The sequence below is a fragment of the Cupressus sempervirens genome, chromosome 11 (assembly GCF_028749045.1).
Source record: "Cupressus sempervirens isolate cs-2001-9-10 chromosome 11, ASM2874904v1, whole genome shotgun sequence".
NCBI classification, from domain to species: Eukaryota; Viridiplantae; Streptophyta; class Pinopsida; order Cupressales; family Cupressaceae; genus Cupressus; species Cupressus sempervirens.
In genome coordinates this window covers 290,727,133-291,015,490 of record NC_143128.1, presented here as the reverse complement: position 1 = coordinate 291,015,490, position 288,358 = coordinate 290,727,133, and the positions used below count along the sequence as shown (strand labels likewise).

The 288,358-nt window shown below is 34.5% G+C and overlaps 1 protein-coding gene across 2 annotated transcripts; it reads left to right on the top strand.

The window, feature by feature from the left end:
- The first annotated feature begins 45,553 nt into the window (after positions 1 to 45,553).
- Positions 45,554 to 256,746, top strand: LOC149529262 (L-idonate 5-dehydrogenase-like). Of its 2 annotated transcripts, XR_016359197.1 has the most exons (7): positions 45,554 to 45,787; positions 79,048 to 79,115; positions 96,936 to 97,172; positions 177,415 to 177,705; positions 201,141 to 201,328; positions 201,755 to 201,901; positions 256,349 to 256,746. XR_016359197.1 is itself a non-coding variant. In XM_089811711.1 (6 exons), exons 1-6 carry the CDS (start codon positions 45,640 to 45,642, stop codon positions 256,539 to 256,541), a joined length of 1,125 nt encoding a protein of 374 aa, XP_089667837.1. In that variant the 5' UTR covers positions 45,554 to 45,639; the 3' UTR covers positions 256,542 to 256,746. The 2 variants fall into 2 exon arrangements, 1 of the variants encoding a protein (XP_089667837.1); XM_089811711.1 differs by lacking the exon at positions 201,755 to 201,901.
- Positions 256,747 to 288,358: the final 31,612 nt, after the last annotated feature.

The following is a 288,358-nucleotide window of genomic DNA, read 5'->3' as shown; positions in this document are numbered from 1 at the left end:
TGAAGATACAAAGGTTGGCTACACCTAGAAACTCTAGAAGAATAAGTTGTAACAAAGCAAATGCAAAATCTAGTGTGTGTCGAGTGAAACAAAAGGTGTTGAGCAAGTTCAGGTGTCGAGCTAGATAGAATGTAATAGGTGTCGAGCATCTATAAAACTTAGTTGATGCCAAGTGAATCCACAGTAGGTGTCGAGTAACACAGTATGTGTCGAGCATAAAAAAGTCAATAGTACCAAGCTATTGCATTATTTGAAAAGTCAAAGATTCGCCAGATCTGAGCCGACAAGTTTGTTACCTCAAATTTTGTGAACCAGATGGAAGATAAGGATGTTGAGCTAGTGGTACAAAATTCTATGTAAATCGTTTCTGGATGAATACAAGTGGATTCCACATGATGTTTCTAGAAGAAACAAGATTAGGGGAAGATTCATTGCATCTGACCTAATCCATTCGAACCCAAAATAAGAGCAGGAAGATTAGAGTGGGAAAAGTATTCTAGACTCATATTTAAGGAGTTACAGATCAAGAAGCAAAGAAGTTGGAGAGAGTGTGGTGTCAAGGAAAAGGCATCGAGAAGGAGGAACAGAGCACAGAGACTTTGCTTCAATAGGTGACCACAGAGGTGATTGCATTGGCACAACGAGTATGGAGACTCAAGGAGACAAAGCTTGAAAGGAGGACAAGCTATCAGAGCTACAGAGATTGAAAGCGAGGCAAATTTGTGAACTGAATTGAGATCTAAAATCTGCAAGTTATGTTGTGAATTATATTAGATCAAAAGCCCTTATTGTTACTCTCTAGCAATTGTATCAGTTAGGGAAAAATCCTATGGACTTAGGTTGGTTTAATAGTCATTTTGTAAATCTTTTAATAGGGTGACATTCCAAGTGAATTTTCTAAAGTCCTTTAACCAGGCCCACTTCTAACAGGGTGGTTGAAATCTTTTAATCGAGTCACATTTAACAATGTATTTTGTAGCCTTTAACAGGGCAGGCCTTTCACAAGACATCACTTTGGAAGAGTGAGAAAGGAGTAGCATGTTATTAGTGGTTTTTCCCAAATTGGGTTTCCACGCAAATCACTATGTTATGTGTTATTTTTTCATGTTTTATTCCTACATGTTGATAAGTGATTCCACAATAATGGGTTCCACTTTTTGAGCAATTTTGACACTGAAATCAACATTTTTGAAACAAACCTCACGACCGAGTGACTATATCTCTAAAACTATAAATAATTTCAAGATGACATAAACTAGTGATTTTTAGTACTTTGTTCCTACTTTGTAATCATATTTTTTAATCTAAAAAAAAATTATTTATGTCAATTTTTTCTTCTCCTCCGAAAAGTGGTACATAATAAAATTCAATATTTTTAAAGAGTGACAGTCTGCTTGACACACAACTTTTTTTCTAAAAAAGATAATGAGGTAATTCTTTCAGCATTGGATTTGTAACATCAATATCCAGAGGATGCATTTGGTTTGATTCGATTTGGCTGAATATTGTATAGTTTATGAAGTGACACCAATTGTAATTCAAACATACGTTCATTTTGACATAGATAACTTGAAGTCAATTTATCATAAATCTTTTTTTTAATAGAAAGTTATCTCAATAAGCTATTTCTTAGATATTTTTCAAAAACAAATTGACCTAATTTACTAATTTTTTCGAAGTGTCGAAGTCAGTTGATGTTCAATCGGTAATGAACCTATGATGAGTTAAACTCATATTTGAAAGTCTTAATGATTAAAATATGTATTACAATTATAGTTATTGGAAAGCTTGCTTCGAGCAGCACATTTTGACATTTTTTATTTAACAGTAGGAGATCATTTATCTGTAATTATGGGTGTCGAAAGAGCAAAAAAAAAAGAAAATTAAAAGGGCCCAAACAAATTTAATTTTCCATGTTCACGTGAACATGTTCACTGTGAACATATAACGCATGTTCGCTACGAACATGCAATCCAAAAAAATTTGATCGTCGAAAATTGAACTAGATATGTTCACGCGAACATGTTTACTTCTTGGCATTCACATGAACATGTAAAAAAGCAAAAATGCTGACGTTGGCTTCAAACAAGTCAACTTAAAAATAGTGAAGTCATACTACAAATTCATACAACAACATTTTTATATAGTTATTGCGCGAAATGTATCTTGAAGCAAGGAGTAAATTTTTTTATTTTATTTTATAATGGGAAACAAGAAAGGAAGGCAAAACAAATATGCAAGGAAAAGATCTAATGAAGCAGAACAAAGAAATCTTTAGAAGACTGTGGCACGTTATTATCGAATTAAACAAGGTATGTAATTATATATATTAGTTTTTTTAGTGATTTTGAACTTAATTATGTTTCAATCTTTTTTTAATCTAATTTGATTTATTTATAAATGTGTTGTAGCTAATCAACAAGGTGAAGGAAATATTGAAGAAGGCTCGACAGAAGTAGAAGAAGTGGATATGAGAGAGAGGTCAAGAACACTCCCTACAGAATCTCAAACAATGAATGTTAAAGAAGGTTCAAGATCGCTCCCTACAAAGGTTCGAATAACAGAATTTGGAGAAGGCTTGGAATCTTTCCCTGCAGAATCTCAAACAATGAATGTTGGAGAAGGCTTAAGATCGCTCCCTGTAGAAATTTCAGTAATAGAAGTCAGAGAAGGGTCAAGATCAGGTGCAAGAACTGGTATGGATGAACTCCTAAATATTGCCCAATCTGTAAAGAATACTATTTCTTCAAAAAAATTAGATCATTTACTTAAAATTGATGTGGATAAATTGAGAAGACTTGCAGGTATTGTTCAACCATTAACTTTGTCTAAAAAAAGGTCAATGAATAAGAAGATAAGAGATTTTATGACTCAATTTGATAACACTAAAACACTTGAACAAGCTCAGTTACTTTCACTTTTGCTTACACAAAAGAAGTTGGAAGAGGCATTGAAATTGTTAGGTGTAGACACAACATCAAAGAAGATAAGATTTTCTAACATGCAAACTGATTTGATTGAAAATGTTAAACAAGGTTTGAGAAATATAGGAAAATACTCTCGAACTAAAGATAAGTCTGTGGCAAGAAAAGTGATGTTGATGTCTGTTGTAAATAAGAATATGACCCAAAATAGACAAATATCTTCAATTTCGTCTAAAATGGGTTTTAGTAGGAAAACAATGAGAAAATATGTTAAGAGAAGATTAATTGTGGATGACAGTACTATGGAGGGCAATTGGGTAATCATGTGTAGAGCACCTCGTTCTGATAGGATTGAAGAGCCATTAAAAAATTTAGTCATATCATTTTGGATTGATAACACTCATCTTTCATCAAATAGTAGAGATGTTATCAGGCATAGGATTGCATTTGGTCAATAAACATCATACAAAACATTGGTTGGACACAACACGAGTTATATGTGTCGTTTTGTAGTGAACATCCTAATGTAAAAGTTGGGCAAACATTGTTTGAAATATTTAAAACCATACTTTGTGAGGTCAAACAAAGTGTTTGAAACATGTTGTCGTCATCATATTGAGTTTGATCTCTACTATCAGGTATTTCAAAAGTTTGTAAAAGACACATATGGTTTTCATGTTGCTCCTCCTAGTAGGAGAAGTGGGTTAATATCATCCATTATATGTGACAAAATAGATGATCATGCTGGTCAAATAAATTGCATCAAAGAATTATGTGAAACATATGTGGTGAATTGGCTCTATTTCCTTTGAAAATTGAAAATATTGATGCAACAAAAAAATTGAATTGCAAAAGTTACAAGTATGTCAAGAATGAAACAAAGTTGGGGAAAGAGACAAAAAGGTTGGAATATGTTAAAGAGGAGTTATCTGTTCTAACATTTATGGACATATTTAAGAATTTGATTTAACCTCATATTTGTCACGCTTTTTTGCAAAGTGGCAAACACACAAGTTTCAAACTTTGAGAGATAATTTCTCACTTGGAATGATTGTATCAGTTGTTGATTTTGCAGAGAACTATTCCTTTGTTCATCAAAAAGAAATTCAATTAGATTATTACTTTTCTAAGCAGGTCACTATTATGGTACATGTTTGTTATAGACATGCACAATTATATTTGGGTGGTGTTCAAAGTACAATTTAAGCATGAGTAATTAAAAAGGAATATCATTTTTATATAAGTGATGATAAAGAATATGACATTCACTATGTCGAACATTGCTTCAATATCTTCTTTTCTTATTTGAAGGAAAGAAACATAAATGTTGATAAACATTATGTTTGGTCTGATAGATGTGCCGCACAATTCAAATCATCTAGACCATTTTATGCATTATGCAAATATCATCGCAATGAGAATATAAAACACATGGAATTTCTTCAAGAGTGACCATGAAAAAGGTCAACATGATGGTGTTGGAGCTTGCATCAAACGTGCTCGGTGAAAGTATCAAATGAATTATCAAGGAGTTCGTGTAAATGATGCACATGATGTTTTTGAATGGTGTAAGACACATTTTGCATTAGATGAGGTCAGGACATCATCAACAACGAGTCGACAGGTACCATATAAAGTCTTTTGGGAGATAACAGGTATGGATGTGTACATTTGTTTAATTTTTATGCAATTAAGTTATAAAAATTTATTGTTAAGTTTTATTTTTCAATTCGTTGAAGTTTAAATTTAATTTGTCTATATTTTCAATTTAATGAACTTTTAGGTGTTAATAGAAAAGACATGCATGGTTGCAAGACGATAGAAAAGACACATTCCTTACATTCAGTCATGAGTATAGATAATTGCAATTGGACATTGAAGACAAGAAAATATTCATGTTTTTGTGACTGTTGCATTGATGAAGATTATGAAGAATGCATCAATCAAGCACGTGGATATATATAGGTGCATGGATTTCGGTACCACTTGATCTTACTGATACATTTGATAAAGATGATGAAAATTTTAATGATATTCCATTGATTTCTGATGATTATAATCATATCTCTAGATTGGTAAAAGTGGGTAAGTATCATAAAAATTAATCTCAACAAGTGTTATTTAATTATCAATTTGAAGTGTCTTATATATATATATATATATATATCTATATATATATATACTGTACACATACACATGTATACTTGTTATGTAGGAGATGTCTTTGCAATGATTGTTGAGCCTGGAAATCATGAAGTTGTCAGTTATTATTTATTGCGATGTACTACAGAGAGGACAAAGTTATATGACCCTGAAGAAAGTGATGGAATGTTGTTCCCAATAGGTAACTTTTTGTGTGTGTGTGTGTGTGTGTGTGTGTGTGTGTGGAGAGAGAGAGAGAGGTAATTTTATATTTATCAAATTTTAAAATACTTAACTTTGTGGTGCAGGTTCTTTTGTGATAGAGGGAACATATTTGAAGCAAGACAAAATAGTTTAACATGGAATATACTTTGTTGATTATCAACCTAACAACAAGGTTTTACAATACAACCACCTGGTTGTTGCTACTGGGCTTTGTCTACATCCAGTCAAAGATAAGTGTGCAAGTCGCAAGTGGAGACTAGACAGTGAAGATCATGAGAAGATATTACATGTTATAAGTGTACATCATGGTTGAACTGACAGTTGAGATTTATTTTATAATAATTTGAATATCAACTTCTTTTCAAACTATTGAATTTTATCTTGAATTAAATGTGTTTTTAATTGTACGATCATACTAGATTAGTTATCATTAGTTTATTAAAAAATTATATAAATTAATAATATTAATTGTACCATGGATGAATTTAATAATTTAACAACTTGATATATAAATAGGCTAAGTCGGTTCAAACTTACACAATTATTATCTATAGATACATGTATCAAAGATAATTTAATGTGTTAGAATTCTTAAATATCAACTTATTTTCAAACTATTGAATTTCATCTTGAATTAAATGTGTTTTTAATTGTACAATCATAAGTTCTTAATTATCATTAGTTTATTAAAAAACTATATAATTTAATAATAAATTAATTGTACAATGGATGGATTTAATAATTTAACAACTTGATATAAATAGGCAATACAAGTTAGTACGAACTTACACAATAATTAAAGATAGATATGTATATATCAAAGATAATTTAATTAAAAAAATTAAATTCATTTATCAACTTTTTTTTTCAAACTATTGAATTTCATAAGTGAATTAAATGTGCTTTTAAAATTGTAAGATTAATAAGTTCATAGTTAGATCATTAGTATATTAAAAAACTATATAAATTTTAATGTTAGTTCATTACATCCACGGTCATACTCTTAGATTAAATTAGTTTAAATTAATATGTATTTAAATATTATATTTTGTAAAAGTTTTCTAAAATAATATATTGGCTTACCTAATTAACATATTTTTATCCACATAAACTAATATTTATCTTTAGCGGGTTAGTAATTGATAATTTAAGAAATATGTATCTTTCTAACTTCCTACTAATTGATTTAACAAATTTGTATCTTTATTCCTATTAATTGATTTACCAAATTTATGTATCTGTAGTCCTACTAATTGTTTATTTCATATAGTGATTACAAATAAATATAATGTTTTAAATTTATTTAATCTAAATCATTTGGGTCAATTTAATAGTTGTAAGCACCTATATTAATTCAATTCAATTACCCTATAAATTTTTATTATTATTCAAAATTTTAAATTAGGTTCATAGAGATCAATTTGGAACTTTTTTGACTATTTAACTATTGAAGTAGGTATTTAGAGAAGCTAATTTGATTATTTTATAATGATGACAATAAAATCTAAAGTTTAAAAGCTATAATCTAATTCATGAAGAATGTTCTACTATAATACAAAAAAAATAACACATGTACACGTCTCAAGAACATGAACATTCTATAGCTATAATACAAAAAAAATACAAATACACATATACACATCTCAAGAATAAACATCTACATCTAATATATCTCTACAACTAAAACGCATACTTATGCAAACTATAAATCTTGAATAAATACATGTACGTAGCAAAATATAAAAAGTCATATATACATGTGACCATCTAACTACTGAAGTACTAAATAATCAAATAAATAGTGAAACATATGTATACATGTGTCATGTCAAGGTACTAAAATACACATATATGTGTATGTAAATTGTCTCCAATATATAAATGCATCAAAAAAAATATAAAGATCTACTACTACTAGAGGGACCCCTCAAGACGCATACGAACAGAACGACCCTTTGATCGAGTCTCCTATACATCTTCTCGTTGAGGCGCATCAACTGAGCCCTGCAAATACACACACACACACACACACACAGATTAGAGTTCTAGATCTAAACATATATATACATGTATGTACATTCAAATTAAATATGAGTACATAAATATATCTAGTTTGAAACATAAATAACTCTACACAAACTATTTAAAACTTGTACCTGAGCACTACCGAGTGCCTCAATAGAATCATCTCTCTCACATACATGATGCCTTGAACCAACACTAGATGTAACCATGTGCTCAATGACTTATGCCTGCATGATTTATTATAGTTAAAGATTAAATTAAATATCTATCTGAATTGAATTTTTAAATAAATTCATATTTTTTAATTTCATTTATATTTAAATTTAAAAATAAATTATATATATATATATATATATACACCTGGGTCTCTGGAGGTGGAGGATGATCAACAGACTCCGTCGTATCATCTATCGATGCACCTCATGAAACTCTGACACCTACTAAACCATCCTCAGCACCATGTCCAACTGCTAGTAATGATGAGTGAAGTGGACTGTGTAACCGGCTGGGTAATGGTTTAGAATCATGGCTGTCAGGTCAGAATAACATCTTCATGTATGATGAAATATCCATGCTCGAACTAGTATCAATCTTAGATAGGCCTCGCAACTACTCATCAAAATCATCAAGACCCTCAGTTATGATCCTGACATCTCCAACTCGTATGTCGGAGTCATCTATAGAGTGTCGTGAGCCTGGTGCTGAATGTTGTGAGCTACGCACAGGTGTATCGTCTGTCATTGGTGTGGCGGCCTGTGTCTGTGGAACTATAGGGCTCTGATGTTGTCTAATGGCATCCATCACTAAGTGAACTGGCATCCCCTATGTATTAGAAATATAACTGATACTCTGCAACAGATCCTCCAAAAACTACAGTGCTAAATCCATATGTGCGTGATGTTCTGAAAGAGCACAAACATCTCCTGGTAGTGGTAGCCCAGCAGCTCTATATGTCTCATCAGGGGAGGTGCCTAAAGTACTACTAGATGCCTTTGAAGATGGTCAACTAGGTGGACGAGGACGTTGACTATGAATATAATGACTAAAAGAATCATATGTGATACTAGTGACCGCAGATGCAATGTGTCCAATAGTGTCAATTGCTCCCCTTTAGGAAGCAATGACAACTCTATCTACAATAGGCGCCAGTGTTGGAGTCACTGGAGGCAGTCTCTATCCAACAAATTGTCTGACATCTGGAGGTGGCAGACGTTGTGCATTGTGATACTGGTCATGATCTACGATCTGACCATGCCCCTATCCAAAATAATTTGGAATGTCCAAGTAGTTGACGTTGAGCCCCATGTGGAACTCAACATACAACTGCTATGCAAAATAAAGAGGTATTTGGTTGTTATTAGGATAACGACCATGTGCAGCTAAAAAACAAGGATAGATCATGCTAGCAATAACAGGATCTGTGCATCATGTGACTCGGTAGCTCTCACCCTACCCCATGCTCCCTCATATGATGGAAAGTGATCTCTTTTGATGACATCTTTGGGGGCCAACCTCTTGACATCATCAAAAGATGCATCTCCTAAAATCTAAGCCCTAAGCTCCCTAGATATGGAAATTAATATGTTAGAAGTAAATGAATGGTGAGCTCTAAATCTAGCAGTCAAATCTTGTAAAATCCTACATATAGTAGCACATATTTCTATATAAAGACCATCATCAAAGGACAATATAAACTGTTGTAGTCTAGCAACCTCCTACTCTGAAAATGCAAATAATGCATTGATATCGATGCGTGGAGGTGGTGCAGCAGGACCTCTAGCAAGAGCTGCAGGTGCAGCTTGACCTCCAATAGGAGCTGCACCAGGAGCCATGCCAGGACCTACACCACCTAGAGCTACACCAGGAGCCGCAACATGAGTCACACGATGAGCCCTAGGATGAGGTACACCACGAGCCCCACCACGAGCAACATGACAAGCTGCATGAGGAGCCAAAATAGGAACTGCATCAAGTGTCGCATCAAGTGCCGCAGTAGGAGTTGTAGCAAGAGGCGCAACAAGAGCCGTAGCAAGCTGATCATGTGAAGTCATATCTGTACAAATACATATCAAGAGCTAAGTCTGTTGTGTAATTTTTTATTTAAAATTAAAAATTGTACATGTAATTGAATGTACATTACATGTCTGGATAATCTGTAACATGTACATATCTAATAAAATTTAAATTTGATCACATATACATACATGAGAGTTAGAGTTATTTAGGTCCAGTTCTTGGGTTTTAAGAACTTTAGGAATTAAAGATTAGTACAGGTAGGTAAATGACTGAAATAGTTCAACATGAGTTAGATTAGGGTTCAAAGTAATTGCACGCAAACAAATTGTTTTTAAGACTTGTCATTTTTAATGAAGATTCAAAGTAGCTAGTGAGTGGTTCATCAAAACTTGCTAATATGCAATTAAAAGTTTGAACAATTCAAAATATTGCTCAATTTCATGATAATCTACTTTCATTTTGTTGAGACATCATGTGTGGTGTCACAAAGGTTGGTTATCCTACTTATGAATTTTGTGACAATCAATGGTGTTGCACTTGTGCAATAGTATCATCATCCATCTAAGTCATGTACCAAGGGGTATATTTGACGCTTAAAAACCCTTTGTTGATTTTGTGAAAATATTAATTATTTGAGGATGAAAATGATAAAAACTAATAATGTTTGAGAAGTATGAAATGGTGATGATCACTCACCAAATTTTAGGTAAATGATAAAAACATAAAAACCTCAATCTGAGGCTCACCCTCAAACCAAAAGTAAATTATCACAACCCAAAATGAATAGAGGCTCGTTCTAGTGCAAGATATAGATTCAAGGATCATGGAGGAGTCAAGGATGTATTCCTTTCAAGATAAATATGTGCTTATGATATATAAAATTATTAAAGTATTTTGTGATACTACAAAGGAAATTGGAAAATAGCAAGGTACATGATATTACATCTAATGTATAAAAGTAGGCACAAGATGTGAGATAGAGAGAGTAAACTTACCTTGAGATGGATCACGTCTAGTCAACCTAGTCCTAGAAAAAATTTCATGATTTCAACCTAGAAATTTGGTATAGACAATTTCTTAGTAATTTCATGATTTGAACCTAGAAATGGTATCTTCTTAGTAATAAGAAATAAATACTAGAATCATAAGTATGGTTGAATACATGTGCTTGAAATGGTTTTTTGAATTAAGGATTCCTTTTTAAATGCATGTTTATATATACACTTTCCAATCTTAGATCTAGAATAAATTGGTGTTCTTTATGGTCATCAATGGAAAAGAAGAGATAAGAAGAATGGATAAATTTGGGTCTTCTTTATTTCTTGAGAATTATTCTAATTTGTAATCATGTATGAAGAAAAATGTACATGAAATACATAGAATATTTCTATATTTTGAATGGATCTTAAAAAAAATGAAGACTTTGAGTTCTTTAATTGGGTGTTTTCCTACAAATGTTGAGTACAAGTCTTCAATTACACAAAAACTTGAAAAATTCATAGAAGATTTAAATTTATTGATCTATTGATTTCATGTTATCGAAAGTGAAAGGAGGAAAATCCCTTTTATATAAATTTTGGATTCAACATTGTCAGCATGATAGAACATAAAGACTAGGAAGACTTGATCCCTCACATTGGGCTCAAATATTACCTAAATGTAGACCTAGTTAGCCAAGTCTTGGCATTGTTATAAAAAGAAGGGAGTGAAATCGAAAGATATATTCAAGAAACACACATTAAAGACATCCACACCTCGAAATCACCAAAATGGGGTCTAATGGTTATTAGAGCCTCTAATAATGGGTGCTAACATTTTAGGAGCTCGCATAGCCACATTTCCAATCTTGGACTTCTTCTATCTCTAGGTATGCCCTTTTTATTGGTAAAGTGGAAAATTTTATTTGTTCTAGACTCTAGAGCCTTATCTAAGCCTAGAAATGGTATCTTCCTAGTAATGCAAGTAACTCAAAATACTCACGAGGTTAATTAAAATTACCTAGCTATCTATATCATGTATCTATTACATATACTTGACATGTGGTTCAACAAGCTTGAGGGAATAAAAAGGATATTCCTTTGGCTAGGAGTTAAAGATTCAAGAAGAGGTTATTTATTACTAACTAGGAGAAATTATACACTCCCAAAATCTTGGGGGATTATTTATTTTTGTAATTTTCATAACTTGAATTTGGTCATCCTTCTAAATTTAGTCTAAACATGTAATTAATTATTAATTTGAACACATTGGTCCATAATCCATCATTTAAAATATATATAAAATAAGAATGATCTAAGGATATTAGATCTTATTTTATCAGGCCTAGATCAAATATTTGGATTAGTTAAATTCTAAAATATATATAGCTTTCCTATTTTGTCTAGTTTGATTGGTAATTGTATAAGAAATATAACTTGGGTTCATCTTATTCTATTTAAGTAATATGTTTTTATAATTTTCTAAGAACTGCAATTCAAAACATTTCTATAGCTCTCTCATTTGGTATCATTTAGCATGTTTATTGAATCTAGTCGAGGATTGAAGAAACTTACAATAAGGAATTGTGTTCATTATGGTCTTTGGTGAATGATCAGGTCTATCAAATACAACTCATGTGCATACTCCATTTTGACTATTATTTTTCTAGGGGAAACGTAACACTAGTAACTTTACAATTAGAGATCATTTAGAGCCATAGGTATGATGGTGATGACTAAGTTAGGTAGATAAAAAATAATTAAAATGGATAAACAATGTTGTGAACCTTGCATGAAATTCTTCTATAAATTCATATATCTTCCTTCTCTTTGTTAACATATTTAATAGAAGTAGATCTACGTACCTCTCTTTGTTTTTGAGCTACTAGTGTGGATGTATATATAATTGGTCTTAAGAAAGTGTAAATATATGTAGGAGTTTGAAATTAGGGTTAGCGTTAGAAATTAGGGTTAGAGTTTTCAAGTTAGGGTTAGAATTTGAGTTAGGGTTAGGGTTATGGCTAGTGTTATCTTTTAGCCTGTTATAGTTAGTTTTAGGGTTATGTGTAGACATTGTTTATGTTTTCTTATGAAATTGTTAATGTTGTTATATATTTATGTATATAATCTTTATGTTCTTATATGATGTACATTCTTTATGTTTGTATATAGTCAAGTTATGTTCTTATAATTAACTTTTATTAATTAAATGTTGTAACATGTATTCTAAATAGGTCATACTCTTTATATGTTCTTATGTACATGTATGTTATATTCTTACCTATGCATTAATCTACATTCTTATATATGTATAATTTAGGATCTCCCCTTAAGACATGTCATTGAATATTGTTAATTATATACTTAGATTAAGGCATTAAAAATAATAACATATACATAAACATGAATATTGAAAACATACATGTGTCTACATTTAACATGAACATATTTACATGTACATTTATGAAATAAAATATACATTAATCTACATTGTTATGTATAATTTATGATCTCCCCTTAAGACATGTCATTAAATATAGTTAATTACACTTAGATAAAGACATTAAGATCAATAAAATATACATATAAAAATGTGAATATTGAAAACATACATGTCTACTTTTAACATGAACAAATATACATACATCTATGTTCAAAATAAAAAAATACATTTTGATCTACATTCTTATGTATAATTTAGGATCTGGACCCTTAAGACATGTGCCATTTAATTACACTTAGATTAAGGCATTAAATGAATTTAACATATACACAAACATGAATTTAACATATACATAAATATTTAACATGAACATATATACATATATCTATGAAATAAAATATGTACATTTTAATCTGCATTCTGATGTATAATTTAGGATCTCCCCTTAAGATGTATGTCATTAAATATAGTTAATTACACAGTTTAGATTAAGATGAATTTAAGACATTAAGATGAATAACATGTATACAGAAACATGATTAAAACTATGCGTAAACATTAAAGATTAAGACATTGAAAGATCAATAACATGTACATAAACATTAATAAATTTATATGAATATTGAAAATATGTTTCTAATATTTTCTGATGTTTTTTCTAATATTTTCTCACTATTTTCTAATATTTTTCAAACTAATATTTTTAAATATATTTTCTAATATTTAAAAATGTAATTTATTTTCTAATGTTTTTCTAATAAAATTGATATTTTTCTAAATTTGTTTTCTCTAATGTTTTTATAAATAAAACTAATATTTTTCTAAAAATTTGTTTCTAATTAAACTAATGTTTTTCTAATAAAACTAATATTTTTCTAAATTTTATTTTCTACACTATTGTTTTTAAATATTTTTTTATATTTTAAAATATTTTTCTAATATTTTCTAATTTTCAAGACTAACATTTTTAAAAATATTTTCTAATGTTTTTTCTAATATTTTCTAATGTTTAAATCCTAATATTTTCTCATAGTTTTCTAATATTTTCTAAACTATTTTTTTTAAAAATATATTTTCTAATATTTAAATGTAAGATTTTTTCTAATATTTTTCTAGTGTTTTTTCTAATGCTTTTCTAATGTTATATTATTATAAATTTTCTAATGGTTTTCTAATATTTTTCTAATGTTTTTTCTAATGTTTTTCTAAATTTGTTTTCTAGATTTTATATTATTTTAAATTTTCTAATGTTTTTGTAATTTTTTTCTAATGTTTTTCTTTAAAAAAGTTCTAAATTTTATATTATTATAAAATTTCTAATGTTTTTCTTTAAAAAAATTCTAAATTTTGTATTATTATAAAATTTCTAATGTTTTTTCTAAATTTGTTTTCTAAATTTTATATTATTATAAATTTTCTAATGTTTTTTCTAATGTTTTTTTCTAATGTTTTCTAAATTTGTTTTCTAATGTTTTTTCTATTGTTTTCTAAATTAATATAATTAAGTTTAACATAAATAAATAATAAAAATATTAAATTAACATTAAACTATGCTTTAAAAATATTAAAATATGCTTTGAAAACACTAAAAATGTAAAAAATTTAAAATAATAATATATAAACATACCTGAATAGTGTGAGGACGAGAATCTGAAGGAGCTCACCAATATCGCATGTTCGCTCCAACCACTGTTCAACGCCGTAAAAATGATCAGTGAGGGGGGTAAAAATGACATTTTTAATGCCAAAATTAGGCTTTAATATGTTCGCGCAAACATTCCTTAAATTTGTTAAATGTGTTCGCAGCGAACACTTTTTAAAATATGTTCGCAGCGAACATATTTTAAGTGTTCGCACGAACGTACGTAAGATCTAACTTTTGTTTTTTGCAAAAAAAAATTCATTCATTCGTCCCACTAAAGCGAAACCCATTATTGTGGGTTCACCCATTTATCAGTAATTTGCTAAGAGATATGTTTAACTTGGGTGCATGGTTAGTTTAATGGGCTCATTTTACTTAGTGAAAAAGTTTTATTAGGACATTTGGACCTTGAATAACTGATTCACCCCCCTCTTAGTTATTCTAAAGCATTTCTAACACTGGTCACCACATATCCAAACACACTGATAATCTGCAACTTCTACCCTGTGACTCACTTAATTAACCTCATCTGATTTCATGTCCATATAATGAGTAGAGTATTTATGCCCTTATACTCAATCCACAGGCTGCTTTATAGAAATTATACGTTCAATTCCATTTCGATTGATCACATTCAGGTTCAGGGCTCTGCTCCTTCAAACAAACCACATGCTCTTTGCTCATGCACTCACTTCTTCCATTTCCAGAGATGGTTATCAAAAGTGCTATCAAACAAAGAATAGTTGCTACCAAACAGAGAATAGGAATACATATTCCTATTTTCTATTCCCAGGATAACAAACCCAGAAAAGTATTCCTATTCTTGTATTCCTATTCCTACAATCAAACAAACCCTTATCGTCTTCCTTTTTGTACGCAATAGAAAATATATTCATTCCTTATATAAATCAATTTTTTTGTTGTTTTTGGCTATTCGAATTTCTCTCTCCTTATTACCATATTTATCTATAATCGCTGGTTCAAATACAAATGCACATTTGTCAATTTTCCGTGTTGAGTAATAGATTACCATGAAACTTATAATCTTGGTCATTTTTAATCTTGGGAGGTGGAATATTATAGTTTCTCTGAGTTGATTTGTTGCTGCTCCTTTCGATACTTTTGTTATCCTCTTACCTTAGACCCATGACCTTTTATCCTTATGTTTCGGTTTTAATATATTTGAATTTTCCTTTTAGAGCTTATATTTCATTATTTATTCGCTATCCTTGCGAAGGTGACACTGCTTATATCATGTCCTTTAGGTCATTGATTTCTATGAGCATTATTCTCTTGTCTTATATTTCCCTTTTGTCTAGGGTCTTTCCTTGGAGTTCATAAGATGGAAATTACAATAATTCAACTATATGTATTACATATTTTTGCCCATGGTCTGGATGAGTTATCGCATTCAGTAGTACATGTACAATGAGGTGTTTATTGAATTATTGCTCTCCCAACTAGCACAATATTTCATCTTCTACGCCTTGTCCATTTTTCCATACATGCACAAATTCTTTTTTTTCTTTTCTCTGAGCATATGGATCAAACCATCTGAATCGTGGAATGATAACATAGATTATATTTTGTTTCTTTTAATTATCCATTTGATAAACACCCAAGGGAAAATGCTCCAAGTTGTGGTGCCAAAAAGATGAGGCACGACTCAGATTTTTAAAATTCTAAAAGCATAGACATACTTGGGCTTAGGCTTGTGAAGCCCGAGCCCAAGCACGTGTGTGCTATAGCATGTGTGTGTTATAGCATGTGTATGCTTTTAAAACCTAAAACTTTTTATATGTGGGTTGCAAACCTACGACCCATTCTATTTGATCTTATTTCTTTTCATTGTTGTCTTCTTTCCCCTCAACAATGCACACGCGGTTTGTAGAAGTTGAAGAATTTGCTCACTCTCCTCCTCAAAATGCCTCCTCGTCACTGGAGATCAAGATCGAGATCATGTAGTATGTTTCTACTCTCTTTTTTGCATTATTTTGTATTTTTTTAGTTTTGCTTCAAATTTATTTATTTATTTAAAATGCGATTGGTTTCTTATCAGGAAATGTGAATAATCAACCACCACATCCCCAACATGATCAAAAAAATCAAAATGAAAACCCTCCACAAGATCAAAATGAACTTCTGCAACCTCTACTAATTCAAAGACCTCCTCCTGGAACCCAAGACAATATAATGAATGAAATTGAGAAAGAGGGAAAAATGAATTAGAAGCAATCATTGGTAGGTTGAAAGCTTGCGAGAATACTAATCCTATGAGAGCACAACTGGCATTCTCTCTTGAGTCCATTATGAGCCATGTAGCTTCTATTAGTGGTTAGTTGGATATTTGGCATCTTAAGAGAGAAGAACAAATAAGATATTATGCAAACAAATTACCCTATAAAGATGTAAGAAATAATGAAATAACAAAAGGTAGCATATATGTGCATTGTTTAAAAAACTCAAAGAACAAAACATTGTTAAACATACAACTAAAAGGTTCCCCATCCATTAGTGCATACATGATGATATTAGAAATAAATTTTAGGATAGATGATAGATGGTCTTTGATGACCCTCCCTGCAATAATCATGAGGTTCCAATGTATTTCTTATTGGAATTGTATTGTAAATTTGTCCTTGGGGAGATCTCCAATTATTTTGATATGCTAGATTCTCAGGGTAGAGATGGGGGGTCATTATTTGAGAGGTCGGGGTCACATCATGACCCTAATGTAAATAAGGCGTTTGTTGTCAAGCCACATGGTGAGCATGTGATTATTCCTTCAGTTTTGAAGGAACATGTAGAGAATAGTACTATAGGGACTATCAATGCTTTGAACCTCATTTATTGCCTTAGTCCATTAGTTAAGGAGGAGTCTTCTTTGCATTGTGGTCACATGTGCACATCATGTGAATCCTTATGCACATTTGGCAGTCATGTTGGAGACAACTTGGATGTTGAGCTAGTCACTAATGAGTTCCTGAGTGACACATTTGGCATTGGCACACAGGTAAATTACAATTATAATAAACTAATTTGATCACATTTCATATGTATAGTGAATGACTAATTAATTAGCATGTCTTGAAATTTTTTTAAATTCAGGGTAAGAGTGTTGATGACCCTAGTACTGATTCTCTAGCCCCATTTTACGTCCCATTAATGAGTTGAGAGGTATGTATCAATTTAATAATTTAAATCAATACATATATTTATTAAGTAATCATATGAAGGATTGACAAAAACAATTTATCCATGTGCATTAGTCCTCTACTAGACCATTGACATTCACAAGGGACTCTGAGCCTAGGCATGATACGAGCTTCGTAGAGGTACATTTATTTCATGTTAATCTAATTCATTTGATTATATTTTTTTCATATTACATGTTACATGTAAATTTTATATAATATGATTTGAAATTGTTGATGTCTAAGACTCCCCTCATTTTCGTTAATCTATCAATCGTAGAGTTGTTGCCGCAATGGCTAGTTCAGAGCCATTGACCGAGGTATAAAAGAGTTTTCATAGTTTTAATTTTAATTTATAATTGTTAGTGTTGAAATTTCAAATGGTATTTATAAGTATGATTGAGTGATATATTGATTGAATTGTTGTAGGGCCTTGTTACTCCCAATCGTACGTGAGCCTTTAAGGTGGATGTACAGAGTGACTATTTGATGGCGGTAAGAAAAATATTTATTTTGTGTGTACATATATTTTATTTCAATGTATAATAATTATTAATTCATATCTACTTTGTTTGTATCAACTCCAGTTAGAAATGAGCCTAAACAAGAGGACAAGCGAGTGTGTGAGGAAGACCCCATCATCTCCCTCCACGCAATGACCAAAGACCTCTAGGGATTTGTTTCTTTCCCCTTGTGGTAAGGAAAAGATATAGATTTAGACACACATGTATAGGCATTAGTGGACATATATCTTGAATTTTATATTAGTGGATATATTCGACATACATTTGATGTATATATGACATTTTATATTTGATGTATGACATATATTTGATGCATGACATTATTAAACTTATGACATTATTGGTTATCATAACATATGATATGTTTGTTCATGTATGACATTATTGGTTATCATAATATATTATATGTTTATTCATGTATGACATTATTGATTATCATAATATATATCTTGTTTTTCTTGTTCACATTTTAAGTATGTTTCATGTATTTTATTTTAAAGACAAATTTACAAGAACACTTTTAAGGAAAACTACCTTTTCTACCTTCCTAAGTTTCTTTAAAGACTCTTTCCAACTTGCTTACAACACTGAACAAATGTCTACCCAACTTCACAAAACTACTTGATCACTTTCCCTATTCAAGACTTAGGAAGCAATAAGGGGAAAATGAGCAAATTTGAGAAATGGATCCTACTCAAATTCTTGCTTCCAACTAACACCTTAGACACTTCAAGAAACACCTAATGATAAGGTTTCCATAGTTGGTTTACTTTCCTAACATTTATTTTGCAAAATTTCTCTTAATAGGCCTAATTGCCCTTGTAGCCCTTTTTGTGGTTTTTGGATAGCAACTTTTTTTTTTCTTCACTGAACTTGGCAAACAAAATAGGTATTTGGATATTGATGCAATAAGAAGGTGGTGATACTAGATTCTTATTACCAAACTCTCGTCACTAGGCTTCTTTCAAGCCTACCAAACATATTACCATCAATCCCTCAAGACTCTTCCAAGGCTAGAGATCAAGTGGTTGGCCTATTCCTTATGTCTCTACCTAACCCATTCCAAATGTCTCTACCTAACCCTTCACAAACTCAACCAATTACCTCTCACAATACCCAATACCTCCACTACCTTACACCCTCTAGGATCTTTCACAACACCATACCCCAATAAGCTTCCAAAAGGCTTAACTCATTGCCATTTAAGTGGTTTCAACATTCATAAGGTGTTATACACCTTAGTGGGCTTCAAAACATCAATTCTCACAAACAAACTTAAAGAGGCTCTTTCTTGTAGCCCAAACTTTTGGGTTTTAAGGTAGGAAATCAAAATCTCTCCAAACAACTACCAAAACCAATGAGGGATTAAGATACCCAATACTAAGCTTGACTAAATTCCAAAACATAAACTTCCAACTATTCAATAAAACATATAACTTACAGTCCTGAGTCTAGACAAATAGGCCTAAAACACACCTTCTAACTTCCAACTCATTAAACTTTTAAATAACAATAACAAATGAACTTGTTTATAGTTTTACCTTACCAAGATCTTACAAACTTCTAACTTTCGAAATCCTAACTATTGAGAAGATACACAAACCTCCAAACCCTTGTTATAATGAGGGTTTCCTTGTTGAATAAAATAACTATCTCACAAACTTCAGTTTGTCATATATTCCATCCTTCCAAGAGATTCTTCAACATCCTATGAGTGAAAACAATCTTCCAACATGCATGCAAATTATACACCAACCTATACTATGTTCTTATTTGTTGATTCACTGTATTTTCTTTGCAACATCACATAATTGTTGATTTTTGGCCAACTCTTCACAAAGGGAAGTGATTATGTTTCAAACCCATGAGATGGCTATTAAGATAGGCAAGAAGATCCTTAACATCTTCCACTAACTTAATTTAGTGATAACATGCAGCTAAAGTGGTGTTTCATTCTGACAAAGTACAGGTTTGTTATTCTAAAACATGGAGTAATGATATTTGACAATAACTTGATGATTCTATATACAAGTTTAACATCAATAGTGATTCCTTGCCATATAAAAAGAACTTAATAATCACCAATACCTTGAGACAGTGGAGAAGATACTAAGACTCTAACACAAATACCAATATATGTTGATTTGCACAAAAACAAAACAAACTTGTATTATACAAAGTTATGCATCATAATCTACACTTTTCTATATGACCCTCTCACATCCCCTTCTCTCTCACACACACACTCCCACCCCCTACACTCTCTCTCTCCTATCCCACCCTCTTCCATCCCCAACTCTCTCTCTCCCCCCCACTCTCCCTCTCTCCCATACCCTACTCTCTCTTTCCCTCTCTCCCATCATATACTCTCTCTCCCCCACCTTCTCCCATCCCCTTCTCTCTCTCCCTCTCCCTCTCCCTCTCCCCATCCCACCCTCTCCCATGCCCTACTCTCTCTCTCTCTCTCTCTCTCTCTCTCTCTCTCTCTCTCTCTCTCTCTCTCTCTCTCTCTCTCTGTGTGTGTGTGTGTGTGTGTGTGTGTGTGTGTGTGTGTGTGTGCATATATCCCACCCTCTCATGTCCCCTACCCTCTCTCTCTCTCTCCACCTATCCCACCCTCTCTCTCTCTCTCTCTCTCTCTCTCTCTCTCTCTCTCTCTCTCTCTCTCTCCATATCTCTCTATCCTACCCCTCCCATCCCTATTTTCTCTCTCTTTCTTTGTCTCTTTCTATCCTACCCTCTTCCATCCCCACCCTTTCCCATCCTCTCTCTCTCTCTCTCTCTCTCTCTCTCTCTCTCTCTCTCTCTCTCTCTCTCTCTCTCTATCAACTTCTTGCTTCAAACTAACACCTTAGACACTTCAAGCAACACCTAATTGATGAGGTTTCCACAACTGGTTTCCTCTCCTAACATGTATTTTGAAAAATTGCTCTCAATAGGCCTAATTGTCCTTGTAGCCCTTTTTGTGGTTTTTGGACAACAACTTTGTTTTTCTCCACTGAACCTGGCAAACAAAATAGGTATTTGGATATTGATGCAAGATAGAGGTGGTGATACTAGATCCTAATTACCAAACTCTCATCATTAGACTTCTTTCAAGCCTACCAAACATATTATCACCAGTCCCTCAGGACTCTTCCAAGGCTAAAGGCCAGGTGGTTGGCCTATTGCTTATGATACCCTCACCTCACTAGTAAGTTTTGACCCATTTTTCAACAAAACTTGGTCAAAATTTCAACCCATGTTAGTCAAATTTGCAACCAAGTTGTGCATTGCAAATTTACTCATCAAAAATTTGATAAAACCTCGAATTGGTTAAAATGGACCACATTTGGTATGCCCATTATTGGTCAAAATTTTGACCAAGTTTGGTCAAAAATGACACATTAATTTTTTTTTAAAAAATAAAAATTATATATAATTTTTGTTCAAAATTTCAACCAAATTTGGTAAAAAAAATTGACCAATTGGCATCCTTGATCAACTAGGATGCCAAACCCATGGTGGCATCCTTGTCAATGACCTGGTCAAAAATTCGACCAAGTCTTTCCAGCATTGGTCGAATTTTTGACCAACCTGCTTTGTTTGAAAAAAAAAATGAAAATTGGATTGAAGATGATTCCAGAAAAAGTGAGATTGGCCTTGATATAGAGCCCCCTATGGATGTCATTAGACTTAACTCTTTCTTGGACACATTGGGTACTTCCAGAAGTTCATTGAGAACTTTGCATAAAAATCCTATCGGTTGGATACATTGACTCGAATCCTTGTCCCAATTCAGATATGCCAAAATAGGCGTACACACTAGCCTTGTTTAAGCTCCTCGAAGGCCTCTCCTTATGTAATCTCCTATGCGTATGGCTTGCCATTTCGAGTCAACGTATCCAACCAATAGGATTTTTATGCAAAGTTCTTAATGAACTTCTTGAAGTGCCCAATGTGTCCAAGAAAGACTTGTCCAATGACATCCCTGGGGGGCTCCATATCAAGGACAAATCTCACTTTTTCTACAATAATCTTCAACCCAATAATCTTACACAAAATGATTTTCTCACTTGGGAAATAATTATGCCAACTCTAGTTTCAGATGGTTAAGTTAAATTCACAATATTGCAGGAGTTATTTAGTTTTCAATGGTTATATGTTTATTTTCTTTTCATAGATTTTGTATTTTTTCTGCACATAATTGCATGATATTTGGTCAAGTATATCTGCTTTCGATTTGCAGTAGAAAGATTGATTTTTGGGTGAGTATGGAAGACTTATAAGCTTATACCTAACCATACAAATCCATCACCTGCTATAAGGCCTTTCTAGTAGGACATAGAGTTTAAGAAACAAGTATTTCATACTTCAACTATTTGAATGAAGTTGTAGCATATTAACAGATGGAATTGAATAAAGTGTTGTATGTTTGGTACGGTTCAATTCCATGTTGATCATCTTGATAGGAATTTATGAAGTTTGGTAATTGCATCAGATACATCATTCTAAACCAAAAGTTGACCTTTTTCCCTTTATTTCAATGCATAAGCAATTTTATTGCATTCTAACATTATTGTAGTCACAAGGAGTTTAAATGTCACAAAAGTTATCTCTCTCATATTTAGTTTGCATGACAACTGTCTGTATTAATGTCTACCTGCATATTTACATAGTGTGGATCATCTATATGCATTCAAAAGTAAAAAACAATTGCCTCTGCATTATGGTTCTTTACATCTAGACATCTTAGTAACAATTTGAGAGCATTTAAAACATATTTGACATCATTTCAAGTACTTATTAACAAACTGAAACATTGAAACAACATGTGATTGTTTGCAATTCATTTAACAAAGTTCCTTGAGTCTCTAATTTTTAGGCTGAATTTGGAAAGGGATCTTTCATTGGTATAAGTGTGTGATATTGCCAGCTTGTAGGCTAAAGAGAACTTACAATACTTCCCCATCACATGGGGATTCGTTGTCCTCTAAATCAATATGCAGATCACTTCCACACTTTCCCTATTAAAAGGAAGTAAAATGATATTTCAATTAGGATAGAATAATCTTGATCAATATTTCGATTCAAACATCAAAAGCAAAAAGTCTACGAACTCTAAAGTAGGAGTAGAAATACCATGGAAATTAAAAAACCAAGTTTAAACTTACCATGAAGGAAAGAAGTCATGTTAGAATGCTGCACCCATGTGTTCATAGTAAACAATAATAAGTTAATCACAATATTGGCACAGAAATGAACTCTACTTGATTCCCCAAATCAGACACGTACAATATTCATGTGAACATAATCAATTAATAATATTGAATAAAAATTAATATTTACCTTGAGACAGACCACATGGGATTCCACATTTATGGATAAACTGGACAATACGTAGGTAAAGACAGTAATAAAATTTCCAAATAAATTAGTACCATTCCAAAAAGCATAAGAATAAGAAAAGTTTGTAACAAATCAGATCATGCAGAAAACAATTCTAAAAACTTACAATCACTCATAGGCATGCATATCCTCTTTTGAGTTGCAAAGTGCCCACTTGGTGTAATCATGTTGCAAGGGAGGTGAATAGAAACATTGTAATTAATGCATCAATTTATTGTGAATTCAAAAAACTTAAAAAAATAAATCAACTATTATTAAATTACATTTGTCAACAACTAAATTTCATGTACAAGGATATCACATTTCATAGGAGAAGATAAGAAAAATACATGATGCCTACAAGCTTATAGGGGTACTCAGGTGGAAATTTAAGTTTTCCATTATATACTCCTCGTGATCAAATTTAAAGTGAACTATGTATGGTGTAAGGAATATGATAAATACTATATATCTTTGCTAAATAATGTTCAATATTTGGGGTAATAAATGTCTACAATTAGGTCAAGCAATAGGAGAGTATAAGCCATCTAAAATAAGCCCACAAAAAAAGTGCATGAACAATCCACAGGTGCATGTGCTCAGGAAAACACTAATTACGATACACAAATAGAGAAATTTGAGCAGAACAAAACCCATGTGTCAATCCCACATTGTATTCCCAAAACCACATTAGATGTATATAATAGTAAACCAACATAGCAAATTACACCACCATATCTATGTTTTAGTTCAATGGGATATTAATGGTATCATTCATCCATACATACAACATGATACACTCGTTTAATCACATGCATGGAACATATTTTCACATGAAAGAGAAAATATGAAAATGAAGGAATCATAAAAAATAATGAAAGAATGAAACATCTTTTACTCACCATTATAGACAAGGGAGCAACAAACATGGTTACTGAAACAACCACCCTAATGATCCCAACAAACAATTCTCGTCTTATGCCATGAAAAGCCAAGACATAAACTACAACAATTGTAACAAACAAAATCACAACTCCAATGAACAACCTCAAAATTTTCATTTGCCACATCCAAACAAAACACAAACATATCATTAAGATTATCAGATTTGTACAATATATTAGTAAATATCAAACCCTAGCCGCATTAATAGACAAGAACAATGAAGAAAGAGAGGAACATATAAACAAGAATGTTGCCCAAAAATGATCTATCAAATACCAAATCAAGCTATAAAAAATAAAAATAAAGAGGTTATCTATGGAGTGCATACCTATTTAGGGGGCAAATGCAATGGAAGAACATGTCAAAAATGTAAGTAGAAAAACCTACAAGAAAACAAGACTTTAGAACACTCAACAAGAATGACATATAGCTATTAAAAATCCTAGATTGTTCAAATACTTGCATATAAAAATGTCATGAATATTGAAACACATTGTCAAGAACATGTTACTCAGTTTGGGCTTTTGCTCCTTATTTATACTATAACAAACAATCACCTTATCATTTTTGTACTAATGACACAGATGTAGTTCATTTTGTACATATGACTCTTGATTATAATGTGTAAATGAAACTTGTTCTTGTGCTCTGCAACATGATTGATGCCACTCATCTATGTTTTTAAAATCTATTGCCAATATATGGAAATAACAGGTAAGGAGATCAAAAATTTATATTGCTCAGTATACTAGTTAGCATTCTTACATATTTTGTTCCATTATTTAGGTAATATTTTTTAGTAGAACAAATCTTTACTGCATCCTTTCACATAAAATTTTCAAGAATTAAAGTATCTATGTTGCTATTTTTTTAGATTTTTAGATTTTTGAGATTGTGTCATTAAGAAGAGTGAACATCAAAAGGAGAAATGTATTATTAAGAAGAGTGAACAATATCTTTCCACAATCTTGTTTGCTCGTCGCAAAATTTGGCAAGAGCCATTGCCAAATCTTGTATGTATACAAGGTTCTTCAACAAAAAAAGAATATTTATTTTCTCTAGATATTTGTCCTGCTAAATCAAGGAGTAGATCATGAATATTGTAGTATTTGATTAGAAAATCAGCATCATTTAATCCTTTTCATACTTGAATCAAATTAAGATCAAAAAGTTGGTGTAAAGAATGCCAAGTCATATCACACTACTCCTCTACTACTAGAATAAAGTCTTCTTATATGCATAGATATATATAAAAAATTACATCAATCTCCTCATCCCTAAGAAAGAAAGAAAGGTGAGAAAAACATACTTTAAGAAGTGAAGGAAAAGATTCACAGTTGAAATTCAAAATTGGATGAATGTGATCAGAACTAACATTGGTAGTAAGAGTAAGAGCTCCCTTTAAGCTAATAGAGCTTGGAGTCCAAGGGGATTCTGGTGTAAGCCAGAAATGCTGCTATTGATTTTATGTCCACTAACAAATTCCTTCACTCCTTTACAACCTCACACCCCACCTCTTCCAACTTCTTCATTTTCTTTATTCTTCCTCTAAATACATAGAAAGACATGAAACTCCAACACTCTTCCTCTGAAAAATATTTCATCTCAAACATTTGAATAACCAAATTTCTATAAAAACCCTTACATTTTGTGTTAACCGCAATTTTGTGTGGACTATCTTTCCCAGTTAACAAGCCAAGTTTGGCCAATACATCAACTTCCTACTAGCCCTCCACAAATCATCTCGCACTACAAGACACCTTTTCTATATTGACTTCTCATGATTATGTTTTCTATACATTCCTTACTTATTTCAATTTCCCAAATTTGGCCTCTTAAATCTAAGTGAATTATTATATTTTTTAATTTAACTACTAAAATAGAATAGGGGTTGTGTCAAAATTATGACTACATGAACACACTTTTAGAAGATTGTGTAGAATATGTGAACAAATTTATTACAACTTTTCCATTCTTTAGGTGTGTGTAAGCAGTTGTTGATATCTTTGACAGAGGATGATGCATCATTTAGTTCAATAATTTCCACTGGTAGAAGGAGAAGATCAAAAAGACCAAATATTTTGAGGATTTGATGTAAGGATAAGTGTCAAATGATGCATTCAGGATAAGGGGCAACTTGAATCATGGTAAGCCAGTACTAGGTTTTTTGAATAGATAATTAAGGTGTTGAACTTATGGAGAATACATATCTTCTCTTCATATTCCACACTTCCTTGATATGAGGTACTGTAGACATTGAGGCTCAATCCCCATTGTTATCCTCAATCTCACATGACTAGATTGGGTACCTAAAATTTCCTTTCAAGCTCCTATTTCTGGTTATCTCTGCAATCTATGTGATGTAGAGCATCATATAACTTGCCTTCAATCCTCAAATCAAACACAAGGATTAAGGTCTTTACCCAATCATATCCTTACTTTCTTAAACATCTTTAACATTAGAGGCATCTTTACCAAAGCAATATAATTTTCATCAACTTCTTCAATAGGATTTTAGTCCTTCACATCACTACCCACTTTAAGGCCTTATAATCATTCAATAAATTAGTTAATTCATCCAACCATTCAGAATACTAATTTTTAAAAATAGTTTAATCCAATAAGTCATACTACTTAAATTTATGCTTGATGAGCCTTGATAGCTAATCACCATATTTCCATAAATATTGATAAGGATTATGACAGTCTATGTCATGATTAACAATGACATTACCTTCTTCATTTTGGAGGAGTACACCATACCTTCCAATTCTCTTTTCAGTTGTCCTTAAACAGTCATATTAGCATAATGTAGGAATCTTGTCAACATTTTGTTGAACAATGACCATGTTCCTTTAACAATTGCTAATAATTATATTCTATATACAAAATGACATCTTATTCATAGATATCAGCTTCATGCTTTTGGGTCACAAACATAACTATCTAACTTTCAACTACCACTATCTCATTCAGACCCACAATAATTTAATCTGATCACAACATATCCAAATCCCTCAACCAAGTACTATATTTAGTTCACAAGACTAATAAATCAATAGTGGACCAACTCCAATTCCCTTACAATATATTTGGTATAAATAACTAGTCACAAGAGATATACATTGTTGTCATAATAACATTTAACTATTACTATGAAGATAGTGCTATGAACCATCATAAATGACCTTGTCTTTCACAACTCATCCATACTTTATTTGGAAAATATTCAAGAAACATTACCTGACATCTTCCCAAGTTCCTTGGCTGCTAATCATATGTTAGTATATCCTGCCCCCTATTGCTCACACAAAATATCCATTAACAACCTTGATCATTGTAACAAGTATAGGATTATGTTCATCGATCAACCATACATACCTTGATCTCAACAAGGCTAATCAAATCTCATAGTCCATATCTTAACACATTGGATCCATGGTTATAATGGCAACATCAATTTACTATTCTGATCACAAGTACCCAAGAACCAATCAAACAAATAAGATTATCCTTCCTTATTATCACAATGCAAACATGTAATCCATTAACCAATTTCGTGAAAATTTTAATCTGCACAATGTGATGATATTGGGTCTTATTCCATCCTTCCATTCCATTTGTAAAACTTTCAACAGGAATAGCAATCAACACGATGCAAGTATACTGTTTAAAATAATGAATTTACTATTTTCTAGTCATGAATAACTGCCCTGAACAGTCATTAATAACTTTTGTTAGACTAATTAATTGGTCAATCACTTTGGTGAGTTTGTATATGGCTATGTTATGCACATTATGTCCAATTTATAGAACAATCCAACAATAAATTCAATCTTTATGACTATTTTTGTAAAACTAGTAACGACTATCATAAAAATAAGAAGAAAAATGTATTTACAGTCATATAGGGAATTGAATATCTCCTTACACACACAATCATTTACTAAGCACTGTTATCTAGCTTTTGAATCTATGAGAATCTTTATCTAATTAAAGTGTTAGACAAAGCAAAAAATACTAAAATACACCAAATATACAAAGGCTCCATGAATTTGTAAATGAGGCAAATATACTGAAATATGCGGTCACTGCTTGTGCCAATATGTTTTTTATTTAGTTTTAAATCCATCAGTGTCATCAACAATGAATCAATACTAGATAAGTCATTGACATATATATTAAAACTATTAAAAATTCAATTAGGGTAAATTTTGTTTCAATTTTTGTTGGTTTTGAATAAGAGAAGAAATACGACAACTAAATCTCATATAAGGCAAAACCACAAAACTTGTAGAGTTCAATTGTCATTATCACATTAAAATCATTTTCTTTCAAAACATATGCAACATGAGTAGAACGAAATTGTACAACACCCATAATAGCTGCAATACTCAATCCTCATATGCTGGAGAACATTCACGTAAATGGGGCCATAAATTATCTTCCATACATCCCAAATAAGGCCCATGACACTAACCTAAAATGGCTCCCACATTGCCAGCCTGTACTTAGATAGTATATTTGGTTCTCAAGTAGAGAGACTGTTGTGGAAACATGTACTTAACGTAGAAGATTTTATGGAACCTCCTTGTCAAGATTTTTAGAAACAGATTCAAATCTAAAACTGCCAACATTAATATCTCCAAGTGAAGTAATCTACCCTTCAAAAAGATGTATATTATGGGCAATGTTCAGCCTTGTATTAATATTGTCTATATGAACTCAGAGTTAGAACTCATGCTCATGCTTCTTTTGACTCTAACTAGCTTTAAAACATATCAACTTTGACTAGCTTAAAAACATACTCAGTGTGTGTTATGAAAATGTAGAAAAATATCAACTAACTTCCTAGTAGTAGATTTCTAAATGTAACACTTACCCTTCTCTTTCTCACTTTTATCTTCTCTCTATCCCTCATTTTTTATATTCACTCATATTCTTACCTACCAAACATATGCATTTGTTATGTGTATCGCTACTACACCATAATATGGATGTTGGCCATCACGTCATTCAATTTATTACAAACACTATTGTTACTTGTGTTTCTACTAGGGAACTCCTAATGCACAAGTATATCTCTAGTTTATAGTCCATGCATGCCACACTATCTTAATCTTACCCAAGAAGATATTGAAAAACTCAAATGTTTAAAAATATTTTGTAAAAGCTCATGTTGTTAGGATGTTCATCTAAACTCACCAAAAGGTGTTGCCTATAGTGAACCATAAAGAGCAAGTTAGTTCAATGAAGGGTGAATACTGTGGATGTAGTAATGAACTAGATATTGTAGTCAATATAGATACTGTGGAAGTGGAGATGCCTACTATAGGGATGGCTCTAAAGAAGGCTCATGTTCTTCTTCTTCTCCTTCCACTCCCACTAGTGGAGGAGTGTCTTCCATTGTTTCATCTGATGTCTTCAACTCCATAGTTAGAGGAGCTACAAGTGGGTGTGTAGGAAATTGGTTTTATACCTATGATTCCTTCATCAATGTTGCTAATGCTTTCAATGCCTTTGGCACATCTGGGTCTTCTGATGTTGACAAGAGGGAAATTGTTGCCTTCTTAGCCAATGTTGCCCATGAGATAGGAGGTAACATATCCCTTACAAGATCAAATTTATTATTATGTTATTCTCTATCTATTGTAAGTTTATGTTTCTCATAGGATTACTAATGAAAAGGAGGTTGTGTGAATTAGACAGTAGGGTTTTTCTATATCAAAGAGTTGAATCCAAGCAGCAAATATTGTGATACCTCAAATACTAAATATCACTGCAATCTTGACAAGAGTTATCATGACAGAGGCCCTCTCTAGCTCTCATGGTCAGTAAACATCATTTTCAATTCCTACTTTTTCTAACTTAAATCAACTAGATATTACAATCTATAGCCATACTGATGCAAGGTGATGATAGGAATTATAACTACAAAGTGGTAAGAAAGTACCTCCAATTTGACGGGATGAAAAATCTAGAGATTGTAGGAACTAATTTGAACATCTCGTTTAAGATGGAGGTGCGGTTTTGTATGGTGAACAATCAATGTCACACCACAATCACAAATGTAATAGTTTAGCGAGTCTTCCTTCAAGGTTTAGGGAGCTTACATGCTTGGAGACCTTGCTCTTAAAGGGCTTGTTTATCTTGAGTCTTCTAGATGGACTCAAGAACCTCAAAAAATTAGACAATTTATTTATGTTACAAACTATGATGCAAGGAGGAGGTGATAACTATTGTTTCAACTTACTAACTTTGCAACTAAGGCTTCTTCCAAGCCTATCAAGCATATCCTATGCTATCCCTTTGGATTCTCCAAGGTTAGAGACAAAGGAATGTCATATTCCTTGTGCCACTCTCACCTATTCCAATTGTCTCTACCTAACCCTTCTTAATAGCCAACCAACTATCTCTCACAATACTTGACACCTCCACCACATTACACCCTCCAAGATCTTTATCAACACCATAGTTCAAATTACTTTCACAAGGCTTAATTCATTACCAATAAAGAGATTCTAACATGCAAAGGTTCTACACCTCTTAGTGGACTTCAAAACACCAATAAAAACTACCCTACTTTATAGCCTACCTTGGAATGTAGGTTAAGAACTCAAATTCTTCAAACCATCTCTCAAATTAAAAGCAGAGTGAGATATCTCTTACTGATATTGGCATAATTCCAAGATTATAGATTCTCACTATTTAATCAAATATATAATCTGTAGGCCTGAGTCTAAACAAATAAGCCTACAACACATATATTCACACCAAACTCGCCTACTCTCCAAAGAAAAATAACCAATAAACATCCACACAACATTACCTTGTCAAAGACAATATCAAACTTCTAATTTTTGGGCTTCTAATCATTGGTAAATGGTAGAATTTCCAAACCCTTGTGATAATGCATTTTTCCTTGTTGAATATGGTGGTTTCCTTCCAACCTTAAATATCTCGGCTGCTCCACTCTTTGGAAATGTTTCTCAACACCCCAAGAATGTATGCCAACCTTCAAACATCTACGCAACACTAATCACATCTACCACGATTTTCCAGATTGTTGATCCACTTTCTTTTTGCTTATAATAGCAGTCAATATGTTGATTCTCGGTCCATGTCAATATGGAAGGATAGAGTTCTAATATAGACTTGAGAGGGGACAATCTTAATAACACAAAACCTTTTAAACCACCTTCCCTATCTCCATGAATGAAAACATGCATTTGATGTCACTCCATATTCTGAAAATATATATAATTTACTGTCCAAACAGAAAGTAATATATTCTCAATAATAATATAATGCTAACATACAAATGTTCAATCAACCACAAAAGTATTATGCTCTTCACCATAAATAGGAAACTTTAAAGATCATCATAACCACAAATTCAAAGAGAAGATAGAAGGATTGTAATCTAAAAGTTGGTATAGCAACAATATTACACCAAAATATTGATTTCCATTTCATAACTAAATAGAAAATACTCTATTTCTCTTCTCCACACATTCTCTCTACTCCACCCTCTCCATATGAGATTACATTGCTTTATATCATAACATGACTTTTCACCTCCCTAATGACTTGAACAAGATGAATGATTGTTCACCTTCTACCCTTTGTCAATTTTTTGCAAAGAAATTGTTGACAACATCCTTTTTTTTGACAATCTCTACATTTTTTCTCCACATTTTGCATTTTAAGTTATAATATTCTTTCCTAGGTACCCTAAATAGGTTCAACATCACATTATGAAATCTTAACACTATAATATATTCCATTTATGCCCTTGCATGGCATTTTCCCACTTTTGACTCACTTTGACTCACAATACTTAAAACAAAAAATTTGTCAACATGACCTTCATTTGAACACCTAATAACATGATATGAAATAACTTAAATCCCTAATCTAACATGACATAAAAACCTCCTAATCATGACCCAAAATTCCATGGGAGATGGGTAGGGTGCCTTGCACCAAACTAGAAACATTGTCAGATGATTTTGAAACTTTACCATCTTTGACTATCCTAAAATTGTTGAGATGTTACAAGTTGGATGGAGCAATAATGAAGGAAATAATAAAATTACAACATTGTGAGTATGCAAATATTGCAAGAAGTGCTAAATTGATAGAGAGGTGGGGAGAAATTTGGGAATGCAGGGATTTGGTAAAGGCTATTGGATAATGTGCAAATTGCATAGGGTTGTACCAACTCTAATACTGAGGAACATTGGAGACAATCCATTTTTTTTTATGAAACATCACCTTCCAAGTCTATGGCTAACCTACAATCCTATCCACCATAGAGATTACTTGATGAAAACCCATTGCAAATACTATATAAATTATTTTCCTAGCCTACATGGAGCATACTCATAATCCACTTGTATTTATGGTTCTAGCACTGAGCAAACAAAAATAAGGAATTCAATTAATGAAGGCTCTTAAGCTTATACAGTCACAATGATGGAGGTATCTGATCAATCTATATAAATACACATTTCCAAAAGTCTCAAAATATGTACTACACTCAATGCTCGATCACCCTTTATTATAAGTCCTCCACCATAGGTAACATAGTTCCATCCACATCAATCAAGGTCATTCATACATCTGCACTCAAGTGTAATTTAGATTCCTTATACAGAGTACACAAAAGATAATAAAACGTTGCATGATCTCCCATTTACATTGGTAATCATCTCTTAGAATAATCACACTTTGTCTGTTGCAGAATATATGGTCCTTAATCTAGTCATTCCACTTCAAATGTATTGATCTTGTAGCCAGCTAAAGGTGTATTGATTGGAATGTCCATTTATTATCTTATATTTGTGATAAGACTTTGGAAAATAAACCAATATTGATGCATATTCAGGTCTGTGATGTTTTAAGCAATCATGGTCCATTTAGTCAATTTTTTACAACTTGTAATGGAAAATAGACTTCATCATGTTAACTACTAACAACTAGAAGACTTCATATTATAATTTCATAACAAAGATCATTCACAAAATAGATATCTCCAATCATGAGTGTTGACACTCGATAATACTTTCAATATCTCTTTCTTGGAAAAACTCATTAGGGTAATATCCCACTTTCACAATAAAATTAACCATGCTAAAATTCAATGCTTTTTTCTAGTCACTTATCCTCCTATGCATACTTATTGCCTGTAAATCACTTTTTGAACTGTATAGAGCATTTTCATTTGTACCTTATATAAGCATATTGGAAACCAAGCAACGTGGCATTGCCCTTTACAAGCATTGCCAAAATATGTATATTATAGAGAAATTTTAGGATGTAAAAGGGAGCCCTTGAAACATGTTTTGACTTCAAAAATGGCATGCAGTTGAAGATAAATCAAATTTTTGAAATGAAATAGAGTATTAATTAAATATTAGATTTTATATTTAATATTTAAATAGTAAACTTTTGGAAAAAAGTGACAAATCAATTTTTTGGAGTTAAAAATTAAATTTATAGATAACTTAACTCTGCACGCATAAATATGAAATAATTTGATAAATGTCTATGCATGTAACAAAAAAAATCAAGAGGTATCAACTAGAAACTCATTTAGCATGCAACACAACCACGAAAAACATGTATTTATTTCCCTTCTTCCTCTTGTGGGATGAAAGAAACACCTTTTGACACCAAAATTTAGAAAAATTTCAGCTACAAACATCTAACTTCCAGTACCAAATCATGAATATGCTTATGCTTACTTAAGATTTCAATTTCTATATTACATAACAAAGTCAATACAAGAATTATGTGATTTAGATATCATACTTTTATCCTGCAGCTATCATTTACTAGGACTGTAACAACATTGCCTTGTATGTGCATTGTGAGTGGTTTCTTTCCAAGCATTGAACAAAGTGGCAGTATGTTCCCATTTTATCCATTGGACATACTCCATCATGTCCACACTATAGCAAAAGGTGATTCAATTCCAATCATGGTAATCAATAAAACTAATTTATTAATCTTTGGACGGATTAAGTTTTAAATAACTTTATTATTTTTAATATAATTATAAGATTATCATGAATAAGTAAAAAAAATAATTTAATTATAATAATAATCATTTCATATAAATAATAATAAAAAGTAATTTTTTTTCTAAATAAATATGAAAATATTTTAAAATATTTTCCATTGTTATATTTATTAAAAAGAAAACATGAAACTAAAATAAAAAATAAAAGTAATATGAAATCGTTTCAAAAAATATATTTGAAAATAATAATAATCAATTTATATATATCAAATTAAAAGCAACAAGTATTAATGTATAATCTAGAAAATAACAAATATATGTATATTGATAAAAAAAAATTAAATCGGTGAACAGCTGAGGCCTTGATTAATTTTATAAAAAATAAAAGTTTACAAAAGCTGAACTCCATTCAAGCAGGCACTAGTAGGAAAGAATGGAGAAGCAAACCTTCAGTCTAGCCTAGGACACATGTCCTATATTATTCCAAATCTAAAAAGGGCATACCCTATGAAAATATACAACGCGTTTGAATGATAAGCTTGCAGAGTTAAGCAAATAAATGCTTAAAACCTTGTCGAAAAAGGACCTTCCCCCTCGAGCCATCCTTAATTGAAATGAGCTAGGAAAAAAACATGTTAGCGAGCAAACAAATCCACAAGAATGAAATTTGTAGCCAGATAATATATCTACTGAATCCATACCTTGTGAATAAATATTAGATTAATATTTTCAATCTATGCAATGCTATCAATGAAAGCATTTCAAATGAAATAATAAAACAAGGGTCCGCAAACGAGAAATAAAACAACAAAGCCCTTTATGAACAACTGAACCTAAAAAATGATGATAAGGATGACCACTAAAGGGTGTTAATCCAAATAATCACAATATAAAAGATAAAATGAATATTAAAACCAACTAGAACCAAGAATGATCGCAGCATGTGTTAATCTAAGAAACCGCGACCTACTAATTCCAAGAAATGCTCTATTTACAAAAAGGGATGCCCCTTCATAACAAAGCCAATGACAGAAAGGAATTTATTTGAAAATTATACACTTACAGTCTAATTGTTGATACAAACATAAACAATACCCACATAGTTGTGAGCGTATATACAGATCTAATCCATAACTAATAGAATTTTCATACAACATCACCTTCTTACCAAGCAACATATTTCAGTCTTGCTCTGTCCAAAATAAAACTAACACTCACTCACTAACAAACATCTGAGTCTGAAAGAAACCATGGGGGAACTTAAAGACGTGTATATTGATAATACACATGTTTAACAATAAAAAAAAAGTAAAACTAATATCATTCTAGGAAACCATTCCAACTTCCTCAGAGCAGATGCAATTTGGAGGGAGCTCCTTAGGATCCTTACTTTATTAATACCATTTGGAATAAGATATTACGGGAATGCATATAAAATAGTACGTGAACTAATAAAACTATGAGAATATTTAAAATTCTAAAAATGAAAATGAAGCTTCTCTCAATCGTCTTGCATTGTCCTCTTGTAATAGTCTTGCATTGTCTTTTGCTCATTTGGAAACGAGAATACAAGCAGAATAGGCATATGTAAATACTTAAAATTTTGAATTCTACGTTTGAATGCACCAAATCGGAATTCGAATACAAAACCATGACTTTTGGAAGGTTATGTGTTTACTCCTTCGAATTACGAGTAGCTTACAGGAAACCTTGCGGTTTACGTATGCGGTTTCAATGACATTCGCATTCTCCCTTGCCAAATGCAACCTCTCGGTATACTTATTTTCTTGGATGGATTTTTTGAGAGTTTGCTTAATAGCATTTGTGAACTGCTGTTAAATAATAGCTCCAGTTGAATAGCACGACACGTCTGGTCCACTCTTTGGGCCTGATACGTCTTTTCCTTTATGTTTAAGACAGGCTCACTGAAATGATTTGATTTTAATTGAAATTAGTACATTGTTTCTTTCTTGTGAAGGTTGGCTCTTCTTCTATTTGTTTAGAGGTAATAATTTTCTTAGATTCTTTATTCTCGCCTCCTCACAGGAATCAATTCATTGCCGAAACTATTTATGTTAAGTGAACAATGGATTTATTTCGCTGTTAGAAGGGTTTAGTGGTTTGTAGAAGGTGGGGTGTTTAGCAGACCATTTGCTTGACAATGTTGGGTTTCAATGTGCGGTGGTGCACTGTGGATATTGTATGCATAGTTTGCCTTCGAGTGTTATTGCAACTAGGAAAAAAATGTAAAACAAGTAAACTTATATACACCTTTAAATACCTTCCTTGCTGAACGCAAAATAGGCATAGATGTCCATGGCTAGGGTATTCTACAAGAACATTATGGTAATATTCACTGGACCCTTACAAGGATGTCTAGTTTGTTTTATGCTCCTTGGAAGATGACAGGGGATACATGTTGCTCCCAGTGCAGGTTAGACTTGAGAAACAAGATGCGTATATCCTGCTATATTGAGTAGAAAGTCAAATTTCTTAGAGAACCTCTGTTTTTCTGATAAATTTCTGAAAGGGGCATGGATAACAGTTGTATTAGACAGTTTACATGCACTCCAAGCTCTTTGGAATGAATCTACACCATATATTGTCTGGTTTTTTAAGCCGCTATAGCGAATATCCATTCTATGGAGGGGGCTAATGCTGCTATTATTTTGTAGCAAGTGGTTGCATACAACCTGCTTAATCAAAACATTGCAAGAAAGGATTTCTTTAAATTTACCCGATCAGTGAAAAAAGTGACCAATTAAGTATTCAATTGTAAATTATAGGCTGTGGTGCATGTCGAAACTCTGCAGCCTTTTACAGAATTTTTTTGTAGTGAAATAGATTCCCCCAATGCACAAAACACATGCTCTCATATAAGTGTTACTCTACCCAACATTCATATATAGTATAATAAAGGGAATAAATGAGTACATGTAAGGAGTAAGTTGGCTTCTATTTCTTAATGAAATGGAAATTCACAGATGTTCTTATATTTTAATAAAATGAAATACATATTCTTCAATTACAAAATAAAGTCACTTAGACTTTATAACTTTGCAAGATGGAGCTACAAGCTATTCTTTTTGTAAAGTGCCCTTCTCCTCAATGATCATTCAGGGGTTGATTAGCCCATTCTTATGTTAACTGGGTAGGCTACTTTAGAGATATAAGGGAGGAAAGGCTGATATTGTCAATTATTAATTGATAGAGAAATAAATAATATTATTTTGAGCCCATAAAATAATATTATTTTGAGCCCATAAAATAATATTATAAGGGAAAAGTCAATTTGGGTAATAAAATTAAATTATAAAAATAAAGTGATTTAAGTTATGAAATGAAGTCTAGAGATCTACTTAAGGGGTTTCTTTCCTTCTCCAAGTATTATGATATATTGATTTGACACTAGATAATCTCCCCATTGTTGCTGGTTTGAGAGTAGCAACCATATTTGAAGACGAAAACTCTTGGATATTCATTGGTTGGGTGGAAATCCAATGCTATTTGAGAGATGGATTGCCTCAAGGTTTATCATTGAATAGACATTCATTGTTTTAAATAGGTTTTGGAGGAAAATGTATGCATGGTCTAGCATTTTAAAATAACATATTTGATAATATAACAACAATGCATGTTTTATTTCAAAATCATTATCAATAGATTTGTGTTTGTAATTGCTTATTCCCTTGGAAATCTATATCATTTCCTTTGCATGTTTGCTTTTTGTTATTTTGTAATGAAATGTAGCAAAACATGGAAAAAAGTGAAAACCCAAATTAGATTTGAAACAATATCCTTGTTCAAGATATTTTAGTTGTATCAGAGCTACAAATCCTTCTAGCTTGTGAGGTTGCATGCCAACTTTTTAATTGCATGTCAGTTTTTTCAGTTGCATGTAAATTTATGTTCTTGAATGTGTTGGCTGTTATTGCTTGGCAATTTGGTGAATACCTATATTGCATGCCAATTTAGGAGTACTTTATGAAGAGGTTTACCATTGCATGTTATTTCAGAGTAGTCCCAATTAGTGGTTTTTTGTTGGATGACAATTTGGTGGATATCCATATGCTTAATATTGGTGACCACTCGAATGAGACGATTGGGCACGAGTTCAATTCAAAGGGTTCTAATCCCTTTATGGAGGTTTTGGATGATGCATTTATAGATTACTATGACTTTGATGATATTGTCATCCCTACGAAACATTGCACTATCTCTCAAACAACTAGTGCTATCTCTAAACCCAACATTTTTGCCAAGAAAAAGAAGGTTGTGATGTGGTGGATGATGGGTCTCAATGGGCCATGACTTCGCTCCTCACTAGAAGCAAGAGGAATGGGCTTGGAAGTATACTTGAGTGAAGGTGGTGTATGGTGATTTGGTTTTGTTTCTATACTACAATACTTTGAGGTATTATGGTCATAGGTTCCAACTTTTTTTATCTCTTTCTTTGTCTCTTCCATTGTTCAATTTCTTAGTGCTCTCCATATGTGGGTTGAAGTCGTCTCTAGTTTCTTTTGTAATTCATGAGGTGTGGATTCCTCTTTTTCCAACTATAATCTATCAATTTATTTTTTAATCTAGTTATCTTATCATCCACACATTTTCTAAAGAAAGAGAACAAAAAATATAATTTTATGTATTTGTAAAATTACTATTATATAAAATAAGTGATTTTATTATCCACATATATTCAAAAGAAATAGAACAAAAAAAGAGTCATATTATAGTTGTCATTTGAATAAGACTATAACCACTATTGAACCAATATTAGTCAATAAATAATACATAAAAATAATTTGTGTTTAAACTTGATATGAACCTTTAAAAATTTGGTAGCCATACTTTAATTATAGGTATTGATTGATTGATGCTAATTGATCAAATACATTAATATTCCTCCTACATAAATTAATAAATATCATGCCTTTATTTCATATAATAAATTATTACTATTATAAAATAATGCATTATGTTTTTAGTTTTTTTTTCTAAAAACTATCAAAATTACTTATTATAAAAATTTTAACTTAGCAACAATATTCATACACTAATTTTTATAAATCTTTAGTTTTTTGCAAAGAATAAAAAATAATTTATACATAATGTCACCATACCTTTTCGTGTATTAATTGGTATGCTTGGGCAAATCTAAAAGTGAAGAACAACAAAATTATCATTGACTAAGATCAAATCAAAAGAAGTATAGGTTAATTAAACTTTGACGGAGCTTCAAATGACAATGTAGGCCCTTTATGAGTAGGATATGTAGCACATGATAGAATTTGTAGTGTCGTGGCAATGAGAGTCAAGAAGTTGATGAAAGGGTTGGACAATGAGTTAGAGATGGTTTCATATCAAACACTACTCATCAAACATATGTAATTGAGTTTAACTAAAAGAACTACAAAATTGAATCCTAATAGCAATATCACAATTTGAATTTGTGGAAAATATCTCCCACTTACCAATTGATGAGCTTAAGGTGCTTTTTAATGGATGGTTTGCAAGGCACAACCCTTGCTAGAGGCTTTGCAAATGGGGTTGCAAGTAGACTGGGTTTAGCTAGGGAGGATATTCTATGGATAAGCACACTTGAGTTGGAGTAGTATTGGGATGGGTGAGCTCTTGGGAAGTTAAGATACTTCATCTTTGTGAGCATCACCTATATACAATGAGTGCTAAGTGTTCCATTCATTCAAATGAGAGATGGGTTTGTGTGAATCACTACTCATGAAACTTGGGTCAATGAGTTTGACTAAACACATTACACAATTGGATCCTAATAGCAATTTCACAATTTTACTTAATGTGGAAAATATCTCTTGCACATCAATTGATGAGCTTAAGGGGCTTTTTAAAGAATGGTTCATAAGGCACACCACTTGTTGAAGGCTTTGCAAATGGGTTTTCTAGTAGAGTGGATGCAATCATAGAAGAAACTTTATAATTAAGTGTGCTTGAGTCGAAGTAGTATTGGGATGGGTGACCTGTTGGGAAGTCCTGATGCTTCACCTAGATGAAATTTCATTCTCATGAGAGATGGGTTGATGTGAACTACTAGTAATGAAATGTGGGTTAATGAGTTTGACCCAAAACACTCCACACTTGCTGAAGGTTTTGCAAATGGGGTTCCCAGTAGAGTGTGTTGAACAATTGAGGAAACTTTGTAGTGAAGTACACTCAAGCTATTGGTACGAGTGGCCTACTAGGAAGTCCTAACACATCATCTCTTTGAGCCTTACCTACATGCATGCGTTTTAAGTGTTCAATTAATTCTCATGAGAGATGGGTTTATTTGAACCACCTCTCATGAAACATGGGTCAATGAGTTTGACTCAAAGAACTAGGCAATAAAACAGAATGAGGTAGAACTGCATGCTACATTATTGGTCATCAAAATGGTATAAAAAATATCCATTTTAAATTTACACTTGAAGGACAATTCTTTTGTATTATTAGTACAATTATTATTAATTCATGTTCAAGAGCATTACTTATTTTCAATGTTAGGAAAACTTTTTAATATGATTGATGATGTTGACATGCTACATTCTTTGTACCACATGAGCCATTTTTGACACAAAGTTATGAATCGACGAGTTTACAAATGAGGGGTCTCATTTCTAATTGGCAACATTAAGGCTTGAGTGCAAAAGGACATTGGATCAACAAGATGCAAGCTTGCAATTACAAATGTCCACGAGAAGTTCAAACCTTGGAAGTCTTAGTCAACATCCACCACCACTTACATAATACATTACAAAATGAAACCTATCTCGACACAAATTATACCATAAAGTTGTTCACTTCAACTTTATTTATTATTATTTTTTATAGAAATTCAATCTTGAAATTATATAACAAAGACACGATCCTACAATTACTAAGACCAATAAGAAATTTAGACTTTAGTAATCGTAATCACATCCACCATCACTTAAACAATACTTATTAAATGAATCATATCTAGATAGGAATTATACCATAAATTTGTTTAACTCAACTTTATTTATTATTACTTTTGTAATAGAAAAGAAAACATTCATTAGTTATGAAGTCAATTCTATCCCCCAACAAGACTATAATTAAAGATATACTAATGTTTGCAAAAGCTATATTAATTTACATTTTTTTTGAAATTGAAAATTGTATTTACCCATGATAAAAAAGACAATGAAAAATTCATTTTTTTTCAACGAAAAATAAATATTTTCTAAACAAAAAATAAATATTTTCTAACAACTCTATTAATGAATGCATTAATTGCAAATTTATCTTTTCCACATTTGTGACAAGTGGATTAACTTTTTTAAAAAACAATTATTTTTAACTTCCACCTCACAAATGTATGTCTAATCAATATTAATTATCCCTATCTATTTTCCTTACCAAGTTCAAATATAGAATTAAATGTTTTATATTTCTGATATTAAATACATTTATTATTTAAGATAGTTTATGAAGAAGAAGTTATATCAATTTATAGAGTTAAATGTTTTTAAAGTTGTATAATTTAGACAATCAATATTAATTATCACAATTTCAAATATAAAGTTAAATATTTTATATTTCTATTTTAGATATATTTATTAGTCCCTGCCTTATATAAGGCAGGGAACTAATTTTTTTTTTACCCCCCTCTATTTCTTTTATTTGAAAACAATTATCATATTGCTAAAGTTTTTATGCTATATATTTTTTAAATTTATTTATGAGAACAAAAATTTATTTTTCTGATTGGCTAAATGCTATTTTCCTGGGGATATTTTTTATTTTTTGAATTGAAAAATGTAAGAAAAATCAATAAAGATAAGAATGCAATTAATATACTAGTCAGAGTTCATTTATGAATTGTCATTTCTAATCTATTTCACCATTAGGGTTTGGTATTCTGGCTTAGTCACCATGAACATTGCATAGGTAAGCCAGATGCAGTTAAACCCCTGCGAAGCCACCGTGCTTGCAATGTAGCTCAGTGGATGTTTCAGCCCCACCGTGACCATGTGGTCAAGATGCGAGATCAAACTCATGCATGCTAGCTTTACTCTCACGCCACTTTGATCATCCACAATCCATCGTGACTTTGTTGCGAGTCGAACCAACGATGCGCGACCATTGAAAACGCAAAGCAAAATAGCAAGAATTTCGCAAATCCTGAACCCTGCCATGCCAATATTTGAGCTCAAACTCGAACTCGCGACCTTTGGGCCAAAGAACACTTAGGAAGAACTTTTATAAGGTAAAGTTTTTGTGTAGGCACTCATGAACTCCATTGACACATATCAGTATATGTCGTACGGGCTCTTTCCCTGTGGATTGCAAATATGATTGTTTGTTTTGAGACCTTGTAATCTGTGGCCATTAAATGAATCCAAGTTTCTCAAATTCGAATAAAGAAAAACCTAATGGAAGTGAAAGGCCCCTACCCGTGATGTGGCGATTGCTTGTCTCGTCATGCTCAACGAGGTAAGTTCAACCAATTTTTTTTTATAATATGTGTCATAAATGCATCATGATCATGGTAAAAAACCATAAATTTTGAGTAGTTCCTTTGTAATTTGTGCTGTTAATGCATCTTAATCATAGTAAACGACTCTAAATTTCAAGTCATTTAGTCTAATATGTGCTGTAAATGCTTAAAAATCAAGCCAAAGAGGCTAAGCTTTTAGCACAGTAGGTTCACAGGGTTCTGTTAATGGGAAAAACGCTTGAGGACATTGATAAGAAAACCAATATTCCATTGAAATAGATTATGGAGGCATATTTTGACATTTTTAATAGTAATTTATCTATTTTGCTATTAAGATTTTAAAATTTGAGAGTATGGTATGTAAAAGTTTAGAAATGAAAGAAATATTAGTAGTGAACAATCGTCTTGAATAGGTATTAGTCTTGTGTTTTAGTATTCAATATTTAGGTTGAATACATATAATAAATTTAAATAATTATTGTTAAATTAATTTAGGGTTTTCTTTTTCTATTTTTATTTGTATGGATTTGAGGGTGTATATTTCAATATTATATATATGTTAAAGAGTTTTTGTTTTTTGATTGGAAATGACTTTCGATTGGAGCTTTGAATCAATGTTGTCTATGTTATAACTGCAAAACATTATAATTTTACAAATAAGTTGTGTGCTATTTTTAAAAATAAAATTGTCATTAGTATTAAATTTTTACAAACAAACCATCCAACTTAAAATACTTGTTCATACTATATTTTTGTTAAACAATGTACTTGCAAATTGACAATTGCAATTTTCCTAAATGCATTTTCCTGAATAATCCTTCTAATAGTTCATTTTTATATCCTGTCTGAAGGTAGGGACTCCAGCTCGCAAAGAGCTCTTGTTAGTTTTACATTGATGTTTATTTTTGCCAATTGTAAAATGTTATTTCTTTAAGTTTACACTATGTTTTACTAGCTACTATTTTACAATCTTACTCTAATACTAACCCTCAAACTTACTAGAGATTTTGGTAGTTTGAATAAATTAATCAACAATTTATTTTTTAAAATTAAATATTTCAACTTATAATTGAATTGGTAGAAATTGGTAGTTCATTCATATACTATAATTTTCATTGTTATTTATATCTTTATCTATTTTCCTTACCAAGTTCAAATATAGAGTTAAATGTTTTATATTCTTATTTTAAATATATTTATCATTAGTTTTACACTGATGTTTATTTTTGTAATTTGTAAAATGTTATTCAAATATAGATATTTTTATCAAATATAGAGTTAAATGTTTTATATTTCTTATTTTAAATACATTTATTATTCAAGATAGTTTATGGAAAAGAAGTCATATGAATTTATAAAGTTAAATATTTTTTAAGTTGTATAATTTAGATATTTTTATCAATTATAGAGTTAAATGTTTTATATTTTATATTTTAAATATATTTATCATTGGTTATATATATATATATATCTTATTAGTTTTACATTGATGTTTATTTTTGACAATTGTAAAATGTTATTTTTAAGAAGTTTACACTATGTTTTACTAGTTACTATTTTACAATTTTACTCAATTTTTTTTTATAATACCATTAATACTACCCCTCAAACTTACTACATATTTTGATACTTTGATTTAAGTAATCAACAATTTTTTTAAAATTAAATATTTCAACTTATAATTGAATTGGTAGAAATGAGTAATTTATTCGTATAATATACTTTTTATTGTTATTTATATATTTCTTAAAATAATAAAATTATTAATATTTTTCAAATTCTCTTCAACTCTTTCTATTATTCTACCTTTACTTGTCCTTATAATAACATATCATTCTCTTTTTACCTCTCTCTTCATATAAAATTATATCCCATGGACCATAAGTGTCCTCGATATCAACACTAGCTTAGTTGTATATATACAAAAAATGTTATGAAAATTTCCATTTTAAAAGACACTTTTCCATTTTCCATTTTCCATTTTCCATTAGTTCCTCTATGAACACTAAAAACACTAGTTTCCAATAGAGATCATTACAAAAGCTACTTACAGTCAACTATAAAAACATGAATGTAGGAATTTGGCCATGCCTCCCTTGTTTGTAGGAATTTGGCCATGCCTCCCTTGTTTCTATACTAGTACAAAGAAAAAGATAAAATATAAAACCAACAAATCACAAAGTCAACCTCCTCTATCACTATAAAATCTATTTTGGTAATCAATACAGCTTTCCTTTTAAGAATGTGATGTATTAATCAATCGATACCAGAAACTACGCCAAAAAATAATGCCCTCAAGTTGCAGGCCGACTGCAGCCAATTTCATGACAGTTTTATTTCCCACAATCTAAAACAATAATAATGTGTGGCAGATTTTTTCAGTTGTTGAGGTGGCCGCTAATTTTTTCCCGGCAAGCTGGAATTTTCTCGGGGGTCAGAATGATGACTGGTATTGGGGGCGACAGACATTCTGATATGCACTGTCGGCGCAACGAATATTCGGAGAAAAACACCTACAATTTCAAACTTACCTGTCTGAGCATGCTTGATAGCAAAAATATCGCTGCAAAAGACAAACACGGAAAATTATTGAGTCTAGTAGCCACCTCGGCTTGGAAAGCCATTCACGACACGACTAACTCAAATCAGAGACGCGAGGGGCAAATTTCGCAGTAGCACGGTTGATCGCAGGTTTTTTCTTTCTAGGCTTTTATGGATAAGTCATTGGATTCAAAACCACGACTTCCAGAAGGTTATGTGTTTACTCCTTCGAATTACGAGCAGCTTACAGGAAATCTTGCGGTTTACGTATGCGGTTTCAATGACATTCGCATTCTCCCTCGCCAAATGCAGCCTCTCGGTAAACTTATTTCCTTGGATGGATTTTTTGAGAGTTTGCTTAATAGCATTTGTGAAATGCTGTTAAAGAATAGCTCCAGTTGAATAGGACGACATGTCTGGTCGACTCTTTGGGCGTGCTACTTCTTTTCCTTTATGTTTAAGACAGGCTCACTGAAATGATTTGATTTTAATTGAAATTAGTCATTGTTTCTTTCTTGTGAAGGTTGGCTCTTCTTCTATTTGTTTAGAGGTAATAATTTTCTTAGATTCTTTATTCTTGCCTCTTCACAGGAATCAATCCATTGCCGAAACTATTTATGTTAAGTGAACAATGGATTTATTTCGCTGTTAGAAGGGTTTAGTGGTTTGTAGAAGGTGGGGTGTTTAGCAGACCATTTGCTTGACAATGTTGGGTTTCAATGTGCGGTGTTGCACTCTGGATATTGTATGCATAGTTTGCCTTCGACGTGTAACTGCAACTAGGAAAAAATGTAAAACAAGTAAACTTATATATACACCTTTAAGTACCTTCCTTGCTGAACGCAAAATAGGCACAAATGTCCATGGCTAGGGTATTCTACAAGAGCATTATGGTAATATTCACTGGACCCTTATAGTTACAAGGATGTCTAGTTTGTTTTATGCTCCTTGGAAGACCATAGGGGATACATGTTGCTCCCAGTGCAGGTTAGACTTAAGAAACAAGACGCGTATATCCTGCTATATTGAGTAGAAAGTCAAATTTCTTAGAGAACCTCTGTATTTCTGATTAATTTCTGAGAGGGGCACAGATAACAGCTGTATTAGACAGTTTACATGCACTCCAAGCTCTTTGGAATGAATCTACACCATATATTGTCTGGTTTTTTAAGCCCCTGTAGCGAATACCCATTCTATGGAGGGAGCTAATGCTGCTATTATTTTGTCGCAAGTGATTGCACACAATCTGCTTAATCAAAACATTGCAAGAAAGGATTTCTTTAAAATTACCCGATCAGCGAAATAAGTGACCAATTAAGTATTCAATTGTAAATTATAGGCAGTGGTGCGTCTCAAAACCATGCAGCCTTGTACAGAATTTTTTGTAGTGACATAGACTCCCCCAATGCACAAAACACATGCTCTCTAATGTCATATGAGGGTTGCTCTACCCAACATTCATATATAGTATAACAAAGGGAATAAATTAGTAAATGTAAGGAGTAAGTTGCCTTCTATTTGTCAATGAAATGGAAATTCAAAAATGAAATACATATTCTTCAATTACAAAATAAAGTCACTTAGGCTTTATAACTTTGCAAGATGGAGCTACAAGCTATTCTTCTTGTAATGTCCCCTTCTCCTCAGTGATCACAGGTGTTGATTAGCCTATTCTTATGTTATCCGGGTTGGCTACTTTGGAGATATAAGGGAGGAGAGGCTGATATTGTCAATTATTAATTGATAGAGAAATAAATAATATTATTTTGAGCCCATAAAATAATATTATAAGGGAAAAGTCAATTTGAGTAATAAAATTAAATTATAAAAATAAAGTGACTTAAGTTATGAAATGAAGTATAGGGATCTGCTTAAGGGGTTTCTTTCCTTCTCCAAGTATTATGATATGTTGATTTGATACTAGATAATTTCCCCATTGTTGCTGGTTTGAGTAGCAGCCATATTTGAGGACGAAAGCTCTTGGATATTCATTGGTTGGGTGGAAATCCAACTCTATTTGAGAGATGGATTGCCTCAGAGTTTATCATTGAGCAGACATGCATTGTTTTAAACAGGCTTTGGAGGAAAATTTATGCATGGTCTAGCATTGTGAAATAGCATATTTGATAAATATAACAAGAATGCATGCTTTATTTTAGAATCATTATCAATAGATTTGTTTTGTAATTGCTTATTCCCTTGGAAATCTATGTCATTTCCTTTGCATGTTTGCATTTTGTTATTTTGTAATGAAATGTAGCAAAACATGATAAAAAGTGAAAACCCAAATTAGATTTGAAACAATATCCTTGTTCAGGATATTTCAGTTGTATCAGAGCTACAAATCCTGCTAGCTTGTGAGGTTGCATGCCAACTTTTCAATTGCATGTCAGTTTTTTCAGTTGCATGTAAAATTCTGTTCTTGAATGTGTTGGCTGTTATTGCTTGGCAATTTGGTGAATACCTATATTGCATGTCAATTTAGGAGCAGTTTATGAAGAGGTTTACCATTGCATGTTATTTCAGAGCAGTCCCGGTTAGTGGATTTTTGTTGCATGACAATTTGGTGTATATCCATATGGTTGCATGTTACTTTAAGACCAGTTTAACGAATTGGGTTTCTTTTGTGTGCCATTTTCAAGCTGTACAGATTTTTGGATTTGATTGCATGTCAGTTCTGATTAGTTCCAGAAAATGGATTTACTTTGCATGTTAGTGTTTTGACTTATGCGTGATAGTGAGTGATCTCAGAGGTGTATTGCTAGGAACACAGGAAACAAATTCAGTATTTATTTTAGACATCTATAACAGGGGTTTGAAAAGTTACATTAATGGCTAAAACTAAAAATGAGATTTTCGTTACCTACTTTCCTTCTTGCCTTACCAACTAAAGAAAGGGATAGAAAAAACTAGTGAAAGTCCATAAAGAAATAATTGACATATGGGAAAACTATTACGATAATAGGTAGTTTCTATTATCTCAGTTTAGTATCTAATGGTTATTTATTGTAATTTCCTATAAATATTAGAATGTTTCTAATATTTAATTTTTAGTTTCTAGAGTATAAAGTTTCTATTCTTTATGATTGTTTCTTAAGGAAACATCATTCAGTCTCTTGTATAAATTGATCTCTTGATCACTGTTAATATTAAGCAAATATTTTCCAATTACTTCTTAATATGGTATCAGAGCCAATACTCTGAAAATAATTATAATTTCTTGGTTGAAATTATCTGTTTTTTATTTTCAAAATGATTATTATGCATATTTGCTTCCATAACCTTTGGTTTGACTAGGGTTTTTTGCCAAAAAATCTGCGCCATTTTGTCTATAACTCCTGTGATTTTTCCTGGCCTGCAAAATCGCGCCCTTCTATCTGCAACTAGCGTGACTGAATCCTCTGAAATTGAGGGTTATTCTTTTCTGTTTACATGGAGGTCTGTTGGGTGCCATTTCTCTGCAACTCACGCCCAGATTTTTATGCCACTCGTGTTCAAATTTCTCTGAAAATTGTGGATCTATTTTATGACTTGTCTTTTCCATTAAAAAAAAAAAGTGGCCGTTTTTTGCCTATTTGGAGGCGTCTAGTATTTTTACAAACCCTTGCTGTTTATTTGTGTTAGTGTATTTAGATTGTTATAGAAATAAATAGTGTATTCAGATTGTTATAGAAATACTATCCAGATTGCTTTCTTCAAATAAGAATCTGATTTATGTCCTTTCAAATAACGATGTCATTGTATTAAGATCAGAACTTATAACAAATACAATGACCATGAACTACAGAGATATATGTATACGGCAGAGATATATGTATATGTGATACCGTCACTGATACACACTTGAAGACTGGGTTAAGTTATGTGTTCTCTGTGTTTTTCAATCAGCGGAGGAAACCATATATATAAGTGTTGATATGGTGACTATGAGTCACGACCAATAGGTGTGACTCATACTTGAGTCACGTCTATTGTGCATGACTCAATAGTCACCATCGTAGGTTATAATATAATCGGTCTGCAGTTATATACCTTAACTAACTCATAATATGGGCAGTCGATAATAGAGTTTTCACTTTTATTCATTCATATATATTATGTTATATCTGTGGATGTATATATCTATAATATTTAATCAAGAAGTTGTTCGTGATATTTATACTTAAAGTTTTATCCAATGAAGCTATAAAAACACTTACAATTTGCATCCAGATTCTGCAATCTTCTCTTCAAATCTGCCATTTTTCTAAGCTTTTTTGAAGTTTTTTTTGCAGCCAAGGCCATTTTTGTTTGAAACACTAATTTTCCAGTACCAGATCTGAAATATTTTTACATATTCTTGGTGGGTTTTTCGAGAGCTCATCTGGGTTGTGATCTGATTTTTCTGTGTGCCTTGATTTTTGTGTCTCATTTTTTGAGCTAGCAGATCCAGAATTCAACAACCTATTCCTTCTGGGGTTTTCAAGCTGTCTTCTAGATACCTCTTCATTTCTTTTTCTGCCTCAAAGTATGTGTCTTCACAAATTTTCATTGAAAAATAGGCTATGGCATCTTTGACTAATATTTTACTCAAGGGAAATCAAAAGTTCAATGGTCGCAATTATAGCACGTGGAAACAACGAATGCTAACCATCTTCGAATATTGCAACAATGATAAGGTGGTTTTGGGTATAAGCAATTTGGTTTGTAGCCCACAACGAACAGTGCGGAACACGCTAAGTAGACAGAATCTGCCTCTTACGCCTTTTGACAACTTCGTGCTCTGGATAGATTAACTATTAAGGGAGGGTATTACAATAACATATAGTTTCTATTATCTTAGTTTAGTATCTAATGGTTATCTATTGTAATCTCTTGGAAATATTTAGTTTTCTGTTTCTAAAATATAATGTTTTTATTCTTTACCATTGTTTCTTAAGGAAACATCGTTCAGTCTCTTGTATAAATTGATCTCTTGATCCCTGTTAATATTAAGCAAATATTTTCCAATTACTTCATAATAAAAACTTATGAATGGCATGAATGACTTCTTTCAAGCATTTCAAAAATATCAATTGAATATGCTATTATTTTTAGAGAAATTGCTTTTGGAAAAAGCTAAAAAGATGGATAAGAGGCATAATAACAATGAACACATTGAAGTCACTGATGATGAGCATATAGATCATCCCAATGTTGGGAACTCATTTGAAGAAGCCAGAAGTTCACTTCAGCCATATGAGGGTTTAAGCAAAGACGATTCTTGCAGAGAGATAGACACAACTTGTCTTGATGTTAAGTATGAGATTGATACGGATAATGATGGTATGGATTCTTTCGGTGACCACAATGCTTTTTCTGGTGTTTTAGTTGATTCCAATGATGATACGATTCATACACATGAAGAAAAATCAGAACATGACATTCAAAGTGTAAGTGTTGATACTGAAGTTTCAATAAAGAGGTGTTTGTAAAAGTTGAAGGCATGACACAAATGCATGACAACTGTGCTGATTGTTTTAACAATCTCTTCACCCTCAATGTAATGCGGCCCATGATCATGGAGAAGATATTGTGATTGAGTCTCACCTGCTACTGGCATTTGAGTTTTGAAAGATGAACTGGGTCATTGGTTGATGATGCGTCCTCCAAGAGGGCCGAATATGTTCACCTTGGAACAAAAGCACTAAATCAGGCCCAAGTAATGGTTGGGCTAAAGGAAGCTCATTTGACAGCCGAACAAGCCAAGTTTCCCTTGTCACAAATTACTATTATTGGTGGATATAATGATTATATGGAAGTTACCATTACTGGATCAGTCGAGTGAGTTGACTTGGGTGTTGGTGATGGCATCTACATTCCAATTTTGATATTGGCACCTACCATCTTGTGATGGTACAACTGCATATTAGTTTGCATTTGAGCCAAATGACATGGGCTACTTTGTGGTAAGTGACTGTCTTACATGGCTGTTCACTACATTTTCAGAATTGTTTAGGTCTACATTAGCTATGTGTATGCATTGAAATGTGTGGGAACATGATACTTGATTGGAAATCCTCATGATAGAAGTCTTCTACTTTTGCTCTAGTATGATGACATCATTGTCATCCTATTTGTTGCTAGGCTGAGATATAACAATGATATGTGGTGGCCTAGTCTGTTAATTTTTCAATATGTGGGAGTTGCTCATCACTTCCTTTGCTTGGCTTACATGTACAGTTAGATGACTGATGATGATTCCTTGGTTTTAGATTACTACTACATCTTATGCAGCAAGATCCATATTTGGGATCTAGGTATTGATCAGTTAGGTGTATTGTTTCACATGGATTCCATTATGTTGCTGCACAATTTGTGGTTTATGGCATTGATATCAAAGTAGTGCAGCGTGTTGGTGGAGCAGTGTTCTTGAGGTTGATATGGGATCCCATTATTTGGTTTTGGCATGCAGGTGCAGATTGCTTGAGGGCAAGCAATCCTGGGAAGGGAGGACTTTATTGTCCCCTTCTCCTCAGTGATCATTTAGGTTTTGATTAGCTTATTCCTTTTTCACCCTGGTAGGATACCTAGGAGATATAATGGATGAGAGTTTGACATGTTAATTTATTAATTGATGGAGAAATAAATGATATTATTTTGAGCCCATAAAATAATATTATAAGGGAAAGTCACTTTGGGTTATAAAAATAAATTATAAAAATAAAGTGACTTCAGTTATGAAATAGTCATAAAGTGATTTTTTAAGTAGGTAATAAATGAAGTGATTTTATCAGGAAGGCGAAGTTATAAAATGAATTTATTTGATTTATTTAAACCTTCTAGAAGTGAGACAAACCTCTTGGAGGAGGGAAAAAATAAAGTAAGAATCACACATTGTGATTTAAGGTCCAAAGGTAGTTTAGAGAAGCTATTTGAGAGGTTTCCTTCCTTATCCAAGTATTGTGATATGCTGATTTGATACTAGATAATTTCTCTATCGTTGCTTGTCTAGCAGTCATATTCGAGGAACAAAAACCTTGGATATTTGTAGTTGGACACAAATCCAACACTGCTTGAGAGGCAGGCTGACTGAGGGTTCATGATTGAGCAGATGTGCACTGGTTTAAATAGGCTTTTGACGAAAAAATGTGTGTTCTAGCATTGTAACACCAATATATTTGATATCAAAGCCACACATGTTTTATATCAGAATCATTATCAATAGATTTGTGTTTGTAATTGCTTATTTCCTTGGAAATCTATATTGTTTCCTTTGCATGTTTAGTTTGCATGTTGTTATTTTGTAACGAAGTGTAGCAAAACATGGCAAAAATTGAAAACCCAAATTAGATTTGAAGCAATATTCTAGTTCTAGATATTTCACTTCTACATCCATCACTACTCTTTACATAAGAAAGAAGAATTTATTTCCGAATGCCTAGTCTCTAGCCCAAGCTTCCCTTTTATAAAATCACCGTGCCTCTTGGAAATCCTTCTCCCCATCTTGATGAACAACACATGACCATCAATAAAAACACCACATAGCTTATAGATGACCTTTCAACTTCCTTAGGAGGGCTCCTCAAAGATATCTATTCAATTTTCTAAAGTGGGTGCCTAAAGAGGTGTCTTTTCCTATTTTTTGTGTAACTGCTCAATAAATATGAGTGCACGAGACATCCTCTTCCTTGTTCCCACATCAAGAAGTACATTTTTATGATTTTAGCATTATAAATGATAGAAAAAGGTCTCTTTTTGAAAATTAAAATTTCTATTGAACATAGGCTAGAAATAGTAAATAATTTGAACCTCTATGTCCACTTGGGCACTTTCCTAGGTACAGGGAGACCTATATATGCTTTTATTTTTAACCACCTATTCGTGATAGAAAATAAAAGCAACAATACTTTTGGGAGATGTAGGATTGCCCTACACCCTTGGATGCTCTTCTATCCCACACCGGGGGTAGGAATTTTTTGTGAGCTTGCTCTCACAAAATGGAGTTGGATGGTAGAGCTCCCCTTTCAAATTGCTAACAATCCTCAACAAACTCCATTGTTGTAACAAGTGGACATGAAGTCATTTCTTTTTCCTCTTCTTCGAGCATCTTGTCAGAGCATTTGCCATCTTCCTCCAACATTTGTGTTCTTTACATCTCTTTCTCCACGTGGAATTAATTCCGACATAGCTCGATCTCCCCCACCAAATGCATTCCTCTATCTCTTATTACGATAATAGATAAGCTTTTATCATTATTAGTTAATGGTTATCTATTTGTAATTTATTGTCAATATTAGAATGTTTCTAATATTAAGTTAGTCTATAGACGACTGTTAGTTGTCTTTTAGCTAGAATAGAAAGTTTATATTCTTTACGATCATTTTTTAAGGAAACATCATTTCATTCCCTAAGGAAACATCGTTTCATTCTTTTGTATATATAGACCTCTAGGTCTCTGTTAATAACAAGAAAGTATTTTACCAATTACTTTGTAATATGGTGTGAAAGCCAATACTTCAAATTTTTTCGAAAAATTTATAATTTCTTTTGAAATTATTTGTTCAAATTTTTTGAATTTATTTTAGAGATTTTCTCTACAATCCATCTAGGGTTTCTGTTTTATTAGAGAAATTCATCCATAATAACTCGAGTTTCGGCTTAGGTTTTTTCTGCAAAATCGCTATTGATTTTGATGGCTAGCGTCTAGCAAATCTTGTGCAATGCGCAATCTCTTTAAATACGTGATTTCTCTGGTTGATTTTGTCTGCAAATCACGACATCCATCAAAATCGTGTGTTCCCGTAGTCGGTTTTTTCTTCTGCTCACATCTACAATTGTTGCTAAGGGCTTGATTTTTATGAAAATCACGGTGTCATTCAATGTCCTCACATTCTCAAGAAGTGATTTTTTTTGGTGCTAAAACCCTACAAATCCAATGATGTCTCAGCAAGCAACAAACTTCTCTATGAAAAATTGGGCATTTACTACCTAAAATCACCATTTTTTTTGCTACTTTTTGCCTCCATAGCCACAGTCTAGGGTTTAGTTTGGAAACCCTAATTTTTGGGTACAATTTTTTTTTGATTTTAGATTCTTGGTGCGTTTTTCGAGAGCTCAACTGGGTTGTTTGATTTTTCTAGGTGCCTCGATTTCTGTGCCTCAATTTTCGAGTCAGCAAATCCAAAAATTGACAATAGATTCTTTCTGGGTTTTTCGAGCTCTCCTTTGGGTCACCCTTCAATTTTTTTGGGTCTTCCATTTTTTGCCTTGCAGAATGTGCCTTCATAGATTTTCACATTGAAAAATGTGCTATGGCATCTTTGACTAATATTCTGCTCGAGAGCAATTCAAAATTCAATGGTCGGAATTATGGTACTTGGAAGTAGCAGGTAATAGCAATTTTTGAATATCGAAATACTGATCAAATTGTTTTGGGTATTACACAATGTCCAATTGCCCCTGGTATTGATCAGGATACATGGGATTTGAATAATCGGGAGGCGGTGATGCTTCTCAAATTATCCGTAGCTGATGATCAGCTCTCTCAGATTCTATCTGGCAAGACAATTGTAGAGATATGGGTACATCTCAAAAATCTTCACGAGACTTTTGACAAAAGTAGAGCTTTCATCTTGAAGAACATTCTATTTCCTATTATCACGGATGAGCGAACATCACTCCAAGCTCACGTGAATAGGATTCCGAAAATCTGTGATCAGTTGCTTGCCATTGGTCGCAAGATGGAGGAAGAGGACATTGTGGTTATCATCACTCTTCGGAGTTTACCCAAGTCCTATGAGCATTTTATTAAGACTCTCAACATCACGTCTTTTGGTGTTGATATGAAGTTCACCGATCTCTACACACTTTTGCTTCAACAAGATCAGTGGAAACAACAGTTTAGTAGTAGTTTCAGCTCCACCTCCACAGAGCAAGCCTTTATTGCTAAATCCTTTCAGAAGGATAAAGGCAAGTCTTAGAAGAAGTCCTCTACTCTAGCTTCAGAAGTCTCCTGGAAGAAGAGCATTCAATGCAACTATTGCCACAAGTTTGGTCACATGAAGGTTGAATGTTGGAAAAGCTTAGCTGCCCAATCTAAGCAATCAGGGTCGTAACCCAAAGTGAACAATGCAGAGCACATTGAGCAGACGAAATCTGCCTTTTACGCTTTCATGGCTAAAAGACCTACAGATCATGTGAAGTCATTTTCTTGGAATATTGATTCAAGTGCCTCTCGTCATTTCACCCAACGTAGAGACTAGTTCACTAACTACCAACCTTATTCAGAGCTTGTTATTGTTGGTGGCTAAGAAGAGTACGTAGTTGTTGGCAAAGGCAACATTAAGATTCAGTGTGTTGGGAGAAATCTCATTTTCCTTGATGTGCACTACGTTCTAGGGATGGAACTAAATCTACTCTCAGTTAGTCAGCTATTGCGACATTCTCCAAAGTTGGATGTCACCTTTAATTCACATCAGTGTACCATCACTAATCGGGTGACTCATTCCATTGTTGTCGTGGGTCTTGAGGATCATGGTCTTTTCCGACTTACCGATTCTGGTGATTCTCGGGACTTAGCTATAGCTGCTCAACGGTCTTCTATCAACACACTTTGGCATCAACGATATGGTCACTTAAATGTGCATTATCTCTCTCAGCTTGCTCGGGAAGAGCTTGTCCTTGGTTTGCCAGAGATTCAGACTTAGCAACTTGAAGTTTGTGATGCATGCCAGGTTGGGAAGCAACATCGCACACCATTCACTAGTGGCAATTCATGGCACGCTTCCCAAGTACTTCAACTTGTTCATATCAATATCTGCAACCCTGTAGCCACTCCTTCTGTTCGTGGGTCCAAGTATTTTCTGTTATTTGTTGGTGATTTCAGTAGAAAAATGTGGGTGTATTTTCTTAAAAAGGAATCAAATGCATTTCTTGTTCTAATGAATTCTCTAGCTTCTTGGATACTCATGGCATCAAACGCCAATTAACCACACCCTACACACCACAACAAAACAATGTAGTTGAATGTTAGAATAGAACAACCATCGAGATGGCTCGCTCCATGCTTGAACACAAACATGTTTCGAAGAAATTTTGGATAGAAGCAATTAACACTACAGTTTATCTTTTGAATTGGTCATCCACAGTGGTGGTCAAAGGTAAAATTCCGAAAGAGGCCTGGTCAGGTCGCAAGCCCAGAATTAGTCACTTGAAGGTTTTTGGCTCCCTTGCTTTTGTTTGGATCCTTGATGTGTCACGCACTAAGTTGGATGCCAAGAGTCAGAAACTCATGCTTGTTGGATATAGTAGTTTTCACAAAGCCTACCACTTGATTGACATTGAGACATCTCGTCTCCTCTACAGTCGTGATGTAGTCTTTGATGAGCAATGAGGACCATTCATGCCTGTTTCTCTTGTTTCTGATTCAACAAATCAACCTATGAAGGGCTCATGATTTGGGAGTTAAGCTTCTATTAGGTCCACTTGATGGGAGGGCTCCAATAGCTCTTGCAGCCCCAGTTATACCGGTGATTCTTGTGTAGCCACCTCTAGCTTCTCCTGCAGGATTACCCACATTTGTAGATGCTTCACCTGAGTTTGATCCAGATTCTTCAAATGAGGAACTTGATCATAGAGCATCTCCTGATACTAATGTTGGTCATTCTCCTCCTCGGCCTAAGTGGTGGGCTAAGACACTTGCTGATCTTCGTGATGATGAGCTCATTGATGGGAGAATTGCTCGGAAAAAGAGAAAACCTATAGAGTCTATTAGCTTTGCTCTCATGGCCAACATTCATAGTGTGTTTGAAACTCAAACGTATTCCGAGGCTAAAGGAATTCTAGAGTGGGAACAGACTATGACATCTGAACACTAGAGCTTGGTAAAGAATATCACCTAGTTCTATTATGATCTTCCACCAGGGAAGAAACCCATTCGCTGTAAACGGGTTTACAAAATCAAATACAAATTTGATGACACTTTGGATAAGTACAAAGCTTGTTTAGTTGCAAATGGTTTTTCTCAGCGTCAGGGTATTGATTATGAGGAGACCTTTGTCCTATTGCAAAGATGAGTGCAATCAGATTAGTCCTAGCCATGGAAGCACAGTTTGGCTGGAAGGTCCATTAGATAGATGTCAAGAGTGCTTTCTTGATTGGTGATCTCCACGAAGAGGTCTACATGACGCAACCTCCTGGTTTCAAGGTTGCTGGTAAAGAACATTAGGTTCTCAAATTAGTGAAAGCTCTCTATGATTTGAAGCAAGCTCCTCGGGCATGGTATATGAAAATTGAAAAGTACCTCAGTAATCAAGGATTCTAGAAGAGTTCTTCTGACTCAAATTTGTACATCAAGACTATTGACAGTGACATCATCCTTCTGGTTATTTATGTGGATGATTTGATCATCATTGGCAGTTCGATATCTTTGATTTAGGGAATCAAACATAATTTATGCCAATCTTTTGATATGAATGACCTTGGGCTCATGCATTACTGTCTAGGTGTTGAAGTTTGGCAATAGTCTTTTGGTATATTCATCTCTCAGTCCAAACATGCCAGGGCTTTGTTAGAAAAATTTCGTATGCTGGATTACACGCCTACATCTAGACCTTGTAATATCCCCAACCAGATATTTACTAAATTTCTCTTTTAACAATATAATTAGAATTAACACATAGCGGATGTATTTCGACACAATGGAATTCAGTAGAAAACCACAATAGATATTTGACTAACTTTTTGAATATAACATTCAAACTCAGATATAAGCAAATGGAATTCAACACTATAATAGAACAAGAAGATTCTCCACAAGAATATAACCCGTTATTTCACAATAACATTCAAGCTGTCGAGCATATAACCATGAGTCACAAACCAGTAAGATAAAACCAACGAACTCTTATAACTCCTTAAAATATGTTATTGCATTATACAACATAAATACAATAACTAGCACGACGAATCCAATCCTTAATACATATTAACAGTCAGATTGGAATACTATAATAAGAACCTATAATCGCATCTGAAACACCTGAACTGATGTCTTCCAGGACAATGGGTTTGTGTCCATTGTCTGTCAGCATGAGGGGCTATGTCCTCAAACTAGCAAATAGCTGAAGCTTTTTGAAAACTCTCACAAGAGAGAAAACTGAATTGAATCATAAATCAAGCATCCCCAACAATGAGTCTCTTTCCCCTTTTAATACACAAACTAAGACTATTCAACTCCCCTCTAGCCTTTGTTCTATTCCCTTGTGACTCTTCAACTTCCCTCTGATAATTCGTCTTATTCCTCCTCAACTTTTTGTCCTTTTTATAACATTAATTGACCTTTTAATATTTTGAGTCTATGTCTCAGAGTCAATTTTAACATTATATAAAATAATACTTCAATATTTCTAATGTTCCAAAAAGGGGACATTACAAATCTCCCCTCCTTAAAATTGCTTGTCCTCAAGCAATTAGTACCAGGATCCCATACGAGTCTGCAGGTAGCTCTGTAGTCCAAATTGAAAACAATTCTAGCTACACTGCGAAGCCAGATGTCTCTCTGCAATCTATCTCTTAACCGAATCCTTGGATCCCATATAACTCTTTGAAAAAAATCTGCACTTGTAAATTGAATAACTCTGATCATCACTGATGCCACTGAATCCAACCTCAAGCTGAATAGAATCACAACAAGGTCCTCAACAAGCCAAAAATACATATGGCCAACACTTGGATCCCAAACCTTGTTGTCATAGCTAACTGATATGATAAGATAGAAATGTATCAGTGAACTATGCATAACCCTGTAGATGAAGATAGCTCGACCTAAGTAGATGATGTAATAAACAAGCCTCTCAAAAACCAAATGTAACACCTTGGGTGCAACCAATACCAAATTGTCATCTTCAATCTGGAGAATCTCCGAGTACATAGGTACTATGAATTAGAATGAAGTTGAAAGAGCATTCCTTATGATCAACACATAATTCCCCTCAATACTACACCAAAAACTATCCAAAGGTTGATGTAAATAATCTAACCCACTCCTGTATGGTGTGAAACCAGGAACCCAATGTGGACTGGTCCTATGATGCACAATCGTAGTCAAATCACCACTTCCATCTTGTGACCCATTTTCCTTGCTAGGAATTGTACTTGGATTCCATATGTTGAAATCAATATCATCTCCTTCATGATAATCAAAAGGAAAGTCCTTTTTGACCTCAAATAGGGGATTATCGGAAATCCAATCAGCCTCTACTTCAAACACGGGGTTATCGATAAGCTGAAAGTGATCTGAAACTTGGGTACTTGATCGCTTGGGACAATTATCCAAGGCATACGTTTGCTGAATGCTGTCAACTTCATCAATCACCTCTAGGAAAAATTCCTGCCTCTCTTTATCCTCCTGCTCTTGAGAGTGATTCATGATCCTAATCTGATTTTCTACCCCCTGAAGAGAAAATCGAGCATCATCTAATGCCTCACGAGAATCCTTAATCTCCCTTTTGAGCTCCATAATCTCATTCGTTTCTTTATCCAGCTGATCAACATGAATTGCAACAACCTTAAGAATATCCCTGTCGGAAAGCAAATACAAATAATCTGATTTCATAGTCTCAAAAGCTGTTATGATCACCTGCAAATCAGCATCAGGCCAATCTCCTTCCACTCCCTTTTGAACCTTTTTGTAGAGATCTTCCACCAACTTGTGAGTGCTGTCATAACGTACCAACGATGCCACAACCATATCATTACTAATTCTTAAAGGTATGCACTTCATTATTGTTCTGATGTAAGTGATTCATCGTTTTGTAGGGTCACTTTAGATTGTTCCTTTCAATCTCTGTCATGGATGTAGGAAATATATGGTTCATCAAACAAAATTTCCAATCTGCTATTACCTCGTGTGCAACTGTCCTCATCAGCCTGTTTGTTAACACTAACCTCCAATTCAGCAACATAAAAATTTGCATCCTGTGTAACATCTTCTACATGATTGTTGGAAGTCTATAAATCAAAGATAGTTAACTGTTCTTCCTTTTCAAGACTCTCTATTTGATGATCTTGGTTTGCCGTAAATTCTTCATACATATCTTTCCACTGGTCTTTTGCAAGGAGATCCTGAACCAATTCCAAATACTTTCTTTTTGCCATATCAGTCATATTTTGCTGCTCTAGATGAAAATCCATGTAATCACTAAATGATAAATCATTCTGAATTCAGGTAGGAAGTTCTTTATACTCTCCATAAATGCCGAGTATTTCTGTTCTCATATCGGATTTAGAATTTTGGGCTAACTGCTCTTGTAGTTTCATAGTACTTCTCCTGATTTTATCCAAATCCTTTATTTTTTCCATAGTTAGGTGCTTGCCTTGATATTGGTTCTTATGAACTTACTGGGAAAAATTGTAGCACCAACACTAATCCAATCTAACTGAACCTTCCTCACCAAAGGGAGCTTGACATATTTGACTCGCCGTCTTGATATCTACGTGCAATTATTGAGTGTTACTGCAAGTTGTAGATGGTTTGTAGCAATTGGGGTAAAGTATACATAATTAGAATTACCATTGTGCTGTTACATACAACTTCTTAAAGCAGTAACCCAACAACTTCAAGCTTGTCAATTAGTGCTCCGTGAATCGTGCTTGCTTCTCCTGTTGAACTTATTCCTCTTAAGTTCACTTGCTCACCAGTTAGCAAATTTCTAGATTTTTCTATAGAATTGACATCTGCTCCGGCTTGTATGAGAAATAATATGATCTCTTTGTATCCTTTAGATGCAACCAAATGCAAAACTGTCATTCCATCATAGTCAGATCAAATCGGATCTTCACCAGCCCTAATTAAATTCTTCAGATGATATAAATCACCATGGTAAGCAGCACTGTTTACTTGTAAAGCTAACTCAACTTCTTGTTTTGCAATTAGAAGAGTGATCTCTGATTCCAGCTGCTTGATTCTTAGATTTGCATCTTGATAATGGCGCTCTTCTTGTTCTTGGGGTAACTTTCCACTTCTCAACTAACACCTTCTTTATGTTTGGACAACTGGTAACTATCTTACCACATAACCCACACCAATACCAATGATTTTTTGACAATTTGTTCACATGGGGCTCTCCATACAAGGACAGTATACCACTCAAGTCCACAATAGAGCCAGGGTCGAGAGAAGTATTAATACAACATTCTGCTTACACAAATCAAAGAACCGTATGCAGGTGTTGCAATAGAACTCGCATTAATGATTGCATTGCCTTCTAATATTCTATGCACCTGAGCTGAGACATCCTAGGTCTCAAATGAGAATCTTTTCTAATGCACTGAAAAGCACCATGAAGCATGTAATAGACTTCGTCCTATGAATGCTTGTTCTCCAAACGTGGATCTACCAATGCATAGATAGCATGGTCCTCTAGCAAAACGGCATGCCTATTCTGTGAGGCATTGTTGTCCCTTTGGTCGATTAATAGCTACAGCTTTGCAGCTTGTTACTAGCTCCACTAGCAAAACCCCAAAGGAATAGACCTCTGCTTTCTCAGTAGTTTGTTTGCTTTGGGCATATTCCGGTACCAAATACCCAAATGTGCCAATAACTCTTCTTTTCATCGCAAGATTGCCATCTCGTTGCCACGGTGCAAGACCAAAGTTGCCAAACTTAATCACATGTCACTTGTCTTGCAATTGGGACACCAAGCTTGCGGTTGCACCTGCCCTATCAAAATTTCCTCACTAACATGTTTGTAGAGTTCGTTGCATTCATGGCAGATAAGTGAATTGTGGCTCCTTTTATAAAACTTGTTGATTATTCACCACTCAGTCTAAAAGACAACTAGGCACCATAATTCTTTATAATTTGTAACGGCTCCAACTACTCTTATAGATTCACTGCCAATCCGTTCAGTATGACTCCCAATAGACCCCAACGTCCATTCAGTAGCTCTACGATTTTTTATAGTAATGGATTGTATGTGCGCCCATAATCAACTACTAGTCAGCTACAGTAGTTGGGAATATAGAACGGACAGTACGAATTCTTTTCTACATGTAGTTCACATAATTTCTCGATTAAAGATGTCTTCGAGCCTGCTCAAAATAAGGCTTCTGACATCCATAGTAATAATTAAGAATAGTTGAAGCTTAGGAATAGAATTCTGAGAAGTATAACCGTTGCCTTTCACACACAAATATAAGTTGGCGATAACCACTAAGCACTCTTCCGTGTAGAATGCGAAAATGGTGGAAGAATTTCCTTCAACTATCTTGTAAATGGTGATGACGGTTGCTGTAACCTATCATAAGAGCGTCTGTGGCACCTGATGCTTCAATAAACTCTGCAATTTGCCTCCTGTAAAATACTGACTATAATCCTTCGCATTCTATTCAAATCCTGCAATGAATATATTAGTCAAGCCATCTAAGGTTGCCCAGATGAAGATGCTGGAGTTGCAATTGTTCTTTAGCACAAAGGCAATTAATACACAATATCATCAACCTTAATGTGTGCGGCAAATAAACACGACCCACTACCAGATGATTCTTCCAAGTGCCATTTTGTTTGTCAAATGAAACTGGAAGTTGAGTTTTCCAACGTCCAATTGTGACCTTTGACAGCCCAACTTTAGAACCCTCAAGTTAAGCAAAATTTAAGTTTATATACAAGGGCTCCTGAAAAGCTAGTATGTTATATAGGCCTGATAAAAGATCAAATTTGACTGTAATGATCCCATCTTTTGGCCTTCACATTCTCCAAAGTCTAAGTGGAGGATAAGAAGAAATTAAATTAATTTCTTATAAAGTCATTCAATTTAAAGGTGACTTTGTATTTAATTAATTTAGTTATTACAAGGGAGTAGCTTCTAGGGTATGTATTAATTATTGGAAGCACGGAAGCCTCTCGTGATTTAATTAATTATTGCCAGGGAGGAATTTCTAGGGTATGCATTAATTATTGGAAGGAGAAGCTTCTAGCTCTTGCAATTAATTAATGTTTTAGTTCCTTCTAGAAGGATGAAGAAAAGGATAAATAGGGTTGAAAGTCATATTATTGATCATCGGATGATGATGACTTGCATTTGGTAAGAGCTTGGATGTGTGAATCACACTCCCTTCTTTTGGCAATAGAGGACGTTCATTCTCTGTTGTAACATTCTAGACGTCATTCCCTTAGGGTTTGGCCCTTGGAATACATCTCTTTGTAATTGATTGCAGCATTCTCAACATTAATATAAATTCAACCTTGGTTCATTTTTTTGGCATTCCTGGGTGGCCATTACAGTGGTATCAGAGCCATAAGTCCTGCCATCCTGTGGAGATCTTCAACATTTATATTTGAGCATGCGACAAGGGCTTTATAATTTTTGCAATACCAGAGCAAGACAAAGTAGGAGTTTGGACTCGCTTAACGAACGGGATAGTTAGTTTGTGCAGAGGGACATACAATGCAGTCATACAGACACAGAGGAGACATTCTTTGAACAAGACAACAACATGGGTGACCAAGATGATAGAAATACCAATTCTGACCAAGAAAATGTAATATTCAGGTTACTGGGTACATTAGAGGAGGGGCAACGAATGCAACAGGAGCAGAATATGATGCAACAGGAGCAAAATAGGCGAATGGATATGATGCAACAGGAGCATAATGGGCAAATGGATATGATGTTGCAACTTATGGCTAGACAGATGGGCATCAATATTGAAGATTTGTATGTTGCTCCAGTGCAGAAAGAAGTTGTTTCCTTAGGTGGGATCGAGACATGTATAGAGCCAGGCAGCTATGATGTTGGTGATGTGGGCATTTCAGCAGAGTCAGTAGAGACATGCGTGCAAAGTCAGGAGACCACATATGAAGCTTTGTCGGGAGATGGTGCTGCAGTAATAGTGGGATTAGGAGAACATGAGGATACTATCATATTAGCAGCCACTTCTGTGTCTGTTGAACCATCCAATGAGGAGTTTAATGGTATAAATGCAGTGGTTGATGTATTTTCTAATGAAGCCACACATGTTGATGATTATGAGTTTTCATCAACTACAAATACGGTTCAGTTTTCTGTTGCAGTAGGTAATGTTGTTCCTATGTCCATATATTTCGATGCGGCAACACCTATTGTTGATACAGTTAGCATGAGTACATATGGTTCACCTGCAGCTACATCTTTTTCAATCCATGATGGTGATAATATGCATTCCAGTCCAATATATATTATGTGGATGGATACAGGGAAGAAGATGTTTCATAGATCTTCTATGGAGTTGCCTTATGGTGACATTCTGACTTCATCAGCACAAGTTTTGAATGCTAGGCTACAGGGGTTGGTCCTGATGATGCGGGTTTGCAATTGGTTTAACTTCCATATGGATATCACATATTACTTCAATTGGGATCCAGGTGGAGGTTGGAGTTCATTATGTTACTTAATTGCTTGAGGACAAGCAATTTCAAGGAGGGCGGATTTGTAATGATCCCATCTTTTGGCCTTCACATTCTCCAAAGTCTAAGTGGAGGATAAGAAGAAATTAAATTAATTTCTTATAAAGTCATTCAATTTAAAGGTGACTTTGTATTTAATTAATTTAGTTATTACAAGGGAGTAGCTTCTAGGGTATGTATTAATTATTGGAAGCACGGAAGCCTCTCGTGATTTAATTAATTATTGCCAGGGAGGAATTTCTAGGGTATGCATTAATTATTGGAAGGAGAAGCTTCTAGCTCTTGCAATAAATTAATGTTTTAGTTCCTTCCAAAAGGATGAAGAAAAGGATAAATAGGGCTGAAAGTCATATTATTGATCATCGGATAATGATGACTTGCATTTGATAAGAGCTTGGATGTGTGAATCGCACTCCCTTCTTTTGGCAATAGAGGATGTTCATTCTCTGTCGTAACATTCTAGACATCATTCCCTTAGGGTTTGGCCTTTGGAATACATCTCTTTGTAATTGATTGCAACATTCTCAGCATTAATATAATTTCAGTCTTGGTTCAGCTTTTGGGCATTCCTGGGTGTCCATTACAACACTAATATAATGTAATGGCCACCCAGAAATGCCAAAAAGCTGAACCAAGGCTGAATTTATATTAATGCTGAGAATGCTGCAATCAATTACAAAGAGATGTATTCCAAAGGCCAAACCCTAAGGGAATGATGTCTAGAATGTTACGACAGAGAATGAACGTCCTTTATTGCCAAAAAAAAGGAGTGTGATTCACACATCCAAGCTCTTATCAAATGCAAGTCATAATCATCCGATACAATAATCCGATGATCAGCAATGAGACTTTCAGCCCTATTTATCCTTTTCTTCATCCTTCTGGAAGGCACTAAAACATTAATTAATTGCAAGAGCTAAAAGCTTCCTCCTTCCAATAATTAATTCATACCCCAAAAATTCCTCCCTGGCAATAATTAATTAAATCACGAAAGGCTTCTGTCCTTCCAATAATTAATTCATACCCTAGAAGCTACTCCCTTGTAAATAATTAAATTAATTTAATACAAAGTCACCTTTTAATCTTTAATTGAATGACTTTATAAGAAATTAATTTAATTTCTTCTTATCCTCCAGTTAGACTTTAGAGAACGTAAAGGCCAAAAAATGGGATCATTACATTGACCGCTAGCACACCCCAAACTGCTCACACAAAGCAAAAGTCTTGCAGTCGCTTATCCACAATCTGAAGGAAGCTCGGTCCTAGTTTCTTGTTCATGCACTAGATAACTTCTAGACCACTGCAAGGTTTAGGATTTACAGAATCGATCTTTTGCAAGTTAGCTTATAAAGACAAAACGTTGATGCACGGAGGCTTACATAGGAGTGTTCTCTTGTCTACCTTTCACTGTAGTCGTTTCTGATGCTTTTGACCCTCTTACTTCCTTGTAAGATTTTTGCATTCTAGGATGCTCCACTGCCCTTTCTAATGTTGATTCTACTTTGCCTGTAGCCTACTAGGTGAAGTTGAGACGACACAATAGAGACTTGTCTTTCGTTTCAAAATAAAAATCCCTTCTATTGTTTGTCCAACAAGTGGCATAAACGTAATTACATTCTTGAAGTCTTCAAGGTTCTCACAATTTCATAATATTAGTGAATCCACGGTATTATCCTTCTGTTGATGAAATGGGTTTCTCAAGATTAATATCTTTGACCCCCACAAACATTTTGGCATCGATAATCTTTATTCAAACTACCGAAGGTGCTAGAGAAGACTTGAAATTTTACTGACAGAATATGTATTCCTGCAAGCAAATTGAATAACCCAATAGCTGTTCGGATACCAATAATGACTTAGTAAAGGTAAAGATTACTTGAAGAGTTGAAGACTATTCAATCCTTTAATAACATAGCGCCAGCTGAAACATTTGATTCACAATCTTAGTGATAAATGGCCCTAGTATTTGAAACAATGTCATGTCCCCTATTTTCCTCTAATAGAATTTAATAATAAATGTAATAAAATAATAATAAAATAGATAAAGAATACTTTACTTTTGGAAATTAAATATTATAATATATTATTATTATATAATAAAATAATATAATAATAATAACAATAAATATGATTTTTACAAAAATAATCATAATATAAAATAATTAAAATAATATTATATAGTATAATTACAGTGATTATAATAATGATTAAATTGTAAAATACTATTTAACGAATAACAATATTAATAGATAAATCAATACATAATCTATTTTTATTATCATACCATTTCATATATAATGATTAATACAATTTATTATTAATAATATAAACAAGATTGTAGAAATATACAATGATATCTAAGATTGGTATATATATTAAAGACAGCTAGACTTAATACCAATTGCTAGTCTTTTGTCTATTGATGGAATACTGATCTTATAATTAGCGATAGACATCAATTATCATTCACTAAACTATACAATAAGAGACACTTTAGTGAATAAACGCGTCTTTAAAGAAACCACCCTAACATCATATATATGGAGGAGGATTGTAACAAATCAAGGAAGAATAAGACAAGTGTAAGGCAGAACTGTATCAAGCAAGTGTGAGTTAATCTGAGCGATAAGAAGATTCATGTGCGGTAGGAAGAGAGTGAGCGAGACAGAGAACACCCGACGTTGAAGGAGATCAGACAACCCTTGCCGTATAATGGATTACCAGCTTGTGATACTGTGATAATTGACATATCATATCAGATGTTCCTGGAATGAAGACATTACATCTATGGGAGTTTTAACTGACATCTGGATAGTCTACGTATACACCCAGGCACAATAGGCAAAAGAGGATTCAACACATTGGCTACCAGTTCCTCTAAACATATGACATCTTCAAGCCTAACAAGAAATCATGTAGACAGAACTAAGGAAGAATTACATCTGAAATATTCTATTCCATAGACAGATTTTGTTGTCCCATAGCTAGTCACAGTTAGAAACTCTAACTGGAGTAGATTCAAATAATCTTGAGCATATAGAAATATACAAATCCCAATTACAACACTCAAACTCCGCAAGGACTATCATTCAAGAGTCATTTGATAAGCACAAAAATATTTCATAAGAGTGATCAACTCTAGGCATAACAAGGATAAGCTAGACATCTCTCACAAATTGGAGAAGCCTCATAAGAGAACAATAAGAAAGAACAGGGAACTCAGATTCCTTATCCAACATATACAGTTCATAGAATTTGACAACATCCCAAGGATGTTAAGCACAAAGTTTACAAACAGTCACGAGTGTCTTGTTAGAAGACAAACACTCAATATTAGTTTGGGTTGATCATAATAAAGCAAGGAATAAGTATTTCCAAATAGAGGTTACAACATTCAAATTTAATCCAATTGCACAGACATTACAAGTATATTATTATTCACATCCAATATGGAAATATAATGTTAAGTAGAAACAGTAAATCATAAAGGGTCATTAAGGATAATTTTAGCTTACAAGAGCTAATCACCTAAGTTATATTCAATCATCTATATTAGATATTGAGGTCATTGATATATCATTGACCATGCATTAGGAAATTCATAAGATTATAATGGATTCAAGAATGTAATTCATGAAAAGATTAAAAAATTCAAGCTAATTGGCCCTTAATGCAAGTCATCCTGAATGGGGACATTACAAATAATTTCGGTTTATGAATATTTCGATTGTGCAGATTTAGCCCTTTTAGCCCTTCAGGATGGCATGATACATGGCTCTGATACCACTATAATTTCCCCAACTGGATATTTACTAAATTTCTTTTTTAACAATATAATCAGAACTAACACAACAGATGTATTTCGGCACAATGGAATCTAGTAGAAAACCACAATAGATATTTGACTAACTTCTTGAATATAATAGTCAAACTCAGATATAGGCAAATGGAATACAATACTAGAATAAAACCAAAAGATTCTCCACAAGAATATAACCCATTATTTCACAATAACATTCAAGATGTCGAGCATATAACCATGCAAACTCTTATAACTCCTTAAAATATGTTATTGCATTATATAACAGCAATACAATAACCAACACTACGAATCCAATCCTTAATACAGATTAACAGTCATATTGGAATACTAGAATAAGAACCTATAAGTGCATGTGAAACACCTGAGCTGATGTCTTCTGGGACAATGGGTTTGTGTCCACTGTCTGCCAGCACGAGGGGCTACGTCCTCAAACTAGCTGAAAGCTGAAGCTTTCTGAAAACTCTCACAAGAGAGAAAACTGAACTGAATCATAAATCAAGCATCCCCAACAATGAGCCTCTTTCCCCTTTTAGTACACAAACTAAAACTCTTTGACTCCCTCTGGCCTTCGTCCTATTCCCTTGTGACTCTTAAACTTCTCTCTGATAATTTATCTTATTCCTCCTTGTCCTTTTGTCCTTTTTATAACATTAATTGACCTTTTAATATTTTGAGTCTATGTCTTAGAGTCAATTTCAACAACATATAAATAAGACTTCCAAATGTCTCAAGTTATCAGCCAAGTCTGATTCTCCTCCCGTTGATGGTACTACATACAGGCAACTAGTAGGCAACCTCATCTGTTAGTTTTTAGAGGTCTACTACAAATTTATTTGCATTGCCATGTTTTTGGTATATGTTTTCCAAATAGTAGCGACCTCTTATATATATAAGAAAGTGAGTAAAGGATAGACATGTCTCTTCATGGGACATGTCTATTTGTTAACATAATTACAATATATATATATATATATATATATATATATATATATATATATGCTACAATTTATCTGAGTGAAGCTACAAAACATCAACAATCCCTCTTAGCTAGGGAGGATAAACATAGTAAATGTATTACACCATTGGTAATATTAGGTATGGCAAAATAAAATATCTTTGATCAGATGATATCTATCATTTTGATATCACAGTTGATATTACGAGTATTGGCCTCCCAGAATATCAATGATATTCACCAAGTACTCAAAAGGTTTTGATATCACATCTGATATCAAGAGTATTGGCCTCCCAGAATATCGACATCCGATATTCACCAAGTACTCAAATAAGGTGTGATATCACATTTGACATCACGAGTATTGGCCTCCTAGAATATCATAAGATATTGACCAATTACTCAAAATAAGGTTTGATATCACATATGATATCAAGAGTATTGGCCTCCCAAAATATCAAAGATGTTCACCAAATACTCCGAGTAATGGTCTCTCAGAATGTTGAGATGCAAGACATCACCATTTACTCAATTTGTTTGATCTCATAATACAAGCTATTGTAAGATCGTCACGTTACAATAACTTCTGCAAATACAAGTGACATCATTTGGAAGTTGTCACCTCCTCATGATGTACATAGAGTGTAGGCCCATTAAAATCACACATGTCATGATGTATATTCATGAATCACAAACCTCTTGATTGCTTACAATTTATTGATCTCTAGAGAATCCATCACAACATGGTTTACTACCTCTGAATCAATATAATCAAGATCACTGATGGTTGACTAAATTATATCATCTATCCGCTCCTTCAAACATATGTGACAGTGTCCCTCTGAATCTTGATCTCCCTCTTCCTGTAATAACACTCTTGGAGGAAAACATCAAGGCACATATCTCTTATAGTATGTAATGAAATACAAATAAGTAGATATATTTAATACTTAATAAATATTTATCTCATAAGCATTAAATCATAAACTATCTCCATATGTATCAAATAAAAAATGTCTCATACTTAAGTAAACCTATGCAAGTTATCAAAGATTTCTGACAACGCATTCTACTATTAATATTGTATATTTGATTCATAATGTAAAATTATATGAATATATTCTTTAAATTAATACAAATTTTTCTTTTAAATAACAATATTATAAATTTAATATATATGCAATTACATACATATACTCTACATATAAACATATAATATGAATGTAAAAGTAATAATATTCATATCTTATTTCGGGCCCCATTATCCATTACCTTGGTCTTCACCTTTTAAATATGGTTTTACCTTATATATAATTGAATGTATTTGTGATGGGCAGCTGGTTTGGTACAAATCTTGATATTAGAAAATTGATCGAATACTCTTTGTAGTGAAAAGAAAATTTGCCACGTGCCTGTTTAAGCTTTGTATTAGTACTTCCTTTATTCCCTGGTCAAAAATTTCTATCTGCATGTATATAACAGTCCTGGCTTCTCACTTATAACGACAAAAACAATTTATTTTTCATGTTATTTGGTGTTGAATAATCATCGGGCATTGAGAACATCATCTTCATTCAACGCATCTTTTACTGTGTGGACTTCCTTGATTATTGGATTTGTGTCACTAATAAATAATCAGGACTCATGTAATTGCGATCCCATACATATCTGTCTCAATCTTCACTATAATACGTGTTATTTCTTATATGAATTGTGAACTTCTGTATGGACTGCAATATATATGTGATCGACATAAATCGCTTTTCTCTGATTTCAGTTCAATCTTTCTTTCTAAAATGAATCATTGTTGTGAATAGTCCCTATCTCCTCTTATTGTTGATTGTATGCTTTAATATTCATCTTGCATGTCTGATATCACAGAGGATTTCTACTGAAGAAATATGCAATAGAACTGTTTGATGCCTTTGGAATATGGTCAATATTGCTTACTGTCTATTCTACGATTCTAATTGATGTATCTATCTAGACAGTATAATTTCTGCCGTCAGATATCCATGTACAATGGTTGTTGCTGTTGTTGATATATCCTCTCTCGCCTTTTTTTTCTATTGGAGTAAACTCCATTGGCATATGAAGGAAACTGTATATAAGCGGTACCTTGTGTCAATGTTGCATTTTATGAATTGCCAATTGTACTTCGATGCTCCTTTATCATATTTTTATCCCCTTACAAAATCCATGTGGGTATGCAGTTGGAAGTATTCTAATTAGACTTCCTAGTAAATGTCCTGCTGTGATACCATGTTAGTTTTTAGAAGTTTGCTACAAATGTATTTGCATTGCCATGTTTCTGGTTTATGTTTTCCAAATAGCAGCGACCTCTTATATATATAAGAAAGTGAGTAAAGAATAGACATGTCCCTTCATGGGACATGTCTGTTCGTTAACATAATTACAATATTATAATTATATGTGTGTGTGTGCGCGTGCTACAATTTATCTGAGTGAAGCTACAAAACATCAACATCATCTACCTCTTTGCTACTAGGCCCGATATCAGCTTTGTAGTAAGCTATATCTCACATTTTATGACAGATCCTAAGGCTGATCATTGGATGGCAGCAAAGCACGTGCTTCCTTATGTGAAGGGCACTTCGGATTATGGACTTCCTTATGCTCAAGGTTCTAATCCTAGACTTAGTGGGTTCACAAATTTAGATTGGGTAGGCTCTCTTGACGATAAAAAATCAACTTTTGGATATGTGTTTAGTTTGGGATCCGGTGCCATCACATGGACCAGTAAGAAGCAATAGGCAGTTTGTCTCTCCTCTACAGAGGCCAAATACAGAGGGACAGTCAAGGCAAGTTGTGAAGCTGTTTGACTTTGTTGGATGCTTGGGGATATGCAGATGTCACTAGCAGGACTGACCACTTTGTTTGTTGATAACAAAGGCGTTATCAAGTTAGCACCCAATCCAGTCTTCCATGAACGAACCAAGCATGTTGATGTTCACTGTCACTACATACGACTGCTGGTTGAAGATGAGACAATAGACTTGCAGTATGTTCTTACCAAGGATTAGATTGCAAACATTCTCACTAAGTCTCTTGGTCTTGATAAGTTTGTCAAATTCAGAGGACAGCTTGGTGTTGTGGATAGATTAACCATTAAGGGAGGGTATTACGATAATAGATAAGCTTCTATTATTAGTTAATGGTTATCTATTTGTAATCTATTGTAAATATTAGAATGTTTCTAATATTTAGTTACTTTGTAGATAATTGTTGGTTTTCTTTTAGCGAGAATAGAAAGTTTCTATTCTTTACGATCGTTTCCTAAGGAAACATTGTTTCATTCTTTTGTATATATAGACCTCTTGGTCTTTGTTAATAACAAGAAAGTATTTACCAATTACTTCGTAATATCTCTCCCTTTTATGGATTCACATCCTCTATGTGCAAACCTCCTCTTTCCCATTCTCTTCTCTTTTGTCTGTTTTGACCCATCACAAACCAACCACCTCCACTAAGTTTCACTTGCAACATCCTCTACTGCTTTGACATAGAGACATGCAATATTTCCATACCTTTTTGCAACTAAACTTTTTGTATTCACTATCTTACGACCTCTCTCAACATCATACAAATCATCTTCTTCATTACACAATGTTGAGAAAATTAAAGTTTACCTCTACAACCTCTATTTCATTATTGTCCGCAACAATTTATTTCACCATGTCAGCTGCTGCACTTTCCATCTCTTCAGAGTAGTCACTTATTCTAAATATCTTCTCTATGTTTGTGATCTCTTTCACAAGCATTGAATATTCACCATTAGGTTCTTTTCAAATATATATAGATGACTTCCACAAATTTCTCTTCCTCATTCTTCTCACTCATCTTTTCTCTTTTTCTCTTTCATGTTTTCTAAAAGACATGCTTCTATTGCAACTCTTGTCTTCTACCCATTATTGACTACCTTTCATTGTGGTGGTCTTCCAGCATATCCAATCTCACATTTATATCAGCCAATTTGTCCAACATCCCCAAAATCCTCCCTTTTTCATATTGCCTCCAACCTTCCCAAATTATGGGCTTCCACACACATATCTTCATTTATTTTGTAGTAATCTTTGAAGATAAATTTTCATGCTATACAATCTACAAAACACTTTCTTTTGCAGCTTCCTCACACTTGCTTAGCCTTCACCCAACAAAATCATTAGAATATGCACCTTTGAAAAACCTCTTCCACCCACTTCTTCTCAATGGAAGGAGTCTATACTCCTTCTACCTAGCTTTATTTGTGTTGAAGGATAACAACACACTCACACTATATACATAGAATCCTAGTGCTAGACTCATTCACATTCGGCGCTGTATCTACATGTTGAGGAACTCCTTCTCTGATAGCATTTGATGATGGGGACTTCCTAACAAGCTTATTGCACATGCTCTCTTGTTCCATATGAGGGTTACTCCACCTAACAACCATACATGGCATTACAAAGAGAATAAATAAAAAATTGCAAGAAATAATTTGCCTTCTATTTTTCAATGAATTGAATATTCACACATGCTCTTCTATTTTATTTAAATGCAATACACATTCTTCAATTACAAAATATTAGCCACTAAGCTTTACAACTTTGCAAGATGGTGCTACAAGCTATTCTTCTATGCTCTTTACTACTCTTTACCTATGAAGAGAAGAACTCATTTCTGAAGGCCTGACCTCAAGCCCAAGTCGCCCTTTTATAGCATCCTTGTGCCTCTTGGGAATCCCACCTCCTCTCGTGATGCACAACACCTGGCTATTAATAAAAGAAACACATAACCAGTTGATGACTTCTCAATTTCATTGGGATGGCTCCTAAAAGGTGTACATTCAATTTTCCAAAATGGGTGCCTAAAAAGGTGTCTTTTTCGATTCTTTGTGTAACCATTCAATGAGTGCATGACTCTTCCCCTTCCTTGTTCCCATGCCAAGGAGGGTGCTATTATGATTTTAGCATAATAGTTGATAGTAAAAGCTATATCTTCTTGAAATTACAACTTCCATTAAACATAGGCCATAAATATTGAAAAATATCAATCTCCCGTGTCTTGTTGGGCACTTTCCTATGTGCATGAAGACCCCAAATGTTGAAAGATATCAATCTAATATGTCCTCTTGAGCATTTTCCTATGTATATGAAGACCTATATATGCTTGCATTTATTTTTAACCACATGACCATGATAGGAAATAAAACTAAAAATATTTTTGGTATATGTAAGATTGTTCTGCACCCTTGAATTCTGTTGCGTTGAACACCCATGGTAGGAAATGTTTGTGAGCTTGGTCTCATCAACTGGAGTTGGATAGTAGGGCCACCTTATTAGATTGCAAACAATCTTCAGTGAACTCCATTATGACAATTGCACACAAAGTCATTTCTGTTTCCTCTTCTTTCAGCATCTCGTTGGAGCATTCAACATCTTCCTCCAACAATTTTCTTCTTTACTCCTCTTTCTACACGTTGAATCAATTCCATCATAGTTCGACATCCCCCACCAAATGCATTCTTGTCTCATTCCCTCTCTTATTGATTCACATCCTCCCTGTACCCACCTCCTCTACATACTGTTTCCCTTCTCCTCCCTTTGGAGGGTTTCGACCCATCACATACCGGCCTTCTCTACCAAGTTTCACCTCCAACATCCTATATTGCTTCAACATACAAACATACAATATCTCCTGCAATTAAATAACTTTTTGTATCCACTATCTTATGACTTCTGTGAACAACATGCAAATTGATTTCTTCATTACACAATGTAAGAAAGATCAAACTTTACCTCTGCAACCTCTTCCTTATTACCATCAGCTATAATTCTTTAACCATGTCTGCTGTTGCACTTTCAATCTCTTCAGAATCCCTATTCATATTAAATATCTTCTCTATCTTTACAATCTCTTCTGCAAGCATTGAATCTTCCTCATTAGGTTCTCTGTTGAAGATAGGACCCCACCCCCCCTCCCACCCACAAGTTTCTAAATTTTCATTCTTCTCCCCATCTTTTCTATTTTACTCTTTCATGTCTTCCAAAAGACATCCTTCTGTTGGAACTCCTTTCTTTGCCTCATTCTTGACAACCATTCCATGTTGTATGTCGTAGGGCTTTCAACCTATTCAATCTCACATTTATATCGGCCAACTTATCCAACATCCCCAAAATCCTCCTTTTTCCATACTTCCTCCAGCCCTTTCAAATTATGGGCTTCCACACATGGATCTTCATCTCATCTGTTGTAATCTTTCCCTATCACTTTCTTTATTCTTTTTTTTCCACCGTCACTTTTCATGCTCTACAATAATCCTTTTAATAACCTATGTACTTGAATTCAGATAATACTTTCAGTTTGCTGTGCCGTTGCTGTGAAAATCGAATGCTACCATCATAAGAAATGTGCTTATATTTTGACTGTTGTAAGTTTTGTTGATCCCAATTTTCTGTAATCATAAGCATTTTTACTGTGTTATTTGATAGACACAGCAGAATTATATTGATATATGGAACAGCTGTAAGGGCAGACTTTAAAAGTAGGTGCACTACTGGAACAAATGTAAGATGTAGAGAAAAGCAGGTAAACGACTGGAATAACTTTGAAAGTAAGAATGCATAAAAAATAGACGAACAATTACTGACATTGTAAGATCTTTAGCTTGTGTATACAAATTTATCTTATGTACTCCATGTACCAAAATAGAGTCATATCATCTACATTTCTATTTGAGAAATTATCTTGTGCTTTGATGAACAATATACTGTTGGAACTGATCCATGCAAAGCATAACATCAAAGGTTCAATTTGATCTATTTTCTCTCTCTCAGCTGTAGCTATTACTATTGATTTTTATTTGCAGCAATATTTATAATTATAATAAAAAAATATTGATAGTCCACAAGAAATCATAACTTTCGGCTTTGTAATAAGTGCATTATATACAGGAATTTTAGTGCTGTATCAAATCTATACCAGATTCCTGATGGAACAAGCCACTAAGACAAGTTTATCATGATCTAGTGGTTTGAGAGTGACAATGGATACTTATATTACTTTACCTCTGGAATGACCACACTGCTTGGTTAGGGATTGACAATCAAGTCAGATGATCATATGTGATGCAAATATTTCAGTGGAATGTTTCTAGTATTGTCCAAGAGTTTTAACTTTTTACTTTATATTTGAGTTGGGTATTTCTGGGTTATGAGAATGCTACATGTCAGAGGGCATAACAAACTATGTTTTGTGGAAGTTTACATTGCAGACACTCATGGAAGAGTTCAATTTATGGGGAACCATCCTGGATAAGAAGAAAGGGTCACTAAGGCTGCTAAACTTGCAGAATATAAGTAAAGACTAAAGAGTATTTAGAAAGAAACACATCGTTTCAGACTGGCTTACCCTCACATCTTTTCTTATAACATTGCTCATGAGATTTGATTTAAGATGTATCCTCACATCTTTTCTTATAACATTGCTCATGAGATTTGAGTTAAGATGTATCCTTACATCTTTTCTTATAACATTGCTCATGAGATTTGAGTTAAGATGGAATATCTCTTCCAAACTAAGAATCTTTCAGAAAACTGACGCTTAAGAGGAGTTTAGCACAAGTTCAAATGTTGGAAACTGATGATATAACCAGCTATTTGGTGAAGAGCAGGAAACTAAAGGATCAATTGGCAGCTATGGGAAAGGTGATTAAGAACAAGTAACCTTTTTCCTTGGTTCTCAATGAATTTGCTTGGGATCATGAGATTTTATGTCCCATGTATTGTTGCCCAAGAGAGAATTCCTTGTGTTTCTCAATTTGTTGTTTGATATATTCATCCAATAAAAGTCTAGGTGCAAGTTGTGCATAATTGATTAGCGGAGCTTCAAAATATAGCTTTCTTGAAAAAGGATAAGAAAACATAAATTCTACGATGTTTTTCAAGGAGAACAGGGGTGGTGGTTTAACCAGCTCTTCTCACGAAAGGAAGTTCATGTTACTTTCTGTACTTGCAAGAATCAAGGATGTTATGCCAATAATAAAAAATAATAGCAACCAAAAGGGTAAAGTTTTTTTTGTCTAGGTGATTCTTTGGGAATGCAGTAGGAAGTGATGTTGGTAGTGCATACCATAAAGTAGAAACTGCTTTCTACATGCTGTGAGCCTTGTATATAAGTGTTTCTTCTGTTTAAATTAAATAATAAATATGCTTGGTTGTCTATAAATATGTCTTCTAATTATGCTGAGGTGCACAACTACAGTTGTAGCAAGGGGGTGCAATGGTATGACCATGTTAACAAAAATTCCTACCTTCAAAATTAGATTTGACAATCATTTACATGTCAAAGTATAATTGAGATCAAGAGGTTTTATACTCAACAGAAACCAAAACTACATTTTTTTAGAACATACTATATAACTAAAGATATACTTTTAAAAAGTAACACACACATATATAATATTTACTATACTACTCAAAGTAGAAAATAAAACAAAATAATTAAAATAATGAATGGTATTTTTTTGAAGTAAAATTAAAACCTACATCAGAAAATAAAATAGCTCTTCTTAAACAAGGTAATCAAATGAAATGGCTGAATTGAAATTAATTCTTAAGTCAACCGCTAGTCCAGGATGGCTTTTTGTAAATATATATTCTAAATTCTGGACTAAAGAAGTTCCAAGCAAGACCAGAGGTTTTCTTTACTCCATTCTTTCCTTCTGGTCCCCATACAGAACGGAGCCTAAACTTTAATATAATTTTGATAAAAAATAATAAAATTAATATGGCCTCATCCTTTTACCGATAAAAAAAAAAAAATAAATTCTTAAGTAAATAATAATCAAGTAAACAATCTCAAAATAAATAAAAATTGAGTAAGATCAAATTACTGTTAAACAAGAGCCTACAACACAATAGTAACTTGTGAGCCTCTCATCTGGAAGTTGTGGGTTTTAATGTATTCGAACTTAACACACAACAATAATTAATTTCGACATATAATAATAATGAATCTAGACTAAGGTCATTACCTATCCAAAATAATAAATCAAATTACTGTTATGTAAACAAAATAACTCTTCAAATAAAACAAAGTGAGCAATATAAATAACTCTAAAGTAAACTAAAATATCTCTGAAATAAATAAATAATTCAATTCTCGACATAATTATAGATAGATGTATATTAGATATCTATACTAGTTGTTTAGTGAGGTGAGATGGGTTTTCTAATATTTAATTCATGCCTCTTATCATAATTCTTTATGTATGTACCACTCATCTCTGTCCAATTCTGGATTAATCTACCTCTTATAGTTATTTTATGGTCTACCTGAAAGTTCGATTGATTAGGCATCTGATAACTAATGATAGTTTGGTGGGATTGACAGGATCTGAAGATGTAAGAGTACAAATCAAGGCTGTGGGTATTTGTGGGAGTGATGTGCACTACCTGAAGGTTTGCCTTTTCCTTGCTTTGACAGATATCTATGAAAAACCATTATGTTCTGTTGAGCAATGAAATTTACTAATCTTATATCTTTGAAATTATTGCATTTACATTAAAGTTCTTTAGATTTACTTAATCACAAAAATGACCCTTCATATATCAGGAACATTCGTTTCAAAATTGTTGCTGGTGTACATATCAATGAAAGTACATAGACCAGTAATATGCAAGATAAAACACAAAATGAAAGTCACCATTATGCCATTGCTGCTTGATATGCTAAGTCTTGCTATGGTTCATAAGCTGATCTTCAGCTCATTTTCTAAATTGCTCTTTAAGGTTGTATTGCAGCTTCATCTGAATACAGCAAAACACTTTATCCTCTCTCTAAGATCAATGCATGCAATTGTTATCACTTATTGTCATTTGAATGATTAACCTGGTTCTTTTCTTGTATGGTGTTGTTTTTAATTCTTGAGCCTTGTCTGTTTTACACCCACCAAAGTTGCATATTCTTGATGATCATTTCCAGTTGCATCTTTTAAGTGTAGAAGCAGAGTAGCTAATTCATGAAATACCTGCTATTAATTGTTGTTCTGAATGCTATACATTTTTATAATGAAGCCTTGGCAAGTTGAAATCCAAATACTATAAAAGAAGGAAATTAAGCAAGGTTGCATGGGTACGTGGGTACGGGAACGGGTATGGGTACGCATATTTTTCAAAATAGGGGACGGGGGTACATGTGTATGCCTAATTTTTTCTATATAATTAATATTTTATAGAAAATAAAAAAATCAAAATATCTGTCACGAGTCATGACATTGAGCATTAAAAACAAGAAATTTGAAAATATGAGCCATAAGTGTGTATATATATATATATATATATGCGCTATTGCTGAATGTTTAAAGTATTTTTCACAATACGGGAGGGAGGTACTTGGGTATGTCAAACTTATTTAAAAGTTATACTTATATATTCATAAAAAATCTGAAATTATGAGTCATGACAATGGTTTTTCAAAACAAGAACAGTGATAAAGTTTGCAAATGTAATGTACTGTTTTCAGTTTCAGATTTGCTATATGTTTGAAATAATCATACATGATAAATGCTTAGATGCATAACAAAGAAGGCAGAGTTTAAACATGAACAAGAAGATCCTAAACCATATGACAATGACATATTGCAAATGATAAACTTATGACTTGAACGGTGATAAAGTTTATTGTTAATGAGTATCAAAGTTTCAAACTGATATTGTATTGAATTAAGTTTGATAAACAACAAGCTAATACAAAAACAAAAAGCCAAAAAAAAAATCAGAATCTTAATCCAGGTCCTCAGCTATGATGCTCTCCACCGAGTACCTAGTACGTGGGATATGTGTACCCAATACTTGGGTACGTGGGTACAAGTACCAGGGGTGTGGGTACGAGTACCCATGCAACCTTGAAATTAAGTCTTGGTACAATACAAGGAATGTAGGACCCATCTTATTGCCCTATAGGAGGTATCAGTGACTGAAAGATTGAGGAAGATATAAGCATCTGCATTAAGAACCTGGATGCAATAATAAAGTAAAAAAAACATAAACACAATGAATCTGAAGATGAGAGTGCTTACTCTGGAATATTTAAATTTATAAACTTGCCACCTCAATACAAAAAACCAAATAGAAGTAATGATAGCTGGGAATATACAACTAGGAAAGAGATAAAACCGGAATATACAACTAGGAAAGAGATGAAACCAAAGCAAACCAGGATAGGTCTGTTTAACCAAGAAAGAACTCTGTGGCCTTTAGCTTTTTGAAGCTAGGTCACATCAGGCGACAACAGGTGTTTTACTTGTGAGAATGCAATTTTATAACAAATTGACCTCTTTTCTTTGTATAATGTATTTTTTTCTATTTTCCCGTAGTTACATTTACAGGGCAAAGAATTTGGAGCACAAGTAAAGTACATTTGTTTTTTGTTACAAAGTTTTTACTATTTTTAATTTGAGAAATTGAAATATTCTTATATTTCTACCTATGTTGTTTGAATGCCATGCAAATGGAATGCTACAATGAGTAGAAGCATCCTACCATTGATCTTGAAGTAAATAAGTATTTAGGGTCCCGCTGTCACAAAAGTTTGCACCCTCGCTTGAAGTTTGACCTACAGGCAACCTTGTGAAACATGGAAACAATCTCTAAGCTGTGGGACTTGAACTGTGAGATTCAATCTCCGGAGAAGGCCAGCTTCCTTACTATCACGTAGGACCTAACTACTCTTTGAAGGAAAAAGGAGAAGGAAGTGCATGAAACCAAACTACCTAATCTAATCTAGAGGGGTGATACACCAAATAGAAACGGTTACAACTCTGCCCTTATATGCACAAGACATCAATGAAAAGCCCAAATATACAGGTCCTAAATGTATTCTACTTCCAAAGAATCGCATGAAGGTGAGAAACTAATAAAACATTGAAAGGGAAGAAATCTTCACAATACAACCTTTATCAATAAATTAAACACAACATGCAGAATCTGATAAAAGAAACATTCAAGGAGAGGCAAGATACATGCACAGACTAATGAATGGCAAGAAGAGGTACGAAACTAGCGATTTCATTAATGGAAGGCAAGGAATACAGTTGTAGAGCACAAGGTTGTTGCATGTAAACATAACAAAACAGAGAACCCTTAAAACATATTTACAACTGCCTTTTATAGAGTTCAGGCATAACTCAGATGTTTACATTGAGTTCAAACTCCAGCTAGGTGGAGTTGGATTGCAGAGGAGAGGAATAACTGAGGATCAGAAGAAATCTGATCGGATGCACATCCCAATGCTGAAAGATCTGACCTTTGCGTGCAACTTGAGCCCTGAAGAGACAGAAATAGTGGCCATAACTGCTCTGACCGATAGATGGATAACCACGACAACAGTAGGATGAAATTTGCACCTATAGGCATGGAGAACACAAAAAAGGGTGGTTGCAGGCAATCAAAGGACTTGTTCACCATCAAAGAGCTGCTTGATTTCGTGTTCATAACCATGCCAGGTCAGCCGTGTCATCATTCAACAGTCAATATTGCCACGCGACCTCTTATCTTTAAAACGTTCCGCCACCTCACTCAACTTTTCTAACTATCATGTTGACTTGCGACATTGTGCCTTCCTCTAATTGCCATTTTGCTACTCTTTTTTTTGTTTATTGTGTGGCCTTGCGAAACAACGACCTATTCAATCTAAGTGTTATCGTTGCTTCGCAGTTGTTTATCACTTTAGCTTGCTAACCATTGCGACCTTGCAAACATCAAACTAATTGCTTCACACCCTTGCAACTGCTAGGACTTACCAAATATGTTTCTTTAACCGTGCGATGGCCATCAACTTTACTGCGTGCTTCGTCGCAACCGCTTATTGCTTTTCGTCTCTAACTGCTGCAAAATGACAAAACCACCTGGAGTTAACATTTGCATTGAATCGCAACCTCACGGCTTGAAATTCTTGACTCATCTTCAACCCTGCGAAGCTGCGACGATAGGCTTTCACCACTTTGCCACCTTAACCCTGGGTTAGCCTTGACCATGTGTGACGATGTGATAATCATTTGACTTGACTGCTGTTGTCTTTCGCACCTTCGCAACTTAACTTCCAGGGTCTATCTGACTGCAAGCGATGTTGTGATTACGTTGACTATACCTTTTGGGTGAATAGGACATGTGTCATTCTGTCGCTTTCCCGCTTTAGCTATTCTTCGTGCATCTTCAGAAAGTGAGAAAACGACGATCATTGATATAAGAAGATTTGACGGTAGAGATTCCATTTTGGGGTCTCACTGTACTTTTCTCCTTCGATGCTCCATAAACTTTGGAAATGTCGACACCTGTCCATTGCGTTGACGTCACCACCACCCGGACTTAACTGTAGTTGCATGCGAGAATGCGAAGACTATTAGTCACAGCTTCGTAACTCAAATTCCCTTAAGGCATAATTGATCCGCGATCATGCGATTGACTGCTTTGGCTCCCTCGCAACATTAACCTGAATGTTAGCACTAATTGTGAACTTGACTGTTATGCATCTTCGCAACCCTTCTAACAATTTGATCTCAAGTTGGAGTGACAAGGCGATGAAAGGAAATTTGCACCATCGCAACTTGAAGCATTTAGAGGTAGGACCTATAATATGAAAAATAGCCAATGAACCTAGGGATATAAAGGAAGAAGGTATAACCAAATTTTATGTGTCCCTTTCTATGCATGCGTGGCATTTATAAATAATTCAAAGAATGTAGGGCATGGTTATCACCCTGGTTTTTTTCACGAGGATGGCAACATTGGAACGAAAAAGGAGGGGGAGGGGGCTAAAATGGCTAACAGGTCCTTTTATCTCGTTCAGTCCTATTGTTAGTTCCCACATGCATTGTTTCAATTTTATTTGATTATTGACATAGTTTGATAGGGGTTTTAACCATAGTTTTAATAACATGTGAGTTTGAGCTAGACTCACAATGTTGTGAGTTGAGCAAGTAGTGACGAGAGTTTCACTGCCTTCACTTAGGCGACATATCTTTATGAAGAAAAAAGCTACTCACCGACTTGAGTGGGGATATCAATGAACATTGTTTTCTATTCCAATACACTATATAGATCAAATCTGGTATACTCCAGATTGGCTTTTTGAAGTCTATAATACCATTTCCATCGATTAAAATCTTTCAAGGGGTCACACATTTTGACGAGCTTGACTTCTATGGTAGAATTGTTTATCACAACATCTTCAATATCAGTAAATCCATTGTTGTCATCCAAAGATAAATGTTCTCCACCATTCCTTTCTTTTCACCTCCGTGAAGGGATTTGGGCTTGTTTGTCTATGATTAGGGAAATGACGGATTTGTACTCCATCTTAGAGCCATCATCTATACCCGTGTCATTGTATGATGACAAGGCTTCCAACCAATATCATTATCTAGGTAAATGAGATCTGTTTACAACCATAATGGTTAACTAACACTAAAATGGCTTGCATCTATAATCCATTTATAAATACCATCTTACAAAATATGGAAGTCTATGGGAGAAGGTGACTTGTGGATCAGAAGGCAACAATTGGCTCATTCAGTGTCTCTCCAATGTCTGATATAAACCCTATGTTGGTGCACAAAGTTGTAGGTTCTAAACCCTTAAGTCATGGCTGTTCTATGAGTGCCAGGGGTGTCAAACTCAAAGCAACAAGCCTTAAATTTGAATTTGTAAACATGCAGGACACATTTTGACCAATTTGTTAAGGTAGGTAATACCTTTAACTATGGGCTCAACTAGACCCAAGGGGGCTTCCCTAAATGTTTCTTGAGTAGAATTAAACATGATTGTAAACAGACAAATGGATAAAATGGCATAGTAGTACCTGGTGTACGCCTAATCCCAAAACTTGTAACTAGGCCAAGGTCTAACCTATTGCAGTAACTCCTATTAAGTTGATAAGCACATCACTGCATGATAACAAGATTTTGTAATGCACACTACATCTTTCTAGGATAATAATTGTTATGGACCGTTGAAGACACTTTCCTATTTATAATGTTGAACCATGAAGTGGGTATAAACTGCCACCTTCTCTTAATCTACCAGTGAATGATGTTTTCAGTTTCAGTGCATGGTAAATCATTATTAGGACTGGTGCCTATTAATTGGGTTAGAGTCCAAGTATGCCAATAGGAACAGCAAATCAAAATCAAAGGAGTATGGATTGTGTAGATACATACACCACAAATAATAATACCAAACATCTGAACACTCTCAGTTATCCATCCTAGACTGTAAAAATTCATCTACAATGAAGAAATGACCATTTAAGAGGTTGCAATGCATTAGAATGCTATCCATTCATGAAATATTCATTACATTCATGCCATCAAATTGGCAAGAGAAAACCCTAAGCTAGAATAACCCGAAAACTGACAAACAAAATTGTGGAGACATTTAGATGCAAGAATCACTTACAATATAGACCTCCTTGAGATTTACAAAGATGGTGAAACCCTAGAATCTCCTTGGGCTTGCAATCACATGGAAAGGAAACATGATTAATTGTAATCTTTTTTTTTTTTTGAAAAAGGAGGGGTAATTTTTTTATTTTGAGCAAATCAAAGAGTACACAGCCAGGACCCAAGGCCACCACATAACCATTAAACCATTGAAAAGAAGCCCAACACCTGCAAAGGGTACCACTTAAACAACTTTATCTTCCATAATTAACCTGCCCAACATCTCTACGTGGCTTTGGTCTCAAAGGGCCTAAATCATCCATTTCCCATCCATCTGGGTTCTCTAAAGCCCACTTTGCCAAACAATTTGCCACCCTATTCCATTCTTATAGAATATTACAAAAAGAAATATAGTCAGGCATGGAGCACAAATTAAGGATATGTTTAAGCACCATTGCTAACTGATAATTGCCCTCCTTAAGATGTTGAGTATTTAGCATATTAATTTTAATTTGAGAGTTGACTCACAAACAATCTTCTTCACCCAAGAGAACACCCTTTTTCTATAGCACAAAGAATAGCTATAGCCTCCATAAGGTTATTAGTGTGACATCGCTTATAGGTAGAAAAGAGGAAAACAACATTTCCCCTACCATCTGAGCCAACACCACCAATTCCCATATGGCCAAGATTCCCTCTAGAGGATCCATTAGTATTGACTTTTAGAGTTCCCCCAAGAGGAGGGAGCAATTTTCGTTCTCTATGAATTTTCTGTTTGACCTACCTCAATCTCCTTCTAGAAGAGAGGCTATCGCCATTGCCAACACGATTTAGAGTCCTAACCACAATTATATCACTAAGATCCACATGACTGGTAACATCACATTTTGCAAGAAAAAGGTTTCCTTTGGTTTGCAAACAAATTTTCTCTAGAGAATGGCACTAATCAATTTAGAATCTAGAAAAATCCTCCTATTCCTTTCCAACCATAAATTCTAGATGATGAAAGTCAGACCAAGAAGCCAAGTAACTTGCATAAAAGAAGATCTGGTAGGAGGAAAGCTTAGGCTGTCTCAAAACCCCACTAAAGAAGAGGCATCAACACGAGCATGATTCCACGCTTCCAACCACATATGCCAAATCTCTCTAGCATAAGAACTTTGAAAGAAAGGTGGAAAACATTTTCTTCACTTTTCTTACAAAGGGCACATCTAGACAACCTGTGAAAACCCCTCTTTCTTAAAGCTTCCAAGTGAGACATTTACTTTTGGCAACCAACCAAAGAAAGAAATTGTACTTGGGCCAGGAGAAGCAGTTCCAAACTTGTTTCCACCAAGTCACCCCATCATTGCCATGCACTTCCTTGTCCAATCCTTGGCAGCTAGAAGCAATAAAATATTTACCCTTCATGTTAGGACCTCAAGCCAAAATATCTCTAACTTGGAGAGAGTTACAAAATCTTCTAGTTAAAATCTCTACTAGTGCTTAGCAATTATCTGTTGTTCCACCATGTGGTCATTTATAAGGAGTCTTCCCACAAGTCACTTGAACTTGCCCCTTAGTAAGAATAGTTTAAGATCAATAACCGTGCACCACCCAACAACAACAAAAATATCACAAAGGGGTTGTAGGTGAGGAAATTGAGAGATAATTGGGGGATGGCCATCCCAAGAATCATACCAAAACCTAGCATCCGATCCACTGTTACAAATCTAGAAGACACCATCCTTAATGAGTTTGAACCTTTTTCAAGTGTCATAAATCATAGATCCCCTCCCCATCAAGTTGCACGAAGGTGCATTTGTACTATCCACACCACTAAGATACTTATAAGTGATGATTCCAACAATCTTGATCCTGGCAAGTGCACCATCTCTAATATAATTTGGCTGCTAGAGCTTGACTCATTAGGCAGATAGACCTGAGCCCAAAACCTCCCTCATGATTCGATCTACAAACTTAATTCCATCTAACTAGGCTCTATTTGGAAGAAAGGAAATTCCCAGACCAAAGAAACAAATGCAGAAGAGTATCAAATTCTTTCACAAAAATAGATGGAGCCACTTCCACAAAACATTTGTATATAGGGAAAGCATGAACAATTGCCTTCAACAAAGTAACTTTATGCGTTGGTGATAGCCATCTACAAGTCTAGCGACGAATCCTCTTGAGAAACTTGTGCAAAATTTCGGGCTAGAACTCCATGCTGAGAACCCACACCAACTAAAAGACCAAGGTAGACCAGAGAAAGGGATTCAATAGGGAACTTGAGAATTTGAGCAATCCTATTTTGAATAAGACAAGGAGTATTATAGAAATAAATAATAGACTTATTATTTTTTTGTCCAAAGAAGCCAAATATGTGTCCCAAGTTTTCTTGAAGGCAACAATTTTTCTGATTCTGATCCCATCAAAGTAATATCATCCACAATTGAGAATAGGGAGGCAAATTCTCACTCCAATTCCACCCATGAATCAAGTCCTAACCAACCTTGGATTTGAAGAATCTACCAAGCCCCCTTGGCCTAGATGATAAACAAACAAGGAAATAGTAGGTCTCCCTACCAAAGACCCCTAGGGACATTGAACAACTCAATAGGTTCCCTATTAATCAAGACTAATAAGTAGGCAGAGGAAACATAACTCATAACCCAACTAACCCATTCACCACTAAAACCAAAAGCCCCCAAAACTTTATAGAAAAAAGCCCATTTGGCTCTATCATATGTCTTTGCCATGCCCAATCTGATAAACATGGATTTCTTTTTAGAAGTGGCCATGGAGCGAAGGGCTTCAATAGCAATCACAATTCCATCCAAATTTTATCTGCCAACAATAGAGCCTCCTACTCTTTTGAGATAATAGTTTTGAGACATAACATGAGTCTCTCAACAATATGTTTTGTGATAATCTTACAAACCACATTGCAAAGAGCAGTTGGTTGGAATTGATCAAGTCTAATCACATTCTCCTTCTTTGGAATAATTGTCGAATAAGTAGAATTCATGGCCTTCAACATCTGCTTACTGTTATGCGGTTCTTAAACCATCACCACCTCTAGAAGATCCCATTTTATAACCTCCCAAAACTTTGGGTAAAATTTGAGTAGGAATACATTTGGAGTAGAGTCTTTTCCTTTTAACATGTGAAAGACGATATTCTCTAATTCTTGCAATGAAACATGGCATATAAGAGTCTCATTCTTTTCCCTAGAGACAAGAGGGAGAATACACTCCAGAGCAGAAACTTTTTCTTCCCTTGTATGAAGAGAATTTTTCCTTAAACATAGAAGAGAAGCATTGATGAGCTTCCTGAGAGATGTTTGACAAAGAGGAGAGTTACCACCCCCCTCTCAAGACACTAAGGATGAAATGAGATACCTGCCTTGACAAAGTTACGAGAGAAGGCGGTGTTCATATCTCCTTCCTGTAAGTCAATTCTAAATTTTCCTCTCCAAAATTTCTCCTTCTAAAGCTCCTATTCCATTATTTCCTTGATAGCCATAGCCTCCATTTGACTTAACTCTAGAGTAAGTGTATATCTCTGATCAAGCAAGTGATAGAGGCCAATCGAGTTTGGGCGTCTTGTTTACTATAGTGTAGATTCCCAAAACTTTGCATATTCCATCTCTTGTGTTAGTTTTTTAGTTAAAAGAATACATGGTTGTACTATGAGAGAGATGCTCCTTAAACCGCCAACCCATGACCAAGTCTTGAAGAGAGGGTTTTTGCAACCATACAAGCTGAAACTTGAAAGATGACCTTATTAAAGCTTTACAAGCATCCACGGATAATTTGATTGGCCAATGATCTAAGCCTTGCCAATCCAAGATTTCAGAATTAGTATTCCATTTGTCTCCCACCTGGAAGCAAGAAACCAAGATTCCATCCGGCCTCTCAAAGATTGGCTCCTCACCACTTCTATTGTTCCAAGTGAATATGTCATTCTTTGGCTTCACATCAACAACATTTAAAAGCTCAATATTATCAATGAGGAGTATGGAGGAAGTGTCTAACCTAGCCACACACCATCTTTTCTCTTCCAAGTTGCAAATTGCATTGAAGTCCCCAATCCAAGGGAGAAAGGGATGCAAAGAACAGACATATCTAATATGATCCCATACCTATTAATTTTCCAAGAGAGTTGTAGGAGCATAAACATTAGAGAAGAGACCAATTTTACCTGAACCCAAACAAGAGGCAACCATAGAAATGGAAGAGCGACTTGCAATCCACCACTGAGGGACAATATTTCTTGGGTCCCATTAGCAAGCCATTGCCCCAAAACTACCATGAGCCCCAACATAGTGACAAGCTCCACTCTGCGAAATTCTAGAAAGTCTACTTTCCATACCCTTTGTTGACAACTTAGTTTTTTTAATGAAGATAATGTTAGGAGAATGCGAAGCAGTTAACTCCCCAACAACCTTTTGTTCGGGGATGTTATTCAAACCCCTCACATTCCATGAAAGGACATTCATTTTTGAGAATGGGAGAAATGGAATCGGTTTTACAGCCCAAACTCAACAAAAGTATTCCCAATAATCTTAACCTTCTTTGGGTTTGTCTTTTGTCCACTTTTCGAAGATTTCTTCATTGGTCACTTTTAAAGGGCCTTTTGTTATAGGCCTAAGGAAGGAGTCGTTCTATTACACTTTCTAGACTCTAAAGATCCCTTGTATGAAGGAGAAGCTGAAGCTACCCCATTAATCACATCTTTGGATACTAGGGTTTCACTATGCCCAGTCACAGTTGAAGATTTCAGAGGATGATTTGTATCTAGTTGCCCATCCCTCTGATCTACTATAGGTGCATGGTGCTGATTGGTTCAATTATCCTCCTCCAATGTCATACCCAAGAGTTTAACACCCAAAGATAATTCAATTGGAATTCCCTCTTGAACAAGAATATCTAAAGCATCAAACTGATTAGATATTCCATTATTTGGTCTATCCGTCCAAGTTCTCATCTCCCCTCTTCCCTTTTACGAGTTTTGATAGGAGTGAAGCTTTCTTTATCAGCAGTATCATCCGACACGAGAACCTTCCCTTTATCCATCGAAGGATTAAATTGGCAGGGGCATTAGTAGAAGCAAATGGCTTCGATCTAGAACATTTCCTTTGCACCAAACAACATGCAATTTGTAGATAAGGACATCAGCCAGTTACAAAACAACAATGGAAAATGTGACTTTTTTTAGCAAAAAATGAGCCACAAAAAGTTCCAAATTCAAGCAAGCAAATGCTTGATGAGCTGCAAGGGTTTGAAAAAACCAGAAAAGCACAACCACACGTAGGAGGATTTGCTAAAAAAAATGCTTGATAACCCTAGTCAGGTTGGAAGAAAAATTCCTACAAACTGATTTTTGAACAGAAACCTTTGATAGGGCTACAAATAGATGGATTTATTTCCAAAATATTAAAGAACATAAGATTTAAGAATGAAATTCTTAATTTTTTTTCCTAAGCTGTAATACCATGTTACATAGGCCAGATGATAGAATAATGGGATGATCTTGTTAACAAAGAACAAAAACCTTCTTATAGATGTACAAACAAGATGTTTCTAAAAAGAAACATACATTGACAAAAGACAGAATGGGAAATTTCTCTATACAGACTAAAGACAACTAGATGACCATTAAAGAAACATTCGATCTTTTGGAAGATATATATTTTTTTGATAGGTAATATTTGTTTGTATTGATAAAGATTAAGAGAGTACATAGTGGTAAAATGGCTAAGAGGCTTACAGTGTAAACTACCCTTGCCCTTACATGAACCATTAGATAAACAAAAACAACATAGTATTAACACTCTGATAGTTCAAGCACCCACCCATACATTAAACCGATCTTAAAGCAAAAAGGAGTACCACCACCTCCGAAGTTAGCTACTTCTTGAACCAGTTTGCCGCTTCCTCTCGAGTGAAGGTTGGGGTTGAGCGGTCATCCTTTGCCGAGAATCCCTGACTCATCCTGCAGCTCTTTCCATTGCCTTTCCCCTCCTTAGAAAGCAGAGATTCATCGACCCACATTCCCTCTGTTGTGGTCACACCCTCATGCAGATGAGGTTTCTTCGCAATTTGATGGCGAAGCTGTTGTCCTAGGGCCAATGTGCTCTTCCTTGGTGTGGCCTTCATAAAGCCTCGCTCCCCCTCCTTCGTCACCCAAATATTCTCAGCCAGGTATTCCATGATCATTTTCCAACCCTCTACTGCTTTGGGTATATGGAGGCCTTGTGGATTTGAAGAAGGCCATATCACCACTGGTTGAATGGAGGAGTCACCACCACCAATCAGTCGCCAGGGTTTGGTACCCATCTCAATCATAACATCCACATTTCCAGGGTCTAATTTAATAATCAACATATTCAAGAATTATAGATATTACTTCATTTTCATAGGAAGACAATTAAATTAGTCTTATTCATATGAAAGAGATTGACGGTTAATATTAGTTAAACAAAATTTCTTAACTAAGAACTTAAAACACCATCAATGAATTTACTATAGAAAATAAAATCCACATACTATGGAATTTGAACCAAGAAATCATTGTAGGGATGCTTCTGCAATCACCCAGATTAGTCCACAAATACTACTATAACAATACATATAATGACTTCCATCCAATGCCGCTTTATCAAAAATCAAATGACGATTACCTTTAAATACCACTATATAAAATTAGGGCATCACATACCACTGTATCAATTAGGGTATTGATTACCATTAGATCATTTAGGGCATCAGATACCACTGTATCACTTAGGGCTTCAATTACCGTTGGATCATTTAGGGCATCAGATACTGCCGTATCAATTAGGGCTTCAAAGACCACTGAATCAATTAGGGCTTTAGATACCACTGTATCATTTAGGGCTCTAGATACCACTGTATCATTCCTTTCCTTCCAATTGGTTTCTGTGGCAATAACATAAGATTAGAAGATATGCTCCTATTTATTATTCATATAAATGAAAGGTTGATATAACAATTCATTAGATAAATCTCTCTCTCGCAACTAAATGTAAAATAACTGTAACAATGACATAACTCAATTAATCTTACCTTAGTTTTGCCTATACATCATAAAAGTAAAAATACCTGTTCTGACAAACAATTGAGTGTATAGCTTATCTTTGTTTGTGGTATGTCTGACAACTTGGGGAGAGGTGTAACATTGTTAGGGGCTTAACTACCCAACCTTGGACCTTAACTTATTCCCCACACAATCTCTAGTGAGAAAGGCCCTTCCTACCCGGAATAGATAGGGATCATCTTGTCATCTGCTGAGCATCCTAGTATCTAACCACACCACTCGACTTGACAGCAGAAGATAATAACATGATCATGCATGAGCTATTAAATGATATTATTCTAGAATTAATGTATCATATCTGATTTTTATTTTCTAAGTCATTGTAGACTCCATCTCACCTCTTCACCCTTTCCATGGCTATACAACCGGTGAATCCTAGGTGCTCGAATCTCAGAGCAATTGACTTTGTTTGTTGATCCTCAACTAAATTATAATATATATATATATATATATATATATATATATATATATATATATTTTCCAGCTTATCACAACCTGTGATTTGAAAAAGACATTCTTAAAGAATGCATAATTCTAATCTCCATTGGCATAATGATTTATGGATTCATCTTATGGTTACTTGGCTTTTATTTGCCATGAATAAATCTACTTAAAGGAGAATCAATTTTGTAATATCAAACAAGATATCAACAAGTTATCATCATGATAAATATTGTAGTTTATTGCTATTGCACCATTTGTTCAAGAAAATAGATTAGAAACATTGGATTCAGGTGTTCCACATAACTTGGATAATTTGCAGATGATGTCTTGCTGAATGCTCAGCTACTTGTCACACCTATATTTGCAAAGTAAATAACACAACTCCAACATAAAAGTACTTCACGATTTTCGGCAAAATATTTGAATGGGCATGAATCGTGGGAAGAATTTATTGAAAGGTATAAACTGGTATTGGCAGGGATATCAATATTAAGAAGGAATTCAGGTGTTGTGGTAGAAGGCGGAAGTGATCATAGAAAAAATCGTAGCATGAACAAGGTAGTATGTGCCTAGCTGGCTGCTATGTTTTAGCCTCCCATAAATGTTCTTCAGGCGCCATTAACCTGAGTATATATGAATCACGTAATCTGAAATCAAGATAATAAATAAAACTTGATTGCTATTGTGGCAGTGATCTTTCCAATTGAAGTTGTAGGTTATCAACTTAAGCAAGAGAGTCAAAAATAAAAGGGAGAGAGAGTCGGAATTGAGAAGAAGGCAGTTGGGTGCCATGAAAATATATATCGGGTATAAGAGTTCTTGCCTCCTTATCTCCACCCGTCTCAAGATATCAAAAGGTCTAAGGAGACTCTTTGGCTTCCGAAACATAAAGAATATCTTGACAATTAAAAACGCCAAGTGTTTAATCAGTTATAAACAAGGGAAGAATAAAGATGGAAAAAGAGTTGGAAAGTTATAATTTGAATATTATAATTCGAATGTTATTATATTTTGAATATTATTATAATTTTATATTTATATAAGTACATGTAAATATATTAATGGGTTGACATCACTTTATTAATTTATTATAATATAATGGTGCCATTTCATTTTTATATTTATATGCACATATATAAATATTTATTATAATAATATGATGAAAGATCAATTAAAATCCCTTGAGGTATGTTTTTATGTTTTAACTCAATTATGTTATGTTTCTCAAATTATTTATTTAAATAGCTCATGCAGTTTCATCGATTATATCTTGATGTTCAAGTCGCTATGTCCTCAACCTATTTGCCTAGTGATGGTGATGCTCCTGTGCCTAATTCTTTTCTAACAATGCTTCCACCCCTTCGATGTGTTTCCTACAAGGAAATTCTTCGCAATTAAATCATATTATCATAACAAGTTATAAATAATCATAACGGCTAGTTGCCTTTTCAATTCCATGAATTCGTGATAAATAATCAACTAACATGTTATCTTCACATGAAATTATAATGACTAACCATTTTACCATTCACAGGATTATAACAAATTTAACTGTCAATTGACTTCATGTGAACCTCAACAACTATATTTTAAATTAGGTCAAAAATTGGGATGTAACATCAATTCCCACACCCAACACGACTCGCTCTATAATGTCATCCAGTCCCAGGAGCCATTGCCTGTCCACGCTTGTAGTCACAACCCAACAAACGTCTTCTTTCGATCCCCCACCATCAACACAAGTGCCACAAACAGTGATGCCACATCCAAATTTGACCTCCTCTTCCAGTGAGCTTCTAGGTATTTTGGCCCTAATAACTGCTGAACTCCTTTAAGAAAGCTTGGGTTGTCGACAACGAAGATGTGTTTCAGACGTCGCATGGATATCCGGCATTCGTAGGTCTATATCTGAGAATCTGAACCAAGAGCAAAATTCGCCTCCATTTCTATCTCAGAGCAAAAACAATGAACTTTCCCTTACTTCCGCCTGCATTTAAATTCCTCAGGACTTTTTGGAAAAACGTACCAAAGCAAACCACACACTCCTTGCCACGCGCGAGGGATACATGGAGATTTTAGCTTAACCTGGGATGATTAATGTCCTCGTGAGTCAAAATATGAGTTCCTTTCAAATTCCTAGGTGAGATACCATGAGTGAATTATTAAATCTAATGGCCATACACATTTACTCTCTTTATTCAATCTCCGAAGGTGACAAAAGTCCTCAAAAATTTCATATTGAGGACCCAATACTGAATTGGCACCTAAATTGGCTAGCCGATCTGCCACTCTATTCACTTCCCTAAAGCAATGTGAGACTTTAAATTCCTCGAAGTCCAAAAGCAACTCCTTGATTTGCCGGATACTTTGATCAAGATGCCATGCCTCCATCTTTCCTCTCTTAATGCCATTGATAATGATTTCCGAGTTTCCTTCCAAATGAACATGTTTACATCCAATTTTTGCACCTAACCCCAAAGCTTCCCTTGGCAGCAAAACATTCTGCAATGTTATTTGTACCATCTTGCAAGCATTTGGCTGTAAACGCAAGAATGTTGCCTTTATGATCTTTTGCCACACATCCACACCTTGATACACTTGGGTTTCCCCTTGCCACCCTGTCAAAATTAATTTTGACCCATCCCTCCTCTGGAGGTATCTAGAACGCATTCTCCCTTTTCCAGATTGGATTAGCCCCAATACGCCCTTGAACGGGCCATCTTTTGGAAGATATTATTCTAATAATGATAAATCTGAAAAAAAAGAAAATTCCAAAGATCCACTAGTAGCATCATATAGAAAGTGTAACCATAGCTAGTTGTATTAAGAAACATCACAATGATCCACATATGCAACCCACATAGCTGCATACTCTCCCGCAATATGCCACCATCCTCCCAAATCATATGAACATGAAACCCATGGAAGAAACCATATAATGAAGAGAGAGCACTTGTAAACCAATAACTTACAACTTTCACAACAAGTCACCAATGCTTGCTTACAAACTTGTCTTTGCAATTTCTAGGTAGGAGGATTGGGATACAAGACCCTTGAGTCTTCAATATATGATCCTTCAACTTTTTTTCCACCCTTGTGCTTTGATGGAGCTGGAGCTTATATGATGCCACTCACACGAAGAAGCACAACATGTTGAAACAATAGCAACCCAGTGATCTCTTATTCATGCAATACAAACATCATCCCTTTTTAAAAGAGGTGGGGGCTTGGATGGTCACGAGGCAATCGACTTTGATGACATTGATCCATATAGTGATTTGGCTATCTAGTATAAGGACTCCATGTTTACAGAGAATAGATTGCTTATTTTGACAGGGAATTAGACGAGGGTGTAGTAGAAGCTTAAGAAATAGGTGTTGGACTGGATGGCATTATGGTTAAGGGTGACGATGACGACAATGTTGATGAATCAGTATCTTCTTGTTCAAGGGTGAAGCCACAATCAATTGCGAGGAGGACCCCACCTATCACTAGAATGTTTAGGGGGAAGAAAATTTTATAAATTGTTGATCTTGAATGGAATTATAATTTTTGATTGTCTCCCAATTGTCCAGACATTCATATCATGATATCAGCTGTTATATTCAAATGTTGAAGAGTTATTTTACTCTTTTTAACTCAAGCCTAGTTACATGAAATTTAATTTTGTTAAAGAAATCATGTACTTATTAATTTGCCGTGTTTTTCTGAGTTGCCGAGTCTGTCAAAATTGGGTCTGCTGCATGTTGCTGGTCAACGTGTGCATGCGCGTGCGTGTGAGTGAGAGGATTACAATGCTCCCCTGCCAATCTTTCGCTGCAGTTGTGCTGTATAGTCTTTTGCTGCCTAATTTATCCAGTTTTAGTCTTCTCTAGTTGTTTATTATTCTACAACATGTAATCATCCTAACACAGATATGTAGTACAGTCATCTTTCCTCATTCTATTTTTTAGTGGACTTGTGTCATAAGACATGGGATAACATCTCCAAATTCAAATTGAAAATTAATGACAGGTTTTTCAAACAGGTATTTGCCTTATTATCAGATAGATATTACTTTTTATTTCACTTAATGCTAATTCGGGGTATGGAAATTCCCTTGAGAAATGTATACAGTATCGGACCTCTTTTCTGTTAATTTTTTAAGCATGTCCTAATATTATCGTTTGTGCATCAGTTAGTTATTGTAGTTTCAAATTAATTTCAGCAATCAGGAAAATATTTCCACTAATAATGCCTTGCAAAATTTGCTAATATAGAAGAAAAGTGATGTCGGTGCTTTGATCTATGTGTGCAGCATATGAGAAACTCCCGCATTGCATTGAAAGAGCCTATGGTTCTTGGCCATGAAAGTGCTGGTATTGTGATAGAAACTGGTCAACTTGTTAAGAATTTAGTAATTGGTGACCGTGTTGCATTGGAGCCTGGGATTCCTTGCAATATTTGTTCATTTTGCAAGCAAGGAAGCAATAATTTATGTCGAAGAATTAAATTTTTTGGATCACCTCCCACTCATGGAGCTCTTGCACAACAGGTAGTGAATTTTATCATAAGCCGTATTTTACATTGATTTCCTTTTAGTAGAGTCACTCATCACAGGAATGGATGGAGAACCATTGATGAACAGTTATTTTGATGGAATGTCATCTTCCAAAGTTGTCTTTGTGTTTGTCAAATGCAAAAATCCTATCGTCAAATGCTCAAAAGCCAAGATATCCAATTATGTTCTTATATTACTTGCACATGTTTATATTATCTTCTCCTATTTATATGGCACAATTTATGATTGCAACATGTTGAGCATGTTGTGCAACAATTACTGTTTGAACAAGAAGTTTCTAGTTATCTTGATGAGACAATGGGAAGCATATAAAATATGATCACAAAAGACTACTCCCTTTGGCTTTTCCTCCATTAGCAGGCTTTGAATATATTTTTTCAAGTGACATCAGAAACATAGATTATACTGCAAATATCAATTTGGTAACTTAGCAATTTCTTCTCTATCCTCTTCACTTCAAAATGACATCATTTGTACATAATTAAAACTTCTTACATGAAATTCTAAATGTGATTATATTAGTGTAGGCATAACATCAGTTGTAACTTCTAATCATGTGCACTTAGTAGAAAATATTCTATTAATCACTTTGTGCTTGACAATTTCTAATTATTCTTGTGTTGTAAATTCTAGTTAATGAAAATCACCACTCCTAATAGGCTGCCATTTTGTATGGACTTATCTCGAATCTGCTCAATCACATCCAAAATTGATGCCATATTCACGTCATACCCATGTATCTGTGCCCATCCCCTATTCAAAATTGGTGACTTAGCGATTTCGTCTCTATCCTTTTCAGTTTTCACTTCAGAATAGCATCATGCATAGGTTTCTAAGTTTCTGTTTATCGAGTTCCATAGTTAAAACTCTTTTACATGAAATTCTAAATGTGCTTATATTAGTGCAAGTATAACATCTGTTGTAACTTCTAACCATGTGCACATACGTAGAAAATTCTCTGTTAGTCACTTTGTGTTTCAAATTTTTCTTCTGTTGTAAACTCTAGATAATGAAAATCACCAGTGGTAGAAGGCTGCCAATTTCCACATGCTCCTGAATCAAACCCGCCCAGTCAGAAAATCTTGAAGTTTTGAAGATCTTGGCATTAATCTATAATGCCAAATCTTTTATTGTACACATCTTTGTTGTTCTCTTCCATATAGATGTTCTTTTCAGCAAAAGATTCTCTCAATATGAAACATTAGACTTTCCTATAGAATTTATTTTTATGCTTCCAGCATGTAAATTGTTCTTTTTGCATGATATTTTCCATACCTTTTTTTGTATCCGCCACATCCTTGATCATTTTTGTACCTTTGACTATGTCATTAGTTTTGGAATTCCGAGCTTTATGTATAACATATTCTTTTGTATAAACATCTATTAACTTTCTTGAAGTCTGTTATGTTGTATTCCCTGTCAGATTTTGTATGATAAAATATTACATTTTAATCCATATGTCTGAGTTAGTGCTATGAAATTAAAGAAATTATGTCCACGTGACTGAATATTTGGTGTCAAACAAAAGTATTACCATTACTCCCATGAGTCTGAATTTATGTCATGAAGCTATAGATCTTTTTCCTATGGTGATAGAAATGGAGGGGTGAGGGGGGCTAATCAGTTATAACCAAAACTTCAAAACTTTAGATCTGATAAATGAACAATGAAGAACAAATCTACAACACATAAAACCAAGTTTTTTTTGCATGAAACCTTTTAGGGAAAAAATCATGGTGGGGATACACCCAGAAGATATACCCTGTTAAAAGTGTGTGTGTGTGTGTGTGTATATCCGGTTACGAGTATTACAATGGAATGCACATGAATTCAAGCACACTGCCTAGAGTTTACTTTTCAAAAGAAAACACAGGCTTACTGCCTTAGGGAATAATGGCGCATGACGCATCAGAGAATAATGGCTAGGAAAAGAGGACATTACAACATAATAGGAGGACAATCTAGAAACATCCATTAGCATCATGAAATACCACAGGAACATCCACATTGACTCAAATCATCAACATCATCTCACTGAACCTCAAGAACACTAATAATAACCACTGTTAACCAAGAAAAAAAGCTTGCAAACCTCCAAATCACGAACCAATTGAGTTGAGGAAACACATCAATGTCCCAAACATGCTGACCAGATCCACAAAAGAAAGTCTTGCAATGCGGAGCACTATGGATCAAAATACTGTCACACTGTCACCCCTAAATAACTAAAAAACAATCTCAACACAAAAACATACTACTCACTCAAATCATCATGCGAACCTCTGAGTTGAACTGAATCAACTACGAACATCCTTCAACATGACACAAATATCCGCAGATTGTGATCTTCAATATACAGACTACACTAGACTACTGAACTCACTGAACATCGCTCCAATACTGTCTTGAACAAAGAAATATGTTGACATCAATGACAACACATATATGTATTTATTCCAACAATCTCTCCCTTTGGCATTGATGGCAACATATGATGTGAAAAACAATAAATGTCATAGAAATCATCACTCTCTCCTATACATCACTATGAATTTCTCTCTCATAAGTTTTTCACATGAATATCTCTCTCCCTTTGACATCAATGAAAAAGACGCATATATAGACCTAATCGTAGAAGTCAACAATCACAGTAAAAATAGAATATTTCTTTCCAATACCGACCATCTGACTCACAAGACTAACTAATCCCCCTGAGTACTAGCCAGTGCTCATCAATTCAGATAAAACATATCTCTGTGAAATATACTGGACTGATGCTTATCACTGCACAATAGTTCAGATAAAGAGAGGTAAGAACCCCAAGCTTTACCTCTGAGATCCTGAACATATATATATAGGCAAAGACTTCGTGAAAATATTTGGCTATCTGTTCCTTAGTAGGAACATACTCCAATCTGATTTCTTCCATTTACCTTCTCTCTCAAAAAATGAAACTTGATATATATATATACTGTCTTTGAATGTAGCACCGGATTCTTATATATATATATAGGCAAAGACTTTGTGAAAATATTTGGCTATCTGTTCCTTAGTAGGAACATACTCCAATCTGATTTCTTCCATTTACCTTCTCTCTCAAAAAATGAAACTTGATACATATATACTGTCTTAGAATGTAGCACCGGATCCTTAGAAATATTAGTGTTTGAATTGTCATAGTAGGTATAAATATTAGCATTGGATTCTTAGAAATATTAGTGCTTTGAACAGATATAAATATGCTGCAACTATGTAAGAATTTCTGATTTTTCTCTTAATACAAAATGTATAAAATAGAGAATGCTGCAGATGTAATAATTAAAATGTGATTGATATATATTATAACTGCAGCAATTCTCTTCTTATAAATGTATGATGTGAGGAGGCATGTCCCATGCAGGTACATGTCTGTGTGGCTTAAGTCATGCAGAGACATGTCCCTACATAGGACATGCCCACTTCACAATATACTCAGCACCTAACTGTTAAGTTTGTAGTTTCAGTCAGAATGATACAATCAGAGATTTGTTATTGATGGTAAATCATCATTAGATAAATATTCTTATATATATATATATATTACATATATTATATTATATTATATATATATTACATATATTATATTATATTATATATATATATAATAATATATATATTATACATATGATTATTTATATCATTAATATATTAACTAATGATGATTAACTATAGAGACATGTCTCATCTCCTCTCATATTTATGAGTCCTCAAATCTGCATTTGGAAGATATCAATTACATTGGCAATTTGCAGAAAACGATCCATAAACCTTAATATGGTATCAGAGCAGGATGCAAATGTAAGAAAATAATGTGTGGCCATTTAAGAGAGGAATATTTATTGTCAAGCACATCCAAGGGGGTCTGAAATTATTATGTGATAAAAAGAAAACCAAATTGGAACAGTACTAGCAAGGCATCAAAGAAGTGTACGGAGAACATACACAGCATAAGGATTTGAATAGATATGTTCAGAGTTGTCATTATCAGACATGGCATATTATTATCATGTGGAGATAGATACAAAATTTACTGCATCGGGCGAATATCTGCATAAGCGGGAGGGAGTAATAAACCTCTAGAACAACGCTTACACATATCATTCCTTGGCTTAGGGATATTGGGGAATATTGTGACCAAATTCTTAATGCTGAAGAATGAAAATGCAAACTCCCTATTAATGAGCTGATTATTATGAAGGAAAGGTTGACATGGAATGATACAAAAATTGATGAAGGAATGAATTTCCCAAGTGCTGATAAGGAATGATAGTTCCTATGAACTCTGAATAGCCAATCAATGATCATCAATTATACAATGGGGGCATGCAGATCACAAAAAGACACATCGATAAATACAATCCACAGAATTAAAGGATACAACACTCACACTTGATATAGTTATGGAGGAATAGGACAAACCTTGATATCTATCAAACTAAGGAGAATCAATTCATTCAACATCAATAATCATGACTAGTTTATTTGATACTAGATTATTGATAATATATTAATTAAGCATAACAAAGAGCAACATCATTTTGGTTTGGATTAGTGAAAGGAACTAACCGTTAGAACTGGTTGACACATCTACTTGCCAATTATGAAGTGTTACAATGACTATCAATAATGTGTAAGAGGTTGCCATTAATAAAGTGGGACGATGTGTCATGTCCCCTCTTTAGTCTGACTAGCAAAGTTATGTGAGTTAGCCTATCACGGGGGTTTCGTAGGCTAGCAGTTGTGGAAGACTCATACAGGATATTCAGTGACTGAGCTTGACTTTATAGGTAGTTGGGAGCCAGTTGGGTGTAGTTCGTTGATTTTAGGGGGTATCCCTACATTTTAGGAGAATGTGTCAGTTTCCAGATATGAGGTTTTGCGGGACCGTTTAATGGTTTCAGTTTTAGGATGACAAGGTGTGTTCCATAGTTTCTAGGAGCATCTCTAGATTATAGGGAAGGGATTGCCAGTTGACCCATCTTGTCCGGCATTAGTCACAGACAGGTGACATGGTCAGGTTCATGTTTATTTGGTTGGTTTGGACTTTCAAAGGCAAAATGGGGAATATTTTAATATATTTAAATATTTCCTAAGTTAGCATTTAAATAATTAATAATAAGGCTATTTATATAGCCATTTCGGAGTAATAAGGGGAATATGGCTTCGTTTGGTCAAATGTGCCCTTGTGTTATAGCTCGTTGGAAAGGTCTTGAATTATTATAAACTATTTTCACTATCTGGAGACCTTTTGGCGCATTGGGTTATGACATTTTAATAATGTTTTTCCTATAGCTTAGATGCCTTTATTTGGGAAAATGTTATTTTATTAAAAGTGCAAAGGTTAATTCTTATTTAGGGTTCGATTTGCACTTGGGAGGAGTTATAAGGAGAGGAAGACCTAATTGTGGAGTATCTTTTGACATTTGAAACTTGTGAAATTGGAAATTGCTCTAGAGGAGTGATTTAGAGGCTTGGGACGAAAAACCTAAGTTTGGAGTGTTGGGACACAAACCTCAACAACTGATTCAGTAATGGAGTTAGAAGGTACTATTCTCTGTGGTAAGGATCGACATTTTTCATAGCACCATTTATCAGAAGGAAACATCACATTCAGCTAGGCGACCAACCTATTCCAGCTTGGGCGTTTCTGCTAGAGGCAGCTCGAGCTTGTATTGTGGGCGCCATTCCTTATTAGCAGCCACATTTTGCAATTCGGAGATCATACAAGGGTTTGTGGCAGCAAGCTCTCCATCTTTTGTGATTGTAAAACCCTCTACAACTGGCGTTAGGTTCATTGTAGACAACAACAAATCCATTTTATATATTTATTTCTTTGACTGCAAAAATTTGAATACTATGCTTGGTACGATTTGAATCATTTCCAGCTTGTTAAGTGTTTTCAAATATATGAATGCTACTCAATATTCTTAGTTCGAAGTTACTTGTTATTTGTTATTTACTTGCATATATCTTAAAAAACAACTATAAACTTGAAAACGAGGAAAAACCAAAAAGAAATCAGAATTCTATGAAGTCTATTCAAAGGAACAAAATTCTGGTCAAAGTCTCGAATTTTGAAACAAACATCCATTTCCAAGGTCACTAGGATTGGGGATCTTTCAGTGGTATCAGAGCTTTGATCTTGCCGGCTTGTGAATTTTATTGACACTTCTATTCATCCGGGTAGAGTTGAGATAAACAAATTTTACACACGCAAGAGAGCTCAACTCAAGCAAGGGTTTTGGAATTGAACAAGAAACTATTATGGAAGATGAACAAAGAGGTGCCATATAGAACCAAACGGAGGAGGAAGAGAGGGAGATGATGCGAACTCTCATCACTACACAGCCCAGGATAGTTCAGAACTTGGAAAGGTTACAAGGTACCTTGGAACGATGGAGTTGGATAGACAGGGAGGCAGGCATGAGAGACAAGGGTTGATCAAAGTGGAACCATTTGGATAAGTATACTGTGTTATCAGGAAGAACTTACTCTTATGTTACAATCTTCATAAGTTTTTACAGAAAGAAGTCTCTTGCATTTGAAGATAGTACAAAATCATAAAAAGATTGAATTAGGAGACAATACAATCTTTCAAGTTTCAATTAAAACAATTCAAGTACTCTTTGTATGAAGGAACAAATGAATTCTTTAAACCAATCAAAGTACATACACAAATGAAAAATCAAAATGGGCATTGCTCAATTTGGTTGGTCATCACTTCAGCCTTCCCACCTGTTTTGTAAGGCGCTCTTTTGGTTTTGTTAATGATTCCAAGAGGATCCTTGATGGAGGGAGCTATTCCCAAATGTCATCTAAAGAGTCATGGGGAAGAATATATATTTTACATCTGCTTACATAAAGAACAACTTATCAATATACAAAGTAGAATCTATCTACATTGAAAAGAGGATGCATATCATGGAGTAAGAATTATAATATATACAAAAAACAGGGGAATCATTAATATAAGAAGGTGACATTCTTATCACAACTATTATTGACAATAGTGCCTTGAAGATTTGTCTTAATCACAAATAATTGCTTTGATCAAAGTATCTAGAAAGAAGGATATTGAGGTTCTATTGATAGATTAAAGCCATAAAAAAAGATACCATCCTTGGTTAATAGAAGAAAAAGATTCCCACACGTGTCTATCCTTAGTTATAGTACAGGAGATTAATCATTTCATAATTGGTGTAAGGAAGCAAATAAACATTGGTCTATCTATCGAAACTAAGAATCATCACGGAGTCAAAGAAATATAATTATCCTCAGCGTGGATATAGACAACGTACAAGAGAAATATCCAATCGGTACATTGATTATTTGAGCAAAATGATAACTTTAAACTATACGTGGATAGCGATTGTGGCCTTATAAGAAGTCGGTGATCTTTAAGTTTGACAATAGATAATTTTCCCTTTTCAGTGAGTCCCCAAGTTAGGCTCTGTGAGTTGATCCTCTTAAAATAGAATATGAGTATGTGAGATAAAAATACTAAATAGACATATTCTGGTTACAAGATGGTTAGAGAATTATAATCATGATGGAACTCATCGAAAGAGAGACTCTATCCTGATTTTAAGACAAACCAAGTGCTCAACTTGAGATAGATTTATGAAGTTATTGATTCATGAATTTAGAGAGATTTCTTATAGGAGAAATGACACCACGAGAACATTGAATAAGCATAAGGAACATATCTCAGAAACCATAATATAAGAATTCAGATTAATTATCACTTATGGCATAACTTGGATCAGAAATGAGATCTCAAATAGATAAACAAATGAAGAATAGAAACATCAACCCTTATATAGTGCATCTCTATACTAAATATAATCCTTTTTGATTCATATTATACAGTCAAGTAAGAGGAAAAAGAGGGAGATTGAGAGGGACACTGACGCACACACAAGGACCATCCTGAGAAGATTGAATATGATTATAGTTCATCTACAAGTGGAAGTGAACTAGAGTATTTTATGGTTCAAATTAATAATAATGAAGTATGTGGAAATTCTACATTGTGGGGGGTGAATGATTACCTTAACCAATGTTTCATTCCCCATTGGAGGCATTTTTCTTGGTTGATGTATATGAACCTTCATTGGAGCAACTTGTATCAAGAGCGCTAATGTGTAGATAAGTATTCATAATCTTTTATTATTATATTTATTTGCTTATTATTTGTAATTCTACACATACTATAAGAGTCAATTGCCTTGATATTTCTCTTTGTGTTTGAGGATGCTCTTGCAAGAAAAGAAGGTTGGTACTTCACCAAATATAGTGTAGACTCAATCTTATGGCAACATCTCTAAAGAAGTTATTTATTAGTCATCTGATGATCTGGCTGGTTAAAGTGAGGCTCAAGAAGCAAATATCTTTAATGATTGAGATTATGAGTATCGTTTCATATTAAGAGAGAGTTCAATACTTCATCAGAGACAATCGTACACAAGGAGCTAAGAAGATTGATACTTAGACAAAGTCTAACATACCTATGTATGACTACATGATTGTGATGGGCCTACTCATGTGCACATCACAAGGAAGTAATAACTTGTCACCTGAAGGTTGAAAGATTAATATTAGATTCAAAGGGAGTTCGACAGACATCCTTGGGTGAAGAGAGTCTCAAAGGGAGTAACAACAGGACCTGACTTCCCAAGATCATAGTTCAGAAGGAGAATTTTGAGGTGCAATTCTTTGTGGATGATATCTTCTCTATGAGGAGAAGTTCTAAATTCCTTGTAATGCATTCTTCTCTGTGTGAGAGAATTGAGGTGAAAGCCTTTGTACCACCCTCTGACTTGGTTCATGGTGGTTACTATTTCACATATGATATGTAAGGAAAGGTGACGATCTTTCATTGACATATATAAACAGAAGGTAACCATTGTAAGGTGACGATCTTATAAATGGTAGACCTGTTATCATGACAAACTTCATTAAGTTATTGTCACAGGGTGCTGAAAGTCATGATAACAAATGTACTACAAAAGACTTAATTAAGTTGTTGTCACAAAGTGCTGAAAGTCATGATAACAAATGTATTATGATCAAACTTCATTAAGTTGTTCTCCCAGAATGTCGGAGATCATAATACTTGTCATGATAGGGTTCGTGACATTGCGATTTTTGTTAATTTGATTAACTTAATTGTCCCGGAGAGCCAGAAATCAGATAACTTATTGTCTTGATAGACATCTCTTATTTGATGTCAGTGCACATATCAAAAGAATATAAGTATGATGAATATCATATGATTGATATTTCTTGTTGAATCATACTTCACATTGTATTATAAGATAACATCTAAAGTGACGGATATATTTTGATATTCTTAAATATGCCATTTCAGGAATATCATACTGAGATGATATCTCTTCATATACTCAACAACATAATGTGCTCTATATCAATCCTCCCTAACTAAGAGGGAGTGTTAAGTTTGTAGTTTCAGTCATATTGATATGATCATGAGATTCATTATTGATGGTAAATCATCATTAGATAAATATTCTTATATATATATTACATATATTATATTATATATATAATAATATATGTATTATACATATGATTATTTATATCATTAATATATCAACTAATGATGATTAACTATAGACACTTGTCTCCTCTCATATTTATGAGTCTTCAAATCTGCATTTGGAAGATATCAATTACATTGGCAATGTTAGTACATTTGCAAAAAACAATCCATAAACCTTAATACTAACAAGCCACAGTCTGTTTATATTAATAGATATTTAATCAAGCACAAACAATATATATTGAATGACACTTTGAAGCCTGATGATAATCAATGTTTTTTAAAGCACAAATTAACATGGTGTTTGGTGATTATTGGGCACGATTAGTATATGGTGATTAGTGTTTTATAAGAGCCGATTCACTTGGAATGTGATTGGTCAACATTGATCAATATTTAATATATATAAAACAGTAATTATTTTATATATATATATATAATCAATTACATATATATATATATATATATATATATATATATATGTATATGTATGTAAATATGATTATCTAATGATTACTAATCACTGATTATAATGATTATCTTAATAATCATAGTAACAATTTATCTCATGATCAATTCTATCCAACTGAAGCTATAACATTAACACTCCCTCTTAGCTAGGGAGGATTGTTAGCCTTATCAACACATAGTAGTCTCGAGCAGTTGAGAGAAACATCATAATATAATACTCAAAAAAATGTTGAGAACCAACACAAACTCATCATTAGATGTTACGTTACTGTATCATCAGAAATATGGTACAATTACGAATATCCACTGTTAGATATTCACCATACTTAACTTTCCTTGGTAGGTGTACAGGCATCAAGTCTCGTGATGCCTACCAAGGAAAATATCTACACATGGTGTCTCTAATACTAAGTCTATAGTATACACCATGCCATATTGCAGTTGTAACCTCAAGAGTTACATAAGAGACATGCATTATCATGATCTCCGTAGATGTCACCTAAATGACATCCATTGTATGATAGCAAGTTAAACTATTGTTAGGATCTTCACTTTACAATGATAAACACCATAAAACATCCATAAAAGATTGTCACCTTGTATGATCTCTCTGTATGAACATGTAGAAACTCATACGATAAAAAAAAATACACATTTAATTCAAATTTTTTTTTACTAAGACTCTACCTTAGAAAATATATTATATTTTAATCATACCAAGTTTACATTTGTAGTGATCCACTTTAATTTTGAGTGGCTTGGTAAGGATGTCAACAGTTGCTCATCTGTGCTGATATATCTCAGTTGTATGACATTTCTTTCCACCATATCCTTGATATAATGGAAGGGGATCTCCTTATATTTGACCTGTTGTGAAATACTGGATTTATTGAGAGTTCTATACAACTCTGGTTATCATAGTGTATAATAGTGGGGTCCATGGATTGTACAAACATTCCCACTAGTAATTTTTTCAGCTATACTACTTCTCGAGCTCCCATGGGTGCTGTAATGTACTTGCCTCCTGTAGAACTCTGAGCAACTGGAGATTCTGTTGAACCAAGATATCATGCCATAACCTATATATCAACTAATGATGATTAACTATAGACACTTGTCTCCTCTCATATTTATGAGTCTTCAAATCTGCATTTGGAAGATATCAATTACATTGGCAATGTTAGTACATTTGCAAAAAACAATCCATAAACCTTAATACTAACAAGCCACAGTCTGTTTATATTAATAGATATTTAATCAAGCACAAACAATATATATTGAATGACACTTTGAAGCCTGATGATAATCAATGTTTTTTAAAGCACAAATTAACATGGTGTTTGGTGATTATTGGGCACGATTAGTATATGGTGATTAGTGTTTTATAAGAGCCGATTCACTTGGAATGTGATTGGTCAACATTGATCAATATTTAATATATATAAAACAGTAATTATTTTATATATATATATATAATCAATTATATATATATATATATATATATATATATATATATATATATGTATATGTATATGTATGTAAATATGATTATCTAATGATTACTAATCACTGATTATAATGATTATCTTAATAATCATAGTAACAATTTATCTCATGATCAATTCTATCCAACTGAAGCTATAACATTAACACTCCCTCTTAGCTAGGGAGGATTGTTAGCCTTATCAACACATAGTAGTCTCGAGCAGTTGAGAGAAACATCATAATATAATACTCAAAAAAATGTTGAGAACCAACACAAACTCATCATTAGATGTTACGTTACTGTATCATCAGAAATATGGTACAATTACGAATATCCACTGTTAGATATTCACCATACTTAACTTTCCTTGGTAGGTGTACAGGCATCAAGTCTCGTGATGCCTACCAAGGAAAATATCTACACATGGTGTCTCTAATACTAAGTCTATAGTATACACCATGCCATATTGCAGTTGTAACCTCAAGAGTTACATAAGAGACATGCATTATCATGATCTCCGTAGATGTCACCTAAATGACATCCATTGTATGATAGCAAGTTAAACTATTGTTAGGATCTTCACTTTACAATGATAAACACCATAAAACATCCATAAAAGATTGTCACCTTGTATGATCTCTCTGTATGAACATGTAGAAACTCATACGATAAAAAAAAAATACACATTTAATTCAAATTTTTTTTTTACTAAGACTCAACCTTAGAAAATATATTATATTTTAATCATACCAAGTTTACATTTGTAGTGATCCACTTTAATTTTGAGTGGCTTGGTAAGGATGTCAACAGTTGCTCATCTGTGCTGATATATCTCAGTTGTATGACATTTCTTTCCACCATATCCTTGATAGAATGGAAGGGGATCTCCTTATATTTGACCTGTTGTGAAATACTGGATTTATTGAGAGTTCTATACAACTCTGGTTATCATAGTGTATAATAGTGGGGTCCATGGATTGTACAAACATTCCCACTAGTAATTTTTTCAGCTATACTACTTCTCGAGCTCCCATGGGTGCTGTAATGTACTTGCCTCCTGTAGAACTCTGAGCAACTGGAGATTCTGTTGAACCAAGATATCATGCCATAACCTAAGCTGAAACAACATCTTGTGGTGTTTTTATGATCCAAAACACTGCCAGCCCAGTCCGATTCTGAATATCCACGGAGATGTATATCAACATTATCATATTTTAATTCAAGTCCAATTGTTCCACATAGATGCCTCATTATGTGTTTTGCTGCTACAAGATGTATCTTTTTGGGTTCACACATGAGCTGACTGCGAGTATTTGTAGCATAAGAAATGTCAGGCCTTGTATTTACCAAATACATTAGAGATCCAATCATTTGACGAGAGAGTGTAGGATCAACTAGTTTTGACGCAAAGGCTGCATCTTTTTTCAAATAGATTCGTTTACATGTGGGTAGGCATAGGTTTGCAGTCCATCATTCCAAATCTCTTTAGAATCTCAATGGTGTAAATACCTTGGCTTAGGATGATACACTTCTTTTCTTGCCATACTTCTAGTCCTAGGAAGTAATGCAAGAGACTTAGATCCTTCATATCAAATTCAGATGCAAGATCTTGTTTGCATTTTATAACGAGATGGTTCTCACTTGTGATTAGTAAATTATCAACATAAAGAACTAGGATTAACATATCACGATTAGTTACCTTGAAGTATAGGTTGGGATCTGCTTCATTTTTGGCGAGATAACTATCTATTCTTTCATAATTGGCTCTAGGGGCTTGCTTGAGGCCATAGAAAGCCTTTTTTAATTGACAGACATGAGAAGTGCTATTATAAATAACAAACCCTTGAGGTTTCTCCAGATATACTTCCTCTTCTATAATACCATTCAAGAATGCAATCTTTATATCAATTTCAGGAAGGAGAAAATATTATTGGGCCCGACTTTTGGAATTCTCTATTCAAGGTTGTCGTGGGACCAAGCTTCAATTTGCTCCAAGCTATAAATTTGTTGGCACCCATTAGTTTTATATTGGTGCCGTATTCAACACTAGTGATAGAGTTTTTGCTGAGTATTTTCACAGGAGAAATATTTGCCTGAATAGTATAGTTTATCCTTTAATTGTCACGATATCGGCAATCGACAAAGTGGTGAATGGAAATTGGTATTGAAAGCGTTATTTTCCAAGAAAGGACAATGGAACTTTGAGTTGAAACATCTTCTTTGATGCCGTAATTATCATCAATTATGATTCTTTCAAAAATAGCAGTAGTGGATATAGTAACTGCCAACACCAACAGTGTTGCGTATTTGGAGAGTCGGGGATATAATCATTCCTAGAACCACGTCTCTTTGCTTGTCCAAAATGGTGAACCACCTTTGTCACAAGCAACATTGCACAAGCCGACAATTTCAAGTTTTTGTGGTCCACGTGCCTACAGCATCCAAGTCTAATGCCCTTGGGAATTGCTATATTGGGTTCAATAGAAGGTGGTTAAGACTTTATATTTCATAGTCAATATTATCCTGACACAATGTAAGAAGCAGTGATTATCATGAATCGATTAGAGTGTGTATGAAGTGAAGGGTCTCAATGAGGAGGCAAGGACGTGTCTTTTCAAAGGCATCATTCCAATTGAGAAAAGTGGTATTCACCAACTGTGAGAATAAACCAACAAATTAAAATTTGGTAGTAACCACTGTTGGGTAGTAGCTGGAATGACAAACAGGTGGCATATCTTAGTGTTCAAGTAGCAAGAAAGCTGGAAACAATCATAGCTCTGCAAGTTATGGACAGAAACCCCATACATAGTTGGACATAGCCTAAACTACTCACAATTGAATTCATCAACAAGTTTGTCGGCAAATGATCTTGGTTCAATTGTTCGCAGTGTAGCTGGGAGTCTTGGTTTGACATATTTGTTGTACTGAATCAGTTGATTACTCCCCGATATTGTTAAGCCACATCATTACTAGGAAGGCGTACACGATTGTGAAGTTGGAGATAAGATAAAATAATAATATTAATGTCCGCGAAAAACCAAAACGGTTTATGGGACTGAGCATACAAATAGAAGAGCCGGCCAAAGCAGAAGCACCAAACGGTGACTGAGAAGAAACAAAAGCAAGAGACAAACAATAAAGAAGATAAGGTAAGGACTAAGGGCCCTTCCTTGCAACAAAGAAATCAGTAATAGAGAGGTACACCCGAGAACGATCCACAACCTTAGAATGCCATGAAAAATCGCTATAGGATTGTCGCTACTTGGAGAGACTGGTACAATGTCTTACTGATCTGGAATGAGAAGTAGTGGAAGGCGTTTTCAAACTGCGTGGAGGGGACAAGGGAGAGAAAAAGGTGCTAATGAGCTGATTAGAAGTATGCCCCTGAGGAATAAAAGACTGCAGGGTAATCTCTCGAAGATGGGTCAGTGGAGAAGAACTAGGTTACCCAATTCATTGCCGTCAGTAGAGATATTTAATTGGTGTTGTCAATAAAGGATTGAATGGTTATTCAGGCATTGCTGGAGTGATTTTATTGGAAGCTGAATTTGGAGTTTGTCTATTAAGGTTATCATCAATGGGAGATTGTTTTTGGTAGTGTCGTGAGACCTCAACTTTGTTATCCAATGGTGGAAATCATATATATTTGTTTCCTAAGCATTTTGCTGGAAGTTTTTAATGTACTATCCATAGTTACCATCTGTGGCTAGACACTCATTCTTGTTCACTTGGTATTGACATCTTTGTCCATTGCATGCTTCATATGCGCAATTCCTTGCCTCGTCAAGCCCATTGCAGAACTTTGAGAAAACATATATTTTAACAAGAGTGCACATTGATTTATTGCAGATTGCTGGTTGTGATCTTCAGGTGCTTCAGTACAAGTGACAAATAGTTAGGTCCTCAGTTAGTGGAAATTAATGGGTGTGACAGCTATTTAGAGATCGTAGCTTGCTGTTAAGAAGGAATCAACAAGATATCATTATCTGCATATGATGCAAGACAATTTTGCCTTGGCACACAAATAATTAGACGTCAAACAACTCAATAGGTTTTAAGCTTAGTGTATGCAGAGACAGAAGGTGAAACTTTTGAAGAGGATCTTACTCGTTTTCAATATTGTATTGCTATTGGCTACCTAGGAAATGTTGATGATTGCCATACTGAATCTGGAATTGATTGACATAGATTCCCTCGCTGTTTGCTATTTTCTTAGATACTAACATTCAAAATTTTAACACCACATTAGTAGCAAAAAGTTCTTTGGTTCTTGTTAGTGCTTAGTGTTTGTAGGGGTTTGCCAAAGCCATCATTGCAGCTGGGATCTGTCTGGATATAAAGGCAATCTTAAGAAGTAGATCAAATTGCCTTGGTTACAAACTTGAAAGTTATTATGAAACTACAACAGCAATTAGCCCACAACTTTGACATGAGAGTAGAAATACTCAACATGTATAAGGAATATAACAAACTCCCTCCAAAGGTTCAGAAAGACTTACCTTTTATTGACTATGTAAACTTCCATCATAGGCTTCAACACAAGAATGATTTGGCAAAGAAGAAGTTTTTGGAATTGGTTCAAGATCTCCTAGCAAAAGACCAGTGTAAAAATGTGTATGAAGAAGTTCCAACAGACCAAAATCATCTAATAGAGGGTCTTGAAAAAATAGAGCAGTCAACTACCATTGATTTGCAGCCTTCTTGTGATCACAAAGATGATACTATATAGGGTGCAAGTTTCTACGTTGGTGATTTGGAGGTTAGCTTTGACAAGCAGGTTGATGAGGTCGGTTACACACGAGGTAATAGCAGGCTGGAGTCCTTGTATGATGAACCATATATTTTTGATGCCAATGACATGAATTTAGAGGAACAATCCAAGATGACACTACAAGATGATTAACCGCTTCAACATGACAATAATGAAATGCATACCTTAAGGAACCAGCTGAAGGTTAGTGAAGACATGGTTGTGGCATCTTTGGTATGTTACGACAACACTCACAAGTTGGTTGAGGATCTCTACAGGAAGGCTCGAAGGGAAGTGGAAGGAGAGTGGCTTGTTACTGATTTGCAGGTCGTCAAAAGTTCAAAACAACTGTTGAAACTATGAAACTAGATTATTTATGTTTGCTGTTCGACGGGAATTATATTCTTAAGGTTGCTGAAAAACATATTGATCAATCGAATAAAGGAAGGAACGAGATTATGGAGCTCATCATGGAGCTTAAGTATGCTCATAAGGCATTGGATGATACCCAGTTTTCTCTTTAGGAAGCAGAAAATCAGATTAAGATCACGAATCATTTTTGGGAAGACGAGGGCAAAGAGAGGCATGTGTTTTTCCAAGAAGTTATTGATGAACTTGATAGCATTCAACAAATGTGTGACTTGGATAGTTGCCCCAAAAGACCAAGTACCAAATTTTCAGATCATGTTCAACTTATAGACAACCCCATGTTTGAAGTGGATGCTAATTGGACTTTTGATTATCCTCTTTTTGAGATAAATGAGGGAACTCTTTTTGATTGTCATGAAGAAGATGATTTTGATTTCAGAATATTCAATCTTGGTACGGTTCCTAGCAGTGAATCTTAGTCATAGGATGTGAGTGGCAAATTGACTACAGTCGCTTGTCATTGGATTAGTCCAAATATGGTTTTCGATTTCACACCATACAGAAGTTGGATGGATCTCCTACATCAACCATTGAATAGATCTTGGTGGAGTATTGATGAGAGCTATGTTTTAATCATAGCAAATGGCTTTATAGCTTCATACTTACTCATAGCACCTATGTACTTGGGGGTTCTCCAGATTTATGATGACGGTATCGTTTTTGATGTGCCCATGGTGTTAGTTTCGGCTTTTGAGTAGCTCATTTCTTACATCATCTATTTAGGTCGGTCGTCACCATCTATTGGGTTATACATAGCCCCTTGATACATTTCTACCTCAACTTATCATATGGTCATGACAATAGGGTTTGGGATCCAGGTGCTGACCATATGTATCTATGGTATGTTGAGGATGTTATTGTAATTCTACTCAGTTTGAGACTGAATGTGATGATACTCAGAGTTGTACAGTCTACAGGTGCAGCGATATTTCATAAATTTATATGAGATCCAGGGATCCGATTTATGGACAGGATGCAGTGACACCTTGCTTCACCGTGTGGCCAGATTTGTTTTCAGATTGGGCGACAAAGCTACCTGCAGATTCATATGGGATCTTGGTACTAATTGCTTGAGGACAAGCAATTTCAAGGTGGGGAGATTTGTAATGTCCCCTTTTTGGACATTAGAAAATTTAAAGGACACTCATGTGATATTAAAATTCACTATGAAGGCGTAGACTCAAATTATAAAAGGTCAATTTAATATTCAAAGTGGGCTAAAAATGACAAGGAGAGATAAGACGAAAAGCCAAGAAGGGACTTGAGGAGTAACAATTGTGAGGATAAAAGGAGAAGAGACTCATTCATTTGATATGCTTGATTTATGATTCAGATTTCAGTTTCTCTCTTGCGAGAGTTATTCAGAAAGCTTCATCTTTTTACCAGTGTGAGGACATAGCCCCTCGTGCCGGTAGACAATGGATGCAAACCCATTGTCCGTGGAGACGTCACTTCAGGTGCCTCGTGTCCGCTTACAAGTTCTTCTCTTAGTGTTCCAATCTGACTGTAAAATTGTGTTCAAGATTGGATTTTGAATGCCAGTTATTGTATTGCTGTTGTACAATGCAATAACATGTTTTGAGGAATTTTATGAGAGTTACTAGTTTTATACTATTGGTTTGTAACACATTTTCATATGCTTAAATCTTGAGTGTTATTTTGAGAAAGAACGAATTAATATCTATTGGAGAATCTATTGGTTTCTCTTGTTGTTTCGTAATACATTTGACTATGTTTAAATTTTGAATATATTTTTGAGGAATGAATCGGGTCAATATCCGTTTGGGATATTTCAAATTCTGTCTCTATCTCAACCATAGCTTTGAAGATTTTGAATTTGTCGAAAGCCTATAATCTTTGCCTCAAGAAAGTACTCCGCATCATCCTTGAATAATCATCATATAATAACATGAAATATCCGTCACCTTTAAAACTTCTAGTCCTAGATGGACCACATAAAACAATATGAAGAAGATTTAACAATCCATTAGAAGAATAAATCTTAGTGTTGAAAGTAGATCTAGTTTGCTTTCCCATCTAACATTCCTTACACAACATTACCACGTTTCAACAATTTTGGAAGAACTCTCACTACTTAAATATAACTAATCTTCACAATACTATCAAAACTCACATGGCACATTCTCTTATGACATTACCAACTATCATCAGTCTGGGCAATCAAACATCTTCTATCAGCACTATTCAAATGCAAGATATGACCTTTAGTTTTTGTACTTGAAGAAATCTCATTCCCAAAACTTCCCAATATTCTACACTTTACATTCTCAAATTGCAAATCATAACCCTTGTCAACTAACGAGTATTACCCGCGGACACATTTCCGGCATAATTTGACTTGTATTGGAAATGGGCATGCCTCAAAAACTTTTGGAAACTGTCCCTTAGCTGTCCCATAAAATTAATCTTTCAATTTTGATAATTTGTTTGACTTCCTCTCTCATGTGAACTCTCAATTTAAATTATTTAACACAAATGTTATATGTTAAGGTTCTATCATGTATATAAGCATGCTTTATCCTTGTTTTGGTACGAATTTTTGAAATTCGCCTATGTATTTGAAAATTTCCCCTTTCATAATTTAGGTATCGCCATTGCATCCCTTGCCATCCCTTGCTTTGGGGAAAAAAGATCAGTCTTGGAAACTCGTTTCCCCTTCCCTCGGGTCCCATGTCCTGGAAACCCGAGGTAATGTACCAACTAACCATCCAACACTCAAAAGATTATGCTTTGGACCTTGAACATTTATCAGTATTGTTCTTGTCATCAAGTGTAATGGATCCTATGCCGGGGACCGAAGCTTACAATGCCACCATCATAGCTTTCCAGGCTCAGAAATTTGCTTTTATAACCTGTCATATGATGTGAACATCTGTTGTCAATCAGCCATTCATCTTTCTCCTGAACTTGTGCAGCCATAGCTCCTCACTCATTCATGCAACTAGTAGACTTGGGATCATCTTCTTCCTTAATAGAAATAAATACCCATTCACCATCTCCTGAACCACCTTTATCAGGCTTATCATTTGTCACACCTTCATCAACATCATAGTAATATTTCTTTTGAAGTCTAAATTGGAATTTTCTAGGTTTATGCTTTGGATCTCTTTCCGGACACCTTTAAGTAAAAGGACTTATCTTATTGCAAGAAAAACATTTAAGAGGTAACTTTCCTTCATACTTACCAGTACCATTCAACAATCTCTTGGCAACAAAGGCTTCAAGCACTTCAAGCTTATGTTCTTCTTCAATCTTTTCCTTCTCCTTAGCAAATCTTGACACTTTTGTAGAACTTTCTCCTGGATCATACCTCTGCTTGTCTTTAGAAATTGTAGCTTTGATTACAGACTCAACTTTAGGAAGCGCAATCACCAAATTCACTCATCTAAAAAGAAGATAACTTATCAATCAGCATGTCTCTGTATATTGAAGATCAAAATCTGCAGATGTTAGCATTGTGTTTGAGGGATGTCTGTAGTTGATTCAGCTCAACTTTCAGAGGTTTGCCGATGATTTGAGAGAGTTATAGGTTTTTGTGTTGATACTGCTTTTTCAGCTATTCAAAGGTGGCAATTTGACAATATATTGATCTTCAATATAAATACTGTTGTTTTTATGATCAGGTTAACGATAAGTCAGATATGAGAAATTCACACAAATTAAAACAGCATATACCTGGGAAAACCTTCCAATCTTGAAGGTGAAAAACCCAATAACATCTCTTATATATATATATATATATATATATATATTGAAATGAATGATTACAATATGGCCAAATTATAAAACCATTCACGAGGCTTGATCTGCAATTGTAATAATATGGTATTAATTATCACTATAAGTATCTATTGAACTTCGCATGTGTTTGATATGCCTCTGCATATATATATATATATATATATATATATATATCGAACTGCTAGTCTGAATCAATCTGCAATTCCCCATATCGATCTGGATTATATATTTGATTTGCTAAGGAATCTGACCTTGCTAATGGGTAAGTTTGATCATCTGTTGTATAGTATTGTCTTCAGTGGTATATGAATGATTGTGAATCTGACCTTGCTAATGGGTCAGTTTGATCATCTGTTATATAGTGTCGTCTTCAGTGGTATATGAATGATTGTGAGTCACCTTATATATCTTATGTCATGATTGAGGAGTTACTTTGGACGAAATGTGTCTTATGCGACATGAAGATCACACCCTATGTTGGAGAGTCTAATCCATGTAATAACTGATGGCTACTGTGTCTCTTGGCTTTTACTATATCAACACACAACTCTTTGTTATGGTAGCCGCTGCCTATAGTTTATGTCTCTTCTGATGGATGCCTTTTATTTGCAAAAATAGAACCTCCATTTGTGAAAGAAAAATACTGAAGATATATAGTGAAGCTATAAGATGAAGTCAATGCAAATATGATGGATATGAATTGTACAAAGTGGTAAAGATTTACATCAAATCACACAAAAAATCAGCGACACTCAGGAATAATGATGATAGACGTTTCAGACAATGATAAGTGTGATTTGAATGACTATGTGAAAAGAAAATATTTATGTTCTCCAAAATATGAGTTGAATGCAGGAACAGGTATTGAGTCTTTTTGTAGCAGCTTACATAAGCACATGTCTTCTGAAATTTGGGATCTTCCTGGTCTGTTACAAAACTCAGGCAAGCAAAAGAAGATCACTACAGAAGATGACTGGAATTGCAGATCTCAAGATGCCACACACCTCATTTCCAATTGCACAGCACGGGCAATGAAATGGAAGATTGCACCATATTTGCTTTTGAAACACCTGAAGTAATGATTATGGTTTACGAATTCCAGTCTGTGTAGAAGTACCCCTGAGTGCCTGCGGAAGCTAAAGATAAGGTTGCGATGTGTTCTTTGCCACAGGAGTATGAGTCGTTTAATCACTTCCAGCACTTCGAATGGATGCCCCTTCACAATAGAATTTGATTTTTAATAATCATGGCATATAACTTATGTTTTACAATAATGTTTATGCAATAGTTTGATATAAGGGAAGGCCCAATAACAACATAAGCCAAAACAAAGATAATAAACATATCTAATTTACTGGTGCAATTACCATAAGGAGGAGGTATGATTTATTAATAGAAGGACATGACTTTTTATTTCAAAGGTCACACTTGTCCTTATACTCAATTATAAATAAGGGGTAAGTAATTTGTAAAAAATATATTCGAAAACAATTATCCACGATAAGTGCTTTAGATCTACTTGTAAGGAGGAATAAGGAGGAGGAATAAGGAGCAATAATATGACTTTGTAATATGAATTCAATTATTTTATTTTAATAATAAAATAAAAAGGTTCCATGTTTATTTTAAAATGGCATGGAGATTTAAATTGTAGATGAACCGCCCTTTGTAATTAGTTTTTGAAATTCTGTGTACAATTTAAATATCAGATAAGTGGATATGGTCATTTACCATTTTAAATTCGATCATCATAGATATGGTGAAATATATAATTGTTTCTATATCTGTGTCCAGTTTGTCGCCCTACCAGAGGAGTTAAAATTCAATTTGGACTAATTTAAGATTGCATAATATTTGGTCTGTTGCATCTTGATTGTTAAACTGTTGATAGTTTGAGTGCATAAGAACTTTATAAAGTTGTACATGAAAATTCACTAAAGTTGACTCTAATGCCCAGATAAATAGAGGCACTGGTCTTTTTATTATTGAAGTTTGAAAATCTATAACATTCTTCTTACAAACCTCAAATCCATTGTCATAAATCTTATACAAAAGATCCAATCAATTCAAACACTCAACATTCAATTTCATTTTAATTGAGTTCAAGGACCTTGCCAGCCAGAGAACTCCAAAGCTTAAATTCACTTTAGAAAAGCTTTGAACCAAGTGATCAAGTTTGAGAAGGTCAACCCACCTAGGTGTAGCAGAGCCTGAAGTGTAGGGAAATCAAGGTGATTCTTGTTCGTTGGCCAGAACTGATTGCGGAACCCTATCGGAGAAGTGGCAGGCTCTTGGATTTCCAATCTGCAGATTCGGGAACCAATAGATTGGTGACTCTACTGGGGAAAGTTGCTCACAATTCCTATTGTGAAGTTACCTATAAATTCTAGTTTCACAGACTAGAGATATTTTCAAAGCACACTTTGCTGGAAGTAAGAACCCGAAAGATCAATACATTCCTTGAAAGAGGTGGCAACTCAATTCAAAAAAGTTTTAGTTGGTAAGTTTGCTGAGGGAAAAGAATGAGAAGGAAATGATTTGATCATGCACAATGGAGAATATGTACTATGGTCAGGAAGTGTATCTATGTTACACCATGGAAGAGGCACATATACATCCCTTGGATGCATTTTTCAATTTGGAAAGATATGAAAGCGAGACATCAATGCACTTGTTTATAAGGATGGTCGATATCTTTTACGAGGTACCTTCAGACATCATGCCTCCCTGCAAGGAACTCATAAGAAAATTTTGTGAGTTAGGAATATTGCCATATGACCCATATTTGAATAAGCTTCTCTTCCAAATATTGGATGAAAGTGCTGGTCATATATCTCCTTTCGATGCATTTTTGAACTTGAAAAAGCAAGAAGAAGAATCTGTGGTACAATTCTTCGTGAGAATGTTTAATGCCTATCAAGAAATACCTTCAGAATGCAGACCTCCATACTCTAATCTTCTCAATAGAATGCGAGAACTAGGTCTCTTGTATGATCATTAATTTCTTATCTTTCTCAAACTTATGGATAATGAATTGGTTGTAGAAGAGTTTAATGATATTTCAGATTTGAATGGAGAAGAAATTTGTGGACAATCTGAGGAGGAATCTAATTATGATGATATTTGTACGACTACAAATGTTAGCGAATGTGAAAATGAGGAGGCAGAATGTCTTAGCATGGAAGAAATCTCAGCCTTGTTGGATCTGGAATATTAGAAACATGTTGAGAAAAGTATTCCAAATTTTTTCTTAATTCACTATGGTGAACAAGTTGATGGATCAGTACATTTTCAGGAGGTACAAGATGAAGGAGATGATAATTCCTAGGATTCAAATTGTGGAGAGGAAATATAACTACATGCGACATAAGAATAGAAGGAAGTTTTAGATGGAAGCTCTCACGAAGACGATCTTCTATGCTATCAAGATTGTCAACATCACAATGAAGACAACGTGCCTAATTTTGAAGTTGATGAAACTCATGAAAAGTATTCAGAAAGTGAGAGATGCACTAGTTCATCCTATGAGTGGGAGTTGTTTCAAACATGTGAAGATGAGATAGAATCAACTGGATATGATGAGGAGTATGTATTGAAGAGCAGTTTTGAAAATTGCCCAAGTATCCCATCTAATCAAAAGGACGTTCCTGAAATTCAGTTACCTTCAAAAGCTTCTTGTGAGAAGAAACATCAGGAGGGTGGAGCAGATTGTGTTCGAGGAAATATTCAAAACCTTGATCTAGGTGTTTGTATGACTGATCAAATGCATAAAGATCTTCTACCTAGCAAAGATGATAGTGTACTTGATGACTTCTCAGAGGCTAAACATAAATTAGATACTAAAGGATGTATTGATGAAGTGGAACAAACAAATGTTGTCAATAAGGATGATGCATTAATACAACAAGATCCAAAGCGTTGCATGATCAAAATTATGTGTTTGATAGAGGAAAAAATCTATATTCACTTTTGGGGGGCCACCCAATTGTTACCTTGCATCATCTTAATCATGGATGCTTGGTCTGCTCTTCCAAAGATAGCTAGAATATCGTCATGCCCACAAGGAGCATACGTCCCCAACTAGAGCCACTGATGAGCCCTATTTTTTGCAAAAATAGAATCTTCATTTGTGAAAGAGAAATACTGAAGATATATAATGAAGCTATAAGATGAAGTCAATGCAAATATGATGGATACGTTTTGTTACTTGTACAAATTGGTAAAGATTTACATCAAATCACACAAAAAACTAGTGACGCTCAGGAATAATGATGATAGACGTTTTAGACAATGATAAGTGTGACCTGAATGACTATGTGAAAAGAAAATATTTATGTTCTCCAAAATAGGACTTGAATGCAAGAACAAATATTGAGTCTGTTTGTAGCAGCATACATAAGCACGTCTTCTGAAATTTGGGATCTTCCTGGTCTACTACAAAACTCAGGCAAGCAAAGAAGATCACTACAGAAGATGGTTGGAATTGTAGATGTCAAGATGCCACACACTTGGTTTCCAATTGCACAGCACGGGCAATGAAATGGAAGATTGCACCATATTTGCTTTTGAAACACCTAAAGTAATGATTATGGTTTACTAATTCTAGTCTATGTAGAAGCACCCCTGAGTGCTTGTGGAAGCTAAAGATAAGGTTGCGATGTGCTCTTTGCCACACGAGTATGAGTCGTTTGATCACTTCCAACGCTTTGAATCGATGCCCCTTCACAATAGAATTTGGTTGTTAATAATCATGGCATATAACAATTGTTCTACGATAATGTTTATGCAATAGTTTGATATAAAGGAAGGTCTGATAACAACATAAGTCAAAACAAAGATAATAAACAAATCTAATTTTTTGGTGTGATTACCATAAGGAGGTATGATTTATTAATAAAAGGACATGACTTTTTATTTCAAAGGTCATACTTGCCGTTATACTCAATTATAAATAAGGGGTAAGTAATTTGTAAAAAATATATTCGAAAACAATCATCCACAATAAGAAGTATTTTGTATCTACTTGTAAGGAGGAATAAAGAGCAATAATATGACTTTGTAATATGAATTCAATTATTTTATTATTATTATTCAATTATTTTATTTTAATAATAAAATAAAAAGTCCTTTCTTTATTTTAAAATGGCATGGAGATTTAAACTGCAGATGAATCGTCCTTTGTAATTACTTTATGGAATTCTGTGTACGATTTAAATATCAGATAAGTGGACATGGCCATTTAGCATTTTAAATTCGATCATCATAGTTATAGTGAAATATATAATTGTTTCTGTGTCTGTGTCCAATTTGTCTCCCTACTAAAGGTGTTAAAATTCTATTTGGACTAATTTAAGGTTGCATAATATTTGGTCATTCGCATCTTGATTGTTCAACTGTTGACAGTTCGAGTGCATAAGAGCTTTATAAAGTTGTATGTGAAAATTCACTAAAGTTGACTTTATTACTCGGATAAACAAAGGCACTGGTCTTTTTATTATTGAAGTTAGAAAATCTATAACATCCTTCTTACAAACCTCAAATCCATTGTCATTAACCTTATGCAAAAGATCCAATCAATTCAAACACTCAACATTCAGTTTCATTTTAATCGAGTTCGAACCTTGCCATTCAGAGAACTCCAAATCTTAAATTCTCTTTAGAAAAGGTCTGAACCAAGTGATCAAGTTTGAGGAGAAGGTCTACCCACCTAGGTGTAGCAGTGCCTGAAGTGCAAGGGAATTAAGGTGATTCTCATTTGTTGGCCAGAACTAATTGCGGAATCCTATTGGACAAGTGGCAGGCTCTTGGATTTTCAATTTGCAGTTTTGGGAACCAACATCTTCAACGATTATCATATTCATATTTGTTATTAAGATCATGCCCATCTAATCATCTTGTCTTAATAGATATCATATTGATACTACTGTTTGTTTATTGCTGAAGTTAAGTTGATACATAATTAATTACTCTCTCAAGTGATGCGATGTATCACTTGAGACGATTTGATAATTTCTGGTTTGTCCATTTGACACTAAGATCAATACTCCTATAACATCCCCTTTTCTCGGGCCTTAGCTAACAACTAGCATATCATCGAAAATACAGATTCATGAGAAGGTAGTTATAGCAGTTATCTTACATGTTCATATGAAAGAGATTAACGGTTATAATCAGTTAAACTGAAATATCATAGCTAACAATTGAAGGCATAATCGAATAAAACTAATTTAAGGATTTTATGTTTTTAATACCCTAAATTCTGAATTTGGAATCCGCCTAGAGCAGCATTTGCAAAACCTAGGTTAATGCACATATACCGCTTAGGGATAAAAAATTATACCATTGTATTGTAATAATGCAATACCATTTAGGGCAACAAAACCACTGTAACATTCTCTTTTTCCCATTTCTAGTTATGACAATTAAATGTAGATAAAAGACATGTTTATATTTCATATTCACATGAATGGAGGACAATTACAACCACCATCAACTAAGCCTACCTCATGCATGTAGTTACATTTCATGTTCAATTGAAAATCAACTGATTTAATGGATTTCCTAATACATTGAAAGAGTAAACTGAATTCTAAGAATTGAAGGAAATAACTGATTAAATGATATTAACCATCTATCATATCGTCAACTCAAGATTACAAATATCACCAAAGTAAAATACTTTGAATGCAGATCATATTTTTATCTTGTGCAAGCCTTGAGATTTGGTGCAGAGGAGATGTATTGTTAGGGGCTTAACCTCCCAAATGCGGACCCTTACATATCCCCACACAATCTCAACCGAGAAAGGCCCTCCCTACCCAAAAATAGACATGGAACACCCTATCTAGTCACTGAGCATCTTGGTATTTAGAGTATTAACCCTCTGCTCTACTAGACAACAAAAAATTATACAAAGGATTTCCATGAGCTAACTTAGTTACTGATTTTGTGTATTATTACTGATTATCTTTTTTTTCCCTTTCATTGCACGATATTCCCATCTCTCCCTCCATCTCGACCATCCGGTCCTCGGGGAGGTTCAATATATATTATCTAGTTAAAAGAGTACTTATACATTTGCCATTTCCATGCCAGTTTCGGCCTATGGCATCATAAGAAAATTAAGCCTTCATTCTGATTGTTATTTTATCATATAGAGTAGTGTACCATCCTAGGGATAAATCAATCATATCCCTATATGGGTCAGCACTCATGTGAAAGAGCAATAATTATTTTCGATTTAAATAAAACTTATAACAGACAAAGCATATTGGTAATCAAAGGAATATTTCAAACTAACACATCCGAGTTTGGATTTTCAAACAATGTATGGGCCAGCTTTAAGAAGCAAACGATATAATCAGATTTCAGAACATAAGCATAATGATTGTATGCAAACGTAGAGCATGACCTGTTTAGTTGGCGCGAGTGAGTAATATAGATAGAGCATCCGCCTATGCTACGAAGCTTCTAAAGGCTTCCAGAAAGAAATATGGAATTGATTCACAAGCTTTGACAAGGACATAGCACAATTGTCAATTTCGATCACCCCCTTACTTGAATTTGAACAGAGACAAAACAGCTTGAACAGGGAAGGATTCTGTGGTGCAAGTTGTATGGAAAAAACTACATCATAGAGCAAAATACATCGAAATGCTTGCCATCAACAGAGCTTTAATGCTTTGTAAGATATTATGGTATCAGGGTGTCTTTGGTAATGAGCTTATCATATTTCAAATCCTTTCTTCTACATGCTCAGTTATGGCAAGAACAGAAAAGGCGGCGGTGATGGAGTTCTAAAAGAAAACAAAGAGCCATCAGACATGTGACATATGTTTAAATATAATAAAGGTCACTGAAATGACATAAAGTCCAAAGAAATAATTAGCAAGGTGGCCACTCAAGGCAAAATAAATAAGACTTTGGCCAAGGATGAAAGAAACAATAATATTGTCGTAATATATAACATCATGGTATCTAAAATATTTATATATATATGTATTTATATATGTGTACATGCATAAACCCCAACCATATATTTCTTACGTACACACCAAATATCAAGTATGCGTATACATTCATATATATATATATATATAAATAAAATTGGTTTACGTATATACACATATACGTGTATGTGCATGTATAGATATTTAGGTACCATGGTGTCAATAGACATGCTTTAAACTCAGGGAGGCTCCAATCAAATAACACAATTATATATTGTTGATTTCTAGGATTGGTGCAAATGTACTAACAATGCCATTATATTGATTGTCTTCTAAATGCAAATTGAAGGCTTATTAAATATGAGAGGAGACATGTTTCAATGGTTAGTCATCACTAGTTAATATATATTAATACACTAGTAATATAAATAACCATATATATAATATATATAATATTACATAAATAATATATATTATACATATAAGATATTTATCTAAATGATGATTTACCATCAACAATGTATCTCATGGTAAAATCAATCCGACTGAAGCTACAACCTTAACATATATATATATATATATATATATATATATATATATATATATATATATATATATATAATTTAACTGATTTTCTCATGGTCATCTAAAGTACGCTCTTGCTTGTCTAGACATTTTTCCCTTAGCCATAGGGGTTCACAACTCGTACCTATTTGCCCAGTGATGGTGGTGCCCCCCGTGCCCAATTCCTTTCTGGCAATGCTTCCCCCCCTTTCAACGTGCTCTTGTAGGGAAAGGAAATTCTCCACAATTATATATCATATTCCTCAATATAATCACAATTACCATAGCACTTTATTATTCATAAACTGTCATAACAACTAACCGCCATTTCACTTCCCATGATGAATAACCAACTTTCGAAAATTTCAAGATAACAATATAATAGCATCATAATGATTAACTAACATGTCATCTTCATTTGAAATTATATTGACTAACCATATTACCATTTCACATGATCATAACTAATTTTACCTGTCAACTAACTTCACATGAAACCTCAACGACTACATGAACATTTTCAAATTGAGTCAAAAATTGGGATGTAACATACCATTTCCCTTGTGTTTCATCATCCTTGATGAACTTTGAAATTTTAATGAACGTTATAAGGGACATTTGAAATTGGCCCGAAAATTGGGATGTAACAACTCCCTCTTAGCTAGGGAGGTATCTTCTTAGATATTTGAGTTATGTAGTGATATCCACCATGGCTACTATCAAAGAGTGGGTCCATGATGACTACTTCTATGAATGGAAATGCAAATAAACACAAGTGCTCTTTAGGAAATCACTCAACATGATGTCATCATCCACCATGGATATTCTTAGAGGGTGGATCCACCATGGCTACTCCTCGAGGATAGAACAAGGGCTTTCACCTCAAACTTCTCTCCCATAGAGAAGAATGGATTAACAAGGGCTTGCACCCCAAACTTCTTCCTTATAGAGAAGAATGCATTAGCAAGGGCTTGCACCTCAAACTTCTCCCTCATAGAGAAGAATGCTTTAACCTCAAACTTCTCCATCATAGAGAAGAATGCATTATAGTACATCTTAAGGAATCATAGATGTTGAGACTCCCTCTCAACAAGGGCTTCATTCTCCACAACTCCAAGCCTATCTCGAAAATGCACAAACTTATTTTGGCAGGGGCTTGGTCAGAATATTGGTCGTCTGATCATCCATGCTAATGTGTACTTTAATTGAATAGCATTTCTTTGCATCATATCTTTAATACAGTGATATTTAATCTCCACATACTTTGTTCTGTTATGAAACACAAGATTGACATAAAATTTCATTCAACTTTGGTTAATGAATAATTGTATGATCCAACGGCCATCCAAACAATCCTAAAAGAAGCATTCAAAATCACGCTGCTTCTCGTGCTGCCATGCTAGCTGCAACATATTTAGCTTCTATTGTACTTTGAGCCACACATGACTGTTTCTTGCTGCACTAGGAAATCATTGTGAATCCCAAACTGAAGCAATAACTAGAGGTGCTCTTCTGATCAGCAACGGTCCCTGCCCAATTAGAATTCGTATATCCCTGCAAATTTAGATCCACACTGGAAGAATACTTCAAGCCATATCCAACTGTGCCACACAAGTATCTTAGGATATGCTTGGATGCAACTAGATGTATCTGCCTCGGTTCACACATGAACAGACCAAGTGAACTTTGTGTATAGAAAATATCTAGTCTATACATCAAGGATCCAATCAGTTGTCTGTACATAGTTGGATCCACAAGATCTGAACTAGCTGCAGATTCACTTAACTTCATCAAGCTATTTTCCATCGGCGTGGAGCTAGATTTGTACTCTAACATCCCAAATCTCTTAAAGATGTCAATATTGTATTTTCATTGACTTAGGATGATCTTATCAAGCCCCTGCCATACTTCCAAACCCAGAAAGAAATGCATCAGTCCTAGGTCCTTCATCTCAAATTCTAAATTCAACTCCTTGCATCTTGAGATGAGATGATCTTTCCGACTAAGGAATAATTCATCAACATATAGAACCAAGATTAAGGCTTCACCATTGACTACCTTGAAGTAAGGATTTAGATCAGCATCATTCTTGCAGCATCCCAAACTCACCAAGCATGAGTCAATTCATTCATACCATGCACAAGGAGCTTTCTTAAGACCATATAAAGCTTTCTTTAATTTGCATACATGAGACTCTTTCTCATGAATCATGTAGCCTTTAGGTTGCTCAATGTAGACCTCTTCTTTAATAACACCATTGAGAAAAGTTTTCTTTACATCCATTTGGTGTAGCTTCCATACTTGTTGTTTTGAGGCTTCCTTAACACTAGAAGGTTCAGTCCTAATAGTATTACACATCAGTGTAACATAACTCGAGAATATGTTTGGTCTTTTACTTTCTTTGAATGTGCCTCTAGGAGTCCTAGTCTTTTCTACCTCCTGCATAGTTTTCTTTGTCCAGAGAGGCCTGTTTCAATTCATAATAATACCTTTAGGCCCATTAGTAAGATTATCATTCTCTTAAGGTTATGTGGACTCCCTCTGAATCTCATGAGTATTATTGATGTACATGTCTTGAGGAGTATCTTGGTCTTCATCTATCTCCTTGTATAAACCTTAAGATTAAATGAAAGCAATTTCTTCCTCAAATTTGACATCTCTGCTCAACCCTATTTGTTTCTAACCAAGAATGTAAATCTTGTAGGCTTTAGAGTTTTCACTCTAACCAACAAACATTTCTTTCTTGCCGTAAGGTCCCAACTTAGTTCTTTTGTCTTTAGGTACATGGACATTCACTAGACAACCAAAACTTCTCAAATGACTTACATCAGGCATAACTCCTGAACTGGCTTCCTCCAAAGGATTATTCTCCAATATCTGATGAGGACATCTATTATGAACATAAACTTCAATTTTGGAGGCTTCTCCCAACAGAAAGGTTTGAAAATCTTGAACATGGATTATGGCGTTTGCCGCTTGAATAATGGATTTGTTCTTTATTTTTGTAACCCCATTTTGTTGTGGGCTGTAATGGACACAAGACTCCCTCTTGATTCCTGTCTCAATACAAAAATCACAAAAGCTACCAAAGGTGAATTCACCTCCATTATCAAACCTTAGAACTTTAATTCTCTTTCCAGACAAGTTTTCTATTTGAGCCTTAAACTCTTTAAATCTCCACAGGACTTCATCAGACTCTTTAGACCTTAAGAAAAAAATCCAAATCTTCCTAGAGTAATCATCTATGAAAGTCACATAATACAATAATCCACTTAGGGATGCCATTGAAATTGGACCACATAAATCAGAATGTACAAGTTCTAATATTTCTTTTGACCTACTTTCACTGCTATGAAATGGACACTTAGTATTTTGACCCATAGCACAACCTTTGCAATTACCATCATGTACATGACTAAGTTAAGGAATGCCTTTAACCATCTTTCCAATGGTGGAAGAGCCTTGTACTGTAGATGCCATACTTCATTGGAACTAGAAGAGTCATGTAGAAGAGCTTGAAATGGACAAATGAAAAGCTTGTACAAATTCTCATGCTGATCACAATCGCACATGCAAACTTGATGTTGGACTTCTTTGGCCATACAAGAACTCTTCCTTTTGAAAATGCTACTTGATCACCTTTGTCCCACAAAGCTGAAATAGATATAAGAGTCCTTTTGATTCTTGGTGATGGAGCTCAAAATAATTAGACCTCCATTTGACAAATAATGGTAGAGACATACTTTGGAATACAAATGAAACAAATAGGGCTCGTATCAGGTTTTATGAAGTCAAAAATGTTGCAGGAAATGGTAACGTTGAACATTATACAATTAACTTTCAAACATATACTGATAGGGGACAGTGCCAAGAGCAAGGGAATATGCAGCAAGAATGTAAAATAGAGCTCGGATATTTTGAAGATGATTACAACGTAGGTCTATGACTCAGCATCAAAATTGATGAAGAAATAAGACACATACATAGAGGATTGCTAATCTTGAAGCCATGTCATCCATTCATCAGCCTCATCAAAGATTTAAAAGGCCATCACCGTCTATAGTCAAGAGCCTGCATAGGACAAAAAAACCAAATATTCATAGAACTCATACCTAACACACATACAAAGAAGTCAAGGAATGGTGCAATAAATTCTCAAAGAATGATACATGTGATTTATTGTATGTTCAAGATTTTATAAAAAATGGCATGTGTGAATCTATTGGAAAACATAGGGCAATCATACCAGAGTGAATGAGCATGTTCACACTTGCAAGCATGAAGACTAAGCACCGGCGACATGGAGAGCATAGGCAGATGAGCTGTTGCCATGAAATTATTCCACCAAACGTTTGTTATGGAAGTAATGAGTTTGAAGGAAGAAGACTCATTTACTGATACACACTCAACCCTCGATGGTGATGAAACTAATACCCATGGAACTCAATGATGTTCCCAGCCATTGAAGAATCTAAGTGCAAGGTAATCCTCGGTGAAGAATTGAGAGTTTACATCCAAATAAAAAATCACTTCTTCACCCATGGAAAATAATAAATGTGTTCTCTTTAGTGATAATACAAGGAAGTTTTGGATGAAAGAGAAATAAGGCATAAGACCAGCAGTGGATCAACATGGAAATGCCGTAAACAATTAAAGGGCCCCATGATTTTATTAAAGGAATTATAATTATATTAAAAGAAAATTACTTAAGTGATTTGATAATAATGAAAACAGTGTAATTTATTCTCAAAAGAGTATGACTTTTCATTTTTCAAAAGTCACCTTTCATTTGCAAGGATATAAATATGAATTTATATTTAAAAAATAAGAGAGTAAGATTCAAGATATATTCGAACAATTACATTCATACACTCTAAGGAGTATTTTATATTTATTTATTGTATGGAGGAGTTCATTATGACTTTGTAATGAAAATTCTATTATTTTATTTCAATAAATAAAATAAAATGTTCTTTGTTTATTATTAAAGACGTGGAGATTTAAACTACAGGCGAATCATACTTTGTAAATATTTTTGGAATTCTGTATACAATTTAAATGTTGGATAAGTGGACATGATCATTTAACATTTTGAATTTGATCATTACAGATAGTGTGAAATATTAAATCATTTCCATATTTCTATCCAGTTTGTCTCCTTGCCAGAGGAGTTAAAATTCAATCTGGACTGATTTAAGATTGCATAATATTTGGTTTGTCGCATCTTGATTATTTAATTGTTGGCAGTAAAGTGTGTAATGCATTATGAAGTTGTACGTGAAATTTCACTGTTGACTCTATTGCTCGGATGAGCGAAGGCACTGATCTTTTTATTATTGAAGTCAAAAAATCTATATATTCCTTCTGCAAGCATCAAATTTATTATTAACAAACTTTATAGAAAACATTCAATTATCAAGTATTCAGCATCCAGTTTCATTTTGATCGAGTTCGAGGACCTTGTCAGCTGAAGAAATCCAAAGTTTAAATTCGTTGTAGAAAAACCTTGAACCAAGCAATCAGCGTTTGAGGTGAAGGTTTACCCACCTGGGTGTAGCGGAGCCTAAAGTACAAGAGAATCAAGAAGTATTCCCATTCGTTGGCTAGAATTGATTGAGAAGTCCTATCGGAGAAGTGGCGGGTTCTTGGATTTCCGATTTGCGGTTTTGGGAACCAACAGATTGGCGACTCTACTGGGGAGATTTGCTCGCAATACATATTGCGAAGTTACCCAGAATTTCTAAGTTTGTAGATCAGTATCAGAAGTTGTATTAGTTTGTTTGAAAGTGTACTTTGCTGGAAAGAACCCGGAAGATCAATACATTCCTCGAAAGAGGTGGCGACTCAATTCAATAAAATTTCAGTTGGTAACTCTGCTGAGGGAGAGGACTTAGAAGGAGATGATTTGATTATCTAACATGGACAATATGTACTATGATCAAGAGGCGGATTTATGTTACACCATGGAGGAAGAATACATACACCCCTTAGATGCATTTTTCAATCTAGAAAGATATGAAGGTGAGACATTGGCACATTTGTTTATAAGGATGGTGGATATTTTTCGAGAAGTACCTTCGGACATCATGCCTTCACGTAAGGAATTGATAAGAAAGTTTTGTGAGTTGGGAATCTCACCAAAAGATCTTGATTTGATGCTTCTCTTCGAAATGTTGGATGAAAGTCCAACTTATATATCTCCTTTGGATGCATATTTGAATTTAGAAAAAGCAAAAGATGAATTTGCAACAGAATTCTTCATGAGAATGTTTAATGCTTATCAAGAAATACCTTCAGAATACAAACCTCCATTATCTGATCTTCTCTATAGGATGAGGGTATTGGGCCTCTTATATGATCATCAGTTTCTTAACTTTCTTGAACTTATGGATAATGAACTAGTTCCAAAGAAAAATGAATGTGAGACTGAAGTAACACGAGTCAAATTAAATTTCAGATTCAAATGGAGATGAAAATTTTAGGCATTCTGAAGGAGAATCAGCCCATGATGATATTCATATGCTTATAGGTGATAGTGAATGTGAAAATGAGGAAGAGGATTCTCTTAGTCTAGAGGAGATTTCAGCCTTGTTAGATCTAGAATATCAGAAGCATGTTGAGAAAAATGGTCCAAATTTTTTTTCAAATCACCATGGTGAGCAAGGTGATGAATCAGTACATTCTAAAGTAGTATTGGATGAAAGAGATGATCATTCTAAAGAATCATATAGTGAAGATGATATAGAATTGCATACGACATATGAACATGAAGAAGACTTAGGATATATTGTTGATGAAGATATCTATCTTATTGGTCAAGAAGATGATGATTCCCAGAAGGATGAAATTAGTACACTATTTGATGAAACATTTGCTGATGAAAGCTCTCATGATAGTATGCTTGAATTCTCGATGTACCTAAACACATTGTTTGAAGAAGTAATAGAAGACAGATCTGAATTCACTATATTCTCAAATCCATTATTTGAGGAAAATCTTCCATGCAATCAAGTCTATCAGCATTGTGATAAAGATAGCAGGTTTGTTGACAATTCTGAAGCTAATGAAACTCATGGCATACATTCAGAAGGTGAGGCATGCACTGGTTTATCCTATGAGGAGTGGTTGTTTCAAACATGTAAAGGAGATACAGAGTCAGCTATGTGTCATGAGAAGAGTGCATTGGAGATTAGTTCTGAAAATTGTCCTAATGTACTATCTAATCAGACTCTTGATGAGAGAGAGGTAACATTTCTTGGATGTGAGTTGTATTCAAATCCTTCTTGTAAGGAGAAACATCTTGAAGATGGGGTAGATTGTGTGCAAGACAATCAAGTAAAGAGAAACCATTCCAATGGTTGTGTAACAGATCAAAAATATGACTCCCGAAATCTTCCATTCAGCAAAAATCATAGGGCACTTGATGACTTCTTAAAAGATAAACATAAGACACATACTAGAGAATGCATTGATGAAATGGAAGAAATAAGTGTTGTTTATAAGGATGATGCCTCCAATGCAGCAAGGTTGAAAGTGTTACTTGATTAGAATAAATAATTTGATAGAGGGAAGAAATAGTGTTCATTTTTTGGGGGGCCTAGGGCCACCCTATTTCACCTTACATCATGTTAAGCATTGGTGCTCGGTCTGCTCCTCCAGAGATAGTTGAAATCTCACTATGCCCACAAGAGGCATATGTCCCCAATAAGAGCCATTGATGGAGCTCAAAATAATTAGACCGCCATTTGACAAATAATGGTAGAGACATACTTTGGAATACAAATGAAACAAATAGGGCTCATATCAGGTTTTATGAAGTCAAAAATGTTGCAAGAAATGGTAACGTTGAACATTATACAATTAACTTTCAAACATATACTGATAGGGGACAGTGCCAAGAGCAAGGGAATATGCAGCAAGAATGTAAAATAGAGCTCGAATATTTTGAAGATGATTACAACGTAGGTCTATGACTCAACATCAAAATTAATGAAGAAAGAAGACACATACATAGAGGATCGCTAATCTTGAAGCCATGGCATCCATTCATTAGCCTTGTCAAAGATTTAAAAGGCCATCATTGTCTATAGTCAAGAGCCTGCATAGGACAAAAAAACCAAATATTCATAGAACTCATACCTAACACACTTACAAAGATGTCAAGGAATGGTGCAATAAATTGTCAAGGAATGATACATGTGATTTATTGCATGTTCAAGATTTTATAAAAAATGGCATGTGTCAATCTATAGGAAAACACACAGGGCAATCATGCCGGAGTCAATGAGCATGTTCACACTTGCAAGCATGAAGACTAAGCACCGACGACATGGAGAGCACAGGTAGATGAGTTGTTGCCGTGAAATCATTCCACGAAATGTCTGTTATGGAAGTAACGAGTTTGAAGGAAGAAGACTCATTTACTGATACACACTCAATCATCGATGGTGATGAAACTAATACCCATGGAACTCGATGGCGTTCCCAGCCATTGAAAAATTTGAGTGCAAGCTAATCCCCGGTGAAGAATTGAGAGTTTACATCCAAATAAAAATTCGCTTCTTCACCAACGACAAATAATAAATGTATTCTCTTTAGTGATAATACAAGGAAGCTTTGGATGAAAGCGAAATAAGGCATAAGACAAGCAGTGGATCAACATGGAAATGCTGTAAACAATTAAAGGGCCCCATGATTTTATTAAAGGAATTATAATTATATTAAAAGAAAATTATTTAAGTGATTCGATAATAATGAAAACAGTGTAATTTATTCTCAAAAGAGTTTGACTTTTCATTTTTCAAAAGTCACCTTTCATTTGCAAGGATATAAATATGAATTTATATTTGAAAAATAAGAGGTGTAAGATTCAAGATATATTCGAACAATGACATTCATACACTTTAAGGAGTATTTTATATTTATTTATTGTATGGAGGAATAAGGAGTTCATTATGACTTTGTAATAAAAATTCTATTATTTTATTTTAATAAATAAAATAAAATGTTCTGTGTTTATTATTAAAGGCGTGGAGATTTAAACTACAGGCGAATCGTCCTTTGTAAATATTTTTGGAATTCTATATACAATTTAAATGTCAGATAAGTGGACATGATCATTTAGCATTTTGAATTTGATCATTACATCTATATTGTCAAATATTAAATCATTTCCATATTTGTATCCAGTTTGTCTCCCTGCCAGAGGAGTTAAAATTCAATCTGGACTTATTTAAGATTGCATAATATTGGGTTTGTCGCATCTTGATTATTTAATTGTTGGCAGTAAAGTGTGTAAAGCATTATGAAGTTGTATGTGAAAGTTCATTGAAATTGACTCTATTGTCCGAATGAGCAGAGGCACTGGTCTTTTTATTATTGAAGTAAGAAAATCTATATATTCCTTCTACAAGCGTCAAATTTGTTATTAACAAACTTTATAGAAAACATTCAATTATCAAGTATTCAACATCCAATTTCATTTTGATCAAGTTCGAGAACCTTGCCAGCTGAAGAACTTCAAAGTTTAAATTCGTTGTAGAAAAGCCTTGAACCAAGTAGTCAGCGTTTGAGGTGAAGGTTTACCAGCTTGGGTGTAGCGGAGCTTGAAGTATAGGGGTATCAAGAAGTATTCCCGTTCGTTGGCCAGAACTGATTGAGAAGTCCTATCGGAGAAGTGGAAGAATCTTGGATTTCCAATCTGCAGTTTTGGGAACCAACACTTGGCATGAATAACACATCACTTAGATGAAGGGAAATCCTAGATTCTAGGTTGAGTGATGTAGCACCAAGTTAGACTCCTTTCTACAAATCTAGAAGATGTTCTTGATAGCCTGTGATGTGTCAAGAAGCTACACTATCAATTAGCTAGCTGTCATTATTTGTGGGAACATTATTTGATAAGGCAGACATGAAGAGAAATTCATTAGAGTTGTCTTTTGTTTCCTTTTTAGTTCAAACTTCATTAATGTTTGCCACTTGTTGCTTAGGCCTTGAAAAACAACCTTTTGCATAGTGACCAAACTTGTCACATCTGAAGCTTTGAATGTGGGAGAGATCTTTCTTCATCTTCTCAGAAACAAGCATAGAATCTAATCCTTGGTCTCTATTCCTATTGAAGTTTCATTTTCTCCAATTTCTTCCTTTTGTCTTAGTATTTTGAGTAGCAAGAACATGAGTGTCCTCATTTTGAGAACCTTTAATAATTCCCCCTATAGCCAACCTAGACTCTTCTTGAATGTAATCAGCCTTGAGACAATCAAACTTAGGTAGTTTAAATGTTACACTAATACCTTGGATAAAAGCAGTGAAACATAGGGACTCGCACCCATCCAAAAAACTCAGAGTATCCGTCCCTTAGACATCACCGCATTGAGTACTTGGAGCACCTGAATACCCCAACCTCCGCCATTCTACAACCAGGCTGCAGCTAGAATGGGTACTTGAATTTCTATTTGAATTTTGATTTTTGAATGTTACTATTGGGTATATATACTATGTTACTATGTTAAATGTTCAATGGTTTTTAGTTACTGTTACAATTTTGCTATGTTCAAGTATTTCAATTTGGTATGTCACACAAAAACATCATTTCATAACTAGCATTTCAAGTTCTACAAGTATAGGATACAACAGCCCCCTGCCTCGGTGCCATCCCCTTGCCGTCCATAAATTGAGGCCCTTTGTCCCCCCATCCTGGAAACTTGTCCTGGCATCCCCACGTTGCGACGTACCTCAATACTGGTGTTACATTGGATAAAAGGCTTCCATGTTTGAAGAAGACTATTAACTGCTAGCATGGCAAGATCTTTATTTATAACTTTATCTCCAATGGTGCTTAGTTGATTCCTTAGCTTTGAGATTTTCATGAAGAAAGATATGACCGAGTCCTCTTTCACCATTTTGACTTGATGAAGTTGTTGCCTTAATGCAAGAGCCCTACTTGTGTTGTTGATCTCACATAGACTTTCCAAAGTTTTGAACATGTCTCTTGTATTTGTCATTTTCGAAATGAGAGACACAGAGTGCTCCTTTAAGGAGTCAATTAAGATCTTCTATGCTTTGATGTAATTCTTCTTGAATTGAAGTTTCTCCGCCTGATCATCTGGCTCAGATAAATCTTTTTGCTCCGCAAATGAAAGAAGATCATTTTCCTTAAGTGCAATAAGAACTCAAACTCCCTTGACACCATTCACCATTTTCAAGGCTTGATATTACACCTTAAAGATGAGAGTTGAAAGAGAACTTCACTGCTGAAAAAGGTGATCTGACCACGATCTTTTTGAACCCGCTCTGATACCATGTTTTTATGATCAGATTAATGACAAGTCAGATATGAGACAATTCACACAAATTGACACACCATATACCCTGGAAAACCTTTCAATCTTGAAGGTGAAAAACCCAGCAACAACATCACTGATATATTTATTGAAATGACTGATTAGATTATGGCCAAATTATAAACTATTCACAAGGCTCGATCTGTAATTGTAATAATGATATGGTATTAATTATCGCTCAAGTATCTATTGAACTTTGCATGTATTTAGTATGTGTCTGTATATATACCGATCTGCTAGTCTGAATCAATCTGCAATGTCCAATATCAATCTGGATTATATATTGATTTACTAAGGATTCTGATTTTTCTAATAGATCAGTTTGATCTGCTGTTATATATTATTGTCTTCAGTGGTATATGAATGATTGTGAACCACCTTATGTATTTCCTGTCACAACTGAGGATTTTCTTTGGATGGGATGTGTCTTATGTGATATGAAGATCACACCCTTTGTTCGAGAGTCTAATCCATGTCGTAACTGATGGTTGTCGAATCTCTTGGCTTTTAGCCTTTTACTATATCAACTTGCACCTCTTTGCTATGGTAAGAGCTGCCTATAGTTTATGTCTCTTCAATGGTAATCATAATCATATTTGTAATTAAAAATCCAGCTACAACATCTCTGATATATAATTATTGAAATAACTGATTAGAATATGGCCAAATTATAAAACCATTCCCAAGGCTTGATCTGCAATTGTAATAATGATATGGTATTAATTATCGCTTAAGTATCTATTGAACTTCACATATATTCGGTATGCCTTTGTATATATACCAATCTGCTAGTCTGAATCAATCTGCAATGTCCAATATGATCTGGATTATATATTTGATTTGCTAAGGAATCTGATCTTGCTAATGGATTAGTTTGATCTGCTGTTATATATTATTGTCTTTGGTGGTGTATGAATGATTGTGAACCACCTTCTATATCTCCGGTCATGAGTGAGGAGTTGCTTTGGATGGGATATGAAGATCGCACCCTTTGTTGGAGAGTCTAATCCATGTTGTAACTGATGGTTATTGACTCTCTTGGCATTTACTATATCAACTTGCACCTCTTCATTATGGTAACCGCTGCCTGTAGTTTATGTCTCTCCAACAGTAATCATAATCATATTTGTTATTAAGATCGTGCTCTTCTAATGATCTTGTGTTAATAGATATTAGATCAATACTACCGTTTGTGCATTGCTGTAGGTAAGTCGATACATAATTAATCATTGTTTCAAGTGACCTGATGCATCACTTGATACAATTTGATAATTTCTGGTCGTCTTCCTGATGCTAACATCAACATTCCTTGTTAGCTAGGTAGGTGTTTTCTCAGAAATCTGAGTTATGTAGTGATATCCACCATGGCTACTCTCAAAGGGTGGGTCCATTATGGCTACTCCCATGAATGAAAATGAAATGAACACAAGTGCTTATCATGGAATCACTCAACGTGATGTTGTCATCTCATCATGATGTTTACCATCGCTACACCTAGAGGGCGAATAAACACAAGTGCCAAGTCTTGGAATCTCTCACATGACATCCTGTTGTCCTCAATTTTGTGAGGACAAAATTGGGGCAACACTACACAATCTTCTCACGGATTTGTTAGTGCATCATCTTTGTTTTAACGTATTAGTAAAGCATCATGAAGGCAATTCGTCATCATTGAATTGTGATTTGTGTGACTTTATTTATGTGTTTTTTTGAAGGTTTTTGTCAAGTTAAATCTCCAAAGGTTTGAAAGTAAGCTTTTCTTCTTTGATTGTAAGCACTTGATTTTTTGTAACTTTCACGTCTTATCTTCCTTTTTCTTTTTGTTATAAACAATTTTGAGTCTTGTTTTCCCCTTAGGATAATAGCCCTTAGAATCTCGCTCGTTTCAATCAAATAGAGTTGTCTAACTTAAATTATAAAGGAAATGGTGCAGTTTTTTATGACGAGAACACGTCTTGTTAAAAAACCCTCCAAAAGTGGTCTTTTTATTGGCGATTGCACAAAAGAAAATTAGTTTTAATAGCCAAAGTAGATTTTGACATCCAATTTCAGCTAATTTTAAGTTGATTTGACCGTAGTTTCTAATGTTTTAATGAAATTGGATTTTTCTAGTCTATTTTCATATCACTTTATTGAAAACTATAGTTATTTATTAAATTTAATTATATATCATCAACATGCAAATCACCTTTCAAAGACACATTGCCAATAAAATATAAACCCTAAATACATATAGGTGGGATTTTTATATGCAATAACACCTTGTTATATCGTTTGATATGTGTAAGTGGGGTTTTTAATATGCTTTTGCATATTTAAATCTTGTTATAATAGACCTTTAAAAACTTAAAGGTGGGGAATTTGAACCCAAAAATACATGTTATTGCATTCTATAAGTCCATTAATGTGCATTTTAACCTGAGCTATGATTTAAAGGCATAATGGTGGGGTAGTCGAACCCAAAAGCGTATGTATTTTAATTTGCATGTGTTTTTGCATCTTAAAAACTCGTGTATACTTCTTAAATAGAGGTGTTTGGACATGTAAAAGCATATGGTGGAGTTCTTGAATTGAAAAGTGCATGCTCTTCCTTTTTGAAAATGTGTCTTTACTTCCATATGCACTAGAAACTCATAGAGTGACAATATGGAGAGTAAAAGCACATGCTTTTGCATGTAAAAATCACGTCTTTACTCATTATTGAGGCATTTTTAACCTAAATGCATGTGGGCGGCGATTTTGGAGGCCAAAGCACGTGTTTTTGAGTTGGAAAAATGCATCTTTAATGAGTTTCATAATTATTTGGCTATATGGTGGCGATTTTAAAGACAAAAGCACATGCTTTTGTTATGGAGAAACCCGCCATTCCTCATCTTTTCATGCATTTCTTATCAACTCCTTTTGGGTTGGGATTTAAAGCAAAAAGCACATGTTTTTGAGTTGGTAAAGCCCATTGTTATTGGGCATTTTTGGCTGGACGGGTTTTTGGACAGCAAATACATGAGATTCATGACCAAAAACTTAAGCTTTGTGTCTACAATAGGGGGGCGTTTTGCCTCAAATTCATCAAGGATCAATTTTAGCTCATCCAACTTGCAAATTTGGAGGTGTTCTATTCTCATTATAGCTCGTTTTGGGCACACTCTTCTAAGAAATGCCTCTTGTTTGGTCATTTTTCTTCACCAAATCTTGGAGTTGTTGCCTCAAGGTAATTTTTAAAGCATTATATTTCATTTCCAACTTGTTTACAACTCTTTTGAAGTTGCATTTGATGTCTTGGATGCATTTTCTGATATGCAGTGCATATTGCATATGATTTGGTCAAAATTGCTGCTATTATTTTGAATTTTTAATCTGTAACTTCCCACACTTGGCAAGCAACAAATATTGACTCAAGAGTGCATTCATTTTGCAAAGATTGAGTCAAGATTCAAAATCTATTTAGGTCTCATTCATGCAATTTTTCTAAATCCAAAAATCTCATTGGATTCAATTTCAGATTCTGCATAAGAGATTGAAAAGATTGCTTTGCTTCTTGAGGGAAAAAGGTAAGATTCTTTGCCAATTTCATAGGGCTTTGTTGTATATATTTGTTCTTCTATCTATACAAATCATTTCATTTCAATTTTCAAATTTGCATAATGTATATGATGTGTCCTCTATCTTCTATCTAAATTCTCCAAGTTGCATGTGCAAGTTCGTCACCTTGTATATGTAGCCACGATTAAAAAAAAACATTCTTGAAAGAAACTATTATAAAAAGTAAGCTCATTTATCACATGCTTACAAACACTCCATTCATACTTTACATACTGCTCTTACATGACTTAAAAACTCATGATGCTGGTTGCTTGCATGTGCTTGCACATTTTCTTGTAATGAAAATAGAAAAGCTCACTATATGTAGATGCCTTTTCATTCGCTTGCACGCACTTTCTACATAACGTTATCGCTGTCTGCATATGCTTTCACATTCCAAAAACCCGTTTTAAAAATTTTCACCATAAAAGAACATGTTTTTGAGCTCAAACATTTGCCTTTATTCGCTGCCCCAACAATTTACAGCCACTCTTTTCATTTGAAAGTTTCATTGTAGACATTTCAACACTTCTCCCTCTTGGAGATGTACTTATGTTGTGGAATTTTCATGTCATAGTTGTTTGCACATGCAAACTTGGCATGACAGAGTATATCAGTTTAGGAAAAAGGTAAAGAGAAAATGAAATACCAATATGACCAATATTGTATCTCCATGCCCCCTTCAAAAGTCACTTCGTATTGTGAAAACATCAAGGATCCCAATATCTATCTCGCACTTGGATATTGAGGACTATTTGAAGAGAGTAGACATTGCTGCTACAAGTGATATGTAATACATAAAACAGAGTGACATTCACCTTGTCTCTACTTTTCCTTTGGCTGCCTATAAACCTGAGTTTGTATGTGCTTGTGTCAAGAACTTCAATCTCCCATCAAGGACTATCAAAGACCAAGATGGGAAGTCCATCATCTGTTTGGATCCAAATAATCTTGTTACGATCTTCCAAGTTCCACCCACCCCATTGGTGACTAACATTAGAAAACTTAAAGCCTTGGAGAGGTGGAACAATGACATGGTAGAATGTAGTAGGTATGTGAATGCTAACTCGTTGATAAACAAGAGGCCTAATCTTGTTAGATGACCAAAGGAGCACGTCGTTCTGATTTCAAGGAAGGAATCAATGATCTTTTCACATTACTTAGTCGCCTTGCTGGACTGAAAGAATCCAACATCTTTAAGCAATGGATGCATATCTCTCTCATTGTTCGCTCCAAGAAAAATAAGATCTTTTGGGGAGGGACGATTAGTGATATGTTATCAAAGCAACTATCTCAACTCTCTTCAACTGGGACCTTTTACATGAACTCATACACGGTGTACATTGCTGCTGCCATGGGTTCTTTCTTGGGCCTATCTACAAGGGGTGATTGCATGACAATGCTAGTTTGGGAGTATTTTGATCAGCTCATGTTGAGATCCAGCTGGATGCACTACAGGAGGGTGAAAGATGCTTTCTTTGGGCATTGCATATGTCTATTTTATAAGGCACTTTCAAAGAAGTGTATATCCAATGAAGCTTGGATTAAAGTGAATGAGTATGGCTATTTGTTCCTCCAATTTCCCAACTTCACATATATGAGAGTTGGTTATTGCAGAGATGAGTCATACACGCTTCCAAGATACTCCATTGTCAAGATTATCCTCATGGAGTTGGTGAGGAAATTGACGATAGTACAGACTTACCGATCTTCCTTATATAGGCTAGATGTTGGGATTCTACAAGAAATCTTTTAAAGATTGGTGGTTCTTCACTAGATATGATGCCTGAAGCCAAGAACATAGAGTTTGAGTGTCAAAGGATTACTTTGAAGAAAATCATGACACAAGCTTGTTTTGATTGGTGGGGCATGAATGACAAAATCAGAAAATCTTAACTCCATGTTCGTTGTCTTGAAGACATTTAGGTTGATTTGTGCATAGAGATTGACATTCACCAGATAGACTATTGCTAGTTGACTCTAAAGCAAATTGTGGACTTCAAACTTGTAGAGATCCCTACAAGGGTTGAAGATGATTAAATTATGGATCTAGAATACAACGAGCATCATCTTGATAGGCTATCTATTCCATCTCCATCTTACTCAACCAAGGAGAGTGTTTCCATATAGGATCATTTTCAGCTTATTCTTGCCAATACAAATATCTGGTTGAAGTAAAGAGGGTTGAGAAGCATAAAGATTAAGCTTGTTGTTGTGAGGTTTTCACACCATCGCCTCAAAATTTTTGGGGACCCCCTTTTTCGGGCAAGCCCTGGCAATTTTCACGAGTGTTGGGGAATTTTTCGGTTGCCTTAGCAACATTTGGAGTTGTCCAAAGGTTTTTTTTTCAATTGGCAATTTTACACCTTGGACGCCTTTGGGCCAGGAGGGGATTTGATTTGTTTTCACATGGTGCGAAACTAGATTTTTCCAGAACATGTAATTTCATCCCTAGGCCTAACAGGTTTCAACAACAACATTTTTTTGATGGCTAAAACGATATCTGGCAGGATAAAATTGCAAATTTTGAACTTAGACAGATTTTGAAAATTTGATTTAATTGAACAAGCTTGAACATTTTCAAAATGAATTTTAGATTTAGTTGTTTTGGAAAATCTTGAAAATTTTTAGTGAAAAGAAATTTTGATAGTGAAATTGAATTTAGAGTTTAAATTTTGATTGCGAGGAAAATGATTTATTTTGTTAAAAAATTGAAATTGTATTGCAAAATTGGAATTGGATTAAATTGCAAAATCTCATTAATTGGGTTGAAATTTTGCCTAGAGGATTTTAGAAATGTTAAAGGAAATTGGTAATTTGGAATTGAAAATTGATTTTGCTTGCTACATTTGATTTTAATTGCCCAAATGTTGTTAAATGAAAATTTTGACATCTCCTAAGCTTACTTTATTTCTATTTTACAATTATGGGTCAAACTAGCAATTTAAAGAGTCAATTTTGCTATAGGGCTTAGTTTTTATCATGTTTTATTTAAAACTGCGCCATGTTGGGGGGTTTAACTTAAGTTTTTGTTTCCCTCCAGGTAGGTCAGCCCACTCTGGAGGTCAACAGGAGGATATAAGAAGGGGCTTCCCCCCTCTTATTTCCTCATTCATTTTCACTCCTCTTGCTTGGTGTTGAGTGATTTTCCTCCAGTTGGGCGAATCTCTCCTTGGCAGCGATTTTGGAGGTCTGATTTTCCTCCCAGGGCAACAAATTTCTTCCTAGAGGCTGGGCGATTTTTGCTGGAAGATGAATTTGGGGGTGAAGATCTGATTTTTTGCAAGATTGGACGATTTTGTTGGTCTGATTTTCTTCCTAGAGGCAACGAATTTCTTCCTAGACGCTGGGCAATTTCTGCCCTAAGGTGAATTCGGGGGGTGAAGATCTGATTTTTTGCAAGATTGAGCGATTTTGGAGGTCTGATTTTCCTCCTAGGGCATCAATTTTTTTCCTTCAGCTGGGGCGATTTTGTTTGGTGGAGAAACAAGGTGCTTTGAAGTCTGATTTTTTGCAAGTATGGACGAATTTAGAAGGGCAAAATTCTAATTAGGAGCAGACTTTTCTACCCTAGGGCAGCAATTTTCTTTCTAGTTGGGCAATTTTGGCAAGGAGGTCGAAATTTGGTGCAAGGAGCAGATTTTTGCAAGTAATCCATTTGCTAGGGCATCACATTTTAGTGGACTAAGATTTCTGAGATCAGATCTGAATTTGAAGAGGCCCAATTGTTGGTAGAAGATAGATTAAAGGTAAGATTTTCGTTCATCTTTAGAGGTGAAGATTGGTTTTAAAGACAGATTTTATTCCTTGTTCTTGCTTGGTTCGTTTCCCTTGTATTCTTTTTGCATTATTCATCCACCACTTCATCATCTCTATTGATAGGCTGAAGTTGGGAGATATAAGTGTAGATTTCATGATAGGACACTTGGAGAGGCAAAAATAAGCTAGACCACCCTAGGATTAAAGTTGGGAGATATAAGTGTAGTCCATCCTAAGGTAACGAAGAGGCAAAAATAAGTGGTAGTCCCACCCCTAGGCTGGAGAGGCGATTATAAGTGTAGAGATAGGATTTGGAGAGGCAAAAATAAGCTAGATTCCATTGATAGAAAGATGCTGGGAGATTTATAAGTGTAGTCCATATTATTTAGAACGAAGTGGCAGAAATAAGTGTTTAGAATGGTGGATGTTAGTACAAGAAAGAACCCAAAGGGAGCGAATACCAAAAAAGACAAGGAAGACATGATGCTTAAGACTACCTTCTTCTCAAAAGTGAGGCGAATAAGTGACACCAATATCGGCACGGTGGACATGGTATAGTTGAAGGATAGATTGAAAGAAGGACAATCCCTCATGGTGAAAAAGATCTACAAGAGCATAATTGTACACGCGGCGGCTTTCCCTCCTACCTTGCCTCTTCCAGCATTGGTAATGGAGTGTGCATCCCGGTTTGATATTGTGACCAAGTCCATCATTTTTGATGAAGGGAAGAGAGTGTTGGCTAACATCAGTGGACAAGTGGTTGAAGAGGTATTCAATATTCCCTAGAATAAAGGCATGACAGTGGTAATGATGGATCAAACAACCAAGTTCTTTCAGGATAATCAGGAGGCCTACTTCATTCATCTAAAGCAGAATTGGTTACATGAAGTCAAGAAGGGAGTTACCAAGTCATTAAAGCTCACTAGGTCAGATTTCAAATCGGAGTATGGCGACCTTATCATGCTTCTCAGCCACATCATGGGCATAGCTCAAGGTTTGCAATTCGAGAACTGGATGTACTATTTTATTGATGAAATTGAAAATGGAAAGAGAAAATTTGATTGGACTAGAATTATAAGTGAAAATTTAGAGTTGCAACTAAGGACAATACAAATTCAAAGCAATTTTATATGGGGTCCTACCTTTTCTATTTGATTGCAAGACTATATGACCATCCTAGACTTAAGGCCTTAGGAGTGATTGGCAATAGGTCAGGGCAACGTTTGGTGAATGAGTGCTATCCACAACTTCATTTGCACAACACCAAAGATTATAAGATGTTTTATGACGCTTTTTCCATGAAGACGGTAAGAATATTACAAGGGACACCTGCTAGGAGGCTCTCATCGGAAGCGGAAGCAAAAGTTAGGAAGTATGGGAGTTGGTTCATCCAATTTCCGTAATTCACATACATTAGAGTAGTAGGAAGTATAGTTTGTCCCAAGAGACTTCCAAGGTACCCACTTGATAGAATAATTTTGGTGGAGTTGGCCAGGCAACTTGAGCATTTTGACAAGATGATGAAACTTAAAGGTGAGATAGGGATTACCTTCTCATTCGGAATAGGCAATGATACTTACCCCAATCCTGTCGCCTTTGTAGTTGCAGAGGAGTTAGAACGGTATCATCTAGGATGGTATAGAGCAAGACAGGGATTCGATCCTAATGGTCTTATCAAGGCATCTCACGAAAACACATTCAAACATATTCCTACTATAAAAGATTTTTGGGCCAATGCCACTGTATCATGCGAGGAAGCTAGCTTTCTTAAGATTGTCAGTGGGCATGATGAGGGCAATCAGATGGAGAGGCCTTGATATTCTCGATCAGTTAGAAGATGATGAAAACGTGCTAAGGGAAGATTATGATACAGTGGATGGAACAACATTGGGTCTAACAAATTGGGATGATCATCAAGATCCTTCTTTAGAGGCAGTTACAAGGATAGTTGATGTAACAACCGGATTCCTCGAGTCTAATTTTAACATCTATCATAAGCATAGAATACAGTTTTAACTTCGACTTCATAAGAAGGTAGTTACATCATTCATATTCATGTGAGGAAGATTACCCTTAAAGTCAATTAAACAAAATTGCTTAACTAAATACTTAAAATTCTTTTTATTGAAATTACATCAGAAATTGAAATCACATACCTTGGAAAAACTGAGACTGAAATTCATCTAAGTATGCTTCTGCAACCACTCGTGTTAGTCCACAAATATACTATAACAATTTCTCAAATCAACTGCGACTGAAATTGATGAATACCACTAAATACCATTATAACTTAAATTAGGGCATCACATCATCTTACCAATTAGGGCATCAATTACCATCGGTTTATTTAGGGCTTTTGGTACTGCTTTACCACTTAGGGCTTCCGCGACCACGGATTCAATTTAGGGCTTCTGCGACAACGGATTTATCTAGGGTTTTCGCGACGACGGATTCAATTTGAGGCTTCCGCAACCACGGATTCAACTAGGGGTTCCGATACCATGGATTCAGTTAAGGCTTCCAATACCACCATATCAATTAAGGTTCCAGCTGTCACACAATCAATTAGGGCTTCGGATTTCTTTTCCTTCTGATTGCTTATCAGTGACAATTTCTCAAAATTAGATAATTACTTATATTCAATATTCATTTATATGAAGTAAAATGATGATAACAATGAAATACCTCAATTTAATTTTACCTTCTCATAAACAAAAATGATAATACCTGTTTTCGATAGACAATTGATTTCATGGCTTATCTCTGTTTGACGCATATCTGATGTCTTGAGAGAGGTGAAACATTGCCAAGGGCTTTACCACCCAACCTCAGACCACAATATATATCCCCACATGATCTCTTAACGAGAAAGGCCCTCCCTACCTGGAATTGACAGGGAACATCTTACCATTCACTGAGCATCATGATATATAACACGCCATACGACTTGGCAGTAGGAGATCATCATAACAAGAATATGCATGAGCTATTATTAATTCATATTAAATGATATATATTAAAATGTCATAACTGATATTACTGGTTCTTATTGTTGATGAATCTTTCCTCATGCCCCTCAACCTCATCAGGCCTCCAAGCTCGTGATTTCCAAGCACTTGTTTAATAATTATCAAAGGGGAATTGCATGAACTAAACACGTTAGATTAGTTTGTGAATTTTCAATTTACTGATATCATTCTTAATTTTATTTTATTTTTTTATCAGGGTCATCTACACCTCTCACCATCAACAGGTCATTAGACCGGTGTATTCTCGGTGCCTGAACCATTTCATCTTATTCATAAGATTATGATTATGTATTCTCAGAATTTCATTGGTATACAGAGTTGATCATTATTATTGCTTTTACTTGTTTGAGAACAGAGCATTTCATGACTCAAACTACTAATTAATGATGGGGTTTGTTAAAAAATATAATCTTTATTGAAAGGTATAATTGAATTAAGTGTTGGAATATGGTGATAATCGACAATGTTTAAGATGGAAACATAAGTTTACTACTTCCTTAATTGGCTTCTATCAAAAGATCATCTTTCTAATAAACAATAAAATAATTAAGCTCTGTTGGCATTATTCTTTTTTTTTTTTTTGAGCACAAGAAAAGAATAAGACTCCAATCTATGCATTTTGTATCAACTCGACTTAGAATGAGGATAGAATGCAAAATGTGAGTGAAAGGAAATGAATTCGATTTAATTACACCCTTACATGGCTCTGATTACTGTGCGCCCAGACTGGTTTCTTCAAATATCTACAGTATTTTTGTCGCTCAGAGATGTGCAGGATTGATTCACGTATGCTCAGATATTTGGTATTGTGGCTATTTAGAATGGTGTTGCAGGCATTGATTGTTGGGGCAGAAAGGTCGACTGAATATCTCACGGCAGAATACTTTCAAGGATTTGACAAACTCGGGTTAATGAAAGACAGAACTCTGAGACTATGGTGGAAAACAAGAGCAGACGGAAATGTGGTTGCTTTCATTCGAAAATGAAAAAGGCAATATAAAAGATTTTGATTGGCTTTACATCTTCTGCCATTACAAGACTCCACGCGATTTGAATTTTCCAACAATTAGAAATATGAAAACGTTGGAACAAAGGTGAAAAGGTTTTATTAATATAATTATAATTCGAAAATTTATTAAAAATCTTATAAGTACTTTTAAAACATCATTCTATTAATTTATTAACATATAAAGATGCCAAAATATTTTAATATACAAATGCACATGTATAAACTATTATTAAAATAATACGACAAAAGATAATTTAAAATCTTTTAAGAATACATTTATATTTAAACTTAATTAATTAAATTTAATTAATTATTAACAGCTCATGCAGTTCTAGAGATGAGTCTTGTTACAAATCGCTTGGTCCTCTACCCATCTGTCCAATGATGGTGATGCCTTGCCTAATTCTTTTCTGACAATGCTTCCACCCCTTCAACAAGCTCCCTGCAAGGAATTTCTCTGTAATTAAATTATAAATTATAAATAATCATATTAGTTAACCTTTCGTCTTAATTCCATGAATTTGCGATTAACGAATAACTAACATGTCATCTTCACTTGAAATCATAACGACTAACTATCTTACCATTTTGCCGGATTATATCAAATTAAACTACCAACTGACTTCATGTGAGCTTCAACGTCTATATTTCAAGCTAGGTCAAAAATTGGGATGTAACAGTTGATCTACACACTGAGTCATGGTGCAATGAGAAGTTAAGGCAATTACAAAGTTGGAAGGTACGCCTTACTTATGAGAAGATGAAACCAAAGAAAGAGGGTTTAGCAGAGTCAGTCAGACAAAAAGGTGGGGGCAGTATCCAGCAACAAAAAGCAGTTAAGAGAAAGAAGAGAAATTTGGAGGTTGAGAAAAGTAGAGAAAATCAGGAGCCTCCAACAAAGAGATAGAATGCAACATCGTCAAAGGAGAGCATAATTGAGGTTGGGACCCAAGAGGTTAATACAAGTGGACAAAGGGTCGCGGTAGAGGTGAGCTCTGATTCAGAATCAAGTGGTTACAGTGACAGTACCGAATACTCTCCTCTCTTGGAGAACCAACATGAAGATGATATGATAGTCACTAGTGACGAAGAGGATAGGCCAATTGATATTGAGGAAGTAAGCCAGGCGCCTGAGGCCATTGGTGATGCTTTACTAGTTGAATCGAATCCAAATTTGGGGAGATGCACTACACTGGTATGGTTAAGGCAAATGCTTATGCCAAGAGGCGAGGTGGTGACTGTCTGAACAATTGAAGATATTCAAGGGTTAGTGGAAAAGGAAGATAGTGAGAAACAAAAACAAATTGCAAAAACGGTGGCAAAGGTAATCAGGAGTGATGATGAGGGTCATCGAAAAGTTTAGATTGCTATACCAAAGGTTAGCAAGAAAGTGGATGAGATTGTAGCCCAGGAGTACGAGATAGTAGAGCATAGCTTGGGAAGAATCACAGATGACATGGAGTGTGAGGAGATCCAGGAAGGCATGGTTTCAATTAGAGAAAGGTTGAGGAAGGAAAATGAGAGGATTGTAAAGTTGGAGGCCGAAAACAAGTATTGGAGAGATTGCCAGCCTATCCAATAGTTGCATTAGGCAGCCATTCCGCAAGACAGCGGGAGCAACATAGAAAAGATATCAGCTTAGCTGCACGAAATCAAAGATTGGATCTATGATAAAATTCAAGATGGGCGAAATTTCTTGCCTTCCCTTGTCTCGACATTTAGGTCATTGGTGGCTATTAGAAACAAATTTAGAACATTTGAAGTGGAGTGGAAGGATTTCCTTCTAGTCAAGGACTTAGCCATTCCCAGGCTACGGGCAATTGTTGGGCTACCGAAGAGATATTTGGAGAGAACCAAGTTGGTGGATGAAGGAGGAATGAGTACGGTGGAGTCTTGGTATGTTACCTTGACCATCAGATTGAGGATACTTGAAGAGATATGGAATGAGATTGCACAGCATAGCCCAGGCGTTGACACTTCCATTTCAACCATGTTGGGCGATGTTGGGGTTGCACTTGATTTTGAAGATATCAAAGAGGAGAAAGTCAATGAGACAGAGTTTGGATTGAGATTGGATGAGTTGGGGAAGGTTGCCATCAGGAAGAAGCATTTGGGCACCCTTGCCTCCCTCATTGCCTTTATCGGATATGTGAAAGAATATGAGAACGATCATGAGAAGACACTGCAAGTAGCGAGCAACATGATGAATTCAGCTGAGCTCAAGATGAAACACACACCTTGGTTTCCCACGAAGGAAGTCAACGACAGGCTGGCCAAGTTCATTGCCTTGGCTAACAAGATGAAAGAAAAGGGTAGAATTATATTAGAAAATCTTTTGATGTAAGCCCAAGTGGCAATTTCTCCTTTCTTCTTGGGTAGGAATAGTGTCTGATTCTGATTGGCTACCATTTTGGTGCCTTCTCATTGGTTTTCATTTTTCCTTTTCTTTCATTGGTCCATTTATGAGGTGGCGTCTTCTCATTGGCCGATGGGATGGCAACCCTAATTAGTGTTTCTGGGATTTGATCTGGATCGTTGATTTTGCCTCTTAATCTTTACTATTGGTTGTATTTTTGGCCCCTATATAAGGCCATTTGCCCTCATTTGTGAAGGGTTGAAGAAAATTGTTGCTTATATAATACCAAAATTGCTTCTCTTATCATTGTTGTGTCTTGCATGGTGATTAAGAACACTTGGTGTTATTGCATGATTTCTACTTCCAATGGTTGAATAAAATTGTTGCTTAGATAATACCAAAATTGCTTCTCTTATCATTGTTGTGTCTTGCATTGTGATTAAGAACACTTGGTGTTATTGCATGGTTTCTACTTCCAATAGTTAAAAGTTAAATTCCATTGAAGTTGTTAAAGTAGATTTTATTTCAAGAAAGTTGTTAAGCAAGAGTAAGAATAGGTGGATAGTTGCATGGTGATATTAGTGGATGTTTGATAGGGATCCATAAACTAGGCCACTAGCACCCTAGTGGCTTGTTAGGAAGCCTTGCATGGTAATCTAGTATTTTTTTCCCTTGAATCATTGCATCTATGGAGGTAGCGCCGCTGGTAAGCTTTCATTAGATTTGATCCCGTCCATCTGCTAATCTTTGCATTCATAGGGCTAGAAGTAAAGCAACAAGTAGTTCTGTATTTCGAGTTTTGAAGAGAAAAGTTGGAAGTGAGATAAATTGGAAAAGTAAATTGAGAAAGTCAAGTCACTATACGTTGCAAAGCTAGATTTTATCACCATCACAACAAAAGTTCGACATCCTTGAAAGAACAACATAAGCCTACCTACGTGATTAACCAACAAATCACATTAATATAACTCAGTTAGTATCCACAGGTGTAAGGAACCTTGGAGTTTTCTCATGTTCTTCATGAGTATTTACTTTTTAAGAGAGGGTTGAGTGTTTGGTATTTTATATCAAGTATTCAATTGCTATATGTTATGTAGTGGTATAAAACTGACATCAACACTTGCCAGAGATTTTGATCCTACTAGTCAGATTGGTTTAAGGGTCAAAATGAGAGGCAAACAAAAGGATGACATAAAATCTTCCACAACAACCATTCCAAAGCATATCATCAAGAGTGACAAAGTAAAGGGACTTGTGCTTGAGGTGAAATCTGCAGAACCTCAAAAGATTCACATTGACCAAAGTGATGATGAACTTCCTTTGCCACCAAGAAAATGCTCTCCATGGAGACCTCTGGAAGTGTCAATTTCTTCTACTCTTCCTGATTTTGTACCAGCTTCAGATGAATAATTGGATTCACCCTTGCATGTTCCCATGGATGCTTTTCCTCTTGAACCTGCATCATTTCATATGGATCCAACTCTGATCACACTATTACGCCCATTTCCTTCGTGGCTCTTGCAGTTCTAATAGTGGAGCAATATCACAATTTGGAAAATGTGTTTGATGCTTACACGATATCAATCCCTAATGTCACAATTCCAACCATGGTATTAATGGTTACTTCCTCATCACAGTTTGAGCAATTCATGCTAGAAGTCACATATAGTAGCCCCAACAAACGTGTCCGAGGCTCCAACTATTGTGCACAGTTGCACAAATTGATCGGGTGTATCCACTTTGGTTACCACTACTACTACAAGATCCTCTTCCTTCACACTTCCTCCTTGGCTCTCTGCGATTACTCAAAAGAGGTAGAAGGAAGAACTTCCACTTGAGGACCATGAATCCAACATAGTTACAAAGGCTAAGGTGCCTAAGACCAAAAAGGCCAAAGTGGTGTCAAGGATCTTAGTGGGTGACAACAACACCAATTATGCGGAGGTAGTTGAGCCTCGCTTTGAAAAGCTAGTGGAGTAGATGCAAACCAATAATTACAAGTTCACCATAGTTAAACTTGGTATACAATCTCACCTACCTTGTCAGCAAGATGTGCATGATGCTCTCAACTTGCCGACCCAAAAGAATGACAAGCTATGGGATAGGAAAAATAAGCTAAGGAGGAGAACACTAGACTATATGACATCATTGAGCAGATGAAGAGCGCTTCTCTAAAAGTTGAATCTTTAGGGCATGCAATGTGGATTGAGAGGAAATCTAAGGCTGTGGACAACTGGTGCGATCGCCTAATGTCTCAAGGAGTGGATGTGATCAAGGAAAGTTTCAAAATATTGAAGCGCAAGAGAGATATTTCAGCCAAGTTGAAAGAGGTTCTTGCTTCTTTTCATCAACAACTCAAATCTCTTGAAGTGGACCTGAATGTATGGAAGACCATGAATGAAGTTGACTTAGATGTTTTGTGGCTTTAGTGGAGATGTATTACAGTGCCTTGCATCTAATGATCAATAGGCAAAAGGTGTTGCAAAGCATAGTGATTGAAGGTGAAGTAGTGATACAATGTTTACAGAAACAAGAGAACATGATCAAGGATAGTTTTCATCAGATGACATGTACAATTATTGCTTAAAGTGGAGAACTTGCTGATGAGGGAGTTTCATAACAAAATTTGAGGTAGTAATTTGGCTACAACTTGGGGCGGAAAACTTTGATTTTTTAGAGATTGATACTCTCACAAGCTACAAATTTTCACTTTGTGATCTACAAAACAAAACAAAAGAATGTGGCAATATTATTATCAATAGAACCAGAAGAGAACTAGAGGCAATAGTCCTACAAGAGTCATTGCATAAATTTAGAGAATTCATGGACACGTTGTGAAGATCTCTTCAAAGTGCCGTAGGCACTTCTTTCTCATGTTTATAAGGAATAGAAGTAGTTACTAGAAAATTATATGTTGAAGAAATGTATTTTGTAAATACATTAAACATGCACCTGTATACGCACTTCATTAATTAAGTTGCAACTGCATTAGGCATGCAACTTTGAATTATTTTATTTCTGGATCACGGAGTGTGATCCAAAACATCGATGCTAAGAAACACACACACAATCGAATCCATAAATCTATGAAAATAATTATGATGGATTGTGGAAATTTGATATCTCTGAAGTTTGAATAAGTCAAAGTTAGTCAGGAGTTTGTTAGAGAATAAGTCAAGGTGGTTAAGGGTTTCCCTTTTCTTCTCCACCTTTCTCTCTCTTCTTTTCCTATATAAAGGAGAGAGTTCATAGTAAATAGTCATCTTTTATTTATGCAAGGAGGCTATGCTGAAGTTGCTTATAACTTGAAAACATTGTGTTTCTAGATACAAGATTTCTAAATTGAATAAAGAAGCAGGTTCTCAAACTTTGTGTTGTGAAGCTTGAAGTTACGCTTCGTATTCTTATGTTGCATGATCAATTTATCTTTGATTCAGTTTATAGTTTCTCTGTGTGGAGCACTTGAGCATTCGATTTTGTTTCTTGAAGACTTTGATCTTCTAGAAACATAATTGTTATATATTGATAATGGCTGCAAGCACTTGAAATTAAAGACTTTGCGCTTTAATATAGAGTATATTATTTCAACTTGGGTAGTGTAAAATCCCTCCTAATAATGAAATTTAGTCATAATAACCAGAATATAAATCTACAAACACTTGAAATTAAAAAAGACAATATATATATATATATATATATATATATATATATATATATATATATATATGTGTGTGTGACAAATTGATTAATTAAGAGGCTGATAATTATGTATTAATAATACCTGATATTATTTAAATAAATTTGAAATATGATTATATATATATATATATATATATATATATATAAACATTTCTAGAATTATATAAATCTAAACATTTATAATATTAATATATATTCATATTAATTATATATTAATAACAAATTGAATTATATTAAAATAAAAAGACAAACCTGATTAATTAGTCACTAAAGGTTATGACCGCTGAATTTATAGAATCAACAATATATAAGAAAGGCGAAAATCTAGGGGAAAGGGGAGAAGATACAATTGAATGCAATTTACAATCAGATCAGAAGTTGAGATGAATGCATTGAGCAGAGGTTCATATCAAGTGACATCCATATAATACATGGATTAATACATACAGAGGCATGTATATTCTAACAAATCGTGATCATATACATACACCAATCAATACCATATTCAGATCAAATGTCACATAAAGGAGACGAAGTTGGATAAATACAGTTTCAGGCAATATATACCATATTTTTATTGCAGCTGCAGTCGGGCTTTGTGAATGGTCTTCTACTTTGGCCATATTGTAATCAATTACAGTAATTTCGATATTGTTGTTGATTGGAAGATCTTCCCAAGATATATATTTGTGTAAATTGCTTATTTTTCTCATAATCTGATCACAAAATAACATCTTGAAGAGACACATCCTTTCAAACCAAAGATATAGATATAAAAGGCAGATCCATGAAGAAGATGATGGAAGAGGATATTATAATTGGGTATGGGTTCATCGAAGAAATATGTAACAACCACTTTTCCTGGGTCTTAACTAACAACTACCATATCAAAGAAATACAGTTATTACTTCATATTCATAGGAAGACAGTTATAGCAATTATGTTCATGTGTATGAGATTAATGGTTACAATCAATTAAATGAAAATTTCATAACTAATAGTTGAAGACACCATCAATGAATTTATTTAAAATCTCCATACCGTAGAATTCAAAACCGAAATCCGTCTAGGGGTGCTTCTGCAAAACCATGGTTAGTCCATACATACCACTTGGGGAACAAATAGCTATACCACTTTATCGAAATGACAAATACCATTGTATCATTTAGGGCATTAAATACCACTGTATCATTTAGGGCATCAAATACCACCATATAGTTCAGGGCATCAAATACCATTGTATCATTTAGGGCATCAAATACTACTAAATCATTCTCTTTCTTTCTATTTCTAACTATGGCAATAACATACAATTAGAAGATATGTTCATTTCCATAATTCACATAAATAAAAGACAGAAATAACAATCTATCAGAGAAACCTATCTCTTGCATATAGATATATTCCATGTTCAGTTGGAAGGTCAACCGATCTAACTGTTTACCAGTTACATTGACGAGAAAAAATGCTTTTATCAAAAGAATTAACTGATTCAATGATATAACTCAATTCATCATATCTTGTACTAGCAAAAACATCATAAAAGTAAAATACCTGTTACTAACAAATGTTTGAATGCATAACTCATCTTTGTCTTGTGCATGTCTTGGCATTTTGTGGAGAGGGGACACATTGTCAAGGGTTTAACCTCCAAACCGTGGACCTTTAAAATATCCCCACATATCTCATTCGAGAAAGGCCCTCCCTACTCGAAATAGACACAGAACACCTTGTCCAGCGACTGAGCATTCTGATTCTTAATTCCACCATTCGACTTGGCAAGAGGGTACATATTGGACAAAGATGAGCTTATTGAAAAGTTTTTAAGTTTGAGTGATTAAATTATCATGACAAATCTGATTTTTGTTCCTTGTTTTTGCAAAACTTCCTTTACCTCTTCACCCTCTTTCTTGGCCATCTAGCCAAGGTGAGTCCTTGGTGTTTGTTCATTAATGAAATCCTTCTATTAATAGTTCATTTGCTGAAACTCAAGGACTTTTCTTATAAAATCGGAAGATTATATTATTAGAAATAAAGGACAAGCTGATCAAGAATAAGAATACACACATTGCATATCCGTTTTGTTTTTGATTCAAACAAGTCAGTATACATGTTAAGCTTGATTTAATGAACTGATGATTATTCATCTTTTTTTATCACAGACATGCCTTGAGGAATAACATTGGCATACTAAAAACCAACTTGCACCTAGATTTCGGATACATATATATCATATAAGAAAATAGAAGTATCCACAATGATGGAATGAATTCGGGTAGTCCCGACTGGCCAACTCTCAATGATTTGAATAGCCAAGGTGGATGCCTGATACAGAGTCCCCGTCTAAAACATCAAGCTAGGTTTCACATTCAATATCGAGAGCTGAAAGGAAAGAGTAAGAAAAGAAAGAGAAGAGAGGGAGCCGTATGAATGCTTTTGCTGAAAAGAAAGGAATGCAGTCGAATATATGTCTAGGCAAGAGAGAAAGCTTAAACTGAAGCCACGGCTCAAGATGACATTTATAAACAAGATCATCAGCTTCTTGTTTTACCAATTCAAAAAGAAAGAAATAGCACCAAGTGTATTCGACGCCTCACATAGAGAATTACAAATTTCAAATATTAAAGAGCTCCTTTGGAAAGTTTATTAAAATAAATATCTATAAATAAATATATATATATATATATATATATATATATATATATATATATATATATATATATATATATATATATCTGTGTTATTTTCAAAATGATGTCATCATGCTATTATTATGTCCAAGGTTGTGCTTATTAAAATACGTATATCTATATACGTTCGTGATTTTGAGAATTATGATTTATCTTAACCTCATATCCTCTCGATATATATATATATATACACATATATACATACACACATATGTTAATAGAGACGAGCTTGGAGACTTAATATCATGGTTGCATCATACCTTTATACATATATGCATGTATATATGTGTATATATAATGATGAAGAAACTGAAGACACCAACATAGAATAACAAAAGTAATGGTTCTGTGAATTTTGATAATGATAGCTATATGTTTTATATGTTTGACCAAGTAGCTCATGGTATTGTCTAATGTATACTCTTGCTTGCCTAGTCATTTACTTTTAGCCATGGTGATTCAAAATTCATACATATTTGCCCAGTGATGGTGGTGCCCCTGTGCCCAATTCTTTTCTGACAATGCTTCCACCCCTTTGACGTGTTCCCTACAAGGAAATTCTCCACAATTAAATATATTCTTCAATATAATAATAATTACCATAATAATTTATTAATCATAAAATAATCACAATGGCTAACCGCCTTTTCACTTCCCATGAATTCATGGTGAATAACCAACTTTCCAAATAGCATTAAAATATCATCATAACGGTTAGCTAGTATGCCAATCTTCATATAAAATTATAATGATTAACCATCTTACCATTTCACATGATTGTAACTAATTTTCCCTGTCAACAGACTTCACATAAAACCTCAATGGTTATATGAACATTTCAAATGGAGCCAAATTTTGGGATGTGACATACCCTCCCCCTTGTGATTCATTGTCCTCAATGAATTTTGAAATTTCAATGAATACTATAAAGGAGCATTTAAAATTGGGATGTAACATACCCTCCCCCTTGTGTTTCATCGTCCTCGATGGTCTCTGCATTTTTAGACACAAAGAATATTGCAAATAACATCATGAAATCATTTCATTTCAAACTTGTATCCAAAATCTAAGTCATGACCAAAAATCAAGGTCCATTATTCCTTTACCTCAATACTTCTAGAAAAATGTTTTCATGATATCATAAAACCAAAATGAAAAACACACACCTGAGTTTACCATACCTGTGGTCATATTAGCATCACTTGAGTTGATTGTGTTTTAGGATATTCTATTTCGTATTCCTGTCATACTCATGTAGACACTCATAATATATTTAGGTCAATTCTCATATTGATATCTCGTATAAGAGAATTTCCAATGTTCAATAATTGAGAGTAAAATAAGAATTCAAAATTTGTAATTCCTTAGCTAAAATGTTCTAGATCACAACTTGATCACATAATTTAAATCACTCATACATACCATCTAGCATATGGTACTCATTAATGAGTAGATCATCCTTGTAAACTCATAGATCACCTGAAAAAGGTTAGTGGGTCCATGTTTTCCATCTATGTACCCTCGGCCTCCATGCCCATCTTATCACAATAACATTTCATTAGAATAATTATCTCATGATAGGAATAGAATTCATCTCTAGAACAATATTAAATAGCTCATTATGTCTTGCTATTTCATTACCATATAACATCAATAGTGCATGTGTATATATAATAATGTGCCAAAAGGTTAAAACATGTTATGATATGAAAGATCATCATACCTCCAATCAAAACCAGAGAGGTTAGGATCATAGTTTAAAAACTCGGCATCGGCAATATCTCAGCCGACCCAAAAATTTTGAAAAACTCGGAATCAGCAAAAACTCGGCAATAAACCAACACTTTTATCGAACATTTGAAAATATAAAATTTCTTAAAATATGCTTAAAAACGCATACATACACCAAATTTGTAGAATATATAATAATTTGAAAATTGAGATATCCACCATATATCATTCAAAGTTTAAGTTAAACAGTAATTTATACTTATAGCAAGAGGAACTTAGTGGATTAATCATTAACAATTTAACATACTACTTGAATCGTATACCAAAAAACAAGTAGAACATCTGAATATAAATAAGTTCGATACATAAAGTCAAACTCTACGAAACTACTACTTCTGAATACATATTAAGTTCAAATCTCGGTATCAATGAAAACTGAAAGTAGCAATCATAAATTGTGTCTACGAGTAAAACTCAAAAGAGATCCTTGCTGCTGGGTGGGTGGTGTTGAAGTAGTTGCTGTGGCAACATCCTCAACAAGTGCCCTAATAGGTCCCTCACGCTCAATAGAAGCCTCTGATGGATGACCAAGCTCATGTTTCTCCTCACGTGCTACCACATCTGCATCTCACTCATCTGCTTCTCTCTCAAACTCAGCTAGCTGCTCATCTGTCATTAAAGGTTCACCAACATCTGCATCCCCACCATCAGGAGGAGCAATCCAATCGGTTGAGTATGGATCAATGTCATCCAAGTCCAGTGCTTCATATGAAGCTTGCGCTTTCACCTTCTTCTCATGCAAGAGAAGGTTGTACTTCACATAAACCAAGTCATTCAGGCGCTTTTGAGTCAACCTATTACGTTTCTTTGTGTGAATGTTTTGAAAAGTACTCCAATTTCTCTCCCAGCTAGAAGCACTACAAGGCTGTGATAAAATTCGGATGGCAAGCTTTTGAAGATTAGGTGTTGTGGCACCATAATCTTCCCACCATAGATTAGCAAGGATTAAAAAAACCCATTTATGATGTGGTAAAACTTCCAATAAACTGCACGAGTGAAATGAATGGTATGATAAAACTAAACATGTTCTTTTTTACCTAGCTGCAAGGTGTATCTCCTACATTTACAATTAGGAGAAGAAAACAACGGCCCCTCTTCCCTCTTGTAGCTCTGCAACTCATCAAGTATGAGGTCTCGGAGGTCCGTATCAGCAACCAATCTTCAAATACATGTGTCCAAGCCAATTTGAACCTCTGCATTTGCTTTAAAAGTGTTGGAAAAATAGTACTTGGGGTTCAAGAAGTAGGCAGCTACATGAATGTGTTGGTGGAGTTGTCGGTTCCACCTACGATCGATGATGTTCCATATGGGTCTATATTTGGTCTCATTTGACCTATAAAAGTGTTGAATGACCTCTTTTGCACTATCCATGGCCTCATATAGAAACCCCATGAGGTTTTTATCCCCATCCACAATTTGTAGAAACTTCACCAACAGTTTTGATACCTAGACATAATAAAACATTCAAAAATCAACCAAGGAAAATATTTCAAAATTGAATATTAAATCATCAATGAATACTTGAAAACTTACTTTGAGGGTCTCTTCCATCAGCTTTTGAAAGCTACCATCAAACACAATCCTCACAATCTTCTTTGCTTCAGGCTTCTTGGCATAAGGACTCTAACCATTTCTTATCAAGAAACATGTGCCTGAGGTCTAGCAATGTCTCAGATATGCTTTGCAAGTTTAGAAAATTAGTAGCAAAGCGTGTGACCTCTGCTTGTACAAGATCCTTACCACTAGTGTGCTCTCTGATAAGACTCAAGACCCATGTATGATTATAGATGTACTTAGCAATATTCCTTCCATCTTCAACCACCTTCTCCACCCAGCTCAGTTTCTCTAGATCCTCAAGAAGCAAGTCAAAACAATGGGCAGCACAAGGGCTCCAAAATAATGTGGGATGTCTCTTCATGAGAAGTCTACCAGCAGCCACATATGCAGCTGCATTATTAGTCACAATTTGGATGACATTAGGGACTCCCACATCTATTACCACCTCATCCAGCATGTTACACAAATTTTCTGCATTTTTTACTTGATTAGAGGCATCAATTGATTTTAGAAATACCAACTGCCCCCTTGAAGCAACTAGAAAGTTGATGAGTGTCTTATTCTTGCCATCTGTCCACCCATCAGATATAATAGTGCAACCTTTCTGTTCTCAAACTTTTCTTTGCTCTTCTACAAGCTGATGAATATTTCTTACCTCATCCTGTAACAATGGCCCACTCACCTCATATGGAGTTAGGGGCTTGAACCCCTTACCAGACAAAGAAATGGAAGTTACCACTTGATCCCAATATGGACTGCATAAAGAATTGAAGGGAATATCATTGCGGATCGAAAATCTTGTAATTGCCACCTTTGTTTTCTCATGCATCTCTTTGTTCCACATAATGCCTAGCAAGCTGGGTTGAGCACCAGGAGTGTTACGTGGAACCTAAAAGTCTGCTAGAGACCCACTCGCACTTCCCGATCCTCGTATCCGAGGCCCAATAGAAGAACCCTCTCCACCTGTTTCTGATCCTGTAGAACTAAAAGTCCCCATTGGGGCTGCCATGGCCTCAAATGTCCTCTTTTTTTTTCCTTACTTTGTGAATATTTTTGTAGGCTTGTCAAAACCTCTCTTGTAGCCTCTTCTGGACATTCTTCACACGCTGTAATATCATTGCATGGAATCTTTGCAAGATGGTATTTCAATCGGCTTATCCTTGAAGTCATTTTTTTATGGCAATGGATACATTTGACATGTCCACTGATTACCCTCGAGATCCCATGTTTCCATAAAGGATCCTTAGCTCTACCACCACCAGTCATCTTGTAGACTTAGAGAACCTAATAAAAAATAGACGATGTATAGTTAGAAAGCATACATTATCTGTTAAATATTCAAAATCTAAATTCTAAATCTTTTAAAATTTAAACAATACACTTAACGTGAAAACTTAATACTGTTATTATAATTTATGTTATATACAAAATTATAAATTTCAATAAAACAGTAAATTTAATAACAATAATTCTATTTTATTTAACATTTAACTATATCCTTGGGAATGGTTAAAGTTAAACCTTCAAAAATCAAAATAGATTAATAGAAAAAGCAGCAATATTGTATTTTTTTTACAAAACCTACAGACTGTGACTTTTGACATGGACAGCTAAAAGCCTAAAACAATAGCAAAAATTAAGATATCATCAAATTTCAAGTGTATCTTATCCTCGGTTCTTTATGAATAGCAGAACCACACAAATACTTTCAAATGAGCTGCTTCAAAAAAAAATCTAGGTTAAACAATTTATAGATCTGAACTAAATTTCAGATTCATTTACAATGTACATTATTGACTCTTTGTAGTATTGTACACATCAATTTGGCATAGACTCTCCGCACTATCAACAATAATAAAATATTTTACTTCAAACTTTCAAACTTTCAAATCATCTTATGCTTACCTGTAACCTAGCTGTCCCCGTGATGAATGCGACAAAGACGAGTCGAATTGAAGATGCAGTCAATTTTTAAGGTGTGAAACTTTGAAGACCTGTCGATTTTGAAGGTTTGAAGACAGACGAATTAAAATCATGGAGAGTTTGAAGATCCGCAGCAAGAAGATCTGCAACCCTATCCGTGGCAAGAAGAAATCATCAGCAAGAAATCGCAAATGACCTAAGACGCAAAAATACATGACGTTATCATCCAACGAAAACCTAATTTTTTTGGCATTTTGCGTTGATTGTAGCAAATAATTTTAACTCGTGTTTTATGCGGTATATCGCAATTTTAACTAGGATTTTACGTCATGATTTTTCAATAATATCAACGCCAATTTATTGGCCGTTTTTATCGTTTTACTATGCATCTCACGATATATTGCAGTTTTTATGATTAATCGCAAGTATTTTGAACTATGGTTAGGATAGACATGGTACCACAATATCTGTATCCCAATCTCCTAGCACTTGGACTACATGCTCACACACAATTCCTGAGGTGGGGGTGCGACTTGATGCTTGTATGTTTTGTCCACCACGTTTCGGTTGTGGCGTAGACTCTGAGTCCACAAAACTCTTACATTTCCATGGAACTCTACCTTTCATGCTGAAATTTCTTAGCTCAACCCATCCTTGGGTCATGGATTGATAATAAGCATCTAAAACAAATTTACATAAGGTTCTTATCGAGTAGCTCATCTAAGCGTTCTCGCGAATTGCTGTTAGATATTTGGAAATTTATCTTTCCCACTTGTGTGACCTAGGCTTTCATGCCCATCTTGTCACTGTGATGTTTCAATGAAAACCTTAGCCCAAACAAAAGTTACATATATAAATAAGCATTGATAATTTCAGTTATGCAAGTGAGCTAATTCCATACTAGAGCACAAAATGGCCTTCTTGTCATTTAATCAACATTAGAAAGGATTATCATTTTCAAGTTAAAGAATTCTCAAAATCAAGGTTCACAATTTTATTTTCCCTTTAGTTCAAGTCCAAAAATGGATAACAAAATATTAACTATTATTTGATATGAATAGAAATGTAATTGCATAAAGTATAATGCTGGAAACATGCAACTGGAAAAGAAATATCTAGTCACCATCAAGGTTTAAATAACACTGCATCAAGGTTGTAGTAACTGGTTTGTATTGTGCAAGCCTCGGCATTTGGACCTAGTTAAATCTTCTCATTCTCTACTAAAAATGGCCCTCCTTGGGATAAGGCACATGTACCATTTTGGTCTTGCCATCCAAGCATCCGAGTGTTGGAGTGTCCGCTCAGCAATAGACAAGGTTGAGGATACACCTCCACCAACCTTCTTCTTTGTCAACTAGCACCACCGACTTCTTAGTGTTCCATTTAGGCAAGCTTGCCTTTAATCTACCTTGGCCAAGGATTTAGATGGACAAATGAACAACCCAATCACCACCGCTCGACTTACCAATCATGTCATTTTTCCTCAGCTCTGATTCATGTTTATGATTTTGCAATTTATACATCTGTCCATTTCATATGGACCACACCATCATCTCAACCCTTCCCGACTATTCTAGATGATTCCTCGATATGATTTTTCCAGCTTGATTGTAAAATATTTAGTTACGTAAAATAAATACTTTTTCAAAATTACATTATCAGTTTCTCTAAAACAGTGTTGGGCCCAAGGTTCAATGTCGATGCCAGAGCTCTGATGCCATATGTAACAACCACTTTTCCCAGGTCTTAACTAACAATTAGCATATCAAAGAAATGCAGTTATTACTTCATATTCATAGGAAGACAGTTATATCAATTATGTTCATGTGAATGAGATTAATGGTTATAGTCAGTTAAGCGGAAATTTCATAACAAACAATGGAAGACACCATCAATGAATTTATCCAAAATCTCCATACTGTAGAATTCAAAACCGAAATCCATCTAGGGATGCTTGTACAAAACCCATGTTAGTTCATACATACCGCTTGGGGAACAAATAGCTATACCACTTTATCGTAATGACAAATACCATTGTATCATTTAGGGCATTAAATGCCACTGTATCATTTAGGGCGTCAAATACCACCGTATTGTTTAGGGCATCAAATACCATTGTATTATTTAGGGCATCAAATACTACTGTATCATTCTCTTTCTTTCTATTGCTATCTATGGTAGTAACATATAGTTAGAAGATATGTTCATTTCCATAATTCACATAAATGAAAGACATAAATAACAATCTATGAGATAAACCTATCTCTTGCATATAGATATATTTCATGTCCAGTTGGAAGGTCAACCGATCTAACTGGTTACCAATTACATCAACGATAAAAATTGCTTTCATCAAAGGAATTAATTGATTCAATGATATAACTCAATCCATCATATCTTGTACTTGCAAAAACATCATAAAAATAAAAAACTTGTTACCAACAAATGTTTGAATGCATAACTCATCTTTGTCTGGTGCATGTCTTGGCATCTTGTGGAGATGAGAAACATTGTCAGGAGCTTAACCTCCCAACCGCAAACCTTCAAAATATCCCCACAAATCTCATTCGAGAAAGGCCCTCCCTACTCGAAATAGACATGGAACACCTTGTCCAACCACTGAGCATTCTTGTTCTAAACATTCTTGTTCTTAGTTCCACCACTCGGCTTGGCAACAGGGTACATATTGGACAAATACGAGCTTATTGGAAAGTTCTTTAAGTTTGAGTGATTAAGTTATCATGACAAATCTGATTTATGTTCCTTGTTTTTGTAGAACTTCCTTTAACTCTTCACCCTCTTTCTTGGCCATCAAGCCAAATTGAGTCCTTGATATTTGTTCATTAATGAAATCCTTCCATTAACAGTGCATTTGCTGAAACTCAACTGATCTAAAGATGATTATTTATTTCTGGCATTAAGCCATCCTTGAGACTCAAGGACTTCTCCCTTGTAAAATCAGAAGATTATATTATTAGAAATAAAGGACAAGCTGATCAAGAATAAGAATACACACACTGCATATCAAGATGATCAAGAATAATGATGAAGAAACTGAAGACACCAACATAGAACAACAAAGGCAATGGTTCTGAACGTGAATTTTGATAATGATAGCTATATGTTTTATATGTTTGACCAAGTAGTTCATGGTATTGTCCAACATACACTCTTGCTTACCTAGTCGTTTACCCTTAGCCATGATGATTCAAGGTTCATTCATGTTTGCCCAGTGATGGCGGTGCCCCTGTGCCCAATTCTTTTCTGACAATGCTTCCACCCCTTTGACGTGTTCCCTACAAGGAAATTCTCCACAATTAAATCATATTCCTCAATATAATAATAATTACCATAAGTTATTAATCATAAATAATCACAACAGCTAACCGCCTTTTCGCTTTCCATGAATTCATAATGAATAACCATTTTTTCAAATAGTATTAAAATATCATCATAACAATTAGCTAGTATGCCAATCTTCATATAAAATTATAACGATTAACCATCTTACCATTTCACATGATTGTAACTAATTTTACCTGTTGTAACAACCACTTTTCCTGGGTCTTAATTAACAATTAGCATATCAAAGAAATACAGTTAATACTTCATGTTCATAAGAAGACATCTATATCATTTATGTTCATGTGAGTGAGTTTAATGGTTACAATTAGTTAAAAGAAAATTTCATAACTAAAATTTGAAGACATCATCAAGGAATTTAAATCTACATACTGTAGAATTCAAAACTGAGATCCATCTAGGGATGCTTTTGCAAAACCCGAGTTAGTCCATAAATATTGCTTAAGGAACAAATAGCTATACCACTTTATTATAATGACAAATACAAATATATCATCTAGGGCATCAAATACCACTTTAGTTTTTAGGGCGTCAATACTACCATATCATTCTTTTCCTTTCTATTGCTAACTATGGCAGTAACATTCAGTTAGAAGGTGTGCTCATATTCATTATTCAAATAAATGAAGACAAAAATAACAATCCATCAGATTAACCTATCTCCTGCTTGTAGTTATATTTCATGTTTAGTTGGAAGATCAACCGATCTACTTGGTTACCAATTATATTGACGAGAAAAGTTGTTTTCAATAAAGGAAAATAGCTGAAACGATGATATAAATCAATCCATCTTATCTTCTTACTTGAATAAACATCATAAAAGTAAATTACCTGTCACTAATAAATGTTTGAATGCTTAACTTGTCTTTGTTTGATGCACATCTTGACATCTTATGGAGAGGGGAAACATTGTTAGGGGCTTAACCTCCTAACTACAGACTTTAAACTTATCCCCACACTTTCTCTAACTAGTAAGACCCTCCTTACTCAAAATAGACATGGAACACCTTGTTAGCCACTGAGCGTCCTGGTACCTATTCACACCAATCGACTTGACAACAGAGAATGAATTGGACATGCATGAGCTATTAAATGATTCTTTAAAAGTAATAAATTTGTTGAATCAATTATGATTTTGTTTTACTTGTTTTTGCAAAACTTTGTCTCACCTCTTCACCATCTTTCTTGGTCATCTGGTCAGGTGAGTCCTAGGTGTCAAATCTTAGAGTAATCCAACTCTCTTGCTGAACCTCAGCTGGTGTAAAGAATAATATATTTTCAGAACTGTCATAAAACAATTTTTATGACCTAAGAACTTCTCTTTAAAGACTTCAAGGAAATAGTTGACTTTGGAATCCGACTGTAACAGAGACGTCTGTGCATAACATATACAATTGATCTCGATTTAACATGGAAAGAATGGACTCATCGAATGTCTATTCGGTTTTGCAATTCAACAATGATTCATGGAATTTATTGACACATATCTTACTGCTATAAATTTGATTGCAAATATTTATATAACAAAATACGACTTGGAATGGCTAACCCCATAACCAAATCAGGGAGACGTGAGTTTGGCTTGATTCTATGCAGCCGACTCCTCTTGACATGAGTAATCCAAAGTGCAGACCTCAGAGTAAACAATAACTACGATTTGTCTTCAATCTTTTGCAGCAAATAATGATAAAAGAAAACATAAGAGAGAGAGTTATAAAATGCATGACATGGGTTATTGGTTCTCCCCACTTGTATATAAAAGGAGGCATTGAAAAATAATAAAATCTTCCAGGAAGCCGAGACTCTTGAGCAATTATAAAAAGAAGAAGAATTGTCTTCTTGAGTCACTGATAAAAATGCCAAGTGTACATTCTTGCCTCTTATAAGGAAGTAAATAAATATGGAAGAGAACTCGAAGGTTACTTATTCCAAAGGATAATTTATAATGTTATATATATATATATATATATATATATATATATATATATATATATATTATTATGATGGCATCATATTTAATATTTATCCAAGGTTGTACCTGCTAAGGTATGCATATTTAAATACGTGTATCACTTGGAAGATTATTTATCTCCATATCTTCTCCAAGTGTATGCTTATTTAGATATACGTATTTTAATAGATATAAATTTGTATAAATTAATATTATGGTGTCACCTTATTTTTATCTCTATGTGCACGTACATATATATGTATTATATTGAAATGATGAGAGTGTCAATCATAAACTCTTAAAGGTATGTACTTTGATTAAGTTAAAATGTTTTAAAGATTATCCAATAGCTCATGCATGTTCAATGATTGTATCCTGTTATACAAGTTGCTAGGTCCTTAACTATGGTGATTCAAGATTCATACCCATTTTCCCAGTGATGGCGATGCTTTTGTGCCCAATTCTTTTCTGACAATACTTCCACCCCTTTGACGTGCTCCCTACAAGGAAATTCTCCACAGTTAAATCATATTACCATAACAAGTTATTATTCATAAACAATCGTAATTCCCATAATTCATGATAAATAACCAACTATCCCCAATAGCTTTAAAATATCATCATAACAATTAACTAGCATGTCATCTTCATATGAAATTATAACTATCAACCATCTCACCATTTCACATGATTATAACAAATTTCAACTGTCAATTGATTTCACGTGAAACCTCAATGGCTATATGAACATTTTAAACTGGGTCAAAATTTGGGATGTAACACCTAGTAATAAACTTCACATGAAACCTCAACGGTTATATGAACATTTGAAATAGAGCCAAATTTTGGGATGTGACAAAATAGAAATTGACAAACATACTTACCAGCCAATATGTAAGTAATGGACAACAAACAAACAAGTAAAACATCAAACCTAGGCTGAGACAAGAAGAAATCATTGAAGGTGGCAGATTGATAATGCAAGATAGAAACATCAATAACCACCATAAATTATACAAGAAGGTGAATGTAGAAGGTTACGTGGAAGGATCTGAGCAAGAAACAATATAATGAAAACTAAGCCAATCAACAAAAGCACCATCGAGTATATATAAGTATTTCTGCTAAAGAGGACATGACTCAATAATAAGCAATGATCAAGAGGATAATAACATTAAAAAATAGGAGAGCTTGGGACGATAGATCAACCGGTAAGGACAGTGTGGATAGTTTCTGGCAAGGAGGCAGAGATGAATAAATAAGGCAGTGACTAGACTCCAAATAAAGACACTACAAACATCACAGGGAGACATTAGCATCCTCTCTCCTGCATGTGTGAAGTAATAGACATCAAAGATAAGTGAGCAGTTTTAGTGCATGCATATTAAGATGGGACTGAACCAAATAAGTATAATGGACGTAAGCTATAATAACCAATATACGGATACAATCAAATTAATAAGCTCCTAATAGTGAACACTAAATAAGCAGAGAGGCACATCATAAACATCTAGAGATAATCATTAGATAATAACTAGTAGATAAAATAAATAAAGTATCCTAGAAGAGCATAAAATTGTACTAAGAGGTATGTGGATTTAATAAAGGATAAATTATCCAACCTTAATAACGCATAAAGGGAAAGCATAATTAGTTCCCTTTAGAGACCAAGTAGAATACTTGGTAGAGGTCATCCATTTTGGATGTCAAAGTTTCTCTTGGAGGAGCTTAGAGATTAGTGGGCATTTTGGAATGAATATTGGTTTTTCCAGAAGGTAGCCTAGAGGGAGATTTATAGAGAATCTCTTAGAGGCAATATATATATTGTAGTGGTCAGTCATATGTATATGTCAGAGATAAAGAGACTTGGTTAGAGGTGGGATCTCTACCAAGTCCAAGAGGCCTTAGGAAGGGTGCTCTTCATATGATGATCGCTTAATCGAGAAGAAATCTCACTAGAGGGTTAGGTGATTTGAGAAGAGTCCGTTTCAAAGGATTAGGAGGGGTTAGTGGGGTAGTATTAAGACAACTATTTAATTAGTTCAACACTTATTATATGTTTTGGATTTTAATATATATTTGTTATCTTGTACTAAGGATTTGGTGCAAGTTTTGACACGCATTACTTAAACTAGAAGAGGGACATCACAGTGGTATCAGAGCATGATCTTGTGATCCTGTAGGGCTCAAAACTATTCTAAAGAATGAGAATATATGTATTTGTATAATTAAAATTATCAAAATTATCAATAAGAATATGTATCTATTTACAAGAGTAGATAAAATACTATACGAACATGGTTCTTGAAAAACTTACGTTGAAGAGAAGATCAAAACATTACTCCCCTAAGCATGAAGAGAAACATATCCCAAAATTTGGTCAACCAATTTTTTATAAAACATGAACATAATAATTGCTTGAGGACAAGCAATATTTGGGAGGGTAGGACTGTAATATCCCTCCCAATAATGAAATTTAATCATAATAACCAGAATATAAATCTATAAACACTTGAAATAAAAAAAGACTATTTATGAGATTAATTAAGAGACTTTGATAATTATAAGATAATTATGTATTAATAATACCTGATATTATTTAAATAAATTTGAAATATGATTATATATATAAATATTTCTAGAATTATATAAATCTAAACATTTATAATATATATTCATATTAAATATATATTAATAACAAATTGAATTATATTAAAATAAAATTACAAACTTGATTAATTAGTCACCTAAGGTCGTGACCTCTGAATCCATAGAATCAACAATATATAAGAAAGGAGAAAATCTAGGGGAAAGGGGAGAAGATACAATCGAATGCAATTTACAATCCGATCAAAATTTGCGATGAATGCATTGAGCAGAGGTTCATATCAAGTGACATCCATATAAGACATTGATTAATACATACAGAGGCATGTATATGCTAACAAACCACAATCATATACATACAACAAACAATACCATACTCAGATCAAATGTTGCATTAAGGAGACGAAATTAGATGAATACAGTTTCAAGCAATATATACCATATTATTATTGCAGCTGCAGTCAGGCTTTGTGAATGGTCTTCTACTTTGGCCATATTGTAATTTAGATATTGTTGTTTATTGGAAGGTCTTCCCAGGGTATATACTGTGTGTAAATTTCTTCTGTATTTTCCTAATAATCTGATCACAAAATAACATCTTGAAGAGGCAAATCCTTTCAAGTCAAAGAAATAGATATAAAAGGCAGATCCATGGAGAAGATGATGGAAGAGGATATTATAATTGGGTATGGATTCATCGAAGAAATAGAAATCGACAAACATACTTACCAGCCAATAGTAAGTCATGGACAACAAACAAACAAGTAAAAAAATCAAACCTAGGCTGAGACAAGAAGAAATCATTGAAGGTGGCAGATTGATAACGCAAGAGAAGGTTACGTGGAAGAATCTGAGCAAGAAACAATATAATGAAAACCAAGCCAATCAACAAAAGCACCATCGAGCATATATAAATATTTCTGCTAAAGAGGACGGGACTCAATAATAGGCAATGATTGAGAGGATGATAACATTAACAAATGGGAGAGCTTTGGACGAGAGATCAACTGGTGAGGACAGTGTGGATAGTTTCTGGCAAGGAGGCGGAGATAAATAAATAAGGCTGTGACTAGACTCCACATAAAGACACTACGAACTTAACAGGGAAACATCACCATCCTCTCTCCTGCATGTGTGGAGTAATAGACATCAAAGATAAGTGAGCAGTTTTAGCGCGTGCATGTTAAGACAGGACTGAACCAAATCAGTATAGTGGACGTAAGCTATAATAACCAATATACGGATACAATCAAATTCATAAGCTCCTAACAATGAACACTGAATAAGTAGAGAGGCACATCATAAACATCTAGAGATAATCAGTTAGATAATAACCAATAGATTAAAAAATAGAGTACCTTAGAAGAGCATAAAATTGAGAGGTATGTGGATTTAATAATGGATAAGAGCATGGATTTAATAATCGTTAAAAGAGACTTGGTTAGATGTTGGATCTCTACCAAGTAGTGTTAATAAGAGCATACTCAGAGATCCCAAGAGGCCTTAGGAAGGGCACTATTCATATGATGATTGCCTAATCGAGAAGAAATTCTCACTAGAAGGTTAGGTGATTTGAGAAGAGCTCTTTCCAAAGGATTAGGAGGGGTTAGTGGGGTAGTATTAAGACAAGTATTTAATTAGTTCAACACTTCTAACATGTTTTGGACTTTAATATATATATTTTATGTTGTACTAATGATTTGCTACAAGTTTCGACACACATTCCTTAAACTAGAAGAGGGGACATCATATATAGTTGGAAAGAGAATTTGTGCCTTGTTATCTATTTGATTTCCTTATCAAAATAGATTAATTGTAAGAGACTTTGGGTTCTTATTGTTAATCAACCAAATATAATTATAATTGTTGTCTTAGGAGGAGTTGTTTTGTCGACTACCAAGCCAGTACTCTTTGTTAAATTGCAAGTAGTTGTTTTTCCCATACAATCATTCCTGAAAAAAGAGAAGTTGATTTAGAGAATTGCCAATTTGTTAATTATAGTTAGGTCTTTGTTGTAACCCCCTACGGTAAGAAGGGAACCTCCCCAATTTCTTAGAGGAGAAATTTTTCTGACTACATTGTTTCCTAAAGTCATAATTTTGTAAGCTGCGGTCTCAGTGACTTACAAGAGTTTTAGCCAACACATCTGCCATGGCTACTCTTAGAGGGTAGAACAAGGTTTCCATCTCAAACTTGTCTCTCAAAGAGAAGAATGCATTAACAAGGACTTGCTCAAACTTCTTCCTTATAGGGAAGAATGCATTAACAAAGGCTTGCACCTCAAACTTCTCCCTCAGAGAATAGAATGTTGGTACAGGAGCAAAAGAAGATATAGGACCAATTTTTTGGGCAAAGCTTGTAATAAGGTCAAGTAAATGTCGTTCTTATTGTTTTTGAGTTTAGATATGTTCATTAAGTTCATTTGAAGTCATTTTGTAAGGCCAAAGAGCCAATTTGCATTTTAAGGGCTATAAGGTCCTAGATTTGTCAAAGGTAGTCAAAATAGATAGAAGTGGTCAAAGAAAGTCCAAATTTATCCAAATCATGTTTATTAATAATTTTTAATGTGTTGGCAAAGTTTTGTGGTCACAGGAAGATATTTGGATAAAAAATGCAAAAAGTTCCATAGTAAGTTTTGCAACTTTGCACTAACAATGTCATTATGTAAAGAAAACCCATCAACTACCTTGGAGGTCAGTTGGAAGCAGTTAAAACTGATTGTAACAAGTTTATGTACCACTCTTTGGGTCGAGGGAACATGGATGGGTCTTGGAGATCGGATGAAGTTTCAATAGAAAACATTGCATTTCTTGAGTTCTTGCAATTCTTTGTAACAGTCATGTGCTATGATCTGATAGTGATTCATTTTGATTGTAATTCAATTTGGTGATGAAGTGTGATGAATCTCGTTCCATTTGGTCCAAGTTTATGCTCTGCCATGACTTATAGAGAAACATCCATTCATTTTTGTCAAAACACATGGAACCCTCGTGTTCAATGGTTTGGATACAAATTAATTGATATCTTCATTTCTAATCATTGGAAAATTCTGATTGATAGTACATCGAGTTAATAAATATTGCAATTTGTTTGGGATCAACCTACTGTGTATTTGGAGATCTTGCGAGCCCTAGGCTGATTGCTATGTGAATTTTACACTCTGTGACTGGAGATTTCATTTGTTTTGATTATATGTGATTGGATAAATGGTTCTAATGATTGCACGTGCTTGAATAAGGTCAAGAGAAATCTGAACATCATTGCAAGAATTTGGATCAGCAATTATACTTGTTCTTTTTAGATCAAGTTGCTTTCATACAGTCATAATTGTCTAGTTTTTGAATGACAGTCATTCCCAATCTTGGTAAAAGCAGCATAACTTTTTATTCAACAGTTGGATCTTTCCACAACACGGGGAAAAGTTCTGTAACTAAACAATCTAGAATCTAACCAAAGCTGTTGAATTCATTATTCTTTACGGGGAAGTTAGGACTGTTCATTACAGATAATTGTGAACCCATCAATCTTGTCAAGAATTGCCTGTATGAATGTAATCAGTAAATGGATATGATATCATAGTGATTTGTGCCAACAGTAATAGCAGTCTGATTGCATTGTTGGCCCTGTGATCAGACAGAGAATAGACTCTCCTAGTTGGCATTAAGAAGGTACGTTGTTGGAGATTGTTTGACCTTGTGATCAGTTATCGTTAGAAGCCTTTTGGGAGAATGGAGTTGTTCCAAAACATAACCTTCATGTTCCATAGTCTGATCAGACAAGGGAACAGTCCTGTTAAAGGTATATATGCAAAATGAAGATTGATGGGAATAGTGCTTTTGTGTTCAACGTAGGCCAAGACATCAATAGCACCTGGTTATTAGAGAAGTTGTATGTGGTGGAAATTGATGAGGAGTTGTGTTGGTGTTTGGTGGTTGGTTGTTGAGATGTCGAGTTCCCATCAAGTGAAAGAGTTGGGATTGTCAAAGATCTTAGTTGTGCTTAAAATGAGATCAGTCAAGGGTATTTGTCCTCGAGTAAATCAGAGATGTTTTTGTGAAATAGATTGTGCAAATTGTCAATTTGAGAGAGTCTTTAGTCTTGTTAGATGCCTCAAATCCATGAAATTGGAGTCTTGAATAGTGTTTGGGTCAGTGAGTACCCTAGGAATGTGCGTGGGCGTAGGATGCTCCACATCAAACTCATAAACAAGGACTTACCCTTCAAACTTCTCCCTCATAGAGAAGACTGCATTATAGTACATCGCACGGAATCACTGGTGCTGAGCAATGTGGAGCACTATGGATCAAAATACTGTCACACTATCACCCCTGAATAACTGAAAAACTAGTCTAAACACAGAAACCCATAACTCACTCAAATCATCATGTGAACCTCTGAAAGATGAACTGAATCAATTACAGACATGCCTCAACACAACACAAACATCTGCAGAATCTGATCTTCAATGTACAGACTGCATCAGACAACTGAACATCACTGCAATACTATCTCAAATAGAGAAATATGTTGACATCAATGATAACTCATATATGCATAATATTCCAACGTATAGGACTACATTTGTTGTGCTAAGGAACTAGCATATTCTATGCATATTTGAATAGTGTTAGGCTTTAGCTGCATGTTGTTGTGACCACAGCTTACAACTCCGACCTCCCCCGAGACATGGTTCCAATCAGCTCGTCACCTCCTTCACTCTGGCCGCCCTAATCAGAGGCTCCAAGCATTTGTTGGACCCTCCTACTACAGTTCATATCAGGTCAGTGAGACCTTGCAGAGACCACATACCTTGACAGCAGCCTTCCACTCCTAGTGGCTCTCAGAGATGGTCCTAGACTCCCTCTTGCCCTGATGGTTACTCTTCTGTTCTGGGGTACTTCTTAGTGGCTGAGAGATCTTAGTTGGCTGTCCTTGTTCTCTCCTTACTCTGCCCCCATGGTGTTGTATTTCTTTTTCTATCTGTTTGTCTTCTGGTTGCTCTTTCTTTTGCCAGACACCGTTTGGTGTTTTGTTGCTGGCTGTCTCTTGGTTGCAACTTTCAGTCTCTTAGACCCTGTTTGGTCTCTAGTTGGACATTAATAATTTATCTTTATCTTTATCTTTATCTACACAACTATAGATATTATGCCCATATGCTTGAATGTAAGATATGAAACTAGACAAGAAATGTGAAAAGTAGTTAGCATCCTTCAAACTTTTAGTGAATTGTCATAGTGGTTCTATGGTTAAGAAAGTCTCTTATCGTAGCTTCTATGAAACTAGAGAGCTGCTCATGGTGGATTTTACTAAGTTATCCAAATTACCAACAATTGGCTCAGCACTAGGTTTGACAACCCTTTCACTTGTCTCGCCTAGGACTGAAAAATCAAAACATGAAAATAAATACTGTAACCAAAATGGAAATTGCCCTTGCTTCTTTGGCTGGAATTTGACTACCCAGCAGCTCTTGTTTAATATATAATTTTATGAAACTTCTAACAGAGAGTCATTAATGGATATTCACAAATAGGTATTGGCCACTGCCATGATTCTTTAAGGTCTATGTTGTTGACTTTGCATAACCCACTCATGAACTATCAATATTAATGAAAACCATTCTACCCAAGCTAACTATTGAATACCTCTAAATATGTCTTACGGATATCATTGTTTTATATTTGATATATAACAATTATATTGAATTGTGTATTGAATTAATAGTTTTATATATAAGAGATTGAATAATTTGGTTTATATATAAGAGATTGAATTATTAGGTTTATATATAAGAGTGGGTATTATGACAGATGCATTGGATTATCGTTCTCTAGAAAAAACTGGACTGTTTTGGGTTCTCCCATACCTAATAGTATTATACACAGAGGAAAAACATAGAGAAGGCTTTATTTCTGAAAGACAACAATTAAATACTGTTTAGCGCTCATTTTCCTTAAAAACTTTTGTCCATGTTAATTCTTTTTTGAAATATGAACTTTAAGTAGTTTTTTTTTGGTTTTATTCAAACTTTTACAAAATTGAAGAGATCATAACATTTAGAAGCACTGCAGCAACTTCCACCTCAAGTACAGTTGGGTTCAATTAAACTTATGTGAATTGTTGTAAGACATTTAGTTTTGTTTATGTGCCCACGATTATATCTGATGATAAATGAATTTTAACTTCTTTACGATTTTGTGTAATGTTAATCACTGCAGATGATTATGACTTTTGTGACATGCATATATTTTCTTACTTCTGAGAAAATATGGTTCCAAATCACCTTTTAATTTCATATGGCATACAATGTTTCATGTCTAGTACTTTTTAAAAATCAGAAAATGTGAAATATGCGCATGTGTACTTGAAGTCATTTTCAATCCAATTCTTATGCATAACCTCATCCAACCATGTTTTTCATCACATTTCTCATTTCTGGTAGCCAAGGTTTCTGGGTTTTTGATAGCTCAAAATGTTACAACATTGCAATTGATAGATATTTTTTAGAAGTTTGTTCCTCATAATGCAAATATCTATGCAATGTGTTATAGGTGGTGCATCCTGCATATTTGTGCCACAAATTGCCAGACAATGTTTCTCTAGAAGAGGGTGCTATGTGTGAGCCTCTCAGTGTGGGTGTGCATGCTTGTCGCCGTGCTAACATTCAAGCTGGTACACGTGTGTTGATACTGGGAGCTGGTCCAATTGGTTTGACAACTATGCTTGTTGCTCGTGCCTTTGGTGCTGTTAGAGTTGTAATGACAGATATTGATGAGAAACGCTTATCAACAGCAAGGAAATTGGGAGCTGATTCTACTGTCCTCGTGTCCTCAGATGAAAAGGTAAGCTTTGTTGATTTTTGCTACATTTGATGATTCATTTCCCTTCAAAAGAATATCCTTCAAATTTTCTCTGCAGTTATTTGAATATGTGCATGAATTATATAAAACAAGTGCACAGTTTATGCTCTTACCACCTCTACTACCACACATTTCCATAAGCAAAGTTTTATCTGGTACTTAACTTTTTACTCACTTGTACATGTTTTCCATATTCCATTTACAAGAGAAGTGGCATGTTTCTCTTTGCTGAATGTTTCCTCTCGGTTAAACATGGTCTATTGCTCCCCCCATTTATATCCATCATGCTAATTTATATGATTAATGTAATGTCCCTTTATTTAAAGACAGTTGTTCAATATTTTGGGTCCTGTCCTATTTGTAACTTGTCGACTTATTTGCATTTTGGCACCATCTTTTGGACCATTCATTTGAATTATATCTGGCTGACTTGCATCATTTGGGTGAGAGCAATCTCGTACATGTATCGGTTGAATGGGAGAACTTCAGCATTGTTTGATTTATATCCAAATTTCGATTCAAACATCTTCAGCAGTTTCAGTGGGAGTAACTCCTTATCCTAGTCTATCCTGTAGCTTCACAATCTTGTTCTGGAGGCAAAATTGTAATTTAAAAGATAATGATGATTTGAGAAATTACTAAAATATAGGCTATTGGTGTTTATTCTGCATTGAGGTAAAGCGGTTATTTCTGGCATCTGTGGAGCTTGATGTTTATAATTCAAATTAAGCAGAGACCTTCCTAATGGATATTGGAATTCATTCCAATATTAGCAATTCACATACTAATACTTTTTACAGCACTATTGAATATTACATATTTATCAAGCAGCCGTTATTACAACGGATTAATCAATAATTGTGCTGGGAGGTATAATCACTGCAGATGGTTGATTTGTTGCTGAATGATTGAGTGAGATATTATTTCCGTAGTAATGTTTTCCATGACCTTGTCAAAGGAGGTCACACATAATTCCATAATTGGGAGCTTCCTTAGTCTTGTCAGAAGAATTATATCGAAGCGTGTTTAATAGTATCAGGCAAGCTCTTGTAGTATCAAACAAACTACATATTATAGAGAAGTTCATATTAATATCTTTGGCATAATCTTTATTGCATTAGTGTTGGCGGTTTAATATGTGGCAGTGAATCAGAAAAAGTATATTTGTGGAATAGTGAATGTTTGGCAATGTTCAGTCTAACATTTTTTGGTATTTCATAAATGGGAGTGTAATGTCCCCTTTTTCTAGGACATTATAATTCAGTGTTGCCGGCTCACTTGGCCTAGGTTTCGGGGCGAGAAGGTTCTTTATGGGGTTTAGTTCGAGATTTGGCTTAGACATTTTCAGTTTCGGACCCATCAGAGCAGTTATGGCAAGTTGTCTGGATGCTTACTTTTTTTAGTAAGTAAACAGAGCTCAGTATCCGTGATATCTCAGTGTTGGGTTGGAAGCATCTCGTTGAGAGCTTTCCAATGAGCTATTGCACGTGCTTATCTGTTCATTTGATCAGTTATTTTAATGCCTAATGATTATATGGTTTACTGGCTAAGTGACTTTAAAAGTTCATTTAACTTGTCACTTTATTTAAAGAGTACTATGTTCATTTAAGTGACTAAAGGACAAAAAAAGTGCTTTATCCCACATTGCTTAAAGATGCATCACATTGGGAAAAGTGATAAAGGAACAACAGACTCTACATGGGAGCATATATGAAGATATAATATTTGAAACAAATATTAATCTGGGAGCTAGAAACAATTGTTGGTTATCTCTTCGAGGATGCAAACCCTTGAAGAATTTTTGAAGGTTGGACGCAAACCTAGCCTTCTTACAGGTATATTTATATTTCCAATTTCACTATCATTTCTGTGTATAAGATTGGATTATTTGGATATTTGCATGTTATTGTATTGCTATTGTATAATACAGTAATGTATTTTGATGGTTATTTAAGTTAACCACTGGTTTTAATATATACTTATGATTATTGGTGAAATAAACAAAGTTTTTCTGAGTTTTTTTGAATGCGAGTCTGCGGGTTACAAGTCATTTAAGGTTTTGAAATTTGTATCAAATATTGGTTTGCTGTTTGGATTTAAATCTGCATGTATATATCACGGGTTTTGGTAAAATATCTAAAAAGGGATATTTCAGGGAGAAACCAACACCATCTGGTGCTAATATTAGTATTGGCAGAGGCAACATCGGGAGTCCATGAATACTAGACCATGATTTGATTCTGGCTTTGGGAGCTACTAAGAAAGCATCGAGAGCCAAGTGTTTTGAATTCTTCACTTCTTGCCATAGGCTTGTGACTTCTGATTCTTTCCATGAGAGTTCAACTCAGACAAGAGATTGGGAATATCCTTTGAGGTTTCTATTAGGAGTGTTGTTTACCGTACAGGTAAAATAAATGAACTCATACAGACAAAGGAACATGAACAGCAGAACTCCTTAGATTATTCGCATATGCTTGAACATTACATTATGCTTGATAAGATAAGATGAATGATAGAAGATGAATTACAATGATCCCAGACGGGATATAAATACTATCTGCCGAACGTTCCCGAAGGAGTCCGTCGGCCACAAACATTATGTTCGCTACAAACTATTTACCCATCGGCTACAGAATACAGAAACATCGACGACAATCACCCCGTTGGCTACAGAAACAATGACGACAATCACTCCGTCGGCTGACACAATTTCTACCGATGACAATTACAAAATATCTGAGATAAATTAATAACCAAAATACATTAACAGAGTGACTACAACAAAAAATCTGTTTCTGTCACATCACTTCCACATTCATCCAGTTACATTTGTAGCCTCTACTAACACAATACTGTCTCCTCAAGCTGACCTTGATAGCCACCCGTGCTGCTTTCTTTGCTTCCAATTCCTCGGTACCCTGAGCCAATTGTCGCTGCATTGCCTCGAACTGGATGATTGGCTCCTCTCGAGCTCTCTACTCATCCACCAAGACAGCCTCCCGGCCAACACCTACTCCCAATGCCTCTGGTATACAAAAAGTCCATGCCTGCAGCAACTTCAACTCTTCTTAACTGGTCAGACTCCCACGACTGATATCCGCAACGACTGGGGGTCCAAGGGCAACGCCCCCAGCGGGGTCGAGGGGCAGCGCCCCTCGCTGCCAAGAGCAAATCCGCACTCCGATCCTCATACAAAAATGCATGGTACACACTATTTCTGTCATTTTTTGCCGATTCTACACTCTTTCTGGCAATCACTGAGACTTCCCCTTCCCTTTGGCATTATCCGTCACTCATTCTGAACAACTTGAATCTGTCGTCGCTTTTTTTTTTCTTTTTAAATTTTATAAGCACCGGCGCGTCACTCTGAGCCCAAACACCACCATCATGGTCGATAATCACAGCTAGAGTCAGGCGATTAGCCCACCCCAGATCACACATCAAGTGTTCATCTATATACGTCGGCCACGGCATTCTGACGGATTGACATGAACAAGAGATTCATTTCCGTGGGCCTCCATGAGGGCATCTCTAGTATTTTCCATGGGCATGTTATATCTTCCGGCAAAAAGAATCTCACAGCTTTTAGAATCACTCGATGGACAGAGGGAATCAAACTCGACACTTTCGAGGATTCGATCTTCGGATTGGTTTGCAATTGAACAAAAAAAAATCGCCGCGGGAATACTGTTTTACACCCACGGGCGACTTTCTAACTCGCGAAAACTTATCATTGTGCTGAAGATGGGGATTTTGACATCCGTGGAGTCGGTTTTATGCTGGCTGCGGCGTTGCTGCATTGAAAAGAATCTTCGCTTGACTAGGAAAACCTTGCGGACGAGCTGCCGCGGATAGGTGCCCGCAGAGCATCTCCCACGGACAGATGCCCGCGGAGCAATGCTCGTGGAGCACCTCCCGTAGGTGCCTTTTCAAATTTTTTTTGTTGTTTTTTTTTTTTTTTCCAATTTTTTCTTTTTTCTTTTTTTTTCTCCCAATTTTTTTTTTTTTTTTTTTTCAAAAATAAAAATACAGAAAAATACCAAGGTACCTCAATTTTGCCTCCAGGGATCGCCATTCTGCAACGACGACGACGAAGGAGCCCTCAGAGCATTTGGCGACGACTTCTTCAGTGATGGCGACAACGTTGGATCATTCTACAACGATTTTTTTAATAGCGACAGCGATGGTGATGAAATCTTTCGGGCGCGGTATGTTTTCAATTTGGACCTGTTGACCGCCTGAGGGATCTCTTCCCCGTCCAAGGTTGACAATTTAATTGCTCCATTGTCGCCAACTTCTCGGATTTGGTATGGTCCGACCCATCTGACTTTGAACTTCCTCGGCTTGATTTCATTTCGCCCATCATACTTGAGTATCAACTGCCCCGGCTGAAACCTGTTGAGTTTGTCATGCCATGCCTTATGTCTGTTCCATGTCACCTCCATCGCCCACTATGCCTGCGGTCATCGCACATCTAGCTTATTTCCTTGTTGTTGATACCCGTCAAGTAATTTTATGGTGCGATGCATTCTTTTCTTCCCGTGCAGTCCGTTCACCATGTACCGAATGGTGGGATCTTTCTTTTTTTTGGGTTTGGACTGTATGTTCTTCCCCTTAGCTTCAGGTGTAACCGCCTTTCCTTCTTCAGCTGCATTGTTATTCCTTCAGAGACTTATTTTCCTCTTTTTTCTCACCTTTGTCGACCCTTAGCATATTACAACTCGGAAAGAGTTCGTAGTCTTCTATTTGCCAGTGGTAAAGGCCATTCACCGAGTCTAGGTCTTCATCATTCGATCCTCCTTCTAGTGTCAATACTCCTTCGTCGTTCAGTTCCATTCTCCTCTTTCCTTCATCGTTATTTCTTTTGTCATCACTGTCGCCTTCACCTTTTGAGTCTGACGATGCTGCCTCCTCACCTACCATTTGTGCGTGCAGGTCAATTATGAATCTTTTGCCTCCGCGCTCCATTGATAGAGTATTTCGTTTCCAATCATGTTTTACTTTTGCTTGCACCAACCAATTTCGTCCCAGAATAGCATCATATCCTTTTCTTTTCAATGGAATGACTACGACATCCAATAAAAATGGTTGCGTTCCAATAGTTACCGGTTCCGCTTTCAAGATTCCCAACGGTTTGATTCCATGTTGGTCTGTCGTGAGCAACCGAAATGCAGGTAGCCACAATGTCGGCTTTCCCAACTTCTTCCAGGTATCCTCTGGCAAGACATTCATGTCGGACCCTCCGTCAACAATTGTGTCTGTCAAAACATTTTCAGGGATCCCCATCTCGACGACCACCGGATGTCTTCTGGTCGTGAGCACCAGAAGCATTGGGTCTGTTGTTGTCGCTTCCCTATTGTCCCTTCCTGTCTCCTCCGTTGCTTTCGAAAACGGTGTATGATTCAGAATGGCCGTCCGTAATTGGGGCATTGTGAGAAGGAGGTCACTTATCTTGACCGGTATCTCCGTTTGTAAGATCTGCCGTATGATGTTTTGTTCTGCAAAGTTCCTTGCCAAGGTGCCGGTGATGTCCTTCAACTGAGATGTCCCTGCTGACGATGCCTTTCCAATTTCTGCCTGCACTTCCCCCAATTTTTTTTTTCTTCCGCCGGCAGTTTTGCTTGCCTCCGCGTGATTGCCAGAACCTCCTCTTTGTCCGTGCCAACAGTGATCAAGTTTACTCCAGACTTTGGGCACTTGGCATCTTCATGGTCGCCGGGTCCGCACCATCTGCATAATAATTTCGGTGTGTTTGCCGCTGTACAATCCTGCGCAAAATGACCCCACAAATTACATGCTCGACATTGAACGATCGGCCGTCCGTTTGCATCATACTGGGTTCGACTTCGGCTCCCATTATTATTGTTATTGGTTGCCTTGTTATTTTGCCCTTTGTTATTATTCTTGTACCCTCCGGATTTTGCACCTGCGCTATTCGTATTTCCGCTACTGCCTGACGGGGAAGCCTCCTGTGTAAGAAGCACTTGCGGAGATCCTCTTGTCTTCATGTTAAAGGGGCACTCTTTTGTCGAATGGACCATGATCTGACAAATGTCACAGAATTGGTTCTTTGGACACGATCCTTTAGTATGACCGTCGGTCTTATACTCTGTGCACCACAACTCACTGCCTTTTGGCTCCTTCTGCATGTTTTTAAACTCCATCATGCGGATCATGTCCTTCTGTAAAGCACGAACCTTCTTACTGTTGCCTTCATCGTCGTTGCTATCACCTTCGACAAGCTCATTGTCATCCGAATCAGAAGAGCTAGTCTTAGTCTTCTTCTTTGTCTTCAACTCACTTTTGAGGTCCAATGCTCTATTATAAGCTTCCGTATATAATGACGGTGGCACAATTTTCATTTTCCTCCGCAACTTCGAGCGTAGGCCTTCCACGAACCATGTTTTCTGAAGTCCGTCCACCAGCTTACTTTCCATTTTGTTTATCAAGTTTTTTAATTTCCTGGCGTAAACGCGAACAGTTTCGTTCTTCCCCTACTTAGTATTGAAGATCTCTGCTACAATTTCATTATCATCTCGCAACAGTTTAAATTCTACCAAAAACTCCTTTTTAATGTTATCCCAATTGTTTAGCTTTTGTGGATCTGTATCAGTGAACCAATCAATCGCTACGCCTCGTAGGGTGGCCGAAAATTGCCTCATCCAGTCGTCTTCATCAGTTATCCCATTTGCCTTCTAGATCGTTTCGCATGTTTTGCAATCTCGAATGGGATCGGCCGTACCATCGCCATTGAACTTCGGCAATTTCTCTTTCGCTCCTGCCACCACGATTGGTTTTTGTAAACAGGCATTGCTCGGTTCTGCAATATTGGCGCTGTTCAATCCCACACCGGTGGTCTGCACTCCCACATCGGCGATCTGTACTCCCACACAAGTGGACTGGTCTCTTACACCGACAGACTACACTCCCACACCGGCGATCTGGACTCTCACACAAGCGGACTGCACTTCAACATCGACGATCTCAACAGTTGCGAACCTTGGTGAGGAAAAAGGATCTTTTGAAGTTGTCTCCCACGAAAGTGTATCCTGGACGAAGAGTTCACTCCACGCTCTTGCTCCGTTGGCACTCCGAGCCGTGCGAGTTGATGCTCTTCCATTTGGATTCTCACCCCTCGGCGAACACAAATTCAAAAACTCCTCCCGTGCTTCTTCCACCAATTCCACCTGCTGCCGAGTTTCCTGCAACAAATCTTTCGTGCTTCGGTTTCCGTCGGCACTCTTCTGAAATCTCCGTCGGTGTTCGGCTTGCTGTACTAGAATTAAATTCTCTTGCGTAGTACGGATTCCATCTTTTCCCTTGACCTTATTTCGATCCTTGTTAAGCTGATTTGGCATTAATCTTCATACCTTCCAGGTTCATAGGGCAACGGTGCCAAATGTTTACCGTATAGGTAAAATAAATGAACGCATACAGACAAAGGAACACGAATAGCAGAACTCCTTAGATTATTCACATATGCCTGAACATTACATTATGCTTGATAAGATAAGATGAATGATAGAAGATGAATTACAATGATCCCAGACGAGATATAAATACTATTCGCCGAACCTTCTCGAAGGAGTCCGTTAGCCACAAACATTATGTTCGCTACAAACTATTTACCCGTCGGCTACAAAATACAGAAACACCGACGACAATCACCCCGTCGGCTACAGAAACACCGACAACAATCACTTCGTCGACTGACACAGTTTCTACCGACAACAAGTGTTATTTGTAGACAGTGGTAAATGCATCACCGTATCATTAAACGAATCTCTATTTCAGTATGAATCTCTTCTAAAATTAATTCAGTATTCATTACAGACTCCTCCCGTCAGTTCTGGGTGCTGGTAATAACATTCTTAGGCTGCATTTCTGCAACAAACAAAAACAATTATATCTTTGGGAGACATAGCACTTCTGGGAGACACCATATAACAAGGCTGCATTATTCCATAACTCTATAAGTTGCATATTTTTTGATGTTAGCTTGCAACTAGCTCGGAGTATTCAAATTTGAAAGTTCTAGAATCAATTTTATAACAATAATTGAATTTGAGAATCATATTAAAGATCTGGCAAAAGTTGGGTTAGGGATATTTCAGTTTGCCTCATAGCTTATTCAATGTCTCCATCACAAATATCAACTTCATGTAAGTTTAATGGACTGGGGTTATAATGCACACTAATATCAAAATTCCCTTCATAGCTTTCAGCAATGTCACCATGGCTGTCCCAAATCTCGTGTCTCTCTATTACTTGTTATCTCTAAAAGTTGCACCCCTACTGAGTTCTAAAACCTAGTCACTTTGAGAAACATGGTACTACATCTTTGGTTTACACAAAATTGGAGTAAATCTCTGGATTTTAGGCCGATTCCTATGAGATGCTTTCATCTTGAGCTTTTAAACTTAAATTTTTTTAGGAAAAGGGATAGATGGATAACATAAACAAAATCTAAACTATGGTGATGCACCGAAACATATCCTTGAGCCTTAACAGATAACACAGACGATAGAAGTCGGTAATACATGAAACTTAGTCCACAACTTCAATAACATGATCTTTGCATAAATAATTTATAAGAAGACTGAATAAGCTTGACCCTTAGGGTAGAGAAGACTCTCTCACAAACTAAGATTGATTCTTAGGACCAACACAACTTATGACCTACAAAGAACTGTTATTCTTCTGCATAAAGGCACCAACATGCAATACAACTTCAAGGACAAAGAACATCACATGAACTTGCATCAACACTATGTAGACAATAATAGAGAAAATGAGAAGGCACAATCTATATATTACAGTCCAAAGGTGTTACAAATATGCATATCTCAAAACGAGTTACAAGAAATATGGCAAGAATGAGGAAAATGACTGAAGATATCACAAGTCCCCAATCTGCATAAAACTAGAACCCTTACGAATGAACCTTAAGCTCATACTTAAGTCTTTTTTTCTATCCAACTACATCATTAATGCAAACAACTCCTTGGTCGAATTCAGCTTTCGAAGCCAATTTTGAGCCTCTAAAAAGTTGTCAAAAAGATGTAAATATGGCTCAAAAGTTATGCATCAACAATATCAACATAAAGACCCCTCATTAATGCACTCTTATCTCTCAAAATATCCCACAAAAAGTTTCTGAAAAGTAATAACTTGCTGACTTTCAAATCCCATCAATATGACCTTTTAGACACTTTGCCATACCTCTCCAAAATATCTTTGTTTGACTTTTAGAGAGAAAAATAATTATCTTATCTTACACTTTAAGTAATAATTATTAAATAACTTATAATCCATTTACTTAATAAATATCACTTATGTAATGAACTATAAAGTATTTAATACGTTTATTTAACAATTATTAGGTGATTTATAATTTATTGTTTGAACAAAATTAATTATATTAATAATATTTATTGAGTGATAATTAAATCACTTAACAATATTGTTAATATAATAATGTTCATTAGAAATAATAGATTATAAATTATTTAATATTTTATTATTAAATGATACAAAATAAAAAAATTATTTTTATTTTAAAAGCCAATTTCCATATTTTGTTTTTTTAAATAATATCAAATAAATGATTTATAAAATATCATTCATAAATATTATAAAAAAATATAATACTAACTTACAAAAATTAAATTAAATTTGAAGCTTGTTATCGTTTCCAAAATTCTAGAAGCTCTTTGTTGATTTCTCTTTAGATCTGAAACCTTGGGGTAAAATTTTATACAGGAAAAACTCTGCTTTCTTCCTCTTACAGCTGTTGCAGATGTACTTTTTCTGAAGGTATTTGAAACTTCTGAATGCTGCTATTGATGGTAGAGTTTGTAGTTGTGGCTTCATTTTTATTCCCTTTTATGACCAAAATGATGTATTGCATATGTATCCTTGTTGCTTTGTAACCGTTCAATTTGCTGCACATCTGACTCTTGTATTTGGCTGAAACAAAAATGCACCATTGATTGACATAACAATGACTCTACCTGAAATGAGTTGGGGGTTGAAAATTTAGGTAACATTTTTGATGACATTTGTTATATGTCTACCTGCTAGACATCAAGACCAGTAGCATAAAACAATTCATTGGGCATAGAGTCAACAAAAAACATGATTGAACTTGAAACTCAGACTGTGGATGCAAAATAACCCTTCCCTACTGATTGAATGCATGTTTATGATTTGTGATACTAGAGTATTGAACTTCATTTTCACCAATTATAGGTGTATGTATGAACATTAGGCAAGGATTGCTTTGTGTTTGTAGATACTTAAAACAACTATGGCGCATGACTTTTCCTCATTTTTTACAACAAAGCAAAGTCCCTTTATGAGATTTTACATATCTTGGAGTTGGAACACTTATTGAAAATGGGAAAAATACAACTAAACCTGGCTTAACTATATTTGACAACACTTAGGGAAAATTGAAAGCTAACCTATCCTATATTAACCAGCAGCAAGAAATGCTAAACAAAACCATTTACTGGTTGGCTGAAATAGCTCCCTTTTCTCCCTATTTTGCAACGATAAATAAGCATATAGGAAAATACAAAGAGATAGAAAAATGGAAAATGTTTGATTGGCTCATGCAGCATCTCCTAAAGAATGAGGGATTTTTCACTTCTCCATGCTGATAGAAAAAATTAGCATTTTGGAATGAATCAACATGCTGCACTTGTGCTTTTTCATTAGCATCTTCATGCTTAGGTGCTGATACAAATAAGATTTCCATGCTTGTCTCAACCTGAAACAAATATCTGAATGGGCAGCCTCTTGAGAAAATGAACTTGGAGCTTACTGTGTTGGTTGCTTCAATATCTTTATTTGTTTCAGATTCATCATGGTTGTCCTACAATATTGATATCCATGTAAGCTCCTCTTTCATAGTCAAGGGAACATCGTCCTTTGTTGGGGCAGCCAACAACTCATCAAAGCTATAAACTTGTCTCAAGCTCTTAATGGCAAATGGTTCCGGCTTGAATGTTTCATCGTTAGTCAAGGAAGCACATTCCAAAACATGACCTTCCTCTTCAATAGGCAAATGTTCAAATGTTGAGACAGTTTCTTCCACCAAGCGGCCATTTGACATACTAAAATCGACACTCTCGCAGAAATCCTCAATAATGCTATCAAAAGGGTCCTCCATGCTTTGGTCAGCTGCCATATCTTTTGAAGACACCCCTTCAACTGCAACTTCATCAACCAGAAAAACATCATGATGATCCATATCCTCCAGTTGTGGCAATTTTACAATTGACATGCCCATGGCCATATCTTCTTCATTTAGCTCAACAAAAGAGGATAGTTCATCAGACCAAAACATGACATTTTCCTCCTCTCCGACCTCTTTTCTTGAAAATAATATGGATTGTTCACTATCTTGCTCAAAGTATGCAGGCAACTCAACAACTAAATTTGGCGTCTCTTGTCCCACTTGGACTTGCTCTTGAACCCCTAACACTTTTCTCAACAAACTTGAAACAACAACATCAACTTCATTTTCAGCTTTCTGATCTCGGATCAGCTCACATGAGATAACCAGATTTGGCATTTGAAAATCAGGATGCTTACTCCAAGAAGGCTTCCATGGCTGTTGCATACTTTTATTATCTAGCTCAGACTCAAACTAAGGATCAAGGAAGTGGTTTGGCTGACTTTGCTCATTTAGGGGCTCATGTAAGGGATGTTATATCCTTTTTGCAATATTCTGACCCCTAAAACTTGGAATCGCAAACTTAAGATATACTTGGGTATTGTAGAGGTTCAGCTTATTTGAAATTTGGAAAATTGTATCTGGGAACATCTTCATTCACAGGATGACTTGGGGCACAAAAGGCTGATTGAGCCTCTAGCTCTTGAACTCGTTTACTTTGAACCATGGAAAGTGCAATTAGTAATCTCATCTTCTTTTCTTTTACATCGATCTCTCTTGCAAGAGATTCCTCATACTGCTGTTGTTGCAATTCCATCTCCTGCTGATTTTGATAAACTTGATAAGAAAGCTTTTCATCCTACTGCATGTTATACTCATTTTCTCTTTCTATAGACTGCAACTGCTCTTGAATATTTGACCAAATGTCATTTATGCCCATATTGTTAGCATGCTGAAAATGATTTTGTGAATAAGCATGTTGTCTTGATGGGAGATGGGTTTCTTCGGATTGTTGATGTACATTAGCAGGCTACCATAGAGCTTGAGCAGGGGTGGGCAGCTGGTAACCGTATGGAGCTTGCCGGATATTTGCTTCCACATGATTTTTTATATTCTTTTGGGTAAAACCAGCAAAATATGCTTCTTGATATGGTTGGTAGGATGTGATATGGGGAGGACTTTCATGGAAATGAGGGCAATAAGGCATGCTTGTATGAAAAGAAGACATGCTGAAACATTCATACAAGTCAAGAAATCGCTAAAATAATTGAAAACCAGAAAAATCAGGTCTGATTTTCCACATACCAGCACTTTATCTACTTGAAACTAGTAGATACTCTTCCAGAGTCGCTAGATGTGTCTCTTTGTTGCATCTAAAGGCAGAATTTACTGATGTACACATCAAACAACAACAATATACGAAATAATTTTGGACTGAAACAGTCCAAAAGGTCCCACTGGGCGTGCCAAAATTGTTATCTCTTTAAGTTGCACCCGGACCGAGTTCTAAAACCCAGTCACTTCGAGAAACATGGAAATACTTTTGGGTCTGTGGGATACACAAAATTGGAGTAAATCTCCGGATTCTAGGCCGGTTCTTATGAAATGCTTTCACCTTAAGCTTCTAAACTTAAACTTTTTTGAAGAAAAGGGATAGAAGGATAACAGAAACAAAATCTAAACTATGATGATGCACTGAAATGTATCCTTGAGCCTTAACAGATAACACACACACGATAGAAGTCAGTAATACATGAAACTTAATCCACAACTTCAATAACATGATCTTTGCATAAATAATTTATAAGAAGTCTGAATAAGTTCGACCCTTAGGAGGAGAAGACTCTCACAAACTAAGACTGATTCTTAGGACCAACACAACTTATGACTAGCAAAGAACTATATTCTTCAGTATAAAGACACCAACTTGCAATACAACTTCAAAGACAAAGAACATCACATGAACTTGCATCAACACTATGTACACAATAATAGAGAAAATGAGAAGGCACAATCTATATATTACTGTCCAAAGGTGTTACAAATCTGCATATCTCAAAACGAGTCACAAGAAATATGGCAAGAATGAGGAAAATGACCGAAAATATCACAAGTCCCCAATTTGCATAAAACAAGAACCCTTACTAATGAACCTTAAGCTCATACTTATGTCTTTTTTTCCATCCAACTACATCATTAATGCAAACAACTCCTTGGTCGAATTCAGCTTTCAAAGCCAATTTTGAGCCCCTAAAAGGTCTTCAAAAAGATGTAAATATGGCTCAAAAGTCATGCATCAACAATATCAACATAAAGACCCCTCATTAATGCACTCTTATCTCTCAAAATATCCCACACAAAGTTTTTGAAAAGTACTAACTTTCTAACCTTCAAATCCCATCAATAAGACCTTAGACACCTTGCCATAACTCTCCAAAATATCTTTGTTTGACTTTTAGAAATAAAAATAAATATCTTATCTTGCACTTTAAGTAATAATTATTAAATAACTCATAAATTCATAATCCATTTACTTAATAAATATTACTGAAGTAATGAACTATAAAGTATTTAATACATTTATTTCACGGTTATTAGGTGATTTATAATTTATTATTTGAACAAAATTAATTATATTAATAATATTTATTGAGTGATAACTAAACCACTTAACAATATTATTAATATAATAATGTTCATTAAAAATAATAGATAAAAAATTATTTAATATTTTATTATTAAATGATACAAAATAAAATATTTATTTTTATTTTAAAAGCCAATTTCCATTTTTTTTAAAAATATCAAATAAATGATTTATAAAATGTCATTCATAAATATTATAAAAAAAAACACAATACGAACTTTAAAAAAAAAAATTGGAGCTTGTTATCATTTTGAATCTAGAAGCTCTTTGTTGATTTCTCTTTAGATCTGAAACCTTGGGGTAAAGTTTTATACAGAAAAAACTCTGCTTCCTTCCTCTTACAATTGTTGCGGATGTACTTTTTCTGATGGTATTTGAAATTTCTAAATGCTGCTATTAATGGTAGAGTCTGTAGCTGTTGCTTCATTTCTATTCCCTTTTATGACCAAAATGATGTATTGCATATGTATCCTTGTTGCTTTGTAACCCTTTAATTTGCTGCAAATCTGACTCTTGTATTTGGTTCAAACAAAAAATGCACCATTGATTGACATAACAATGACTCTACCTGAAATGAGCTGGGGGGTGAAAATTTAGGTAACATTACCATCTTGATGAAAATGCGCAACATTAGGATGTGGATCTAAGTCAACAAGTTCACTAAGCCTCTGCTCAAAATCAGCTCTATGTGACAATAATTCAGATTTGTTTTCTAAATCATCATCAAACTTTATAAGATCAGCTTCCTTATTGCCATCCTCAATTCGTAACTTGCAATACGAAGTTAGAAGAACATTATAGTCAAAAGGAAATTCATCCCAATTTGGATCCTCATAATACTTAGGTACCAACATACCCAGATCCCAAGTGCTTTAGGGCTTATTGTTTTGTTCAGAGAAGATATGTTCACTGTGCTCCTCATCAGTAGTTGTCTTTCTGAATAAATTACTCTCCAACTCACTAATACTGAAGTCATCATGAACACTTCAAGGGTTTAGTTTGGAAGTCAACCCAGACTCCCTTAAGCTCTCCTCAGTGAAATGTGATAGAGATTGACTCCATTAGCTAGTTTGCAAACTTCAATGTCCCACCTTTAGCATACTTTTTATTGGAATTATCATTACTTTTACTTTACTGGCAATCTCAGCAACGTCACTGTTGAAGTCTGAAATTGTACTCAAGGCTGTTGTTTTGATTGGCTCCTTATGGACAATCTTATCATCACTAGTTACATGCATGTCTAAGAGGTAATCCTGAGTTTCTATCACACATTTTTATGTTCCGAGGCAATCTCTCCATCAAATTCTTTTGCTATAAATTCATCTTCATCCACCTCCTTATCCAAGTGAGGTATCAGCTTCTTTTCACACTTAACAATATCCCTATCAACTAACTTCTTTTTAACTATTAGGATTCCATGAAAACGGTCCTTACTAGCCAATAGGATAGAAAAAAGTGATTGTGCACATCATCACTCTCATTAATACAATAAATCATAATCAGTATGTTATGCCTGACTGTAGCAAACAGATGGTGAAACAATTTGTAAATCAAATAGTGCAATCCAAGTCCAACATAATGCTATTCAATCTGAGTTCCGCAAATGTTTCAAGTATGGCAACTCTTCTAGAAAAGTGCAAACATGTGATGTCATCTATATCCTAGAAACTATCCACCAACAATTGAATAATCTCTTTCATTGTGTTATCATCATAAGGGGCTTTAGGTGTGGAATTTCTCACATTCTCACTCAAACATGAAGTAACCACCTGTCTTATCTCATCATCTATGTCAACTCTTTGTGCTAACTTAAGTCACTGTAGAAATTAGAGCCGCCCACAACATCAGAGATTGTGAGTGCTCTACAACTATCAACTACCACTTAATTTCTTTCGCAGTGTTGAAAACTACATTCCTTGGTTTCAATAGACATCCAAGTTTACTACCTATATCCATGAGTACATTGGTCAACCATTTTCTACCCTTTGATGCCATGCTTATTACTGAAAGTCAAATCTCAGAACTACTCATCAGGTGGGCAAATTTTTAGCTCTGATACCACTACTAAAATCTTTCGTCCCAGTATTGGTCAATAGTTTACTAGATGGTTTAAGGGTATTGTTTTCAGGGTTTCATTTTATCCATTGACTGGTAATATTTTGGTATGCAATTAAAATTCGTAATTAAATAGGAATGCATAAAGACTGAATATTGAACATAACCAATTGCACATGCAATATTAACAGTACACAAAGAAGAGAAATATAGAGGATCCACACTTTCAAAACCAGTCTGTATTTTCTCAGATATTACTCGAAAGTTAGAAATACTGACCTGTTGTTGAGAATGCAATAGACAGAAATTATACAATAGCAATTACAAGGTATATTAAGCTATAAGTATTTCCTTTATCTCTAGCCAGGTATAGGTCTATAGCCAAGTCTAATGTAATGAAGGAAGGAAAAAAAAAAGAGAGAATATCCGTTAAAAATGAAAATTAGTTATGGCTGGAATAACATTGCAGGTATATTGATGCATGAGCAGGACTATGATAAGCTTTATATCTAACTCACTTCCAGCAAGCTTTCCTATGTTGAAATGATTTGATTTCTCCAAACAACTCTATTGCACTCTCCTACCCTAGTAGAATGACTTATTTGTAAAGAAGGCGGTCGGCACACAGCCCAAATCAACTACTACAATGTTCTCTCTCCTCGCCAAGATAACCGCTATTTATTCTTTGGAAGGTTGCACTAAAAAAAATGGTTTGCTGCTGAAGAAAGGGCCCAACTATCACCTTTATAAACTCATCCAGCAACCAATGACATACTCAGGATTAGGAGGCAAGACATTCACAAAAATGAAAGCCTTGGCTTTGATAGTGTTGATTTTAAAATAATGTTTCACACCCTGTTCAAGTGTGGGCATTGGGTGAAAAAGAATGGGGTAAGAAAACCCCCAAATTTAGCCTGGGGCTTATTCAACCCTATTTTCAGATTTACAATAAACTTCGCCCTGGACTAGTGACTGCAAAATTACATGTCCAGTTTGTACATATCTTATTTGAACTTATTTTATCCTTTGTAAAATGAATACATCTCTTCCTTTGCATCTGAGATTCTTGTAGTTTCTCAATCAACCTGCATAATAAAAACTTCCATTGCGAGCTATGATCAAGTTGTTAGTATTGATAAGTTGATAACCATCGGTTTCCTTTTCAACATATAGAGTTAAGGTAGATATATTTTAACAAAGAACAGAGCAAAGAAATTTAAATGCATATTTCTCCCAATCCTTGACTCCTTACAGTGTTGTCCACTAATCTTGATACAATTATTTTTGTTTGATTGTCCAAGGTAAGTGATTACGAAGTCTATAACAAATCAAAACTTGAGGGAAGAATGCACATTTTGACCTTTAGATTTGGGAATAACTAGAAACACTAGAGATCAAGAGATAAAGGGTAACTAAAGCTTTAACCAAAAAAAGAGCCCACAAAAAAATGCAGAATAGCAGAAAAATATATTTCTCCTTTTGAAGTGTTATATCCTAATAATTGTTTTCTATATGTATGGAAAATAATTATTTAGGATACAATAGTACCAAAAGAAGAATAGAGGCCTAATAGATAAGGCCAAGAATCATGAAAAGAGAAGAGGTAGAATTAGAACAAGAGGAAAATATTACAAGGAAAAGACCTGCTATAGGAGAAAGAAAGAAAGGAAGAATACCAAAAACTAAAGAAAAAGCACAAAATTTAAAATGCAGATTAGCATAAAGAAATCCTTCCATTTGAATTCTTACATCCTAATAATCGTTTTCTGTATGTATAGAGAAGGATTATTTAGGATAAAATATTGGAAAGAGAAAAATATTAACTTAAATATGATTATGGCCATGAAACATGAAATGAGAAAAAGTAAAACTAGAATTAGAAAAGTCCCTTAATAAAGAAACCTACAACTGAAGAAAAGAGGGAGAGAAAGGAAAAAGATAACTACTAGGGGGAAAGAAAGGGGAAAATATCGAGCCAAGAGAAAGAATAAGAAAGAAAAAAGAAACTTTAACAGCAATAAAAAAAGTAGAATGTAATAACCCTCAACAGGTGATAGCGTAATTAAACATCAATTTTCTTTCACAAGATTAATGGTTTGACATTTCCTCAAACACTTTGCATGAAATCTCTATCTTGCTGTCTTTTATTTTTAGGTTACTTCCGCTTGCTTGTAATGGTTCAAATTTAGCTTAGACGCATACAAATAGTTATTAGATGTCCAAATAAAGAAGCTGAAGTACAAATGCAAACTTTTTTGACCATTCAAATACATACATATGATTTCAGCTTGTGAAATGTGCATCTACAGCCAATAGACATTTTTACAAATACTTGGCATGCAATCTAATGACTGAAACACATAATTACAACTCTCATTAAATTTGCAATTAAAGGAAGAACCTGTAGGTGACTGCTGTAGATATCAAATTGCGGCAGATTTGAATGAGGAAAAACGTACAACAATATACTCCCTCCAATTTAAGGCAGATCGCAGTTAGCATGTAATAGACATTGCCCCAATAAAGAAAACATCAAACTTCAAAGGAAATGCAATTCTGCAACTTATAATTTCTATCTCCAAACCCTTTCGAATCAGACCAGTTCACTCACAAACATCAACTTCTCTTGCACAATTAATACAGTTGAGAAGACAAATCAAATTGCTACACTTCAGGAGCAATTTACACTACCAATTTGAGACAATTTTCCACTATACTTCAGCATTAGATAATAAATCCTCAAAACATACCCTTATACTTCAACAAGGGCACGAATTCCAAAACATTAAAAAAAGCCACAAAAGCATCGAAAGAAAATAAAACATCCAAGCATGCTTTTCCCAATGAAATGAGCTCATATTTATAATGCCTTTGTTGACAAAAGTTTCCAAAAGAACTCAACTTCTGAAATTGTGAAAGTTTCCCAAAAAAACTCAACTTTTGAAACTTTCCAACTTAACTCTTTTGGCAACATTTAATACTTGACTTAGGCATAGTATTAATGAAATAAATGGCCCCTTCTAATGGTGACTCAACTTTCAACTTAAGTGATATTATAAAGTTAAATTATAAGTTTATAATAAGTCATTTAATGATTGAATAATAATTTGGCCACTAAAAATATTTTAACTCCCAAAATATTCATCATTTAAATATTTCATCTGAAATAGGAGTCACTCCTAATTTTTCTCCATGTGACCAAGTGCACTATTTAAAAATAGAAAGGGTCCATCTCAATCAACACCCAACTTACCACAAATAGTAAGTACATAAAAGTAAGCCCAAATGAAGTTCAATCTGACCCAAACGAAGACCAACCTGTAACTTATTGAGTTGTGAAAAGATAAGACCATCCCAAGCCAAGCTAAGCCACTGCCTCAAAAGACCTTCTATCCATAATAATTAGCCTACGAGGATCACAATAATAGGCTAATCTCTCAAACTCTGATAATGGCAAAAATGGGAAGTCCTCCCTCCCTAAGATTGCTTGTCCTCAAGCAATTCCGGAGCAAAATGAACATCACAGACCACTTGGATCCCAAGGGTAGAACTGCGTAGTATCCCAACTGTGTACAAACAAATCTTGTAGCACCATTACCCAAATAACTAATGTCAACATCATAATCATCTAGAAACCAACTCTTGGCGCTGAGGAAGGCAACGTCACATCAAAACTCAATCCAACTGAAATACCAACTCTATCCACACCTGAGTCCCTGTCAAATTGATAGCCACACCCAACAACCATAGGTACCTAAAACACTACCACCAACTCCAACCTCTGCCAAACTATCCTAGGTGTGTAGATACTACAAGGGGTCTAATTTGCAACTATCAATCCCATCTGCAAAAGATGGTGCTAACCCATCCCATAATGGATGGTATGAAACTAGAGCCAACCCACATTGATGTGAAACCAAATCCTCTACCTGTGGGTCAAAATAAAAGTGATGAGCATTCCTAGCAGTATAATGTCGATAAAAACTCCCAATCTTTGTCAAGGGCTCATCAGTATCAGTCTGCGAATCGAAAGATAGCTCCAATCTCTGACTCTAAACTACTGGTCGGCCAGGATCTTGGGCAATCCTCTCAGCAAACCTAACCTTGAAATCCTTGTGGGGAAGCATAGTAGACAGAGTCTCTACAATCTTTCCCACCAACCTCTAAATGGCATAGGAGCCTCGGATGAGAGTACCCTCAAACACTATACAAATCTTCCTGCACATCCGAACTCTCCAAAAGATACTCCATGAAAGACTCTGTGTAGTAGAAATTATATGTGGAAGCATCAACTTGTTCCCCTGCGACCCACAGTTGAACTCTCTGAAAATGTGGCACTGCCATTTGTCCAATGGTACTAGCTATATGAAATGAAGAAATAGATCCGCTTTCGACAGAAGGAAGCAAATCACCATGAGAGCTCGTCTCCCTTAATGCTCTCACCTCCTCTGTACCTACTGCACCCATATGTTGGACGAATGTGTTGGCCACATCATCACGTCTCCCATCCCCAACCGTGGAAAAAAACTCACCACCAACCACAATATGTAACTAAATAGGGATTGGGGTTGGTGTCGACTGTACCCGCTCTAACTCCATGGTAACCTCATCCAATTGTGATTGTGATTCTTGAAGAGTCAACTGAGTATACTGAAGAGAGTCCATAGTCACCTCTAGCTCCTGGGTGAGCCCAACTACCTCCTCTTTCCCTAACAACGTCTCATAACAGGTGCTACCCCACTCCAGAAGGTAATCCTGTCAACAACTAATTGAGAGTAGCTATGCTTCAAGATCTTGACAGCCTCTCGAAGCGCATGAATCTCTGCCAAGGAAAGACTATTATCACTGTGCTCATCTAACATAGGAGCACCCCAACCAGATGTAGCTAGCATTTGACGGATATCGTCATAATGCTCAAGAGTTGAAGAAATTTCACTATCTCTCACCTTTAGCTGACTGGTCACATGATGCCCCTATAATCCTCGACTCCTGTGCAAGCTTCCTGTCTCACTAACTAGACTGTGATAGGAAACCAAATCAGAACTACCCACCACAAGATTACCCACTGCTTTTATAAATACCAACTATCCCCCTAAAGCAACTATAAAGTTGATGAGTGGCCTATTCTTGCCATTTGTCCACCCATCAGATATAATAGTGCAACCTTTCTGTTCCCAAACTTTTCTTTTCTCTTCCACAAGCTGATGAATGTATCTTACCTCACCATCTAACAACAGCCCACTCACCTCATAAGGAATTGGTGGCTTAAACCCCTTACCAGACAAGGAAATTGAAGTTACTGCTTGATCCCAATATAGACTACATAAAGCATTGAAGGGAATATCATTGCCGATCCAAAATCTTGTAATTGCCACCTTTGTCTTCTCATGCATCTCTTTGTTCCATGCAGCTCCTAGCAAGCCGGGTTGAGCACTAGGAGTGTTATGTGGAAGCCAAAAGTCTGTTAGACCTACTTGCACTTCCCGATCCTCGTATTCGAGGCCCAATAGAAGAAGAACCCTGTCCACCTGTTTCTGATCGTATAGAACTTAAAATTCCCATTGGGGCTGTCATGGCCTCAAATGTCCTCTTTTTAGCTGGCTTACTTTGTGCATATTTTTGTAGGCTTGTCAAAGCCTCTCTTGTAGCTTCTTCTGGACACTTGTCACACGGTGTAATATCATTGCATGGAATCTTTGTAAGATGATATTTCAATCGGCTCATGGTTGAAGTCATTTCTTTATGGCAATGGATACTTTGGATATCTCCTTTGTTTTCTCCTGCGATCCCATGTTTCCATAAAGAGTCCTTCGGTCTGCCACCAGCCATTTTGCGTAGTTACAAACTGGCACTGTAAGTCTGCAAATTGAAAAGCATTATTAGATACATGGAAATCAAAATAAATTACAATTTAATTGCAATTAGTAGAAGTTTATAATAGTTACAGACTTATGGTTACTGTTTTTAATAATTATTATAGTAAATAAATAAATTTAGTATAATAAATAAATTAAGACTGTTACTGATTATTAAAAATTTAACAGCAACAAACTATTATTAGAAATTTACCAGTTTCAGACTGTAGTCTGTGACTGATTTACTATTACATTTTAGTATAATAAATTATTAAAAATTTAACTGTAACAATTTCTATTTAGTTTGTAGTTGTACAACTTTTTTCATCATGACCCTCCGTTGTCCCTTGTAGCGCTGCATTCCAAGCTAAATTCCAACTCACAGGCTTGGGAAGCACACAATTTCTCATATATGCTACCTTTAGTTCCCATCTTTTTACACTTACCCTGATGTTGGAGATTTGATTAGCCTTGTTTTATGAATGATCATAGTGGTTTTGGTTTTAAATTTCTTGAATGCTTCTTATCGATGGGAGATTCATGCTCCTTTCTTGAAGCCTATTTCAACAATCATTATTTTTTTTATCTTATTCACTATTAAGCTTAACATTTTGATTATCTATCTTCAAGGCCGTTGTGATTAATTCAGAAAGCACGATTATTTTCCCCTTCACAATTTTTATCATATACGCACTCCCATTTTCCAAAACATAATGATTAATATGCTCAAACAGTGTGAAAGGCATGGTCACGATGAAGTGATAAACAATGGAGGAGAATGAAAAATACCATCCTAACATCGTCTTTCCTCATCTACAGGGTGTGTTGTCATCTTTCCTGACCTGTGTCTGTCTTTCCTGACTTGCCTCTTCTTACCAGACTCTCCTCATTTGCAGTGTTGATATCAAAGTTAAAAACTAAATTTTCAAACCTAATTTGTAATTTTTAGTTGACTACAATCAACGATTTTATTGGCTGATATTTTCTGTTTAACGCGATATTAAGAAAGTATCGGGCCGATATGTACTCTGTTTTATTCACCTGCCTATTCAACTCGCTATATATTGCGAATTTTGCAATGGAGCTGATATGTTCTCTGTTTTATTCGCTTGCCTATTCAACTCGCTATATATTGCGAATTTGGTGATATATCGCCAAATTTTTAAACTATGCTCTAAACCCTTAGACTACCCCATATAGTACATGTAGTGAAATTGTTTGGTGCCAACTTTTAAGATTTAAGCTTCTTTCAAAACAAGTACTTTCCTTAAGATTTGGAGCTGTAAAATGTCAAGATCAGTGGTCCCTAGTTTGTAAGAAACTTGAGTGTATTGGTGACAGTGACACCAAGATATGCTCATCTTGTGGTACTTTCCTTCAGATTTAGAGTTGTAGAATGTCAAGATCAGTGGTCCCTAGTTTGCAAGAAACTTGAGTGTATTGGTGACAAGAAGATATGCTCATCTTGTGGATTATTTTGCATATCATGCTGCAAAAATAAGTAATGTTTACTGTTGGATTGTGTTATTGCTGCTATCTACAAATCTTTTCATTTTAAGATATGGTAATATCATAAAATAAGGGTTGTTCTAAAAGTTTCTTCAAGAATGTAAGACAAGAAGGATTTGATGTACAACCTTCTTTATAAACAATTTCATTTTCCCCATGATATGCACAGGATTGTGATGGTGAAAATCAGGCAATACATAGTGCCATGGGGGGTCTAATTGATGCAACTTTCGAATGTGTTGGAACTACAAGAACAATGACAACAGCATTAAAAGTCACAAAATCTGGAGGGAAAGTCTGTTTAGTTGGGATGCTTCATGATAAGATGACACTTCCTTTGACTGCTGCAGCTGCGAGGTACTGGCTGAATATCTCTATAGAATATCACTATTGAAAGATACCTTTTTAATACCTTACAGAAATACTAACTGAAAGATTATAAAAAGTTATTTTATTTTTTTGTTATTGATTTCATCTTTAGAAGGCAACAGTGAACATGGAAACTAGTTAAATTCAAATGTAATTAAGCATCTGCATGACTGTAATGAAAGCACGTTGATTGGCATTAGCGGGTGTGATTATTTATTTTTAATGTATAGTATTTACCAAAGCCTTTGGGCTGCCATTTAAGGGTTTAATATACTCTGAATGAATTCCAACCTGTCTACTTGTACCTTGGACCATCCAAATCAAATCAGAACTGAAATTTTATATTATTTAAGAGCATTAAGCATGCTGCTCTCAACCTTGTGACATGACTGAGCTTGCATATTTGTCTAACAGAAAGGGTTCTGCTTATTTCCGTGTACTGCATCCTAATCATGAGGACACGATCATTGTGCAAAGCCTGTCAAATGCTTGACAAAAATTTCAAATATCTCATCACCAAATGGGGAAAGAATTGGCTGACAACTTAAACCAGATTAACAGGTACCTTACTTTAGTCTATTCAATATAAGTAATAAAAGATGTGTTGGCAAAGCAAGCACATGGAAGCTGTTCAATCATGCAATGAAGTCATTTTTTAATAGAGATTTCAGATGCCTAATGAAACTAAGAATCAGGTAAATCTCAATGTCAAAGGAGCCCTTCCTTAAAGTAGCACTATAATTTCTCTCACGTCAACTGTGGTGCCAATGGCCTTTTGCTAGTTACAACCTGAGTTCTTACACCCCAGTAGACAATATGAAGAGGAAACCTTGGATTTCTCTGATCAGTTTGGAGATTAATTGAAATGAACTCTCTTCCATGATACTGTCTTCTGATAATCCTACCCTAAATCAAAATCCTAACACTGTGGTAAGTTAAAAAGGAGATTCAAACTTGACTTCAGAATTTGGAGCTCAAAAATCAAAAGTAAAATTACAGTAAGGCAAAGCCTACAGTTGTTGGAAAATCCATTAAGGCCACTATCTCTTCTCGCAGTTGCAAATGTTTGAGAGTCAGTTGCCAACCTCTTAAAACACAAGAACGATGAGGAGATATTCTCAGAAGATAACCTCTAACACTAATGATTCTCACACTTCTGATTTGTGAGTCGCTTACTGCTGTAAAAATAATTCTAGATGAAGATTTCAAAAGGGAGGCACTTCTCCGGAACCTGCAGATATTGATTTATGCAATGTCCCCTTCCTTGGAGTAGCTGGAAATGATCGATTCAGCCTATTTAATTCTTGTAGGGTAATTTGGGCTATATCAAGGAATAAATTGATTAATTAAGTAATTCAATAACGAAATTTTTATGGAGGACTTTACCTTTGGTTTTATAGAGTAAATTAAGTGAATCAAAAGGGAAATATTAGACATCACTTTATAAAGCTGCTTTAATGAAATATTTTCAGCAGGAAATTAAAAGGTCCCTTCAAGAATTTGGACATGCTTTTTTTCTTTCTCTATTGTGGAGTTTGAGCTTCTTGCTTGGGAAAACGAGGAAGAAAAATCTAAGCGAATTGGTTTTGGGGTAAGATATCAACCCTAGCCAATCAACACATGTGAGCACACAAGTTTCATACACAGTTTGAATGATTGAAGGTTTAATAATTTGTCAACTCTTGCAGGAAAGACACAGACTCCATGTTTGAAGTATTTTAAGGAAATCAAGAACTCATATCATAATAATTGTTGGGCAATAGAGATTGCTTAAATTTGGGCGGTTAAGATTTTATTTTTGGCTGCTATAGTGTAATGTCCCCTTTTTTGTAGTTGCGACAGATTTGATTTATTTAGTCTATCATTGGGTCCTTGTAGGCCGATACTAGTGTTTAGAGGACCTTGTTGTGGAGTTACAAGGCTCTCCAGTGGGCAATGGTATTTTTGACTCCGTTTTGAGGGACTTACTATTTATGGTAGGTCAACAGATGGTTCTGATGAGTTCAAATGAGTTAGAAGGGTTGAATGATGCTCACAGTTTTTAGTTTTGGCTTCTTGTTCGGGCTTCAAGAATCTTGCAGGGAGTGTCTTTTTTTAGTAAGTCACCCCATCAAGTTCATTCATCGTCTTTTTTCATCAAGATCGCTCATGTGTTGTCAACCTTTAATTGTGATGCTTCTTCAGTCATTTTTCGCAGGACAGGTGAATTATGATTAATTTAATTAAATACATTTGTGGTTGCTATTTTTGTTGATATTGTATATTGGCTACCTTAGTGTCATAGATTGTTGGAATTGGGTTGGAAAGTTTTAAATCTTGGGCACAAGAAACAATGATCTTGTGTGTTAGAATATTATGATATTGTTGAAAAAGTTGTTTTTAGAGGCTAAGAGTTACTAAATTGTATCATTCAATTATGTGCCTCTGTATAATGTAAAATGCATTTAAGTGTAAAGTGTACTCATGAAGCTATTGGGCATGGGTGTGAATGAGAAGCCAAGATTCATTTAATATTATAAAAAGGCCTTAATGAGGAAATCGAACCTGTTACCAATTTAACATACCTCCTAAATTGCTATGTTATATTCTGAACTAAGTGTGTTTAGTTTACTAACTAAGTGTGTTTAGTGGTTGAGAGTACATATTATAGAATGAAAAGAATGTAGAAAGTAAAGTACAAGAATCAGTAAACAAGAAAATTGATCACTTTTATTCAGAATACAAGTACCAAAACAGTACATTTTTTATTGAAATATCCAAAACTATTTTGAGGAGGTACAAAGTGTTTAAATTTTACACAGTACTTAAATACAATGCATTCAGATATCACAAGCATTCTTAGCTCCTAACATAATATCTGAACTAAACACATTGTATAAACAGAAAAGTACTGAAAAGAGATAAGAGGAAAGGCATCCATTGCCTTAATGGAAGGTTTGTTGCACTGAAAGTTGAAAGTTTGAGCCTGCATCTCCATCTGGGAGTAAACCTGCAAAAATAAAAGAAGAAATGGATTAGTTCATATGAACTGAGCAATGGATAACTTTCTTGCCATCTATACTCTATTGTTCCTACAACGTGGTTATTCAGATAACTATGCTAAAAGACAAGAAGGAAAGAGATCTGAAAAATAAAACATGTTTATGCTAATGAGTTTGTTCCATGTGCAGAAATAGGTATGAAGTTTGAGGTTGTTGAAGGATCTTGCATAAATTATACCTTGAAGCCTTTCGACTGAATCAAGTAGGGGCCAAGACTGAAGAATGAAGGAGGCTATTGAAGGGACATGCATAAACTACAAGCGTGAAACCTTCTGGTCAAATCATGTAGCGGTAAAGACTAAAGACATGGGGAGATTGTTAAAGGGACATACATGTGTTACAGGTATGAAACCTTTCAGTCAAATCATGGAGGATATATGAAATTCTTAGTCTACAGTTAGAAGGAATTTGATCTTTACAAGCATACAGGCAGAAAAGGAAATAAAAGGTGTTGAAAAACAGAGATTTTATGGGAAGATTTGGGATATGCATTGAACCTGAATAAAGCTACTGCAATTAATGCGATAAGGCATGAGTACTTTTGTATCATAGTTATAAACATTTCCAATATACAGAGTTGTTGTTCATCTATAGTAAGGAATGCTGAAAATGGAATTATATTTTTTATAACAGCAAGCATTAATGAAATGGAGTTCACGCTAACAATCTCGAAAAAATGAAGGCACAGCTGCAATATAAATAGATAGACGCATATAATCTTGTTACAGAAGATAACTCAATACATGTGCATAACATGAATATTTTAAACCAGTATGCAGATTTTTATTCATGGAAAGAATATTTGGAACCGACAAACAACCTTATACAGCTTTAAAAAGGAAGTGTTTCAGCTACAGCAAAAGAAGCTTATGATACCACAGCGGGAAATATGGCTTTATATGCCTTAGACAAGTAAAATCAACGCTGAATTCCCAAGCCCAACTGATAGCATAAATGGAAATAACTAACAGGTGCAGTGATTATAAAGAAAATCTGAAAGTAGGTAAGCTAGATGTTGATGGATTGATTTTTTTATCGGTTTAGACTTATACAGTGGGAACATATTAACTGAAAAAATTGACACTGTCATGCATTCAAAAACATCTCATCAGTTTATCACGTGATATCTTGGGTCTCATGCAAGCTGTTTCCATTGATTCTCAGTTGTTTTGTCTGGATACAATGTCTACTGTCGTAAATAATGATCCTGATACTTAAAGGAAAGCATGCCAAGTGAAAGGAAGACAGAGCAACTGGTAGAAAGTAATGACAATGAAAGTGTTGGTACTGATAGTACGTTGATTTCGCTAGCAGAATATAGACAATGCAATTTCATCTGCTGAGGTGAAGTTACATTCTGAGAATGCACAGCTTGCTGCAACTAGAAATGTTATGGATCATAAGCTTTCCAAAGACAGTAATTCCTCTAAGACAAATGCAGAGTTTTCTATATATATTGAGGGTGACAAGAGATCATGAATTTTTGATAAACTACAACATGAAATTCGCGACCAGACTTAAGAAGACAATGTCCAAATTTCAGCAAAATATGGTAGCCAGAGCTAAAGAAATAAGCATTAATTTCATCAGATTTCATGGCAAAAAATTCAGTATGCAAGTACCCACAATAGGAAATCAGTTATTTCTTTTTATAACTAGCAATATCTTACAGAGTATCATCTATACTGAACATTATGAAGAAGAGAAAAAAAGACTCAAGGAATTTGTATGCAGGCTAGTAAGACATTCTTCTACTCTTAACCTCAGTCCTTGCAAAGGATAAAAATATTATAACAAATGCATAAAACGGCCCATGAAAGGAAGAAGGTTTTCATAGACCTACGGCTTACATATGGCCGTGAAGATCAAACAAAACCCAACAACATATGCCCGAAATCTGCAAACTCATGGCGTCTAGAGGCAAGTATCAACAAAATAAAACCCGCAATACTATATGGCGTCCTGACATACAGATAAAAAATTGAAACCCAAGAAACAACAGTGAGCTCACAGCAAGAAATGGTGTCTATGAAAGCAAACTCATGTCCAAGATTCCAAAACCCGTGGCCAAAGCTCATAGATATGCTGTCTTCATCACATTACCAGCAAGTGTATAGCGTCCAAGACTGCAATATGGCATCCAAATCGCAGCAAGATAATCACAGTGAGATAAATCGCAGCACATTCCATCCGTGGCCACGGCTAGGGTTTGATAACCATTCATCTTCCTTCCAATGCGTGAGCAAAAAATGAGAATAAAACAAATGCCTTTCCTTTCATATTTTGCCTTTCAAGTATTTCAAACTTTGCCCTTTGCTGTTTTTAAAAGAGATTTTGGGTCCATGCAAAGGACATGGGCATTTTTTATTATGTTGAAGTTCCATTTTTTTTATATATTCACTTAAATTTTGATATGTATCAAAGATAAATGTCTATATTTATCATTTAATACTTGTTAAAATTTAAGTAAATATAATAAAGAAAATAAGTAAATATATATTTTATAAGTGCTGTATAGTTTTAAAAATATTTATTATAATTTATAGCACTTATAAATATATATATATATATATATATATTCCCTTTATTATATTTAATATCAATGTGTTTATTAAAAAAAATTGATAAAATAATAAAAATAAATACATTAATATTAAATATAATAAAAAGAGCTTTTTATTGTAAAATTAATAAATCAAATGGTTACAATTATAAAACTTTTGATTTTATTAATTAAAAAAGGAATTAAGGGGAGTTAACGTTTTTTTTAACGCCTAAATGCAAGGAGAGGAAGTTGGGAAGCTAATTTTGAACTCCAAGAAAGGACATTAAGTTAACACCTAAGGAAGGAGCTATTTTTGGAGGCTAAGGACAGTTTCAGTTTCTCATGCAGTGATGGTTATATAGAGTGCTATTTTTAGTGGTTTACGGAGCAGTTAAGATCAGTTATGCATGCAGTTCATATTAAGAGCTTATTTCATGCATATATTGCATAATTAGGAGCAGTTTTACATGTTATATTTGTGGGTTACTTAATGCATCCGAGTTTGGGTTTTTGTGCATGATTTTTAGGAGCTAGAGGCAATTTTTGAGTTATCTATCAGTTGGGCAGATGGTTGAGAGCAGTTTTCAGAGGCTTCTTCATAGTTTTTATCATTTTTGGATGGTTTTTTCTAGGCATGATCTTGGAATCCGAGTTAGGGTTATTTTTTCTATATATTGTACATTCACCTCATTAGGATGGATCTTCTTTCAGATTCAAATTTTTGCACATTGCTGATTTTGAGTTGATTGTAAGAGCATATTTGTAGCAGAGATTTTTTCAGCATTGGTTATAGAGATTCAACAGTTCCTTCTCATTGATTCTTGTGCAATTTTGTGAATTCTTTACTTTAATGTTGTGTTTGCCTTCATTTAAGTTACGTTCCTTATTGCCGATTTGAATTTTGATACGTGTGCTTATAGGTCTATGTTTGTGATCATTGTCTTTTTGCAGAAAATTGGTGAAACCTAGGTATCCCTTTCAAAGCAGAAGATCCCGGTCCTTGCATAGAAACACTTTTGTGGTTACGTGTTTGTCTGAGTATTGTGAATCAATTGTTTTTTCATAATTTGTGCTGATTTGATCAAAGTTACAGTCAAAACCATTGGTGTATCACCTCGTTTAGGATTAGTTTTCATTACTTGTTATTTATTTCTTACCCTTATCTCGTGTATAATTTAGGATTAGGTGATCACAACTTAGGAACCGACCTAGCTTCCGGAGATTCATCTCTCGTTTTAGGACAACCCACCACCTGAGAGAGTTTCCATGTTTCAGCAGGATGGCTAGATTTTACATCTCGATATAGGCGCAATCCTGATTGACAACATAACCATCTTTTGTCTATTGCATTTTTTATATGCTTCACAGAGTTTTTGGGATGGGGATATTGTAGGGGATGAGGATGTGTTTCTAATATGGGTATGGGTCAAAGCCAAAATTTAGGGGACGAATCCTCAGGAGACGACAATAAAAAACATGGGGGATTTTTTCATATATAGAGACAAAATTCAAATATGCATATCATAACATTGATAAACCATTCACCATAGATTTTAGAAGATCAATACATGGAAAATTATCAAATGACAAATACTAAGTGCTTCCATTATAACAATACCACATACATATATAGCAAAAATCAAAATACGTAAAGGCTTTGTTGGTTTCCAAAACCATAGATTGGAATCGTACGAGCCTTGCCTGCTCAATGGTGGGATATCCAACCCGTTAAGGCCAACTTGACGGGATTGATCAATGCGATCCAAATCCTCTGTGCTCCCGGCTCTGCAAAACCAAAGCGGGTGTGCCTGATCCTGGACAATAACCTAATCCAAGATGCTTAAAGCAGATTGGTTAGAACACGAATACAATGAAAATTTTCTAAATGACAAGGATTATAGAAAACTTCAAACTCGCAAATTGTAAATTGAGAATAATAAATGAACATATGAGAGTTTTTAAAATAAGAGTGATTATTACAGATGATTGCAACAAATGAATATATTAATTTTTCAAAGGAAAGAAATGAAACAGTTGCCAGCATATGGATTATGAATCAAGAGTAAAAGACTTGCGCTTAATTAAATGGGCAATCAGAGTCGATATTATTAGTTGAAACATACAACTTTATAAAATTCAATATATTTAAACTAAAAATAATTTTAACAATTTGGATGCGATGGAATAATTATATAAATGCAATTTTAAACTAGTCTAGGATGCACTTTAACTCCTGCCGAGGCAAACTAGAGATAAATACAGAAACAATTAAATATTTCACAATATCTATGTTTATCAAGTTTTAAAATGCAATAATGACCCAGCCCACTTATCCGAATATTAAATTACTTATAGAAATAAAAAAATATATTTATAAAGGACACAACTTAATAATAATTTAAAACTCTAATGCAAATAAATTAAAGTAAATATTTCTTACTGATCCGGAAATGAAATTGTATTGGAGACACTCCTTACAGATGATCCATCCAATACTGTCTGAATCCAGAATCGCGCAAGAATTCATTCGATAATCCACCATCCACAAGCTTAGTTCAAAACTTCATTTATTTATCATTGAGAGAATAAAATATATCAAGTGCATATAGTATATATAAATTTTTTAATATGAATCATGAATCGTCTATTAAGTCTCCTCGTTTGGCTTTTACATCTAAAATTTATAGTAGACAAAGAGGCATACCTCAACCATCATACCTCTTCATAAAAGAAACTAATCTTATGTTATTAAATTAAATCTTCAAAATCCCTTCCAACCATTGGCTCTTCATAATCAACTGACTTGGATTAGGATAATATAACACCAGATTATTTTATGATGTTTGGAGTTTGGGCAAAGCATACAACAAATTAATCGACCAATAATCAAATTTTTTTATGTGTGTTCGATTCGAATGGTATCACACAGTAACTCCATTTGCAAAAGCCTTCTTTCTTCTCAAAGTTGTAACCCTTGTCATAGTGTGTGATAAGAATCATTTTTGGTAGCGTAACCATTATCCTCTGGAGGAATTCTCCTCTATACATTTGCAGTTGAGTGATCTCCGATGCATAATTGTTTGCAGGTCCTGTTCATTTGCTTTGCCCATGAGCATTCTATATGTTTCCAGATTTTGCCATGCATATTTTCTTGCATCCCGTGCTTGTGTTCCTTGGCAACTTCAGTCGTATCAATTTCCTCTTGAGCGTATTCTCTCTGCCTAAGAGCAAATCTACTCTCGACAAAACTTCCTCTCTAGTTGCTTCGCCTTCTACTTGCAAGCTTGCAACAAACAAAAATGAACAGTAAGTATTGTTGAAGATAAATGAATTAAGTCCTTGTGATATTGGGACAATTCCAGGCTTTGCAATAATAATTGATTATTTTAGAAATTCTGACTCTGCCTATAATATGACAGGTGATACCGGAGGTCCAATGTCTGTATCTTCCAGTGGCACCCACACACCGAAAAACTCTTCCAAAATTGGTAACGTGAGTGGGATATGTAATATTATCTCCATAGCGCCACCAATGATGATCTATTGACTCCATTTGGATTTATTGTGAATGTGTCTTTCTCGACTGATATTTTTGACAGTTATAATTTCTCTAATGATGAGCAGTTGTCTTCTTTCAAGATCGATATCTTAAAATAAATTTCATTAGCATCTGGCTCTGCTTTTAATTATTTGCACTTATCATTGTTAAAGACATTTTGTATCTTCACTGTATGGGATCATATGTTCTCCTGATAGTGAGAGTTCCACAGTTCTAAATACACAGTTGACTCTTATACATTCAAATATGCTTTAGCATTGTTGTTTGTGCATATCAAATTTAATTTAGCAACCAAATGATCAATCTTGATTTGATATTTCATTCACATGCTCTATTAGTGTTATCACTGAAAATATGCCAGAAAATATTTCAACCAATCCCAGATTTAATATGCTTAAAGAAATTTTTGATGATAAGCTACTCCATACTACATACAATATTCCTATAAAGCATACTCAACTTTTTCTATTTTTGATGATAAGCTACTCCATACTACATACAATATTCCTATAAAGCATACTCAATTTTTTCTATTGCTTCTCTCTTTAGGCAATATTTTGATTCTTGTGCAAACAACATAAAACATCCAATTCATAAATCCTTAGAATACCTTGACACTTAATGCTTACACGAACAATCTTTATAGTATTTGCAGAATGAGAAAAATGAAATAAGTTCTTAGAAAATGAATCGCTAAACTATCCAAAACAGAAACGACTTTAGGACTGTAAGAAATTGGCATGAACTATATGACTTAGGATTGTAGGGAATATATGTTAGATATAATCTTCAATGATATAAATATGAGAGAAAAATAGAAAGATTATAAAAGGTGCTCAAATGGATGCCCAAAATTTTGGGTTCCATCAGGCTCCAAGTATCATGCATGAAATTAGAATGAAATAAAGAGTAGTCCAACTAAAATAGTAAGTAGTGAATATTGAATGCAATCTTTCTTCATTGCTTTCGCTGTTCTATGTCTTTTTCTTCCTCTTGGCAAGTATGTCAAATCTAAAAATGGGTAGAAGTGTTAGTGTTTTAATAGACCAAATATGGTTTGCATATTTTTATTATGTCATTAAGACAATTAGTGGCCTACACGGACAGCACACATTTTAAAATAATGTTTTTTTGAGGGTGTTTTGCCTTTACCCAACTTGTTGGTAAAAAGGGGGCGGCCAGCAATTTCGGGGACGGATAAGGGATGACTCTGACTATTGGTTGTCCCCAAGTTTCTTGTAAAAAAAGTTGTTCGTTTCGGGGACGTTTCCAAATTTGACAAAAAGGAACGGCTCTAGGGACAACAAAAATCCGTGCCTAGGATGGCCACGACCCCAAAATCATAGGGGACACGTCCTTATGGAACAGTGCATTTTTTCAGAATTTGGAAGTTCTTGAGAGTTTCAACATTAGCTATTGGAGAGAACTGGTTCCTCTATTCTCTTGGCACTTTGAGCTATTAAATATATATAGTCAAGTGTGTTCTAACTCTGAGGATTATTTTTACATTTGGGGTTTGACAATTTGATGTTGAAGTATACCAAATTGGTCATTTTATTTGTTGTGGTTTGCGATAGGTTTGGACGCCAGTTCCTGGCTTTCATTTCTATCCAAAATACTATTTCTTTAAGGCAACATCTAACGATACCTAGTCAACATCGTTTATGGTTGAAACTACGACGGTATCTAATTGTTTTCGAGTCCCCAACTTTCATTCTTGATTAATGAAAACATTGTTGGCAAATGCTTTTGTTGTGGTTCTTCCATAAATCCAAGAATTTCACCTCTGACAATGAAATACAAATGCCCCTGACAATTCCTATTAATCATTACTCCGGTCCTGAAGACCAACAAAACAAGACCAGACTCCTATTGTGTTATTCCATGTTAATGTATTCAGAGCATAGGCTTGGTTTAAGTACTCTAATTTTTTCAAAGTAACAATGTCGAAATCGCGACCTAGCTAATTAAAGTCAGGAACACACCGCTGACAAAAGGGACACAAGGGCCAATGCACACGAAGCAAGCGAACTGACTGTGACGACCTAAGGTACAACTACAATCCTTTTAGCCACGACAACTTAAATATACACTATTGGAGCTAGAATTACTGCGATTGCTACCACCAGACTTACCCTCCAATGAATCCTCCTTAAGAGATTTAGATTGTACTCATTCCAGTTACTAGACTTGATGAGCCTAGTATTGTTATTTATTGTCATTACCTCCCCGTGTCAGGATTGGTAATTTGCGCGCCTACTGCCTTCCTTGGATATGGTAGCCATTTCTCAGGCTCCCTCTCTGGAATTGAATCCAAATTTTCTATCAGCCATTACCACCATGGGAGGCCTCTATCCTACCATCAAAAGTTGATAGGGCAGAAAAGTGAATGAAGAATCACCAACACAAAGGTTGTGTGATCCGTTGAGTTATCATGAATCATGAAAATAGCAGGCGAGCCCATGCTAGCCTTTTATCTAATAAATGCATCCCTTCCAAGAGTTAGCTCTAGAATTACTATAGTTATTGAAATAGAAAAGTAGCATCAATGTGTTAGAATATGTAGAGTAACTGGGGGGGGGGGGGGGGTGGCGGGGTTGAATCAGTTATCCTCAGGTCTAGATGTATAAAATCAACTTTTAACAACTTCAACAAACTCAATCAAAGTCATGAGCAACATATCAAATCTAGGATACCAATTCGTCTAGAAATGTAGAGGCTTCTGCATGAGATGCGGATGGATGCGGGATGCTTCTAGAAGCCCTGTGGATGCTGACCGGAAACCACCCGTAGGCTCCTGAATGCGTTTGGAAGCTAGTATCCAGCTTCCAGACGCATCCGGGAGCCTACGGGTTGCTTCCGGCCAGCATCCGCAGGGCTTCCAGAAGCATCTGGGGGCATCCACGGGCCTAGCTGCATGAAAAGTGTAAAACTCATTCATGTTATTTATCTTTGCAACATTCATGTTATTTACACGCTACTTATCTTTGTTATATATATACATATTTGTTTTCTTTAAATGCCAAACTTTGATATTGCTAGTGCCTAGAATATTTGATTATTAAAATTTAAACAGTTGTAGATACAACTTTGTTTATGATGTATGATTCTTAATATTTGCTGCTAATCAAAATCTTTGACCAAAAGTATTCACGCAAACTGTATGTCTTTATTGGGTCTTCAATACTAAATACTCATCGCAATTGTTATATATATATATATGTTTCCTCCCGCATCCGCATCCAAAAAAAAAAAATCCCCACATCTCGTATCAACTTCCAAAATTTGCATCCGAATCGGTAACTTAGTATCAAATAACATTGTCCATCACCATTCAACTTAATCATCCATTTTGCTCTTTGTTTAGTATATGCCGAGTAGTAGAATAATATCACGGTTAATAATAAACTTCGAACAGTAAGTAGCGTAAACACTTAACAAACATCCACACAAATGTTTGACACCAGTATTTAACATGGAAACTCAATTTTGGAAAAACCACCAAGTAACATGCTACCACTTTTCACTCTTTTGAAGTGAGTTGTGTTAGGAGCCAACCTTGTTAAAGGTTACAAAGCACACTAAAAGGTGTGACCCTATTAAAGGATTTAATCATCTTGTTTTGTTAGATAACTTTAGAACATTCTCTTATAATGTCACGTTGTTAAAGGATTTACAAATGACTGTTACGTCAACCTTAATCAAAAGGATTTTACTATTGCCACAATGTCTTAACAGTCAGGTTTGATATCAATGACAACATAACAATTGTTCCACAGTTGTAGTTCGAACACAAAGAAACTATAATTTATTTAATGAGCCATCTTTAGTTTTACAGTCTAAAATAGTTAATACTTAGACATGCATGGCTTAATCTTTGAGACAAGAATATGACTACTGGTAGGATCGACCAGGTAGCTTCTAACAACAAGAGGACCACCAAAGACTTGCTACAGCCGAAGGATGCCTGCTGTGATGGGCAAACTGAGATTGCATTCACTCCACCATGCATCCAAACAAATCTTGCACAAGTAGCATGAGAGATAAAAATAGGACAACGCTCAAGACTTCACGCAAGAGAAGTGTCACATTGTTGATTGAAGAGAAGCAACAAGGAGCCTCGGTTCACAGGTACCTAGGAAGAATATCACTTTCGAAACCTTTATCCTTGATCTGAATGTTGCCCCTACTAGGAAAGAAGTCTAGTTTGTACAAGATGCACCACCCATGCAGCCACCTCAATTGTAAGGCCACTCAAAGACATCCATTTCCCAAGTATATGCCCCCTATACACTTGTAATGGTGCACTTGTATAGACAAAGTTGTTCTTAATCACAACAAACATTTTCATTTGGCAAAATCTGGTTACGAAGTAGCAATTGACAAGGACCTAGGAAGAAATCCCGTGTGGTACCCTTTTCTAAAGTATTTTCTACCGAACCACGCTCGTAAAATGTCAATCAAGGTAAGTGACACCATGCATGTAGCCACCTCTATTGTAAGGCTGCTCAAGGGAAACAAGTATAATATTCCCTAAGCATATTTAAGTAATGCAAGCTCGCCCGCATAGACAAACATTTCTCAACCTTTGCAAATATCTCATTTCCCAACACAACTTCGCTAACGGTTCTCCATGACACATGATCTCTCAAGGGGAAGGAACCCTATGCGTATCGGAGCAAAGCAACACGAATGCTCAGTTCACAAGAGCCTAGGGAGAACATTTCGTATGGAACTGAGTTAGAAAGTTTTAAATCTTGGGCACAAGAAACAATGACCTTGTGTGTTAGAATATCATGATATTGTTGAAAAGGTCATTTTTGGAGGCAAAGGCAGTTAACAGATTTTATTATTCAATTTTGTGCCTATGCATAATGCAAAGTGCATTTAAGTGAAAAGTGTGCTCATGAAGTTTTTGGGCATTGGGTGTGAATGAGAAGCCGAGTTTTATTTTTTATCATAAAAACACCTTTGTGAGTGTAACATCCAGTTTTCCCGGGTCTAATTTTAACATCTATCATAAGCATAGAATACAGTTATAACTTCGATTTCATAAGAAGGCAGTTACATCGTTCATGTTCATGTGAAGAAGGTTTACCGTTAAAGTCAGTTAAACAAAAATTTCTTAACTAAATACTTGAAATACCTTTTAATGAAATTACTTCAGAAATTGAAATCACATACCTCGGAAAATTGAGACCGAAAATCATCTAAGTATGCTTCTGCAACCACCCCGTTAGTCCACAAATATACTATAACAATTTCTCAAATCGACTGCTATCTCAAAAATCATTAGATGAATACAACTAAATAACACTATAACTTAAATTAGGGCATCACATATCATCTTACCAATTAGGGCATCAATTACCATCAGTTTATTTAGGGCTTCTGATACCGCTTTACCACTTAGGGCTTCCGCAACCACGGATTCAATTTAGGTCTTCCGCAACAACAGATTTTATCCAGGGTTCCACAACGACCTATTCAATTTAGGGCTTTCGCAACCACAAATTCAAGTAGGGTTTTCAATACCACGGATTCAGTTAGGGCTTCCAACACCAACATATCAATTAAGGTTCCAGCTGTCACGCAATCAATTAAGGGCTTCAGATTTTCTTTTCCTTTCGATTTCTTATTTGTGACAGTTTCTCAAAATTAGATAAATACTTATATTCAATAAAGTAAAATGATGATAACAATGAAATACTTAAATTTAATCTTACCTCATAAATAAAAATGATATTACCTATTTTTCCGATAAGCATTTGAATACTTGGCTTATCTCTATCTGACGCACAACCGGCATCTTGAGAGGGTGAAACATTTGTCAGGGGCTTTACCACCCAACCTCGGACCTCAATATATCCCCACACGATCTCTAACGAGAAAGGCCCTCCCTACCCGGAATTGGCAGGGAACATCATTCCATCCACTAAGCATCATGACAAATAGCACGCCATACGAGTGGCTCTCTGTCATCTAAAACTGAGATGAGCCTGCATTTTAATAACCGCCCCCCCCCCCCCCCCCCCCCCCCCCCGACCCTGCTCTGCAACCACGGTAGATGATAAGGGTTCGAATTTAAATCAGGAACAATCTAAACAAGGCTCGGTCGCTTATGCAATGGTTCACTGGCAACTCCATGGCTAAGGCTTTAGAGAAGCCGAAAAAGAGTGGTGAAAGAATGGTTGAGAAAGTTGAATGCCAAAAAACGTTAAAGAATTCCATAATATAGAATAAGTTAGACTCTACAGCTTCCAACTGTTACAAGAACCATTTGAAAGCCAAAACAAATCGAATTTGACAAGGAAAACAAGAATAAAGGAAGAAAATAAGAAGTTGAAAAGAGAATTGTAAAATTATAATAATCAATTCTTATAATTTGATAATTATTCTAATAAATGATGCCAATTCATTTTTAATATTTAAAAGTATAAATTTAAATATTTACAATTAAAATCCTTTTAAATACGTTTTATAAATAATTAAATTATTTACCAAGCAACTCAATTATTTTAATTGAACTATTCATTAAAATAACTCATGCAGTTCCACAAATATTTTCTGTTCCAAGTCGCTAGGTCTTCTACCCATCTGTTCAGTGTTGGTGATGCTCCTGCCTAAATTTTTTTCCAACAATGTTTCCACCCCACTGACAGTTTTCCCATTTCGCGAGATTACATCAAATTAAACTGCCAACTGACTTCATGTGAACCTCAACGTCTATATTTCAAACTAGGTCAAAATTTGGGATGTAACAGTGAGGAAATCGAACCATCCTTTGTGTATTGCATTTTTTATGAATTTGGGATCTCTTGAGGGTGTCAATGTTAGCTGTTGGAGAGGACTGATTCCTCCATTCTTTTGGCACTTTGAGCTGTTGAAATATACAGTAAATTGTGCTCTAGTTTTGAGGATTATTTATGCATTTGGGGTTTGACAATTTGGTGCTGAACTATACCAAATTGATCATATTATTTTCGGCAATTTGCTACTGGTTTAGAGGCTGATTTCTAGCCTTCATTTCTGTCCGAAATACTGTTTCTTTGAAGGCGTTTGTTGGCTTCAATTTAGCGTTTTAGATCTGCTACTGGATTCTACAATGAGTGGCCACTTTGAGAGGCCAACATGGGGGTTTTATTGAAGTAGCATTTTCCTTACCTAGGCTGCATTCGGGGTTTACAAGGTAACATGTTGCATCTGCTAGCAGTGCTCTTCAGAGAGCTGCAACTATTGGAGTTTGGCGTGGAGTTTTATTTGTTCTGGCTGCAACATATCAGATGCCAACGACATCTACAAATTCCTTGTTAGCTATTTGTTTATAAGTTGTAATCATTGCAAATGTTATAATTGCTCGCAATATTAGTAGTTTCATTCTCACGTTGTTTGTTTCTCAAGCATTTCTATATATTCTGATTTTTTTCACAAAAAAGTATGCATTCCCGAAAAACAAAAAACTTTCAAAAACAAAAACATTCTTCAACATTGCTATAATGTGAGCCACTAGGGCTCCTTATAGTGGTATCAGAGCTTGCATGATAAGTGTTTGACAAAATGTCAAACTACTAGAATTGAAGTTATAACTGATTGGGGTTCATTACGGTGGTATCTGAGCGGTTTCTTGCCATCCCGTGGGGTAGGGAATAAATTATTATTTTCGTCATATTGTAATTTGAGTACCAACAATCTTGCAATTATTATAGTTTCGACAAATACAGGAAATCTAATAGATATGGAAACCGGTTGAATAGAAAGGCTAATCTCAGGAAGCAAACAAATCCTTTGATGGAAAGTATGGAAAAGATTAGATAAAATTAGAAAAGGATGGATGCAAGACTTTCAGATCTAGCGACAGTTGATAGGGTAGCTAGGTATGTGGTTTCCATTTTCAAAAAATCTTTTTCACAGAGAAAAGGAGAAAAGAATTAGGAGGATAGTAGAGGTGTACCTTTGGTAGCCAACAACTATTAGGTGGAGTCTTTGCTCAGTGGTTCAGCTACTAGTCCTCATGTGCATGATGTTGGAGGCTCTTTTTTTGAGGATGTGGTTATGATAGACTTGCCTAAGGACGAGTTGCATCGAGTCCCAACATTTACATGAAATAGGAGCTAGTGACCAGGAAGATGTTGATGACATGATAGCCGCTATTGATGACAATCTTACATCAGTTGGTAGTAATGAAAATTTTAGTCATATAAGCTCTGATTTTTATGACAACAATCCTATTTTTGAGGTTCTTGATGGTGTTGATGACAGGGCGAGTGTGTAGAATGCTGTTGTTATCACTATGAGTTGTGACTCGCATAACGAGAGTAATAGCTTTGAGGATTGCATGGAAAATATGAGCTTCAATATCTCTGATTTTTAATGGTGAGCCTATGCAAGAGAGTGAATTTTCCATATGTAGATGATGGTTGCATAGAGTTCCCTTGTGTTAACACTTAGGATTCAAGTGTTAAAAGTGAGTCACATAATGTAGATTTGCCATAATGATTTTGATTTTTATAACAACAGTGAGCCATGCTTGCAACAACGTGAGATAGCAGAGGTTTTGCAGGTGGAAGATATTGGTACCCGTGATTTGGGTACTAGTGATGTCATTTATGACGATGATTCATGTTGTAGTGAGTTTGATTTGTCATATTAAACTATAGCAAATACTTCAGAGGACTCATTGGTTGATGATAGGTCCCAAGGTTGTGACTTCGAGGGACTTGCAGTTACATGGGAAGTGGAAGTATGCAAGGAGATTGATATGGCAACAACTTCTACTAATTCAAATGAGACATTTGTTGAGGTACCTAGTAGCAGTACCTCAGTTGTTGATGTGAGCGAGGATGATACCAAACATGATTTTATGTGTCACGAGGTGAGTGATACAAATACAGTTTCCTATCATAGTGTTTAGTTTGGGTTGGAGGACATGTGTAGGAGTTAACGGCCACAATTTCCTTATCATTTGATTTGGCAATTGAAGGTTAGTGATAGCATGATTGCCACAACTGTAGAGCACTTTGATGTTTCTCGACAGATCTTGGCTACCTATGGTTGGAGTGCTCCTGTGATAGATGAGCACCATGATGGTGGTCTTTCCCTTGAGGAGTTTCATACTCTCCAAGAGGTTATCAGGATTATGAGACAACTATTTACAATTGTTGGCAGATTGGGATTTCTTGCGCGAAAGAGACTAGGTATGTTATGATGCCTTGAGGGGAAAGAAAGAGGTTAACGAGCTCACCCATGAACTTGAGGTGACTGTGGACTCTTTGTAGTGTACTTAGTTGGCCCTCTAGGAGTCACAGTTATGTTTGGATGTAGTTACTATTACAGAAATTTCGCACACTTGTAAAATTTAAGTATGAAGATAGAGAAAGTGCATGAAAGCCATTCATTTCACACAAGAATGTCCTTGTATTATTCATCAAAAAATAAATACAACTGATATTTGCAAACGATGAATGAAATGTAATGCTGAAAGTAAATCCTCTCACACAATTGACCGTGAGAGTGGCCCTTAGAGTCTGCTGATACATATTCTTACTCTATGAAAATACATAGCATAAAAAAAAGAAACATGGAGTAAAAGGGGTCATAGGGCACCAATCATTGCCTATAATGACTACTTGTTTTGCATTGGTCCATTTCTGCCTGTTCGCTGCCCCGAACCACATCTCCTTTGAACCTCTAAATCCTGCATTCACAAAAGAAAAGGTGTTAGATCCAGTGGATCTAAGTAATGATAGAACATCTCATCTCATACATAAAATATCTATGCTACTCTTATGTTGTACACTTCCATAAAACAAGTACATCTACCAACGGAATTCAAGGCAAACAATTAGATCCAAAATGTTCTATTGCTAACATGTTTGCTTCTTGTGCAAAATCTTATATCTCATAGGTGCGCAGATATAACTGTAGGTTCCCATGAGGGTTATTAGGCCAGGCATGCCTATGAGAGATAGGATCATAGAATTTGATCAAGAATGTAATGAAAGAAACATAAGGGCAACAATAGTGAGAAATAACAGAACACGAGAAGATGAAAATGGGCAACAAGCTACAGGTATGGAATGAAGTAGAGGCAATTTATAGACATGGATGCAAGTGAAACATTAAAATAATTCTTATGAATGCTGCTATATCACTGTGTATAATGTTGATCAAGGCAAAGTGAAAAGAGAAGATCATAGTAAACAAGAGAAGTGGAATAGAAGACATAGAAAGGTGCCACGGGAAGGATAAAACAAGATGAATGCTCATCTACATCACAATATTCTGCTGCTTTTCAGAAATGTTAGCAAAAATACATTAGCCACCAGAGGATTTATGAACATTTTTTTGTAAAATGACAATTTTCAGCCATGTAGATAAACATGATGCTACAGAAATAGGTGATGATAATCATGCTATCATATCAATATCATAGGCCAATGAAAATGTTGGAGTCATACATTGTGTCAGAAGAAAAGCAATACTTCCATATGCCATCAGCTGAACAGTGAGCAACTTGAATCATGATAACCAACATTCAAAACAATGACCAGATATGATCAGATTATCACATGTTTTAGAAAAATATTTACTGTTAAAAGCGATCTGATTACCACAAACTCCAGCTGAAAGGACTTAGTCAAAGTTCCAATTTGGTGTTAAAAAATTTCAAAGAATCACATGACTCTCCAAGAACAGAAGACAATGCTAGAAGATCTCTCCAGAATGTCGGCCAAATTCAAGAGTTTAAGAACGTAGAGACAAAAGAAGAAAATGTGTGCTCTTTCTAAGATCCCACTTATAGCTGTAAAGAAGACCCACATATTCTCTAGGAAGGATGCTAAAAATATGGTTAAAAGACCCAGTAAATAAGATGAAAGAGTGCACGTTTCATCAAGAAAAGAGAAAACTTCAAATTCATCAATATAGGCAACTTATAGCTGAAACCCATGTTTCTACATTTTGTGTGCCCAAGATGCAAAAGAATAAGCTCCAATTTGGTGTTGGTCATCGTTACTCAATTTTCACACATGTTCAAATGGAGTAAAGCATAAATGTTAATCACTTTTAAGTTATACTCAGAATTACAAAAAAGAAGCATTTTTTATTCATGTTGAAATAATATACAATGTTTTTGTATTATTCACCATGATAGTATAATTGATGTTTACAAGCATGGAATAAAAATGCTGAAAATAAATTTCTCTTACACATTTGATCGTAAGAGTAGTCTCTATCTACTGATATATAGTCCTACTCTACTGAAATGAATAACATGAAAGAAGTATAAAGAGAGGAAAGGTCATGGGCACTAGTCATTGCCTGTAATGATTGGTCGAGTTGCATCCATCCACGTTCATCTGTTCGTTGCCCCGAACTGCATCCCTTCCATGCATTCATGAAGAAAGATAGGTTAGATTCAATGGATCTAAACAATGCTAGTACCTTGCTTCACCACACATTCACAGTCCTAACATGCTACTCATCTCAGCAAAATAAAGACATACATCAATAGAGAAAGAGGACAATTACGATAAATGTTTCAGTATTAACATGTTTTTTTCCTATACAACGGATCATAACAGATTGAATTAAATTTGATGGCTGATTCATAACGGAAAAGCAAAAGTAATAAAGGGACAAGTCACTTTGATTTGAAACCTTTCGCTTTCAATAACTGAAGAAATCAGATTCTAATGCAGCAATATAAGTTTCAGATTTACATCAGAAAGGATGGTTATAAAGCTATAGGAGGAGTTAAAGATGGACTAGTGAATGTTACAGAAAGTATAAATAGGGTTGAAAATGTCAAGTTGTAGCAAAGAGCAATACAAGTGTGCTGAGAGGGAAAAGCTACAGCCGGCTGAAGAAATGAAACATTATCTTCAAAATTCACGGTATGATTTACATAAGTAAACATTTCTTGTCATATTTTAAGTACAGATTTGGAAGCAATGGAGGCAATGAAATAGATATGACATAGAATGGAACCTTTATCTTTCCAGCATAAAGCTTAAAGAATGAAGCCATAAACAACAATCACTATTTAGGACAAAGCAATTTATTATCAAGGGCTGAAATTAAACACCAGACAAGGAGCTCCCAACTAGGAATTTAAAGAAGTCACGCAAAATGCCAAAGGGTAGCTGTGGGAACAATCCTTCCAATCAAAAATCAATTACTATAAAGAAAAAACCACTTGCAAATAGTGTTGAGGAGAAGGAAATTGGAGGGAACGATAATTTTTTTTTTAAATTCTTATTTTTCATTTAAGTGGTTGTTATGTCATACAGCTATTTGACCTACCAGAAATCCAATAGAGGAAATTTATATGTTAGAAATCCATACAAACGAAAGAGAGATGCCATATAATTGAGATAGAACATTGTCTCACTGAAGGAATGAATTTAGAGTCATGAATGAGGTTTATAAAACAGATAAATCTTAGGAAAATAAGATTGGTTATAGCAAAAAACCCAAATGGATTTACATCAGAAAAAACTTCAAAAAAAATTCTTTTATAATGGCAAGAATCCAGATAACCCATAAATTTCTTAGCATCAACAATTATTAGACTCGGTTACAACATCCAATCGTGGCATTCAACAATGAAACCTGTGTAGAATAAACAACACCACAACATGGACAAGAAGGAATAATGGTTTACCCAGCAACAGCAAAGCCACGGCATAAACCAGCAAGGAAATGAGCCAACACAAACAACCAAGGCATTCACGGCAGGGAGATGGAGAAACCCAGAGCCACAAAATGATGAAGTAGAGTCTTCACAGCTACAAATGAAGAAATTGCCCCAAAGACAACAGTCATCATGGCGTTCATGGCATCAGCCCAACCAGCACTTATGGCTACAAATGAAGAAACGGCTCCAAAAATAATAATCAGCAACCAACACTGACAGCATAAAAAAAGAACACCCAGTCAAGCAGCAAGGAAAGATATAGTTACATGGAGATAGAGCAGCCATGAAATAGCAGGAGAAGTCACGCCATTCACAAGTTGGGCCATACCAGCACAAAATACCATCCAAATAACAAACCCGCATGTAAATCACCATGACTCACAGCATCAGAGATGTCTATCCAAGACTAGCAAAGGCAAAATGGAGAGTCACGACACCTAATGAACAAAGCATTCATGGCAAATACACCAATAGAGGAAAGGAGTCATGACGGCCGCAACTAGAGTCATGGAAATGGAGTAACAAAAATCCAACTCTAGTATACAACAACAGGAGACCAGTAGCAGAAAATGGCACCATAGAAGATAGTCACAGTTTGGACAAAAGCCAAAGAAAAATGCAAATCACTCATGGAAACTAGGGCAGCATGCGGCTAGGGTTTCTCGAAAACCTTATCCCCAAAAGTAAAGCAATCGAAATGGCCCAAATAACTATTGTTTTACATGTTTATTCTTCCCCTCAAATTGCAATTTATAAAATTTTGGGTCTAGAACGAGGCATGAATAGATGGTAAAATATTAATTAAAACTAATGGTATAGGATTAATTTTGAAAAATCCATATTATTTATTTTGGTTAGATAATGTATTTATTATTATTGCATTTTGAAAAAATTGTAAAAATTATTATAATTAGTTGATAAATTAATAATTAACTAGTTAATAATAATAACTAAAAATGCAATAAATAATAAATAATGTTAGAAGGTAGAGTTAAAATTGGACTAAGTGTTGTCAAGAGGGAATTTGCATGTTTTAATGCCTAAATTTGGGGGGTTGTTTTTAGACTCGCAGATCACACTCATGAATTTGGAGTCAATTATGGAGCAGTTTTTGGCATTTTTAGAGTCTTCTTGGACTTGCTTACATGCCTGTGTGGTCAAGGTACAGTTTGGAATACATGAGGCATATTTTTGGAGCTATTAGGCTATTTTTATAAATAGTTAACTTATAATTTCGACCCTCACTTCCTAATTTTGTGGGAAGGTGGTCTTAAGTTCGTTATTGTTATATACCCCTCTTGTTTATAGAGAAGGGGTTCAAATTTTGAGAGGAGAGGGATGTGCATGTGATATTTCGTCCTTGTTATCTTTTTTTCGATTTTTCTAAGCTATTATGCAAAGGTATTGTTATTTAGGCCTTTGATCGTAATACAATTTTCATTGGATTCAGCTTTTGGAGTAAAGGATTAGGCTGTATGCTTTGTGGTGATTGAGGTTATTCAGTTGTGTTTTATTGATAAACCTTTTGGGTAATGTGTCGTTTTGCATCTACCATGTCTGATATCTGTGATTCATAGGTTTTGAGTTGTGTTGCCTTGGTGATATATTTGATTGTAATTTATTTCCTTTTGTATGTTCATATTTTAACTTTCTCTTAAAATATTGATATGAATTAACAGTACTTTCAAGTTGTGTTTTCATGATTATCTATTGAAATCGTTCATTGTGTTACAAGTATAACAGTAATTTGCATTATCAATTCTAGTGTATCACCTTAGTTTTCATCATTTAGGTTTTTCATTTTCAAGTTTACCTCTTTACCCTTTTTCCATACAAATTTGCACGTCTTCATTAGCATAGGTGAGATATCAAATATATCATATAGGAACTGGCCTAGAATCCAGAGGTTCAATCAGGTCATAGGTTACCCACAACCTCTAGTTGATCCAATGTTTCTCCAAAATCGCTGAGGGTTTCAAGACTTAAAGCAATTAGGGTGCAAATTTTGGTGATAACAGTCATACCAAAAGACCAGGCCCATTAAAGTGCAAAAAATTTCATCGGTTTGAATTCCAAGTCACGACAAAGGGAAACCCCAAAATATAGCAGCGAAACAGGCTCCAAATGTTGCGTTTGAAATAGAAGAAAGCATGTTCACATTTTGGCTCACCACACAACTTAGTCATAGTAGCAACTGACTCCATTTTCATAATAAAAAAAAAGAATTGCTCCAGATCTCCTCCATAACCAGCGGCTAGCATTTCATTGCCAAGTCCTTATTTCTTCCTTCATTTTCTACTTTGTCGAATGGCAAAAATGACTTAGGTTTTACCTTATATTCCTCCTTAGTTGTTTTGAAACTCATTTCGGGTCCGCACATAAGTCTTTTGGAGGAGTATATAATATTTATTTAACATAAGTTATATGACTTTATCTATTGAAAGTTATGTATTATGTTAATAAATTTATTATTATTTTGTTGTTAATATGTAAAAAAATGAAATTATTATTATATTTATTGGTGCTTTATAAATCAATTAATTAATAATAATTTTAATTTAAACAAAATAATTGATTTATTATTATTTGTATTAGATATATGTAATTAATATTAATAAGTTGATGACAAATAAATCAATTTGTTAGTACTAGGTTTTGGATGCAATAGTAATAAAAGGAAACTTGAGTCATTGAGGGAGTCATGTCTAGCATGTGTTGCCATGTGTCTTAGTGTTTGTATTTGATCAGAAGTCCTAACTGATGACTTTTGAGTCATATTAGGAGTATTTTTTGCAGATCTTGGATTTCCCTTTGACTTGTCACCATGTGGCTATTATGGAGTAGCAGTTTGACACTGTTTGGAGGTCTTTAATGGTTAGAAAGCCTATTTTCGGGGGCTTTTAATTCTATCCAACCTATACTTCCTACTTTGGTGGAGACAAGGTGGAGTTGCATTTTGATTCTATATGTAACATGCCCACAATAATCTACCTATTGCCTACATGCCCAAGCAGGCCAGCCCTAAACGACTCCTCAAATAGATTAGTTAGCTCCCTACTAGAGAAAAACATGTCGAGACAACCCCCCCCCCGAACATAGATTATTCGGATAAAGAGACTAACCCTAATAGAATGTGATGTTTGTTTTTGCTCTGGAATTGCTTGGGGAAAAGCAATCTTAGGGAAGGTAGACTATGGTGTACCCATTTTCAGGTTTCAACAGATTTGATGGATTTAGTCTATCATTGGGTCCGTGTAGGTTGATACTAGTGTTTAGAGGACCTTGTTGTGGAGTTATAAGGCTCTTTAATAACCAATGGTGATTCTTGGCTTTGTTTTGAGAGACTTACGATTTACAGCAAGTCAATAAATTGCATTGATGAGCTCAAATGAGTTAGAGGAGCTGCATAATGCTCTCAGTTTTTATTTTTGTCTTCTGGTTTGGGCTCCAAGAATCTTGGAGGGAGCATCTATTTTTAGTAGGTCATCCCGTCAAGTTCATTCGTCTTTCTTCATCAAGATCACTCATTTACTGTCAATGTTCAATTTTGATGCTTCTTCTGTGATTTTCGCAAGACGGGTGAAATATAATTATTATTTAATTAAATACGCCGAGGTTATTTTTGTTGGTATTCTATATTGGCCACCTTAGTGGGATAGCTCATGGGAATTGGTTTGGAAATTTTTTTAATCTTGGGCATGTTAATATTGTATCTTTAGTTGGATTGAATTGATCTAGAGTTAATCCCCTATGATTATTGGTTAAACACTATTGCATTTGATTAATCATATATATATATATTGTTGTTAATAATGTCTAATGGAAATTAACTTACAATAACCAATACTGATTAACATAGAGACATGTCTCTTCTACTCCTATATATATATATATATATATATATATATATATATATGCATTTAGATCTGCACTTGGAACACACATAAGACATATACAGTGTTATTACATTTGCAGTGATCCTAAAAACTTAACATGGTATCAAAGCCTTGTTCTTTCTATAAAGCTTAAACAACTTGAAGGTAGATCTACTAAGCACTGTTAAATTTGAAAGAAGCAATTGAAATGTCAAGAACGGTTAAGTACAGACAAGACAAGAGTTGATCTGTCAGATACGTAGGAAGCAGTCAGATGAAAGTATGTGAATGACATGGCTTGTTATTGGGCTACAAAGGATTACATTGTTCGACTAACTAAACACCTCTTGTTGAATAACTTTGGAGATGGGAACATCTACAAACAATATGATTACTGTAAGCAATTCATCTAGTCTTTTTCCAGCAACAACAAATCATTTGCAAACAAAACAATATTGCAAAATGATAGAGAATTCCTTGCCTTCAAATCCCCAACGCAAATTATATGAAGGAGTTGGGATTATTTGAAGATTTCCCCATTCAAGATGTGAGAAAGATAGATATTTTTGATGCTATAAGCGACAGGATCCACAGCTTGGAGGAAATCCCTACAAAATTCTTCGAGCACATTTCAGAGAATAAGGAAGATATATTTAAGAATCCAGACATGAAGGATATTGTTAGGGGATATGTCATTATCATTTTAGATACCTCAAACTTCTACAATGGTTTGACAAAATTTGAGTATGGAGAATGCCAAACATGACATAATCAAGAAAGTGTACATAAAGTAACACCTCATGAAAGCCCCCTTCTTAGCAAGGTGCAAATGAACAAGGTTATAGAAACATTCATGGATTTTTTGCAAAATGTGGACCTCTTTAAGGATATGCACCAGCGATATGAGCCTCTCCTTGAATGATATAAATAGTTGCATAATAATCTAGTGGATAAAATTAAGGAATTGAGCGCAAGACGAATAAGAACTCTAGTGGCGGCGGTGATAGTGGCAACGGTTGCCAGTTTTGTGGTTGTGGTAGATGTTGCACCCTCGACTGCCCCCTTGTTGGCGACAACCATCAAGACACTTTTTTTTCGTGTTCAATCAATTTTCCCTATCTTGTGTGCATTCAAGTAGTATACTTGTTAAGATATTATTTTAATGCTCTAGTCTCCTTTGGACCTGTACGCCTGCTCCTTCGAAACTCGCATCAGTAACTGGTCTATGCACAAACAAATATTAAATTAGTGATACTCCTTTTCCATATATTTTACAACGTCCAATACCTTCAAAAGTTTGAACTTTGACGAGGTAGCAATTGGAGGCAGCGACAAGCAGAGTAACATGAATTGTCGTGATTTAGGTGATTAGGCGATGACTTAAAGCGTGCAATTCATGGTGAGTCGATGAATTAGCTCGTCGATTTTTGTCAAAAATTGCCAGAAATTGGTAAAATTGGCCCCAAAAATCGGCAAGTTGGTAAAAAATCACCAAAAATCACCAATTTTATAATCTTTGAATTTCAAGGATTTTTTCACCTTGCAGGTTCATAGCCGATTCATAGGCGATTTACGATTCGAGTAGGCCTTGCTGAGTCCGATCTGATTCCGATTTTTGGTTCTTTGGCGACAAGTGTTCTAGCGTAGTTAAACAAATGATAACCCATTGATAGGCTGAAATATCCCAAGTGGATATTTACTTTGCTGCTGTTATAAATTTTATTTAAATAATTATGTTCTCCTATAAGTGTTTTAATTATCTTGCAGAACTAGATGGAAGTTGCAGAAGGAATGATTTTATTTGATATTTTCAGAATAACTTGGTAAATTGTACAGGTAGTAACAGCAGCAAACAGATAACAATAACAATAGCTTGATACAAGCATATGGAATTCTGGAAATGCTTTTATTTGTGCCAATAAGTTTGATATCAAAACTAATAAAGTTTGGTACCTCAAATACAGTCAGCGTTTGAAATAAGAAGCTGCTAACAGCTGCAATCTTCAATCGTTATGCCCACAAAATCCAATGCCCAGCTGGTATAGAACTGCTGCACAAATCTGCTTACAATGATCGATGCCCAGAATGATGCAATCTGCGGAATGCTGCAAAGATAGTCTTCACTTTCCCACGCCAATGATATGAACTGCTGTAGGAACTTCACCAATGTCGAAACTTTGTGCAAAAATCAGCAAATCCGATCCAGTTGAGGGCCATGTCCCAACTCAATCAACTCTTAGCCTAGGGTTTGATGTCCTAGTGAGGGAATGCTCAAATCAGAGCCAAACACCAAATTATGTTTTCCAAAATGTTCAAAGATACTTTTCCTCTCCTTGCATTGGCCTTATATCATCTTCTCATGTAATTCGAACCCTAAAAGTAATACTTGAGAACTTTATAATATAAAGTTATATTCTTCTATAATTGGTGCCCAAGTGCTTGAAAATCATTATTTCACCAATAAGAATAGTTCCAAATGTCAAACAGGTCCTTGAAGATGATAATTACGTAAAAGAGGCCGAGCTCTTTCCAAGGGACTATCACATGATGGCAAAACTCACCAAATGGAGCCAGAAAACTTCTTATTACTCCCTAATGGCTAAAAACTTAGCCTTATTTAAATTATTAAAATGCTAACTTAGGAGAATATTTAAATATATTAAAATATTTTCCAAATAGTGAATTGATTGCCAAACACCTCTACAAGGTGAAACTGAACTCGTCACCTCCTGTGATTGATGCCATATAATCTAAAATAACTGACAGACTCATCTCTCAAAAATAGGGATACTCCTAAAAAATAGGAACATTTCCGAATCTCCCAAAACTGAAACCATAGAATGATCTCGTAGAGACTCAAGACTATAACCCATCTCCACCTCCTAAAATGTTGTAAACTCCTACAATTAAGGAACTCCTCTCAATTGCCCTCTTACTGTCTGAAACTCCAAATCCTAACACTATATACCCTAACTGAGTCTCTAAACACCACTGCCAGCCTATGAGACCCCATAATAAGCTAACTCTCATGTCACTACTAGACAGAGCTAAAGAGGGGACATGACATAGGCAAAACAAATAACCCCCGAAAAGGAATCTCAAAAAAGAGTAAGGGTGATCGAAGTAACAAGACACACAGTTAATGCATTAAATGTAAGGAAATTTATAAAGTCATATTTTAATAGAAACCTCTTATTTGCAAGTGAGGACTTGGATTCCATCATGTCAGTTGTGTAAACAATCTGAAAACTTTGTTGATGTATAGCATCAGTAGAAGTAATGATCCTCTGTGATGTCTTATGTGAATCTTGTTCTTCAGTTGTATACTTATACACACACACACACACACACACACATTTGGATTATTATCATAACATTCAGTATTTTTATTGACAAAGATTGTGATAACTATTATTATTATCGGGGACCTTATGGTCTAGTGCTGATTGCATAAATTGTGATATTAGTGTTGTTTACACTTTACATAAACTAACTAATAGTTAGTTATGCCTCCGTAGAGGCATGACCCTACGTGGCCAAAGGCCACGTAGAGTCATGACTCTATGTAGGCATGGCCCTTCACAAGTATATAATTGTTTATGTAGATCAATGGAGACAATAATCAATACACGGCATTACAAGTCTCAGTGATTTGCATATTCCCCTTGCAAGATAACTCTTAGCGATCTTCATTGAAGGATAGTCTACATATTCCATTTGCAGGATAATTCTCTGCAATCTTCATTGAAGGATTTTCTATCTCCATTGTAGACTAAAGATAAAGACTCAATGATCACCATTAGAAGAACAAATTCTACATCACTGGTTCAACGTTTATTCAAGTAAGGATATTCATTATTGTTCTCATCTACTGTAATAGTTTTGTCTATCAAAGATCACTAAAACTAACATGGTATCAGAGCCATTCCGATAAGAAACTCTATTACTCAGAATTAAAATCTAAAGTCTCAGATTTATAAAATTTAAATTATATCCTTAAATCAAAATAGTGAATCATGTAAGGCTAGAGGATAGACTTGAGGGAGCATCAAATTTTTCATCATGGAAAATTCAAGTCATGATAATATTAAGAGAAATGGAATTAAAGGAGTATATAGAAACAAACAAATCCATGCCTGAAAATGATCCAGATAAAACGACATGGAAAAGACACAATAACAAGGCAATGAAAATTATAATAGATTCTGTAAAAGATCATATTCTTCCATCCATATCCAGTCTCAAGACTACATATGAGATGTTCTCTACTATCAGAGATATATTTGAAATCAACAATACTAGTAGATTGTTAACCCTAAAACAAGATCTACTATATATAAAGATGAAAAATGGAGAATCTATTACATCTTATTTTCTAAGGATTTCTGAATTAAAAGATCAACTTGCAACAATAGAAAATCGAGTTAAAGACAAAAAACTTAGCATGATAGCATTAAGGGGACTTCCTCTATCTTGGGAAACATTTATTCGAGGCCTAAGCTCCGGACCCGAGCTTCTTAAATTCGAATTACAAAAAAATGAATGCACACAAGAAGAATCAAGATTAGTCTCAAGAGGACTAAGTATAAATGAAGAGGGAGACATTCAAGTTGTTCATGCAAATTCAAACAAGAAAAGAAAATTCAAACATAATAGAAGGCAAATTGATAAATCATATAAGAAACGTGATTGGTCCAAAGCTACATGTTTCAAATGTGATAAAATTGGTCACTCTCATAACTTCTGCCCTGAACGAAAGAGAATTCAAGCAACACTAGCAGAAATCAAAGGAGAGGAAGTAGAGAAAAAAGAAAAAGAAAACTATGCATTTTATTTAGCTCTTTTGAGTGAATTAAACTCAAACAACAACACTTGGATTATAGAGAGTGGAGCATCTCGGCACATAACTAGTTTTAGAAACAAATTTGAAACCTTCTCAGAACACTTCTCAGAAGAAGTTACCATTGGAGATAACTCCACTCATCTTATCAAAGGTATTGGTTTCTGCTCAATTTACTTAAATTCAAGAATTACTTTCCAACTCAAAGATGTTTTATATGTACCTGGAATAAAAGGAAATCTGGTCTCTATTTCTGGTCTTGTTGATCAAGGATTCAAAATCACTTTTCAAGAGGACAAAGTTCTATCTTGGCCAAAGAACTCTAATATCAAGAAAGCCATTTCTATTGGATTTAGAGACGGAAGTCTATATAAACTTTGTAACAATCAAATTTTAGCTCTAAGTCATGAAACATCAAATTCTATTGAAATTTGGCATAGGAGGCTAGGTCACCTTCACTATTGTGTATTATCATCTATAGGAAAAATTGTAAAAGGTTTACCTAGTCTCAAAACTGATCACTTAAGCATTTGCAAAGGATGTTCCCTAGGCAAAAACACAAAGCAATCATTTCTTAAAAATGTTCACAAATCAAAATCCATTCTTGAACTGATTCACATTAACCTTTGTGGTCCTATGTCTGTACCTTCTCTTAACGGGTGTCTATTTATGTAATTTTTATTGATGACTACTCTAGAAGAAAATGGATATACTTTCTAAAACAGAAAGAATCCGCTAAAGTATTATCAAAATTCAAAGAATTCAAAGCTCTAGTTGAAATTCATTCAGGATAGAAAATAAAAATACTAAAGTTAGACAATGGAGGTGAATACATCTCTGAAATTTTCAAAAACTTTTGCATTCCTGTTGGGATTAAGAGGGAGTTTTTTGTACCATATAATCTTCAACAAAATGGAGTTGCAGAATGTAAAAATAGATCAATTGTTGAATCAGCTAGAGCAATGATGCACAATCAAAATCTTCATACTTCCTTCTAGGCTGAAGCATCTAACACAACAGTCTACATTCAAAATAGATGTCCACACTCAGTATTAGAGAACACCACTCTTGAAGAAGTATTTATTAAACCAAATCTAAGTCATCTAAGTATTTTCGGATGTCCTATTTATATCTACATTCCTAAAGAGAAAAGAACAAAACTAGAACCATCCGGAAATAAGGGAATGCTCATTGGATACAGTGAAACAACCAAAGGCTACAGAGTTTTTGTTCTAGGTCAAAGAACAATTGAGATTAGTAGAGATATGAAATTTGAAGAGATATTGCCTTTAATATTTCTAGAAACACTGAGGAATCTCATACTGAACCTATTCTTGAATTAGATGAAAATCACCCAACAGAAATTGAGATGAAGAATGATATTGAATCATCTTCTACCACTACATCTAATCTTGAAGATTCTGAAAATGTTAATAATAAACAGAGGCCACTTTGGGCTAGGAAAATGATAGAAGAAAATCAAGTTGACTCAAATGAAGTGATTCGAGAAAGCAAAAGAACGAGAAATCGGTCATGTTATGTTGCATTATTAACTAAAACAGAACCTTCAAATGTTAAAGAAGCACTATCAAGTCAACCTTGGAAAGAAGCAATGATTGAAGAATATAATTCCATACTAAAAAATGATGTATGGGATGTAGTACCCAGGCCTAAAAATAAGTTAGTTGTTTCTTCTAAATGGTTGTTTAAAATTAAGCATGCATTTGATGGCAGCATTGAAAAGTACAAAGCCAGATTTGTAGCACGAGGTTTCTCACAGAAAGAAGGCATTGTTTATGAAGAAACATTTGCACCAGCTGCTAGATACACTTCGATTAGAACCATCTTGGCTATCACAGCATCCAAAGGATGGAAAGTTCATCAAATGGATGCCAAAACAACATCCCTGAATGGTAAAATTGAAGAAGACATTTATATCGAGCAACCAGAAGGATTCTACACTCATGACAGCAAAACTCACGTTTGTAGATTAAAGAAAGCACTATATGGTCTCAAACAGGCTCCTAGAGCGTGGTATGAAAGGATAGACAACTATCTAATAAAGTTAGAATATTCTAAAAATGAAGCTGATCCTAACTTATACTTCAAAATAGATGGTGATGATATGATTATTCTTGTGTTATATGTTGATGATTTGTTGATAACAGGTGAAGAACATCTCATAAAGAAATGCAAACAAGAACTCACATCAAAGTTTGATATGAAAGATTTAGGTATTCTACACTACTTCCTTGGACTGGAAGTCTCGCAAAAGGGTAACTACTTTTTTTTGAATCAAGGAAAATATACAGTTGATATTTTAACAAAATTTGGAATAATGGAATGTAAACCAGCTTCTACTCCTATGGAAGTCAATCTACACAAGTTGAAGGATGATATGATCAAATCTGAATCTATAGATCCTACTTACTACAGTTAGATTATTGGATCTTTAATGTATTTAGTGAATACTCGTCCTGACATATGTTATGCAACTAACACCTTGAGTTAGTTTATGTGTGCACCAAAGAAGATACATCTACATGTAATTAATTACATTTTGAGATATCTAGAAGGCACTATTGGCATGGGAATCAAATATGATTAAGTAAACATCAACCTTCATAGATATTTTGATTCTGACTGGGCAGGCAGCCCTACTAAACGTAAGAGTACTTCTGGATGTTGCTTCAATCTAGGATTTGGAATGGTTTCTTGGTTCAGCAAAAAACAATCTTCAGCTGCATTAAGTTCTATTGAAGTAGAATACATTGCCTCTTCCTTGGGAGCTAGAGAAGCTGTATGGCTACGAAAATTGCTAGTTGATCTGTTCAAAAGACCTTTGAAGCCCATTGTGATTCATTGCGATAATCAAAGTTGTATCAAGCTTTTAGCTAATCTAGTTTTCCACAATCGTTCCAAGCATATTGAAACTCCTTATCACTACATTAGAGATATGGTGGATCAAGGAGTCATTCAATTGGAGTACATCAACATTAATGAGCAAACAGTAGATCTCTTTACAAAGCCTCTTGCTAAAGTGAAGTTGGAATACATCAGAGAAAAACTTGGTATGATTGAATTGTAATATTGAATATTGAATTTAAATTTTCAATTCATGTGAGTTTGTGCTTCTATTGTTGTTTAGTTGCATCAAATATGTAATGAAAGGTGTCGATCTTTCATAGACATATATATTTAGGAGGTAATCATTTGGAAGGTGACGATCTCGCAAATGATAGGCATGTTATCATGAAAACTCTAGATATTGTTTTGGACAATTAGAGATCATTGATAACGAATGCATTATGATTACTCTAGATATTGTTTTGGACAATTAGAGATTATAATATATGTTATGATAATGTTCATAGCATGGTGATTTTAATTATTTGAGTAATCACTATTTCAGAGTGTTAAGATCAGATAATGTGCTCAGATATTCTATTCTGAAATCTATTAAAAGGTGTATTACTTCTCCCTTGCTAAGAGGAAGTGTTGAAGTATAGCATCAGTAAAAGTAATGATCATCTATGATGTCTTATGTGAATCTTGTTCTTCAATTGTATACTTATACACACACACATACATACATTTGGATTATTATCACAACATTCAGTATTGTTATCGACAGACATTGTGATAACTATGATTATTATCGAGGGCCTTATGGTCTGGTGCCGATTGCATAAATTGTGATATTGTATAATGTTGTTTACATAAACTAACTAATAGTTAGTTATGCCTCCATAGAGGCATGACCCTATGTGGCCAAAGAGTCATGACTCTACATAGGCATGGCCCTTCACAAGTATATAAATGTTTATGTAGATCGCTGGAGACAATAATCAATACACGACATTACAAGTCCCAACAATTTGCATATTCCCCTTGCAGGATAACTCTCAGCGATCTTCATTGAAGGACGGTCTGCATATTCCATCTGTAGGATAATTCTTTGCAATCTTCATTGAAGGATTTTCTATCTTTATTGTAGACTAAAGGTAAAGACTCTGTGATCACCATTCAAAGAAAAAATTCTGCATCACTAGTTCAACGATTATTCAAGGATATCCATTATTGTTCTTATCTACGGTAATAGTTTTGTCTATCAGAGATCACTAAAACTAACAAACTTGCATTTTTACATGTATACATACATAGTGTTGTCCGCCTCCAAGATATGAAGGAAATTATATTTTCGTACATATATTGACCAAGGTTCTATATTCCCTCTTTGGATATCGTTTGTCCTAAGGAATATAGAAACATCTCAGTGATGGGCCCACCAAGGTAAAAGAGTCTAAATGTAATCCAAGGACTAGCCTTTGATTTTGTTGGTTTTCCGGGTTCATTGCAGATGTACTAACCACTGCTATGTATGTGTTATGTGTTTTCCAACTGCAGCCACCTCTTACATTTATAAGAGAGTGAGAATGGACATGTCCCTTCATGGGACATGTCTGTTCATTAAGGTATTTAAAATCTCTTAGTTATATATATATATATATATATATATAACAAGGTCACCGGGAGACGGGGAGACTTCAAGGTCTCCGGTACTAGTACTGGTACCGATACGGCAATTTTTCAAATAGGAGATGGGGGTACTTGGAGACGGCAATTTTTTTTAAAATTTTTTTTAATAGTTTAAAGAGTCTAATACTAAAAGTAAATACAAAATTTGAAAATAGTAATACTGTAAGACTAAAGTAAATAATAATAGTAATGTCACATTAAAAATCAAAATAGACTCATAGAGTCAAAGATTTTAAAACTCACATGATCACAATATTGTATCTCATAGACATATTTGTTTTTCGAAGATTGCATATCGCTGAGATTATCATTACATATTCAAATTTTAAATTCAAAAAAGTATAGTTTGATGCTGAATTGCCGATATGCAAACAAAAATGAACACTTTGTACAATAAACAAAAAACAGAAATATATCTAGTATTAGTATATCGATGGTACTATCATCTACTCCACAAGGTTGTGATCAACAATCTCAAGGTCTTCAGCTATCACGCTCTCCAAAAAATCATCACTCTCCAAAAATATTTTAAATGATTTAATCATTTAAATTGTCGAATAAAAATAAATTTTTTTAAGTGTTTCTAATGTTTTTAAAGTTATTAATTTATTAAATAAAATATTTTAAATGATTTAATCATTTAAATTGTCCATGGTCTTAATTTTTGCATTATAAACATTAAAATGAAGGCTAAAATATATAAAATTATTTAATATTATATTTTACATTTATATTTTATCAGGAGACTTCGGGGAGACTTCACTTTTTGGTTTAGGAGATGGGGAGACTTCATGAGACTTTGTCATGAAGTCTCCAACCTTTTTTGAGGTCTCCGAGACGCGACTTTTAGTGGGGAGACGGGTCTCCCGGTAACCATGATATATAATCTCCCTTAATATAAATATTATATATGTATATAAGTTTATATATATATACATACCTGTTGTGAGGTTTTCACACATCGCCCCAAATCTTGGGGACCCCCTTTTTTCTTAATCACCTCGGCAAATTTTTGGATTGCCCAAAATTTTTGAGTTTTGAAAATGTCACACCTTGGCACCTTCAGGACAGATATGGGGAGGCTTAGCTTATTTTCACCCGGTTTTCTTAACTTGATTTTCCAGAGCTATCAATTTTATCCTTAGGCCGAATAATTTTCTGAGTTAATTTCAACTTGGCAGGATAAAGTTGTGAATTTTGTACTTAGACATCTTCTTTTGAAAATTTTGTTTTAACTCTGTAAATTTGGATAATTTTCAAAAGAGAAATTTTTTAGACTTAAGTTTTTGGAAAATCTCAAATTTTTCTTTGGTGAAAATTTTTAATTTTGTTGAAATGAGGAAAAGTGCAAAAAATCAATTTTTGGTTCTAAATGCAATTTTAATTTTTTAATTTTTAGCTTGGCAAAATCGATTTGGTAGAAAATTGCAAAAAATTGGCTTTAATTGGATTAATTGTCTTGAAAACTTTTAAGTTTTTAATGAATTTAGTAATTTAATATTAAAAAAATGGCTTTTGGTTAGCCAAAATCCAAATTTAATGACGTATTAATTACTAAACCCTCATTAAATGGAAATATTTAACACCCTCAAGGCCATTTAATTTCGTTTTGCAATTGGAGCTATAATTGGTAAATTTAAAAGTGCAATTTTCTTTTGGCAAAATTAATTTTTTTGACCTAAGTGTTTAATTGTGGGCCTTAACTTGAATTTAATTTTTGTTTTTTGTTTTCTCCTAGACTATGTGGGCCAGCTTTATGGAGAAAGAAAATTGGCTATAAAGGGAGTCTCCTCCCCATCTCATTTTCACAAATCATTTCTTCCTCTCCATGTGGGCAAATTTTGTGGAGGAGCAGATTTTTTTCAGACTTGAGCGAATTTAGTGGAAGGCAGTTTTTTGCATGCTTGGGCAATTTTTTGCTTGTATTTCTCCATTTTCGAACCTTGGCAATTTTTCTTGTGGGCAGATTTTTGCATATTTTGGTGGTTTTCTCCTCCATTTGTGGGCTGCGATTTGTGCCCTAGGTAGCATTTTGGGCAGATTTCAGACTTCATGCTTGGGCGGATTTGAGACAAAGACAAAATCTTCCATTCTTGGCATTTTATTGAGGCAGATCTGATTCTGATTTTTGAGCAATTCATGGTGAAGGTCTGATTTTTTTTCGTACTTAGGACTGCATTTTATACCAGATTTTGGCAATTTTGTTGGGAGAAGAGATACATATGAAAGTTTGATTTTTGCATAGAAGGCAAGTGTTGGATAGTTTTAGGAGTGTAAATTTCTATTTGCAAAGGGATTTGAACTACTTGAAAGTCATATCCTAGGTTCCGAAAAGTCGCTGTAAGTTTATCGGTTAAGGTGAATTTTCATCATCTAGAGTTGCAAGGAGTGCTTAAGCTGACATCCATCTTTCGTTCTAGTCTAAGGATTGCTCTGCTTGGTTCTTCTTGCCTTTTGGTCCACCACTCTACCATCCCGTAATAGGGCGACGAGCATGGAGGATGATAGTGCAAGTAAGAATCCCAAGCGGGCGAACACTAAGAAAGATAAAGAGGATATGATGTCCAATACTTCCTTCTTCTCGAAAATGAAGAGAATAACCGACACCAATATCTGTACAGTGGACATGATACGGATGAGGGACAGATTGAAGGAAGGACAATCCCCCTTAGCAAAAAGGATTTACAAGAGTGGAATTGTACATGCAGCGGCTTTTTCTCCGACATTGCCTTGTCCAGAATTGATTATGGAATGTGCATCTAGATTTGATCTAAACAGTAATTCCATCATTTTTGATGAAGGGAAGAGAGTGTTGGCCAGCATCGGCGAACAAGCAATTGAAGAAACATTTAACATTCCCCAGTACAAGGGCATGACAATTGTAATGATGGATCAAACAACTAAATCATTTCAAGATAACCAAGAGGCCTATTACACGCATCTAAAGCAAAATTGGAAACTAGTAGAGAAGAAAATGGACCAATCGACATCGAGGCAATAAGTCAAGAACCTGAGGCCATTGGTGATGCTTTGTTAGTTGAACCAAATCCAGATTTGGGGAGATGCACTGCACCACTATGGTTAAGGCAAATGCTTATGCCAAGAGGTGAGGTGGTAACGGCCCATACAGCTGAGGACATCCGAGGGTTAATGGAAAAGGGTGATAGCAAGAACCAAAAACAAATGACAATCCCCCTTGGCAAAGAAGATATCAACGAGACAAATTTTGGATTGAAGTTGGATGAGTTGGGAAAGGTTGCTATCAAGAAAAAGCATTTGGGCACCCTTTCCTCTCTCAATGCTTTTATTGGATTTGAGAAAGAATATGAGAAGGATCACGAAAGGATACTACAAGCAACAAGTGGCGTGGCGAAGTTAGCAGAACTCAGTGCAAAGCACACACCCTATCCTCTTATGGGAGAAGTTAATGAAAGGCTAGCTAAGTTCATTGCCTTAGCTAAGAAAATGAAAGAAAAGGGAAGATTTATATTAGAAGATCATTTGATGTAAGCCCAAGTGGCAATTTTCCTTTCTTCTAGAATAGGACAAGTGTCTATTTCTGATTGGCCTCCATTTTGGTGCCTTCTCATTGGTTGCCACTTTTTGCACTTTTTCATTGATCCATTGATGAGGTGGCAGCTTCTCATTGGCCGATGGGGTGGCAACCCTAATTAGGGTTTTGAGGATCCAATCTGGATTGTTGATCTTGTTTTGATCTCCACTGTCTGTTGTATTTTTGGCCCCTATAAAAGGCCATTTGCTCTCATTTGTAAAGTGGTTGGAGAAATTGTTGTGAAGATAATACCAAAATGCTCTCTTCTTCATTGTTGCGATTTGCATGTTGATTAAGAACATTGGGTGTTATTGCATGTTTTCTACTTCCACTTAGATTTCCTTTCAAGTTTTTAAAGTTGGTTTCATTTCAAGTTGCTAAGTAGGAGTGAAGTAGAAGGATAGTTGTATGGTAGCATTGGTAAATTTTTGATAGGGATCAATACTAGGCCACTAGCATCCTAGCGGCTGGTTGGGAAGCTTTGTGTGGTAAACTAGTCTATTATTCCTTCGAATCATTGCACCTGTGGAAGTGAGGCCACTAGTCAGCTCTCATTAGGTTCGATCCTCGTCCATTTGCTAACCTTCCATTCATAGGAGTAGGAGTAGAATAGTAAGTAGTTGGGTAGTCGAAGCTTAGAGAAGCAAGTTAGAGGAGTAAGTTAAGTATTAGAACACATCCATTCACCTTCCACAACCATCGCTTTCCCATCAACATCATCACTGGCAGACACATTCTCAATCACCACCACCATCAACATTATCTGCCTCCGCACATTTCACAAACCAAGTCACCATCACCTTCATTCCACCAAAGTCCAAGTCATCCTTGAATGAATAGCGTAAGGCTGCCTACGTGATTACTAGCAAATCACATCGATAAAATTGAGCGAGTATCCAACAGTGTAAGGAACATTGGAGTTATCCTCATGTCTCATGAGCATTAACTTTTCAAGAGAGGAATTGTATGTTTGATACTCCGTATCAAATGTTCAATTGCTAATATGTTATGTAAGTGATACAAAACTCGCATCAACAATACCTTGATGTAATTTATCCAAGTAAAGCTACAAAACATCAACATTCCCTCTTAGCTAGGGAGGATAAACACGTGACCATATATTGACTCAATGTAATATACGAATATCTTTGATCAGAAGATATTCAACATTTTGATATCAAGAGTATTGGTCTTCCAGAATATCAACATATGATATTCACCAAATACTCAAATAAGGTTTGATGTCACATCTGATATCATGGGTCTTGGTCTCCCAAAATATTGACATTCAATTTCCACCAAGTACTCAAAAAGTTTTGATATCACATCTGATATCATGAGTATTGGTCTTGCAAAATACATGATATTCACCAATTACTCAAAAATGTTTGATATCACATATGATATCATGAGTACTGCCCTCCTAGAATATCATTGATATTCACCAAATACTCTTTGAGTAATGGCCTTCCAGAATGTTGAGATGCAAGATACTCACCAAATACTGTGAGTAATGGCCTTCTAGAACATGAAGTCACGTGATATTCACCAAGTACTCTGTGAGTAATGACCTTCTAGAATGTCAAGACATGTGATATTCACCAAGTACTTTGTGTAATGGCATTCCAAAATATCAATATGCATAACATTCACCATGTACTCAAAATAATAATGAAAGTGTTTATAAGGTATGTGCGCATGCATTCTCATAATGCTTACCATATAAATATGCACCATGCAAACTATAATTTGTCATGATCTCCATAGACATTGTAAGATATTCATCATAATAGAAAAGTAAGCTATTGTAAGATTGTCACCTTTCAATAACAATTTGAAAACTTGCATTTACATGTATACGTGCATAGTGTTGTCCGCCTCCAAGACATGAAGGAAATTATATTTTCGTACATATATTGACCAAGGTTCTATATTTCCTCTTTGGATATTGTTCACCCTAAGCAATATAGGACAGCTCAATGATGGGCCCACAAAGGTAAAAGAGTCTAAATGTAATCCAAGGACTAGCCTTTGATTCTATTGGTTTTCAGAGATCGTTGCAGATATACTAAACACTGCCATGTATGTGTTATGTGTTTTCCAACTACAGCTACCTCTTACATTTATAAGAGAGTGAGAGAATAGACATGTCCCTTCATGGGACATGTCTGTTCATTAAGATAATTAAAATCTCTTAGTTTTATATATATATATATATATATATATATATATATATATATATATATATATATATATATATATATATATATATATATATATATCTTGATGTAATTTATCCAAGTAAAGCTACAAAACATCAACACACCCTCTTAGCTAGGGAGGATAAACACTTGACCATGTATTAACTCAATGTAATATACGAATATCTTTGATCAGAAGATATAACATTTTGATATCACATTGGATATCAAGAGTATTGGTCTTCCAAAATATCAACACATGATATTCACCAAATATTCAAATAAGATTTGATATCACATTTGATATCATGAGTCTTGGTCTCCCAAAATATCAACATTCAATTTCCACCAAATACTCAAAAAGTTTTGATATCACATTTGATATCATGAGTATTGGTCTTCCAGAATACATGATATTCACCAATTACTCAAAAATGTTTGATATCGCATATGATATCATGAGTATTGGCCTCCCAAAATATCAATGATATTCACCAAATACTCTGAGTAATGACCTTCCAAAATGTTGAGATGCAAGATACTCACCAAATACTGTGAGTAATGGCCTTCCAAAATATCAAGTCGTGTGATATTCACCAAGTACTCTATGAGTAATGGCCTTCCAGAACATCAAGACATGTGATATTCACCAAGTACTTTGTGTAATGGCCTTTTAGAATATGAATATGCATAACATTCACCATGTACTCAAATTAATAATAAAAGTGTTTATAAGGTATGTGCACATGTATTCTCATAATGCTTACCATATAAAAATCTACCTTGCAAAGTATAATCTATCATGATCTCCATAGACATTGTAAGATATCCATCATAATAGAAAATTAAGCTATTGTAAGATCATCACCTTTCAATAACTTTTGCTAATACAAGTGACATCATTTAGAAGTCGTCACTTATGATGTACATAGGGGGAAGACCCATTAAAATCACATAGTCACGAGGTATATTAATGAATCACAGTCCTCTTGACTGATACTATTTATTAATCACTAGATAATCCCTCTCAACATGGTTTACTCCCTCTGAATCAATATGTCCAAGATCACCGAAGGTTGCCTGAATCATATCCTCTATCTGCTCCCTATCTTTCAAGGTTGCTTCTAATGAAATATCAGGTTCCTTCTGAACCTCAGTCTCCTTATTTTTCCTACAAGAACATTCTTGGAAAAAATCAAGACAAATAATTCTTATAATACATTTAGAATTACAAATAAGAGGTTGATTGCAATAAATAGATAAATGTAATACTCAAGGAAAATATCTGTACATAAACATCCTTGATGCAATCTTTTATACTTCTTGATTCATCCTCTTGATACTAATGTCAATACTTCCTTTAATTTACATTTTGCACACATTTGTTAAATTTTTCACATTATTCTGGTATTTGGAGAATCCTTAAGGGCTCGTTTGGTTGTCGAAATGGAAATAGAAAATTTGGAATACGTTTTCAATTTCTTGTTTGGTTTGTCAATTGGAATAGGGAATGTGTATAATATGAATACATATTCCCATTTTGCCTCTAAAATGAGCTTATACCCATTCCAAAAAATAGTTGTTATTAAAATAACCATTCATATTTTCAATATTGCATTCCTATTCTCCATTCCTATGCCTACAACCAAACAAGCCATAATCTCAGTTTATGTTGGTCAAGATCAAATGGAGATCATTATCTTACATACCAACATTATAAAAGTTATAGAAAACATGGTCATGTCAATCAAATCTCCCATTATGACACTGTACCATTTGAATCAATCTTTCCATACATAAGATTTTATATCAATTATAAAATATCACTTTAAATATTCTTGAGTCATAATATCAAATAAATATTATTTCACTTATATCTACGTATAAGACAATAAATGAATAATTATATAAAACAAATTTATAACATAAAAATAACTTCATTGTACTTACTTCCAATCTGTGGAATGACTTTCATATATCTTTAATTTGACTTACCTTCTTTGTTGCATATTCCAAAATACTATGCGCGATTATATTTCTATCAAAATAACAACGATGTCACGGAGGTCTTATCCGATGTGCCCAATCCAAGTCACAAGGTTGAATGTCCAATGTATTTGCAGATCTCTTTGTTTGCTATCAAAGGTGGGGTGAGTCCTCCTTGCTCCTGTGGCACAAGACTGGACTTTGATGGGCTTCTTTCTTGTTAAAAAAACTTCCTTCTTCCTTGTGTTTATGACTCCATGGGGTACGACACCATTGTATAATATGTCGATTGGTTTGGCCAAACAAAAGTTACTATTTTTACATACCATTTCTCTTATATTTTTCCCATGCCTAGAGTTTTGATGTTGTCAACATTGCTCTCCACACTGGTATGCCAATATCACAGCCTATTGAATTAAACAATATACCAATTAGTATGAAATGTTTGCGTATAATTTTACACCATTAATCCCTTGTTGTGAGACTTAGTACCCAGATCATTAGAAAATATCTATATGCACCCACGATCATGCAGACTTGAAGAATGAAATAGTTTGTTTGGGCCAAAAATTGTTTCATTGTTTTGACTTCCCTTCAAACAATAAACCACAAGCAGACGATGACCAGGCACAAGGAGTTCAACAGTTGCTACAGCACTCTCTAATAATATAGCTTCCCAAATCTTGTTGTTTTAGATATACACATGCTATGGCTCAAAACTTGTGTCTCGTCTCCATGCAATTTATGTTCCTCAGATTTATGACAATACCTACAATCCACTTAATATTATAGACGCCTATACTCTGATGTCGATATTTCAAAACTTCTCAATAAATATTATCTTTCCCAAACAGATTTTGAGATTCCATATCAATATATCAAACATTAGAGGAAGCTATAATTATTTTCGACAAATGTTTCTTTCCAATATTTATATTGAACACAATATTTTCCTATTTTCACTAGCATCCATGGCAAAAAAGACCCACGCATTCTTTAGTTCTGATAAGCTCCAAATTACCAATGAAATATGAAATTTCCACTTTAATCATTGAACATATATTCACAGCAATATTCTTAGAAATATTAATACGAACTTTAGAATGGTTGATAGAAATTAACTCAAGGATATAATTGGCGCATAGGCTTTATCAGATACCTCCTTAATAATACTGTTGTTTATAGATATATTTAATGAGTTCAAAGTATTCCACGATGCATTCACAAATAAATAAAAATTCGCACTCAAGTGATGTGATCATAAACTCAGAAAAAAGTTTAAGATGCATAGGAATAATATTTTATGATGAAACTTAAAGCAGCTTCAGTGTTATATGAGTAATCCATGAAGCCAAAATATCTTTCAAGATTGTGACCTTCTCTGATGCCATGTTGGTTTTCCTGGATCACTGCAGATGTACTAAGCACTACCATGTATGTGTTATGTGTTTTCCAACTATAACCACCTCTTACATTTATAAGAGAGAGAGAATGGACATGTCCCTTCATGGGATATGTCTGTTCATTTATATATATTGTTAATAATGTCTAATGAAGATTTACTTACAATAACCAATATTGATTAACATAGAGACATGTCTCTTCACCAGACATTTCTCTTCTACTCCTATATATATGCATTCAGATCTGCACTTGAAACACACATATAACATATACATTGCCATTACATTTGCATCTTGAAAACTTAACAGGGCACAAGAAACAATGATCTTGTGTGTCAGAATATCGTAATATTGTTGAAAATGTCATTTTTGGAGGCAAAGAGTATTAATAAATATTACCATTCAATTATTTATAATTGCAAAGTGCATTTAAGTGAAAAGTGTGCTCATGAAGCTATTGGGCATTGGGTGTGAATGAGAAGCCAAGTTTCATTTTATATTATAGAAAGGTCTTAATGAGGAAAATTGAACCATCTTTTGTCTATTGCTCTTTTTATGAATTTGGGAGCTCGTGAGGGTTTCGGCGTTAGTTGTTGGAGAGGAATGATTCCTCCATTCTTTTGGCACTTTGAGCTGTTGAAATATACAGTGAATTGTGCTCTGGTTCTGAGGATTATTTCTACAGTTGGGGTTTGACAATTTAGCACTGAATCATACCGAATTGATCATATTATTTGCTGTGATTTGCTACTGGTTTGGACACCAATTTGTAGCCTTCATTTCTGTCCAAGATACTGTTTCTCTGAAGGTGTTTGTGAGCTGCAATTTGGCATTTTAGATCTGCTACTGAATTCTACACTGAGCGGCCAATCTGAGAGGGCAATGTGGGGGCTTTTCTGAAGCAGCATTTTCCTTACCAAGGCTGCATTTGAGGTTTACAAGGAAGCATGTTGCATTTGCTAGCAGTGTTCTTCATAGAGCTGCAATTATCAGAGTTCATGTGGAGTTTTATTTTTTCTGCTGCTATATATTAGATGCCAACAACATTTGCACGCTCCTTGTTAGCTATTTTTATATAAGTTGTAGTTGTAATAATTACAAATGTTATAATTGTAATTCATGGATTTATGCTGGCAATATTAGTAGTTTCATTCTCATGTTATTTGTTTCTCAAGCATATCTATATATTCTGAAGAAAACTACAAAAAGACATAAATCCAAAAAAAACCAAAAGCATTCTCCAACATTGCTACAGCGTGAGTCAGCTGGGTTCCTTACTGGTGCAGGAGCACCCACATAAAGTATTTAGGTCAAAGTTTTATATAAAGTATTTAGGTCAAGTTTTATGTATTTAGGTCAAGTAGGACAAGTTTTATGTATTTAGGTCAAGTAGGTCAAGTTTTATGTATTTAGGTCAAGTTTTATGCATGAGCCAACTTGAGAAATTTATCTTGATTTCGTAATTAGGATAAGATAATTTTATTGGGATTTGTACATATCATTGTGGGGTCATTCTTGTCCATTCTATACTAATCTAGAATTTTCTATTTTGTAATAATCTAGAATTTTTCGTAGACCGTCTTAGCAAGTATAAATAGAGTCTTAGGTTTAGGTTTAGGTCAGGCTTGAGAGCAAAGTTTATGGAAACAAAGTTACGAAGAGAAGAAATCTGCAGGAAGAGCTAATGTATGTACGGTTCATTTGATAAATTAAATAGAAGAATTTTATAATCTGTCTCTTGCTAGTGCTAGTTCTTATTGCTATTGTGTTTGCTTCTGTTGTGTTTTACCTCTGCATCATTTTTGGTATCAGAGCTTGGGGAAAGCTCTTGAGGCAATTAGATTTTATGTCTGGATCGGAATCAGAAGCTGAAACATCAAACATGGTCACTAATGCTGAACTGGCAAAGAAGATGCAAGAACAAGAGAAAATCAATAAGTGGTTATTAGATGAATTTGAGAAGATGAAGGGCCGGATGGAAAAGAAAAAAAAGGTCTCCTCAGAGCAAGAGGAAGAAGGGGAAGAAGAGGATACCCTAGAGCAGGAGGTGGTTAACTTACCTGCAGATCAGAGATACTTTATAGAAGCCCTTGAGAGAGTTGGTAAGAAGGATGCCAAAGGTGACCTACCCATCTTCTCAGGAAAAATGGATGCTGATGTTGTTGTGGATTGGATAGAAGCCTTGAACAACCATTTTGAATGTGAAAATATAGCAGAGAAGGATAAGGTAAAAATTGCCAAGTCAAAGTTGAAGGGACCAGCCCTCACTTGGTGGAATTTCATCCAAGGAGAAAGGGTCAAAGAAGGTAAGAACATGATAACTTCATGGGAAAGGATGTGTGCCAAGGTGAGAGAAACATACTTACCTGAGGATTATGAAATCCAACTTCATCGAAAGAGACAAAGTTTAAGACAAAAGTAGCTAGATGTCACTGCCTATACTGAAAAATTTCAAAAATTAAGCCTGAGGTCAAAGCAAAGTGAATGTGAAAGTATAAAAGTTGCTAGATATCTCAATGGATTGAGGTTGAACATTCAAGAAGAATTTAATTTATTATGTCCAGGTACAATACAAAAATGTTATCAACTAGCATTGAAGGTGGAAGCCAAATTGAAAAGAAGACAAGAACAAAATAGCAGAGGAAGAGGAAGAAATCAAAGGGGAAGAGGAAATTTTCAAGGAAGAGGACAAAACCATGAAGATCATAAGGAGATAAAGCAAGAAACCAATCAAAGTGAAGGAAATTTCAGAGGTAACTTCAGAGGTAGAAGAGGAAATTCAAGAGGTGGATTTGGTGGTAGAAGGGCAAGTTCAATTGTTTGTTTCAATTGTAATAAGGAGGGACATTATGCATCTAGGTGTCTAGATAGAGCAAGTTCAAGTTCACAAGGTGAAAGAAGAACCCATTTGGTACAAGATGATGACTACCAAGAGAAGGAGATGGCTGACTCAGATAGTGTACTTGAAAGAGGAGAAAGTTTAATGATGAGAAGAGCACTTTTGAAAGTGCCTACTACCATGGAACCACCACAAAGGAAAACTATCTTTAGGACTGCTTGCAAATCTGGAGATAAGGTATCTAAAGTCATTATTGATTCAGGATCTCCTGAGAATTTAGTTTCTCTTGAGATGGTTGAGAAGTTAAAACTTAGGAGAATACCTCATCCTTTTCCTTATAAGGTTTCATGGCTAAAAAAGGGTCAACAAACTCTCGTAAATGAGCAAGCATGGGTTGATTTTCAGATTGGAAAGTACAAGGACAGAATTTTGTGTGATATAGTTGATATGGATGCATGCCACCTATTATTTGGTAGGCCTTGGCAATATGATTTATAGGCACAGCATGATGGAAAACTCAATATATACACCATCAAAAAGGATGGAAAGGTGATTAGATTGATTCCATTTGCTGATCATGAGGAAGTGGAAGAAAATAAGGAGAGGGAAGCCAACATTATGATGGTTAATAAAAAGGAATTCTTACGAGACATGAAGGATGAACCTAAGCCTTGTTTTCTTTTGATGCCAACCCACAACCACAAGAACTCATTGGAAAAGACAGAAAGGAGGTTGAAACAAAGAAGGCAATTCCTAATGAAGCGAAAGAACTTTTGGATAAATATGAAGGTTTGATTTCAGAAGGTATGCCAAAATCTTTACCACCTATATGAGACATTAGTCATTGTATTGATTTAATTCCTGGAGCTACTTTACCCAATAAGGCTGCATACAAGATGACACCACAACAAAATGAAGAGATTGCCAGACAAGTAAAGGAGTTACTCGATTCTGGCTTGATTACGAAAAGCTTAAGCCCATGTGTTGTACCTGCTGTTTTGGCACCTAAGAAGGAAGGAACCTGGAGATTATGCATTGATTCTAGAGCCATTAATAAGATTACAATCAGATATAGGTTTCCAATGCCAAGAATTGAAGATTTGCTTGATTGTTTGGGAGGTGCAAAGTATTTCTCCAAGATTGACTTAAAAAGTGGGTGCCATCAAATAAGGATAAGAGCTGGAGATGAGTGAAAGACAGCATTCAAAACCAATGATGGATTATATGAATGGAAGGTAATGCCATTTAGACTCTCTAATGCTCCTAATACCTTTATGAGACTGATGAATGAAATACTCAAGGACTTCAATGGCAAGTTTGTCATTGTATATTTAGATGACATATTAATTTTCAGCAAGACAAAGGAAGAACACCTAGAGCACGTTGACATGGTTTTGAGAAGACTTCATGAGGAGAAACTGGTAATAAATTTAGAAAAATGTTTGTTTATGCAAGAGGAGTTGACATATCTAGGTTTTGTGATCTCTCAAGGTTGCTTGAAGATGGATAAAGAAAAGGTAAGTGCTATACTATCCTGGCCACCCCCAAAAATAGTTGGAGATGTTAGAAGCTTTCATGGTCTTGCTACATTTTATAGAAAATTCATAAGAAATTTCAGTCATATATGTGCTCCTATGTTAGAAACTATTAAAGGAGGAAGGAAGTGTAAGTTTTCATGGAGTCAATTAGCAAATGAAGCTTTTGAGTTGCTTAAGAAAAAGGTTAGTGAGCAGCCAATTCTTTCTTTACCTGATTTTAACAAAGTTTTCCGAGTAGAATGTGATGCTAGCAAGGTTGCTATAGGGGCAGTTCTTAGTCAAGAAGGAAAACCAGTGGCTTTTTCAAGTGAAAAACTCAATGAAGCCAAGCAGAAATACTCTTCATATGACTTAGAAATGTATGCATTGGTTCAAGCTCTCAAAACGTGGAGACATTACTTATTGCCAAAGGAGTTTGTTGTGTATATCGATAACCAAGCACTTAGTTTTCTAAATAACCAAGACAAATTAAGTCATAGGCACATGAAATAGATGGAGTATTTACAGGCCTATACCTTCACCATCAAGCATAAGAAGGGCATATCAAATAAGCTTGCTGATGCTCTTAGTAGAAGGAATCTGACTGTCTCCCAGATACAGCTAGAAAGTGTGGGCATTGAAGCACTCAAGGACATGTATGTAGCAGATCCAGATTTTGGTGACATCTACAAGGTATGTATGGAGTTTGGTGAGAGATACCATGCTGATTTTCCTGATTTCTTGATACAAGACAGACTTCTTTTCAAAGGAGGACAACTATGTGTACCCAGGTGCTCTATGAGGACAAACATTATCAAAGAGAAGCACAGTGGAACAATGGGTGGACATTTTGGTTTGGATAAAACCTTAGAATTGGTTAGAAGGTACTACTATTGGCCTAAACTTCAAACTGATGTGAGAAACTTTGTGGCAACATGTATGATTTGTCAAAGGGCCAAAGGAAGGACTACAAATGCTGGGCTTTATCAACCTTTGCCAATACCATCTAGACCTTGGGAAAGCATAACAATGGATTTTGTAATGGGGCTGCCACAGACACAAAAGGGGTATGATAGTGTATTTGTTATAGTAGATAGGTTCAGCAAAATGGCTCACTTCTTACCTTGTAAGTCAACCAATGATGCTTCTCATATAGAAAATCTCTTTTTTAAGGAAGTCATAAGGATTCATGGGCTACCCCTCAATATAGTTTTAGACAGGGATGTGAAGTTCGTAGGGCACTTTTGGAGAACTTTATGGAGAAATCTTGGAACCAATTTATCATTTTCATTAGCCTACCACCCTCAAACTAATGGCCAAACAGAGTAGTTAATAGAACATTGGGCAATTTGTTAAGAACCCTCACAAGACAACATGCAGCAAAATGGGATGTAATCCTACCCCAAGCTAAATTTGCATATAATGACTCCATCAATAGAAGTACAAGAAAATCACTATTCCAAGTGGTATATGGAATTCATCCTAGAGGGATTTTTGAGTTAAGGGATATGAGTTCACAGCAACAAGTTAGTGCCCAAGGAGAAGAATTTGCTATTGCCATAAAAGAAATCCATGATGAAGTCAAAGAAAAACTCCAAAACAGCTCTAACAAGCATAAGAAGCATGCAGAGCAGAAACGGAGACATTTAGAATTTGAAGTGGGAGATTTAGTATGGGCAAATCTCAAGAAGGAGAGGCTACCAAAAGGTAAATCTACCAAACTTATGTTGAGAAAACTAGGACCAAATGCTTATGAGATTCAATTGCCACCTGAGATTGGCATTTCTCCCATCTTCAACATAGCAGACCTCACACCATTCAAAGCAACCATTGAAGAAATTGATACAGGACAGATTGCTGATACAGAAGACATTCAACATCTACCATTTAAGCAAACACCACAACTAGACAAGATACTTGACACCAAAGTCATTAAGCAGCGAAAAGGACGGTAGTCCAATCAGTATTTGGTAAAACTCAAAGGTTATTCGGATGTAGATGCTGTGTGGATGACTGAACAAGATATCAAGAAGCAAGGTACCACTCTACAAGAGCTCATCTCAAGTGGGCTTGAGATAAAATTTCCTGGGGAGTATGGTGCAGGAGCACCCACATAAAGTATTTAGGTCAAGTTTTATGTATTTAGGTCAAGTAGGACAAGTTTTATGTATTTAGGTCAAGTTTTATGCATGAGCCAACTTGAGAAATTTCTCTTGATTTCGTAATTAGGATAAGATAATTTTCTTGGGATTTGTACAGATCATTGTAGGGTCATTCTTCCCCATTCTATACTAATCTAGAATTTTCTATTTTGTAATAATCTAGAATTTTCCGTAGACCGTCTTAGCAAGTATAAGTAGAGTCTTAGGTTTAGGTTTAGGTCAGGCTTGAGAGCAAAGTTTCTGGAAACAAAGTTACGAAGAGAAGAAATCTGCAGGAAGAGCTAATGTATGTACAGTTCATTTGATAAATTAAATAGAAGAATTTTATAATCTGTCTCTTGTTGGTGCTAGTTCCTATTGCTATTGTGTTTGCTTCCGTTGTGTTTTACCTCTGCATCACTTACAGTGGTATCAAAGCTTGCATGGTAATTGTTTGACAAATTTCAAACTACTAGAATTGAAGTCAGAACCGGTTGGGGTTCATTAAATATAGTGACAATTAGTTGGGCATGAGAAACCAATCTTGTGGAACAATCATAGCTCTCATTTCTGGCCGTCAGTCATTTAATAAGATGGATGTGAGGATTTTATGCTGGTTGTGGGTTTTAATGTACCAGCCTCTCTCCATACTAGGGCTTTATGGGTTTCAGATTTCAATGCAGAAATAGTACTTTGGGTCAGCAAGGGAGCTGTTTTCAGAAATGTATTGTGGTATTTTTTCACTCTTAACTACTGGTCAGTCAATTCTAGCAAGAGATGTGAGGACATTCCAATGCCAATGCTTGCCTTTTGGAGTTCATGGGACTCAGTGTAGACTCTAGAATTGCTTGAGAAAATCGGGAATTGTTCCTTGTGGAGTTTGAACTTTTCACATATCAAATGTAACTGTTTTCATGTAGTGAAAAATGTTAGAAATTAGTCTTGCTATCTCTGTACTTTGTGAATGACGAACTACTAAATGATGCTCTATTCTTTCAGCCATATAAATGCCCATCATTATAATAATATAATATGAATATTTGATATGTTTATGTATTGCAATTCATAGTCAAATCATTTACAGTCTGAAAACTCTCTCAAGAGATTACAGATAAAATGCCTCACCATTAAACAATGGAAGAAGTGCAAAAGTTTACTATAGAATTGGGCTTGGTGGTTTACAGTTTGACCATTGATGCCATCATTCTAATCATTCTCTGTAAAGATGTAAGAATAATTTCCATTTGCATTTTCTTGTGTTCTTTCCATGATTTATATTACCATTCCTCCTACAATAATTAGTATAGATACTGACTCAGTTGCTTGTTATTGACACCACCGTTATAACTGCACACTTTTAAAATAAGAAGTTTAAGAATTGTTTCCATTTGCAATTTTCTTATATTCCTCCATGATTTATATTATTGCCCTTCCTCCAAAAATGAGTTATATTATAATTGAGAAACTTTAACACAGCAATTACTCAGCTGGCCCACATTTTAAAAATTGGGATTTTGGAAAAACTGGGGAAACAATTGGCAGAAAAATATTAATTTCTTTAAAATATTCTTTAAAAAATGTTAAAACACATATACACTGAATCTGTAGAGCATATTACTGATTTCCATCGTATATAAATCAAAATGAGTTTAATCTTAGTTGCCGGATTCATCCTTGACAGACCGGATCCAGATCCGAATTCAGGCTTGGATTTGGGCAGGATCCGCGGCCCACAAGCCACAGCCTGAGGATCCAGCATGGATCCGCCGCAATACAAGGCACAAAAACATAAAACGGAGGGCTTAAGTTAATTTTTTTTTTTTTTGCTTCAAACCCTAAAAACAATGCTTTTATTCATGATGCAAGTTCATTTGTTCTCTATTTTGCTTTCTCATAGTTGCCAGTTTGAAGTTTTTTAGTACACACACACACACATGCACACATGCATATACATGAATTCTCCACGAATCATAATTGGGAAAAAAATCCCAAATCCATGCATCCGATTCACGTGCCCAGATTGGATTCGGCAACTAAGAGTTTAATACATATCATAGACCAAAAAGCAACTGCAACCTCTGAATACATATAAATCACAAGTTTTTGTATCAATGAAAAATATAAATAATAGATTTCATCTATGAGTAAAGCTCGAAAAAGTTGGTTACTGTTATGTGGGTTTCTGAAGTAAATGGTACAGCTGGAATATCCTCAATAGGTACCTCAACAAGTGCCTCATCCGTAGTGATAAGATGAGGATCAAGTTGTGTCTGCATCTGCTGGCTGAGCAACCTTGCCTTATGCCTCCTCATATGTTGTCACTCCCACCTCCCATTCAACTGCTTCCCGCTCTCAATCAGCTAAGCCATCATTAGTTGACAATGGATCCATATTAACATCATCAAGCTCAGCAATCCAATATGAATATGGATCAATCTAATCAAGATCAAGAGCTTCATGTGAACTCTTCGCTTGTACATTCTTTTCATGCGACCAAGGTTGTACTGCGCATATGCAAGGCCATTCAAGTGATTTTGAGTCAATATATTGTGCTTCCTTGTGTGAATAGCCTTTAAAATGCTTTAGTTAACTACATTATAGGAAACGACTATATAACAACCCTCCTATATTTGTGAGTTGTTTTGATGGAATATTTGATGTGTTTCCGGGCTGTGTATTGGATATGTTTGTAAATTTGATACAGGGATACACGCTCCCGAGTAGGTGCAAAGGAGTTTCTGGCTACTATGGTTGTAAGGAATGATTCAAGAGATGCCATGACCATGGGAAGCTAGAAGGTCGTGGTAAGGAAAAATACATATCAAAAACTATGAAAACATCAGGCTGTTACAATGTCTGATGAAGTTAAAGAAGATCAATTAGTTGCCTTTGGCTAAGAAAGGATAGATCGGATAACATATCCAAAGAGGAAAAAAGCAATATTTTTTCCTTCAATAACAGAAGCACAACTGACAGTTTTCAAAATTTTAAGTATTAAAGCATATCTTACTGCTGATCTCTGAACATGCAATATTCACAGCCTGTTATGTCCAATTTAGCATAAGGAAGACTGATATGATATATCATAAAATCTGTGTCTCTGCTAGCTCAAGTTAGAAGTTTTTAAGTTTTCGTCAATAGATTAATACAGCTCCTGAGGCTGGTAAAAATCTTGCGAACTGGCACTCGCAAGTTCCTATTGCCAGAATGTTGCAACCCATTTATATTAGAAATGAAATATAGGCAACTTGGAAGTTAACTGAAACAACATTCAAATGTATTCTCAGCATCACTGCAGATGCTTCCAAGCAGAAAAAAATAATCGTCGTGAAGTATTAATGATCCCAAAACTGCGGACATCCTACAACACTCAATTTAACGACTCGCAAACAAACAATTATTAGAGTTCAATACTAGGTTTCTTTTCTAAAAACTTGATATTAACGTGCATACTTGCACTTTAAATTCTATCCGTGTGTGCTGCACTAACATTAACTTACAACATTAGTACCAACAAATCCATTGCCATTAACTGTAGTATCCACTCGCTTCTGAAAACATCAAGATTTTAATAAAAAACAAATCATACAAATGCTAGGTTTCGCAAAATATCAGCACCTGCTAACTCATCTCGGTTTCCCTCTCCCTATCAGAATTTCAATTACTATATCATACAGGAATTGGTGCTTAAGATAATAGTGATCCCTGCCTGAGTTGATGCTGCCTTAATCCAAATCCAGATCAACTTCAAATAGCAAGGAATGGATGGCAGATTCCGCCGTATTTTAGTTTCTTGAGAAGAAACATTAATGTAAATAAAAAAAGCATTTGATGAAACGTACTTTGTTCATTACAAAGAGAATCTACTTGCAAATGAGCGTAAATTGCTCCTCACCATAACCGCGAGACAAATAACAAACGTAAATGGGGAGTAGGTGAATTTTGGAGCTAGCTAGAATTGCAATGCTCTGCTCAAGCAATGTACTTTTTAATCCATGCAAAATGCTCTCCAAATATAACTGGAGAGACCATTCTATTACGTAAACCCTTTTTTTTTTGAAGTGCATAAATCCTATACATTACCATGCATTTATATGTGAATAGTGTAGATAGTCCTATGCAAACATGACCTACAATCTTATAGAGAGTAACAATAATTGTTAACAGAAATGTTTTTTCCAGAAAATGCTTGCTATTTCCACTTCAAGCATTGCTCAATCAATCATGTTTTTTTATAAATGTAAATTAACAGAGTTTATTCTGGTCATACAGAGAAGTGGATGTGCTTGGCATATTCAGGCACAGGAATGCATATGGTACATGCATCGAGCTGTTGCAATCTAAAAGAATTGATATACAAAAGCTCATCACTCATCGCTTTGGATTCTCTAATGATGAAGTGCTAGAAGGCTTCAAGATAAGCGCTGGTGGAGGAAATGCAATTAAGGTCATGTTCAATCTTTGAGTTTTTACTGGCATTAGCTAAGAGATCAAGGTGGTTGACCATCTGATGTGGACTGAGCACTGGTTTCCTAGAGCTTATCTTTGTTGGGGCCGACGGTGTAGGAGTGGTGTTTTTGGTCTTTCTTCAAGGTCTTGAGTGGCAGATGGCTATTATTTAAATTCTATTCTAGATATAATATAATTTAAATTTTACTTTTGAAGACTAATTCTTTTATTTTGTTTTTACATGAAGAGATGTAATAGACTGTTTTGTTTTTGTTTTTTAACAAATTTAGTCGATAGGCTGTGTGCCAAGAACTTTGTTTTCCTAAAATTAATTTTTAGGTCGGAAAATTGTCAGTTCACTCAATTTTAAAAATCAAAGCTAAATAAAGAAAAATGTGAGTTAAGAGTGGAGAAAGCAACTAATAAATTTCTAAATGAATAGGAAAAAAGAGGGTTAAAATTAGAGATAAATTAAAAATTAAAAATTAAATAAAATATCATCTCAATAAATTAAATTATAAATAATTTATAATTTAAATAAAATAGTATTTATTTTTTAAAAATAAACAACCAATAATAACTAATTAAGTTAAATAAATAAATTTAAAAATAAGAGTTAATAGTAGAGATAATAGCTAATTAAGCAAAATAAATAGAAATGTTTAGATAATTTATAGTCAATTTATAGTTATAATTTTTAAGTTAAATAAATAAGGGAAAAAAAAGTCAATAGTGTAGATGATAGTTAATTAAATTCAATAAATAGAAAAAACAAGAGTTAGAAGTGGAATGAAATGAAAATCGGTGAGAAAATTATTAACGACAAGGGCTAACAATTTATCGATCAAAGGCTAGCAATTATACACTTGTTATTTGCACCTATAACTCGTTTTTTTTTTTTTTTCTATTTATTTAGCTTTAGTTTTTTTTAAATGATTCAGATTTTAGTTTTAAAATTGTTTTAATTTGTTTTTAAAATTAGTTTAGTTTTTTACTTTTAAGTATTGATTTTTAGTTTAGCAAGTAGGATATTTGTGGGAGGAATTGCGCTTTTTAAGCATTTATAATATTCATTTTTCATAGTACATTTTTTGTTTGGGTTTTTTTGAAATAGTTTTGAAAAATAATAGTAAACACTTATGTTGAAATCCAAAAACTTGCAACTACTAGTTTTATTTTATATTTGACTATGAATGTCTACTCTAAATTTTTTTGCTCTTAAACTTTTTCAGTTATTATCATTAACAATTTTTACCTAATATACCTATTGTAAAAGAGAATTTAAAGCTTAAAATTAATACATTGACATAATTAAATTATTTTAAGATAGAACTTGTATAATTATATTAGGTAAAAAATTTAATCCAACATGATCTAGAAGAATATCTAAATTTCTACTCGTAAAATGAAAATATTATTGGCGAGAGTAATTATAAACGAGCATTATGGTGAAAGTGCATTGTTGATCTTTATTGACACGTGGGCTATGTTTGTGTAAGGTTGAGTGCCCTTGTTTTATTGTTGTTCTTAATCCAAAATTATTCTCATTATTATAAAACATATTAAATCATCTTGGTGACTACGACTAATGTAATTTGCACAATACAATGTAAAAAATAAAAGAGATACAGAGTCTAGTAGGAAAATAAAACTTCCCAAGTCATCAATCAACTTGTCATGACGATAAACAAATTTAAATTTAAATGTGTTTTTTGATCTAAACTATATTCCAATAGCCACAACATACAATTTCAAAGGCCTTTCACAAATATAAAATACAAGTTGGACCTTATATCACCATTGTTATTTATTACACAAAGTATACAAGATGTAGAATACTTCAAAGAACAATTATAACTTGCTTTGACTTATAACCTATTATACAACATTATTACCTAGCCGCATGTCACATTCATGCTTCCATCTTCATTTGATTCACCAAGCTAGATGGTGAATCGTGTATGCTAACAATGAAGCCAAAATCTCCTTACAAATCCACCTAAATCAATTTCATTGCTCTTCAAATGGTCAACAATTAATAAATTGTTGAAGTTTTTCTAGATTTTGAGATAATTCATAACAAGTAGAAAATTCATTAGCATCTTTCTAATATCAAAAGGGGGCCAAAGTGTTGTCATGTGAAATTTGAAAATTAAGCAAATTTATAGTTTAAAATATGTTATATAGCATTCCAAACAAGGTGAAAGTGAATATCTTATCAAAAAGTATAAGACTAGGTGTACATCTACATATAGAAGTACATTTGTATGTTTGCATATATGTGTTTGTGTGTGTGTACGCATCCATGCACACAGACACACATGTGAATGCATGTACACTCACATGTGGGTTAGGCTCCTAGTATTGAATCTACGCTCTGATAGTAAAGTGTCATGCCCAAAAATTGGGTTAAAATATAACAACATTTTTTTGTAAAATTGTTGAAGTTGACTACGGATTTAGTTTGCAAGTACAACCTTGGTTAAAATGTTGATCACCTAGGTCTATCACATTTACGTTTAGAATTTTGTTGTAGCTAGCTAGCATGTTAATAGAACTCAAGTTGAGACCTCTAAGCCAATTGAAGTTTCACTATGTTAAAGTTAAGTTGACTACGGATTTAGTTTGCATGTATGACCTTGGTTAAAATGTTGATTGCCTAGGTCTATCACATTTACGTTTAGAATTTTGTTGCAACTAGCTAGCATGTTAATAGAACTCAAGTTGAGACCTCTGAGCCAGTTGAGCCACCTCCAACACCAGATGCAAAGAAATTATGCATAACACAACATGAAGAAGGAAGTGAAGAAAGTGATGCCTCACTGACTACCCAAGGAAAAACTCAACATATAGAGGAAATCTCATCTATAAAGGTCACAGAAGTAGAGAACAAAGATAAAAGGTGTCCAGGAAGGGACATTGTTAACGAACCCCCACAAGAATACAGAGGTGTACAATAGGAAGCTAACCAATGAGTCTAGAAATCAACACCAAACCAACCTAAGAGCTCTACAAGGCCTAAATTTACAAAGAGGAAGCTACAAATAGGATGAGATGAGCCTGAACAATATAAGGGGAAAAGGACGAAGAGGAGATCCTCATCATCATCATCTTCGATCTCTAAAGATGAAGGAGAATTATTTGAGTAGCATGCTCAAGAGGAAGAGGATCCTAAGACACTTCAAAATTAATTGGACAAGTATGTTGGAAGAGTACAGGTTTTGAGTAGTGAGGAGCTCACTCATCATAATCACTTGCTACAAAAACTTAAAAGTGGCTAAGAAAGCTCATCTGAGATGGGAACAAGTACAAACCTTGATTAAAGCAAGGACATTAGTCACAAGAATACTTGGTGATGTGAAATATGACACTAACACATCTCAATGATCAACTAGGGCGCATAAATGAATGAATAGGTTAGTGAAGCATTAGGGATACTTAGCAAAAATAAGGAAAAAGAAAAGCTCAAGCAACTTCTTGAGCATCACTCGTAGAAACTTGTAGAAGTGAGAGACGCTACAATTAAATTATTTAAATTATTGAAGGTTGTTTCAATCCTTCATAAGATATTAGAATCACAAAAATTATTGATGGATCTAAATTATACTCTAAGAACATCTCATGAGGGATTGCAAGTCACTTGAACATCTTTCAATGTATCAACAAGTTCAACTAACATGTATACTGGTCAAATTCAAGAAAAGCTTCATCTAATAAATAGGGTCACTACAGAACAACATAAGGGGAACTCTACTCTCTTTGAGCTACAATGTTTCATATTCCCAATAATAGGAATTATCCAAGGAAACATGTGTTTCTATCCAAAGGCCCCAGAGACACCATCGAAGAACTGGAGTAACACCTACCGACAATTACCAAGTAGACATTGGCACTTTGAAACGATCCAACCGCATGGAAGACAGTTGGAATCTGCAGAAGAAAGATACCATTTTTCATTTATGACAAAAAGGGGGGAGATAAAAGGTAAAAGATAAAAGATACAAAAAGTTAGAAAGGACAACAAAGCCTAAAGCTGAGTGGGAGATACAGGTCAGATAAGGAAGGATCGAAAGGGAAGATAAAGAGATAAATATTGAAGAGGATGATAATGATAGAGGGAGTTGACTTCAAAAATAGTTTAGAGAAGAAGTCAAGTTAGAGATACACCATAGAGGAAGAAACATAAAAGAAGATGTAGAAAGGAGTAGAAAATGGTTAAGTCCATTTCCTGGTAAAGATTCTATCAGTATCAAGCTCAACAAAGATATGTTATTTGTTTTGCCATCAATGTGAAGGGGGGAGATTATTGGCCCAATTGATTATATTGGATATAATGAAGAGTAGTTGGTGCAAGTGTGTTGTCATTGATTAGCAACTAGTCAAGGAGGCTACACCATCTCATGGGAACCAATAGACATCTTCACTCTTCCACACAAGAGATTAAGACAAGGCAAAGACTATCATAATCAACATGAAGAGTCATCACTATGACACGACAGAGTAGGTGTGGAAAAGATTCAAATTTGGTTTGTATTCTAACAAAGTTGGTGAAGTGTCGAAAGAATAACTGAATTGAGGTGAGACCTAGAATAGACAAAAAGCACTACTAGTCTAGACCCTACATCGTAGGTGTCACAGGTTGATCATGAACCACTCAGTAGTCTGAGTTCCAAATTTGAATTCAGTGGTTTGAGTGGGATAATATCCTAGGGTTTTGACACCCATAGATAAAAGGAGACTTAACACATTCAAAGAAGGAAGGTGTGTGTATGGACTGATGCTAAAGAAATAGAAAGTGCTACTGCAAGCAAAGGTGAACAAGTATAAAGATAAATCAAAGGGTGAGAATGGTATCCTAAGCTAGTTAGAAAGAAGAATAGGAGGAAGGACGAAATCCATTTAGTAGAGGATCAAGATGCAAAGCTACATCTAAGTAGAAGCAACAATGTAAACTGTAGTTAAGGGTGAGCAGGGGAGAAAAAGTGAGTGATAAAGAAAGATATCACAAAGTGCACCCAAGCAACAAGAGGAGATCATGACATCTCAAAATGTATTCACTAGAGATTTATCAAGCAAGAAGTGCTACACATTTCATATCATATTTGATTGCTCTCTAATAATTGTAATCATCATCTAAGATCTTAAGCGAGCATTCTTCAGTAGCAAGCATATCCTAAATCCTTTAACAAGGTGCCTCTTAGAAAGAGAGCTAAGTCTTGTAACCAGGTAGGCTGATTGTAATCTTAACAGGTTACTGGCATTCAAGTTGTAGCTCTTAACTGAACAACCTTTTATCTACAGTAAAAGGCTAGTGGGTATATTTATCTCCACTATGGTTCTCATCCTCTTGTCAAGGGTTTCCACGTACAAAATTTGTGTGTCCATTGATGAATGCTTTTGTGGGTGAGTTTACTTGTTTCTATCTTATTGTTTTCATAACACTGTTAGCACTCGAATGGTTATTAGCTAGTATATTTGGAAAGGTTGGAAGAATAACTAGTTTTAGAGTTTGTATTGATTCACCCCCCCTCTCAGCATCGATTGGGACCAACAATTCCAACAATCTTGCCCTTTTGCATTGATTGCAAAAACATGTTGTCTTTTCAAAATCATATAAATTTTAGATCAATAATTATCCCCCTTTATTTATTCACTTATGTAGTATTGTTTCATATGATCCCTTATATACACACTTATACATATTCACTCATATTTCCATATACTCCCCATATGATCCATACTCTCCCCATTATTCATATGCTCACTCTTTGACAACAATTCCAAAGGTTCAAAACTAAAGTTATGTACAATAATACAAAACTTACTCATGTCCTATCAAAATTTATCTTAAAATTTGTCTATGTTGATTCTAAGAATGTCTCCCAAGACTTTGACAAGTGGCTCAAAGTAATCACCTGATAATGCAAGTTGGATGTTATCTCATCCATATTGCCTAGGTAACTAGTGTCCAGTAAGGCAAGTATTCCTTTTACCTTCTTCACATTTTGTTTCATAATCTCCATAGTAGGGGATAAAAAGGATTGTAGCTCAAGTAAATTAATCATTCTACTATCTTGTTTATTTTGGAGATGCTTAATCTTGTGTAAAAATTTCTTTATCTATCTACTAAAAGTGGTTGGGACCAACAATTCCAGCAATCTTCCCCTTTTGCATTGATTGCAAAAACATGTTGTCTTCTCAAAATCATATAAATTTTAGATCAATAATCATCCCCCTTTATTTATTCACTTACGTAGTATTGTTTCATATGATCCCTTATATACATACTTATACATATTCACTCATATTTCCATATACTCCCCATACGATCCATACTCTCCCTGTTATTCATATGCTCACTCTTTGACAACAATTCCAAAGGTTCAAAACTAAAGGTATGTACAATAATACAAAACTTACTCATGTCCTATCAAAGATTATCTTAAAATTTGTCTATGTTGATTCTAAGAATGTCTCCCAAGACATTCACAAGCGACTCAAAGCAATCACCTGATAATGTAGATTGGATGCTATCTCATCCATATTGCCTAGGTAACTAGTGTTTGGTAAGGTAAGTATTCCTTTTACTGTCTTCACATTTTGTTTCATAACCTCCATAGTAGGGGATAAAAAGGATTGTAGCTCAAGTAAATTAATCATTCTACTATCGTGTTCATTTTGGAGATGCTTAATCTTGTGTAAAATTTTCTTTATCTATCCACTAAAAGTAGTGGTTGAGCTTGAAATAGGATCAAGATGACCATTCGAGCTATCCAACTCCATTTGGGATTTAATTCTTTTTTTCTCTAAATCTAGTTGTCCTACATCAATCAATATTAACTTGTTGTCCTTTACCATATCTGTCAATTTATTCCAATCTACAGTAACATTGTCCATAAATCTACCAATCATCTCTTTTTTCGTGTTTTCTTCAACAATATTCATTCTTGCAATCTTCAAATATAAGCCTTGATAAAAAATTGCTTTGACCATAATCTATATCTGATCAATTATTATGTCTCTTTTATTTTATGCTATATCAAGAACTAACTCAATTATAATATTTCTAGCTTGTTTCCCTCTACTTCTTTGATCTCATTGTGTCTCTTATAGTCCTCTTCTTTAGTTTTTCTGCATACTTCGTCAGTTCCTTAGGCTTCAATTGTGTAATGTCCACTAGTGTGGCCATTGGATCTTCTTCTGTTTCCTTCTCTTCAACAGTTTGCACCATTTTGTGCCTCTTCTTCACAGTTATATCACCAAGGATCAATATTCATTTGACAATATGTTCTTCAATCTTTTTTTTATCTTTCTTCTAGTTGAATTTTTGTAACTTTTTCTTCTTTCTTGTCAGGGATAAATTCAAGTGCATTCTCCTTAGGAGATGGTGACGGAAAGTCCTTTTGGCTGGTTATATCTACTATCTCAACTTCAACTCCAATAGTTCGTAGGAACTTCTACACTTGTTTAGAGATATCGAGAATAATATCCCAATTGATATGTCCTACTATAAAACTATAATCTACTTCAATAGGTGTAATTTAATTTGTCTCATCTTGTGTTGAAACCTCCTTAATCTTCATGATATTTTTCCTAATCTCAAATATTTTATTGTATAGATTGTGTGTCCTCAATTAGAATTCTCATTGCTCTATTTTTTATTCCAAACTTCTTCTTATGAGCTTCTACTATTATTATAACATCATTAGAGATTATCTTAGGTTGCACTTCCATCAATGCTTTCTCCATTATTTTCCTAACTATAGGGTTGTAGTCCATATGACATTTATCAATTGATATAATTCATCAAGAAAAAGATAATGTATCTCCAATGGTGTTCTTCTAAATTTGTGGAGATGATGCACAATGACATCTTTAATTTTATTCGTGTCTTCATCACTCCCCAAGTTGTATCCTCTTTCAATTGATGCTAATCCACCAATTTTCATAATACCTTTTTTTAGTGATAACTTTAAGAAACCCCTCTAGGAAAAAGAAAAAGAAAAAAAAAGCCTAGTGAATCCAATATTTTGTGGGCAACAAAATTTTAATGTCGAGGGAAATTTTTTGTTTAATATAAGGAAATAAAATATTATATGTTGGCAATTTTTGTCTTGCCCTAGCAAAAATCATTTTAAACGTGGCGAATTAATATTTTTTTGGCTGATAGATAAATAAATGATGGCTATTTTTTCCCTTGCCAAAAATGAATTAATAATGTCAAAGGTGAATTACTTGTTTTGTAGGAAAATGAATAATAGTGGTCTTGGCTAATCTTCAGTGTAAACTGAATTTTTTTTTAATCTGAAGGCGAAATTTGCACATGCATTGGCTAGTGACTATACTGACTGTTGAGTAGTCACTTCAAGTATCAACTTGTGTACTGTCTTAGGTGTGTTATTAATAATGTCGTAACATCGTTATGTCAGTGTCATTATTACCAAGTTGGCTACCATCACTTTCATATTGTTAATAGTAAATACAATAGTTTTATTGATCGTTGATTACTTGGAGATCAACGATAGAAGATGCATCTTGGGGCCACTCGCTTGAAAAGACTTATAGTCGCACGTAATTCTCTGGAATGGAGATACATGGAAAGGTTTGCATGCAAATCATTACTCAATGTCAGGCACTATCAACTGTCTGACATTAATGCCAGACATTTCGGCATTTCACACACTTAAAATTAATAAGAATACAAAAAATTAAGATATGAAAGATCGCGAGAACTAAAGAATTAAATGCAACTGCCATAATAGAAGTGCCATTACATAGCAAGTGCCATTAAAAAACCTCTTCAATTCCTCTTTCATTATCATTTCTCATATTCTTCAGACTTCAATCTGAATTTGGTTTGTAGTTGCAGTTTGTAGAGTTTCTTGAATCTTAGTCATGGATATGCCAATTCGCCTCAAATGCACTACAATGGCTCTACAAAAGCCCTTTTTGAGCACAATTCCTGACGATGTCCTTGTCATAGCTTGCAACGTAGATGCCCGGAGTCCTTTTATCCGCCATGTTATATTCATGGTACTCGGCCATGAATTCTTGAGAAACGATAAGAGGTACCGTGTGTCCATGGATATTACCTCTCGCTTCCTCGCGCCTCTTCTCGACCTTGGAAGCAGTCAAATAGACATGTTGATGCTTTTGCATAACATTTTTAAGGAAATGTTCTTAGAAGATGATGTCAAAATTCTTGTATTGACCAAGCAGATACTAAAGTCGGCTATTGGCAACCCTTTTGCAGATGTAGCAGACAAGTGTTGGGAGGAAGGCATAGGATGCATTATACATAAGCATCATTTCTTGCTCGGCATGAACGAATGGCAATTGACTCGCCATCGAAAGTGGGCGCGACTCGGAAGGGATTTTTTGTGGAAATGGTTGTTGTTGGACGATGTCAACGAGATCGACTTCACATGGCTGGACGAGTTCAGCAACATCATCTTCTCCAATAGATTTCTCGCGGATGGACTTGAAGACTTTTTTTATTAAAGGCTTCAAAGTCTCAGCCCCTCAGCCCGCTCATGCTTCCAGCCTTCTTGGTTCCCTAGTTCCATGTTCCCTCAGCCCCGTTGCCCTTAGGGCAAAAAAATATTTTAAAGATATCTATATTTTTCTTTGGATTGGGCCTTACCCTTTTTCATAAATTACGAAATTGTAAAACTAGGTTGATTTAATGAGCTATTTTGAATATCTATGCTATGAATCAGTACTATGTACATTGTATAGTCTAAAATATTATCAATAAAAACAATAGTTTTTGGTTTCTCAAATCGTTGTTCTTGTTAGTCTACGACTTTGTAAGTTTGCTTTTGGCATCTAGATTCTCAATGCAATGTTGAAATGTTACTGTTAGTCTACGACATTGTTAAAAATTGTTAACTATTAATAATTAACTATTTTTGTTTAATCTTATTGGTTAAAACAAATGGAGCTTCAAGGAAAACTATAGATTAATATATTATAACCTTAACAAAGTTAAATATCATTTTGATAATTTATGTGTCAAATTTTTTTTTATACCTATCTTGTCACCTATTCCTAACCTTTTTTTTTTCATTATGAAATTTTTTAAATGATTAAGAATAGTTTATAAACAATTATCACAATTTTTAATAAATGTTAAATTTTAATAATTTATAGATATTTTAACTATATTATATTTTAATTTTGTAACTAAATAATAAATATGAATAAAAATATCGCATTTACAATTATATTTTTAAATTGTAATTATTTAATATACATTATTATTATTTCATGATATCTTGCACCAATTTTATTTTATAAAATTTAATATATCTTCATTGAATTTTTTATATTATTTTTACAATAAAAAACTTATGATAGAAAAGAAAATTAATTCTCTAATAGAAAAAATAAATCTTTATTTATATATTAAAACTATTATAATAAAAAAAAATGATTGGTAATAGGTTCTGCCCGAAATCCCAACCGTTGCATAAAAGAAGGATCGACGACCCAAGATGAATTTCGGGCCGATTTGGGAAATGCTTTCTCATGTGCCTAGATTCATCTGGAATCGTGACACATGTCCGGTCATTGCCAATCGGAAGACACGATTAATATTTTTATTTTTTTAATGTAAATGCATTGGTTTATATTTTATATTGTAATAATGTATTTTTTTATAAATTATAATTTTATTTTTTTTGTCATTCAATTAAAAATAATATTACTTATATTATATAATCATTTAAAATTTATTATTATAAAAATATTATTATTTTTATTAATAATTATTTAGTATATATTAAAACATATAATATAATTATTTATAATATAATATAATTATAACCATATGATATATGTGTAATAGAACATATATATCAATGATTATATAATATATTTATGAATAAAATTTAAATTTAAATTAACATCATTACAAAAATAATAATTATATTATATTTTTATTAATTAAAATATTTAATATATTATAATAAATTTATTAAATTTAAATTAGAATTATATAAAAACTGAAGGCAAGTACTAGTGGCACTTGTTTTATATCTTGCACCAATTTTATTTTATAAAATTTAATATATCTTCATTGAATACCAATAATTAAATTAACCCAAAATTGAGACACGTGTATTACAAGATTCTACTTGAAAATTGAAATCTCGACCGTTGACTAAAAGAAAGATCGACGGCTCGAGATGAATTTCAGGCTGATTTGGGAAGTGCTTTTCCATGTGCCTAGATTTCAAAATTCTAACACATGTGTGGTCATTGCCAGTTGAAAGACTTGGTTAATAATATTATTATTAATTATGTTTATAAACAACAATTATCACAATTATCAATATATGTTAATAATTTATAGATAATTAAACTATATTACATTTTTATTTTAAAACTAAATAATAAATATAAATAAAAACATAATATTTGTAATTTTTTTAAATTATTATTTATTTTATTTAAATTAAAGTATTGTTATTATAATTTATTAATAATTATTAGTACTTGTCAGTAGCTACTAGGCTTAGGGCTAAGAGCTAAATATTTCATTTTCAATGTGATTCATTAACGTTAATATTATTATTATTCAAATGTAAGTGCATTGGTTTATATTTTATATTGTAATAATGTATTTTTTATAAATTATAATATATTTTTTGTCATTCAATTAAAAATAATATTACTTATATTATATAATCATTTAAGATTTCTTATTATTATAAAAATATTTTTATTTTTATTTATAACTATTTACTATATAATAGAACATATAATATAATATAATTATTAATATAATAAAATTATAACCATATGATATATATGTAATAGAACATATAGATCAATGATTATATAATATATGTATGAATAAAATTTTAATTTTAATTAACATCATTACTATATATATATATATATATATATATATATATATATATTACATTTTTATTAATTAAAATATTTTATATATTATAATAAATTTATTAAATTTAAATTAGATTTATATAAAAACTAAAGGCAAGTACTAGTGGCACTTGTTTCATATCTTGCACCAATTTTATTTTATAAAGTTTAATATATCTTCATTGAATATCAATAATTAAATTAATTCGAAATTGGGACACATGTGCTACAAGATTCTACCCAAAAATTGAAATCTCGACCGTTGACTAAAAGTAAGATCAACGGCTCGAGATGAATTTCAAGCCAACTTGGGGAATGCTCTCTCAAGTGCCTAAATTCATCTAGAATTGTGACACGTGTCCTTGACAAGTGTCATGATGTCATGATTGTTGGATGCGTAACGATATCACTCTACAAATTCACCCAAAAATTATATCGAATCATCGATAATTAAGTTCTATTTTTATTAATTAATTTATTTAAAATGAACAAATTTATTCAAATGTATATCAATGTAATAAAAAAATTCTTTTTTAAATTTATTATTATTTTTATGTACATTACTAAATTATTGAGTCTTGACTCTTTGTGTCATTTACATGTACATTGTACATACTATTAATAAAGTACCTAAAACTATTAATTACTTAATACTTTCTTTTTAACTATTAACCCTACCTTGTATGTTCATTGTTTTTAGAGTCTGATACAATAGGGTTTTCAAATTTCAAACTTTCTTAGACTGGTAGAATTCCATTTTGTGTTCTAAAAACTAAAAGTGTGAAACTTGAGTATCAGATGCCAACACCAATTATCCAATCTCAATTCCAGGTATTTAATTTTTTTAAAACTTTTTTCATTGTAATTTGCAGCAATAGAAATATTGATTTTAATTGTCTTAGGTTTACACTTTACAATTATTTTAAATAGAGCCTAAAGAATAATTTTTTGTAATAACCAGTAGCAAGCATGGGCAAAACAAAGTCAAAAACCTCCTATACGAGTGCAAATACAAAGGAAAAGAAACACATTATAGAACTCAAACAAGTGCTACAAACCCAAGGTTTCACCGATGAATGTCATGATATTTTTTGTCCTGATATCGATGAAGATTTAGGAATCATGAGAATTAGGCATTCATTGTGTAATAAGTGGAAAGATCCACAGAAGATGAGATATTATTACAAATATAACAATAGTATTGGTGCACATACAAATAAACTAGCTACTCTGGTTACTAGATTAGCAAACTTCGTTATACCTGAAGTATTCCCTTGCCCTGAAATTGTAATGCCATGTAGTCAAAATTATGATGAAAATAGAAAGGCAATTGTAAACCAAAACACTAAGGAGGAAATTTTATCCATAACTGAGAGTGAATTTTTCACTCTATTAAACCTAGGGCTAGGGTTTAAACTAGAAAGCTCTAATGAGTGCATTGACTTGGATAAACTAGTATAGGCTTATGACAAATTGGAAATATTTTTTCAAGATTCATTTATTAAGGGTTTAATAAACTCAAAATCCTCTAGTTCTACTAGTGTTACACTGGACATAGACCATAAGCCTCCTTATCAGTATGATATTTTTGCACCATGGGTTCAGAATACCATTTCTTTGTTATCATTTTGTCTAGGATTGGACAGTAACAAGGAAGTGGGGGCTAGTGTTCTTGAAATGATTTATAATATCCATTATCGAGGTCAGTTAGTTGAGCAAGTAGATGTAAGATATAATTTTGTTCAACACATTGTTGAATCTATACAACAACAATTATCGATGATTAAACAAAGTACAACTACAGGCAAGACGAAGACATTTAGCTTCACAAGTTACTTGTGCTACCTTCTTTTAGCAAAGCATCGCCCAATATTTGAGACAGAGAAAAACAAGCTTGATATTGAGGTCTATAAGTTTGATGAGAGAACCCAGAAGAAATCAAAGACTCCAACTCTAGTATATGAGTGGACACATAAGATGAGGATGACTGCTGCAAATAAAAACTACAACCATTTTGTAGACTTCTTTTTGGCACCTATTTACCAAAAAATCATAGGCACTTCGATGCCTAGATTGCCTGTGTCTTGTAAAGATTGCATTCAACTGGGAAGTCAAATTCAATTGGCTAACTGGTTCTTCATGGAAGAGTACACTGCCTTAAGGTTTTACAGTTCAGCGGTTGAACCCTGTAAACTTCCAATGCATGTTACATAAAGGGTTTTTGCACTGGAATATGTATGGTAGATGGAGAGCATAGATGAACTTTTCAGTGGACAACAAAAGAAAACGATATTTTCTATCTTGCCTTTCACAATTGGAGGCCTCACATTTGAGAGAAAGGCTTTCAAAGTGGCAAATGAATTAGTAACTTTTTTTGGATTTCATTTTGTCAATCACTGAAATTATGATCCACTGAACATAATAAAATCGAGACTTATTGCCAATGGGAACTCTGTGAGCAAATATCAACATCAGGTGATGCCATTGATAGAAAAGTTTAAAAACAAGGATTCATGAGATGACGTTAAGAAAGAAGTGGAGAAACATGCAACAGAGAATAATATTTCAATGCAAGAATTGTCATCCCAAATTACGACATTGCACAAATCAAAGCCTCTGACATACTTAAATTTCTACAAGAAAGCATCTCAACCTTCTAAGAGGTCTATGTCGGAAGAAATTAAAGAGGCATGCACAGCTGAAATGTGGTGTCAAATCAAAATGACTGATTTTTGAAAAATGGGGCAAAATTTGGGTGAACCAAAGACATCAACTGGTTTTGATGAAATTTTTAGCAATTATTGGAATAAAGAGCATCCAACTGTACTATATGATTTTGGCAGTGATAGTGATAATGGAAGGCAAAAGGACCTCGAGTCTGATGCTGACATTCAATGTATTCAAGATTCCAGGTCAACCAAGGGCAGAGATATTGTTACACTTCAAATGAGTGATTCTATTAAGCAAATGTATAGTAGAGGTGCAACTATGATACAAAAAAATAGGTTATGCAGGTATAGGGCCCATTGGTGCAAGTGGTGAAGGGATTTGGAATCTAGTTCCAATACCAGACCCACCCAAAATAGGATGTAAACCAATCATTGGACTCTCTAAGAATGAAGATGATTTATCTAGAAAGGGAAAAAAAATATTATGCCTCTACTTCTAAAGGTCATCCCAAAACATTATTTGTTAAATCTTTGAATCCAATTGTAGTTGATCCCACTGGCACTGGCATGGATGAACCTTGTACAAAAAAGGAAAAATTTATGACAATTACACCACCAGCAATGTCAGCAATTACTTTACCAATGTTTGTACCAATAGCTCTTGTACAAAACCCAAAAAATAGTCCTAAAATGCCAGTATTTGGAGGGTCATCTTCAATCTGTTGGCAATCTTCAAAATACAATTGTAGGTGGAGTAAGTTTAACTGGAGTTGGAGGATCACACAACGATACAACTAATAATTCACCTTTCAAACACTCAATTTTGTCAGCAAACCCAGATTTTAGTTTGAACGAGTTTGCATCAAAGTTTGAAAAGACAAGCAAAAGAAATAGGCAAATTATGAAGACTTTGAAAAGTGATACAGTTGCTGAATGTCAAGGATCTACTAACAGAATATTTCCAACATATGATCCAAACAATGAAATGATGAACTTCATGGCTATTATGCCCCTAGGTAGAGATAATAATCCACCACAAAATGTAATAAATCCTAATGATATACAAGTTATCAGTCTTCAAATGGATTTGTCAAAAGTGAAAAATATTGACAAAATCAATATATCAAAAGAGAGCAACAAAATGGTCTACTCTACACTTCTGAAAGCGAAGAGGAAAAACAAAAGGCTTATAAAGCAAATATAAAAGTTACAGTCAGACCTTGATAATTTGAAAGCAAAGGAGAAAGTAACTGACAATAGGTTCAAAAAATTACAAAACAGGATAAAAAAATCTTCTCCTACAGAGGCAATTGTCCAGCAGGAAAAGATGAATGAACAAGTGCAAAAATTGATTAAAGAATTGGATGAGTGCCAAAAGAGACTTCAGCATGAACAAGCCTCTACTGCATAGTTGTTCAAGTCTGTAGAGAGTAGTCCACAGGTCAACAATCAATTGAAAATTGACTTGGACTATGTTGTCAAGAAAAATAATATTTTGAAGACTGAATTGGAGAATGAAAAGAAACATTCGGTGTCTAGGGAAAATATGATTTTTAATTTGCAAAAGGAATTGGGGAATGAGAAGAAAAAAGAGGAGTCTAGTCCAAAAATAATTGACAATTTGAATAAGCAATTGGAAAATATGAAACAAAAAGAGGAGTCAACTGCAAAAACTATTAGTAATTTGGAGAAGGAATTGGAGAATGCGAAGAAAATGGAGTCTAGTGCTACTGCAAGCACTAACACAATCCACCACATGAGGAGGGAATTGGAGAATGCAAAGAAAAAAGAGGAGTGAGCTGTAAAGAAAATCCTCAATTTGAGAAACGAATTGGAGAACGCAAAGAAAGAGGAGTCTACTGACTCTACTCAAACACTCCATGATTTGAAGAAGGAATTGGACAATATGAAGAAAAAGGAGTCCACTACAAAGATAATCCACGATTTAAAAAGGGAACTCGAGGATGAAAAGAAAAAAGAGGTAGCTACTACAAATACAATCCGAGATTTGAAGAAGAAATTGGAGGATGAAAGGAAGAAAGCAACTAATTGGCAAGGGCAACTAGAGGAAATATAGAAAAAGAGTGAAAAAGAGATGTCTAAAATGAAGAAAAAATGGAGAATGTAATGGCAGAAAATAGAACAACCTCTTTCGAAGACCATCATGTGAAGGATACTATAATAAACATGGTTAAGCTTATCAAACAAAAAAATTGGAACAAAATAATGAAGAACAGTGATAGTTTGTTTGAATGGCTTGATTTAAATAGCAATCTCAGACTTGTCTATGAAAATGTAAAAAGTGATATTGTGGGTAAAAGACAAATCTTCACCAATTCCTTAAAAAATATTTTTGACCAAATTTTGAATAAAGTAAAGAGATCTAGTGACAAGGATTTGGCGAAGCATGGAAAAAAAACCACTTGAACACCTCTGTAATGACCATTGAAGTTGCTCACCATTGTGAACAAGTAACGGAAATAAGTGAAGCTCTCAAATATACTTCCAAAGAATTGATGAAGATGAATAACATCATACTGAACTTGCTGACTATTGGATTACCAAATCTAGCTGACTAAGATGACAGATTCATTGGAAAAGAAAATTACATAAAAAGTTTGTACGATAGCATGAATTATGATTTAGGCAACTTGCCTAAGGAAACCACTCTAGAAAGAATTACAAGTTGCATCAAACCACTATCAACAATGAATGAAGTTATAGATAAATTCTTTGATTCATGTAAAAATATATCTCAGAAGTATTTATTGTTGACGAGGTTACAACTATTTAGCTACAACCTCAAACGAATGGAGCTTCCAAATGATGCAGAATGGAGCACCCTAAAAAAAAAATTTGAATCCAAGTCATCTTCTCAAACTTAAGTTGTTATTGTTGCTTTCATTGGTAGTTGTGACTCATAGCTAATAGCACTAAGAAGTAACAACTTATAGGTGATAGTACTATAATCATTTTGTTACTTGTTGCTCTTTAATTTCAAATTTTGGATTTGATTTCAACTTTGTTTAATGTTAATTGTTACAGGAATCAAGAGCCAACATATCAAGATAGTTTGGTAGCTAAGAACTAACATACTATTACTACACAGAGCAGATGGAAAAAATTTCCCTAGTCCTACTACTTGAAAAAATTGTATAATTAGCAATTTGGCAAATTGGCAATGTGATTGTATAGTACCAAAGTAACAAGAATCAGAGTCGGATCAAAATCGGCAAGCTCGAATTGAATCGTTAATCGAATTGTCGAATCATGTGAATCATAGTGATTCTTGAAACTATCTTGTATACACATAATATATTATGTAGTAATAATCTGATCATAGATACAATTACAAACTAACCTACAACTATTGTTTCTCCCTTGTATCTGCAAAAGGGAATTCAGGGTCATTTCAATTTGACATTAACTCATTTGCAAAGGGTTGTAATTGTTTGTAATTGACAATTGTTAAATGTATTATGTTACAGGTTGATTTATAATTATAAATTATAATACAATTTTATTTTAAATAGAGCTTATTATGTTAAATGCATTATGTTACAATTTCTTAAAGAAACTAGAATCAATGAAAATCTCAACATGTTAAAAAAATACAATCAATAAAATTCTCAACATGTAAGTTTGTAACATCAACATATTCAAAAAATAATAATTTAAACATCTATAAAGGGATAGTGAATGAAGGTTATAAATTAACTTCTACAAACATGCTACGTAATTAATTAGTAGGTAGAGTCTTAGATCAGAGCTACTAGCCTATTACTTGACTCATGCAGAAGTTAGAACTTGAGGTTGAGAAGCTGCTATAGTTTTCATTCCACTTGGACTAGCTCAGCATCACTATCATCAAAATCCTCCTCATTTATTGCATACAACATTTCATTATCTGTTGTGTTTTCTTCAGATTCGATGTCAGCGTCAGACTCACTATGCATGCCAAAGTCAACATCATCTTCATTGCTTCCAATGTCAAGATATGAACCACTACCATGGCCACTGCCACTACCACTGCCACCGCCACTGTCACTGCCACTGCCACTTGGGTTTGAAATGTTGGCAATCCCTCTTCTTTAACATTAGGTTCTCCAAATGTTGACAACCCTATCATAAGGGAAATTTTCTACCTCATACGTAGAATTATAAATCCTCAAACAATTCTCCAAATTTTTGTCTAATTTGTTTCTAACCTTTGACTTCAGGAAGCCCAAAGTACTAAAAACTATCTCATCCTCCATTGAACCCAATATCATTGTCAAACATAAATTGGTAAGCTCAAAATATTCTTGTATTGCCTCTCTCAACTAATTGCTCTCACCAAGGTTTTTCCAAAGCTTTGTTACTGCTCCCTCTTCATTTGGGTTTGCAAAAATATTGAATCAAAGCTGTCATCCTTCTTTGAAAATTAGTCGGACAGTTTAGAGACCAATATTGTGGAAAAAAAATTGACATTGTTTCGAGCAGTTCCTTTGGAGGGAATCTAAATCTGGTTTCTGATGAAAGATTGTAGCAAACTTGCTTGACAGAGTCAAGCACAAAGTCTTTGATCTTCTTGAAGTCTTCACTTGTGACACGTGAAAGTAACTTCTCTGGTACTAATTCAAATTTTCTTCCTGCTTCGTTGGGATTGGAATCAGGGTTGACGCGAGCATAGTACTACATTGGTATGTCAACTCCATGTACCCTGGCATACACCTCATCATTTGCACCAATATGTAAAATGTTCTCAGGATTGTTCAAATCTGAGATTTCTAACCACTTTGCAAACTTTGTTTCATCTAATGGTATTAATCGATACATAGTATCTAGGCTACTACATGTCATTTTACGTAGCTTACTATATTCTGCAATGTATATAGCTCTTTGTTGAACCTTTTTTATAATATTTCTCATGTCTTGTAGCATGGGAAGAATAGCTGCTAAAGTTAAGAGTACCTTAACATTAGTTAGGCTTGAATATAGCCGAGGGAATCTATCTCGCACAGAGTGGATTAGTCCAAGCAATGATGGGTATTCAAACATTACTCGATGTGCCAGTCCATCCAAGGAGATCCATCTAGTATCATTGTCTTTAAGAAGCTTTCTCCCATCAGTAAGTCCTTTAGCAAAGTATTGAAATTCTCGGACTCATTTTGGACTTTGACAGAAGTATTGATAAATCTCTTTGATTAGAGATTCCACTTTACTTACACAATCAAAATTTTTGACAATTCCAAAAGCTAGATTCATTCGATGGGCCATGCAATGAATGGGAATAGTGTAGGGTGCCAAATCATTCGTGATCTTTTTGCAAAGACCGCCTTTATGACCTTGCATAACTGAAGCTCCATCTGCTTCAACACACACCAACTTTTTGGCAATCTCCATGCTATCCAAACTTCCAAATTCAATTAGAGTAGTATTTAATAATTCATATAAATTTTCAGTTGTCTCACTAGGATTCAATTTAGCAACAGATAGTAGAAATGGTTGATGACAAAGATTGTTTACAGTATAAGCATGCATGCACACCTAGGAAGTATTATCAATTGCTATAACTTCATCTAGAGACAATGCAATTAAATTAGAGTCTTTAATTTTTTCTTTCATATCTTCTTTTTCAACATGTGCAAGACATCTAGCCCATTCTCACCCATTGTTTACTGATCAGTGACTATTCGAATAGTTTTGAGTTTTCAAAAAGCGCAATAAGGCAGGAATTGAATGGTAGTCCATCATAGGACGTCCTCTACTCAATATATAAAACACCACACCTAATTGAACTACTTTTCCCATATTTTTCACTTTTATTGCTTTCCTAATGAAATCTTCAATGAAACCTTTTACTGCAGAATGCTTCTCTCATAATTGCTGGTGTAACTTGTATATTTTGGCATTCTTGATATGCAGATAGTGCTCCTTTGTTTTTCAAGTTAGCATGGATTTTTCAACTCCATCTATAGTTTCCTTGTAAAATTTACTAACATGCTTTTCTATGGTATCAATTTTAAGCTGCAACCTCTTCTCCTTCTTTGTTATCTCTATGCAAATCTTACATTTGCACTCTATAAGAGGTTCACCATTAATTGGATTGGACACTAGTTCAATGAATCAATACTTTTCCACCCACTCTAACTGAAAATTCCTTTTGGACAGATCCCAACGAGATCAATCTTTCATCGATTCTAATTTTATTTTCCCCTTTTGTGCATGAACACGATTTATGGAATCAATTTTGGTTTTCTCATCTGATTGGTCCAAGATCAAATCCAACTCTATAATCTTAGTTTTCCCTACTCAAGGGAAGTGCCTCCAAATCTTGTTCAATTTTCTTCTCGATTGAGATATCAGGTTCACCAACTTGAACTTCAATACAGTTTGAGGGTCCAACTTGTGATGAATCTCTTTTTTCAATAACCACTAGAGATCTAACTTGTGAATCTTATAGGTTGCCAACATTTCCACCACCAATATATGCCATTATGGTTCTGCATTTTGGTAATGGTGGCCTCTCTTGGCTTTTAGGGATCCTACTAGAACCTCTGTTACACCTCTTGTTTGACATGGAAAACCAATAAAGGCCACAAAAAATATCAACTTAGTTGTTGAAAAAAAGACTCAACTACGTAGACTATATATAATAACAATAATATGATTCATTCTCAAAAAAAGGGTACTACTGCTATGGTACTATAGTCTATGATACTACCTAATATAATTTGCAAACCTATAGGCTATCTTAGCATGTGAGATGTTCAGTCACCAGCAGACATTGGATAGTAAAACTTTTTAAAAAACTAGTACCACTATTGAAATAAAAAATAAATTAAAAATCACTTTCCTTTTACAAAAACTAGGGTCCACAAGTCAATGGCCAATGCACTCAACACTCTAAAAGTTCAACAGAAATAAGAAATGCCAGTCTCCAAACTAGAAAATAGTGAATTGTGTAGAATAATAATATCTTATAGTCCAATCTAGGTTGGAATATTAGGTGGGATTAACAAGTAGGAATGTCAAATGCAGGCGAAATGCACCTTCCTATGCAAGCCCACAATAGGAAATAGTTGGCTAAACGAGGCTGGTGATCAACACATGTCAGTAAAATGGTTGGCAACACCCAACCCAAGGGGAAATTATTTGGTTGTAGTAATGCTGAAAGAATGTGGGCCAATAAGAAATAACATGCAAAGGCTGGTGATATGTTTAAAATAAATGTATCCAAAATGTATATTGCATTAGCAATTGGATCAATATTTTTGACCAATCATGTGATAACTAATGGACGACTATCTCAGGCATTGGACCCAAATTCAATAAATATTTGGTGACGCGGTTGACCTGTGTTGCATGCACTATTCGCCGAATGAAGATTAACTCGTCAAACAGGATCGCCAAAAGTGAAGATTTTCCACTAAAGTAATCTCTACCTTTTTCAATATCATCAATAGTAGGGGCCTTCTTTTCCATTCATCTCTTTATAATATAATCATCCTCTATAAATTCCTTCTTATCATGCTTTATCTTTGTGGATTTCCTCCTTGTGTTTGTTTATTTCTTCTTTGTAAATTCACCTTTTTTCTTTGGTTTCCTTTTCTAGAGGTTTAGTCTTCTTACTCTTCACCGTTCTATAAGTTGAAGGAGCATTTGTTGACGAGTCTTCAATTTCTACTACAATAGTACCAAATATACCTATTACATCACCACCAAAGTTCTATTTAATATTTGTTAGCATTGTCCTTGTTTTTCTTTCAATGACCAATTTCTTTAGTTCCTTATCAATCTCAACAAACACTTCTTCATATGTCCCAAATCTCTTTGCCTTCTTGTCTATAGGTTTGGATAGAAATTCATCTATATTTTGGCTCATAAAATTTTTCTCTACTTTGTATATTTAGAAAGATATAGAATAATTGAGAGGGGGCGAATTAGTTATCCTCAGGCCCAAATGTAGTATTTAATCTTTTCAACACTTGAAGTAACTTAGATCTAATCATTAAGTAGCCCAATCTCTATAGCAACTTATTAGTAACATAAAACTTGTAGTCAACTGTCCTAATAATTAAAAACATGCAGAATGTAAAATATTAATAGTAAAACATCTCAAATAACATCCACACAAGTATAACACTAGGATTTAAAGTAGAAACCTAATTTGGAAAAAACCACCAGCAATATGTCACCAATATTTCACTCTTCTAAAGTGAGATTTAGTAGGAGCCAACCCTAATAAATGTTATAATACACACTGTTAGGTGTGACCCTGTTAAAGGATTTAATCACCCTATTAGGAGTGGCCTTGCTAAAGGACTTAAGAACATTCCATTAGAATGTCACCTTGATTAAAAGATTTATAAATGATTATTAGGTCAACCTTGATTAAATGATTAAACTGATATAATGGTTAGAAAGTAAAAATAGGTTGATCTAAATAAATACAACTCACTTTGAATATTCAGTTCAACAACTAACTCATTGAATGACCTCCATTATTCTCTCTATCACTAGTTTACTAGGCAAATCTTCAAGCAATCATTCTTCACCTCAATACTTCATTGTTCATCCTTTTACTCAAATTTGCTAATCAACAGAATCAAAAATTGCTCCAACCCCATTAGGTTAGCCCTTGTGCCTCCTTATAGGTAGCTTGATCTTTCATCGCTTAAACAACATCGTTGATCTTAGGGTTAGGTCAAATTCATCAAATCTTTCCATTTTTCATTTCCTTCTTCCTCTTCTAGAAACTTCTCCAAACTTCTCATTGAATCCATGCATATAAACACTCAAAACATAGTTTCCCTTGCATTAAATTTCCAACTCATCAATTCTTATATTCAACATGCTTCCCATATTCCAAGAATTCAACTATGTCAGCTAGAAAATTCAATTCCTACACAAACTATAAAATGATGTCACTAGGCCAACATTGTGTTCCTTGGCCTCGGTCATCACTAGATAACTTGATCATCACTACAGTGACTTTCTCGGCTTATAATGTCTTCACTCGGTCCATATATTGGTGCTTGGTCCAACTTTATTACTCTGTCTTTTACTGGTGATCGGTTGACACTAAATTTATATGGTTTTTACTGTAAATTCCTTAATCTTTTGCTTTGAAACTCAAGTAAGCCTAAGTATTTGTTCTTTATTGATCATCTCTTCTAGGCTTTAACTCAACTATCTTCTCTAGTTAGTGTTATGATTAAACAACACATTATCTTACCAAAGTCTAATTGATCAAGTGACCATTGTAATTCCACATAACTCAGCCTTTCCACTAGGTCCTCTTGTTATCTCTTCTTCTCAAACCCTCTCCATTAATCATCTTGATATGACACTCTACTCATGTAGAAATTGTCTCATCAAAAAGGTTTGACATCAATTCCAATTCTTCCAATTATAGTTCCAACAATTTCCCTCCTTGGCATTGATGGAAACACCTCTAGTTACCATGCAATCCAAAAACTTCACTTCGTCAAGAAGCTCCCTCTGTCTTTAGTATCAAATCTTCATTAATATCCTTAGTTTCATTATTAATCTCATCTCAGTGTCCAACAATCTTTAATCTTCCTTTTTAGTTTCATTTTGATTCTCATCCATGCAACTCTGATATACAACACATAGAATTCCTCTATCATATCAGAACAGGAAATCAATCAGCTCCCTCTTTGATTTACAAATCCTGAACTTATGAATTTCTTAATTGATCACAACACTTTTCACTAGTCTCTATCTCCATGTACTCTCCCTCTTTGCAACATCTCTTTCTATTTTCTTTCTCATATGGTAACTACATAATCAATTTCATTCTTTGTCACTATTGATGGTAACTGTATATTTTCTCCCTCTTTGACAACAATGCCAAAGACACTTCCATACCATCCAAAGAAAACTTCCATACTCAAGTATCAGCAACATACTTCAACATCTTTAGTTACCTCTCGCTCATATATCTTCAACATATCTTGGTCAATTCTCTGAGCTAGGTTCTTCTTCTGTCATATTTGTTTATGACTGATTCAACATCTTGTGCTACTCACTTCACAACTTTAGGCAATTCTTAAAGTGTGACCTTCTACATCAACTTATAAGATATTTTGATCAACACATTTGATGCAGAGCTCCATCTTAGCTAAGTAGCCCCAATTAGGGGAATCGCCCCTAGTTTACATCTTAGATATTCATGTGTATCCTTAGGTAAAGCTTTTGTGAATATATCAACAATATGTTCATTTGTATTCACATACTCCAATCTCATTTCTTTTTCTTGTACCAATTCTCTCAAATAATAATACTTGATAGCAATATGCTTGGTCTTTGTATGCATCACAAGATTTTTAGATATGTTTATAGCACTTGTGTTATCATAGAATATAACAATAGGTTTAGTGATCTCTTCCTCCATCCCTTTCAACAATTTCTTGATCCACACTATGTTAGAACAATTAATTATTGTAGCTACATTTTCAGCTTCTGTTGTAGATTGGAAGATGCATTTTTGCTTCTTGTTTGTCGATGAAACTAGTCTCTTTCCTAGAAAGAAAGCTCTACCACTTTTATTCTTTATGTCATCAACATTTCCATCCCAATCTATATCAATATACACTTTCCATTCAAACTTCTCATTCTTCTTGTAATACAATTCATAATCCTATGTTCCTTTCATATATCTCAATATTCTTTTCATATTCACCATATGATTCTCCTTAAGATTTGCAAAAAATCTATCAACAATCTCAACTGCTAGTGCAATATCTAGTCTAATATGAACAACATATTGCAACTTGTCAATCATTAATCTATACAAAGTTTGGTTCACATCTGTAGAATTATCATTCTTTGAAATTTTATGTCCACTAGCCATAGATGTTCCAAATGTTCTTGAGCCTTCCATTCCAAGAAAATTTAGTATCTCCTTGATATACTTTGATTGAGTAATGTAGATACCTTTCTTCATTTAATACACTTGTAAGCCATAAAAAAAATTCATTTCTCCAAACATAGACATCTCAAAATCTTGTCTCATTTGATCTGCAAATGACTTACACAATGCATCATTTCCTCCAAATATCATACAATCTACAAATATCTCAACCAAAAGTATCTATTTTTTAGATTCAGTGTTCATGTATTGATTTCTATTGTCATTAGTCCTTGCAAAACCAATATTTATCAAATATGTATGCAATCTTTCATACCATGCTCTAGGGGCTAGTTCTAATTCATACATAGCTTTGTGCAACTTACATACCATACCACTTTTGTTGAGGTCAAAAAATCCTTCATGTTGGTCAATGTAGACTTCTTATTTTAAAATTTCATTCACAAATGCAGACTTGGCATTCATCTAGTATACTTTGAATCTTTTGTAAGTAGGATATGTAAGCAGGGTTCTTACTCCTTCCAATCTTACAAAATGGGAAAATTTCTCCCCATAGTCAATACCTTCTTCTTGTGCATATCCCTTACAAACTAACCTTGCTTTATTTGATGTGACTTAACCTTTCTCATTCATCTTATTTCTAAATACCCATTTTGTTCCAATAACATTCTTGTCTTTTGGTCTAGGTACTAGTGACTAGGTTTTGTTCTTCTTTATCTGCTCAATCTCTTTGTTCATTTCTTGGATCTAGTGTTCATTATCCAAGGCATCCTTTAGTAATTTGGGCTCAATTCTCATATTAAACATGTGTCACTTCTCAATCTTTTTCTTGTCATCAATATCGAGTCTTTGTCTCCAATGATTTGATCTATTGCATGATGTCTTCTCACATATTTTACTAATGTAGGCTCTTTTCTTCTTTCTTCTTCTTCAAGTTCATCTTGAAGATTTACTTCAAGTAGCACTTCATGTATCTCTCATTTTTCTTTTGGATGTTCGAAAGGCACTTGTTGTTTCTTGGTAGGTTCAGCCTGTCACTTGGCATGCACTTCCTAATGTTCAGCACAAACTACCTAATGCTCAACACAATGTTGCTATAATATGACATATACTAGTTGTTGTTGTTTCTTGGTAGATTTCTTCTCAAGTTCAGGTAAGGCAATGGACTCACCTTCATTAATGTATATAAGACTTTGTAATCTTCAGATTACTTTTTACATTCAACTTCATTCTTTTCTGCATATTCATCAAATTTTATATTTTCATTTTCCACAACTTTGTTAGTGTTAGAGTTCAAACACTTATATGTTATTCTTTTAATGGAATAACCTAAGAATATTCCTTCATCACTTTTAGCATCAAGTTTTCCATTTCTGATATCTTTCAATATGTGGCATTTGCATCCAAAAACTTTCAAATACTTCACATTAGGTACATGTCCATACCATAACTCAAAAGGTGTAAGGTTTGTACATTTCTTGACTTATACTCTATTCAAGGTATAAACATATGTATTCACAAATTCTCTCCAGCACTTAGGTGCAACATTCTTCTCCATCATTAATTTCCTAGCATAATCTATGATTGATCCATTCCTCCTTTCAGCTATACCATTTTGTGGAGGGGTCCTAGGTGCAGACATTTATCTTTTGATTCCTCTATCATTGTAGAATGTGTTGAATTCCCTAGATATGAATTCATGTCCTCTATTAGATTTTACACACTTCAATATTTTACCTATTTCTTTTTCACCTCTAGCCAAATACCACTTCAACATTTGAAATGGATCAAATTTTTCTTTAAGAAACATCATAGTCATCATTCTAGAGTAGTCATCAACAAATAAAATAAAGTATTTTTCACCACAATAACTTTGCACACCAGTAGGTCCATAAAGGTTAGTATAAACTAACTCTAAAATGACATCAAAATTATAGATCTTTCTCTTGAAACTAGACTTTGTCATTTTTTCCAACTAACATTGTTTACACATCACATTATCAAATTTCTTCAATTTTGGTAACCCTCTCACTTTCTTCATCTTACTAATGCTTACTAAATTGTAAAAGTGCACATGGCAATGCCTCTTGTGCCATAACCATATATCATCACATTGTGCAAACATGGAAGTATCATCAGATAGATCTAAATAGAATAAGTTACCTCTGGTTTGGTCCCCACTTCCAATCAATTCTCCTAAACCATTGTAAATATTAGCCTTCTTGTGTTGAAATTTAACTTTGTAGCCTAAACTGTTCAATTGTGCCACACTCAACAAATTGCAGTTAAGTCCTTCACCCCAATAAGTATTATCACATCTGACCTTATCAGTCAATTTTATTGATCCCTTTCCTTTCATAAAACATAGTGCATCATTACCAAACTTAACACTACCTCTTTTATAATGTTCTAAGTTTTCAAGCTTACTTTTATCACCAATCATGTGATGTGAGAAACCATTATCAATTATCCATCTATTACCTTTACTCACATATGAAATACGTGCAATTTTCTCATCTTTATCAAAATCATCTTTCATAGCAGCATAAACAACTTCTTCATCATAACCATATGTTAGAATAAATAAATTATTTCCCAAATAGTCATCATTTTCCAGAATGTTCAATGTTCGATGGTCGGCACGGACCACTCATTTTCTATGTGTAGCCAACCATTCATCTGTCTATTTTAGTTGTCCATTATAAATTTCATAGCTAACTTCTTCCTACAGTCTACTAAACATTAATGATGTATTTCTCTATAAATTAATTGACTAGGCTTGTGATCACTAAAGCCCATTTTCTGGGTTCCTCCATGGCTTCTCCTCTCTTATGGTTTCTTCTCTTCATGATTTTTTTATCATGGTATCAGAGCTTATGGTAAATGATCCAAGATTCTCGAGAGAGCTATGAGTGAAAGAGTGTGATTGAAAAGTGTGGAGTGAAATATTGTGATTGAGAAGTGTGGAGGATTGCTATTGTCTTGTGAAGAAGATTATTGTTGTGAGAAGGTTGCACATCATAGAGATGAATTGAAGATTGGTAAATGTTAATATGTTTAAGTGATATGAAAGAGTATTGTAGTTGTCTACAATTATGAGTCATGGATATGTTGTGGTTGAGTGAAATTGAATAGAGTGTCCTAAAATTTACAAGTGTTGTGTTGTATTTCTTAACTTATATGTGATTGTGAATGGCCTGTGGAGCATCTTTGTGCAAGTAGGACTACCAGAGATTTCATACACACTTCTAATGTGAGAAGAAAAAATCAAGAGACTATTATGAGAAAGAGAAAAGCCATGAAAAGAAGGAAACTAAAGTTGAAGGTGAAAGCATATTTTGTTACTATTAATAATATTTTATTATGTATTTTTATTTGAAAATATGTGTCAAGTATTATAAGCCAATTGTAGGAGTTAGCATTCATCAGGAAAAATTATGGCATGCTAGAGTTTGTTGTCATGGTGCAAAGTTCTGTATGTGTTTATTTGGGATTAAACTGTTTGATCGGAAGTGAGAGAATATGTCTATTTAAATGTGTTGTTATCAAAAGTGGTCATGTAATAGAAGATTATTGGATTGATATCCCTATTCAAGTGTTGAAGATTTGAATTAGTGATGTTTGTTAATGAGCTATGTGAATGTATGGGGTGCATTATTAGTTGTACCTGACACCCCTAAAGGTTTTTGTCTAAAATATTGATGAACCATGTATCTGAAAAGGATTCCTACACAACTGGTGAGTACAATGGCTAGGTACCCATGTATCTTGGTAGATGTATTTCTTTTTATATGGACTCAATCATCAATTTGATGTAGGTACAAATGGAGAAAAGGCCCAAAGTGATGATGGTTTCCCCATGATGATGATTTGTAGTCATTAGACCAATGTGTGTTTGGTATGTGGTGAGCCAAAACCACTTTAGTGTAAAGTTTTTGGTGATCTTGAAACCACTTGTGTGATGAAGAATTTGGTGAGTTTGAAACTACAAAATTGCATTGGTTAGGGGTAAACCGTGAAAACCCAAAATTGATTATGATATAGGACAAACAATATGAATAATGATACTTGAGACGTGAGACGTGATTGTAAATGGGTACCTAACGAGGCTTTAGGCCAAGACCCATCCTTTCTAGATTATGGGGGGGGGGGGGGTTTATAAAATATTTTGATAAATAATTTATGGAGGGATGTTAGAATAAATTATTTATTTCCCAAATAGTCAGCAGTTTAGCGGTTGGTGGTTATCACAGATCACTCATTTTCCATGTGCAACCAACCATTCAGCTGTCCATTTCAACTATCCATTATAAATTTCATATCTAACTTCTTCCTACATTCTACTAAACATTAATGATGTATTTCTCTATAAATTAATAGACTGGGCATGTGATCACCAGAGCTCCTTTTCTGGGTTTCTCCATGGCTTCTCCTCTCTCATGGTTTCTTCTCTTCATGGTATTTTTATCACCATCAAAATCATTATCACTCTCTTCTTCAACAATAAAACAAGACTTCTTACCTTTACCTTTGTAGTCTTTGTATCCTTTATTGTCTTTTCCATCTCTTCTTTCTTTGAACTTATTGTCTTTCCTTTCATCTTTTTCATCTTTGTTTGGACACCTTGTAGCTATTGATGTATAGCATTAGTTCAAGTAATATTATGTACATTAAATTATGATTTAATGAATTATGTGCATTCTTCAATGAGATATATACAGTTATGTGTTCATATCTTCACAAAATGGACTTCATTCACATCGAGCTTATGCATTGGAATTATCAAGGCTTTGTATCTACCACCGATTACTAATTAAATTGTCACTGACTGCCATGGGTTATATTAGGCAATGATTGGTTATGTTTATGTTTAGTTAGTCATGCCTACATGGAGGCATGACCCTACGTGACCTTTGGTCACATAGAGTCATGTCTCTATGGAGACATGACTTCTCATGGTTATATAAATGTGTCAAGAGATTGTTGGGAACTATATCAATATAAGACATACAAGTTCCAGTGATCTACTTCTCCTCTTTACATATTATAATAGTTAAATTGTTGATACTCCATTGATGAATAATTCTAAAGATTACTAGACAGTAGTTGGATTTGAAGATTGCATTATTTGAAATACAAAGACATGGGTTTGGATCATTTCTTCTATAGTACAAAGATATCAAGTAAGGATAATTACAGTTGTTGCATTTTGATATAATAGTTTTCTCAGTCAGTGATCCTTAAAATTAACAATAGCAATATGAACAACTTTATTGCATGAAAAACATATCATAGGAAGTTCACCTTTGTATTTTCCTCTACCTCGTGAAAGTCTCCTAGCCATTAATGCTTCAAGATCCTCAAGTTCATCATTAGAAGATTCACTCTCCTCCTCAAGTTCATCATTAGAAGATTCACTCTCCCTAGCCTCATACTTTCCTTTCTTTTTCTTAGACTTATGCAAAATCAATTTTGGCTTCAAAGAAGATTCAATAGAAGGGGCATTAAAATTATCAAAATATGACAATTCAAAAGCAACAAGTCTACCAACTATACTATCCAAGGTTAGGTCATTACCAAGAGTACATATCAATTCTTGTATTACAAAAACTCTAATAGTACAAATAGGAAGTAAGGTTCTTAATACCTTGTTGATCACAGTCTCATCGCTAATATTTTCAGCCACTCCTCTAATAGCATTCACAACTTGTTTGACTCTTCCAACATACTAAGAAATTTTTTCACCTTCTACCATTCTCATGTCATCAAACTTTCCTCTCAAGCTTTCTTATTAGGCTCTAAATACATTCTTATCTCCTCCATGGATCCTTGCTAACTTATCCCATATCTCAAACTTTCCTCTCAAGCTTTCTTATTAGGCTCTAAGTACATTCTTATCTCCTCCATGGATCCTTGCTAACTTATCACATATCTCCTTTGCACTATCACATTCCTTAATATCATCAAACTCTAAATATCTTATGGCTGATGCAATCTCCAACATTTCTTGATTGTTCTCTTGTTCCTCCTTTATTTGTTGATCTTTTAAAGGTGCAGGTATACTGACATAATTATTTTTTAAGTAAATTATTGTTGAATCTCCAATTCCAACAATGTGAAGTTTCATCAAACTTTGACATGCAGGGAAGTTCTCCTTGTTCAACTTGGGTATCTCCTTTTTGTACATCTTGATCTTTGGCTTTAAGTCCCTTCAAATTTTTCTAATACAAGCACCAATGCTTTGATACCAATTGTTAGAATGGTTTAAAATAACTAAGAGTAGGGGGATGTGAATCAGTTATCCTCAGGTCCAGATGTACCATTTAAACTTTTCAACACTTCAAGTAACTTAGAACTAATCATTAAGTAGCTTAGTCTCTATAACAACTTATT

Bases quoted from the DNA above. Each gene is read 5' to 3' on its own strand.
- LOC149529262 (XM_089811711.1), top strand. From the start codon at position 45,640: ATGGATAAGTCATTGGATTCAAAACCACGACTTCCAGAAGGTTATGTG. The intron at 177,706-201,140 runs GTAAGCTTTGTT...TGATATGCACAG, and splicing joins TCGTGTCCTCAGATGAAAAG to GATTGTGATGGTGAAAATCA. The intron at 201,329-256,348 runs GTACTGGCTGAA...CTGGTCATACAG, and splicing joins TTGACTGCTGCAGCTGCGAG to AGAAGTGGATGTGCTTGGCA.